This window comes from Melospiza georgiana, chromosome Z, assembly GCF_028018845.1.
Source record: "Melospiza georgiana isolate bMelGeo1 chromosome Z, bMelGeo1.pri, whole genome shotgun sequence".
NCBI lineage: Eukaryota > Metazoa > Chordata > Aves > Passeriformes > Passerellidae > Melospiza > Melospiza georgiana.
The window spans coordinates 40,323,130-40,611,487 of NC_080465.1; the positions used below are offsets into that span (position 1 = coordinate 40,323,130).

At 39.7% G+C, this 288,358-nt stretch overlaps 4 protein-coding genes and 1 long non-coding RNA gene across 6 annotated transcripts; 2 read left to right on the forward strand and 3 right to left on the reverse strand.

Moving 5' to 3' along the window:
* Positions 1-30,594: 30,594 nt before the first annotated feature.
* Positions 30,595-54,188, reverse strand: LOC131096274 (uncharacterized). Its single transcript, XR_009115968.1, has 3 exons — positions 54,106-54,188; positions 38,497-38,645; positions 30,595-31,046 (listed from the first exon to the last, which is right to left on the reverse strand). It is a non-coding gene; the product is annotated as an uncharacterized LOC131096274 (long non-coding RNA).
* Positions 53,929-124,965, forward strand: MAP1B (microtubule associated protein 1B). Its single transcript, XM_058044591.1, has 7 exons — positions 53,929-54,175; positions 58,770-58,871; positions 99,067-99,149; positions 102,752-102,892; positions 109,746-116,271; positions 118,378-118,616; positions 120,354-124,965. Exons 1-7 carry the CDS (start codon positions 53,998-54,000, stop codon positions 120,507-120,509), a joined length of 7,425 nt encoding a protein of 2,474 aa, XP_057900574.1. The 5' UTR covers positions 53,929-53,997; the 3' UTR covers positions 120,510-124,965.
* A 9,962-nt stretch (positions 124,966-134,927) lies between these two features.
* Positions 134,928-177,712, reverse strand: MRPS27 (mitochondrial ribosomal protein S27). The gene is made up of 11 exons (XM_058043327.1): positions 177,618-177,712; positions 175,717-175,794; positions 170,083-170,153; positions 168,072-168,130; positions 146,865-146,979; positions 146,295-146,373; positions 144,913-145,028; positions 143,375-143,477; positions 141,068-141,210; positions 139,409-139,564; positions 134,928-135,337 (listed from the first exon to the last, which is right to left on the reverse strand). The coding sequence occupies exons 1-11, from the start codon at positions 177,679-177,681 to the stop codon at positions 135,098-135,100; spliced, it is 1,224 nt and encodes a 407-aa protein (XP_057899310.1). The 5' UTR covers positions 177,682-177,712; the 3' UTR covers positions 134,928-135,097.
* Positions 177,393-195,025, forward strand: PTCD2 (pentatricopeptide repeat domain 2). The gene is made up of 10 exons (XM_058043328.1): positions 177,393-177,506; positions 180,376-180,468; positions 182,687-182,816; positions 183,588-183,705; positions 185,044-185,122; positions 186,479-186,570; positions 189,327-189,440; positions 190,849-190,923; positions 191,687-191,800; positions 193,163-195,025. Exons 2-10 carry the CDS (start codon positions 180,429-180,431, stop codon positions 193,385-193,387), a joined length of 987 nt encoding a protein of 328 aa, XP_057899311.1. The 5' UTR covers positions 177,393-177,506; positions 180,376-180,428; the 3' UTR covers positions 193,388-195,025.
* A 30,926-nt stretch (positions 195,026-225,951) lies between these two features.
* ZNF366 (zinc finger protein 366) lies at positions 225,952-261,004 on the reverse strand. 2 transcript variants are annotated; one of them, XM_058044443.1, is made up of 7 exons: positions 260,919-261,004; positions 242,481-242,606; positions 240,027-241,352; positions 237,972-238,163; positions 232,138-232,312; positions 227,700-230,228; positions 225,952-227,324 (listed from the first exon to the last, which is right to left on the reverse strand). In XM_058044443.1, exons 2-6 carry the CDS (start codon positions 242,499-242,501, stop codon positions 229,693-229,695), a joined length of 2,250 nt encoding a protein of 749 aa, XP_057900426.1. In that variant the 5' UTR covers positions 242,502-242,606; positions 260,919-261,004; the 3' UTR covers positions 225,952-227,324; positions 227,700-229,692. The 2 variants fall into 2 exon arrangements, with proteins under 2 accessions (XP_057900426.1, XP_057900427.1); XM_058044444.1 differs by lacking the exon at positions 260,919-261,004 and adding an exon at positions 259,665-259,719.
* Between the last annotated feature and the right edge of the window lie 27,354 nt (positions 261,005-288,358).

Consider the following 288,358-nt stretch of genomic DNA (forward strand, 5'->3'; position numbering starts at 1 on the left):
CTTTCCCAGCACACTGGGAAGAAACTTTTTGTGAAACATTTCTCTTCAGTGAGGAAGACTACTCTGAAGCCTACCTAAAGCATGCTGATGGCTAACTATACCTATGAAGGTAATACCCCTCTCCCTCCCCACTAACCTGAAGGCTTGATGCCAAAAATGAGTGTATTTATCAACAGTGCAGAGAAACTTGGACCAATGATGGCACAGCCTGGTGATCCTTTCCAAAGTGGCATCAATTCAAAGCCAACACTGCCATGTAGCCCCAAAGAATGTCGGTCCTCTGGGTACTGAGGTGGATTGCTAGCTCAATTGCTTTCCCCCTCTCTCTCTCTCTTCTTGCTGACATTTCCACCAAAATTACCTGCTTTGTCCTGGATGCTCAACAGGTGAGACTGTGCAATCTTTCTTGCTCATGATACGTTATTAGTCAATGTAATTGGCCGCACAAAAACAGAATCAATCACTGCTCTCCCTTTACCACGTGCTGCTTAAAGAAAGAGGGTAAATGGTCATGATCTGATTCCATCTGGTGTGGGTGTTGCTTACATTTTTTATTGAGGTTCACTATGTAAGACCAATGCAGATTTTTTAGACAGTAGATGCAAAAAAATAGACAATTTCAAAATTGTTTAGCATTTCATCTTGGCTCTGTAGAGGACTATGTGACGTGTGAACAAGTTCCTTTGGATCCAAGATGAAGCCAGTTTGTACAAAATTTTTGGAGTATCGGGCCCCATTTGGATGTAATATATACACAGATTTTCTTCACCCTCTTTGTTTCATCATTACTGCTTTGTCTTGCTCAATCTTTTGTACTAATGTATGCCAGGAAGCATTTTACTAAGTGATGTTACTATCATTGTTTTATAGAAACAGTAGGCATTTCAGACACCTAGCAGGAGCCTCCTCAGACCTAGAAAATATGTCAGGTTAAGGAAAGAAAATGAAGTCTAGGTGAAGGATGCCCTCACTGAGCAGATCATATATGTAGTGTTGAGGCTGGCACATTTCATGAATGTCTTCAGCTTTACAGAAATACCTGTGCGTGCTGAATAACATATACTCATTGGTACAGGCACATCAGCTAACACTACCAGGGTGTACATTTCAAAGAGTTTTAAAATTCACCATCAGGGAGATCTTACTGAAAAGTAATCATGCACTTCAGTCTGAGTTTAGTAAACAGAGCATCAGTCTTGAAGAAATTTAACGAAGGTGAATGGTCCTCCTGCTCTGCCCATAAATAGGTGTGTGTTCAGTGAAGCATATATGAAACATACCAGTTTACAGGATAAATACTGAAATATCAATCCTTTTAGCCCCACAAAGATAATGAAAGAAAGATATTGCTGTGTGGTCTCAGTTGATTAGTTTGGACAAATGTGACAAATCAGAAAAAACATAGATGTCAGAAATATATGTATTACATATGTTTGTAAGAATTGTTAGAATTTTTTAAGTCAGCTTAATAGGTACTTACTTAATAAACCATATATTTTGTATCTCATGTACCAGACTTCAGAATTGTATTTAGACATGTAAAAGTGCCTGTGCAAGCAGGATCACAGTCATGCATATCAATATAAACACACAGACAAATCTAGGTAGATAAATATTATAGATAAACAGATAGATAAATATTTAGGTAGATAAATATTTATATTATTAAAAATTATTACTAAATATGATATGGCAGAATGATTGCAATGGCAAACTATAACAGAAATACCCAATGCACATTATGAAACACAGCAAAAATGTAAATGAGACATTATAGGAAAATCATTAATGTTTTCTATTTCTGTCTTCGAAATATGAATCCTGCCTTGCTCTGGGTCTGTTTTTCCCAAAGGTTAGTGAAGTGCTAATTACAAAGTGTGAGGAGCAATCAATTTCCTCCAATGGTTTCAAGATTTTATTTTGAAACCATTTTTACTCTGAGCCTCTTATCTACTGTCTCCACAATTACCCTCTTCAGTATTGTTCCTTCAAGTTTTTTTGGAAACAGTCTTTTAAGATTCAGAAAGCTTTAGCAAAGGAAACCTATTCTGAAGTACTAAAGCAATAGTTTCTTTCTATCCAAAGAAACACAAAACTGAGTCAATTAATGGGCATGGAAAACAGAGTAAAAATAGCCTAAAAATAAAAGTGTTTCAAATGAAACTTTTAGGGATTGAGCCCATCATTATTTGTTTAAGCAGTAGATTTGGTGACTGAAATAAGAGCAGAAACAGGCATAGAAATCAAGTCATAAAGATGAATGAAGGAAATACATATTTCTACAGACCATACGTGAGACATTTTTAGCTAGAAATTAGTTTTCTAACCTAGAAAAGCTCTCCCTCAAAATCTCTAAAGTTTAAAAAGGGAGAACATTTTACAAGATTAAAAATAAATCTTTTCGAAGTTTGGGGGGGCAGGGGAGGGGTGGTGGGTGGTGTGGTGTAGTTTTTTGATTTTGTTTTGGTTTTGTTTTGTTTTTAATAGGTCCTAGAATATAAAGTGAGGTTAATAATCGGGGTAGTCTGGTCTCATGAAAGATGTTACCTGTATGATACATCACCTGAGACTCAGGGAAGTGATGCTCTGCAGCACACAGAAGGGCAGGCTGAATTGTCCATGGACAACAAAGGCACACTCAGTAAAAAGAAGGAAGAAACTGCAGGTCTTGAATCTTAATCCTACTTAAAACGCTGAAGGCTGCAATTGTGTTACCTATTGTTGCTAACAGTGGCCAATAGAGGGAGGAGATGTGATGATTCACATGTGATGTGGAAAATTATAAGTATAGAAGAGGAAAATTCCCACAGCATACAAAAGCAACACATCAATGCACATGCATGTATAGAGTAAATCATGCTATCAAGGTTAATCAAGAAAACTGTGGTAGTTACTGAAGATGTGTAACAAAACACTTCAGAGAAAAAAAAATTGAATTATTGAAGGCATGTTCTAAAAGAAGACAGGATAATATCAAAAAGCTTTTAATTATTTACACTTTATTGCACTGAGTCTATAAGAGATGTGTCATGCTTTGTCTTCTACCTGGGCTATGTAGAGAGAGCAATCACCAAAATAACAGCCCCAGCAATTTGTCTCCCATCAAACGTATGGTTAAATAGATCCCATTCCTCATTTACAAGTGACATTTCACACAGAAGAGACTTACTGAAAAGTAACCTCCTGGGAAAATAGGTTCATGATCACTGATCTGAGTCTGCATAGGCACAGCAGGCAGCTAAAAGGGTGTTATTCAGAAATATATCTTATTATTTAAAGCAAATGAGCTTAATGCCATCTTTTTCATTGTGAAATATAGTACTGCTTCATTGACTTTTGTTTTTGAGTACTATTCTGATAGCTAGTTGGGCATACTCCATTCTGTACTATTGGGCTATGATTTCTTTGACACAGACAAAATGTTTAATTTTTTTCACAATGCTCTCACACATTCTCTCCCCCTCATCCCCCACCAACCATGAGGTAAACCTTACAAAACTGCAGCATGGCAGTGATATTTGGCTTTGCACAGTGAATGGCAGCTTTCATTTGTATTAAGGAGATTACACCTACTTAAATCATCTGCATTTTACTGATATATTTATGTGTATGTTTAGATTAGACCAGAGAGCATATTTTATTCATTATGGAGAAATTAGAACCCAGGTGTGATATTTCAGTTCTTGCCTGGACTTTAGACGTGTCTCTTGGCTATTTGCTTCCAGTAAGGTGTAGGCTTGCCAGGGGGAAATTCTACTGAAAAGTCAGGACCTGCAGGTATTCTGCCTCCAGTCCTTTGCTCCTGACCAGATCCCAGGCCCCAGCCCCTCCATTTCCTGGCAGCATTTTGGGGATCATGTAGTTTCACTACCCCGAAGGAGGCACAGCGCACTGGGTGTGCCCCTCACACCTTGGTACACATTTCTCAAGAACCCCAGATGGGAGTGCTGGTTCCTTCCTTGATGAAACAAAATTTGAAGTTTTTAGTTGAAAGACTAGCAACAAAGGTGGATTTGTAAAATAAATTTTAAATCTCAACTGTAGCTAGACTTTAAAATGTGTTTAACGGTCTATTAAATAATGCTTGGCAATGCATGGGGGAGGGGGCTGGATCTTATAGCTGTCTGAGACTACATATTGTTGCTCTTTCCTGAGTTCATTAGCAAGTTGCTGCCTGGCCTGAGCACATAATGCCTGTCAGAGGAGATAAAGGCTGCAATTATCCACATAGATTAGTAAAGCCATGATTCCTGAATGGTAACCTGTGTGATACAGAGTCCACAACTGATACAGAAATTATGCCAAGGACAGACTGATTAGCAATGTATTGTGCACTAGCATGTTGCGTCTTCTAAGTTCAAAATATTGTGAATTCAGTGTGAAGGTTTAACATAACTAATGCAGGGCTACATGGAATGCTCTTTTGAAAAAAGCAAAAATGTTACAATTTTTTTTTTTAATTTACCCTACCAGAATCAAAGTCTAGGGTGCCCTTGTCTATTTCTCTACAGCCATGAAAACCCCAGCCTAAAACCATTTTTAAAAGCCCTGGGATATTCTACTCTAAGCATGCACTTCTTTCAAGCAAATCACTTTCGCAGATCTATAAGGGTGGCTACAGAGAGGCAAGCACATGCTGTCATCCCGTGTTTCTAATTTCCCACAACAGGTGACAGTGGAAGTTCCTGAGACCAGGCCATGACTTGTGGATGTCCTTTTCTCATTGCTGCCCCTATTTTCTTTTCTTTCATCTTTTCCAGTGCCCTTTCCTCAGGAACAAATTCATTTATTTAATGAGCACTGAAGTTAGGGAATTTGTTGTAGGCTTCTCAAAGGGGTTGGAGCCCTGATGTATAGAAGCATTGATAAGCCCAAATTCATCCTCAATGACAAAGGTACATTCATCTTATAGAAAGAAAATTACAATCTAAATTTAACTGAAGTCAACGGTAAAAATCATCTGAATAGACTGTTTAAGTTGCAAATTCATTTTCTGAACTGTGTGGAATCTTGTTAACATGTCTGGGGGAAGGAAAATTACTGATATGAGATTCTGACCATGAAACATTCACAAAATTACATTTAATTCAGAAAAATGGAAACACATGAAGACAAGAGTTTCAAGTAAAAGTGGCTTTCTTTCTTTTTTTCTGCCTTGGAAACATTTCTAGTGACTTAAAAACTCAATGTGTGGATGTGTCCAGCAAAAGTTTGCATGTGTGTGCATGCACACACTGCACACACTCACACATACCTGCTCAAATGAGTACCTGACAGGCTTTCATTTCTGACAGGCAACATCAGACTGGAAACATAGCAGTTGTGACATGCTCACATCTGGCATGCAGGTACAGGAAGCTGACATGATATTTGCATTCTGCTGGAATGGGGAATGAAGTGAGTTTGGTTTTTTTTCCTGTCTTGAGGAATTGATTTTTATGGAAGGCTTTTCTCCACTGGGGTCATGTGTGCAATCTGTAACATCTAGCAGGAGCTCATGCCTGAAAACTATGATCAAGAGCTTTGTCTTTTGGTGCTAGCCCTCAAGTTTTCCATAAACACAAATATTGTGATTACCTTTCATTTGAACAGCACCTCTACTTCAGTCAGGGCTGCTACTTCTGCCAAGCAAACACAAAGGTCAATGAGCATCGTACAGGAATTGTACAATTGTTATAGAAATCTTCATGAGCTGTTGTTGAAGATAAACACCATGATCTTTTCTCATTATGTGTGCTGTATTAGTTGGAAAGATACTGAGATTTCACAAAGTTGCAAGTGTCTCCAATGCATGCAATAGCCTAGTTCTGCATTTGACAACAACTGCCTCCTACACCTTCAGCAGCACTCTGACTATGCATTTCAAACAGTACTTTCCAAGCTCCCTCTCTTCTTCTCCAAAGCTCCCAGGTTTTGAAACTGAAGTAATTAATCAGTTAGGGATCAATCACTAGTAAAATTTTATCAATACCTTCTCATCCAAAATTTTCAAAACCAATCGAAGGTAATAACTTTGCTTCAGCTGTGACTCTTGAAATTCCCATGCCTGTAAAATATGGATTCACCTCAGTACTGCCTGGCTAAAGAATTTTGGTTTTTAGAAGTCATGATAAGACATGTCCCAAGCTGATTTAAAAATACAAGAGAAAGATGGCTGTGAATGGTTTTATCTATGTTCCTAACAAGTTTTAGAGGACTGTGTACATCCCCACACTCCCAATCACTTCTGCAAAAGCAATTTTTTTGTGTTTGTCCTGTGTCTGATGAACTTTAGGAAGAAAGTAAGTAACAGCAGCAGAAAACATGCTTGTCAGCAAGTACTCCTTGTATGAAAATAACTTATATTTGTGCTAAATAAATTCCAGAGTCTCAGATTTTTCCTACTGTCCTCTCCAGTGGGCATTATATGAAGAAGGCACATCACATACCGGATATCATAGCCATAGCACTATGGGGAGCTATGAACTGTTTATGTGGCCCTGTGTGAGGGTGCGCTCAGGGTGCTGTGCAAGGAGAACAAGAGGCCTCTGAATGTCCTCTGAGGGTCTAGCTGAGATTTCAAGTCCCTAGGCACATGGAAAGATAGAAGGAGATGAGTCTGCAAAGAGGAGTCAGCATAAAGTCTAAGAATTGCTGTGCAAAGGGGTGACTGCCAAGGCTGTACAGCAACCAGTGAGGTGAGGCCCCAGTGTTGCAGCTCAGCACAGGCATCCTACTCGCTAGGAGGCCATGCAGCACTTCACAGAGGAGTCTCCAGCTTTACAGCTTTTAAAGGCTCGGCTAGGCAAAGCCCCACCAACCTGTCAGAGATATGGAGAAAGTCGTGTCTCAGACTGTGTATCAGAGGAAAGACCTCCAGTGTGCCATCCCATCTAACACTTCTGTGATGCTCTGTATGAACATATGAACCATGCCACCATGACACTTCAGACCTTAAATGTACAAGTAATTTCACTTTCCTCTTTAAAAGTTAAATTTGCACATTTTCTGCTTAAATTCACAGATGTTTTCTACTGTCCTCAGTGCAGGAGGTGTAGAGAAAACTCATCCTTCTGCCCCTTCTCAGGACTGTGTGTGTTCCAAAAGATGTCCCTGCCAGAGAGACTTGCTGTCCTTTTAAGGCTCACGCTCTCTCTCTGATCTGTCAGTTCATCGTTGTGGAGCTGGATTTTAACACACTGAATGCAGCTGAAGACAAATCATGGTACAGCGTAGGAGTAATTTTTCTTCAGAGCAGTGACGTATCTGCAGCTAGATGTCTCAGCAGCAGAATTCAGTCTGAGAGTTCATCAGGCTGTGACGCAAGTTTCTGAAGCAGGAATGAACCTTTTGTGCTGTGCACCAGGGTAAAAGAGAGTAAGGAAAGAGGGCATTATGAAATAGTGGAGAAGTGTGCCCCTAACTTCTCACTAACCAGTTTCCACAAGATTTCTCAGATGCGGAAATTATTCTGCAGGGAAAGTGATGAAGCAAGATCACACCAACTCACAGGTGGAAATACCGTAAATATGAGCACAGACAGAGTATCTATATGTCTATTTATATCTGTCTGTTTATCTATCGATCATCTCACCATGATACTTTCATAGCAACCTCAGAATTACAGTCCATCTAATGCTGGCACCTTGATTACTAAAAATCACTCTTCTGTCAATCAGCTTTTGCAGCTACCACCAGCATGAACCCCTTTAATATAAACAAGTCATGGTGGTTATCCATATGCGAATATCTAAATCTGCCTTCTTGTTTATTGACTTATAATTTTTATGGGTTTTCTTTCTGTGGGAGAGTCCTCTGTGAAGACACGTTAGCTAAGTTTACAGTGCAGAGAGAGGGGAAAATGAGAATAATCACCAGCGGGCAGAATTCCAGTTTCTACAGTTAAAGGGGATTACTTAAATTACATTGAATCTATGGCGTACAAGAAGCTATTCTTGTCAGGGTCAGGGTCAGTGACAGGAAAAAATGATGGGAGATGGTCTCTCATTAGCAAAGCAGTGATAAGAGAGAGGAGAAGAACCTAGTGGCAAAGATATAGGAAGTAAAAAGCACCCCTTCAGAGAAGTATTTGTGTATAACTTTCCTTTAAGATTGTCACTGTGTAGCCTCCTAAAGTCATTTATTATCAGTTAAGATTCCCTAAATTTTGAGGATGCTTTTCAGTTACCTCCCAAACTGATTTGGTTGTTCATTGCCCTCCTTGTTTACTATTGTTTCCAGTTTTTATCTTCTTTATCATACTTTCTTTTAAAAAATAATTTTAAATAAACACAAAATTTTCAAATTAAATCCAGGTTACCTATTGCCTTTCATCCTTTCTAGTAGGAGTAAATTCAAATCCAATACATTTTCTCTAGGACTTCACCTAAAAGCAGCAGGCATCTCGCAGTGGAAGGTATCAACATCCCATCATGATTAATATCTATGCATTTTTCATGTATAACACATGTGAGGTTTTTAACTCTATCTGCATTTAAACATGTAACTGTCATCACAAATGTCAGACAGTTTCAAAGGAAATTCCAGAAGAAAGGAAAAAATTCCTTTTTTTCCATGCTTTATCTCTGTAAAAAGAGATTCTCTTGTCTTTTTCCTCCTTATTATTAGCTCTGAAAGAAATAAAATTCTAGACTGATGTTTAGACTTCATACCTTTCTCAGAAAAGTCATCCAATTACCTTTCACAAATTGATATATTTGTGTTCACAGCATCAGGCTTTTTCTACAAAATTTACTGCAATTTGTTCCTAAGTAAAAGTACCCCAGATGTGACACAAGGACACATTAGCTTTAACCTTATATTTACCCTAAGATATTCTCTGCCCACTACAAAATTTTCTCTTTGGCTTTTGGTTACACTTCTTGTGTAAGAAGTACCTTCATGGCAGGAGTCTGCACAGCCATTACTGGGGTGTGACTGCAATGAGACACCTGCATTTTCTGTGCTATTAAGATGGAATTTCAATATGTGCAAAAAAAACACCATCTCAGTTGAAGGGTATGGAAAAAACTCCTTTACTTTATGAGTGGATGGCTATTTTATCTCTGGCTGCTGTCACTAAAAGGGTCCAGCAAATGTGTTTCTAAAAATACAGCGATTATTTTTCACCTATAAATAGATGCTTTGAGAAATGAATACAAACCTCAGAGAGATTCTAGCAGTCACAGGCACATGTAATGGCTTGCCTGTGGTAGTTGTAAGCCACCTTGCACTTAGAGCAAGCAGTAAGAATGTGCAGCTGGGTGATGGATAACCACTGATGAGCTGCGTGCTCAGCCCTTTTGCGCAGTATCACTTGTCTGTGTTTATGGCCTGAGTCTTTTGAGCAAGACAGAGCTACAGGCTTCAGTCACAGACAGTATGTCAGCCCAGACAGTGAAATGGTGAGGGGCAACTCCACCAGGCCGTGAAGATTCAGGCCCATAGTACACCCAGCCTTTCAAAACATATGTGAAATTCTGGGATAAGCACGAGGCCAGCTTGTCTGCTGGTCTATGGCATCTCCTTTTCAGAAAAGGTCAAATAAATCAACTAGTCACAACCTGAACTGTATTTTCATCTCTTGCTGTGATTTAGAAATATGAACAAATTTTCCTAAGCATATATCTCCAAAGTAATAGGCAATGCTTTCTCCTGAGCAAGATAGAGACTCCAAATGGCAGATTAGTATTCGAGAATTTCCTTTTTCTTTCTCAAACAACAACAAACTGCCTAGGAAATAAAAATGCTGCTCATTACAGGAACTGAAATAACCAAAATTTTAAAAATACCCATGCTTGCTATTTTTACACAAAAATGCAGATATGCCAGGAACTCCTAAAAGTGCATGAGGGATTTTGCTAAAACTTGTTGATTTATGTGGAAAAAAATTTATGTGGAGCCTTACAAATGCCTCAGATCGATACTGAGCTTGGCTTGCTGAGGCTCACAAAGGAAGGTGGGGTTAGAAAAAAAAAGGGAGCTGCTGATTCCTCTCTCTGTTGCTAAAGTGCTAGCTCATGTGTTTCTATTAACATCAGTAGTATTTTTAGAAATGTTCCATGTTACTCTTTTCACTTACCCTTTCAAACATATTTGTTTTCTCTTGACCTATTGGCTGAACTGTAGTTACTGTTTTCACCTTTTACAGAAAAAATTACTTACTTGCAGACATACTGCAGCCTTCCTCTTGATGTCTGCTGTCTGTAAACTTAGGGAAGCTTATCATTAAAACAGTGTCTGCTGTCCTTTCTTCTGATTATCACTGTTTCTTAGTCCTTAACTTTCACTAGGCCAATTAATTTTCAGTGTCTTGTCTGGTGCAGTGTGCTCAGAGAGGATTTTTTGTGCTTATAAATATTTTAATTAAAGGTTAACTCAAATATCAGGGCTTAAGAGCCTCTAGAACTCAATTTACAATATGTATGACCTGACTAATCATGCTGTGGGCTAATTAGCAACATGACAGGCACAGTCCTAGTTGGGGGAATGATGGAAGAGGCAGGAGCTGTTTCCTGTGTAGGGAACACAGTTTGTTCAGTGATGCTGGGAGAAGCACAGCTTTGCTTGGGGTAGAAGTCAGTGTTGTGAAAGATGAGGCGCAATGAACCTCATAGTTTAGCCTAGTGTCTGTGAAAGTTTCCTTCCTGAAGCAACTTTTGGGATTTTTCTTTCAGCAAAGCCTCCCCTTCTTTATGAACATATTCTGGGTTGATAAAAATCTGAATTTTTTATAGGGAAGAGGCGGTTTCCCTCAGTTTCTGGACTGAAGATACTATTGGTACATCCACTTGGAAATGAGATGGTGGCTTTGGATTAGGTCTTTGAAAGCAAAAAAAGCCAGAAGCAGTCCAGAAAATGTAAATTTGCTTGGGATTGAAAATAGAGTTACGAGGAAGGAGGATAGGATATATCTGCTTGTGATGCTGTGTCCCCACATGCTGGTTATTCTGCCAAATTCTGTTTCAAAGGGTATATGGCAGAAATTAGAGAAACCCTATTAGAGGCAGGGGATGAGCAGAGGAAGGGCAGCCACTGCCCAAGGAATGAGAGGTTCTACCTTGAAGATGAGCTGACAAGGTGTTGTTGAGAGGGCTCTGTAGACACTGAAGGGCACCAGTATGTTGGCAGAGGAAAAACAACTCAATGCCTTTTTCATCACATGCTCTGCCACAGGAATGTGGATCTTCATGTGACCTGCAGCTGAGCATGGGAGCTCCTGGGCACAGGAGTAGCAGCAGGTAGGTGCTAAATTCCCACAGTACTGTAAAAGGCACTGAGCTTCTCTAAATAAAAGCCACTGGAAGCTGCTAATGACAAACCCAGCTGCCCTGACTGACAACACCCTGTGCTGCCAGTTCCTCCCAGGACAGCGTTCAGGGGCAGCTTGTCAACACCCTCACTCTGCCCTGCCCTGAGCACTGGATTTTGGCTTCTGCCAATGGTGGGACGCAAGATGAGATGAAGATTTGGTGTAGTCTGCTACAGCACTTGCTGTGCAATAATTCACTGAAATTCTTTATATGCTTTTTTTTGCTGTTTCTCAGGAGAAAATGTGTTTTCCAGAGAGAAAGATTTATTTTGAAAAAACAAAGCTGTTTCAAAGGACAAAAATAAATAATAGCTGAAACCTCACTGAAATGTTTGGAATTTACTCTTAGCATATTTTTTCCCCAGCATCAGGGAGATGCTTTGTAAGTTGAGTGGTGCAGTCATTGGGAGAGCCCTCATTGCCTGCTTAGTCAGGCAAGTGGGCGGTTTCTGAATTCTTAAACACTTATGCTGTAAAAGCCTATTAAATACTGTTCTAACACTTAATAAGAAAGGTTTCTCCACAAAGGACCCCAGTTTTTTCAATGGGAAATGGAAACCAACCATTCTCCCCTTAAAGAGCTTTTTCAATGGACATACCTTTTTTGTACGTGCACAGTACTAACTAGACTGCTACCAGCTGAACTGCCCCTCAGACATGCAAGTATAAAACACAACCAGCATTATACCAACAGCTGTGTAAAAAACCATGAAATACAAGGTCTGTATTTTTCTAAAAAATTGAACGTATAGGATAGCCAGTCAAGAATTTTGCATTGATTGTAAAAGGGAAAAGAAATCTGTCAAGATAGAAAATCCTGTCTTCCCCACAGAATTAAAGTGGTTTTAGGAGTTCAGCATACTCAGAGAAGGTAAGGCTCTAACTCCTGTTACACTGGAGTGAAGACAGTTTACTATAAAGAATATTAACGAAGCTATCAAAGATGCAGTGATAGAACCACATCAGGCTGCCTTTGTGGCAATGGGCACAGCTCAGGATCTGACATGAAGTGCAGCCAGGGAAGTTGTTGGAATCAGCTGTAGGTACTCAAAAATAGTAACTCCCTAGATTTACCTAAAACTACTCTCATATTGACAAGAGAAAAGACAAGAGATGGGATCAGATTCTCATATCCTCATCAACATGTTTTCTACAGGCTTGGTTCAAGGAGGCTGCTATTTTCCTTTTGGAAAATTCCTAAGGGAGGGTGAGAATGGTAAACAGCACCTGCTTCAGCACAGGGACAGGAAAGGAGTACTGTATTCCCTGTGGAGTACAGCCTGCAATTAAAAGCTTCTGTTGCTGTTGAAAGAGAGCTGAAATGGCTCTATAGCCTCCCTCTTGTCATCTGACTATAGAGAGTACCCTGCTTTCACAGGTTTTAAGACTCAGGGCCACACATCTTTTAATGGCTGAAGGATACTGCAAGGCTTTCAACTGTAGGCATGCAACTGTTGAGGCTCATGTTTCTTACTCATGTTAGATAGGCTGTGGTGGGAGTGCATCCTGTGCTGACTGCAGCAAAGGTCACTTGAGCAGGCCTAGGAGTCCAAATCTTCTGGGACTTGCAGCAGTGACAGGGTCTGTGTATTAAGTCTTCTGCAAACGCCATCAGGTTTGAATGCACAGATCAATGATGAAAATCTTGTTGGTGCATAACAAAATTCACTGCTACTGTGAGGGCAGGTGGCCAGCGGTCCACAGAAGCATGAGCCTTGTCACTGAGATTTATGGTCTTAACATGATGTATTTATGAACCAAAAACAGATGGCTGCCAATTGCAAAGGGAAGTGAAAAGCCATCCTTCCTAATAGAAGCAGAATTTTCTCTGGTAGCGTTTTTGCAAGAATTAATGACATTTTTCTAGACAAGTCTCTGGTGCAGTTACCTGCTCTTTTGGGAGCCATGCAGAACATTTTGTTGCTCTGCTTAATGTCTGAGTACTGGTGGTGTTTTATGTTTGCATGCATGTAGTCTTTGCTCCAAAGAGCTGATGGGTTTATATGTGAAGAGTGCAAACATTTAGATTTCCTAGTGAAGAAGGACACTCAGCTGTAAAGTTTCCCAGATATGTTGTATGATCAGGTCTGTAGTCCTGGTAACTGCTACAGTCTTCTGGCTACCTACAATAGCTGTTTTTCTTTTATTATAAATCCCTGCTTCCCCTTTTGGTGCCTTGTTGAACCTTATCTTTTTTTTGCTAACATAGCATTTGCTTTGAAATTGTTTTTCTCTCCTAAGCTTTTTTTACAGCAGTGGATAATTTCTAGTTTCTTATCCCTGGCAATGACTACACTTTACTCTTTCTATATTTCCACTACATTTTTATTTTTGATTTTTGGAAGCTCTGTGCTAGAGTTTCACATTTGCCAAAGGCCCTTGTTGGGAAGAATCTGGAGACTCCAGCTCCTTGAAGGTGTGTGGCTTTTTCCAACAGGTACCTACATATTCCTGGTGGCCACACAACAGGGACAAACTGTGCTTAAGCATTTGTATACTGGACTCTATCACACTGCACATTGCTCATTGCTAAAAGGTGTGGGAGAAGGAGGAAAACTGGGAAGGTAGTGATAATGAGCAGGAGAAGGCCTGATGAAGGAGAGCTGACAGGTGATAATGACTGGTATCATTAGAGTATGGATGAAGGAAGAGGAAGGAAATGAGAGAGCATCTGGAGGTGGTACGAGGCTTTTGCAGCAGCTGAGTGTCTGAAGCCATGCTAGTGTTTGTTGCCTGTAAACAAAGAGGCCCCAAGGGACACCTGCAGCCATTGCTGGTCTTGAGGGCAGGTGGTCTCAGGGGAGGAGGAAAGTGGCTGAGCTCTGCAATGCCCTTGGCCCAAGGTCCCAGCAGGCAGGGTTCTCTTTCCCAGACTTCTCACTGTCTTCTGAGCTTTCCTTAGGCTTGCTGGTTTGATCTTTCCCCTGGTGGCATTTCTGTTTACCATCTGTGCTTGTTTCTGGCAGGTTGAACCTTTTGCCTTGTCTTGTGATGCACAGAGGCTAGCAGCCGGCTCCAGGGATCCAGCTCTCCTCAGGCTGATTCCTGGCACTGTCAACAGAGAAGACTGCAGATGTTGTCCTGTGGGAGCACTGTGCTGTGCCCAGCCTCCCTGGCAGCCCTCTCCAGCCGCTGCTCTAAGAGGTGTGTTACACGGACCTGGAAGTCAGATCTGCAGCTGCTGCTGTCACAGTTTTTAAGTAGGCCGTAGAAATTAGCTGAGTTATTCCTACCTTAAAAGCTTAACTCCTGACACATCTTCAAAGGAGAAAAAGGGAGTTTTGATAAAACATTGAAGTGAGAACATCGGCCTAGAAAATTTCTCTATTGGTTACTGTTTTTTAAACAGGAGGCTTTTTTTACTGTGCATTCAGCTGGCTTCTGCTTCTAGCCATTTGATCTTGTTAAGCCCCTGCTTTGCTTGTAGTTATTACCTGTCCATGCAGAAATTCCTGGATAGGGAGCAAGTCACCCCTCAACCTTTCCTTGGGCTAAATTGACTAGACTGTGCTTCTTCAGTAAATAGCTTCTCCTGGACTTCCTGTCATTCCCCTTGTTTTCATCTGAGCTCTTTTCAGTGCTGCAATGTGTCCATCACGGTGGTTCCCAGCAGAAGTGTGGGATTCCATGCTTTCTGCATAAATGCCACATATAGCTTTGAAGTAACACATCCTTACTTCTGCTGATAGTTCTGTTGTTGTTTGTTTTTTTAGGTTTGCTGGAAGGGCAGGGTCAGTGGGTTAATCTACTTGACTCTGAATCTTTTTGAATCCCATGCCTCCAAACTATTCCTGTATTTGTGTGTCCTATGGCCTTCAATCTGAGACATTATCTATAGATATAATGAAATATGTTAGTTTGAAATTGTCTTTCCACTGGAATACAGATCTGACAGTAGGGATAACCTCATTTATTCACTAGTCCATCTATTCTGCTTCAACTTCCAACTTTTCCAGCTGTACGTTTGTCATCATCTAAATGAAAAAACATCAAATAGCATTGGACTGTGAACAGACTCCTTTGGCCCATTGGAAATGCCTCCATTTATCATCTGTCTTTGTAACTTCAAGGTCTAACAGTAGGCAGACATCTGAATATGAATCTGCCAAGCTGATACACAAAGGTATCACAGACCAAGTTTATATTTGTGGGAAGGGGTTATCCAGTACCTCATTCAAAACTGGCCTGAAAACTCTGCTGAAGTAATGCTTGGTAGAGATCCAGGATCTGCATATTTCTTAATTCATTCCAGTCTTCAGACCATGGCCAGTTGGCTATGGTTGATGAACAGTAATTTTCCAGTAGTTAAACAATGAAGTATGCATGGAGGCATTATAAGAGCTGTGGTGTCTCTGAGGAGGGTATGAGGACAGAAATGTTGGCTTCCTAGGCTTGCCTTTCTGTGCAGGACAGAGACACAGTTTGGGCCAGTTGGTCAGATGCCCGAATGCTCTGAGCTCCTGGCCTAGCTCCTGGGACTGCTCACACCCAGGTATCTGAGCGCTGGTTAGCTCTGTCCCCTCTGCCCTCCAGCTCCACCATATGGGCATGAAGGACTCAACCTGGCCCCAGGAAGGTTTCTCCTTCTGCTGCTGCTTTCTGCACAGTGCACAGAGGGTACAGAGGGCAACCTGCACGTTTGGGTGAAAGTAAAGGCCTGGTAGCCTTTGCAGAACTAAGCAGGTAAAAGCTTGCTTTGATGCAAGAAGGGCAGCTGGCATACTGGAGAGTCTGGGGATGAAGAGGGGCTGGAAAAGGTAAACAAGCAGCAATACACACGGTGACAGTACCATCTGAGGATCAGCAAGGAAACTTGAGCCTCTGTGGTGGAACAACTGGACATGAGGCTGAGGGAGCAGGCTGGGCTGGGGGAACAGGTTGTTTTGAGCTGGAAGCTGTGTTGAAGGAGTGGAAAACATCCAGAGAATTTCACTAAATAATCCCGTACTTCTGAATATGTAATTATTTATTCATGCAAATGTCCCAAGAAACACTTGACAAAAAAGAAAAAAAAAAAAAATTGGGTAAAAGAGGGAGCCTTTCACTGTGAGAAAAGAGGGAGCCCAGACAGCATATCATAAACTTCTGACAAAAGTCCTCTATTCCTTTCAGTGAAAAGAAATAAAAGAAAAACCAGATTCGGGAGCTGAGAGGTGAAAATTTGAACAAAGACAAAGTTCAGTGGGTTTGTGCCATTGAATGATTTATATCTTCTCAGCTCTGTCATGGTGCAGATAATAAAATAGAAATAGGTCACCATGGATTACAGGGAAATCATCTCTGGAAGGTTACATACACTGTGTTTTTCTTAATGTATTTACTGAGCGCTTCACTGACTCAAGGGATTTTGCACATATCAGTGCTTTTTATGATGTTTTACCTTTCATGTGACAGCTCTATTACCTACAAAGTCAATGCAAACAGCTAGTGCTTTTTTCTCTAAAACTCTGTAGACACTGAGTTTTGAATTACTGGCCATCAAACTGGGACCTGCTGGAGTTTTATGCATGTGATCTCTTCATCTCTCCTTCCCAATGAGCTGTGGATTGACAGCTATTTTTGTACTCAGCTTTACTATACCTATCCTTCAATGTGAGTTCTTCCGCAGTGATAAGATGTTGATACTAAAAATGAAGCTCAAACAGACTGAAATGACTGATCATTTCTTACTTGTAGAAATCAATTTCCAAGTAAACCCTACCCTTTTACTCAATTCAGTGGTGGAAAAACAAACCTGAAGAAATAATAATAATGAAATCAACAACAACAACAAAAACAACAAAATCAAAACCCAACAACATAAAAAATAAAAACAAAACCAAAAAACCCCAACCAAACAAACAAAAGAAACCTCACAACAACACACCCACACACAACAAAGCCTAGCTATTTATTGTGCAGCGTGTTCTAAAGGCAGGAAAAAATAAGAATGTCTTAGTTAAAGATATTCTGTATCTCAGAGGCAAAACGAACAGCCATATGATGTGGTAGTTTCTATAGTGACTACTTGCTTTCCTTTGAAAGTTTGCTAAGCAATCAGACAAAACCAGAGCAACTGGGTGTGCTGCTGTGTAATTATTCCCTCCCATCACCACCCCCCCCCCCCCCCCAGAAATACTGAATACGCAGCTTTTCTACTCTTGAATTGGAAATGCCCCTCCCTATAGAATAGCCTTTGTTGCATGAGAGAAAGGAGGGGGACGCGTCGGGGGCAGCTCAGCGGCGCTGTGCGGAGCAGAAAGGCAGTCGTGTTGCTGGACTGGCTCCTGGCTCGCAGTCTGGCATCTGGCGGGCTGCAGCGGGACCCTTGGTGGGAGTGCTGTCCGCCGGGCATGCCATCCCTCCCCACGGGCACCACTGCCTTCTCAGCCACACACTGCCCAGCAGAGCAGCGTAAACACCACCGGCAGAAGCGCAGTGTGACACTCCGGCTTCCTGAAAAACCTCCGGGCTGCACCGTGGACTGATACAGAGCACGGTTACAGACCTGGGGAGAGAGATGCGTTCTAGTAGTTTCAAGGACAAATAAAAGATTGTGGCTTTTCCTGTTTTTTCCCCTGAAGCCCTTTGTTCTCTTCCAGCATGTGTGCCCTAGTTTAATTTGATAGGTGTTTAACAGCAACACTTTTCTGCTTTGCGATATGAGCACTTCTGCGGTAGAGCACTGAGTGAAATCACATTCTTGACTCCTTCTGTAAGTCTTCAGCTGACTTTTATGAATGCCTGATTGAACTCTAATTCCTAGAGAACAGAGAAACAGAGCCAGGCTCAGCAGAAGTTTAATTCTTTTCCCCTCCAGTGGCTGATCCTTTATTAGTAGTGTTCCCCTTGATGTTGTCACTCTACGCTTCAAGACCCACCAGACAATTCCCTGTGGCTGATTGACAAGAAGCAAATATAAGCACTTTAGTCATCGGGAAAAAACCCAAAATATTTGGTCTCCAAAGAAAAATGACTCACCTGACAGCACAGACTGCAGTAGCACTGAGTTTAACCTCCCTTCTAAAGCAATACTCTTCCAAATATGTCCTGTGTAGTGGAGTAAACAATTCAGCAGTGTATGATTTACTTTATTTTTTTTCAGAGCTCCTTCTTCTTCCAAAATGGTAGTGACACAATCTTTATTTACTATCCTTGAGCTTCTCAGTAAAATTTTCCCCTTCTTCATGAACTCTGGATTTATGACAAACATTTTGAGAATTCAGTGCTTAAAACTGAGACATGTTGACTAGACCATCTATTATGTGGACCTGTTCTCTTGTGTTTAGGGCTTCATGGCTTTTCTAGATGAATATAGTTTGTGATTAAAAGCTTGGGAGATGATTTTATTTGGAGAAGGACGCTTTGGGTACCAAACCTGTGAATTTGACACTTGTTGTCTTCAAATACCATAAAAACAAAGTGAACTTGTACATAAAGGTAAGCATAAAGGTAAAGACTGTACTCCAAGCAACAGTCAGAGAAAAACTCTGCATACCTTTGTTAGTGGTACCTTAAAAAATAAGTTGGCACACTGACTGTGAACTGTTCTTGATATAATTAATTTTATTTTTGCTGAATAATGTTCTGGTACTAAAATGAAGTACAAGTATGCTGTAACTTTGGAAGGACAATCATGGTTTTGATGAATTAATATTCTAATATTGAGTAAGACAAAAGCTTTGAAAAGGAAAAAGAGTTATTGCAGGATGAGTTTTTGGCAAGAGAAATATCATCAAAATTGTTGTTCTTAACATAGACTAAACTTAGATAATGTTTTAATTAAAAGAAAAAAACATGCGCTATCAAGGTAGACCTTAACTGCCTTTAAGTTGAGGAGCTTGAGTTGTGAATGAGATCAGGGTCTCAGTAATTCATTCTCAGTCTGATGTAATATTTTGCTTCTGCACCTGTGACAAATCCAGCTGTTCTAGGCACACTTCATAAAGAAACACCATAAATTAACATGGTGTCCACACATTAATACTGAAGAATCAGTGACACACTGATAAGAATAGTGGTTGCAGCAGTGCGGCAGAAATTAGGAAAGCTGATTTTAATATCTCACTCTGCCATAGACTGTCTCTGAGACCTTGAACAGAACCTGTAACCTGGGTCAACATGAAGAGATCTGTGGTAATAGTCTGAGCTGCAACACCCTCACTGCCATCCATAGGGCAAGGTCCAAAGTTAGTCTGGCATAAGGTAATTTATATTTTAATGGCTTACCGCCTTCTGAGTGAGGAATATCCCTTATGGGTGAGAACAATAGTGCTCATGGCTGACATTCTCTGTATTTGTCAAAGCTGACCTCATTTTCTCCTGTGGGATCAGAATCAAGGTAATGCAAGCTGGCTTTGAAAGTCTAGCTTTACAATGTCATTTGAACATTACTGCTAACATCAACTAGCTTGTTTGCAAGAGCAACAGAAAATGCCATTCACATTATTTCTGTGATTTCTATGTTGTTGTTGCCAGAGTGTTGGGAGAATTGAAATAAATAATTTCATAGAAAGGAAATTTAGTTTACTTCCTGGCAGGATTTGTTTACAGATTGCAAGTGGATATGCTAAAGAAGAAGTCAGCTGTGTGATTTATTGAAACATTTATCACCTCAGCTGACTTCACCTGAGCACAGATGCATTTGTGAGATTTACATGCAGGCTGGAGAGGAGCTTGGAGAAATCTTGCATTTTGTTTATGCACAGACAGGGGTTTGTGTGAAACAGTATGATTGTTTCAGAGATCCCCCTCCTGATACATATCCAGTCTTCTCAGGAGACAAGAGCAGTTGACAGACCTTGCTGCTGTGACTCATGTGACAGCCCTGTAACCCCATGCTTTCCACAACCCGGGAGTGAGCTGTCACTCCAGCATCTTCTGTGCTTGTCAGGAGTTGGGTTTCCTGGCTTCTTTCCTCCCAAGCCACAGCCTGAGTCCCTCTCACATAGTGTAGTGCTGTCACCTTCTAGTCCCAGCCAAATTGTGGATTGTGTTCATTTTTCTCTTGTTATTTGACCCTGGCGGTGCTGATTAGAAATGCATCTACTTATTTCTAACACGTAAGGGAGGAGTGTCTCTCAAGGTCAAGGGTCTGCTTCATTCCACCCAAGGGTAATGGATCTCCCATTACATTTTCACTTCTTTCATGCTTCATTTTTCACATACAAGTGCTCACTTTCAATCAAAACTCAGTTACTTCCCTTTTGTAGACTTGAATTTTAAATTGCCTGCAAGATTTTTTCGTCATGTGAAATAAGAAGAAAGAAAAAATTATAACAAGATTTTTCAACTTATTAAATGCACCTCTGCATGTCACCCAGTGCAGATATGGCCTTTCACCAGGGGCAATAAGTTTGCAGCAACCTTACGAGAAGGTCAGATGGGATGCAAACCAGGCAGCACTTGCTTCAGGCGAGGGCATAAATCTTGACTGATTTATGTCTGGCAGCGGGGAGGAGGATTCATTATAAGAGTGCTTTCCTGAGATGCAGGTGAGCTGTTAGGGCCCCTCTGAGGTAATTGCTGTACCATGTTGTATGTCACTGGAAGAAGCCTGAGGGCTAAGAGTCATCAAAGGATAAACTGATAAGAGATAGGAGGCACAGTCACTGCTGTGAATGTGTAGGTTGTAGGATATGGAACTGGCCTGCAGGTACAAGTACCCAAAGGTATCATATCCCAAAACTCTCTTTCCTGAAGTATCGCAAGAAAATCTGATATACCTGTTATTAAAGGGACACATAGGATTATAAAATACCCTGCTTGCCACAACATTTTCCTCATGCAAGTGATTAAAATGCCCCATACAGAAAACTAAATAATTTTTAGCATCAGAAAACAGGAAAGCAGTAGTAATTTTCTTAGATTAGATGGAAAGATGCAACTGAAAGTATCCTGGTAACATAAGAGGAAATTCCCAAATTCTTAAAGAGACATTATTTGTCTCAGATGATAATACTGCCAAAATTTTTTCACACACTCAATTAGCAAGAGTATTTTATAGCTAACTTGCTCTCTGTTGCTGCTTAAGTTTTCTGAACAATGATGCAGTATTGTTAGGTGTTGTTGGAGGTATTCTAAGTTCACCTGGACATGCTCCAGGGCAACACTCTGTCCCTGACCCTGCTGGGATCAGGACTAGAGGGCCAGCTAGTTCATAGAATTTTGTGATTCCTTTTTGCCTAGTGCTAAAGCTGCTATTAACTACTCTCATTTCCCTTCTTCTCTTGTTGCCCCCTTTCCAAAATAAACAGATTTGATAGTCACATCTATCTTCTGGGTTTAGTGAGCAATTATAAATTAAATAGAAATATTGAAGAGGAATAAATAACATTTTAAACTTAAAAATGTAGGGCTTGGAAATAAAACCAAGGCTGAAAACAGTAGGTTAAAGCAAAAAGACTCAAAATGAGATTAATTATTCATTGAGAAATGCACCAGAACATTTGAATGCTAAGTCAGGGGCAAATGAGACAGCATGAGATGGACCTGGTTGGTAAAGCTGAGGCCAGAGGTTTGGGTTTTTTAAAGAAAGGCAATGTTTCCTTGTAGGCAAAGGGAATCTCACTAAACCCCGGCCATCTGCTTTGTTTGTTGCTATCCCAGCCTTTGAGACACTGACCTAACTGCTTTGCACCTTCTCATCAACTTGTCAGACTGGGCACATCCAGGTATGGGGGAAACCCTGATGGCATGGCATCAGGGATCCAGGGCAGGTTGATCTGGTTGGCCCTTGAAGCAACAAAGCTGCTGTTGGGTGCAGGGGTCTTCCCTCTCAGTAAAGGCCTCACTGGGACGGCTGGAGAAAGAAAGGTGAGTCCCACCATGCCATCCATTAATGTGACTTAATTGCACTGCTGATCTGCTCAGTGCTGCTGCCAGCACTCAGCTAGATTTTAGCCCAGGTGATAAGGGCAACCAACAGTAAAACCAAACATTGCCTTTAATTCAGCATTTTCAGCTGTCAAAAAAAATCTATGATTCTTCATGGGTAGGTGCTGATTAAAGGACTAGCAAAGGAATAGATTGCGCAGGATTTCTAAAGAATTTCCTGATTACAAGATAGGCAAATTGTCATGGAACAACTTCGGAAGTTACAGGGACCAAAGGAGCTGAGGTTAAATATTTATCTTCTTGCCGATGGTACTGGTAATATGTGAGATTTGTCATTCTCCTTGTCCTAAGAATAAAATACAAGTGGCTTTAACAGTCTTGATTACAACCCCACCGAGAAGCAGGTTTAGACACTTGAATCTGTGATTTCTCCCAGTCCAATCTCTCTGAAAGGCCACCTGTTCTTTTATAATTTCTCAGTTTTCCAGGATATTTTGGCTATGTTGCCCAAATAAGAAACGTCTTTACATGAATCTTCTGTATACTGAAAAGAGTCAGAACTGAAGTAGCTGTAGTAACTGTAGGAAAACTTCATCTCCACTCACAGGAAATAGATCCATGACCTGGAATAAACGCTGCACAAAATAAAATTTGTGTGATAAGCTGCCCACAGCAAAATAGGCTGCAACAAGTCTAATGCAGCAGTATTCCTTGCAATGAGATTTTGTTGTGACCAGATGTCCATGATAGTGATTTTACAATGAAGAATATGCAGGAGGAGGACAAAAATCAAAATAGCATTCTGTTATTCTTGATATTTTCAAGATATTTGCGATGAAAAAAATATTTGTGGGAACTGAAATAGGAAACACTGAAATGCATCATTAAATATTAAAAATCAACACTAATAAATAGAGGAATGCTAAAAGGGAACACACAAGCAATTGATGCAGGCCCAGCACACCTTAATTATATTAAGACAGCAAGATGACTGATAGACCTGAAACACTCTGCCAATGCCACTTTAATTAACTTGCCAAATCCAGCCCTTCTCTTGCTCTGGTGTCTGTGCCTAGTCCAGTAGCCAGAGAGTGGATGCTGCTGCCATGGGAAGAGCAATGCTGGAAGGTACTGTGAGGACTTGGTTTGTGACCATTCCTCCTGCACAGCAAAATTTCCTGCTTCCCTCTGAAGAGATGGCTGGAAAGTGAGGGGAGGCAGAGAAAACCCTTATCTGTTCTGACAGCAAGATTTATTGATTCTTCAGAATATTGCATTTTACAGTAATCTGCCTTTTCAGTTAATGCAACTTGAATCTGAACCTGGAAAATTTATGATGCTTTTTCAGATCAATACAAGCCTGCCCAGAAGTACATCATATATGCAGTGACCAAAAAATTAAGAAAATACAAGTTAGGTATTTAAGCTGCAGAGCAAGGAATAATAAATATGCTTTGGAGATGAAGTCTGATTTGCTATGGAGTGATCCAGCTGTTTGAGACAGATTGCAGGGAGAGATCACAACATATATTACAGCCTACAAGTAATCTTGTGTAACTGCAGAAAAAATTTTGAATGAGAACACTGAAAAATCACCCTTAAAAAAAAAATCTACATCATTCCTAAGGGAAGACAAGCATTGGTCCTAATAGCACAGCTGAGTTCTGAGAAAGAAATTTCCACATAAACACAAAATTTTCTACATAAAAGACATTTTAGAAATCCTGTCCACTACTTATACGTTAATCGATCCTTGACAGTGGGCCAGTGTGGGTCACTCGCCTGGACTCTATGATGCTCAAGGCTATAGCTCATGATCTGAGAGGTAAGGACACCTGTCCCTTCAAGGCAAGTTATATCATAATTGTCTATTATGTTGGGTCGTGTTTTCTTCTTTTAAGGAGTAGGGTTCAGATGACAACATCTCCTGAGATGTCCTGCAAATTGTGTGCAGGGCTAGTTACCACAATATTAAAGACATTAAGCCCTCAGAGAGAATCCAAAGGAGTGTCATGAGCATGGTGAAGGGCCTTGAGGGGAAGCCCTGTGAGGACCAGCTGAGGTCACCTGCTCTGTTCAGCCTGGAGGACACTGAGGGGAGACCTCATTGCAGCCTACATCTTCTTCTGGTGAGAGGAAGAGGATGGACAGGCACTGATCTCTTCTCTGTGGTGACAGGACCCACAGGAATGGCCTGAAGTTGTGTCAGGGGAGGTTTAGGCTGGATATCAGGAAAAGGTCCTTCAACCAGAGGGTGGCTGAGCACTGGTAGAGGCTACCCAGGAAGTCATCACAACACCAAGCCTGACAGAGTTCAAGAAGTGTTTGGGCAATGCTCTCAGGCACATGGTGTGATTCCTGGGGATGGTCCTGGGCAGGGCCAGGAGTTGTACCTTGTGGATCCCTTCCAATTCTGCATATTCTGTGAAAAATTGTGTATATGCAGCCATTCAGTACTTAAAATAGTTTTATACAAAATATGGAGAGATTTATTTTTTTTACATGGGCGGTTAGGGATAAGACAAAGAGGAATTATTTTAAATTAAAAGAATGGAGACTTGGATTAGATATTAGGGGGAAATTCTTTGCTGTGGATATGGTGAAGCAGGGCAATAGGTGGCCCAGAGACATTGTGAATGCTACATCCCTGGCAGTGCTCAAGGTCAGTCTGGATGGAGCTCTGAGCACCCTAACCTACTGGGAGGGAACGCTGCCTGTTGCAGGGATATTTGAACTAGATGATCTTTGATGCCCATTCTAACCCAAACCATTCTAAAAATCCCAAGGGGTCCATACTTTTCTCTGAGTTCGATTCTTTTGTTTCAGCAGAATTTCCTCTCTCTCCCCACCCCTGCTTAACCTTGATCGGCTGGATTACTCAGGGCCTCTGGTAAACTCTGGTAAGCATGGATTGTTTGTTTTCCTAGGGTGCCAAATTAACTCTGAGTTGTATAGATGGCACTTCCTTCCCTGTGCTTCTTGATTTTTTTTCTCCAGAAATGTGTTCCAAACATACTGTCAAGCCCTCAAAGCCCTCTAATAAAAATGCTGTTGTTCTGACCACTGCCAAGGTCATTAGAACTTGTATGAATTGTCAGTAATTGGCATACAGCTAGCAGGACAACCTAAGTACCAGTTCAGTAGTCAGATATATATAACAGAGCCTATGCTACTGACTTTTGGCCCATTTTTCATGTTTCAGCCCTTTGCCAGTGCCCCTTGAATGCTGTGCTCCTCTAGGAGAAGCCACAACAAGGTTCCCATGCTACTGCACCCAGAGGAATGAAGATATCCATCTGTGGTCTATGATGGGGGAAACTACACATGAACTTGCCACTACACTCCTGCAGAGCACTGGCCGTGGGGTGGTGGGTAATAGGAAGAAGATTTGCTTTCCCTTCCTCAAATTACTAAGTCCTGTTCCAGGTTCCAGCTAAAATCCTGAAAAACTAGATAGTGCTCTCAGGTAGAGCTTCCTTAGCTCCAAGTCTGGGTGTGAAGAGACCCCCTTAGGAATATCTGCAGCAATATCTGCAGCAACAGCACGCAAGAAGTCTCATGTTCATCCCATCCTCCTCCTGATTAATCCTTCCCTTTGTCAGAGGCACTGGTGCAAAGCTCATCCTGCCCCTCTATGAACACAAGATTAATGCATTTTTTACACTACAGCATTCTTTAGGCTGCTGGTAAACAACGCAGATGCAAGATGCTGATTGGCTAGTGTTTAATGAATTGTTGAAATTAAAGCAAAACAGGTTTTTGTCTCTGTTTTGTAACATGCCATGTCCTAGCATTGCAGTGTGGACCTTGCTGCCAAACACTGCTGAGTTCTGGAACTCACCCAGTCCCCATCTGGCTTCTGAAGCACGTCATGCAAGTACCTAGGGCCCACTGAGGAGAACTGTGAGATACTGAGAGCAGTAAAGATATGACAAAAATGACAGAAATACTGATAGAAGAGACAACAAAAAAATGTATCAGGGAAGCACCAAGAGAGTGCTCATTCATAACAGGCCCTTTTTTTGTATATTGGTGAGTGAAGTGTGCCTGGCAATCCAAAGGCAAGTAAGGGTCCTTGCCTTAGAATAATAAACTTATAATCCCAGGCATTTTATAGTTTTCCATCACTGCTTTCCCAATACAGCTGCAATGGATTGCAAAGCATTTCACAGATGCCAAGCCCCTGTGATTCAACCCTTTCGCCTGACATTCTGCAAACAAATGGTTCATTTTCAATAAAGGTCATAAGTTAAAGGGAAGCAGGAGAGCTATAAAATGAAAATGTATGCTATCTGAAACACTGTGACAGAAGCAATATAGAGCAGATATTGGTAGTTCAATGTAAACACTGGATGCAAGTCCAGTAACAAATCTAGAAAAACAGCATTTCAGCCAGCAAAACCCTGAAAGAAGAACTGGAAGTCTGAAAAAAGGTTTTAGGCTTGTCAGCCTCTGTTTTGCCCCATTGGTTTGAAATTGCAGCAGCAGGGGTTCTTGTTTACAAAGGACATCTTTCATCTCCATGCTGCCAGAGACAGTGAAAGGCACCACACACTCATTTTTTGTCATGGACACTTTGAACAGTGAGGCAAATCAGAAGGGAAGGTATAGCAAGGGCCTTTGTGAAAGTAAGGGTGAAATGCTATGGAATAATAGGTAGTGAGCCAAAAATGAGCTTGCAGGCCACTCTTTACAGAGCCAGACCCGCTGCATTTGTTGCTGCTTTGTGATGGAGTGGCATTTCCCCAGGGAATATCGCATGTATGTGTATGCGTGTGTGTGCCCTTGCTTTTCTTATTCAGCTTTCTCAGGAGCAGCCCACAGACGACAGCTGAAAGGTTCTGGTGAAGGTCCTGATTAGTGTCCCAGTTTTAATTGGGGATAATCACTTGCCAAGGCTAGAGTTTATTTAAAACTTAATTGAGGGGTTACTTGCTATTTATTAGAAGTTATTTGCTGTTTTTCAAAGGTTAGACATCATGAAGTGTGCATATAGACTCAGCTGAAAAAGTTTAGTGCAGAATTATTAGTTGTCCTTGGTCTGTAAAAGAATGTTGGCATATCTTCAGTTTTACTTCTCCAAATGAATGGTAATTGTGTTTGCTGTGTTTCAGTTGGGATTAGTAATACTTCGTGTTTTCATCCCAAATCAATCTGAATTAGCTTCATTCTCTCAGTGATGAAACAATTGCCCCATTTCACTAGTGTCACTTATTGCTTAAATATTGGATGAAAACAGAGCCTCCCCAGTTCTTATTTTTGCACATTTCTGCCTCTGAGTCTGAGTTGGTGAGTGGAAAAGGTCAAAATGCCAGCAAGATTCAAACTGGTATTTGAGTTCAAAGGTACATATGCTAAACCTTCCTTTTATATCTGTTTTCATACAGAATTAGCATTTCTGTATGAATGCAAAGACGAACTAGGAAGTATATGTCAATGAATGTATGAATTTGAATGAATGGATGAATACCCACTTGCACACAAAAAACATGTCTGTATGTTTCACAAACAGTTTTAGAGGCAGGAGTTTAAAAACTAGTAGTGCAAATAGAACCTTAAGGCAGGCAGAAGCAGCAAGAGGATGGAGACAACCTAATGATGACTGAAAAGAACTGTAGAGCTGTCATGAAACAATATCTATGGTACCAAAGCTGACTTTCATCAGGGTGAGTGATAGCAAAATTACCATGGGTGGTTCCGTGTGTAATGAATTTCAGGTTTTTAATGCTGCATCAGTGATGGAGTATATTATTACATGGCCAAAGGGGGTTGATATGAACGCTTATTAAGTCTTATGACCCTTCAAGCAAATTCAGTATTAGAGCTGCAATGTGCCAAATCTGTCACTGAGTGTTACGCTAATCTCCCATTGACTTTTGTGGCAGTTTCCCTTTCAAAGTGATGGCAAAAGGCCAAGGGCTCTGAGGAGGGTGGCAATGTCCCAAAAAACAATGTAAATGGAAAAAATAGGAAAATTTTGTTAACAATGTACTTTATGCATATTGGGATTCAGATTGTTCTGCTACCTTTTAATGTGTCTTTGTGAGGCATACTCTTGGAAACACTTCAGTTGTAAGACTCTCCAACAATAGAAAGTGAGCAAATTAAAGATTCTGGGAGATGACACAAAATATATTGATGGAAAAAGAAATTAGGACACCAAAAGTTAAGTGCAGTACTTCTGAAATGAGAGGGAGGAGCATCTGAGAAAACTTTAGAGGGTCGGGCAAGAAATAGGAATCATTCTTGTGTTGCTGCATCCAGGCGCTAAGTGAAACCTGCCTGGGGAGTGTCTGCTCTGAACTTTTACAACACAAAATCCCTTATCATGGAAAATGCTATAGCATCAGGCTTAAGATCCTCCTGTTTCATTATTTTGTTTTTGAATCTTGTCCTGAGATACTAATTCTCTATTGGTTTTGTTTCAAGGAAGTGGGGTCTCCGTTTCCTTGATTAGCTGATTCAGTAGAGCTCAGGTTCTCCTCTCACACATCATTCTTGGGTGGAGGGCATTGTTTCATTACAGATCCACTGTGACTTGCACTTTCCTATTTTCTTGCATGGCTTCTGAGGACTGTGTAGCTGATTATTTAAGTGCCCTCTTATTAGCAAACATTCTCTTGTGTTAAGCAAACAGACATCAGCTTTATTAAATATAAATTGCTCTATAAATTTTGGTAATTAGAAAGCCATTAGAAAGCATAGACAGAAAGAAGTACATTAGAAAGCTCATTTAGCAAAATGGGAATATTATAAGAATCATTACAAAATGAGGAGAAGAGGTTTGATCAGTTTTGAAAGTCCCTGATTGACTGAAAACTAATGTTTTTGTTCTCAAATTCTTTCAAGAGTAAATACGCAAAGAAATAGATAGTGGTTGGAAATGATGATGAAGACACTTAAAAGCATCTAGTTACAAAAGAGAACAGAGGGAGGAGACATAAGTGGTGCTGAGAGGATATGAAAGATGGATTGAACAAAATTTAAAAATCTAACACAGCCAGCCAGAAGAAAACAGCGGAGATAAGAAAGGTGGCACTTATCAAACCCGAGGCTTTCCTGCAGGCAGAGACCAGCTAGGAGGCTGCTGGAGCAGAGGGGGTGGTCCCTGCAATGCATCACAGAGCTCACCTACTTATTTACATGCGAGTGATGAATTCTGCTGCTCTCTGTTGTTCAGTGAGGAACAAGGGCACCAGCTCTCACCTGAAATCCACACAGGCCTGTGCAGCTATTGTGTCTCCTGTAGTCTTTCAGATCTTAATGTTTTTCCCACCCAGGATTTTAAATGAGGGTTTTTTTTGATATGGAAGAATACCTTAGGGAATAAATAGTGTCAGGGGCAGGACACCTTTGATTGCTAGTAATAGAAAAAGTGGAAGCAGCATCTTTGTGACCTTACATTTTGTGGGACCTTTGTGTAGCCAAAAGGGTTCTTGTGGCGTATAAATTAGCAGTGAAACATATAGATGGGGCCATTTCTGAAATGTAATAAAAATAGGGGGCCTGAATTATTCAGCTCTGTGTTTTGCTTTTGAAGCTCATTGCAAAGCATTGTGTTTGCTTACAAAAGCCCTAAAGCTATGAAAATGCAAATGGGGAGCTGGGATAGCACACACTCTTGAAGACCATTCACTTTCACTGCTCCTGTGCAATTGAAAACAAATCTGGGCTACCAAGTTGGGTTATCTGCAGGACCAAGAGATCCTAACATGTTTGTGATCTTTCCAACTCATTAATGTTTTAGAGGATGCTTCTCTGTTCTTGGAAGAGAATAGCCTTTATAAAAGCTTGGTGGGGCGGTAGAGATGTGTGGGTTGGCAGAGGGCAAACTCACTGTTCAGGTTAGGACAAGCCCTTTCCTCTGGAAGCCAGCTGCCCAAGAAGCCATAAGCCTAGCTCCTCCTAGGAAAGCAGTGTAAGTCCAGTTCTGAAGTCTGAAAATAGGAGCTGTATAAGAGGAAAAATGGCATCATCTGTTACATTTTTAGTCACCATTTTATTTGAAGCTGCTGCTAGAAAATATAATTTGAGGGGTTACTCAATGTATTTGTTTTCTTCTAACATAAATCCAAATAAATAACTCATGCATTAGATATATCAAGACTTTAAAATTTTCAATTAATCCTGTGAAAATTCTATTTTCCCTATAGATAAGTGTTTATAATAATTAATAACAATTAATAAGTGTTTATAATAATTAATAACAAACGTGCTGAAACCAGAGATTGGATTTTTATTACTCCCTTTCTCTCATGAATGACCAGATATACACTTTTAAAATGCCTCTCAAATACTGTTATTCCTATTAAAATTTATGTGTAGATGAATACATTTAGAAAAACGCGATGTGTGTGTGTGTGTGTGTGTGTGTGTGTGTATACTTGTGCACACACATAGAGACAGCACATGCATGCAGATACACATATTAGTTTCTCTACACATCACATATATAAAAATATACATAAAGAAACACAGTGCAAGTGTACAGTGTTTATTTTTAGCATGGCTAAAACAAAGGCACCCTGATGGGACAGAAAGAGAACCATGAACAAACTCCTGTACAGGAATCAGCTGTTTCATCCACATGCATCAGGCAATTCTCACTCCTTTTTGAAATACAGTGCTGTCTTGAACATGCAGGTTAGGAGGAGGCAGATGGTGAGTTAAATTGAGATTAAACAGAGCTAATCTACATGAACACCCTCTCAGGTTACCCTTGCTTTCTTCTCTTCCTCATGCATCTATTTGTTTGGGGGAATTGTTAAATTCTATTATTGGCAGAAATATGTTGGCCTTGAATACTGCACAGCTCATGCTTTTGTAGGAAGAGCCAGGACCGAGCCAGAGAAGGACATTTTCATCTGTGTGAAGTAGTCACTGTTCTTTTCTTACCGATTTCTGCCACATCCACCACCAAATCATTCACCCTGGAAGTGAGCTAGTGGATAATAAAAAAACAGAAATGAAGAATGATAGCAATCATAAAGTATATCTGCGTGTATAATGAAGTAAAACTGAATAATTCAACAAGAGCATATTTTTTTCCCAAGGAAGCTACATGCTTCTAGCCAGGTGGAATGTAAGCAAAGTTTTGTGACCCCTGTGTGAGAGTCTCCCTGCTCAATATAGCACAATGTAAACCATATTTTCTTTATCCTGGCAGACTTTCTTGAAGACTGGGAAATTAGAGGCTTATGATTTTTGAGTGGCTATGAACATAGGCTGAATTTCACAGGAATTTTTATTCCCAGTTCTTTTGCAATAGATGTATTCTCTGAACTTTCCCAGATCATGGGCTGAGCAGCATACCCACAAATACACACATTAAACTAGGAACTGTTTTCATGCCTTCAAAAAAAAAAAAAAAAACCAACAACAGACAAACACTGCTGGGATGTGTCAGACTTCAAATTCCTACTGAACCCTGGGTGCAAAATCCAGGGAGTCTGCAATATGCATGTATCAGGGATCACCTCATGTCATGCCTGGCACTCTGTTTTTCACACTGTTGGGTTTCAGCATGGGTCATGGTGGGGGGAGAAAAGGCTGTTGTCCAGCCTGGCTGCAGCTGCAGGACAAGTACAAGGGGATGGACAGGGGGCTGCACAGCCACTGGGGTCTCCTGTGCTTCCAGATATGCATGGGGCTTGGGTGTATGGACGTGTGGCAACACAGATATTTCCATATCTTCCCCTCCTCAGTCTATACAGCAAAGGACAAGCCTGACTTCAGACACACAGCAGCTCAGAGGGTGGGGAAAAGGGATGATCTTGAAAGGCTGTAGAGTAAAATGCGTCTAACACAGAAGATGGATGTGCAGTGGGAAAAAAGTGAATATAGGACTGCTATTTTTCTCATCATTAGAGTCACATTGGAAGCATTATAAGTAGGTATAGTGCATATAAGAAGCAAGCAAATGATCTCAGTTCTGAAGGGGTTTTTCTGTTTGTTTGTTTTGGGTTTGGTATTTTTGTAAATGAGACGGCTTCTGTGCTATAGAAGCCCCTTTGAAGTTAATCAAACTGTATATAAAAGGCTGGCACACCTTTCATTTTAATATGCTATGCTATTCTATATTTACAACCCATATAGCAGGCAGGATGCTGATCTCTTCTCTACCTGTGCACACCCAGAATAACTCCATCAGCTTAGATGTCAAGACATGGCCAAGGCTATCTGACAGTGCAGTGTGCTCATTTACTTACCAGCCATCACCACTAATCATTGGCTGCTTCCACAGTATTGTTTAGCCTTAAGAGCGGCGGGGCCATCCTAGTCAGCTCTGTGTCCATGGGCTTTGCCCATGTGCAATGCTGTACACATGCTGTACACCTCTGGGGAGACCTCTGTGCCTACACAGAGCTGCCCTGCCAGCTCCTCAGCCAGAGCTGCTTCTGGGTGCCACCTCCGCCTGAGCTGCCAGCTCTGGGAGATTCAACCATCCCCAAAGCAAAAACTGAGCACCTGCTGCACTGAAACCTCTAGACTGTTGGGTGGGGCTTTCTGGGGGGGAGTGTATGCATGGAAATAAGATGGCACTGAGTAGAAGAGGTTCCTTACCAAAGAAGAAATTTTAACATAGCAGACGCTATGTTATAATAATGCATATTATCTTGGTTCAAAAGGCCATTATTGTTTGAAGGCCTTAAAGTCTGAAAAGCAGGGATCAGTCAGCTCTTCAGAAATCTCAGAGTCAGTTCAGACCCTGCAAGAGCTCCTTTATAAAAATTCTGGCAGATGGATTTTCTCTGCCCTGTATCCTAGATTTTTCTGAACCTCTTCTGACAGCTCAGTGTAGTCTCAGAATAGCATCACAAAGTGGAAACTCAGCACTGTTTCTTATTTCATGAAAAAAGATTTGACAAGTGATGTAGATATTAAGATCGAATCCAGTCTCATCATGATTCTTTCATGAATCTTCTGACCTGACTGCTACTAAACTTTGTCTGGCTATGCAATTAAATAATGCCTGCTCAAGGGATGGGATTAGTAAATAAGTGTATGTCAGACCAGTGTAATTTGAAAGCAGTGCCTAGTCTCACACTGATGTGATTGGCTGTGGACAATAAGACAGTGGCCGTGTCTTTTTTCCGACAGAATAAAGACTGCTCTGTAAATTGGTTTCATTCTAGTGCATCCAACTGCTCCCTGACTCCTCTCGAATCCATTGAAAAGCAAATTCTTTTACATAACTCAATAAATAAAAGATTTGGCCAGTGTTTTGGAATTCAAACATTTCATTTATTTTCTATTACTTTAATCCAAACACATGTCACAGAAGCTGCAGTTGCTGTGAATCAGTGTGTTACTACTGAGATGTGAAGCATATGTGCCTGTGCCTTGAAAGAAAGCACCACTTCTTTGTAGATGTTTTCGTTCTGCGAGTTAAAGCTTTAAAAAAAGATGCATTAAATCTAAAAGGTAAACACCATTTATCAGTAAAACACAATATGATCATCCATTTTGACAGCCAAGTGATATCTCTTACTTATACCGTATGCATCCAACATTTTTTTTTAATTATTGCATTTCCAACATTGCCAGCTGAAGCAGGAATGTGAAACCTGGGAAATTAAGACCTCTGGGTTTTGGCAAACTACATGAAAGGCTTTACTACATTGGTACTGAATAACGAATCATACCACTCAAGAGTCTATTAATGGGCTCCTTTTCAGTGAATCAAAACAAGTCCATAAGATAGCCATTGAAGAAATAAGGAAAAAGGACAAATACAATGGTCTCATCATGGTTTGAACTTATCATGAAAAATTAACAAATAGCCTGTCTTCTTTCTTAAAAGGAAAGGAAACAAGGTACCCATAAAGGTAGGGGTATTAAAATGTTCCTTTCCAGGACCTCAGTTCATAAGAGCATGATTGCTGAGTATAAAAATCAAAATTACAAGGACCATCATGCCACAAACAAGAAAGTCCATCATCAGCCTCCTGGGATATCGTTACACCGATGGAGGACAAAATCAAAATGGTCTGGATAGTTTTTTTCAGAGTTGTACTCATGGCATCCATCCAACAACACCAGCATTACCTAGCATTCAAATTAAAGGGGAACTGTCAAATATCTCATGGAATCTTATCTCATGGCATCTTACTTTATTTTTTCAAGTGTTGAATGCTGTTATACACATATATCAAGCATGCAGATGGCCTTAAACCACATGTTTTTAGCAAGCTCATCCATCACTACCATATCTTTTTACTTTTTTTTTTTTTAAGTGGGGGTGGGGTTGGTTCAATTGAAAAGAAGAAATAATAATTACGAAGGATTTAAGTGAAAGCAAAATGCCGTTCATTGCATATGCCCCTTGTTTGTAACAAAAGAAGGAATAGAGTATTTCTTCTATATTTATATTACTGTAACATAAATCTATATTCTGTTCTATTAATGCATTAACAACAGAAAGAGAGCTAAGGAGAATCTCCATTCCTTTTTGGATGTGGGGGGAAAGAGCTGCTGAACTATGTTCAGTTTTGGGCAGCTCACTAAAAGAAAAGGGGTGCTGGAGCATGTCTAGAAAAGGACAATGAAGCTGGGAAAAGGTCTCTAGCACAAGTCCTGTGAGGAGCAGCTGAGGGAGCTGAGGGTGTTTAGCCTGGGGAAGAGGTGCCTCGGAGTTGGGGTGGGGTGTGAAATGTGACTTACCACACTCCACAACTACCTAAAAGGTTGCAGACTCATGAGGATCAGGCTCTACTCCTAAGTAACAAGTGATAGGACAAGAGGAAATGGGGTGAAGTCTCAGCAGGGGAGGTTTAGATTGTATACTAGAAAAAATTCCTGCACTGAAAGGGCTGTTAAACATTGGAACAGGCTCCCCAGGGTAGCGGAGGAGTCACTATCCCTGGAGGTATTTAAGATGTGTAGATGTGGCACTTAGAGATTTGGTTTACCTGAGGACTTTACAGCATTGGCCTTAATAATCTTAAAGGTCTTTTTCAACCTAACCTTCTATGATCATTCTATGCATATCCACTTTTCCACTTTCAGGTGTATTTTTCAGCAATTAGATGTAGTCTACTAAATTGCTATTCTGTACACCCTGTGTCCTGATTACCAAATACTTTTCTTGGACATATGCTTATTAAAAAGATTGTAAATTTACTGGATTACAGATTACACTGGAAAATACAAGTGAACAAACATTCATTTAATACAATATAGAAACCATCTTCATCATTTATCTAATAAAAAAAAAAACATTTCAGTTGATGTCCCTTTGTAATGTCCCTGCCAAACCATTTCCATCTGAACCAAAATAATTGCACTGATCACCATGGCATCACTCTTATTCTCTAATGGACCTGGAAATAGATCGGGGCCTCATCTACAGATGTGCTTGCCTAAGCCTGAAGTAACTGTTTCAGAAACTCAAATCTGTTACTTCACCAAAGCTGATCCTTTGTAAGTAAATTCATAAAAGAAATTGCTGTGCTTTGATTAGGCAAAAATATCCAGCAACTGAAATAATTCAAGTAAGAGATCAGAGTTAGAGATATTACTCCTTCCCCTTTGGGGTTGAAAGAGTCCATGATAATATAAAACAAAGAAGCTGTATGGTTCTTGCTTTCTTAATGTCTTGCCTCTTTTCCCTGATCATTTTTGTGGAATTTGGCATGTAATTAATCTTTTAAGTTCATGATGCTACAAGGACATAACCAAAAAGCGATATTTGGCCCAAAACAGAGTATTCCCAAGTGAAGGCCTGGGGCTTCATGCACTTATTTTTTGGATGAGAGTATACAGATTTGACATTTTTTAGCATGTTGAGGGAATTGCATGTAACCCAAGGCTTTGTCTGGAATATTAACCATTACAGAATGATTGTGTTTGGAAGGGACCTTACAGATCAAACTCGGTTCCAGCCCCTCTACTATGGGCAGAGACCAGGTTGCCCAAAGCCCCATCCAGCCTGGCCTTGAACAGTTCTTGAACACATATCTGTATTGCTGCTGAGTAGCCAAGGCAGTCATGCCATGTCAAAGCTGTGCTGTGCCTCCTTAGGCACAGAGTGAGGGTCACATCCTGTTCTGGGGTTGGTCCATTCCAAAACCAATTATATTGTTGTATGCATTGTACAGGCTCTGTGTTTCATCAAGGAGATGTTGTACTGATCCTTTCTCTTCTAGCTGAAATAATCCAAATAAAAGTATTCCATCTAAAAGTGTGTGTGAACTCTGAAGATGCATGATGTTGGGCTTCAAGGAGTAATATAACAGTGTTGGGTCAGTATTTCTAATATAACTGGAGACTACTGAAAATTGAAGAGTAAACTATTGTCAGTGTGCAGTAAAATATGACAACTGTTCTACCTATAGAGAAAACAAGGAACAAACTTTATTATCAGGTTCTGTAAATGTGATTTGTCTCTGTGAATGTTCTTTGTGAAAACTCATGGTTTGAATTCCGAGGCAAGCCTTTTTAATGGTGACCTTGATTTCAGGATTGCTTTGATTTTTCTCAGGTGTTGAAATAAACAGATAATATTCCTTTCTGCTAATAACTACAGGGAAGCTCTTAGTTCCTTGTATCAGGCTTCTCAAAAAAATCCCTTTGTCCAAGTTCTGTCATAGAAAGATGACACTGAATTTAAGAACAAAAAACATTATTTTAATTTGGTAATCTTTACTCTTTCCTGAAAATTTACACTAATTGTTTGGTTTTTATTCTTTTTGCATCACTCTGAATAGAGTATTTCTGTTCTCAACTTATTGGTGACCTTACCCTTAGTCTGACTTCTATTTTGCCAGCTTGAGACTGCTATGTTCAGAAGTAACTGGGGGCTACTGACCAACCTCAGATCAATACTCTAGTGGAGACAATAACATTCATCACTGTTGTAGCATTTCTGGGGGGTTTTTTTACCAATATTGAATCCAAATAATAGCACTGAAAAGTTAAGACATTTGAAGAATCCAAGGAAAATTGCTAAAGAAATTGGCTCTTGCAGGAGAAAATCTGCAACTCATGGCAAAGTCCTTCTGTCATCTGAAGTATAGGATAATAGGATTTAAGTTATCATCTAGGATGCACCTAGATGCATTCACCTTAACAGTTCATTTCACAGGGGTGGATATGTGATCTTTGTATGGACACAGATTTTAAGTTGGTTCCTGTGTGAAAAATACAGTGCAGGAAAAGGAGTTGGGAGACAATGATAGCCTGTAGCTCATCAAATATTTATATTTTTCAAGACTACAAAAGCAGTGATTCACCCTGTGGTACATCAGAAAAGAGCTGGGGCTTGGCTTGTTACACCTTCCAGGCAGTAATTGGATGCCGACAGTAATCAGCAGTCGGTGGGGAGCTTCTGAGCATGCCTGCTGGAGAGGCTTATTGTTTTCAAAGCCCAGTTTCTATCTTGAGAGAAGGAGGGAGCTGAGTTGTGCTGCATCACTCTCCTTGCAATCTGTTCTGGCACAACTCCCTGCACTGTGTGAGGGAGTTCAGCCGTCCTCCAGCATTGCCTTTGGGTAAGAGACAGGACTAAGGGAGTCTGAGGACTCAAAGCACAACAGCAGAAAAAAGTGAAAATATTGACGAGCTTTTAGGAGGTGAAGGAATGGAATTTTTTAATAAGTGTTCTGTTTTGTACAAGACTGATGCTAGAACGCAACACTAACCTATTTTCATAACAAGGTATGCATTAGAAGTCTCAAGGCTTCCCATTTCTCTGATCCAGGTAAAATGCAAGAAAAACAAAAAAAGTAAAGGAAATCTTGAATGTTGCTGTTTGAAAAAAGCAATTTTCCTTACCTACATCAAAGAGACTACTCTCTGTCTAGCTGAGCTGATTGTTAGCTTTGCTTTATCATCACTGCTGAGCCTTCAGTTGGATGGGGTCCTAGTGCTAAAAGCCTGAAACTTCCAGAGAAGGAGCACTTTTAGCATCATTTGCTGATGGTATAGCACCTTTCAAGGCAACTTGCTTATAAGCAATCAAAGTGGAAATTTCTTCAGAGCCATGTGATACAGACTGTGCCTGTCTTCTGCAGCCACCTGCAGAGCTCTGGTTTTAAACCAGCTTTTAAGCCCATCACACCACCAAGGAGAGCAGCACAGCAGGAAAATCTTCATTTGTCTTTATTTTTCCAATCCATTCTCATATTATGTTTCATGGAAAACTTCATGGACAGCATTTTCACCTAGAGCCATGATAGTAAATTAAAACTTAAAGCAGGGGGTTTTGTCTGTGCTCTCCAGCGTTACACATTGTGGCAAACCTTTTGATAACAAAGAGAAGTCACAGTGGGCTAGCAGCAGTGTAGTTATAGGCTGCATTTCTTTTAAGCTGTCAGGGAAGCAAGAAGCAGCATAGCTATTCATGACAGGTCTAAAGACGGGAAAAGGAGAGTCGTGATAGCTCCACTTACCTTGTCCAGCTCTGCTCTTGTAAACACAGTTCGTAAGGCTCTGGTGACTGTGTTTCTATAGAGATCATGCCTTTGCCATTTGCCCTTTCACTTTGCTGTCAGCAACTTCCATGAATGAAGCTTGCCCAAAGATTTCTGCTAGGCGCTTTCTCTAAGATGGAGAGTTTATACGGCATTTAAATACATATTCAGACACCCTTCTTACTAATTGTTGCACTGAAGTTTTCCAGGTTTATGATTTCCCAAACATCTTTTGTAATTTTTTCTCTCACACAACTGATTTAAATGACAGGTTAATACTGTACACCTCCAACCTGTGTGCAGGCTCACAAACTCTATACTTGCAGCACTTACCTATTTTTCTTGCAGCCCAGATATTGATCAGTTATCCCAATTTTTTCCTTTTTTAAATTCTTTGACAGACCTTATGGTCACAGGTGAGAAATCAAATGGCATCTTCTGTCACCACGTGGTCCCTCTGCTGTAATTCACCAGACCAAGGCTTGTGCAAGAGCAAGCCATTGTTTGAGAGCACCTAAACCGGCCCACAAGTCAGCCAGGCAACTGACATTACCACTGCATGTTTCAAATTCCCTTTTGTGTTACAGAAAATGGCAAAGACTTGTGGAATTTGAGCTCTCTTTCCAGATGGGTTTCAAAGAGAGTGGGACTGTCATGATCACACTGTCTGTCTGAATTTTGTGTTGATACATTTTCTGAATTTGCATTCTGAACTGTTGAGAATGTAGTACAAAATGATGTTCCAGAGGCAACACTCAAGGCAAAAATGCTTAAAGCCCTTCACTCATTAAGAAGAGAAAATCGATTTTCCTTCCAACACCTTATTGGACAGTTAAGTTTAGATGAAATTCATCAATAAAAACACTGAACAAGTGTCAAAATGTTCATGCTCTTCAGTTCAGTTACTGTCCTAGTTCCAGCCAGGACAGGGTTAACTTTTGCAGTAGCCTGGAGAGGGCACATCTAACACTTGGGGTTATTCTAGACCACTTCACATCATTGCCAGGGGCAGGGGAAAGGGACTCTCTTCTGAGGAGAAGGGGCTCTTTCCTGTTGAGGAAGCATGGCAGAGGAATGGAGAGTAGTTGAGTGGCATCAGTTAGGAGCTGGATGGAGCAATCAAGGTGGTGCGGCTGTGGTCAGGTCAAGCTCTTCAGTGAGCAAGTGAATTACTCTCTCTTTTGTACACTATTTTATTTATACTGTTGCTGTCAGTGTTTGTTTTCTTATCTCATTGCTGTTTCCAGTAAATTGTCCTCACCTCAACCCTTAACCTTTTTTTGCCTCCAATACTCCTCTCCATCTCGTGCAGGAGAAGGGAGGAGAAAGGGGAGCAAACAAGAAGCAACATGGTTTGGAGAGTCTCAGTGGAAGCACTAAACTGGGGAGTATCATTCCTAAATCACAACATGCATCAATAACAATATTTTCTAAGAAACAATGAGTTGTCATCAGCTGAGCAACCAAAACTACTTCAGCCTTCATGCAAAACTAGTTACTCAGTTACTTTTCCTATACAACAAAATATTTAACAACATAAGCTTAAAGGTTTTTTTCAAGTAACTTTTATTTTTTTTGGCATCAAATTTAGTGTCCTGAATGTTTCAGCTTCCTCAGTTCCCACTATAACAGAAGGAGGAAAGTGGATACTCCTGCGCTGTGCTTCTCACAGCACCCCAGTTAGACTTTTGCTCTGAACACCATCTCCTCTCCTGACAGTACACAGAACAGAAATTAGGAAGGATTTATTAGGAGCATATAAAAAAATATCCTCTCTTATTAGAAATTCACATTTAGTGTCTTTCTTAGAGAACATGACTATTCTCAATACTCATGGTGAATTTTCAAGCTTAACTTGTCATGGCTACTGTTGGGAAATCCTGATGTGTTCATTACCTAATGCACATGAATTAAGTAGCAATACAAAAGGATCAATCATTGTGTTCTTAAGGTTGCAATGAAGAAAAGAAATGAAGTTATTCATTTGGTCCTGACTAGACAAATACTACAAATTTTAACCTGGCAATATCTTGAAGCCACAAAACCACCACACAAGAATTGTCATCCCAGGCAAACAACTGTGATTTTTGCTGTGACTTCATCATGGACCAAGTTGGTCTCAGTATGAGCAAAGGCTTGGAAAGGTACACAAATAAATTTGAAAATCAAGGCTATATTTGATTAAACTGGACATCAGAGGATGAAGTATCCAGACTGAGGATATCACATTTTCTGGAAATGTAACCTTTTAAGATATTTTAATTAATTTGACAAACTAAGTTTTACTAGAAATAAAAAGACTAGAAGCTATTCAGATAAATTTGCACGTATTTACAGTTATGAAATGTTAAGCAGATTTACAACTTCTGGCTCATACACACCTTGTTCCTTAGGCATATCCTATGCCTATACAAAAATGCTGCTTTTTTCTTCCCCTTCCTCCTGAAACACCTGCAGCCCGTCTCAGCTTATCACAACACCCACAGCTGCATTTGGGGCTCTGCCTGCTGACTAAGGGCCTGTTGTTAAGTCTTGGGCCATGTGTTTAGCTCTATCAGTCATTAAGACAGCAGCAATATTCACCCCTGGCCATTATCACTTACTCAATATCAGTTTAGTTACTCGGGAGATGAAATCTTACCAGCGTGATTAGTGTGTGATAACCACAGATCTGCAAGCCCATCAGATCATTCCCTAACACTATCCATGATAGGTGTAAAAATAATTCTTCCAGGTGGTTCAAAGCAGTTGGCTGTGTGCCTAACAACTCACTGAGGCATTGTGGGATTGCATAATAAAATACTACTTGTCATGTAGTATTTTAATTATTGTTATCAGCTTCCAGAATTTCAGTAAACTGGGCGTACTGCATAATGAATTTATACTAAGCCAGAGGCATTGTATCACAGGTAAAAAGAGAGCTATGCTGCTGGATATTTTACTGGATGTACTATTGTACCAACAGAGTAAACTTTTTACTCTCTCAGGAAAACATTAAAAAAATATGAGTTTAAGGTAGACTTTTCCTCAGCATGCCTGGATCTTAAAGTCTGTGCAAATTATAAAGTCACAATATAATAAATTCATTTTTTTAATATTATCACAGCCTGCTTAGAATTTATCTGGAGAGTAGATAAAATGACCCCTCAGGTTAGGAGACTGCAAAAGGGGGATCATCCTCTCGTGTTACATAATTTCACTTTCACTCCCTTGCACACGAACATCTCCCTCCTTTTACAATCAGTGACATCAAAACCACAAATACTAAAGGTAAAAACTCTCAAACAACTGAGCAACACTAGCAGAAACTTCCTTAAAATCAAAATATACATGTAGGAAATTGGGTGGAAGAAAATGAATGTAAACTAAAACCTAGAGAAAAAGCACTTCTTACTTTGCTGTTCTTGAAGAATTTATATCCACCTTTTCAAATAGCTTTCCAAAGCCAAGAAAATCTGTGGTTTATACATGAAAAAACAGAACAATGAGGGCCAACTATATTACATCTTTGGGACACAGGTAAAATACATAATTTCCCTTGGCAGGTGGGCTCCTTTCATTGTTTGAGAATAATTTAAGCTTACACTGCACACTAAAATAATACTTTATCAATTTTTACTGCCAATAACAGCAGAGGAAAAATTCAGTTCTTGGAAGATCAGCTGGTTTTATTCTGGTTTATTTATCATGAGGAGAACTTTATGATAATGTTAATTAATTACTCAGTGCAAAATATCACTATAGATGCATCATCCCAAAATAGCCCAGGTTGGCTTTCAGTGTTTGTTAGATTCTGGTGTATGTTTTCCTGCTCATGCTCAGAAAAAAAAACAAAACAAAATAAAAAAAACCTCAACTTCCCCCCCACAAAAAAACCAAACGAACAAAACAAAGCCCAACTAAAACAAACCAAGAAAAACAACAAAACAAATAAATCCTGAAAAACACAACCAACAAACAAAACAACAACAAAAACCCCAAGAAAAACAGGACAAAAAGGAAAAACTTTTAAATGGAAATTTGTGCTGAAGACACTGAAAACAATTCTCATGGAATGAAAATGTTAGTGGCTACCCCAATCTGGAGATACACTAGACCCTTGTCATTAGTCCTTTTGCACTTGCTGCTGTGCAATAATGGAAGCACAGACTAAGCCACCAGTGACACGATGCAGAGATGGAGGGAGGCAGGGGTCTGCAAGCAATCCTGAGAAATTTCTCAGTTCATGAAGATCACAGTGCACTCAGTCCAGAAATGCTTACTCAGAAGAGCATCCCCATTAGCTTTTGGCCCTGGACCCAGAGGATGTTGGCGCTGCTTGAAGAGAAGCTGTTGGGCAGGAGGCTGTATAGCAATCCTGGGACATGACACCGTGCCCTTGCTTTGCACAACCAGTTCTGCTGGCTCCAGAAGGGGCTTCTGCATCCTTTGTAGCCGCATGGGAATCTTCAGGTGCCCTCTCAGTGCTGACTGCACGGCCACTGCTCTGCTCCGTGGGGAACACAGATAACCATGGCTGCAAGAAATCATTCTACTTGTTGGAGGGGATGCCGGGGCACACCTTGACCTACACTTTATGCAATGCCCTGGGTTTTGCAGGGCTGTAGAATTGTACCAGAACCACCCTTCTTCCTCTTCTTCCCCAAATGATGAATTCCTATGTGGTTATTTGAAAGAAGAATGCATGGGAAGAGAAGTGATTATATTTAATGCTTGTTTCAATACCTATTCCATCTGTCCAAATCTCTTGCTACATTCCTTCCTTTATTTTTGTAATTACTTTCTAATTTCAATTGACAATATCATGACCCTCTTGCTAATCACCTCTTTGCTCTTATTTTACTTTTCCTCCAGCGACTGCAGCCTGAGAAGAGGAACTATATGTGTTTTAACATTAGGTTGCACAGCATCTGGTGCATCCTTTTCAGCCAAAGTAAACATGACTCTTCCTTGATTTCATGTTCTTCTTCAGAAACTTTTTATCCTAAAAATATTTCACAGCCTTGATATTTACCCCTTTTATGTGCTGGATGCTAGCAGAACATGGCCTTTGCATGCCAGCAATTCTGTCTGGAGCCAAACTGCCATGCTAGCCTCCTAACTAGGAAAGCCAATGGCAAAACAATCTTACCACCAACCTTTATCATCCTTAAAAAAACCCTAAAAAATAGGGGCATAAAACCTAGACTTCAGAAAATATTCTAAGGGAGAAAATAACTCCCTGTCCATTTTATTAGAACTTCATCAGTGTTCTTTGCACTTCATCTCCATCAGGTTTCACCTCAGCTGACAACAAAGCCCCACACACCTGCTCATTCACTCCCTCCCCAGCATGATGGGGAGAGAATTGGAAGGGTAAAAGCCAGAAAATTCATGCATTGAGATAAAGATAATTTAATAGGTAAAGCAAACACCTCATGAACAAGCAAAGCAATTAATTCACTGCTTTCCATGGGCAAGCTGTCTTCAAGAAAAGCAAGGCTCCCTCATGCGTAAAAGTGACTTTGTAAGACAAATGCCATGATTTTGAACATATTCCCTTTCCTTCATCTTCCCCCAGCTTTACATCTTGAGTATAATGCCATATGGTCTGGGATGGTCTGGGATATCCCTGTGGTCAGTTGAGGTCAGCTATTCCAGCTGTGTCCCCTTCCAACTCCTTCTACGCTCCCAGCCCCCACACTGGTGGGGCGGTGCGAGGAGCAGAAAAGGCTTTGGCGGAAAGCATGGCTCAGCAATAATGAAAATATCTCTACATTGTCTACACCGTTTTCAGCACAAATCCAAAACACAGCTCTATAGCAGCTACTGTGGCAAAAAATTAATTCTATCTCTGCCAAAACCAGCAGTGTCTCCCAATCTTTTCTTCCATTAATTCCTCTTTGCAGTACTTTGCGCTGTAAGGTGGCTTTAGCAGTTTTCTTTAGATGGAGACTTACTGGTCCTCCTACCACAGTTTTAATTTAGTTTTCTATAAAAGTGGCCATGGACAGCTGCTTTATGCTCTCTACTGAGTTTGTTACTATCAAATCAGATTGAGACATTAACTGAACCCAAGGAAAATGATGTGACCAAACCGGAAGACTGAGCCTATAGCTTGAGATGTCAAAAAAGCAAAAGGTAATCAGAGACTCCTCTGGAGCCAAGCAAACATTTTCTTTGAATGACTCATCTATAATGACTTTAATGCTGTTAAAAATACAATGTATAAATGCACAAATTTAGCAAAAACCAATTTTATGACCCATGTGTCATAGGGATTTTTTTGAGTACTTTCTCTCAATGATAACAAAATCCACTGTGACTGAACCTACTCAACACAAATTATCCAAAGAAAGCATACAGAGCTTGTGGTAAGGATATCCAGATAAATAAAACTGTTCCCTCCTATTACAGAGTCAACACATTGTGGTTTGTGGAAACAGGATTTTCTCAGGGAGATATGAAAAAAACAGTTCTGACCATGTATTGCCAAAATACAGTGCCTCTGTATTACCCAAAAATGGAGATTACACTCTATCTATGCAATATATATCCATGACTTTGCTTGGAAAGGATATAGTAATTCATGCCTTTTCACCAAGTGCAATGGCACTTTGTGTTATCCCAGAAATAGCACATCTGCTGTGGTAGAAGATCTAAAAAGTAGTATTACCAGTATTACTGGGAGGAGAAAGAGGTTTTTCTTGTATCATTTATGTGATATACACAAGTATATACTATTGTTCCATATAATGACAATATAATAGCTGCTATCTCTAAAGTATGCCTGAGAATGACTGCAGTAAAATAGATCAGGTTAATACAAATTTTGCCTACCTTGAGCTTTGAAGAACTACTCTACCCTTTCAAATTCAGAATTCAAAATGGTTTTGGAAGCAGCGTAAGGAGAAGTTAGAAAAAAACATCACAATACAAGAAGTTCAAGATATCTTAGGGAAAATTTAATGGAATATTTAATAGAAATATAGGATAACCTAACTTGGAAAGGACCCACAACAGTCATTAATCCAACTCCTGACTTGGCACAGGACAACCTCAAAAACCAGACTATAAATATCTGGAAAAGAACATTTTTAAAAATTGCTGATTTTCTGCATTTTGTAATGTACTTGGTCATGGATCTATATTCCTGCATTGGAAATCATACTTTTCAGTATTGCTCTATTTCCTTTGCAAATAATGAGAAACAACAAAATTTCTTTGTATTTCAAAAATATAGCACCACTCTAGAATAACCCAAAGAGGTTATCATGCAACTTCTGGCAAGAAAATTGCATTATAAGCTGACAAAAAATCAGGTCAATTTTTAGGAGGCAATCATGGCATACTCTGCCTATCCTATAGCATGGTTCCAGCTCCACAAGGACTCTTGCACTGGGTGAACCCTTGTATTGGAATGCCCAGTGGTGGTGGTCTCTGTCCACTCCTGAAACAGGAGCCCCTTAGCAAAATGCTCAGGTTACTGAGCTCTCTTGGCACCCCTGCTGTACACTCTCCACTCAGCCTTTCAGTAAATTCTGCAGTGCAACTCTTAGTCAGCACATCCCAACCTACTGCAAAATACCAATCACTAGGAATGACTTGTTAACTTAAAGAGCACCCTTAAATCATCTGTACTTTGTGTCAGCCTATTGGAGTGCCTGGGGCAGACAAATACAAAAAAACCCCAGAAAACAAAGGGAAACAAACAAATAAACAAACAAACGCCAAAAATATGCTGCAAAATCATACAAATAGTAACACTGCTATTAAGCCAAAAAAATAAAGTGCACAAAAGGGGAAAGGAACCAGATGGTCCATCATGTAGGTGGTCTCCTACAAATTCCAACTGTGGAATTTGTTTTGTGTTACATATAAAATTAAGTCAACCATTTCTACCATTTATGCTGCTCGAATATCAAGTTCTATTGAAAATGTATGAGGCTTGTGGTAGTTGAAACAGTTAAAGGATGGGATGATTGTAACAGCAGGACTACAGGCTACATCAGTAGAATGGCTAAACACTGTTTAGGCAGTATCAGAGTCACAAACTATTCTTTTAGGAATAGGACTCATCATAACTTTCAACATAATAAGAACGAAAGGCTGCATCAGAGTCCTTGCATGCACAAAAAGTCCTGGGCAAGGGTGCAAAATGACGCACCACTCTAGTTGCAGCTATGCAATACATGAAATTGCTGCAGCCTTGGAGAGTTGTGATGCCTCCAGTGTAGGAGCAGGGTCTGTTGGACCTTTACAGTAGGAAGATGGAGCAGTTCCCCAGATTCTGTGTTTGGAAGCCTGTCAGTGCACTGTATGAAATTATGCTTGCCTAGATTTCTTCCTTTCTATTCTCTGTGCAGTAGCAATTTGTCATTTCTATTGTAGAGTGCTTGAGAGAACAGGACCCTAGAAAAATAATAATTTCAAAGCAATCCTAAAGAACTAGCAGAATTGGCAGGTAACCTCTGAAAAGTATTGTAAGGCATGTCTTAAAATGACCTGAAAATATTATGTAAAATATCTACTTGCTGTTTAGTTACCAGAGGCAGCTTTAGACAATTCAGCTTGGAGAGAAAACAACAACAAAAATAAACAAACAAAAACAAACCACAAAAAACCTCCCAAACAAACAAAAACCCCACCTTTTTCTTTAGAGCACCTCCATGTGCTTTTGTCACTTGATATCTAGGACGGAGCAGCACATGGCCAACAGCTAATGTTTTCATTATTTTACATTTTTCATATTCATTGATATTTTTCTCCTTTGTGCCTGTAGTGATTTAAGGGACTAACAGCTTGGCTGATGGTCCTCCAGTACGCACAGGGTGTGCTGCCAATGCACACAGGTTTTGGGCAGCCTGTGGCCAGGCTGCACAGGGGGCTCAGGGCAGCCAACAGCGCCGTGCAGGAACTCCCAGCTCCCAGCTGCCCCCAAACCAGGCAAATGACAGTGTACGTACAGCCATCCTAAACCCATGGCCTGATTTGTCTCCCCTCTTAAGTCAAGACTGAGCTCTAAAACTAGCTTGAAAGGAAGCACATGTGGGGACTCTGGACCATAGGGTTCTTCAGGTCGGTGTGATAGGAGATTACTTGTTTTTTACCCCTAGCACCCAGATTAAATTCTGTTACTTGCAGTCCTTCAATAAGAATTAAAACTCTGACAAACTCAGCTCCTGAAACCCTAACTATATCCCACATTTTCAGACCATTCTCTCTCGTTCAGAAGAGTTGACAACTGAGCCCTGAGCTCAAAGCATGCTCAAAACTACTGCCTGATTCCAACCACTTTGTCTTACCATTGTTTTTGCAGCTGATGATGCTTTAATTATCCAACCAGCTTTGTGGTACAATGAGTACCATTGCCGTCAATACTTTTATTATCATTTATTGCTGAATTTTAAGCACTATCCTAATTAGTAAAAATTACTTAAAACGGCTGTATTTTCCCTCCAACAGTGGAGAAGCAATCATTTTATTTTCATGAAAAGCTACGTGTTCTGTTCATAACAAATTTCAGGATAAAATTATGCAAAATAATTATTTTTTAATTTGTCTCTTTTTAATAGTCCAGAGGAAAATCTTTTTCTTTTAATTTAGTTCTTATTGCAGTTAAAGAAAGTACTTTTTTCTTTTTTTACTTCTAATCTTTTTTCCACTAAAGTAAAAGAAGGAAATTACTCTGATAAAAAATAATAAATGTTTCCACTGGGAAGTAACGCAAAATGTTACTTGGTGTTATTTTTCTCTCACTTCAAGACAGAAAGCTAAAAGTGAGAAAAAATGTTATTTTTAAAAGCAATAGTGTTGCTTTCTTCACTTTTTTTTTTATATGTAACTTCTCCTTTTCTGTGGAGAAAATGGAAGGAGTGGGAAACAGATGAAATACCAATTGAAATGGATATTTCACAATAACCAAATAGAAGCTTTTTCTACTTTGAAATTTAAAAAGTAATCACTAAAATTGAACTAATATTTTTAAAATACCTGAAACGAATGTTGGTCAAGTAATTTTAATTTTCCATGTAGTTAAAGATAAAGCCTGCCACCCTAAAATGTAAAGTATTTCCCAAGAGTCTCTCATGGACTCCAAGTCTGCAGGTACAGTTCTCTCTGGTGACCCTGGCTATTGCCTTATCTCTGCTGCAGGAGGAGCTCCTCTGGCAGCACCAGCTTGAGGATGTTAGAGATGAAGATGCTTCCCTGCCTAAAAAATGAGGGAAGGCAGGAGGAGTTGCCTCCATGAACCACATGCCCAGGTGTTGGCAGGGAATAGCTCGTGACTAATCACACCATGGCCAGCAGCTGCAGGGTGACACCTCTGCCCTGCTGGGGCCAGGGTGACATGCTGACTGTCCCTCTGCACCTGTGCTGCTGCTGCAGGCCCTGCTGAGTTGCCCCAAAGGAACAATGCACTGAGGAGACCCTGAGAGGTTAAGGCTGGACCACATGGGGATGGTAGATTGCAGAAAATGGGGACATGGTGGAGTGGGTGTATTGAGAATGATGGTCACATTGGGAAGGCACCAGGTAAGGTACAGTGTTATAGGTATTATCTGCTATAGTATTGGTTGCATATTCCTGATTTCATCATGCATCAGAAGTAGCCCAGAATGGTGGTGGTCTCCAACCACGGAGATATTCAAACCCCACTGAACATAGCTCTCAGAAACCTACCATCGGTTTGAGCAGGGGAATTAGACAAAATGACTTTCAGAGGTGCCTTCCAACCAGCCATTCTGTGATTCTGTCACCTCAGGCCTAGGCTGCCAAATCTCCATCTCTAGAAGTTAGGCCTTCCTGCCTATCCTTAAGAAATCCTACTGATGTGAGGAATGTCCTTCATGACATATTGTGCAATCCTCAGACTGGCATTTCTCTCAATGAAGACAGTTCAATTTCAGTAAAGTTCTTAAATTCAAAAACTCACAGCATATCCTGAGTTGAAAGGGATCCATGAGGATCACTGAAGTCCAAATCCTGGCCCTGCACAGGACACGCCAAGAATACACCATGTGCCTGAGGGTGTTGTCCAAATAATTCTTGAAACTATCAGTCTTGGTGCTGTTCCAGTTTCTCTGGGTAGCCCCTACCAGTGCTCTGCCAGCCTCTGGTTGAAGGACTTTTTCCTGATATCCAACCTAAACCTCCCCTGACACAACTTCATGCAATTCCCTTGGGTCCTGTCACTGGTCACCACAGAGAAGAGATCAGTGTCTGTCCCTGCTCTTCCGCTCATGAGGAATCTGTAACTGCAATGAGGTCTCCCCTCAGTGTCCTCCAGGCTGAACAGACCTCATCTGTTCCTCATAGGCCTTCCCCTCAAGGCCCTTCAGCATCCTCATGGCCTTCTTTTGGACACTCTCCAATAGTTTTATATTTCACTCTTACTTTGGCACCCAGAGCTGCCCCCAGCACTCGAGGTGAGGCTGCCCTGCTCAGAGCAGAGCAGGACAATCCCCTTCCTTGCTCGGCTGGTGATGCTGTGCGTGATGTCCCCAGGACACAGGTGGCCCTCCTGGCTGCTTGACTCATATGCAACCCCAGGTCCATCTCCACAGTGCTGCTCTCCAACCTCTTGTTCTCCAGTCTGTATGTCAATTGGTGTGAAGCAATCCATATGGATATGTATTTCTTTCATGGTAGGGATGACACTTGACCTGAGACAAAGGGCCAGTCTAAAGGCTTGTACATCACTGAAACTTTATTTAAAATTTGAAGTTTGGACTTGAATGAAGCTTGAATATTAGTAGGTAACAAATGGCACATACTACCAAGAAGCATGTTTTAAACTTCAAGCACTTTATTTAAACTGCCTCTTTAAAAAATACAACATCTAAAAAATACAGCTTTGCATACACTATTTGACCACATTCAGCTGTGGGACTCCAATTTGGTATTGAACATAATAAAGCAACAAAATCAAACCAAGACAATCAAAAGCTAGACAGGTGCAGATCTCAATCACTGTCTCTTTGAAACAGTAAGATACATTCCACAGTCCATGAACGTTGCTGTTTCTTCTGCTGAGGGGGCATAGGTCTGTGATTTAGCTGCAGATAGGCAGATGGTATCACTCTCAAACAGTGGGGGTCACAGGACACTAAGTTAGCCTTGTGCAGCATATCTCCACATTTCACTCAGCAGTGGACCTGATGCTCCATATTGCAGAATATAAATTAGTGTCCAGGTAGGGAAAGATGATAACAAACAAATCTACCTGACTGGGATACTGACAAGGCAAGACACAGCATGAGCAGTGGCTATGGAGCTGGGACCCTGCAGCTTCCTCAGAGATATGTTCTGGAGGATAAAGCACCTTTCCCATCTACCTTCCATCCCAGATGGGGCAGCATATGCTTGTGAACAGACAAGGCTAGAGGTCTGCATCCTTTGCAGAGGTTAGCACAAGACCCTTTTTTTCCAAAGACAACCTCTTGTCCATAGGGTTTTAATGGGTGACACATCACACATCACAAGACAGTTTGACTGAAACAGTTCATCTTTTATCATACCATGTTCTAACTGCGTGTTATTTCACACTGCAGTATAAAATAGAGGACTAGCTGAGCAGGCTATTTCAAATGTAACTGTATCACCTACCTGTATGTAAGAATTTTATTCTCTGATAAAATGCATTCTTTAGAGCTCTGTTGTGGTGTGCTGTATTGTCCCACTTTGGCCTTCCAGGTCACTTTCCCAGGTGTGCCTATACTCTCTCCCTTCCCCCTTACCCCCATGCTGAGTGAGTCCTGTCACTCAGACTTAGCATTCCAGCAAGGCGTCGTGTGGTTGGTCAAGTTCAAAGGATGCCACTCAGGCCCAGGGGTCATTGGCCTGTCTGGGTGTCATCTTCCCCTGAGACCCTGCCCCTCTCACCTGGTTGGTGGCTCACCTGTACCTCCCCTCCCCCTGTCCCTGAGCTTAAAAAGGTGATCAGAGCATGCGGTCGGGATTCTGTTGGAGCAGTTGCTCACGTTCAGACCTCTGTAACCATGGAATAAACCTCTGGACATTAAACCCTCCAGCAGAATCCATCTCCTTTTTCTCTTCACCATCGGCTGAAGCTATTCCTCCTGAGGTAACGGGGTTCCTTACAAGCCTGGACTTGTTCAGTGCCCAGCTGCAACCACCAGCAAGCCAAGGTATCTCTGGGGTGACACACCGCAGTTGCTGCCTTTGGCCCAGCAGCGAGGGTCAGACTGGCCCAGGCACAATCTAACTGGTAATATTGGGAGCCACTTTTTTCCAATAGAGCTCTTTTCAAATTCACAGGCATCTTTCCAGCTATTTCCTTAAAATAAGAAAGTGGTTAAAAGTACATATAGCACCTTTTGAGTACTGATGTGCATTTCTCTGACTAACCTGCTGCCTTGTGAGGTAAGTAAATGTTTTATCTTTATGTCCAGGAGCCAGCATCTGTCTATTCTGCAACCAGCCGGCAAGACCCCTTGGCAAGCCCCTTCCATGCTTGAGAGACTAGCTGCTCTTGCTGGTGGTTGGCATAAAGGCATATCCCAAAACTACAGATTGCAGTGACAGAAGCCTGAAGCTGGCTTTCTCCAGTGGGTACCACATGGCAAGTCTTGAAGGTATCTATAATTATGATAAATTATTAGGAAGGGGGTCGTATCGGGAAAGGCTACAGGGGATGGACATTATTTCTAAGTAGGCCTCTATACCATCCCATGGAAACTGAGAGGAAAGAGCAAATCACAGTGGGGCACAGATTAGCAGGGACACAAGAGGAACACACTGTGCCTTTGAATACCTTGCTGCTAGCTCTTCTGCATCTATGCCATTGTATTTGCTCTACCAGCAGTGTCAGCTCCAGTGAAGAATGAGCACTGCTGCTCTTTACTACTGTGTCATCTCAGCCGCCTGACATGGCTGTGAAAACGCTTGTCCGCACTCCACAACCTTCAGAATAACGGCAGTTCAGGAAAAGTACTTTGGATGCAACATCCAAACACACCACACTGTGTAAGCCAAGACTCTGAGTGCTGTATTTATGCAGAGGAACTATTCATATCAAAACCACTAGGTGCTATAGACAGATACAACACTATGGACCAGCACTTAAAATGATGCTGTTTTAAGCTTTGCGGGTTGATACTGTAGCCTCTAGGCTAGTAAGACAGAAAAAAACTTAGGAGTGACAACCTGAAATGCATGTGAATTAGTCCACTGTGCCCTGGAACAAAATACAAAGAAGACAAGGCTGATTTACTGGCTCATCCAGGCAAGCACTCTGCTCCTGAGCAGTAGGCAGAGAATTTGCACTCCCAGCATTGTAAGAAGCTGCAGACAGAGGAAGTGTCTTAGTCAGAGACAAGAGGTTATCTCAAAAAACAAGCTATAAAAGTTTATATTCTTTCCTATGTCACAGTGAAATTTATCCCACATCACTTGGGCCATATAAACAAGATGCTTAGTGTAAACGAGTGGCTTGCTTATGTCAGTAAAGTGAGAGGAACATCTCAGACATCACATTTGACTTCTCCATCCATTGTTAGGAGAGAGCAAGACACTTTTCAGAGGTGGTTATCACTGAGTACTAGGGTGTAGATACTAATATCTATGAGAAGAGAAATGAAATCTTTGGTTCTGTCATTGCGTAAGTTTTCTGCTATCATTGCTCCCTGGAGATGCTTGAGCCCGGTCAACATCACTTATCAAAGCCATCTGAATTTCTGCAGCTTTGAATAAGCTAAGACTAGAGGTTTCAGCATGTTGTCCAAAACCAGTGTTCTTCTAGTGTCATATATCTGTGGGCATTGAATATCTGCAGAAGGGCTATGTGTGAAGTATTTTATCGAATTAACTGCTCTCAAATTAAAAAAGTAAGAAAGAACATTTAGATTGCTAGGTGAGGGTGTGTGTTTAAGTATGACTCAAATTTTGCTGCAGTGGTACAGCAAGATGTAGGAGAGGACAACTGGCTTTGGGCAGTGGCACTGCTTTTTCATCCGCTTCTGGAGCGCTGCTGGAACCCGATGGCGGCTTTCCCGCATGAGCTCAGCAGGTCTGCCAGGCCATCACCTGCGGCTCCTCATCGCCCTGTGTTAAGGGACGGGCCTAGGGATAACCGGCCGGGCAGGGCGACGCCCCGAACGGGCACGGGGAGCAGGGACGCGGGGGGCGCGGGCCCAGGGGTCCCCGGCCGGGCCGGGCGCCAGGCGCGGGGCGCACCCCTCGGCGTCCCCTCGGGGCGTTGTTCGCCCCCCGCGTCCTTCCTGCTTCCGGGGGCCGCCGCGGGGAGGATTTGCCGCAGATGACATCAGCTGTGGATGCTGGAAAGGCGGCGGCGGCGCGGAGGATGCGCCGGCTCCCCCCCTTCCTCCTCCTCCTCCTCACCAGGTCCCTGCCCTGCACCGTCTCCGTATAAAAGCGCCGCCGCCTCCCCACCCGCCCTCACTCCCTCCCTGCCGCCTGCGGAGCTGCCGCCGAGCGGCCCCTCTGCGCTCAGCGCCCCGGAGCCGCGGGGCGGAGGCGATGGCCACCGTAGTGGTGGAAGTGGACTCGGAGCCCTCCTGCAGCATCCCCAACCCGACCTCCACCTCGCCCAGTCTCTCCCACCGCTTCCTAGACAGCAAGTTTTACCTGCTGGTGGTCATCGGCGAGCTGGTGACCGAGGAGCACCTGCGGCGGGCCATCACCAACATCGAGCGAGGTGAGGCGGCGGGAGCCGGGGCGCCGCAAGCAGCGCCGCGACACCCCCCGCCGGCGCCCTGCCCCTCCCTGGGCGCGGCCGGGAGCCGGGATAGCCCCCGAACCGCAGCCCGCCGAGCCGCGGGCTACGGCGCTTTATTCCCCGGGGGGTGCCGCCGCAATCGCCCACCCCGCCATGTTCCCCCGCGGGGTGCGGGCGCTGCGGAGCGGGGTGCGGGAGCCGCAGCGAGCCCCCTCCCCGCCATGGCTGGGCGGAGGGACCGGCTCGGGAGCGCAGCGCCCGCCGCCGAGCCCGTCTGCCCGGAGACACCGGCGGGTGGGCGTGGCACGGTCCGCACTGCGGTCCCGGTGCTGCTCGGGGCGGACAAAGGGCGGCGGGCGATGGGGTGGATGGGCTGGGCTGCGCTGCGGGGCGGATGCCGCCCGCAGCCCCCGTCCCCACCGCCACGCTGAGCCGGCGGGGCTCGGGGCGTTTTCCCTCTCGGCGGCAGGGGCTGCGCGGGCGGGAGCGCAGCCGCGCCTTTGTGTCTAACTTGGGCGCTGGGACTTTTCTGTCGTCTGGACAATTTTTTCAGGACCCAAGTTCTGTAGACGCGTTTATGTTCCAATAAAGAAAACCCATATGAGTAACAAGGCTTTTACCCAAGGGCTCAGCCGCGTTATTGTCCGACTGCGGGCTCCTCTGACTCGGCATTTATTTGTCCTTTTCTTAAGGCGGCGATGCAGGGTGGTATTGCGAGTGAAATGACAGTTTTATAAGTCTTCGTTGTGGCTTCTGATACAATAGATTGCAGTGTGTATGCGGAGAGGAGGAAAAAAACCCCAAACAAAAAACCAACAAGCTGTTGCAGTATTAGTGGAATGAAGAAAATTATTGCTGGACCTTACAGTTATTTAAACTCAGTTGATAGCTGATTTTATAATTTGTATTTTTTTGTTCTGGGCTAGTGAAAACAAAGATTTCAGGAACTGCCATTGTTAAGAGTGGAGAAGCGATCCTGGAACGGGGAATTGGTAGCAGCCTTGTCATGTAGGTGTGGTTCAGCAGTCCAGCTAGGACTTCATCTATGTCTCTATTGTTGCTTTCTCAACCATTGTTGCTTTAGTTGGTTATTTCTCTGAATTCTTTTTCATTACTATTTGAGGGAAAAGGTATCCTCATCTCAATTTCATCATAACCTGTGCATCTTTATTGCTACCATTGTCTCTTGGGGAGAGCTACCGAGGCAGGTGCTTTGTCATTCAGAGCTTCTTCAGCATTGCACTTCCTTAACTCTATCTAATTTTCAGTTGTGTTACAAGAGAACTGGCTGCATTTTAATTAAATTGTCAAAGATTATAAAGCAAATTGGTAAAATTTCTTCCCTCAAGACAGCTAATACCCTTCCTCTGAAGAATTGCTCTCCAGTCTCTTCTTGAATCTCCTATTGTACAGTCGTTGCTGCATTGCTCAGTTGCTGCTATCTCCTGCCACTAAGCAGAACACCCATTTACAGGTTTAAGTGTTTAGAGGGAATGTTTGGCCTTTTAATTCATCATTTTGGATTAGAAGTCACCTTGCAGTTTCTAGTATCAGACCATCTGATTGAGATTTTTGCCTGCTAGGAAAACTCCTTGGTGAAATTTTGAGGTACATTTTTCTGGATGAATACAGTGGGAGTCTGATGCTTTGTCTATTGTGGCAATTGTGGGCTCAGATAATATTTTTCTGTTTGGAAAGTCTGTTGTAGTCTGGAAAAAAACCCACTTCTTGCTGCCTTTATTCTCAACAGAGCTTTAAATGCCTTTTGGTTCTTGATAACTCTGCCTTACTGTCTTCTCTGGTACATCTCCTGGGTACCATCAGTGAAAACTGTGGATTCATGCACCAAACTGCAGAGCAACGTGTCAAAGAAAACATCTGCTGATAACATCAGTGGCGTGATGCTACGCAACCTGGTGGAATGCAGAGTCATTTCTTAATATATTGTGGGGAGGGAGTGGTGTGGCAAGACGCATTTTCATTAATTACATTTTGGATGTGACTTTGCTAAGGAGGCAATTCTCCAACCCACCATCCACCAAAAGAGAAGAGGGGAGTGAAGAGAAAGCTTCAAGATTTTTCCACTGATTTAGCAGATGCTACTGGGTGTGCCCTCCCTGCTGTCTGATTATTCCTGTGTCTAGTGGCACTGCACTCTTAAGACTGCATAAAGAAAGAAATAGCTCCAGTTCCGCCATGTTTACAGCAGTTATGTCCACACTGCTAAGCCATCATTGGACTGACCTTGGATTTTTTATCCACATTTACCTTTGTTCTGCCCAAAACCTGATATAGTGATATCATTCATTTAATACATTTTGTTCTGCTGTAATACACATGCCTAATTTTTGCATCCAGATTTCTGATTCATGCAGTTGCATATTTTGGATAGTCTACCCAAATTCCAGCTTCAGCTTGTATGCATAGGGCATAAAGGCTTTTATGCCCTTGGCTTTTTTTTTTTCCTTTCCAATTTTTTTTGGGTTGAGTTCTGTATTTTGGACATTGCCTGGCTAAATCAGGCAATGACTGAGCAATCTTGACTACATCTAATCAGAATCTTATCCCTACCGCAAATTAGGATCACATCTAAAGCAGCTAGGGATGGTGGAACAGTCCTTTCATTAGCAGCAGTGATGAATCATAGTCCGTGTTGTTTAGTGGACCTCCAGAAAGCATTGTAGTTTCTCTGCCCAAGCTTGGTGTCATAAGCCAGGGAGCTATTTCTCTTCAAGCTTTTTGAAGTTCAGCACTCATTCATTCAGTGCACTTCAGCTTTGTGATCAATGTCAGTTTCATAGTTATTGTTTTCATATGTGCTCTATTTGTATGGTGTTATATCATCTTGGTGTTCTTGCTCTCAGATATTCCAGCACCTGGAAGATATTAAAGCCTGTTTAGATGTATTTGCCTGCCAAAACTTGTCCCAAAAATTTACCATATGGCCAAGTGCTTTCTGAGAAAACAAAGTAAGGAGACTTGCAGAAGTCTTGCTACTTATGCCTCTGAACAATGATGCGTCAGTCAGGAAGTGGAGGTGGCTGGTTATAGCTCAGTTATTTTTCTCAAGTGGTTATGGAACACACAGGCAATACTGTATTTTCAATTTTTTCTTGAGATTCAGATGGCAGCTACTTAATTGTTGGTAGCATGTTGCAGTAAGCTTGCTACTACCTTTACTTGGATGCTGACAAGGAAGAGCCCTGGATGCGTTCTTCTTGCAGAGGCTTCAGGCTCTTGAAATACAGATGTTCATATTTGCATGGAGAACCTACTCAGAGGGGCAATGGGAGACTAGCACTGCAGATCTGGTTTCTCTGCTATTCCCTCTTTTCCCCTCATGCTTTGTCCCTGCAACATGGCTTCTGTCTAAGTTCTGACATTTATGCTGCCTCTAAACCGAAAATACATATAGCATGGGAAGTGGCATTGAAGTAACAACCACAGCCTGAAACCCTGAGGGAAGTGTTAATTCTAGACTCATTCTGAGGGCTTGGACACAGACCTCTTCAGGCATCTTGTTGTCAAACCCCAAAGTGGTCTAATCCAATAACTCCATACAAAAGCATGGTCATGTGGGGAGGAGCCTTCAGACACTTCCTCACCAGCAGTCCATTTTATGTTTGCCAGTTCATTTCTGTAAATGTAATGATGATTTTTTTGAGTGCAATTTTGGTTTTCAAAATGGCAGTAGTGCTTGGACTCACTAGTAGTGTTACACCCTGCTCATTATTTCAAAAGTAGAAGATTTTCACAACAATTCCAAAACAAAATTATATAAAAATCTGAAGTATATTCTTTTTTTTTTTTTTTTCCCAAATTGTTCATTAAAATCTTATGGAAGACTAGAAACTTGTCTTTTGGCTGCAATGACTTTTTTCCCTGGTCGAATTTCAGTCCTTAAAAATCTTTTTGGAATAATATATTTTTTTTGGTCATGTAAGTGTCAAGTGTCTTACTTTTTAAGTAGCTGGGGGAAAAACAGTAGGGAACAGAGATGTGCAATTTGGTTTTTAAAGAAAAAAAAGATCAAGCACAGCATTTTCAAATTTCAAAACTGGAGTTTTGACACTTCATAAATAAAAGATCACTTGAATTTTAATTTAAAATATGGTATGCTTCAAAGATACTGAATGAAGAAGTCAGCAATTTAATACTTTGTATTTAAATATTAATTAGCAGCATGCTAGGTAATGCTTTTTCTTCTAAAAAGGACAACATGACTGAAGAGTCCTCTGGGTGATTCACTTCTGTTTTTGTAAATTTGTATGTTAGGATTTTAAAGTCATGTCAGGGACATTGGTAACTTACTGTAAAGTGGCTACTACTGCAGCTCTAAAGCCAGGGCCTTGAAGAATGGTCACCCTTTGGAAAGGCAGATGGTTTTTTTCTGATTCCTGTCAGAATCCTTCTGAATGCATTTTAAAAAATTGCTTTGTGCCTTGGAAGAAAGCGAGGCTGGGCTTGGAATTCAGAAATATGCAAATAGTTTGAATGCAAATAGAAAAGTACTCAGTTAAAGCTTCCAGTGCTCATGTGTCAAGCTACATGCGTTTTGTATTTTGAATTTTAGGAATCCGATCATGGGACACAAACTTGGTCGAATGCAACTTGGATCAAGAACTGAAGCTTTTTGTGTCTCGCCATTCAGCTCGATTCTCTCCTGAAGTTCGAGGTGAGTTTAAGAACAGAACTGCTAAATTACACTCAGAAATTGCCTGGCGCAGTAGTTTTAGCGCCTTTTTAAAGTTAAGAAAACTCACCTTTTGATTGAACAGTTTCTTCATGTGGCACCAATCTGTAGTCCAGTGACAGAAGCCTATTGTGGTAGGTGGTGTACACACAAAACAATAACTGGGAAGGTTAGCTCTATAGTGGGACAGAGCCAGAACTGATGTCACAGCTGCTGCACTACTGCAGCTCGAGCCCTGTGTTTCTCCCCAAAGGACTTGAACTTATTCATCTTTCTTGGTATGAGAAGCTGCATTATGGTGAGTCTGCCTTCACTCCCAGGAACTCTCTTTGGCTTGTATGAGGAAATCAGAAATGTATCGGGTTAGTAAGACTAAATATCTTTTGCTGCCTTTTTTCCAAGCTCATTCTTCCTTAAAAGGATTCATTCAATAAACTGAAACTTTTGTTTACCAGTTTTGTGAAGTGTAAAGTTTGGGTTTGCTCTGGTTTCATGAGAATCAAGTGTTCGGTAAGTTTTCTAAGATCTCATTACACTTAATACCATTGCTGAATGGGTATGAATGAATTTAATTGGGTTTCTCGTGTGAACACATATGACATTTTCAAAGTAGTAGAGGTTTCTGTCATTGGTGAAATAATTGTGGCCATATCCATATTGAGTGCTGTCATACAGTACAACCTACTACTGAGAAGTGTTAAAAATTCCAGCTTCTGGAACCTCTCTCATGTGTGGTGAAAAAGGCTATGAAATTTTGTATCATACTACTAATTCACCTTCCTGAGGTCCGGTGCTGTACACTTTTGACAAAGAGACCCTGATGCCTTTCTAGCATGACAACATTGGTTTTAAAAATGTCTTGTGTAACTAATTTTTTCTTCTTGCAGCATATGTTAAAGCACTTTTTGCTGTATCTCCCCATATCTAGAGAGAGTGAAGCACTGCCAGGGTTAAGAAAAAATTACATACTTCTGTGATTCATCCTCTGGTTTGAAAATCAGCATAACCAATAAAACAATACACAGCATGAAGATTTTTGAGTAAAGACATGTAGCCCCTTATTTATGTGGATGTAAACTGGAGCCTAAAATACTTGTCTTTCATTTCATTTTAATGTCATGAAGCCAATTCAATTCCTCAGTGACATTTGTTTTACAGAGAGAAAATTTAAGAAATGCAAAATGCAGTGTACCCCATTTTTGCCATATCTTTGTTCTACTTTAAAAACTTAGATCCTATGTTGCTCCTGTAGCAAAAATATTACAACACGACTTGTGTTTTTCCTGCCTCTTTTAGATTATACATTCTAATACTGCTGCGTGAATTAAAATAAAACAAATACTCTACTTTCATATAATAAATAAGATAAGCTAGTGCAGCCCTTTTCCAGCAGAAAGAATGTAGAATTGTTTAGGAATTTTTCTCAGGGAATTGTATTTTTGATTTTTTTTCCCCCCTTGTTGTCTAGACTTAGCTGTTTAATCTGTCATTGTGTTGAATTCTAGCTTAATTGCATGTGACTGGAATTCATCAACATATCTGACAAGCAGAAATGAATGTGTTTTTCATGACTGCTCAATCTTTAAACAATAAACTGCCAAAATCAGTGTTTACAAAGCATGAAGGGAGCCTGAAACTTGAATAAAGGCAATATCAAGGGATAAAGCTATCCATTTTGATCAACTTCTCTTCTAAAATTTTGTGGAGAAGCACATTTTTACCTCCAGAAGCCCACTGTACAGATCAGAGAATTATTTTACTTTCTTTCTGCTGTTCTCTGATATTGAATTCCGTATGAGGCTCCTTTGTATCCTCTCTGCTGTTTGGCAGAGAGAAGGCTTTTTTGTTGCCACATTCTAATAAGATGTCAGAGTGTTTACTTTGTTACAGCACCCAAATATTAAATTTTGGGTGTTCAACCATTGAAACGGTGGACTATCAAAGAGATGATTGTAAGTCTGTATTCCTTTGTGGTCCCAAACTCAGAAGTGGAATTTAGGTAACTAGGTGACGCTTTGTCCATGGGAAGTATTCATCCAAGGTGATGGGATTGCCTGTGGAATGTAATTAAACAACCTTTTTCTTTCCAGCCTTTTGAATCTGAAGTCTCTGTGCAGCTCACATATAGGGACAGTTTACTCTTGAGGAAGGTTCCTGGTTTTCTCAGGTCCGACTGCTGGCTGACTGGAGCCTGTTTGATGATCATGTTTAATTATGGTAATTGGGGTGGTGGCTCAGTATGTGCTTGCGTCTTCTCAGAACAGCTTGAGGATATGGACAGCAACAATGTAAGGGGTAGCAATCTTTCTGCAAAAGGAAGCTTGGAGGAAATGGGGCCTGTCCCCATGCCATACACCTATGATGTCAAAAGAAAGACATGCAAGCGATTGTCTGTCAAAGCATTTGTGTGTTTTCATTTAAAGAATTTAAGGTCTTATGCCCCTCCCTGTGTAGTGAATAGCAATGTAGGTACTGGTACTGCAGGGAGCATGATTAGATCCCAAGACTATTTTTGTGTTCTTTTCAAGGGGATGGGTTGTCAAGGTAATATTTGTGCACACTGTATTCAGCTGTTGGGCAATTTGAGTGATTTGTGATTCCTTAGAAATAAGATTCAGAATGGAAATTCCTGCAGATCTTTTCTACTACCTTGTAAAGCAGCTGACTTGGCAGACTCCTTAATTATTATTCAGATCTTGGAGAGGTGATGTTGCCAGGTGCTGGTGAAAAATGAGTAACAGAGCTAATTAATTGGTTGCCACGACAACAGGCACCATGACTTTAAAGGGGTATTCCAGTGGTGCCTCTGTTTTCTTTGTCATGTACTGATAACTTCCATCTTATGGTAATATGAAAAGGACAAAAAATGCAAACAATGTACAAGCTGGAAAAGAAGAAGTGCATCTGGTAGTGAGGCAGAACAAGTGGAGAGTCTTGGAAAGAGCTCATTTGAAATTGCAGCTGTACCTACCAATCTTTGCTTAATTAACAAGAAAGTTTCAGCTGCATAAAACATCCTCACAAAAGACCATGGTTTTGGGTGGGGTAGGCTGAAGCTGTTGAAAGCCCTTCTGTAAGATTTGTACACTGGTATTTTATCTGTCAGTTTCCATCTGGAGACACTTAACTGTTGCATTGGTGCATATTCAAGCCTTTGTCTAGATAAAATCCATTTTATTTAATAGCTGTTCACCCCCAACCTTCTAATAAATACTGCTCAAGCTATGCACTGTGGCTACTTTTAGTTTGTCCTGTGGTTATCAGGAACGTCTGTGCATTTCCTATGTGGATTGTACCAGGAGGCCTCCTGTTGCCCATTAGCCAGTGCAGAGGCCAACTGCTGACTTGAACGAGTCCTTCCTTACCTGTGCCTAGGACTACTTTATTGCCAGCCTGCCTGCAGCCAAAGGAGATCTTGGCAAAGTGCAAGACATGTTTTATTTCCTCTTGGCAGCTATCTGCAGCAGCAGTGGGCTTGCCTCCTTCGGGCTTCCTAAGAAGTCTTTGCTTTATGGTACTGTCATTGTTCCATAAAGCCTTAACAACTTCCCTTCTGACAGTTACCATTTCAAAAGTTACAGTTTTGGGCTGCTCATAACCTGCGGAGAACTTTTGGATCTGGGAATTTTGGTCAGCAATGTGCGCAGCTCTGCACTTCAATGAAGTGGTGTGTAGTACCATTTCCTTTGTCAAAGCAGATCTAAAACCACTTAACATCGCACCTAGTAGCTTGCCATGTGATCTTGTGGATCACTAATAAAATCCTGAACACCATGGGTTTTGTGCTGATTTACTTGAAAACTGCAGTTCATCAGAATTCCTCAAATCGGGACATAGGTACTTGAGCTAAACCAATTATTTGAAATGAAAGAAAGGGAAAAGCGACAGGAAGTCAACACCAGATTTTTCAGGCGCTATCAGAATGCCAAAACTGCCCAGGAATTAATTTTGATTAAGATCTCAGGTGGCCTGGTATGCACATTTAGGGATATGCTACAAATATGGTTCTTCAGGTATTTAGAGGCTGTGATCATAGCTGGAGTAGCTATTGAGTGGGATCATTTTAGCTCATTATACATTTGGGGAAGTTAATTTTAGTTGGCAGCAAGACTTGCTTTGTGTCTCAAAGTATTTGCGCATTGAACGAAAGAAAATGGAGGCAGACTGGGGAAGGTAATTGAGCTGACTCACGCTGCAGTGGCTGCAAATGGTGTCCCTGCAGGGTGACCTGCAGCTGCCACTGGCCCAGGGCTGCAGCCGTGGAGCTGCTCAGCAGCACAAAGCCAGGAGCCCCTGGGTCCTGTTGGAGGGTGTTGATGGGAGCGTATGCACTGGACTGCTCCTGAGCTTTTTGTGGGGAGATGCAAGGATTTTGGTGGTTTGGGAGAGGATTACAGTGTAATAGCCTATGTGTTAGGATACAAAAATTGCAAAAGCCTTCTTTTCTTAGTACTATTTAAAAATTCTAGAGATTCTAATAACTCTCTTTATCATCTTTTTTACAGTGAGTAAGGTGTTGCACTTATGTGACAATCATTCTGGCATTGACTTCCATTTCTGCTTTTTTTAGGAAAGATCTCAAAGAAAATTAGCATGCATTTGCATTGCTGCCAAAACACTGGTACCTGCTGATTCACACTAAGCTATTAGTGTAAATCAGCAAAATTAGTGAGAGGTTATTTTTAAATGCCTGTATCAAAATTAAATACAGTCAGTTCAATCATTATAGAATAGCCCCTGTTTTATGGGAACAGGTTTTGGCTTGTGTGAGGCAGCTACCAAAGGCATGGGATTAAGTTAGTTACGAATAATGATAGCATTTTAACCGCATTATGAAATTTGAATCCCCATTCCTCTTTATTAGAATGAAAATTAAGCATACCTAATATGCTTATAATATTCACAGGTATATTCACAAAGGTTACTTTGTTAACGGTTTTCTGATAGAATTATAATTCTTAATGTGTTGCTTGTGAGATTCTGCAATCTTTTGTGTAATATTTTGTCTATGTGGGATTTCTGAAACTGAAAATTTAAACTGTATTTTATTTCTGACCTCTGCCCAGTATCATTTACAGATGACCTACCTTTCATCTCTTCCATCATGGATTTATGATAAATATGTAACCAGAATATCATTACCACTTTTAAAATCTAATTTCTTTTTGTCATGTGCAACATTTTTGTCAGATGTCTGTTTTTCTTAAATTTGTTAAGATTTACCTACTTTGCTTTTGTGAAATTTTTTACTTTCTCATCTAATTTATCAGTTACTTGAGAGAAATATTAAAGGTTTTAATTGGCCTTTTAATGAGAAGAGACTGGATCCAAAGATCTCTGAAATAATTGGATTGGATTTCGGATTAGAGAAAGTATTATCTAGTATTTTGAAATTGGAACAGAAACAAAAATACCCCTAATTAGCAAAAAAGTGAACATTTTGTCTTCTTTCTTGAAAGATACAAACATTACTTCATATGAAGTGAATTGCCTACCCCAGTATTCAGAGATAGAGCCAGACCCAAGTAAGAAGAGTTGAGACACTCCCTGTCTCCAGACTGGGTGGAATGGGGAGCTCATGTTTACTCCCGCTGCCATCTGTAGAATGAGAGTTGGCACTGTGGCTGCTGAGAGCGACCTTACAAGTGCTCCAGCTGTCATCTGCCTTGTAGAGACAGGTCCAAGAGGTGCATCTACACTGGCTGCAAATCCGTGGATCCTGACTGCCAGGAGTATCCCACAGTACCTCACAGCCCCTATGAGTAGGCGAGTTAAGCACTGCAGTCAGTCCCAAATAGAAAGCTGGATACTTCTGTAAGAAAGGTGTATGTTTTTGCATCAACCCCCCAGATGGTCCCACCAAAAAGACAAGATGGTTGGTTTGGGGTTGTAGTTGCTGGTGGTAATCTGTTCCTAGAGCTGAGAAGAAAAGCAGTGCTTCTCGTGACCTGGATTTGCAGATTTTAATATGTTTGTGATTCAAAACCAGTTTCTGATAAAATAAAAGATTGAGTGTAAAAAATTGTATTAAAATAATAACCAATTCATAAACAAACTTGAGTGAATTTCAGTATTGTTTTGGTGTTGCAATTTTATGTATTTTAGTACTTCAAAGCTTGTCTGTAATGGTGAGATAAATCACCATCTTGTGTCCCTCTGCCCCTGTCTCATGCATTGCTATGTGTGGTACATTGTGCCCATCTGCAACTCTGGAAAGCTTGGGGTGTTATTTAAAACAAGCAATCAACCTCACAAAAGAACCCTCCAAAGCAAAAACAAACAAAGAAAAAAAAATTTCTTGTGAGAGATTAGCCATATTCTTAGCCTGTATATTCTCTGAGTGATTCTAAGGAACTACGCAGACTTTCACGTGGAAGTCAACTCCCCGCTATCAAAGGCTGCCTTTGGAAGCTGGGCCAGTGTCACGACAGTGCTTTCCTTCAGTCTTTTCTTCAGAGAAGACTGATGCCAGCTTTGTCTCCCATGTCCTGACTAATGAATAAGCTTTCCTAGGTCTTGTAAGCTCTTCATAGTGGATTGAATCTCTCCCCACACCTGAGAGACTGGAAAGAGCAAAAGTAAGAAAACTCACTGGTCCAGATAAAGGTGAGTCAATAGGTGAAGACAAAACCACAGAAACAACCAAAACCAAACCAATTACAATGGGGAAGAAAATCGCTCAGCACCTCACACAGGCAAAATAATTCCCAGCCAGTCTCTGAACAGCTCCCATCTTGGTAACTAAAAACCCCACCTTCCTCCTCTACTCTAGCTTTTGTTGCTGAACATGGCGTTGCACACAGGTATTTGTGTTCCAGTCAGGTTTTTATTTGCTGACACCATTGTTTAACTACTCAAAGCAAAGGGGATGAAATTTGACAGAGCCCTAAGAGAGACCAACTACAGGAGTCTTGCTTCTGATCTTAAGGCTTGGAAGCAGTACACATCCTGTCATGGGTATTATGGCCTTCCAGCATGCTTTCTTAACCTCAGACTGTGTCCTGTAGTTTTCCTGGTCTTCTAGAACTTGCACAACACTTGGAAAAACTTTTTAAAAAATGTATATTTTGTATGTGGCCAGTACTTTAAACAGATATAGAAAGTAAGCCTTCAAGAGTATCTTGGGATAGGATTTAATGCTTGTGTCAAAGCAATAATTTAATGGCATTGCTCATAATAATTTATATAATGCTATTGATTTTTTTCAAACCTAACATTATTAGCTGCAAAGCTCAAATTCTAAAAGTTCATTAGACATGGAAGATTTAAATATTTTTCAATACTAATTAGGCTTTTGCACATTTACCATTTCCCAGCAACTTTACATATTTTAATCTTCCTGTCCCCTGTTTCAGTAATTCTGTTCTTTTTATGTTTCAATATGCTATCTTATCTACCTATCTATCTAAAACCTACTCTTAAAAAGTAGGGATGGGTGTCTTTGATCATAGGACCATCTCAATGGCCTAAATAGTTTGGGTGCACCAGTTGTATTCTTGAAGACTCCCTAGTGAGAATACTTGCTCTGCACGTAACAACCCTCTGTACCTATTAAAGCCTGTAATTATAACAAGAATCACATTTTGTCTTCAGCTTTGGTGGGACAGTGTCATTGTATGTCAAGCAGTGGATTATCATGTGAAAGGAGACTTTGCCAACATAGTCATTTTGTGATGAATAGAAGGATCTTAAAGTATTAATCTTTAGGAGCTGTTGAGTGGGGGAAGCTCATTTACTGGGTTATGCTAATTGGTGTGGGTTGTGGGTTCTCCACAGCCATTTGTAGACAGTAGTCAGAGGAAGGAAAGCAAGAAAATCAAGCCAGCAGATTTCCTTAAACATGATAGACTTACTGTTCAGTCTCTTGAACAGTATAGTGCAGCCATTCATTAGACCCCCTACATACCTAAAAAGGTATTGTTTTCATTTCTGGACCTTTTCATGGGCTGTGTGCACCCTTTGTAATTAATTTGCTTTAAATTAAAAGTATATTCTGGGCCAAGAAATCTTGCAGAGCTTCCTGCAGAGAATCTAGAAAATATTTAGATTCACTTTATTTGGTGTATCTCTACTTTTTTGAGTTTCACACAGCACGTTACATACTTGAAGAGTTGATGCTCCTTTTACTTTTGTTTCTGGCTTCCTTCTGCTATTAAATATATTTGAGTTGACATCTGTCCCTTCCAACTTTTTTTTTGGTCTTACTTTTGAGCAGATGGACGTCTCTTTGTCAGTGATTGTTAACTTAGTCTAAGCAATAATCAAATCAAGTTTAGACCAAGTCCTTTCTGAACCCCACCAAATCTTACTCTCATGTACTGTCCCGTGTTTCTGACTGACTTGCAAAGATGGGACACTCTCAGAAAACACTAGGCCAATATTAGACCTTTTGGTTGGTTTAGTTACCTAAACTATCTAACAAAAAATGGTTGGTTTTTGTTAGTTAGTTTAGGTAACTTGGTTGGTTGTTGGCTATGGAACTGGATTCCATAAAACACTTCGTCAGTTATCATGGAGGGGAAAAAAAAAGAAAGAAAAGGTTTTCAACTCAGCAGAGACAATTCTGAAACCAGCAGAGATATGGCTTCTGTGCATCTTGCTGTAGTCCTATGATAACAATCGCTGGATTGTAAGTGGAGTTACCAGACAGGTTTTGTCCACTGTGGTCAAATCACAAACTGGCCACAGAAAGCTTGGAATCACTTGCTCTAGATGATGGCACACTAACAAAGAGATTCACTGCTGACTTTGATTTTTTTTTTTTAATTTGTACTGTACAGTTTTCCATGTTCTCACCAAATAGTTCATAAATTCTTGACAATTACTTATGAGATCTGGTGAAAAAGGAGAATCACAGAATCATAGAACTTGATGAGTTGGAAGGGAATTATAAGGATCACTGAGTCCAACTCCTGGCCCTGCACAGGACACCCAAGCAACCACATACACCATGTGCCCAAAAGCACTGTCCAAACACTTTTTGAACTTTATGAGGCTGGTGCTGTGACCGCTTCCCTGGGGAGCCTGTTCCAGTACCTAGCCACCCTCTGCGTGAAAAACACTTTCTTTGTATCCATCCTAAACCTCCCCTGACTCAGCTTCATGCCACTTCCTTGAGTCCTGTCACTGGTCATGAGAGTGAAGAGATCGGCACCCATCCCTCTGCTTCCCTGTCACAAGGATGTTGAAGACCACAATGAAGTCTCCCCTCAGTCTTGCCTTCTCCAGGCTGAGCATCCAAGTGTCCTCAGCTGCTTCTCATATGGCTTCCCCCCCCAGAAGAGCAAGAAAGTAGAAGCAATCTCAGTCTTTCAGCTCTATTCATATTTCCTTGTTATGTATTATATCTTTTAAATTGTTACAATTTTCAAAAGTCAATCTTTTCCAGTGCAAAATAAAGTTGTAATTCTCTTCTGGTTCAAAATCCATTCCCACCTAAGTTTCTATATAAAATTAATCATATCATGCAGGTAAAGCTAGTTTATTGGAAGAAAAAAAAACAACTTCAAATTAGCAGTTAAAAAAAAAAAGAAAGAACAACCAAACAAACCCAAACCAAACAACTGACCACATCATGTTTCTTAACTTTCTCATTTTTGGAAGTTGCCTTACAAGGAATTGTACTTCCTCATGCTGCTTTTACCAGCAGATGGCATTCTCAATGCCCATGCTCACTGCTGTGCAGTAAATGATCACATTCTAAAGTCAGTATGAATACTTCTGTAATGTTTTTATGTCTTAGTTCTTAATGTGAGACATATGTTTCTATTTTTCACTGAGATCTTGCTGGGAGTTTAAATTTTAGAGACTTCAGCTCTGTTGACTGATAGATATTCATCTGAAAGATGAATCCCTCAATGTGAAATGAGCTCAACAAACTTCAGATCTCTCAGTGTCAATGAAGGAAAAGCTCTTTCAGGTCAAGAACTTTCTCAGGTGGAATCACTATCTCAGATAGTGATCATTTTATGGAAAGGCTTAACATTAACTCTGCAGAGCTAGTAGGGGAAAAAGCAAGATCATTATACACAGCTAGATTTTTGCATAAATTAACACATCTCTAGATACAGATAAGAAAATCAGCCTGACAAAATCATTTATTCTCTGTATATTCTGGGTACCTCCAAGAGGCCTGAATGTCTCCTGTTCATAAACTGCAATATAATCCACAGTCAGACCTGGCACAGTGCCTGTCTCTCTCTCAGAGCACAGCGTGGAATAAGACCTGAGACCTAAGCAAGTAAAGTCTGACTCACTTGTCAAGTTTAGTACATCTCAGTTTTTTTCCCTGTCTCCCTGTCTCAGTCTGTGCTATGACTTTCTGTTAGGAATATAGGAGTGCAGTAGCAGGTAGTTTGACAAAGCAAATCAGTGTTGTCCATCTAAAAATACTTGTAAGTGTTCGTACAAGTTAAGTCCCAGTGTGGCATTTTTCCTTTCTCAGAGATGGAAAAAAAAAATCATAGCTTTCTAAGTGACTGTAGAACACATAAATCATAAATCGAGCTGTATCATAAATCAAGAGACCTGAAGTTTACTTCTTAATTTTGCCCCTGAACTATGTAAAGACTGAATGTGGCAGTCGTAGTCAGGTGCTGTGGACGACCCATGATTTGGATTATTCATTTGCAGTAATGGCAATGGCAATGGCATTTATTTCTTTTTGTCTTGCTTCAGCTTTCCATCAAGGCCAAGTGTACCAGTAGGGAATCTAATGTCAGTGATTTATGCAGTGTGGTCTTCATTAAAATTCAAAATGAGGACACCAACTCTCTTCAAATAAGCTAGTAAGATACTAGCCAGATGTTAAATGTAAACACTAAAGGGATCACTCAAATTGATTTGAAAATAACAGTAATAGAGATGGAAAGCTGAGATTAGCCATTTGTGAAATTGTGTAATTCCTTCAGATTTCTGAGTTGTATTAAAAAAAGAACACATTAGAACCTTTTTATTAAACAACACCTGCATACATTTGCATGGGCAAAATCTTTTCATATATGCAAATACTGGTAAATGGACAATCAAATACTTTTCGTCTCATTTAATTGCAGTGGAGTAGCAGGGCTCTCAATGCTTACTGAAAGCAGCTCTTTGTTACCATTCATTTTAAAAAACCCACAACCCAAACAACAAAACAAAACAAAAAAACCAGAAAATGCCCAAAACCATAGACAGCAGTTTGTCTTATTGTGATTACTAAAAAACACTTTGACAAATACTGATTTTGAATGAGTGTAAATTATGAGGATTTTTACTGGAAACAGGCAGGTCTCTCTGGATCTGCCCTGTTAGGTGTTAAGGCAGCATTGGACTGCTGTTGAAGAATTGCAGTCTGTAGATCCTAGGAATGCTTGTGAAGAACTGCGGTTTGTAAATCCCATCTACAGAGAGTTTGAGGGATATGGCTCTGGGAACTGTGGTTTGTAACATGTTTCTACATGTAGTAACATGCAACACTGCTGGGTTGCTGTGACACCACTCAAAATAAAGTGTAGCACTTCTCTTCTATGGTATCCTTGCCAGTCTGCATGGTGCTGGAGCTGGAAATAAATTGACTTCTATTAGTCAAACCTCTGTAGGAAGCTGAGTGTCTCTACAAAAACTGTAAGCCAAGCTGGTGAAATACTGCCTTCCATCTTTAACAAAGCTCCTTGTCAAGTGGGAGTGAAAGGCTTTGAAGTGCTGCCACGTGGTTGTGGAAGTGTGTGTTTTGTGATTGCTAAAACTTTTTTGCCAGCTCTAAATCCAGGAATGCTTATAAGGTAAAAGTTAAAATGTCATGGGGAAATTAAGGAAATCACATTTTGATTGCCCCTCTGAGTCTGGCTTAATGATTGACACAACCTTCCAATCCCAAGGAAAGAGAAGTGCCGAAGAGTAGCCTTTTGCCTTTTGTCACCTCTGTTGAGCCATCCCCCCCACTCTGCATGGCTGCTTATCTCATGGCTGCGGGTTAATTAGGAGAATTTAAGGCTGAGGATGTGGAAGGGAATTTAAATTGCATCTGTATGGATTAGGATCTGTGGGAGATCATTAGCATGCAAGCACAGTTCCTGTGCCTTTCTGTGCCTCTGCCCAGAGCTTGCATCTTCCAGGCATTTCCACACTCCCTCAGATCTCTTGTGCCTTATGGGCCTGGCCCGCATTTTCATATTAGCACAGTTTAATTAGGCAAGGAGATATTGCCATGACTCCAGAATTATCTATGGTTGTGATAGATCAATATTTATTACAGAGATTTTTTTTCAAAGAAATGTCTGCTCTGTTGGACAGGTTTGCTCATTCAGAGGCCCTAGAGCCATTTAAGAAACAATTAAATCCTCTCTGGTGAGAAGTGGAATATTAAAAAGGATTAACACTGACTGACTGTGTATTCTCTCTAGTTTTATCTGCATTCTTCTGCTTTGCTATTCTTGTCTGACACGTAGGTTTGATAGAGGGAGTTGGGTTTGGGGACTGCTGCCCTTTTCTTGCAGCGCTGCAGAGCATAGTGGGAGGATGTCAAACGGGTCAAGGTATCCGCTAAAAATTATCAAACCCAAAAGTAAATATATGTAGCTGTTGAGTAATTTGCAAGCACTGTGCTGGGAAGAAGTTTCCATAATTCCATTAAATTTATTCTGATTATCCAAATTTTCAGTGAAAGGTGAGCATGGCATAGTCTAGTGTTCTAAACACTTAGGTGAGTGGCCGGGTTTACAGGGGCCATACAATAAATGCCAAATGAGGAGAGCTTGCATGACCAGGTCATTATTCATTCTCATTTCATTATTTTTCTCCTCAAATTAATTTTAGTATTTTCTACAAGGGAAGCAGTTTTCCCATTTGGGAACATGTTAGAACAATATGTAAATTCTGTTAATTTATGAACATTCACAAAGGTCTTGAAACAGAAACCATAAATCAAAACTTTTTAGCAGAAAATGTCAAAGTGAAAGACTTAAAATTTTGTACATTTTCCGTATGTATGGCTTTGTTTAATATATGTTTGTAATACTGTATAGTAGAAATATTTCTATTTTTAAATTTGCATTTCTCCAGTTAATGAGCTATGAACTACACAGTAATGTTACTTTGTGTAACGAAGGCAGTCAACCCTTCCACTGTTTATTTCTCTTCTCCATAGGTAAGTACTATTGTCTTAAGCTAAGGAAGAATACTTGTGCGTCTCTAAAACTTAGAACTATCATCAGTCATAGGTCTATTCATTGACATCTAGTAATAGTTCTCCTTTTAGTGTAATTCCCTTTGAAAATTAAGTGTGTAAAACTTAAAATGTACTGTGGTTCATATGGAAAAGATTAAAATACTGTGCCTCTGCCTATAATACACAAGAACAGAAGCTTCCAGTAGAAATCTGATGGCAACATTTACATTTCTTAAGTCAAGGGAAAATATTGAAAATCATGAGATTTCTATTGCCCAAGAAGGAGGAAATAAATACTGCCTTGTTTTAATCTTTGGAGGGGAAAGTGCAACTATGTTGTTACCATGTTCCTTAAGCATGCCCCTGTGTTGGGGTTTTTTTTTCAAATGATTATGCTGATTCTAAAAGAGTATTTGAATTGTGTTCATTTAATACTGAGAGAGTTACATGTCTCACCAGTGCCAACACTTTGTCATTGTAATGAAGTACAGTTCACAAGTGCCCATAATTACACAGCCTCTGTACAATCAGCAAGATTTCTAAAGGGAGTCTATCACATCCAGAAGAACCCTTTCTTCATTGCACATCTTAATTTCACCTGACATTTTGTCAGCCAGGGCAGAAACTTTCTGCAGAAAGCAGGACAATATGCCTGGTCTCCTTTAGACTTAAGAAGGTGGAAAATTAAGTTATTATAAATCTGCTTCTAATTATGTTAACAAATTATTACATCATGTAGATGAACCTGCTGTAGATCTTAGATATTTCTTTTATTGTTTTAGCAATTTACTCTATTTGTTATGCATGAACAATGTTTTTGATAACCCATGTTGATCATACTTGCTAATGAACCAATACCTACAATTACTGCACTTAAGCATATATCTTCAGAACATACAATGTTAGAGGGTGCTAATGAGCTCAACAGTAGTTGAAGACACTAATTAATTAAATCAGGGTTATTTTGCCTGCCAAAGTATAGGAGGATGGATGCTGCCACTGGAAGATGCTGGAGCATGTAACCTGTGGCTGTGTATTGAAGGAAAATTTTTGTTGTCAATCTGTTTCAGAAACTGATAATGCAAAATGTTTTCTCAGTTATAAAAAGGCAGCAGATATTTAGTACCTTACTCAGATCAATTTATTATGAAGCAGCATGACACTTTGTGCTGTGAATCTTTATAATGCCCAGAGGCTTTCACATGAAAATTGCTCATTTAATTTTCACTGGATTACTTTTTTCATTTAAACAACAATAATAATGTGAATTTAAGTGCAGAGTTCAAATAACTTACAAGGGTCCTTTCCCAACATTCTTAACCTAATTTTGGAATATTAATATTTTTGAAATGCAGCTTCACATTTCAAAGATAATTTTATTTTTTGTGGGTCTTTTGTGGAAAGCTTATTGTTATTAGTTCTCTTAGTCCAGCCAGAGCAGTGTCCTTACCACCAAAGCATATAAGACATTTTTTAAAGGAAAATTTCTGTCAATCCAGCAGCTTGAAAGAAAGAGGGCAATAAACACAACTTGCACTATGTCAGTGATTTCCAACGTCAATAAAAGGGACCCAGAATAACACTTAGATCTATGTGGTTGGAAACCAGACACGTAGAAGACGTACTTTGTCATTGGGATGGATATTGCTAATGGAATTGCCTGTGAGAGCGCAGTCTGCCAGATGATGAACAGGTCAGCTCTGGCACAGCCTCTCAGGCACAGGAGGAGTGATGGGTTAGTGACAGCACTTCTCAGGGGAGGAACGACAGAGTCTGAGGAATATATCAAGGGGGAGATCAGTGGTAAACAGACAGACTAGATGGCTTTTACTCACCTTCTATGCCATCTCTGGATGTCCCCCCTGGCTATAAAAGAATAAAATGGCAGAAATTTACTGTCATATCATTCACTTCTGCATGGGCTGAAAGAATGTCCTTCAGTTCCTGAAGATTTAATTATGTCCAGTTTTTGTGGCTGCTGCTGGAAGAAGCTTTGAAGAGGGAGAGAGTAATTTTTTTTTCAATTTTTCCTTCATTTTCTGCCCATTAGTGTGCTCTTTCCATAAAAATGCACCCAGGCACCATTCCATGGGGCTGGAGCTGTGATCTGTTGAGACCTTTTGTGGCACCTGCTCACACCTTCTGACAGGCTCAAATGTTGAATGAGAATGGCCAACCCCCTAAGGTGGGGATGGCCAGAGACCCTCTTTGTATTTCACAGTGCCCAGCTGCTTTCTTGCCCTCTCAGTTGTAAGTGCAGAACACAGAAGCCAGAGTAGACACAGGCATTAAGTTGAGAGCCAAGTTTGCCAACTACGTTTCTGCATTTTATGATTGAAAATCCTCAAGGTAGGGCTGCAAGAAAAGAGCTCCAGAATCACTCTGGAGGGTTGAATTTGTTCTTCGTGCAACTTTGTTTTGAGACGGCTTTTGAAACAAGACCATCCCAAAGTGCTGGATTTGGTACATCCATCCACCTGCAGCCAGCCCTGGAAGAGAATGGCTCTAATGCTCACTGAGAGGAGGAGAAACAGGTGATGTGGGAGACTACAGGAAACTTTCTTTTCCCTGGTGTTACTCAGAGGGGCTTTAGTCATTACTTGTAAAAATGTTTTATTGATTATACCAAAGCACAGTGTAACTAGTATTGCCTTAATTTTACTTTTTTTTTTTTCCTTTTTTAAAGCCAGTAAAAAAATTCTATCTAGACTTTTCAAAAGCCTTTTATTTTCTTATATCAGCCCAAAGGAAATCTTGCTATCTCAAAAGTAATAAATATATTTTTTTTCCCCTGGAGAAAATTCTTATTAATAGTCTATGCTGAAATTCAGCTTTTGTGAATTCAAAAGTTCAAAAGCTACTTGAAATAGTGTTTGTGTTCCCATGAAAAGAAAAAAGTGCATCATATACTTCATGTTATATGTCATCTTCAAACATTAATTTGGGATTAGTCAGTACTAAAGGAAAATTCTTGCAAAGCTTAAACCTTTAATTTTACCAGGTGACTGGCTCTTCAGTACACAGACAACCTGTTCAGAACAGTCATCAGCAAAAAAAAAAATTGTGAGGATAAAGGAAGACTCATCATTATTGTGTTTCTCTGTAGTTGGGTTTGGGCTTTTTTTGTTATCTCATTCCTTTGTTAATGGGTTTGGGGTTTTTTTTGTTATCTCATTCCTTTGTTAACGGCTCCCTTCTACAGTATGAACCTAATAAGTGGGAATAAATTGCAGCAAATCTTGACATGGTCACATTCTTCAGAACATTAAATAGCCTGTTTAATTACAAAGATATCTGCATTTGTTAGCAAAGTAATAAAATGCACAAATATGGAATCAGTTCCCTAGTGGGAGACCATATGTGCCCAGGAATGCTTAGTCTGCATGAACAGTTAGCAGTTTATATGTGTATGTATAATTTTCATAAATGATATAGGGGCCAAAGTTGACACAAGACCCATGTGAAAAATTATTTTAGTATTAAGTGTTCTTCCTCTTTAATGAAACATAGGAGATGGGAAGCCATGCCTTTGTGCCTTATATTAACAGATTTCCATTTCCATGAGTTTCTCTAGAAAGAAAGCTGAGAAAATTTTCATTAATATCAGAGGAACTCATATAGTCAAGTTTTATGCAGATTGTATTACCAAATATGACTAGTCAGTGCTGCTGCAAGCCATTCTATCTAAACTTAATTCTGCTGCTGCCACATTGCCACATTATGTGGCCCACATGATTGTGTGGACCACAGTGTAGTGCGCACTAACAGAGATGAAGACAAAGGCAAGAGCTTCCCCCATGGAGCATCCAGGTGTGCCCTTGTTCTGGATGCGTGGGTCAGGGAGTCATAGAGCCCCTGGTTATGTTTGATCTGTTGGAAACCCTTGTTCCCTTTGTCATGCTTGCTTGGACTTGCTCATATGTTTTTCATGTTATTCCACATCTTTTGAAGGTTTCCCATCTAGTTAGACTCTAAGCCCATCAGCATAGGAAATGCATAATTGTCATGAAGACGACTGGATTACTGTAAAGGCCAGAACTAGATAATTCACGGGAAAATTTTAAACAGAGAGGGGTAATTTTAAATGAGACTTCATTATTTATTGTATTTATAGAAGAAACAAAAACAATTTGAGCACTAGAAATGTAGCTGAAAACCAGTGTTTTTGTGAACTTTAATTTTGCATTTCAAAATGGTACTATAGACTTTTAACTTCCCATATGTTTTTCCTAAAGGAAGCAAATTACTGTAGTCAAATGGTAGAACACTCAGAACCAGCTTACGAATAAAAACCCTGAAAATGTCTTGTGTCTGAGCTCTTGGGCCATTCCCATGATATGGTTATGACCTAGCTACGACAGGTACACTGCAAATGATCTAGAATGTCAGACGAATTCTGATTAGATATATAGCCAGATCCCAGGAGGAAATAAAAGAAAACAATTTTTTTGTTAGGAAATTATATTATGTTTATATCCTTCTGTTGATTTCCTTTGCTAGACCACTTCACATGTGTTGCTGTGGATCCAGATGTTGTCTTATACTTGTTCCTGCTCCACACAGAAAGCAGTGATGCCAGCTCATGATAGGCCCACATGCAAGCCTTACTTAAACTATTTAATGTGTTGTTATACAAGGTTGCCAGGATTTCTTTAGAAGAATTATGCAGAAATATGATACTGAGATATGATATCCCAATGAGATAACAATGTAAGAAACTCAGGTACTTCTGATCAGACTTGAGCTCCAAACCCTTCGCCAGCTTTGTTGTCCTTCTCTGGAGCTGCTCCAGCAACTCAGTTCCTTTCCTACCATGAAGGGCCAGATCTAAACACAGGATTTGAGATGTGGCCTCACCAGCACTGAGTACAGGGTACAATCCCTGCCCTGCTCCTGCTGGCCACACCATTGCTGGCACAGGCCAGGATGCCATTGCCCTTCTTGGCCACCTGGGCACTGCTGGCTCACGCTCAGCTGCTGTCATCAGCACCCCCAGGGCCTTTTCCTGTCATTCTGCCCCAGCCTGTAGTGCTTCCTGGAGTTGTTGTGACTGAAAAGGATTACCTGGAAATTTGTCTTGTTGAATTTCACACCACTGGCCTCAGCACATCAATCCAGACTGTCCAGATGTCTTTGTAGAGCTTTCACAGCCTCCAGTGGAGCAAAACTCCCATCCAACCTGGTGTCATGCACTAACTGAGGGTGTACTTGATCCCCGCATCCAGATCAGTTATAAAGTTCCTAAATAGGACTGGTTCCCAGACTGAGCCCTGGGAACAGCACTGGTGACCAGCCACCAGCTGGATGTAATTCCATGCACCACCACTCTTTGGGCCAGGCCGTACAACTGGTTCTTTAGCCAGCAAACTCTGCACTCATCCAAGCCACAAGCAGACAGTTTCTCCAGAAGAATTCTGTGGGAAATGGTGTCAGAAGATTTGCTGCAGTCCAGGCAGACAACGTCCATGGCCTTTCCCTCATCCACTAAGTGGGACCCTTTGTCACAGAAGATCAAGTTAGACAAGCACATTTCCTTGGGGCACATTCCTTGGTTGGCTCCCTCACCAGCTGCTCCAGGACATTATCTTCCACACCCTCCAAGAACGTCCTAGGCTGTTTCATCTCTGTTGTGTTGCATTTCCAGTAGACATCTATTAATTTGATGTTCCCCACAAGCACAAGAGTCAGTGATTCTCCTAGCTGCTTACGGAATATTTCATCTGCTTCTTAATCCTGGCTGGGGGTCTATCCTGGACTCTCACCAGGATATCAACTGTGTTGGCTTTCCCCCTGATTCTTACCCATGAACAAGGAACCCTATTGTGACCATCATCAAGATAATCAAAACACTTCCTAACTTGCAGGTCTACCCAAAAGCCTATTCCTCCTGAAGTGTTTATAGCCATCCATTACAGCACTCCAGTTTCACAAGTTGATTTTAAGGTAATCTGTAGAACTTGTTGCCTTTTTTTCTCTATTGACCCTTAAGGTGTCTGAGAACTAGACTAATCACTGGTTGCCAGTAGCGCTTGAGATGGTATTGCAAAAACTTGAGAGATGTCAGAAGCAGCAGTACTCACCCTAAGGGATAAGAGTAGAAGTCTGACCAGGCAGCTTCTTTATATTTAGCAAATCCCTTTGTCTGGTCTTGTAAAATATTTGTTACGCATTTATTTTTGTGTCAGTTGATAAGCTCTGTGTGGTACAAAAGGAGATCACAAAAGACAGGCATGAATAAAATCAGACATGCTAGGAGGTAAGAGAGGGAAGTGAAATAACTTTCCTTTTCATCTTTCACTTGTCCTTAAGTTGTCACTGGATAAGTATCTGATCTGATTGGATTTGTCTTCAACAGCAGAAGAGAGCACAAACTAGAAGGTAGCATTTTTGGACCAAAGAAGGGTGCAAATCTGGGTTCTGATTTCACAAACACTTAAAAAAATAAGCTATAAGAGTTTACAGGTAGTGTTTTAAAATAATTAGCACATTCACAAACATTTTTCCTTAAAATGCCTTTTCAATGTTACCCTAAGACACAATGAAAAGTTAATACACGGGATAAATATATATGAAATCAAGAGATTGTCTTCTGAAATTTTCATAATTGCTTTATTGTAAAAATTGTATACCTATCACTTTAGTGAAGTTCTGCTACTACATGGTTTGGTCTACTTCTAAACTTCTTACTCAGGTGACTCACTCCATGGTCATAGAAATTTGGCTTGATCCTGTCCTTCAAAGATGTAAATGCCTGCTTGTGTTTTCATGTTTGGACTCTTTTATAGAGATGTAAAAAATAGCACTTTTAAGTGTGCAGTTTTTTTAATTTTCCCTATGTCTTCCAGTTTGTCTTCTTATCTGATTTTGTTGAGAAGAGCTTAAATGAGATGGTTAAAAAGGACATACAACAGGTGCCTGAACCTAAATGAGTAGAATTAGACCTAGGCCTTTAATTTAACTTGGCTTTAAGCATTCTACTGAAATATTGTTTCTTGTTTCAACTGTTCCCAACAGCTCTTAATCCATCTGATAATATAAACAGAGAGTTTATGCTGGGACCACCACTGTACACATGGGTTGTAGGACTCAGTTCACATGAGCTGTTTAGTTGATAAAGACATTCTCAAGCAGAATTTTTTGGGCCTCTTGCAGGCTAAACACAGGATGTGAACCTACTGTTGCTATGCCAATTTACATGAGATGGAATCCATGCCATGGGGGCAATTCCTATGTAACTTGCAATGGGATATAGAAGTGTATGAGAGAGGACGAATAATTTATGTCTGAATTCACAATATTAAACCAATAATGAAGTCAGAATTAATTTGGTTAACCAATCCAAACCATTCTATGATTCTGTAATCCTACATCTTTCTATTCTATAATCTTATCTTCTCTAGTACTTCTGTTATTTTTATTGCAAATCATGTACAACAGCTATAACTGGAACAAAGATCCAGTTGCATAGGAAGTTATAAAATGCAGGTATTACCTAAACACTCATTAAACAACATTACAAACAGAAACATGAACAGTAAACGGACTGTGTTTCGCTTATTTGAAGTGAAGCTGTTTGAAAACCTTTTTCACAACACCCAGAAAATTATAACAAAAACTAGCAAACATATTAGCCAGGGAGATTCTACGTAGGCAGAAAACAATTTGCTTATGGATAGGAATTAATTTGTGACACACAAACTATTTTGCAAGATATCAAGAGATGCTTTGTGGACAGAACCTTGATTTTCTGTCTTACCGAGTCAACACACTTCCCTGTGCATCCAGACATCTTTGTAAGACTTCTAAGAAGAGATGAGATGAGATCCTGCAGGATCTAGCAATCCTTTGAACTTTCACTATCAAGGACTGGAAGATAAAATAGTAACCTTGGTACTGCCACTTTCTGCATAAAAGATTATTATGTCAGCTATGAAGAGGGGAAAAAAGGGGAAGGAGTCAAGGCAAGGACTAATGCTGAACTATTTGTACTAAGGGAGTGCTGAAGAACCCAGAGGTCCATTAAGAAACAAACTACTCTTGCTATTAGTGTCCTAGCCATCAGCTTTGGAGGTCTGATGTAATACCCACAGGATCACTGTGGCCAATTCAAATCCCAGTGCTCCCTCACTGCCCTGCTCACCAGGGAATAGTTGTGGTTTAGGGATTTTTGTCAGAAGTGTTCTTTAGTATTTTGACACAATAGATATAATTTGCAGGGCATGGATGACAGTGCTGCTTGAAAGTAGGGGAGAATGAACAGGATTAATGTTAGACACTTGAGACTGTTAAGGGGTATTCTCTCTGACTTCTCTGCCTTTTCTATTTCCCTGCAGAACCTGGATTTATAACCTGCCTGCAGTTTCTCTGTTATGTCTAATACTAGCCTCCTAAGCAAGTTTTCAGATTGTGGATGGATGCAAGTGAGAAATTACCTAAAGGATATGGCAGTAGGGCTGAGATAGGTATTAGTCTGGGAACTGCAAATCAAACTTCCAGGCAGGAAATTCAGACTTTTATAGCATGTGAAACATAGAGCAGCATGAAGTATTGGGGGAAGAAAATGGGAAGAGTTAGTTAGCCTCAATGTCTTTTCTGTTATACTATTTTTGGAATCATATTTTGAAGTAGTTAAGCTAGGCTTTAATCACATAGGTGATTACCTATTAAAAACTAGGTTACCACCAGCTGTAGAAGTTTTTTAAATTACAGTTTTTGACAGATAAGTACTGTTGGTCTCATCTGATGTGGTACTCAGTATTAGGGACTGTGCAGTCTTACCAAGTTTTCAGTCTTTCAGTATTCCAGCAGCTGATTCAGAATAAAAAAGGCATTAGTTTTCTCTGTAGAACTTCAGTTTGTTTTGTAGTTCATTGCTTCCATTGATTCTGTTTGAAATGCAAATAATGACAGAAACATAGGCCAGCAGCTGCAGCTCTGAGACACTCACTCCAAATGTAAATGTGGCACACACTGGGATTAGCCTCCCATCCTTGTGGCCTGGAGGGGTTTTGTCAGGAATAAAGCAAGCAAGAGCTCCCGGGAGCTCAGGGAGGGAGCTGGAAGGCACACTTGAAGGAAACCAAAAATGTAATTTTGACCTTTGTTACTGAAAATAAAGATTGCAAAGCTGCTCAAAGGTTTTAACTAGACATATTTTAATTGAAAAAGCCCTTTCAATAGAATTCACATTTTGATAAAATGTCTTGTTTTTCTTTATGTGCAGGATTTTTCAGATGCAAGCAAACATGTAATATCTTACCTCTTTTTTGTTGCCCCCCACAATTTCCAAATTGAAATTGTGTAAAAAATTATTTCCATTTAAAAGCTTTTACCAAAAAAGCATAAGACTGGCTTTATCAGGGACATTTTCACAAAGGTCTCCTTTCCCTCAGTGTATTCCAGAGTGGGGTACAAGGAGGAGGGTCTCCACAGCTGAGGCATGAGCCCTTATCCTGGCCATAAGCAGTAGTGACAGCTGTGTCCGGCTGTGCTGATGCTGCCCATGTCCACTCTGCTGGGAGACTGACAGGTAGAGAGTGTTCTGGATGTCCTGGATGTGTCCTTAGCCTCAGCACATCTAATGCATGCTGGGCTCACGGGCAGCTCATGCTGCTTTTGTGTTACTTGTTTATATTGCATGTTTGTGTCAGTTCACTTACCTCTCATGTGAGTTCTTGTCTGTGAAAATTACATTTTGGACAGAAAGAAAGCAAGGTTCAGGAAGAGAAAGGAATGAGTGAAGAAATGAGGGCAGTTTTGTAATTAATTAGCACAAACATATTCAACATTCTGTGATGGTGGTGGTGCAAAGGAGATAAAATTCCATGGTGTGAGGTGGGACTGGACACCTCATCCGCATTAAAAGGTCAGAGAGCCAAACCTGCCCAGATCTCGTTTCTTACTGCTTTCCTATTTCCTTCCAAGCTACTAGGAGCTACATGTACCCAGCATTTGGCCAAATCCAAATTTGGATTTGACCAAATGCAGACAGATCCCTGCAAGCCATCAGACTACTTGAGTGGTGCAATTTGTGTGATTGGTGTTCACATCTTGGATTTATGAACAGGAAAGATTCAAACACTGAAATTAAGATGCTCAGAGCCAGAATTAAGACCTTTTGTGTTTCAGAAGGGTTTAGGATTTACTGCCACACAAACTGTGGAGATGTACTGCAATCTGTAATTTAAATTTAAATGAACCTATTGTTTAATATATTATCTGATGGTGAGATAAGAAATGAATGTTTTTCTTGGAGATGAAAATAACAGAAAGCAAGGCACTATAGAAACTGTAAGATTGCATATGGATGAAGAATGGCATATACAGTAAGTCTGATAATAGTGGAGTAGATAGTACCCAGATACTTGAAATGGGTGAGCGTAAGAATGTTGGCATAGATCAGCATTCAGAGAAAATGAGAGTGAAGCACCATCTCATAGATATGTTATTACATAGGAATGTTGATACATAGAAGTCAAATGAGGGAAAAGAGAACTGCATCGGTGTAATTAGAACATAAGGTCAGACCTACAAATTTATTCTTTGCTCATGAATGTATCCTTTCCACGCACTTGGGGTGCATATACAATTGACGTGACTTGAAAACTGACATAGGCTCTGAAGATATAAGTGAGCCCTTAAGGTTTTGAGAACTCTCCTCTGACTCAGTTGAATATGATAAGGTATTTGTGAGAGTTTCTTGCATTAAATGAAATATTGCAATGCCAATTGAATTCGCAGTATCCTTGAGTAAATGAAAGCAATTAATAGAATTCAAAGGAGAGTTGCATGGGATGTTTTATAAATATTTTTAAATAAGAGGAAACATGCTGTGTCTTTATAATATAAAGTATAAGTCCCCATGCTTTCACCTCAGTGAACAACAGGGATTTGTTTGAAGTTGCAGATCAACATCTAATACTCACTAACAGTAAATAGATTAAATCTATAAACAATGAGAGCTATGCCAAAGAACATGTGGTTTTGTTTTATAACAACCAGTCCAAGGACAGTCTGCGAATAAGTGTGCCAGTTTTCTGAAGATTCTTTCATATAATTTTTTTTATTCTTTGGCATATAAAGGGGGAACCTTTCCCTCAGCCGTAAATATTATTATGAGAGTTTTATTGATGAACAAATAAAATATTAGTGTCATACCAGACAATATTTTTGCTTAGAACTTGATTGGACTATATTCCATGCTTCATTGTCACTTAAAAACAACAGCACAGGCAGTCTCTCACATTATTTGGAGAAAAGAGGCCAAAGAAGACCTGTTGGAAATCCAGCAATCTTGCTGACACCCTCAAAGTGTGAATTAAGGGATACTAGGGAGGGGGTCAGAGACATTGTTTTGAAATCTAAATCTGATTTATTTGTACCCTTTTAGAGATTTCCTAAAGCACTGGAAAGCATGGGTCTGGCCCAACAGGTTTTTCCTGGAAGCAATGAGGAGGTAAATTCACCTCAGCAAATCTGCTGATTGTGACAGAGGGTGGGTCAAAAACAGGGGTGCAATCTCGCTGTGGGTTCCTAATGGACACTCTCCTGAGAGTACCAAAGACCTCTCTTGTCTGGGTGGCACCTGCTGTCTTCAGGGGTGTTCTTACTGTGTTTGTGAAATCCTCAGGGCATGCAAATTAGCAAATGGGTCTTCTTCTGGTTCTGTCCTCTTAACTGGGTGTATACAAGCAGCTTTAGGATAAGCACTGAATGTTTCCAGTACTGCAGTCCTAGTGAAAGGATAAATACATATATTTTTTCATTTTATCTTTCTTAGGCATGTGCAGAAAATATATAAACCTCTTTATGGACACATACCATCTCCTACCCCATGCTTACCAGCAGCCATATTCAGTTTTAACTTTAGCATGCATAAAAAATAAATGAAATTTTGCCCAGTGACCTATTAAAAACTGAGTAGCAACATATGGGATTTAGCCACCTTGGTAGGCTTGTGTTGGCACAGCCGCTGTAACCAATGGCTCTTTTTATAATCCTGGGAATTTATATTTTGTGGGTGTTTAAAAATCAGCTGTTTCAGTGCCAGTTCTCTTGCAAATGAGGAAGGTACAGGTTATCTGGGTCGGGTGAGGTTTTCATCAGTCTAGGTAGGACTGCATGGAAGTGAGGGGCGTAGGATATGGAGCACATCCTGTGACAGAGTGTGAGCTAGAAACTGAATGACAGCAATTTTATGTATCAGCTGGGGATAAAAAAAAACCTGAATAAAAACCTGTTCAGTGACTGTACTTTGAAGAAGAGGTCTCCAGAAATGGTCATTAGGTTAAGGAAGGCAGGCAATATAAAATAGTCAGATAACACAGTGAATCTTGCCCTTTGAGCAAAGGTGATGTTTCCGTTTGCCCTGCCACCTGAGCAGACCTAGTACATGCTCTTCATGTAAGACAGGTAGAGTTTGAGGCACATGCATTCTGAATTTGTACAGTGCTTGACTTCCCTAATGTTACTTTTACACTTGACACTTCGTTTATTTATCATGTATTCATCTGTTCTTGGAAAATACACAGTGGTATACCATCATATCTGAGTCACGAAGATGTTTTTCTCTTGCTTTTTCTAGAGGTCTCCTTCAAAGTATGTTGAAATGGACCTTTTTTGTGCATGCCTATCCAAGGCCACACTGTTAAATCTTCTTAATATCCTCATGGAGTCTTACCAAATGGTACAAAATTCTCACTTTTGCCACTTTGTGTTCTGCAGAATTTTTGAGACTTAGATAAATCCTAATGTAGATTATTGATATTTGTTATTGGTAGATAATTTATACTTCAAATTTTTCCACAAAACTATCATTTATCTACCAAATTTACCACATTGTCTCGTTCTCAACTATGTGAGAGCTGAGCATTTTTTCAATGTTATCTGGATTTTGTCCTTTAAGAAACTCCCAAGACCTGTTCTTTTTTCTGGCTCTTGTGTTCCCCAGTTGGTTTTTGGTTTTGGGGGTTTTTTTGGGTTTTTTTTGGTTTTTTGGTTTTTTTTTTTGTTTTGTTTTGGTTTTTTTTGTTTGTTTTTTGGTTTTTTGGGGGGGTTTTTTGTGGGTTTTTTTTTTTTTTGGTTTTTTTTTGTTTTTGTTTTTTTGGTTTTTTTTTTTTTTTTTTGTTTTTGGTTTTTTTTGTTTTTTTGTTTCTTAATCAGGGAGATACATCATTAAGATAATTTCAACAGTATGACCCTTGGGGCTACAGGTGAGAGCTTTCAGACTTCAGAGCTCTGTAAGCACATTTTCAGGTGTAGTCTGTGCACAGAGGCAAAGGCAAAGCCTGAAGCTTGCTGGGGAGGAGCCCAAAAACTTAAATCCTCTGATTTAAACAGAATTTTTGTATCTCCAGTATCCACTCAAGATTTTGAGTATTCAAGATCTCCAGTATTGCTCAAGAGATACCTTATGAAATCCCCAGGTGGAATATGGATACAAGACATCTTTTAAAACACATGAAATGAAAGAACTGTATTTTAATTGCTGTATGCCTGTAAAATCACATCAGCTCTATTAAAAATACTCTCCCAACACATTTATAGATTTCAATTTTGACACTTAGATATGTGTCATCTTGGCAGTCCTTTGCTGGAGGCTACTTGGTATCAATTGACAGATGTGATTAGAAATCTGAAATTTTTTTAAAAGGCTGGTGATCACCATTCTTTGTGTTTTAACCCTAAGTTTTCTAGGTTTCAGATACAGAAACGGGAGTTGCCAGAGGTAATTTTTTTCACAGCATGATGTGTCATCTGTATGATGAAACCAGCTTTAATTATTCAGTTGGTGCTTGCAAACAGTTGCTTAGTGACTGTGTCCTTTCTGTTCAAATCTGCAGTAAAACTCATTTGTGTGCTAGGTCGCTGGCTGTTTTAAGTCAGCGTGACCCTGCTGATTTAATTGGTATACACTAAGAAAACCTAGTTAAAAATACCTTGGTATTGTAAATGTAATACTTATCTTCTACACTACTTACAGACAAGACAATGATGACCAATAAAAGCGACATCTCATATATTTTTCAGTATCCTCGTTTGTCTTTTACACATGTGATTATTTTCACTGAAAGTTCTCCTGAAGAGTACTTAAAATCAGCCCTGCAGCAATTTTACTTTTGGAAAGGACTAGGTGAATCTGATCGAGTAATCATTTGGTAACTCAAGAAGACAAGCCTACGTGAAGTTTGCCCTGGAAAGCATCACAATGTATTAATTCATAACTAAAAATCTTTGTATTTGAACCCATGTTTCTTTAAAAAAAACCCCACTTTTTTCACAAAGCTCTGTCCTTCAATTAAAAATATACAAACTGAAAATAAAAACACATGTTCTTCTCAGTGGGAGAGAAAGTGTACGGAGTCTAGAGCCATTGCAGCTTACAGATTGTCTCCCAAGAAGAGCCTGATCTATGCATGTGTTGTGGAAGCAGCTTTCTAGTTACCAGGCACCAGGTGGTCACCTATGGTTGATCTAAGAACCAAACACTGCCACAAATGCTATTAGTAGTGTGTAATGAGGTTAATTCCCCACAGTATTTGCAATATCCTTGAGGCTTTTTTTTCACTGAAGCAGCACAGGGCTGATAGCACCCTTTAGACAATGAAAGAGTTTAATCTTTGTTGTATGCACATAATTCTCATTTGGCATTAACAGGAGTTAAGCATGCACAAAAAGGGAAGAATAAAGCTTGGAAGTTTAAGCAATCATAGTACGATAGAGGTTTCCAAGAGTTTCACAAAGGACCAGATTAAAATTGTATGACTATTCCTACTAGGTGATATTAAGTATTTTCAGAGGTTTTATTTTCAAAAACACCTTTTATGTGTTTTTGAGGCATAAAAGGTGATTAGAGGCTCCAAAATAACAATGAAGATTAAGTAAAAGGTAAGAAGACTTAGCTGCAAGAGATAGAATCTAAGGCAGAGTTCATATTTAATTAAAAGTTTTGCTTTCTGTGACAGAGTGAGATTTTGCTTTATTTAATTTCATTTTCAACTAGTTTTGATATGTGCTGAGCATTGTCATGGCCTGTCTGGAAGTTTGGTGGATCATTAGCAGGTTAGAGAGGACACAGTTCTCCGCAGCAGTTCTTGCATACACAGGAGTAAATGGTTTCGCCAGGTGTGAGTTCTGTTTCCTCCTGTAAATGCTTTTTGTAAATGCTTTTGCTTAAGCTTAAGCAAAAAGGATCCTCCCATTAAGGCCTGCAACAGTAGTCATCTCCTCAGCTCAGAGGCTACCTAAACTATTTCTGGGAGCATCTATTCTTCCTGAGAAAAAGATTTAACAAGTTAAGCATTTGAGGATTAAAATAGGTATTTTCAGACCTAGATTTATTCCTCACTCATCCTTCTGTACAGAATTTGGTATAGGGAGACAATACAGGGCCAGTCAAGAAATAAAAACATCCAAACAGATGCTTGACTGGCCTCTGGAATCATTCCACTATGCCATTTAGAGGACCAGTTTTTGCTGCCACACTTGCTGGTTCATTGATTTCTGGTTCCAAGTCCTCTGACCTCTGTTGGTGGCTATTTTTTTCTTGTATCAGTGGAAATGGGCTATCACTATTTCTTGTTTATGCATTGCTTTCTGCTGTTACAGTTTCAGCCACTGGTAAGGATAATTGTTTGGTGAAATTTTAAGAGGTTAGGTATGAGAAGACATTGCCTGTGCAACACAATGTTTGAATATGGGTTTGTATTTCCTGAAGATATGTGCTGGTTTTTTGTTTTTGATAAACAAAAAGACTCTCTCTGTTTTTGATAATCTAATTAGAAGATAGTATTGTCTTTTTCTGCTTTATAATGTAGTTCAGTTGGTTGTACTTAAGCACATAATCCAAAAATTAAACGCCGAAGTCTGGAGGGACTACTTTATGGCTTGTTTTAATTCCAGAAATGAAACCCAGAAGAATGTTCCCTTTGTGCTGAAACAGGTGTGGCTTCTCATTTTCTTCTCTGTAAAACCTAGCATCAATTAATAGTATTTGTCTGTATTGTACACAGAGGCAATAGATTTCCTATTATATTTGCAGTTTGTATAAAACCATCACAGTGAAGAATCGCACACCTTCAGTAAAGAATCAGTGGAGGAAGGGGTTTAGATGTTTTTAAGAGGCTCTCTCTTGTCTCTGCCTTGGGGTGGAACAGTTGCTCTGCTCTTTTAGACCAGGAAAGCATTTGCTGCTAGAAAGGGACAGTGAATTTAATCCAGAAACTGATTAGCAACACTGTTTATATGTAAAGCAGAATAAAAGCTTTGGGCAAATTTTGCTATGAAGCCGGGAAGCCGGGTGGTTGCCAGGGGAAAAGCTTATACCTAGTTCTCATTAAAGGCTTGCAAACAGAGCATCTTGTTGTATTCTGTAGTGGTTGCAGAGACTCAGGGATATTCCACAGCTGGTGAATTAGCTGATAGTAATGCTACATTCAAAAGAATTCCAGTTTCCTAAAATGCACAAAAATAAACCCAAGTATTAAAAAATACAATTTTTCCTCTGTAATATGGCTGTGATGATTCTATGATTTGTTCATGGAATAGCAATAAAGCTGTGATGTTACTTGAGGAACAAGAACTTCACAGTTCTTCAAAGAGTTCCACTAGGTAAATTATCTTTAGGAAGATATTTTGACAAACAATGTAGGGGTTTTCTAATACATAATAAGCATTACAGTACAGGGATCAAGGGTGGATTATTAACTGTGGGGTTTTTTCGCAAGAAAATATACTGATTCCCCACACCATAGGAAAATTCAAACATAAGTAATCTTAAAATACTGCAAAGTAAAGTGTATAATCTGCAGTGCAAGGCTCCAAGAACAGCTGTAGTGCTTGCAAACAGAATCTGTCATTCATTATTCATGGGCTGTCAAGGTGGGGAAATTGTCTCTGATTTGAACTAGGAGGAAGAATAAAAATTGTATCTAAAGTAGAAATTTTAATAAATACATGGCAAAGAAAATGTGCTCGAGGGAAGGAATGGACTCCCTCTGTGTGACATCCTTATAGGTTGTATTGACTTGTCAGATTTTCAACAGGAATGGCAGATGAACTTAAAACTTAATTGCATGTAAGGTAATGATACTGAGGCCCAGAAATATTCTCCAGAGGATTCTAATTGGAGCTTTGGTTTTGGCTTCAGCTGCTATAGTGATGAAAACCGATTAGTAAGAAGGCTGCAGCAATTTAGAAACATTAACAGAAACCTTCTGAAGTGATCAAAATTCAGATACTTCTCCCTAAGGAGATGCAAAAGACTAAAAATATACTCAGATAGAGATGTCTGGGAAGAGGAAAAGCAAACTTCTGAAATAATTTTTTTCTGAAATACATATTTCAGTATTTATCCCTTTGCAACACATTTTAAATTTACGTCATAGTTTCCCTGATGCTGCTGTGCTCCATTTTCCTTATGAAAGTGGGAGTTGCGGTGAAGTGCAAGGAAGCATCTGCAGAGTGTGCTGCAGAGGAAAGGAAAAAACTTCCCTCCCCTGGCAGTCAGGATGTTGTGGGCTGAGCAGTACAGCCAGGCACTGCACCACAGGGAAGTAAAGGGAAAGAATGTAAAAAGAAAAAGTTTTAGTAATGGCAACATTTCAAAGGAAATAAAATAAATTTAACTGAGGTTGTTGAGTAGTCTTTTGAAATATAAGGAAGGGTCTTGGCTACTTGGTTAAATACCACTAAGGAGAACCATAATTGCTGAAATTTCCTATCTTGATTTCAAAAGCAGATCTTTATAATGAAGGAACCATTTCCATTCCTCAGTGGCAATGTTCCTATGGAGTACACTGGGATTTGAGGTAGATGCTAAGCTAGTTAATGGAGATTGGCATAATCGGACTTTGTTTTAAGAAGTAATTAAAATAAGTCCGCTAGTTTTGTTGGTTGGGTTTGGTTTTTTCCCATAAAAAGCAGCCCTTGGAAAAAGTGCCAAGCATGTTTGGTGGAAAAAACCTGCTTAGCACCTTTAACAGCCCACTAAACAGTTTTCTCTGTAATGTGAATATACCGGTCACTCGATATAACAAAAAAGCACTTATGCTTCTAACAAGTCCTGTGAATTATGAAATATGATGTGTTCAATAAACCATGAAGTATGAGATAGGGGTATTGAGAAAGAAGTAGCATTTTTCCTAAATAAGATTTTATTTGGCTATTTGACAATTGAGATGTGAGAGATTCCTTTTCTGAATAACTGACCAAAGTTAAATATCACATTGCAGTAACTATTTTAAATAAATTATAATGGGAGCACTTTGCTCTGCTCCAGATAATTTTAACTCCTAGGTCCAAGATGTTTTCCAGAATTCAAAGAAGAAATTTTCCTTCATTCTAGACAGAGAGGGTTGTGGAAGAGGTCTGATGTTGCACACCTCTCCCTGGTTAGTAACCCTCCCAAATGCAGTTTCAGTTGAGGACTTTTATTGACCTTCAGGACTCATGAGTCAGCTCTGCATTGCTGCAGTCTCCCATCACGGTGCGTGTTGGCTGCCAGTTTCTATGCAGTGCTCGGGCACTGCGCTGTGCTGCTGAAAAATAAATCTCCAGACCAGCTCTGCAGTGCATCCTGGAGCAATGCTATTTTCCATGTAATTGAGATTTAAGGATAGGAGAGGGATTAATGAGAGACAAAGAAAAAGCCTAAAAATATAGGGCTGACCATGGTGTATATGCCATTAATTTATTTTCTTGCTCTTAAGAACTTCTTAAGATTATTACTTCTGTAATCTAGAGATATGTAACTCAAGACAAATGCTCTGAAAGAATCTCACTTTTACCTGCCTGCTTGCCTCCATTTTGTCACATGCAGAATCTGCATGAGGAAAAGATCAAATTGCTTGGCTTTTGTCTCGACAGTCCCAGACAAATTCCTTGCAAAGTTCACTGGATGTTGTTTTCTGTTGCTCTTTGAACCTAGGGTTTCAAGGTCTGCAGTGATTACATTGCTAGTGTAAAATGATATCAATATCATAACAGTCAGGGAAATAGTTTATAGAAGGATTTCAGCTCTGGGAAATAGCTAACAGGGTCCATTAAATAAAAAATCCATTATGTGTAGCTTAGCTTTTTAAATAGTCAGTATTCTTGAAAACACGAAATTGTGATGTACTTGCAGAGCCAAAGGGATTGTCTAGCTACAACACTCTAGCTGGCTTCAAAAGCTGTTGGGAATTTAGCTGACTAGAGACTGGAAAAGTACAAGGCCGTGGCTAATTCCAAGTCCTGCACCTGCAAGATAGCATGTCCTTGGGCCTAGCTGTAGTATGATAACAAATAGTGAAAGAGACATGAGAAAAGAGAGATGTAACCCCTAAGGAATGAGGAAGAGCTGATGTTGTGGTGTGGCCAATGGACGGTGTAAATTACAGAATATTCATGAGCTTATTACTTGCTGTATAAGTGTCTGATGCTCTCTTCAATAAACGGAACTTGCTTATCACTCATATTGAGCCCCAAGTTTTCCCTGCACCCGACAAATTGCTCTTCCCTGACAAAGGCCTCATTCTGCAACAAAAAGTTTCATGTTTCTGTTTCCATATGACCTTGGATATTGTTTCCCTACATGTATTTCATAGGATTAAAATTCTGTCACACTTATCAGATCTGTTCTGAAGATAAAATAAATTGTAGTTGTTTAGAGATCACTGTGTCTGTAGAGTTGTATCTACAAAACCAGTATGTGGAAATATTCTGCAACACAATTAAGCTATATATTTCAGGAAGCCACTCTGAAACTGTGAATATTTTGGAGGAAGATCTTAAATTTTAATTATCTGGAGCATTAATAAATGCTATATGTCACCTTGAAAATAATGTAATGGAAAATGCTTTATAATTCATATAGAAAGGATCAAAGGGCCAACCAATTATGAATTGAGTAGTTCTCTAGCATCTTTGAAACTGCATGTTTCAAGGTTGGAGGAGTGATTCATGAGGGAGATAGTGGCTTCAGGTAAATGAATTCGTGATGAAAGCCCATGTCAGACACTTGAGTTGGAAAGAGGTGTTGTCTACTCAAAGCTACACTGACTACAGCCATGATGTTGGTTAAGGCAGTTCTTGGCTAGGAACATTGCATAGCCCTCTAATAAACCCCCATCACTCATCTCTTTCTGCCCTGATGTTGAACTACTCCATTCTCTAAACACTCCTCTTTTTCCTCTTTCTGTAATCGCAGAAGATAATTTCTTGGAGTAGGATTATAAAGCTGCAGACTCCTTTTGGAAAGCATAATTCCAGGTGTTCCAGTTCATATTCATGTCCTGTGCTTGCTGTCCTCTTGCTGAAATCACAGTGCTGCTAAATACTTGTGTACAAGGCTACTGGGATTTAAGCGTTATTTGTCGTGTGAGTTGTACATTACACAGGTCAATGGAAGAAGAGAAATTACAGAGTTCAGAGACAGCCATGAAAGACTGTGGCATCATATGAGAAAGCAAAGACTGTTGCCACAGTTCTGTTGTCTCTACAGCTGGTTAGGATATTGAATGTTTTCCCAGAAATATAAAATCTTATGTGTTGGGAATAATTGGTTGTCATAGGAAATCAAATTGATTTCCTAATCCAAGAAGTACTCCAACAACCAGGTTGCCATCTATTTCACTAAGAGGCTGGTCTTTTTTTCCATTGGTAATGAATTTTAATGTTCCACAGCAGTAACTTGTTGCTGAACTAATTGAATAAATTGATGCTGTTGCCTGACTATTTAGTATATATTTTCTTAAGCAAAGTCGAGGGTGAGCCCATTTATTGCACATTGGATTCCACTACTGTTGCAAGTGCAGCATATAAACAGCAAGTGGGGTTTTTTGGACTCTGATTTTATTGAGGTCTTCAGAAGGATTGGTTTTAAATTTCACTTCTTTCCAGAGACTCAATGAAACCAATAATGAAATCCCTAGGCTACTTGATTCGGTCTTTTCTCTTTTGGGAGATAAATCTATTTTAGTAGACATTAAAATGATAATATGTAAACTTTTCTTGTTATTTTACTCAGAATTATTTGCTTCAACTTTTCAGGGTAGTCTTTGATTTTTAATGCTTTAGAAGTCCATAGTGTCCTGAAATTGTCAAATATCCAGAATTATGTGAGAAATACCATTTTCTGAAGGTGAGAAATGAGAGTTGAGAGTACTAATTTGCCCAGCACTAACAGGTGGGAGTGAAAAGGCAGTTTGCTTCTACTTGATAAATTTTGACAGAAGATTAGATGCCACACAAAGTTGGCAGACATGGAAGAAATCAATTTTAGTGTGGAAAGATGACACAATTAGACTGTTGATCAACAGGGTGTGAAAAAGGTGATGTAATGTCTTGGATTAATTTCAGGATATTTCAGAGCAAATGGTCTCAGAGCAGTGAGGTCCCTGCAATCACTTGTACTTCTTGCAACAGCTCCTAGCACTGCTCAGTTCATAGGTCTGCAAGTATTAGAGATTAAAGTTTGAGGCAGAAAATATGAATCCAGCTATGAAAATTAGTGCAAATAGGTCGACTTGCATTTTCTCACTGCTGTCTGAGTGTCCTGAGCAAGGATTATTTAACTGGGTTTGAGTACAGTAACTGGAGGCTGAATCTTGCAGTCACTGTTCAGACTGCATAATCATCTTCTGTCTAGCCTCCCACTTTCAGGACTCTATTATTATCTGAAGGTATAAGCCTTAAAGAGATTTGACAGATAAGGACTTACCCAAAAACAAAAATGAAATTGTAGGCAACAGGCTTTATTTCATTAAATAAATCTGAGCTTAGAAATGAAGAAATACAATACAGGAGTATGCAGGACATATTGCCTCTCAGGACTTGTAGTTAAGAAATTGTTCCAAGTCAGATGTGGGTAGGAAGAATGTTTAATTATCATCACCAGGCTGCAGCTGAACCAAATGAAATTCAAACATCAATTCCATTTATGTGGGGAGAGGGAGAAAATAAACTAGAAATTTATGCTTTCTGGACAGTCACAACACAGTTCGGCATTCCAGCTGATCAGATGCAAGAAAGATTAACCTAACTTTGCAGAGATAACACATAATTCCCTATAAAAACCATGTAACATTAGATATGAATCTGAACCTACCATCATGTCCAGAGCAAGCAGGTTTAAATGATGGCAAGGAAAATGGTCACATTTTGCACTTAGTGTCATTCTTCTAAACCTTTGTCTCCATCAGAGGGCTCAGCAATTTTAACTCATTATGAGATTTGTTCACAGCTGTCACATCAGCTCGGCATCCTAGCAGGATTTTATTTTCACCTAGAAATGTGTAAAATATTCTGATATTCATACATTTATAGGAGTTATAGCTGGAAAAAAAATTATTATACCTTCCTTGATGACAGCCTAAATTTAAGAAGCCATTGGGCTGAATTGAGCCCTGGAGGCAGTGAATCCATCTTCTTTGGCATAAATGAAGTTATGCCTGTGTTATGCACACCCCATTTTGTCAGCTAGTTACAACACTGAATGATTGCCCTCCACAGGCCCTGGCATCACCTGCAGGGCTTTCAGACCTTTCTGAAGGAGCTTTATGAAATCCTGTTCTTGTAGTCCAGTCCCTGGATATTAGACAGCTATTTCTTCGTCAGGTCTGCAAATCATTTTCTTCTTACTTGCAGATACAGAACTCCAGAGTTTTACAGCATCAGAATTTGCTTTGGTGACTCTGTAAAATCACTACTTTTCTCAGTGTTGGAAACTTACCTATTTCTCCAGCTTGCAGTTTAGTTCAGCAGGAAGCTTAGCATACTTTGGTATCCCTTTCTCAACAAAGAAAGTGAAGAGGATGGAGTGCTCCATATAATTTATGCAAGATTTCTTCGGATAATTGATAGTCTGCTATAAAAGGGTGTCTTGTTACTTTCTCTGTGGTCTGAAATTGTTGTTGCCATGTAGTGCCTCCAGGCAGATAGGATACTTGGGGCGGGTCACAATTACAGTATTATTGTATTATTATTACAGTATTATTTGACAATTTATACACCTTGATCTTTGCATTGAAAACAAGGAAAAATAGATTTGTTCAGTTAGCACAAGACATAGCAACCATCAGATGATCAGTTGTCCAGACTCTTGAGTGCTCTGTTGATAATATAGAACAACCACAAAGAGCCCAAAGTTAACCTATCTGATTTTGGAGGACAAATTTGAAGTCCAGACTAGAAATAGCAGATGAAATAGTGAGCAGTTTGAAGTTACTTAAATTGTATTAGTGATTGGATTACTGTGCTAGGGATATGAACCTTCCAATAACCTTCATCAGACCTGGTAAATCTGAAACAGATTGCAGTTGAGATGATTCTTGAACATCAGTTATTGCTTCCCAGCATGGTGGCTGACAAGCTCCAATACTGTTTTTCAAGAGGCTAAGCTTCCCTTAGAATTTTAGGGATGGATGTTTTATGGTTCATTTTGGAGAATTTCTCCCCTCTATGTCTGGGAATTCCTCCACAAGACCAGGTGCAGCTGGGGGACCTGGGCATTGAAGCTCCTTCCAAGTGCAGAGCAGTGCAGGTTTCTAGGTGCAGGGAGGTCACTGCATATTCCGGGTGTGCGGGAAGTTCCCTCAGCCAGCCTTGCGGGCTGTGCCATCTGTTAATGCCACCCAGCGCGGTGGCTGGCGTCACACTGCCACAGTCATGCCTCCTGGCAGTGAAACCAGGCTTTGGAGTTCTGTACAATGAGAAATGAGAGATGGTTAAAGCTGCCAGAGAAATGTGTTTGAATGCCAGATCTCGTTACCATTTTCAGGGAGAAGGCGTACTTCCGGGGAGAATACTCCTTTCACCCTTTCTGCCAAGAATGATGGCAGGAAGGATTTGCCTGCTTCCTCTGTGTTTACTTTGTGCAGGAATTGTATTGATAGGGAGTAAGTGAATGTTGATTTCTACCTGGAGTGACAGGAGAATCTGGTGGAAACTCTTCTATTGAGTAGCCTGTTACAGCAGGCACACCCATGGCCTGGGTTGCAGAGGCATGCCCAGGAAAAGTGTGTCAGTAGAGATGCTTGGTTAAACAAAACTTGAATGAGGACTTGATTTCTTTCCTTTGCCATTCATTTGCACTTTGTGTTTGCACAAATTTACATAGTTACTGTTAAAAATGTCCCTCATGTTCATGCTGCTTGATTGCCTGACTTGACTGTGTAAGTTAAGAAAACTGTTCTGTCACTTTTCTAGGAAACGTGACTAACACCAGCCTCATCTCAATAATCACACAATAGATTTCATTGATATTTGGATGAGTAGGGGGGCATAAGGATCCTATGGCCATAGAAACTAGGTTGATGAGTGCAATCTTAAGCAAATCTCACACACTATTTACTTCTCTCTGTTCTTGTTCTGAATCAAGCAGCTGCCAGACTCTTTGCTCATATCAGTCTTTAATTTGAAGCCTTAATTAATAAAGATAAAAGATAGGCAGATACTTGGATTTCTTCCAAACACAAACAATATTTATATATTAAAGTCTTTATAAGGAGCTTTGACTTGCTTCCTAGAAACTGTAGGCAGGTAAAATCCATCTACCCATCCACTTCTGTGCAATGTGGAAGTATCTTCCTTCCTTCCTCTGTCAAGTCACAGAAATTATCTGTCATGTGTAGAGAGAGGCTGCAAAAATCCAGTAAAGTAACTCCAGATGTACACAAGTCTCAGGTTCTCCCACTCCCATCTGTAATTTAATAAGTCACAGTCTCTTGCCAGTTTATGAGGTGCTGTTGCTGCTTTCTGCTCCCACACTGTGATAGTTAATTTCTGTCTGATAAAACCATTCCCATGGGAATGAGCTGAGCATCCCAGGATACCAGTCTGGGCAGCAAGCCTGCATTACTCTTACAAATTTGCGAACAGTTTTTCAAAGTCTCCCCTATGTGTCAAGCAGGGACATGGGACCATGTTACTGACATCAGCAAGTAGCTGCAAACTTCCCAGACGTTCCTGGGATGGGAGCCCTCATAGTGACTCGCGCCCTGCCAGCGCCGGGTCCCCACCCTGTGTGGGAATCAGTAACGTGTTTATCCCAAGGAGCTGAAGAGGGAGACAGTCACACGTGCATCTCTGAGTGGGCACCATGCACGTGGTGCAGACAACTTGCCTGCCCCTGGAGATCAGTCTCAGAGCCCATGAACCCACACGAGCACCACAACAGGGTGTCTGGTAGGATGTAAGTAACCACCACTGGTGTTGGTCAGCAGGAGTTGTGACTCCTCAGGTAAAATCCTTCCTAGCTACACAGACACACGACTTGGAGCAGCTTCAGTTAAATCCAAAGTATGTGCTTTGAGCCCGATGAAAGAAATGTGCATTTTTGTCTAACTTTGCATGTGGCTAATTGCATTTCTTTTCTGCCTGTGTTTAATGTGTTCACGTCTAATGATATATGAGCCTTAGTCTAGCCTGAAGCACAGTATGTGCTCAGTGTCACCAGCTGTCTATTACACAAGAAATTTCAGTGTCTCCTAAAGGGTTCCTTTCCTTTCCTTATTGATAAGATTCAATAAACTCCGCCTAACCTCTTAATTTAAGGGAAATCTGACAACTAAAGTATCAGAGCGCAGAGCATCTTCTGAAGGAGTCTGTGGTAACAGAACCATCTGGATGTTTTATTGACTGCAGATTTATATGTGCATTTCTGATAGGCAAGGAACCAAAACTAAAAATAAAATGAATTACAAAGGGTAATATCAGAACTGGATGTTGCAGAGGGAGTGAAACTTGCCCTCTTCCCCTTTTGTAATATATAATTTGGATCCTTCTTTCAAGGAAGCGTAGCAGAAAGAATGTATGTTAAGAAAACTAGGTTTCTTCAAACTAAGTAGATGTTTATCCCTAAGTTTCTAGGCACTGTCATGCACAAGAGAATAGATAACAACCCTCTCTCACATTTTACTCTAGGACACTATTTCGCTTCTCCATCACTTTCTATCATTTGGTTGTATGCTCACATGCTTATAAATGTAGAGATTGCCCAGAGCAGCAGCGACAGACGCAGCACAGTGGGAGCTCAGGGGGCAGGGAGGAGGAGGAGGACGGGGCTGGTGCAGGCAGGTCAGGGAGGAAGGAAGAGGGCATCGCTGGGGCAGGTAGGGCAGCACCAAGCCTGCCCAGCCAGGGACACGGTGGGAATGGCTGGCTGCCCTTTCTCTCACACAGTGCTCTCAGGCATGTGGAGCTCCTTTCAGCCTGACTGTCCTCAGTCTTGTTAATTTACGTCTCTTTACAGTGGAGGTTTTCTAAGTTGGCAAATAGGTCTGTGTCCCGTACTCCCTTTTAAGCCTAATTAATTATTTTAATTGATTAATACTGCGCCAAGCAGTTTGCTCAGAAGGGATGGCTCTTCTGGTTTTTTGGACTAATTACCAGTCTGAATTTCTGAATGACAATCCAGTGCTAATTAATCTCACTGCAGTTCTCACAGACAGAGACCCTGATAAGAACTTGCCAATTAACATAAGTGTGGGGCGGGGGGGGAATCAACAGTTCTATTTTGTTTTTCTGGCATTCACTCCCAGTCGGATGAATATCACTATTAAATACAGAGACAGAGTTAGTGTGAAAGCCAGTAGGCTGTGAGGCTGCTCCCAACTTGCCCAGACTTTACTAATTCAGGATCTAGATGTTATTTTTATGCCCTGTCACTGTTGTTGCTTGACACTGCTTGCTACAGCTTTTGTAAGCAGGAGCGAGATAAAGTAGGGCAGCATGGCAAATGTCTAACCATCCCCACAGGGAACTTTTTGCAGTGTCCCAATGTTAATCAATACCAGTGGAAGGCTGAAGGGAGCATTTGGCAGCATGGGTTCTAGTTTTCACTTGATTTGTCAGGGCCAGATGCTCAGCTAATGATGGTTACTCCCTTACTTGCACCAGCTCTGTGAGAACAAGGTGGATTATAGGTAGTCCTTCAGACAAGTCGGCCAGAGGGCTGTCACATAATGAGATACACAGCAAACTCTTGCAAAGTCCTGGTCTATACCGCAACGGTTGAATTTAATTTTTCTTTTTTCCTCTCTGCACTTGCAGGTCAGAAGATTCTTCACCACAGAAGTGATGTCTTAGAAACTGTCGTCCTTATCAATCCCTCTGATGAAGCAGTTAGTACTGAGGTGAGTAAGAAATACTTTGTTGAACATGTCATGAAAGCTCCACTAAGTGGACATGATGAGGGCACTGAGGCAGATGTAGTTGAGGTGATTATGGAGCATCAGTCACTGCCTGCCAGCTTAGAGTCTGACAAACTCAAATACTGTTTTTCAAAGTCTTAGCAGACGATTAGAGCAGGTCCTGACTGTGAATGAAAGGGTATATTTGGAATAAATATAATGAAAAATGTCACACATCCCTTGATCTTTTCCTGGTTTCCCAGACTCCTAACAAATTGTCAGAAGCATGGGACAGAAACGCGCCTCTGATCCCAGCATTTCTTTTCTCATAATGCATCAAATTCTCTTCTTGATGGAGTGGAGGCAACTGTGGTTAAGCTTTTCTTTTGCTTTGCCATTGTTTGGTAGCTCTAGGTGCCTGTTTTACATATGAAGAAAGTGTCTAAAGGTGCCCAGGGACAAATTTGGGTTTGAGAGAATTACCGGTTATGTGGTGGTGACTCCAGTTTGATCTATCTGTTCTTCAAAAAGCATGTGACATGATTAGTGAACCCTGGAGAGTGCCCATAAGAGGACTGCCTCTTCCTTATTAACTCAGCAGAGTCAAAGAACTGATTGTGTAGCTCAAAGACAAAATTGATTCATTTAGCTAGTGAGAAGGCTGAAATAATAAGGATAATTGCATTTCTGGTCTGTGCTGGGAAGCACTGCCACAGTCTAATTTCTTTTGGGAGATAAAGCAGTTCTGCTGGTGGTCACTGGTGAAAAAACTATTTTGCTGTCAATTGTTAAATGATGCTGAACACAAACAGAAGAAAGGACTCCAAAACAAATGAAGTTTCTGAACCTGTAGAAGTTAAAAAGCCACCTTAGTCAATGGGAATTTACTTACTAAAATACAGTGCGTGAAAATTTCTTAAAAGCCATTAGAGGTGCTTGGTAAGGACAAGGGGGTCACCAGGATAGCAACTCTATGGATTCATTCTGAGTAAAAAGCCATTAAGTGTGTGCATCTGTGAAGGGGTGGAGGAGACAAAAAACTGCCAAAAGCTGGGAAATGCTATTTCTGTTACTGCTGCTTGTCATTCCTTTGATGGATGACTACATAGAAGAACATGATCTACTCCCATTAATGATTTCTGAACCCTGGGCTTACTCCATTGGCTCTGGAAGATGTTTGGCTATGTTACTGTAAATTTCATCTCACAAAACTGTGGGAGGTGATCTTTGCTTTCATCCTGCCTAACTGGACCCAGTCAGACAGATGAGATTTAACTTGGCTGGCTAAGCAAGGCTCTGAATAGACACAATTCAGAAAGAGACCATCAAAAAGAGGTGGCAGAATTAAATCAGAGGTTGGAGTAGACATTCTCTGTTCACTATGGCAAATAGAACTTCATTTCATATATCAGAGATTTCCAGGGTGGGTCTGGGGGAGACAGAGATATACCATCTGAAGCTATGACTTCACCAGAAGAAGAACTGGAATCTATTCACTCAGGAAAAAAACAAAACACACAAAGAAGCAAAAAAAAGACCAAAGTAAAACAGCAGCATAAAAAAGAAAACCAAGTCAAACAAGCAAACAAACAAAAAAAATTAGAAAGAAATACAATATACCTGGTACCCTGGTGGTAGTCCACACATGATAGTGCCCAAAACTCCTGTCATGTCCTGTCAAATGCCAAACACCTCCCATTAGAAAGAGACCCAAAGAGAGAGAGATTGTTGTTTCCTCAAGAAAACCCCGATGAGCATTTACACCCTTTTTAGGAAGTCCCCACTCCATTGCTTTAATATTCCTTTGACTGTACCATATCATATGTACCATATCGTGGGAAACCACTGATCTGCTGATGTGCTGGTCTCTGTTCACACTCCATCACACTCTGTTTTGACTGAGCTTACATCTTGCTGTGCACTTCCTTCAACAAATGTTGAACTTTAACCAGCAGTTAAACTGAACAGAATCATCACCTTGCAGTATTTCTTCTAAAATTAGGTGGTCTTGAAATCAGGAGACAAATTTCTGGTCATTCTTCAAAAAACCTTATTTGTACCCAGACACAAATCTATGTGTCTCTTAAGGTCCTCCATGTGTACACATTATGATCTGTAATCTGCAAATATTTATTTATTTACTTTCTTGGCATAGTTTGCTAACTCTGCAGAATGTATTTTATTGTCAATTGATAAAATTGAAGGGGAATTATATGATAGTCAAATATCAGTGATTTCAGTGATTGACAAGTCAGAAAGTAGTTTTACTGTTGGAAAACATGATGAGTTTACACTGATAAGCCAGACTGATAAGCACTGCTGGCAGCAACAAAAGAAAACTTAGAAGAGGAAGCCAGTTCTGATACAGTTTTAATAGAGTGAAAACAGAGAAGATTTGAGTAATGCACGTCAGACAAATGTTTGCACTTATCTATATTTTTGTCTGAAATAGAAATAGATACATTAAATCCATACATTATATTTCTGAATATGTAATTATTTAGTGCAATTAGTGGCACACCAGCACTTGTCCTATGTTTAATTAAAGGAACTTTCTGCTGCTCAGTATCAGGGTCATTTATTTAATAAAATAAGAGTGAAGACACGGTAGAATTGGGATCTTCTTTGAGATACACACTCTCCTACTCTCCAATGTGTGTTTTCTTGTTGTACTAGAAATGTGAGTTGTTCAGCAGAGATTCAAGTTAAGCCTCCCTGGCTCAGCCTGCTGGCATTCACAAGAGTTATTTAGAGAAATTGATTCCTTAACAATCAATACAAACCTTGGAAAGAATATCTTGCTAGGAGAGCTGAGTTGATTGTGTCATCTCCATGGAGATGAAGCTTGGGTGCATTATCATGTGGAGCTGGCCCAGATGGACTCTGCTCATTTGCTCAATTAGTTTAATATGTGGATAGCCTTGTTCTGAAATCAGAACAATCTGTTCTGGTTTGATTTATTTCTTCCTTAATAGAGGAATTAGTGCACTTAAAATTCATAGCTTACCATAGACTGAATTGGTGTTTCAGTGTTGGGTAAGACTTTTGAAGTATTTGCAAAGCATTTACTCGACACTATAGAATCTTACACAGGTTTTGTTTAGTTTTCTTCCTAAATTTAGAATATATGGCTTTCTCCTAGCCTGCACATAAATCTTCCCCTTGGGAGTGGTAAGCAAGAACAATTAGTAGCTGTAGTGAGGGTCAAGTAAAGTAACAAGCATGTGCTCTTAAATAGTTTACCAAGGTTGTCCTGATACAATTCTGTAAAAGTATACCAAGAACTGTATTATGAATAAGTTTGTTGCTAAAATAATGTTTTCTTCATTCAAGTTGTATTCTCTTCTGCTCCTTGCTGGTTTTTTCATGTCATTAATTTGGTTTATTCTTCAGACCTTCTTTCTAACTCCATCTTGCCCCTCCTTTTTATCATGTTTTACCCTTTCTCATTGTCTTTAGTAAGCAGCAGTATAACTCCATAATGTTTTGGGAGTCCTGTTCCAGAGACTGATTGTAAATTAGGAGAAATAAACTCTGTGTTCTCACTGGACTATTGAAACACGTGGTCACTCCCATTATTGATGTATTTCTCTTCTTCACTCTAGGTGCGCTTAATGATCACAGATGCTGCAAGGCACAAACTCCTTGTTCTAACTGGCCAGTGCTTTGAAAACACAGGAGAACTCATTCTTCAGTCAGGGTCCTTCTCCTTCCAGAACTTCATTGAGATCTTCACAGATCAAGAGGTATGTTTAGAAAAGCGTCCTCCATTCATTGTTGCATGCTGGCTGAGATTCCTAGGAAGGCTGAAAGTGTCTGTCTTGTTAGAGTTACTTACCATAGGCAGCCTGGTGCTGCTGCTCTTTACTCTTTATTACAGGCGTTCTTGCAAAAAAATTATTTATTTTACTTTAGATTTAATGTAAATTGCCTAACAAAATAATTGAATATTAATTTGGGAAATTAAATTACAACTTCCAGAAAGAAAAAATCAAGGAATCCTTAAAAATGGAAGGAGATAGTCCTGTGTTTAAAATACACAGGTTGTTAATCTAAGGTGTACATACAAAATAGTCGAATTAAACTTGACACCAGGTTCTTGCCTGTGGCTAATTAGCCAGTGGCATTAATAAGACAGAGGGTGTTTGTTAGAATAACTGTATTTTTTGCACCGTCTACCTGCTTAACTTTTTTATAGTAGTGTCTAAAATATGGCCAGTGAATCTGTAGAACTTGTGGTTTTTACATACCAAAATGATAATCATTAAATATACCAGTATTTACCATTTGTTTCACGACTTGTTACTTTGCTCTCTTCCTTAATGCTCTGTGTCTGAAAGCTCCCATAGGGCAGGAATCCATAGTAAACAAGCTGTCATACTTAATTTGGCTGTCATATAAAGTATATATTTAAATAAACTGTATGGCTGCATCCATACAGATTTAGTTTCCACTATTAATTAGAAGCATGTCAGTAGGCTGAGGTTTGAAAGTTCAGCGCTGAAATAGTTTGCGTCAGCTCTCGTTTGACCTTACTGTATCCATTTGATCTTTCTCAAAGTCTCTTTGTTCAGCAAATGGCTGAGGAAAGAGCCGGATTCCTGCTCCCCGAGACAGTCCTGGCACATAAAATTCACTGGCACTTCTCAGAGTTACTTTTCTATGAAATTACAAGCTCAAGTTCCTTATGTCTGCCTAATTAGCAACACATAATTACTTTATGACTACATGCAAAACTAGGGGCAAATGCTACCATTACCATTTGGAAACAAAATTATTGCTTGGAAAGTGGGAGGATAGGGGTTGGCCATGAGTTGGTGATGCTGTGGGGTTGCTGCAGTAGTGGGTGTTCAGGACACACTCCCGTGGGCTAAGAGTAAGGCTCATTTGGCTCATCTCTGTGGCTGGCAGTGTGCTCACCAGCCAGCTGGTGTGGCTCTCAGCAAGTGCTGGCCTCCAGCCTATTGTTTCTGAAGCCTCGGGGTCTCAGTGTGTCTGCAAGCTTTCAAAAAACCAAAGAAAGATCATATTTGTCATGCTGCAGTTCACGTGTGCAACATTTTTATTAAAAATTGAAAATAAATAATTGGGAAAAAAGGTCTAGAAAAAGTGGCTACTGGTTTTCTAGTGGTTTTCACCACTTCTTGTGGTGACAAGATGAAAGAATTACTGTGCTGTCCTGATCCTAGTGGACTTGGCAGTGATAGATTTACAGTTGGACTCAATGATATTAAGGGTCTTTGGCAACCTAAACAATTCTGTGATTCTATGACCATGTAAGGTGGGAGTGTTTCTGGCCTCTGCCCATTTTTATTTCACTGGGCCAAACCTGAACTAAGGTCAGGAATGTGCTTGCAAGTAAGTAAATACACTTTGGGAGATATTTGTATAAAGTCTAATTCAGAAATCTGTCTCTAGCATGCAGAACTCTCTTCAGGAAAAGCCTGAAAGCAGGTTTTTCAATTTATCCTATGTGGGAGGGTGTGAAATGTCCCATTCCCCTGCTTCTGCAACAGCAGCTAAAACACGAAAGTCTTTCTTTGTACATGGCCCAACAAATGCTTTGTGCCTTTGTGATTCAGGGTAGGAAGTAATAACCATGTTTCCTCTGAGCAGCCAATTTACTTGTCTTCACTGGCTGAGACACCTTTAAAACTCAAGCATTCCTCAACAGATGTCTTTCAATGTTTAAAAAAGGTTTATTCAGGTTTGCTGGTATATTTCTTTACTCACACAGTGGTTTTGAATTTGGAGAAGAGAAGGAATAGCTACATCTTTTTGTTACTGTCTATGCCTAGTGTCACCATTTGAAATTCAAATCCTCTGTATACTTTTTTCTGAGGCATGACTGAATTTGCTATTCCTAACAGATACAATCTGTGCCTGTAATAAATGTCCTTTAATTTTTCATTAGCCTGGGCTTCCAGTGGCTTAACACTATCTGCATTATGCATGCCAACTTTAGGGAGCAAAAAAGTCAGAATTTAGAAGCATGAAGCAGAAATCCAAATATGGTATAATATAAACTGGAGAGGAGTCACCCCAAACCTTGACACAGTATATTCATTCCCCAGTATGTTACCATATATTTTTTTTAATCTAGACAGAAAATCGGCCCTTTGTGAGAAGCAGTCTGTACTCCAGTTTTATTTCCTTATGCATGCAACAGACTTGGATTTATTTATTCAGAGTAAATGATTTTTTCTTACATTTGGCTCTCCCTAATAATGTGTTTTCAACCCTGATCAGAGACCTGTCATAAGAATCTAAATCCATTTCAAAGCTGTCATCTGTGCTGCCCCTCTTTTCTTAATTCTGCAATAAACAACAGTAATGGTTCCCCAATTGTCCTTATCTTTTAACTTTTTCAGCCTTTTCTCCATTTATTCTTTCTGCTTTGTTTTTGCATTTGCTGTCATTCAGATAGGACCGTATCTGACATATTGGTGAGATTTATTTATACTCCTGTCAAATGGTTTAGATACTCAGTAACAATGATACAGGAAGGTAAAAAATATTTATTTTGGACTTTATTTATCTCTTGGTTGGACAGGTATTTTTAAAACAGCCGCTGCATCTTTGTTGAGTGACATGTTTGGTAAATGTTCAAAAATAAATTAAGTAACACAAAGAAAAAAGTGAGACCTAGACATAGAGAGGCCCAGAGAGATCCAACACAATCAAACATCATTAATCTTTTATATATTAATTTCCTCTGTTGATACAGCTTGTGGTCCAAGAATTCCCAATTATTCAGTAGTGTTATCTATACCATCCTTGTGAAAAATGTTCTTAAATCTTGAACTGACAACTGAATCTCTGCAAAGAAGATTATGGTACTTTTCATGATGATGTGCTGGCACATTTTCTATTGACATTTAATATCTGAATTACTTCTCTATAGAAGTTTGGTGGTCTCTTTGTTAAGGGCAAATAGAACAGAAATAAGCTCCATTTAGCTGAATTGTCAGTTAAAAAAAGTCAAATGAAAGTGTCTGTGGGACTGAAATAAGGTAAAATATGTCATACTTTTTCATGTTTGTCTCCTTATCTGGGACCATCAAATACTGTTTTTTAGTTCAGAACCCTGGGATAAAAAATGGCTCTCCCTACTGTGTCATGGAAATTCATATTTTCTGTGCCTTTATTGCAGCAGTTGGTTTTGCTACTAGAATGTTAAGTAAAACTGGCAAAATTAATATAATTACTATAGATTTCAAATTTTGTGGTCCGTGAATTTTAAATCAAACTAGTGACGAGCATTTTTAACCCTGTTTTTTCTCCTTGATCTTTCTTTGGCTCTGGACCTTGGAATCTCAGAAGTACAAAATTTAGAGTCATAGATTCATAGAATCATTAAGATTGGAAAAGACAAATTCACAGAATTGTTTGGGTTAGAAAAGGTCTCAAAGACCATCAAGTCCAGCTCTTACCCAGCACTTCCAAATTCAACACTTAACTCTTCCCCCAAGCACCACCATATCTACAGATCTTAAATACCTGCAGGGATGGTGATTTAACCACTTCCCTGGGCAGCCTGGTTTAGTGTTTGACAACCCATTTGGGAAAGAAATTTTCCCTCTTACCCAGTCTGAACTTCCTCTGGTGCGATTTGAGACCATTTAATGTCCTCCTGTCATTTGTAACTTGTGAGAACAGACCAAGCCCCCGCCTGGCTATACCTTCCTTTCAGGCAATTGCAGAGAGAAATAAGATCCCCAAGCCTCCTTTTTTCCAGACTAAACAACCTCAGCTCACTCAGCCACGCCTTGTCAGACTTGTTCTCCTGGCCCTTCACCACCTCCGTTGCCTTTCTCTCGACATGCTCAAGCTTCTCAGTGTCTTCCTTGGAGAGAGGGGCCCAAAAACTTACAGTTATTTCCATTTCTGAAGTATTAACTCATTTCTTAATCACAGAATCATTAGGGTTAGAAGGAACATCTGGAGCTTACCCAGTCCAAGCCTCCTGCCAGGGCAGGGTCACCCAGCGCAGCTGACACAAAAAATGTCCAAGTGGATTTTTAATATCTCCAGAGAGGGAGACTTCAGAGCCTCCCTTGGCCACCTGTTCAGTGCTCTGCCATCCTCAACATAAAAAAATTCTTCCTCATTTTGAAGTGGAACTTGTGTTTTAGCTTATGGTCATTGCTCCTTGTCCTGTCACTGGCTACCACCAAAAAGATTCTGGCACCATCCTCTTGACACCTGCCTTTGAGATATTTAATATGTATTGACAAGAACACCTCTCAGACTTCTCTGGACTAAACATGCCCAGTTCCCATGTTCTCACCTCCTACGGAAGATGTTCCAGTCCCTTCATCATCTCTGTGTCTTCTACTGGACCCTTTGTAGTTCTCTGTCTTTCATGATCTCTGGAGACCAGAATTCAGAACAGCACTCCAGAAGTGATCTCACTAGGGCTGAGTAGGGATCATCTCCTCCAACCTGCTGGCTACACACTTCCTGATGGAAGGAAGGGTGCTGGCTTTTCAGGAATGGTGTCCTCTAGGGATACAATTGACCATCTTGGCCACAGGGACACTTTGCTGGAGAATAGTCAACTTGGCATCCCCCAAGATTCTCAGGTCATTCTCTGCAGAGGTGCTTCCCAGCAATTCAGCCCCCATCCTGTTACTGGTTCTTGAGGTTACACCTCCCCAGATGCAGAACCTTGTATTTGCCTTTGTTGAACTTCATTCTCTACACCCAATTCTCCAGCCTTTTGAGGTCATGAATGGCATGCCCAGCCTTCAGGTCTATCAGCCACTCCCCACAGTGTCATCAGCAAACTTGCTCAGGGTGCATTCCATCCCTTCATTCAGGTTGCTGATAAAGAGTTTGAATAAGATTGGATTCTCCTCAGCTGATCACAGTTCTCTGACCTCTGTTATTCAGCCGGTCCTTGATCCACCTTGTTGTCCATTCATCTAACCCACATCTCCTGAGTTTTATTTATGAGGATGTTATGGGAAACGGTGTCCAAAGCCTTGCTGAAGTGGAGGCAGACAACATCCACTGCTCTCCCCTCACTGACTTGTCCTGCCCTGCCATCACAGAAGGCTGTCAGATTGGTCAGCATGATTTCCCCTTGGGGAATTCTTTCTGACTGCCCCTGATGTCCTTCTTTTCTTTTATTTGCTTGGTGATGACCTCCAGAATGACCTGTTTCATCACCTTTTGAGGAGTGGAAGTTAGGCTGACTGGCCAATGTTTCCTGGATCCTTTTTCTTCCCATTTTTGAATAGAGGAGTAACACTGACTTTCCTCCAGTCATCATCCACCTCTCCTTTTCTCCATGACTTTTCAAAGAGTGTTTTAGCAACATCTGCCAGCTACTTCAGCACCTGTGGGTGCATCTCATCAGGACCCATGGATTTATGGATGTTATGTCTGCCCAGCCATTCTCTAATGCAACCCCTTAGAACCAAGAAAACTCTTTCTTTTCTCCAGTCTCCCTTATCTGCAAGATCTGAGGGCTGGCCTCAGCAGTAAAGACTGAGGCAAAGAAGGCATTCAGTAATTCCACCTTCTTTTCCACAACCAGGAGACCAATCTGATATATCAGTGACCCACATTTTCCTTATTCTTCCTTTTGCTGCTGATGTACTTGTACTTGTTCTTGCTGTCGTTGATGGCCCTTACCAGACTCAATTCTAGCTGGGCCTTGACCTTCCTTGTTACATCCCTGCATATTCTGACAATGTTCCTATAGTTCTTCCACGTGGTCTGTGCCTTTTTCCACATCCCATAAATTTCTTCCTTCCATTTGAGATTTACTAGAATCTCCCTGCCTATCCGTGCAGGTCTCCTGACCCCTTTGTTGCTCATTGGGAATACGCTGGTCTTGAGCTTGAAGGAGGGATGCTTGAATACTGACCAAGTCTCTTGGACCCCCATATTTTCCTAAAACCCTAAACCATGGAATTCCTCCAAGTAGTCTTTGAAGAGGTCGAAGTTCAGGACCTCTGAACTTAAGTAAGCAATAAATCCTGAACTGAAGCAGCAAGTCCTGCTTACTGCTTTGCTTCCTCGCAGGATTCTGAATTCCAGCATCTCGTGATCACTGTTTTGGAAAACTCTCCTGCAGCCAATCTTGATAAATCTGGGAGCAGTACTGACTTTGTATATCCCAAGAGAAGCAGAAAGGATGCCAGCTGCCCCTGGGAGGATGCTGGCCTCCTCTGTGTGGCAGTTGCTTTCTGCCTGTTGAGAGATTGTGCTTTGTCCTTTAGATACTTGGCTGTCTCTTCTGGGTGCACTTGGACCAGCTGGGAGACTCATGAGCCCATGGTAGACATACAGTGGCAGCTCAGGCTGTGTTATCCCCCCAGTTCTATAAAGTATGAAGAAGGGAAGGGGGAACCTTGTATCCTGTTGTCCTTTTGGGCAGAAATAAGGTCCTCCTTTGTATTTTAAAAAAATAAGGCAGTAAAATAGTTGTGATACCAGCTTACTTTAGTGTCTAGAATGGGGACTCACCAGTGCAGAACCAAATGAAAAAGGTTTTATCTATCTGATCAGGAAATATGTGTTGGCATTAATTGTCATTAAAAAATAAATTTGTGTGCATCTTCTTGTGTTTTTGTTTTATAACCATAGATTGGTGAATTGTTGAGCACCACACACCCTGCCAACAAAGCCAGCCTAACTCTTTTCTGCCCTGAAGAAGGGGACTGGAAAAATTCCAACCTTGACAGACACAACCTTCAAGACTTCATTAACATTAAACTCAACTCAGCTTCCATATTGCCTGAGATGGAAGGACTCTCTGAATTCACAGAGTATCTGTCAGAATCAGTAGAAGTGCCATCGCCTTTTGACATTTTGGAGCCTCCAACCTCAGGAGGTTTCTTGAAGCTCTCCAAACCCTGCTGTTACATTTTCCCAGGGGGAAGAGGGGACTCAGCATTGTTTGCAGTGAATGGATTCAATATGCTTATCAATGGAGGATCTGAAAGAAAATCTTGTTTTTGGAAACTTATCCGACACTTGGACAGGGTAGATTCCATTCTGCTCACTCACATTGGAGATGACAATCTGCCAGGAATCAACAGCATGCTTCAGCGTAAGATAGCTGAACTAGAAGAGGAACAGTCCCAAGGGTCTACTACCAACAGTGACTGGATGAAAAATCTGATCTCGCCTGATTTAGGAGTTGTGTTCCTTAATGTACCTGAGAACCTGAAGAACCTGGATCCTAATTTTAGAGTAAAAAGGAGTGTAGAAGAAGCTTGCTTTACTCTCCAGTATCTAAATAAGTTGTCTATGACACCAGAACCTCTTTTCAGAAATACAGGAAATACCATTGACCCTATCATTTTATTTCAGAAAATGGGAGTTGGCAAACTTGAGATGTATGTGCTTAATCCTGTCAAAAATAGCAAAGAGATGCAATATTTTATGCAGCAGTGGAGTGGTACTAACAAAGATAAAGCTGAATTCCTACTACCTAATGGCCAAGAGCTTGACATTCCCTTATCCTATTTCACCTCTGTCTCATCCCTGATTGTGTGGCATCCAGCTAATCCTGCAGAAAAAATAATCCGAGTTCTCTTTCCTGGAAACAGCACCCAGTATAATATTCTAGAGGGACTAGAAAAACTCAAACACTTAGACTTCCTTAAACAACCAATGGTTACACAAAAAGACCTAACTGGGAACATTGCTAGTCCAGCTGTGAAACAAGCGAAATTGAAACAACGAACAGATAGCAAGGAGAGTCTGAAGCCTGCTGCAAAGACACCACCAAATAAGCCTGTCAGAAAGGAATCTAAAGAAGAAACACCAGAGTCTGTGAAGCCTAGTCCAGTACCAGAAAAGCCGCAGAAGCTGGAAAGTAAAGAAAAAGTTCCAGTTAAAAAAGAAAAACCAGCAAAAGTAGAGACCAAACCAATAGTGGTGGAAAAAGACATAGCAAGTAAGGAAGAACAACTAGTGAAATCTGAAATTCCTGAAAAACAAGGTACAGATGTAAAACCGAAAATGTCAAAGGAGAAGACAGTGAAAAAGGAAGTCAAAGCAAAGCCTGAAGAAAAGAAGGAGGACAAAGAAAAACCAAAGAAAGAGGTTTCTAAAAAGGAAGAGAAAACACCCATCAAAAAAGAGGAAAAACAAAAAAAAGAAGATACCAAGAGAGAAATTAAGAAAGAGGTGAAAAAGGAGGACAAGAAGGAAGCTAAGAAAGAAATAAAGAAAGAAGCTTCAACAAAAGAAACTAAAAAAGAAGCTAAAAAAGAAGAGAAGAAGGAAATCAAGAAGGAAGACAAAGAAGCCAAAAAGGACATCAAAAAGCTTCCTAAAGAAACAAAGAAGACAGCTACTCCTTCAAATGAAGCCAAAAAGCCAGCAGCAAAGCCTAAACCACAAAAGAAGGAAGAACCTGCTAAAAAAGAAGCAATAGCTGCTGGAAAGCCAAAGGAAAAAGGAAAAGTTAAAAGTGTGAAGAAGGACCTCAAAGTCAGTGGAGCACAAGCTGCCCTTGCAGCAGTTGGAGCCACAACTGTAGCAGCTGCAGAAATTACAGCTGGTGGAAAGGAGCTTGAAGCAGAGAGATCCCTTATGTCTTCACCAGAGGATTTAACAAAGGATTTTGAGGAATTAAAAGCTGAAGAAGTGGAAACAATAAAAGAAACAAAATCTGAGGTTGCACTTATAAAGGATGATCTGAAACTCACTGGCACAGTACAAAAAGACGCTTTTGAAGTACAAAAAGAAAAATTGGATAATGAAGGACCTGCTGAGTCATCTGATGAAGGCATAACTACCACAGAGGCTGAGGGTGAGTGTGAACAGACACCTGAAGAATTGGAACCTGTGGAAAAACATAAGGTTGATGACAATGAAAAGTTTGAAGATGAGGGCACTGGCTTGGAAGAATCATCTGAAGCAGATTATGAAGAAAAGGCAGAGACAGAAGAAGCTGAAGAACGAGATGAAAATGAAGTAGAAAAAACACAACTGGATGCCACAAAACCATATGTGGAAGAATCAAGAAAAATTCCAGGTGCCTCAGAAAAAGTAATGACTCAAGTAGATATTAACATTAAAGATGAAAATTATATTGAAAAGGCAGATTATGAGGCGTCCGATGAACGAGCTGAAGAAGACCGGGAAGAAGCAATAGAAAAGGCAGAAACTGAAGAGACTGAAGAAGATGAGGAAGACAAAGCAGAAGACATCAGAGATGAAGAAGAAACTGAAAAAACAGAAGCCGAAGAAGATTACGTGATGGCTGTGGTAGACAAAGCTGCAGAATCTGGTGAAGCCGAAGATAAGTATGGCTTACTCATAATTACACCAACTAAGCGCTCTGAGTCTCAGTCTCCCGTGATTGAGCCAGCTTCTTCTATACATGACGAGACTCTGCCTGGTGGTTCAGAAAGCGAAGCCACTGTTTCTGATGAAGAAAATAGAGAAGATCAACCTGAGGAGTTCACTGCTACTTCAGGTTACACACAGTCCACCATTGAAATATCCAGTGAACCAACTCCAATGGATGAAATGTCAACACCCCGAGATGTCATGAGTGATGAAACTAACAACGAGGAAAGCGAGTCGCCCTCTCAGGAATATGTGAACATTACCAAGTATGAGACATCACTGTACTCTCAGGAGTTCAGCAGAACTAAACTTTCTCCACTTCCAGATGCTTTTAATGGGATATCGGAAGGATCCAAAACAGAGGCCACAGAAGGAAAGGATTATAATGCCTCAGCTTCTACCATCTCACCACCCTCTTCATTAGAAGAAGACAAATTCTGCAAATCTGCATTCCAAGATGTATACCGGCAAAGAGAAAGTGAAATCCAAGGCACTGACAAATTAGAAATCAGAGAACCCTATCAAGAAGATGGTGGAAAACATAGTTCAGCCAAGAGTCCAGCTGACAGTTTGTCCCCTCCATCGCCTGTTGCCAAAACACCACTGAGTGAACGTAGCGTGAATTTTTCGCTCACTCCCAATGAGATCAAGGTTCCTTCTGAGTCTGTCCCCACTGCTAAATTGCCTGATGTACACCAAGAAGTTGCTGAAGAGCACTGCGCAAGCCCAGAAGATAAAACATTAGAAGTAGCATCTCCGTCACAGTCTGCTGCTGGTAGTGCTGGCCACACACCTTATTATCAGTCTCCCACTGATGAAAAGTCCAGTCAGCTTCCCTCTGAAACCAGTGAAAAGTCAACAGAAGCTCCTGTTAGCGTTGAGTTCAGTGAAGTTAAAGATGAGTCTGAGAAATGCAGAATAAGCCCTATGGATGAGCCTGTGCCAGATTCAGAATCTCCTATTGAAAAGGTTCTCTCGCCTCTGCGGAGTCCTCCACTGATAGGTTCAGAGACCACTTACGATGCATTTTTGAGTGCTGATTTAAAGTCTCCCACCAGAGATTATAAAAGTCCTTCTGAGGGGAAACCTGAAAAGGAAAAATCACCTGTTCAGATGAGCCCAGCTTCTGAAGCAAGCTCTGTGGGCCTCTTCCAAGAAAAACAAGATGAAAAAAGCATGGAATTTGTGGTAATTAAGGAAGGCTTCAGCCTGGAAAGGAAAATGGAGGATACAGAACCCAGCAGCTCCCAGTCTTCACTGGTCTTGGATGAGCGGAAGTTAGCAGGTGATCTCTCACCAACTCAAATAGATATGAGTCAGTTTGGTTCTTTAAAAGAAGATACCAAAATGTCAATTTCTGAAGGCACTGTCTCTGACAAGTCTGCAACCCCTGTTGATGAGGTTGTTGCAGAAGACACCTATTCCCATATAGAAGGAGTAGCTTCTGTCTCTACAGCATCTGTTGCCACTAGTTCATTTCCAGAACCAACTACTGATGATGTATCTCCTTCTTTGCATGCTGAGGTTGGTTCTCCCCACTCTACTGAAGTTGATGATTCCCTTTCAGTGTCAGTTGTTCAAACACCAACAACTTTCCAGGAAACAGAAATGTCTCCATCTAAAGAAGAGTGCCCAAGGCCTATGTCAATTTCTCCACCAGATTTCTCACCTAAAACTGCAAAATCAAGTACACCGGTGCTTGATCACAGATCTCCTGAGCAGTCAGCTATGTCAGTAGAATATGGTCAAGAGTCACCTGAGCAGTCTTTAGCAATGGATTTCAGTAGGCAGTCTCCAGAATATCCTGCTGTAGCCTCTAGTGTACACCATATATCTGAAAACGGACCAACAGAAGTAGATTATAGCCCTTCAGATATACAGGAGTCTCCTTTTGCACAGAAGACTTCACCTGTGGAACAGTCATCTTACTCTCAAGAGAAAGATATTTCAGAAATTATTTCAGTTTCTCAAATTGAAGCTTCATCCTCAACTTCATCAGCTCATACACCTTCCCAGGTAGCTTCACCACTGCCAGAGGAAACTTTTTCAGGTGGTGTTCCACCCAGAGAGATGTCACTGCATTCTTCTTTTACCTCAGAAAAGGTGCAGAGCCTGGGGGAAAAGCTGTCACCAAAATCTGACCTGTCTCCACTATCTCCAAGGGAATCTACTGCCCTGTATTCTCCTGCAATCACAGGAGCAGTGTCAGCTAGTCACACACCTTTGTTGTTACAGCGTGTGTCTCCTATCAAAGCTTTTGGTTATCAGGAACCCCTATCAAAGCACAGTCCAGAACCTTTACTCAGCCCAGATAAAGAAGATTCAGAGAAAAGCAGCAGGTCACCAGAAGAACTTAGTTATTCATATGAGGCCAGAGAGAAAAGTACGAGGTCACCAGAGAGTATCAGCTATTCCTATGAGGCAGTCGGAAAATCTACTAGATCACCTCAAGCTATGGATTATTCCTATGAGACAAGCAGAAAAACTACTAGGTCTCCTGAGACCACAGATTATTCCTATGAGATAACCAGGAACACTACTAGGTCACCTGAGGGTACAGACTATTCATATGAGATAATTGAAAAAAATATGAGGTCATCTGAGGTCACAGATTATTCTTATCAGATAACAGGGAAAACCACCAGATCACCAGAGGCCACAGATTATTCCTATGAGACAGCTGGGAAAACTACCGAATCACCTGAAGCCACAGATTATTCCTATGAGTTAGCTGGGAAAGCTACCAGATCACCTGATACTATGGATTATTCCTATGAAACAACAAGGAAAACCTCTAAGTCACCAGAAGCCGTTGGCTACTGCTATGAGACAATTGGGAGAGCCACCAGGTCATCAGAGGCCATGACTTACTCTTATGAGACAACTGGGAAAGCCTCCAGTTCACCTGAAGCCACTGATTACTCGTTTGAGACAACTGGGAGAACTAGCACTGGGAGGTCACCTGAAGCTACCAGCTATTCCTATGAAGCAAGTGCACATTTTACTCCGAATAAATCCTTAGCAGAATCCCGTCAAGATGTTGACTTATGCCTTGTGTCCTCTTGTGAATATAAACATCCCAAAACAGAACTTTCACCTTCGTTTATCAACCCAAATCCCCTTGAGTGGTTTGCAAGTGAAGAACAGTCTAAAGATCAGGAGAAGCCACTAACTCAGTCTGGGGGAGCTCAGCCTCCTTCTGGGGGAAAGCAGCAAGGGCGGCAGTGTGATGAAACTCCTCCCACGTCTGTGAGCGAGTCTGCCCCATCTCAGACCGATTCGGATGTTCCCCCAGAGACTGAGGAATGTCCTTCCATCACTGCAGATGCCAACATTGACTCAGAAGATGAATCGGAAACCATTCCAACAGATAAGACAATTACATACAAACACATTGACCCACCACCTGTCCCAATGCAGGATCGCAGCCCTTCCCCAAGGCACCCTGATGTTACCATGGTTGATCCAGAGGCTCTGCCAGTTGAACAGAATTTAGGTAAGCCTTTGAAGAAGGACCTCAAAGAAAAGGCAAAGACAAAAAAGCAGGGCACCAAGACCAAGTCATCTTCTCCTGTTAAAAAAAGTGATGGTAAATCGAAACAAGTGGCTTCACCAAAGCCAGCTACAAAAGAATCTTTAGACAAAATTTCCAGAACAGCTTCTCCAAAAAAGAAGGAATCTGTGGAGAAGGCAACCAAAAATATCTCTAATCCAGAGGTAAAGTCTCGAGGGGAAGAGAAAGATAAGGACACCAAGAATGCAGCAAATACAACAACATCCAAGTCAGCAAAGACTGCAACCACAGGTAAAGACAAATAGTAATGCCCTGGTGTTATGATTTTCTTAGTTGTTGCAGTGTAGTTAGTTTGCTATTATATCAGCCTAAAGTGTGGTTTGTGGCATATCCTCAAAGAAAGTTCAGGTTTTAAGTACAAATCCAGCATGTAAATGCCACATTTAAATGCATGAAAGTCACTACTTTCACTTCTATAATCTGAGAAAATTGTTGTCTGTTTGCCCAGAGAGTACATAAAAGAGAAAGAATTTAATACAATCTGTCTGAACAGTTAACCACCTAATAGCATTAGAAGTACCACTTTTGTAGGTGAAGTAAAATCAGTAGCAAGGTGAACCCTTTTATTCATTGTGAGAAATAAGTAGATACAATTCTCTTTAACATAAATTAATGCAATTTAATATTGTGCGAGGCAAAGTCACTATCTCTCTTTGGATACTCTTATTACTTTGCTGAATTGATTTTTTAAAGCAGCATTTAAAAAAATTTACCATTAGTAAAAGCATTTTGAGTGAAGTAAGCATGTACATCACATAATCCAGTCTTATGCCATCACTGATAACTAAATACACAGAAAGTTAATGTAATTTTGAATGTCTTTTATACATTCTAAGTAGCAAAAAATTGTGAATTAGATTACTGAAGGAGGTATTGCGCTAATAGGTTGTTTCCAGCAGACCTTGTTAGGCACTATTTAGGGGGTACTTTGATTTTTCTGCTGTGAGGACTGATGTTTGTTGAAAGCTTCTTTACAAGGAGCAGTTCTAGAATTCAGCACAACAAACCAGCAGTCAATTGTCCTTAGCTTCCCCGTTTTTGGTAGTCCACTGTTCCTTTCTTACCCCATCATTTGCATCTCTGTTAGAAGATACATCTCAAAGCAGCAATGTAGTTATTCTTGCTGTGCATTTCTGCAGCACTTAAGTTCTATATTAAAGTCATTAGACATACTTCTCAGGTATATGTTGAAATAATTTGTAATGACATAAAATTGCAAAAATATAGCAACAAGTATCATAATCGGTGTTGGTATGTACAAATTAAAATGATAACTGAGATTTCTTTTTTATCATCAAAGATGATAACATATTTTTTAACAAAACCAATAGCAAAACCTGTCTAAATCAGGAAATCTTATCACTTCATTTGGCATTTTGCCCTGTGGTGTGTGTCCGAACATGCTAGACAGCTGTAAGGGAGTTTTCTGGCCTTACACTATTTAACCCTAAATTGATCATATTGCTCAGATAATGGTTTACCAAGCTTAATCAACATGAGAAAGCTAATAAACCATAAACATTAATCATGTAGGTAAAATTACTGACTGAAGCCCGATTTTTAGTTTACACCATTATTTTAGAGCAAAAGATGCGATTTTTTGTGTAATAGCTTTAATGTGTTTACATGTTGCACTTCATTTTGACTGAAGCCCTTAGAACAAGTACCATATATACTGTGTACAGCACCAAAGAAACGCTTCCCCTTACTTTTTGTGATAATTAGCTATTTTGTGTATGCAAATAAGGGTACAGCAGGCAGACAAATACTTGACTCTATTCCCTGAATTGCTTTGCAACTTCCTCCTTCCAAGTTCCTCTTTGTGCTCATGTGTAGTAGCTTCCTGATGCATCTGTAAGGCAGCCTGAGTGCATCAATTGCTATCATGTCTTGCTATGTACCTCAGATTTCAGGACAGCTTCAAATTTCCATGGCCTCCTGTTTGATACAAGATTTTATGATCAGTCATACCCTAGACTTTCAAAAACCTGCACTTCTTCATCAGGAAAATAATAGCACCATTTACTGAATGGCAATTCAGTAATCACAGCCCTGCATAGTAATTGTTGGATAATAGTAGTATATTACTGGAAAAGGTTCAGCCAAATTTTTGTTATATGGTAGTGATTTTTTATTGTATTATATAGTTCCAGTTTTTCAGGTTTTTGCTCCTGTTAAAATCATAATTGGGGTACAACAAAGCTGTAACTTGCCATTGTATGTAGGAGGGTAATTCCATAATTGGACACATCTCACCTCAGTGGTTATAACAGTAATTAATAAATACATGCTTTTAACCACCCTGTGATATATTCTTTTGTTGTTTGGTTTCCAAAGGACCTGGGAATACTAAGGTGGCAAAATCTACAGCAGTGCCTCCAGGACCTCCAGTGTATTTGGATCTGGTGTACATTCCCAACCACAGCAACAGCAAGAATGTTGATGTTGAGTTTTTCAAGAGGGTGCGGTCATCCTACTATGTGGTGAGCGGGAATGATGCCGCGGCCGAGGAGCCAAGCAGGGCTGTTCTGGACTCCCTGCTGGAGGGCAAGGCACAGTGGGAGAGTAACATGCAGGTAGGCTCTTCATTGCTATCTCAGTCTGGAAATCTAACCTTTCTCAGCTATGAGAAACTAGAGCACCTCTGGCACAGATGGTGGCTGCCAGAGAATGGGGCCCTGGGTTGGTTTGAAAGACAGGTGTCTGCCAAGAAAGGCAGGAACCTCCTTTGGAATGGAGAATATGATGAGAGGAAGGAGGACCTGCACCCAAGACCTTTTACCCAGAGCAATTCTCGTGGTATCTCTGTCCTTCCCAGACAAACTCCCAGGTAAAAATAGAGAGTAGCTAGCTGCACTCTTCCTCTGAGGTGTGGTAACTTCTTTTGCCTTTCTTAAGTACCCCATCATTATTATCTCCTACCAACATATCTGGGAGAAAATTCCTTGAGAGAATGAAACAAAAGGAAGAATCCTAAACCCCAGCAGGCACCAGTGGTGTGTGAAGCAGAGCTGCACTGCTGTCCCTTCAGACCAGTTCCTGGTTTTTAAAACAGTTAAGAACTGGTTTATAGGGCCAGCTTGGCCATCTCATAATTTTACTACACCACATACATGATCTGAGTTTGGCATTGTTGCAGCTTTAAGTAGGGAAGAAATGTTTCACACTTCTTAGAGAAATTACATGCATTTGGAAACTTTATGTGCCTTTGCATTATGATGAATAAGTAAAAAAAATATTTGTCTGTAATCTGAAGAGTTATCAGTGCAGATTGCAACCTTATACTTCTCTTGAAAGATCATCTCAGCACTGTGAGAAACCAGCCTCACTCTTCAACATTTTTAAAAGTTTAATAAGGATAAAAGGGACAGTAAACAGCAATGGGTGTGTAGCTGTAGCTAGAGGCACACTGGCTAATCATAGCAAGTCTTCTTATGTACTTTTTCATTGCATTAGTCAAATACATATTCATACAGATTAAACATATTCAAACACTTCTTTAAACTTGTTTATATGTTCCAGGGATTCTTTAGCTTGGTTCAACCGCTGACCCATCTTTTTAGAGTACATGCAGTAATCATGGATGTGATTTTGAGAGTCGTGTCTCATTTTCTGTGGTTTCAGCAGGCGATAGTGGTAGTTGAAGGGTCAGTGGCAGTGGTCTTTACATCTTTACAAATGTTATCTGACTATGCAGACCGTTTTAGCTATTTCCACAAGTATTTTAAATCAACATCAGCTATTTCACAAATTCATCTGATTTTCTCACTTCTGTCAGTTAGTTATAAAAACAAAGACATCAGTTATTATTCCACAACTACAGTTACTTCTGCATAAGTTAACACATAACATCCACTTTAGTATTTTGTGAGAGCCTAAACTATAATTTACGTTTACCACACTAAAATATACAAGTTACACTGGGACCAAGACACTGCCCCAAAAAGCTGACAAATTATACTATATTAAATGCACATAAAAGTGATTACAAATTGTACTATATCAAAATTGTGGTGATGAAATATAATTTGCAAAAGTCAATACATAATAGTGAAAGCCAAGAACTACATAGTTATTTATAATAGCACCTTACAAAACCAACATTTTATTTTTATAAACCTTATTTTCAGTCATTCTACCTTACCTACATGTTGATTTCTTTTTATCCATCCATTTATTCAAGTAATTATTGCATAAAAATTCACTCTTTCTGAAAGGGAAACATACTTGTTGGCTGGGGCTTCTTGAAAAGACATTTTACATATCAACTGTTTCTGTGGTCCATTAAATAGGACTTTTACTTCATGTTGCAGGTGACTTTAATCCCAACCCATGACTCAGAAGTGATGAGGGAATGGTATCAAGAGACCCATGAGAAGCAGCAGGATCTCAACATCATGGTTTTGGCAAGCAGCAGCACTGTTGTTATGCAAGATGAATCTTTTCCTGCATGCAAGATTGAGCTGTAAGAACAAGACCGTGCATCACAAGATTAAACTGCGTTTCCAGAAATTCTTCAGTGTGAAAACACCTTTCCTGAAAATTCAAGTCATCTATTTCAACTGCTGAACTATATACCTGCCAAATGCTATACTGTGTCACAGTGATGCAAGTCACTAATATTTTTCAGTCTTTGTTGGTTGCTAAGGGAAATAACAGTCTTCCCACAGTAGAGTACAAATTACTGCGAAAATACAGATCCAGTTGCATCTCCACTGAACATTTTGAAACCATGCACTAGCAACCCCAATTGACTTTTGCCAGGTAGAGGCATTTGCCCTCTAAAGAAATACAAAGAGACGAAGAGAGAGGGGTAGGAGGAGAAAGTAGTATATTATTAGGTCTGCATTAGTCTCGTGGCAATAGATGTATCGCTTACTAGAGTCTGCTTGTGTTCTCACATGAGAAGAAAGTCTTAAATTTTTATCAATTTGAGCTATCACTATGGGGATCCTTTTTTTAAAGAATTAAGTTAGCTCAAACATAAAAAGAAAGAGAACATGGCTAGGAAGGGATGTATGACCTAATCACTCATCAGCAGCTTTTCACTTTAATTTGAACTCTGCATACTGACACACCCTAACAATCATAGGCCAAATATGCATGTAGCCTGCACCCCATCCAGAAGTCTAAAACTTTCTTACAACATGCAGAATTGTTAGTCTAAGGCATGCTTCCAGCGAAAGCCCACTCACTCCAGCCAGAAGTGACCAGTCCACATGCTTGAAAACACCCATGTCCACTGTCGATTAACTGAAGCAAAATACCAAAGCGGTCGGGAGTACATACAGTAGACAATTTGCCTTAGAAAGTGACTTGAATGTACAAAGAAACTTGATGCACTTATTTTTTAATGCTGAGACAGCAATTTATAAAACATCTGTGTAGGATCATAGTTACACCAGTAAAGAAGCGTGAGTGTGCATGTGTGGTATTAGGAACTTATCTGACTGGTCAAATGGTTTGGTGCTATGAATTACATATGTGAACACTTCACAGATGCACCTGGACAGCTCAACAAGGCAAGATGAGCTTTTTTTTGAAGGCTCCTTTCGTACTGTGGAAGCAAGATAGAAGTGGTGTCTAGTATCAGAGTTACAAAATTTAGTGAAACATTCAGAACAATGGAAAAGGTTACCTGTGAGCCTGTACAGTATTCAGCCTTCCTTTGTCCTACCTGATTTTATTTGTTTAATTTAAGAGTGAACATGGGAACAAATGTACAGAAGCCTTTCTTTTTAGTGCTGCATGAACGTTTAATACATGACTTGTAACAAACATTTTCATTTACAGGTAAATGCAAAGAAAAATTTTTCAGGTGAAGGCATTCTTTTTAGTAGTTTTGTAAGATAAATGAGTAGTGTTGTTTAAGATTCTAGTGAGAATTGATATTGAGGTAAAATTTATTGAAAACAGTCAACTGTCAATGCCTTTTTCAGGAGATGGGTATGGAAGGATACCCTCATAAAATTATTCTGTTGATGGTGACAGAAAATGGGATTTGAGAAGTTGATTGCCCAATACTTAAAAGGTTATAACTTACATTCTCAACCCTCACAAGATCTTGGAAAAGGATAGAATAAGCAATAAGCAAAAAGTACCTTCTCTTCCCTTTTCCTTCCCTTCCTTTTCCTTCTCTTCCCCTTTGCTTTCCTCTTTCCTCTGCTCTTTCCTTTCCTCCTCTCTTTCCTTTACTACTCTCTCCTCCTCTCATATCCTCTTTTTTAACTCTTTCACTTCCTTTCCTCTTCCTCTTGTTGCCTCTTCCTTTACTATTCTTTTTTTCTTCCTTTCCTTCTTCATGCCTCCATTCTTTTCCTTCTCTATACTGATTGCAGAGGAACAGCACCACTGCTCTGTGATTTAAGACAGTTTGGATTTTTTAGTCTCAGAAATTTTACCCCAATTAAAAAAATCTTGTTGCATTGTAGAAGGTCTGCAAATCTGAATTTAAGAAGGTGTAAAGGCCTACAGCACGGAGTTATGTGCTGGTTGTATGAATCACCATTATGGCTAAGTTTTACAATGTAGTGAACTATGACCTCATTTTATTTTCTCTACTTGTAATTTATTTTAATTTTACATTGTTAGGATATTTTTGTTTAATAGGTGTATGTTTGCACTCCTAATTTTTATGAGGGTTTTTTCATACTGGTTTAGGGTCTTGTAAATGTGGGCTTCTCATGCCCATTTAATGCTGTGAATTACTGTTTGTCAGTGGTTGGGGTTTTGATTTATTTCTAATGCCTTCTCTTTTTGTAGATTTCTCTAGCAATGCTGTTTTATTTATTGCTATACCTGTAAAGTAGTTAAGAATAACTCAGAGTGACTATGGCACAAAAGGCAGATGGAAATGTATTGTGAAAACAAGCATGTTTGCTGGGCTCATGTAATTCACTTTAAAATGCTTTTGTAATACATAGTCTACAAAGATATGGGATATCTTTGCAGACTATGTAGTATAATTTTGCAGGTATGTTCTGCAGAATTTTTGGCAGAATAGTTGTACTGTTTCTACAATTCTTTCTGATTTGTCTATTTTATTATATAGTTCAAAATTCAAACCTTTTGAGTGGGTGGGAACAGATTTTCTGATTTTCTGACAACACCTGACATGGTTTGTATCTCTGCTTTGGTAGAAAATTGTTTTAAGTACAGTGGTAGTTTTGTGACTAATCTCACTTATGCCACTCACTCCTGTGAATCAGGAGCAATTTCACTACTGTCAGGGAAGTTACAGTCATCTGATCCTATTGTAAATTAAATTGGAATCAAGCCTTAAATATGCCCAAGCAAATTTAGGATGGCTGAAACATTTGTTTTACTTCTGAAATAATAATTATAATTAGACACATGTACATTTGCTTTTTTTGCTGCTACAAGAATATTAAAACCATAGTCTGGCTATTCTGAGGTATTGTAATGCCTATTCCATCCACTCCCTTCCAAATGGCAATGGTACCTAGATTCAACACTGCGATGAGCTCCTCCATTGGCTCCTCTTGCCCTTAATGACTTTCCTGCCTGTGGATCTAATCTACCTGTGCTAATCCTAGTGCTACACAACTAGTTTAGTGTAACAGTCATCAAAATGTACTGTGTACATGAACGATGAGTGCTGTTGATCAGCATAGATTTCTAGGAGCATGGTTTGTTATTGATTACTCTAATTGTAAAGATTCAATATCTGAGTGCAAAGAACACTCCATTTCAATGATGGTATTACCCATAACAGCATTCCCAGTCATGATCTTTATGCTATTAATATAATGCTTCATAATTCAATGAAGAATTAACTTTGGGGATCCCATCCCACTCTTGTACTTGGACAGGGCCTCTCTTGCATGCCTTTTCAAAGTCCTGTGGTGGGCCTGACTCATTGACCTCTATTTTCACCCCATCTTTCATAGAAATCACTTTTGATTTTTTTTTTTACTTATTTTACATACTGTGGTGAATGGAGATAACTGTGTATATGAATGTTGGGGTTTTTTTAATTGTCTATGATAGCTTATGCATTTAGGAGAGTTCTGGTACTCTTTTACTAAGATTTAATAAATTTGTTAATTGAATTTTCAATCCCTCCCAACACAAGCAAATGAGTTCCAAAGAGCACTTGCTGTGCATTTGGAACATTTCTGTCATGCGCTTCTCTTTGTTCATCTGTCGCCAGAGGTTCTTGCTCAGTAATGATGTTTATGAGAGAAATAGTAATTTTCTTGGTCTGGATTTACTAGAATATGAAAAAATATAATGTTTACCCTTGAAAGAAAAGCTTTCATCATTTCACTTAATAATTGAACAAAACACTAAAATCAACTAGGGGTAAGCATTTCTTAGAATGCAATTATATTATTTACCTGGTTTAAAAATGTTTGCTATTTTAAATTTGAAAAAAAAGAAAAAACCTCTTGTTTGTTGGGACTTTACAAAAAAATTCTTTAAAAAAGAGTAACTAAATAAAACAATAGCATAAAATATAGAAAGAAAAAAATTTAAGAAGCAGCTTCTCTCTACTAGGCTAACTAAGTGCTCCAGAAGGCAGGAGCTACCTCTTCAAGACTGGGCTGTAATCTCAATGTAAAAGACAAAATCTGAAATATGCTTTCACGCATTTGCATGCAGCCATTATCTTCCAAACTATGGAAAGAAAGTCTTGTGGCTGGCTGAGAAGCACCTCACACACCTCCTCTCTCTTGTTCTGAATGGTGTTTGTGTCAGTCTGCAGCTGTGTATGGTATTATGTCTTATAATCCTGCATCACTTCTATTCTATCCAGTCATATCTAATGTAGAAAATTAGTTTCCAGTGAAAGTAATATGTAGTGCTTTTATGATATTTGTGTGCAATATCCCCTCTTCCATTGAGGATATTTGATGTAAAGGAATCAAACTCAGTTCCACAATAAAATACAAAAGTGCTAAAGTGGTGTTGACATGTTTCTTGTCTTTGTGTATGTATGTATCTTTAAGTTCTCTCTTTCTCTTAGTCATGATTACCTAGTCTATGGGGTTTCTTCTTTTTCTGAAGATCAGTGATTATTTGAATGCCAGATAAACCCCAATCTCTCTTTAGTAATTGGAAGATAAATGTGGAAGAATACTTTTATCTTGTGGTGTGAAACGTTACCATGATGTACCATGACATGGCTTCTCTTTGTTGTTCTCATTCCTGTACTCCCCAGGAGAATGAGAAAGCACCTAATTTTCAGTAACTACACAGTCACAGATGATGCCAAATAAATTTACATCAAACTGAGTCCACCATGAGGTCTTTCCCAAAGTTGTTGCAGTTCAACAAGAGTGTGTAGCTTGTCTGCAGTACTCATGGACCCTTCCTGACCATCACTGCCCATTCGTCTTGGTTGGAGGGGACAGAGTGGGGGGAAGCTGAGCCCTCTGTTCAGTTTTTTACTGTATAAATGTTCAGCTTCCTCTACTGCTGTTGAGGGAGGCTGTAACATCAGGCTGTCTACCTTTGTAGTGGCTTGCTGCTGCAATGGCCTCTGTACTGAGATTGCAGTAGTCAATGGTGATGGCATGAAAGCGGGTAAAGCCTGGAGCAACAAAATGCAAGGAGTGCTCACCCCCAGGAGAAGCAGAGGTCCTGTGGGATTTCCTCCACCCTCAGACAGCAGTCCCTTTTTGCAGGCCCTTATTTATCTCCAAAGTCCAAGGGTTTCTTTCTAGCTTCTTATGACTGTAAGAAATGCTGTACTTTGCTTGAATTGGGCTGAGCATGGTGAAATAGGGAAAAATTAAGACTAAATGAGGGAAGTCAAGTGCTGCAAATCTTATAATTCTGCATATGTGTACATCAAGGTTTTCTAAGCTTTGTGGTAGAGTAACGGATGCTACTTAAAATATATTAAAATGATTGTGCAAAGGAGACCAGGTCAAGCTTCAATCCCAGTCATTTACTTGCAGCTGCATAGCAAATTTGTGGTTTTGCATAGGTGTAACAGGGGCCAGGCCTACCTGGTATGTGGTGTTTGGCTTGCTGTTTCCAGATGCCACATGAAAGCTCCTTTCTTCAACACAGCTTAACAAATTCAATTAGCTTATGAGGTATTATTTCAGATTCCATGGGAACATGATGGTTCCTCAGATCTTTTCAGTCTATAAAAAATGGGGGATCTATCTTGTGGCATCCTAGACCAGTAGACTATTCATTCTTGATTTCTAGTGTTCTGAGGGTGGGAGGAAATTTTAGCTTTTCATTGTTTCCAATGTCTTGGTTTGAAAAAACAGGTGTCTGCTAAGGAAAGCAGGAGCCTCCTTTGGGATGGAAAATGTAAACACCCTCCCTCTGAATTATTGTAATTTTGAAATTAAGGGGCTCTCAGGCAAGGCTATGGGAGTAGGAATAATAGTTCTCTATTAGGAAAAACATAAAAATAAAAATGCAGTAATACATAACAACACTGATAGAATCAGAATATTACCTTATTGGTATAAATACCAATACCCTTATTGGTAGCAGTCTGATTAGATGGTGGCTGCAGTCCTCCTGGAGTGACAGATGTGGTTCTGTTGAATCAATGAGCCTATAAAAAGGGAGTACATTTCCTCTGAAGGTCCAGTGGCAGTGTAGATGGGCCTGGTCTTCCTCTGGGAATCCAGTGGGAAAAGGCTGCTTTGGTGTTCCAAATATCAGATTACATCCAGGTAGGAATGGCTGGCTCCTCCCCATGGGCAGAGCATCTCACAATGGGATTATGTAATTTTATCAGCCATGCAGTGACACTCAATGGCCCATTAACAGAAGATATTTCACAGAGGGAGGATTGGTTGTGGAAGAGATAAAGAAAAACTGCCCCACCTGGTTTTAACAGGTGGCCCAATTAACAGGAGATAACTGCCCCACCTCCAACAGATGGCAATAGAATACACACCCCTGGCCAATCCTGCATTTGCAACCTAAAACACCCAGGATGTGGCAAAAAAGAGGTGTTGAGGGGTCCTATGATGCTTTCTAAAGCATCTCTAAGCCCAAAAGCATTGCCCATGTCCGTAATTTAGCAAGCAGTTTTTGACTGCTGCCTGCTGTTGTAATCACTATTCATCTTCCATAGATGTGACTAGTCTGCACTAGCACGTACCATCCTCTGTTGTGCTGTGTGTGTCTTCTTCAACACCATCTCCCACAGCACACTCCTGGAAGAGCTGGCAGCCCTCAACTTGGACAGGAGCACTCTTTGCTAAGAACTGGCTGGATAGCCAGGCCCAGAGAGTGGTGGTGAACAGTACTGCATCCATCTGGGCTCTAGTGGTGTCCCTCAGGGATCAGTGTTAGGGCCCAGTTCTATTTAGTACTTTTATTCATGAACTTGATGAGGGGAATGAGTTTACCATGATCAAATTTGCAGATGATACTAAGCTGGAAGTGAGTGTCAATCAGCTGGAGGGTAGGAGGGCACTGGAGAGGGACCTGGACAGGCTGGATTGATGGGCAGAAGCCAAAAATATGAGGTTTAACAAGACCAAGTTCTGGGTCTTGCACTTTGGCTCAACAGCCTCAGTCAGAGCTCCAGGCAGGGGAGGGAGTGGCTGGCAGTGGTCAGGCAGAAAGGAACCTGGGGATACTGACTGACAGCAGCTGAGCGTGAGCCAGCAGTGCCCAGGTGGCCAAGAAGGCCAATGGCATCCTGGCCTGTGCCAGCAATGGTGTGGCCAGCAGGAGCAGGGCAGGGATTGACCCCCTGTACTCAGCACTGGTGAGGCTGCACCTCAAATCCTGTGTCCATTTCTTGGGCCCTCAGTTTAAGAAGGACATTGAGGTGCTGGAGCATGTCCAGAGAAGGGCAACAAGATTGGTGAAGGGTCTGGAGGTCAAGCCCTGTGGGGAGCATCTGAGGGAGCTGAGGTTGTTTAGCCTGGAGAAGAGGAGGCTCAGAGGGGACCTCGTCCCTCTCTACAGCTCCTAGAAGGAGGGTGTAGCCAGGTGGGAGCTGGGCTCTTTTCCCAGGCATCCAGTCACAGGGCAAGAGGACGGAATCCTAAAGTGCATCAGGGGAGGTTTAGGTTGGACATTAACAGGTATTTCTTCACAGAAAGGGTGATTGGGCATTAGAATTCCCGGGGAGGTGGTGGAGTCACTTTCCCTGCAGATTGGTCCATCACCTGTGCTTGTGAATCACACAGAAAAGATAATTGAAATATCTGGAGCTTATCCCTAATACAAACAAAGCTAAACATACATAACAATGCCTATATGCACTAGAGTTGTGTCCTCTGTACCTGTTAAGGTCCAGAAATTAATTTTGATTGAGCTTTTACAAATCTCATGTTATTTTGCCGCTGCTCACCTATGTCATAGTTTGATGCTGGTGCAATGCCAGTGCCCCCTGAAAATTACACTCCCCATGGTATCTGCTGTGAGATGTGACCAGGAATAAACAAAGCAAGCCCCCACTTAGAAATAAAGAAAAGAAAACTTTATTAACTAAACTACAACTACATGTAAAAAGAGACACACAGGAAAAACGAAAACCTTCCAAAAACATTTTCTCCTCCCCCCACCAAATTTTCAATAAAACCATCCCTCAGATCACCAACTCAGTCCATCACCACCCTTTAGATAATCAATTCTCAGTTAATCAAGAGGAGAGGAGTCTTTCTTGTGCCATAGGCTTCCCCAGGAAACACAGCTGAAACCTCGTGTGCTTCCATGTCACTCGTGGCACCGCCTGGAGAACATCTGCCATCGTGACCTCTTCCTTCCATGCCCAGTGCTCTCACCACTGCACATGGAACAGAGCTGCTTCTAGGGTTGTCCTTTTAAGGATGCTTTGTCCCGTTCCAAAAAGAGCACAGTCTCACCTTTGGGACACCTGTCCCCCCCAAATTTCACCCCTTGGGGCCGAGGGGTCTCAACACTGAACCCTCTTGGCTCTGAACCATTGCCTCCCCCTGGATGCAGTCTCTGTGTCACAGGAAACATGGTTCTGTCCATGGCTATAAGAAGAAAAGTCCAGCTAAGGCCACTCCATCATCTCTTCCCACCTAAGATTCTTCTCTAATCTTCCGCCATCTTTCACTTCCCAGACCTTCACACTTGCACATTTCCTTCTTCCATTTCATCTCTATCTCTCTTCTAGGAAAGGTTAATGTTCTGCAAAGTTTTCATTGTCCAAAAAAGGGTTAAAATCTCGGGCTCTGCCTGCCCAAAACTCCCACAGCAGCCGAGGCCGACACCTTCTCGCTGCACCCCCTCTGGCTCCTTCTCAGCTGTGCTGCCAGCACAGGTTATCAAGTTCCAAGGTAGCAGGCTCAGGCACAGGCTGTACCTCTCTCTCTCTCTCGGGGGGGCTGCCCGATGCCTCCTGGTGCTTCTCCCACCCTTCCATGCCGGGGCCTCTTCACCTCCCATCTCTGTCCAAGGCCCAGCCTACCTCACCCGGCCGCATGGCTGCCCAGCAGCAGCAGCTGGACCAGGGAGAGATCCGAACTCTCTCCTCACTGGAACCCAAGAGAGCTTCCCCTGGGAGTGCTCTGCTTTTAACCCCTGTGTTCTCAGAGGTGTATCCAATGTCCCCAGTGGTCACACCAGGTGCCAATATTCCAATCTGAACACCTATTGGTGTGACCACAGCATATCCCAGAAAACTTACTTCCTCTCAAACCATGACACTTCCCTAACAGCTGAAGGTAAACCGAACCACCAAGTCAATTAAATACTTAATATGAACCCTCCTCGAGAGTGCAATTCAGCATTCCCAGGCAGAATTTAGTTTCCAAAGATGAAATTATACCAGGAGTTACCCTCTGTAAGGATCAGAACAGGCTTGAAAATTTCTTTGCCCAAATCATTTAAAGGAGAAATGGTCAAGATTTGCAATAAACAAGGTATATTGAAAGCTGAATTTTGTCATGTGCTAGTCACTGGAGCTCTAATTCTAAGATTATTTCTGTGCCTGGGACATTTTCAATTTCGAATGGGTAGAATGGACTTGAGTTCATCAGAAAGGTTTAAGAGTAGCATGATTCAGTACTATGCAATTGCTAGCTGAGTTCAGTGACAACTTTGATTTCTGTGGAGACACTGATGCAGAGCAGGTGGCACAGTTTTCTACCACATTTAGCATCTAAAGCTACTTTTGAATTAATGGTTTGTCACTAATTTTTGATCTATACTTCATTCTCCATAGTTTTATTGTGAAAGAGTCACTGTCACAAGTTCAGGTTGTCAGCAGTATAGCAGTAGCTTCTCTTCTACAGTTGAAAAGCCTTTTCCTCATCTCAACAGTTCCTATCATTAAATTTCTGGAAAGGTAAATTTAACTCTACTCTCCACAGATATGTTCAAATATTCAAATATATTTTGCAGGACCAAATAGTAGTTTCTACTGACCCAGGAACCTCAGGAATTGTAGTTTAAACTGACCCAGGAACCTCAGCAAAAGTGGATGCTGTTCAGCGGACCACATCTTGCATCCTTCTAAATCAGTGGTGCAACTCCCTTTTGTAACTGTTGACTCCAGCTTCCCGAGGAGGCAGGGGAAGAGAGGACACTTGCTAACCTGTGTCCCAGACTGTCTTCCGTCTGTCTCAACAGCACAGTGATGGCTGCTCAGGTCAGAAATTCCCTTGTACCAGCCAACCTTCACCCAAAGCTGGCAAGCATCATCATCCTAGTCCTATCGTTTAAGGGTGACCAGAGAACTCTGGCATGGGCAGGCAAGCAGCTGGGACAGGCCACTTAGGGAAGGAACAGGTGCTTGACACCAGCACTGTGTGTAGGACACAACATATGACCCAGTCTGAAAGCATCTTGTAACCTTATCTTGGCAAGATCAGGTGTTACCATAAATAGGGCCCATCTGTGCAAGGCTTCTGGCAACATTTATTTGAGCTGCAAGGGTATAAATATGTAATTCTCTTCTTGTGAATAATGGATAATGACCTTCAATGCTTTGTTGGAACTGTTTTGCCAGTAACACGGGCAGTTATGTATTTACTTGCCTCAGCAGCAGCATATTTGGTGTCTGCCATGGGTTTGAATTGGGATGCTGTTTTTTTTCTTTTAAGAGCAGCCAAATTCTTACCAACATACCAAGCAGGTTTTGCATTTGTATTGGCCTCTGTTTCTTATGGCTAGTATTGTTGAAGGGTTTCTCCCAGACTTGGGAAAACGTGGGAGAGCTGCTCACACTGGCATGTACAAGTCTGGCAATGCTGTGCCACACACACTACTCCGGTCAGGTATCATTTGGGCTGCTCATCACAGCTCAGTGACTATGCAAGACAATGCATATAGCAATGGGAGATTTTCCTCTGCCTTCAGCAATAAAAACACCAGAATGAGCAGGGAAATTATTCAAAAACTTGCAAGAAGAAAGATGCAGTACTGTGATTTAGAAATATACTGACAAGGGGAAAACTGCAATAACTTTAATCCTAATCACAGCTGTAGTCAAATGAAAACAGGATGTGAAGGAACATTTCCAGGAGAGGTGCTCCAAAAATATGAGCTAGTGTTACTACTAAGAAAGATTTTGGTATGTCCCCTGCAGGAAGTATTTAGCCAGTCCTATTCATGCATAGAAAGGTCTAGACAGCTGTCTGAAACAGGACAGCAAGAACCAGAAATGCTTCAAAAAGCATTGAGAGTACCCTAGCATCCTAGTAAGAGTGTTCATTGGGTTGTGAACTTGCATCAAACATCAAATCAAGAACCAGGGAGCAGGGCTGGATGACTCAGAGCTTCTTGTGCTTGTAGAGCACAAAGCTATTTTTTTAATATACATTTACAAAAACACATCCACACTCTTCCTTTAGCATCAGAGCTCACATCTAAGCAGCAGCAGATCAAAAGAAGCTGTATGACTTCCCTGCCCCTCCTCCTTTTAAATGTGGACAGCTGCATCACAGCAGGCGACGGCGAACACAGCAGAGCACACATGGCTGCAGGCATCTGGACATAAAGGCTTTTGACTTCTTGGGGCCCAGTTTCACTCCTAGGTGCTGCTTCAAAATTCTTTTTTAAAAGTAATTCAGCAAGCAGGTAAAAAACCAGGTTCTGTGTGCAACATGATTTATGCAAGGGGGCAAATAATCAAGTCTTCCTGGAGTAGGAAGAGGAAATCAGGTAAGTTAAGCCAAGTTAGCTGATATTGTGTTGACTTTTCATGCTGTTGCATTTGGTACAGAGCTACTGTATGTATCTTCCTGGGGAAGACAAACAGCACTGAACAGCACTGGGGTCTGAATTAGCCTGTCTCACAACTTGTCTTACTGTTGACCTTGCTCAAAGCCAGCAGGTAGGAGAGAGCACCAAAGAGGAGAGTACCTTCTTCCCCTCCCTCCAGCTTCATTTGCTAATACATGTTTTGAGCATCTTGAGATTCAGCTGTACCCACAGTCCTCATACCACAGGGTGCCCAAGCACTTGGTACCCCAAGCTGCTTGCACCACTGAGATGTGGCTGCAGGGCAGAGACATGGCTAGCCTCCTTGGAAAAGGATAACAAATAAATGTGAGATGATACATAGGAGGAACTCGAAGAGAATCACAGGCAAGATCAAAAAGGGAGTAGCAATGAGGATTGCTGGAGAATTCAGGAGGGTGCAGGTACACATATTGGACGTGTAAGGATTTACTAAATGTGAGAACACTTTGACTAGACCAAACATTAGAAACTGGTTGCTGTTGAGGCCATGGTGAAACCTATGGTGGGGAGGAGCAGGACAGTAGCTACTGGACCACGGAGAAATACTTAGCTGGGGCCTAAGAGGAAGAAGGTCCCTAGTGTGCAGTTGGTCGAGCTGGTCAAAGTGTCAAAAGTGGCATCTCACTCACAGTGATACCAAGAGGACAGATAAATGTGAGGGCTTGGCTTTTGGTTCATGTCACAAATAATCTGGATCCTCTGCTCTGGATTCTCTGGTCTTGGGTTTGATATCCTTCATCTGGCCCCATGAATCCGATTTGCTGCCTGCAAAGCACTTTGCAAAGAAATCCCCTTCTCTCAAGGGCACAGGGGGATATGAGAGGAGACTGGTGAAAAGGCAGAGAAAGGTTGTACCTACTGGTTTATGCTTTGAACTGTTGTCAGAGAATTCCAGCCCACATGCCTGGAGTAAAACAAAGAGGCAACCTATAATATTCATTAGCAGGCTACTCAGAGCTCACAGGAGGATTTTTTTTCTCCTATTGCTGTAATAGTTAAGTCTGAATAAATGGGAAGGGGGGCAGTTGTGGGGGAAGTGAAGCCAACTCTGTGAGACAGCAGGGACACAGCAGCTGGCAGCTTGCTGGAGCTCAATTAACATTAGCAGCCTGGTGTATCTACCAGCAGGCTGAGGGAGGGAGGGTGGAGGTGCCCACAGAAACAGGCTCCTTTGTGCTGCCAAGAGGCCAACAATAACCAAGGAGAAATGTGTAAAATTGTAGTGAAGATCCCAAGAGGTGATGTCTGTAGAGAGAAGCTCGTACAGGAATTTGGAAGCAGGAGTGATTGCAAAACCTTTGGAGCTACAGATCATGTTCTGAAACTGAATAACTGAAATAGTGGTCAGGGAAGGGATACTCCATTCTCTTGTGTCTCAATTAGGAGTGACTATGACCTTTTTAAAATTACTAGTTTTAAGAAAATTGTTCTTAAGAGTATATTTGGCTTTCTACCCTTCCTTATGGCTCCCTAACTTCTCCTAGTAATCAGACAGCATTTAGACCAAGAAAGAGAAAAAAAATTCAGGAGACTTTTCCAGGAAACTCCACTGCTAGGCAAGCCAAAAAATCATCCACTTACCTGGCTGGAGACAGCACTCTCTTGTTGCTCTATGGGATAAACTACAGGAGATGTTGACAAGATGGGGTCAGGGACCTTAGTATCAGGTTTCCTAGACATAAAAGAGCAATCAGGCTCTGAGTGTGTTTGCTGGGAATTCTAAGAAAGGTGTCTGGTGTATTTAATGTACACTTTCCTAGACTTAAAACAAGTTCACAGGTCTGCAGCATGTTCTTACTGGATTTACAGTGGGTTTGTGGTGTGAGTTTTATCACTGCAAAACTACACAGATGCACAATAAAACTTGAAATGCTTATTTAGACCCTGTGGTAAAGCACAGTGAGACAACAGTGCTGCTGCCTTAACAAACTGCAATTACAGCATGGCTGTTACTCAGGTCTCCCTGTTTTAAAGGATCTTGCCCCAATGTGCACTCCAAAAAGTTGCTGGCTGCAGCTGACAGGATTCAGTGGGAATGCATGAAGGGATGGATGCTGATGCATCACAACCACAATCAATGCACTATGATTCTTTCCTGCCTTGCCATTTCCTTGTGCTCTTGTGAATAGCTACATTGTTTTACTGATCTGAAGAATGGGGCATGGGACCGTGAAAGGAATTAGGTCAAAAACCCCATGAAACAGTGCCCAGAATATAAAAGGAAAGTACACTGCATTATGAGGCTCCTTGGTGTGTGCTGAGGTGATTGCACATTTCTCTAGTGACTAGAAATAGAGCACAGTAGCACCAGTAAATGCAGAAATTTCCAACATCCTTAAAGACACATCTAAATGCATGTTCAAGTGCTTACTCACTAGGCTGAAACTCCTTGTGGTTTTTAAAATAGCCTAAAGTTAGGCTTCCTACCTTCCTACTCCATACATAGAAGCTTGAATTTTCCAAATGGGTTGGGAAAAAGAAAAAAACCCCAATCAATATATGTTAATCCTCTTAGTGTCTGCAGTTCAGGGTAGCAAAGGCATTCTTTCCTGTGAGAAACCCCTTCAGAAACAACTTGTGTTTGAAATTCTTCCCTTTTCTTCTTTCCACCCTTCTAGACCTTTCATTACAGGCAAGCTACTCCTTATGCCTTTGTGTTGTCTCTATCCCATGTCTTGCCTAGCTGATGGTAAAAAAAAACCACATCATATACAGGATGAAGATTTCTAAACCATATGTGCTTTACTTCAGGAAAGAGAGAAAATGGGATGCTTAATTTGCATACAGCAGTCACACCTGCAGCATGATTGAAGTGAAATAATAATAATGATGAGCACTTCAGTTCACTGACAGAGGAGTGCACACCACTGCATTCCTAGTTGCAGTATTAAGCAGATGCTTTAGCTAGCTTCCTAGCTTCCATTTCCTGCTTAGCCTGTTCTCTCATCTCTCTTTCTCTCTCAATGAGAAGTACTTGTAGTTCTTCCCACTTCTTGAGGTTCTGCTCATATTTTGCAATGTCTTCCACTTCACATTCTGGCAGTTTCTGCTTGACAAGTTGGGTGGTCAGGGTTAACAGGCTTTCGGATTCAACCTTGCCAAGTGAATGCAGTTTGGAATAGAGCTCCTGTCAAAAAAAAGAGATTTGGTAGGAGTGTCAAGGAGAAAGCCAGTCAATCACAAAACAATCAGACACAAAATACTTCTCTACAACCAACATATCACTGAATTATTATTATTATTATTAGTAGTAATAGTAGTAGTAGTATTGCTGCTGCTGCTGTTATACAGGCCAGGTTACTATCACATAGAAGTGTTTCAGCTGTGGTAGTTGCTACCATTTCTTCAAATGCTAACCTCTAGAGCATTCGTCTTTATAGCAACAAAACTGAACCAATGAAATTTCATTTTCGTTAACTATTCTTTCTTTTCCAAGTTTAGTTATCTGGTACTAACAAAGATCAGCTGTTCAATCAACGACAATAAATATTACTTAGACACCTTGGGTTTGCGTCTTGCCTCAAAACAACTGCAAGACTTCAGCCACACTGCCTGCATCAGCATCCTTCCCAACAGGTGCACATCACTTCAAATGTTCTCCTTCTAATTGCATACTAAGTAACTCCCATAATTTTTCTTCCCAGCTTACTGTGTCTGAGGTGTGACTACACTTACACAGATTATACAACACTGCTAAAGCAAGTGATATTTTTTTCAGCGATGTTCTACACTGAAACAGAGCAAAGCCTCAGAAAGGAACTAGTTTTCTTTCTTAAGCTTTTACTTATATAGATTTCCTGCGGCATAAAATGTTGATACACGTAAGATGATGAATCATCCAGTGATACTATTTCTGGCTTTCTGTGATCTTTAGTCTGATGGCTCCTTAACATTCTGATTAATTGCCTTGAAAATGCAGATACACAACCAAGGAGAAGATGATACAGCACTGGAAAATTCTTTATGCCTTGTTCAGTCATTAGGTGAAAACACATTTACCCAATCCTTCATTCAAATAAAACACTTTACCCAGTCCAGCACCTGCAAAAATGTTTAAAATAAGTATGTGTTCTAATGAAAGGTACATCTGTATTTTCTTCATTTGAGTGAAACTGGTTTTGCATTGCAGTACAATGGAACGAAAATGTGAGGATCATTCTCCTCCAAACAAAATGGCAGTTTTAGAGCCATGCAGATATCCATACTTCCAGTTATCACTGAAAGTTTATGCACTACGCAGCTGATCCACAGTGTTCCTCTTATCCAAGCTCATAACTGGCAATAATCTGAAAATGCATATCCCCTCAGCTCCTACCTGGAAGCTCTGCCTTGCTCTTAGGCAGGGAACTATTATGTCCCCTCTCAGGCTCCTCCACTTCTCTTTCCCTCAGCCAACACAACTGCAGGCTTTGTTGTGTTTTACCTTGAATGTCCGCACTGGCCAGACAGCAGATTAAAGACTTTTTAAAATGCTAGACAGGCAGGTCTGAGTGGCTTGCATATTTGGTTCTCTTTCTTGATTTTATGATAAAGAATGAAGACAAAGCCAATGTCTTCAAAGCCAACGGACTAAAACCAAACTCAATAAAATATTTAGGTGTATTAGTCTCAGTAGATACACAAGGCATCAGTAAGAAAACTGAACAGACTGTACAGCTTGGGTTTGGGGAAGAAACTTGACAACTATGTTCATAGATTAGATAAGTAACTGGTTTAGATCATTCACACTCTTCCTATTAAACTCTACCAAGGATGTGCTGAGAAAGGGCTGAACTTAAACACAGGAAATTGAAGTACAGAAAGGCAATAAACTGTAAACTATCAGGTCTTGTTTCCTAAGCCATTACTGGTATCCTGGAATACTTCCTGCTCTTCTCTTGTACATTAGTAATACTGATTTAGGAAAGCAGGCTGTATGTCCCACAGCTACCAAAAGAGCACATTCTTAAATGGTTAAGCCATGATTTTTATAAGCAGTCTCCACAGTTCTGCATGCAGACAAGTTAGGGAAGAAGGTGCATTGCTTTTGGAGAAGGTATTCCCAGCATTTATGTGATAAAATGTTTGCTGCCTATTGATCATTGACACAGATGGAAAGAATTGCCTGAAGAACATTACAGTGAGCAGTGAGCCTCAGCATACATCTGAAAACAGGTAATTACAACCCAAATGAACGTCAGAATCTAGATTACAGCTCTAACAGCTTTTTCTGAAAAGAGCCAAATGTCCTCAGGTCCTCTTTTTTTTAGTGGAAGCAAAGACAAGTATCCATATCTTTTAGACTTCCATGCTTTTTCAGGAACTTTACAAAGTTCCGTTGTTCTGAAGGTTGGTATGAAACACAGAGGCCATTCCATGGAGTACCATGGAGGAGCATGTGTATGTCTGAAGCAAACCCATATGCTTTTGCCTGCATTCTGAGGTGTATGATTTGTGAAGCAGAATTGGGAGTGCAGGAGGCAGAAGCAATTGGATTTGAGGTCAAGGAGAAAGACTGGGGCATCCTGGCTAATTAATGCAGGGCTGGACAAAGTGCAAACGAATTTTTCTCAGTACCAGAAGTGCAAACCCTCTTCTGGGGTTACACAGAAGGGGCAGATGATCTGTGCTGGGATCACAGCAGCCAGGAATGCACATATCACTAGGCTGACTCAGAGCTGCCACCTTCCCTCACACTTGTAGGATTTGTAGTGCACCATGAACTACACCTGTAAGTGTCCCAGGGCACAACTGGGAAGAGCTGCTGTGGCTGGTCTAATGGATTTGACAGAAGAATCTAGGAACTCCTTTAGGCTTGGCTGAAACGGCATTCTAACCCATGAGCTCATTTTCTCATTCACACAGCCAGAGATTTTGGCTTATTACTGTTGGATGTCTAGATGTCACATGGTGGCTATGTCTTTCTAATATTCAAACTTCCCTGGTCAGATTTTAAACATTGGGACTCATTTTTTGGCCAAAGGTCACTGCCACACCAGGGAATGCCTGAATTGGAATTAATTATGAAATTTGTGGAAAGGTTGAACTGAGAAGAAAACTAGGTTCTTGGCACTAGTCCCCAGTTTGATATTCAGACCTCATTTTGAGCACTCTGCATTATTTTCTTCAAGGCTAGACAATGGATAGATGATAAGAGACACATAAAAAACTTCGCACTCCCTCCTTCAAAGGACACTTGTGTTCACCTAATTCACTGAATTTCATCCAGGCATTAATTACCATATGCTGATAACCCACTGATTCCCAAACACTTCAATTAAAAAGTTTTAACTGCCTACAATACAAGTTTAATATCTGAAGATTAGTGGCAAAGTTACTCAAGTAAAAATTAAAGCAAGGAGAAGTGTATATGTGTGTGAGCTGAAACCATAGGATACTAGTCTTTTAACTTTTGAAATTTCTTTAGAACAGGCTGTATCCAGCACAGCTGTGCAAGGTCACAGCCATCCAGCAGAAACAATGGAAAACTGATGGGTTGAGGAAAGAGCACTGCTCCTGGAACTGTAAGCCAGGTAAGTTTCAACCTGAAGTACTAGATTTGTACCACAGCACAAATCAGAGTTGATAAAGTAAAATTAGCTGATTTAGCTCATTTTGAGATGATCAAATAAAATCAGATGATCAAATTAAATGCACTTATTATATAGATGTGTCCTAATGAACAGCCTTCTGTGTTTCTTAATGTTACCATCAACATGGTAACAATCTAAAGATAAAAGGAAGGTGATATGAACCTGATTTAACTCTCCAGTCTGAAAGTACAAGATACAGCATTCCATCCATACAACATAATTATAATGTACACAAATGGACAATAAATTCAGGGCAGTCTCACACCCATTGCAATTTATTTTAATGAGCAAGAGCCCACACAAGGTCAGATAATGGGTCTATAAAGACATACTTCTGCAAACAGGACTGGAGTTATCATTTTCATGCATGAAAAGTGAAGATAAAATTCCAGCAGACAGACAAAAGACAAGTAGCCTTGAGCATTATGTCTTCGTAGGCTGCTGCTTCATGTTTGGAGAAGTGAAAATGTAAGGTGACATGAGTTTCAAAAATGCCAAACAGAACTCCTGATGCACTGAAAGGGTGTCAGTCTACCAGCCACAGTAAGTCAGCATCTGTATTTTCTAGTATGCATCACAGAGATGTACCACAGCTTAGAATATTTAGAGAAATTAAACTGTCTTACCTTGAATCGGCTGTAGTACTCAGGGACTTTAGATTGCTCTGTTTCTTCTGACTCTGAACACTGTGACTTCTGCTCTAATTTTTTGCCTTCTTCAGCAGATTCTGCATCAGGTTTAGCTTCAAGGACAGACTGCAAAATGGTCTTCAAGGCATCAACCTGAACAATAACATTTGTAATGGTTAGAATCAAGTGTTTGGGATTCACTAAGTAACACAACTGTCTAAGTAACACAACTGTCATGCATTCAAACAACTTAAAGAATTACCTTGTATTATGAGACGATTTCTGTATATGCTAAACAGAAAAACAAATTCTAAAAGGAAATGAGACAATCTTGGAAGAATTTTGTACGTGCTTGGGACCTTGGAGTGTGTGGCTCTCACTCAGTCAATGCATTGCTTTTTGGGCTCTATGACTGGGTGTGTACAGAGATGCAGCATTAGTAAAGAATCAGCAAGAACCCTCTTTTACAAGTTCTTAGCTCTTCACTGAAAATCGTAAAAAGTACCTCTATATAGATAACATTTCTAAGTATTAATAGCATTTACTATTTTTAGAGTATCAGTATGCAGACAGATAGAATCTTCTATGGACCCACAGTACCAGAGACATACAGCCCTGTTTCAACACCAGGATGTTCATCTACAACCCAGAGCAAGCTGAGGAATTCCTGAATTCCTCAGAATTCAGGAAAAAAAAATCACAAGTGTATTAAGCTGAGTTCTTCAGACTTGAAGTAAGACAGATACCTCCAAAACTACACACCTGAAGAGGTAACTCAAAACTGGTGGAAGTCGCAGATGTGACCTGTCTTGGACTGTCCAGTATTATACTGAGAAGCTACAGAAAATAGAGCAATAGGTAGGAGTACCTGCTGAGCAGTGCCCCAGACTTCTGCTTGTCAGGGGAGACTGCAAGTTTAGCAGTGACATGAGCAAAGGGGAGGCTCCCATCATCAGGGACACCTTCAGGAAAACGTAACGAGAAGGAGAGACCTCAGTGATGTTACTATGCTCCAGCCCACGTGGTAGTGGCAAACTAAGTTACTCCTAAGCTGTCTGATTCCAGGATCAGCCTGATTCCCCCAGCAGTCCTAAGCCCCAAGTCCCTTAGGTAGTGCCAACCTAATAAATGGACTGAATCTAGCCATCCTCCCTGACTGAGGGCAGTACAAACCTTCTAGAAATCATTTTGTTGGCTTTTGGGACCAGTACTACTCAGGACATCATCTGAGGGCACAGAACACATACAATTAGCCTTAAGAGCAAGAAGATGTGACAGTTCATCCTCACTGCTAAGAAATATGTCTCTGAGTAGTTTCAAAAACTTGAGAAACAAAGGTGTCTTTCCATCCCTGCAGACACGTGTTTCCTGTGACACAGACACAGGTGTCTCTAAAAGGAGGGCAAAGCTTAGAAAACTTAAATGGTCTGTGGCAGTAGCACACACTCATTGCCAAGGACATGCCAGTAGACATTATCACTGGCTCATCAACTTAAGCACTGATTCTGTTCTAAACATTACTTCTCCTGTCTTGCAAAGGCCTCTGAAGTTTGCAGGGCATATTTTCATTAACAAGGCACAGAATTCACAGGTTTTACTGAAGTTTGTTTTATATGAAATTCCCCTTGTTCAGTGGGTTATAGTCTTTATACTTACAGCCTCTTTACAGATTTTGATGTCCCCTGACAATGAAGCCACATTCTCCATCACTTGCAAGGCTCTATTCAAATACCCAGGTGTCCACATCAGGGGCATTAGATTGTATACAGCTCTTAATCCTTTCGTCAACTCCACCTTCCCTGTGATAAAAACACACTTTATTGTTAGTGTTTTAATATCTGAATCTTAATGGAACTTGTATAGGCTGGCTCTAGTTTCTAGCAGTAACAGCAAGTGTATTGGCTTCAGGGGTAAAAACAACACACTTATATGAAGTTGCTCTGATAGAATTTCCATGGCTCTAATTTTATTAATGTACTTTTTTTTTGCTCAACTTCATCTAATTATGTGCATGTTTCTGATACCTCCTCATTCCCCCTCACCCAAAAATTTTGCCCAGATGGAAATCAGAGTAAGTGGTTTTATGGTTGTCAGGCTTTGTAACAGCAGCTTGTAGAAGGATGCCTGAAAGTCTCAGACAAATGTCTCCTTAGCTTTCAGCTGACTGTGGAGCATGTGTGCACTAAATCTGATTCCCTAGATTTACCTTTGTGGTCTCTAGGGTTTACTCACCCACAATAGCACATGTTATGGCTAAGTGCTCAGCTTACTACCCCTGTTTCTGCTGAGGCTTCCCAAGAGGAAATACAGGAAACCTGGCAAAAAGGAAATTCTGATTCTCCATATAGGATAATCTGTGCCACAAGGTGTTCATTGATCTTAGCAGGACCTGTGATGTACTGCACCACTTGCAATGTGGTTTTTCTTCTGAGTAATTAACTGAGATCATGAAACTCCTGCATAATAGAGGAAATACATATCACATCGTAGCAGATGCAATTTACAATGATTGTCACTCCTGGGCTTTGATTTTGTTATTGTCAGCAAAACAGGTAATACTTCTTCAAGTGTAGCTTACAGGAGTTGTGTCCAAGCTCTCAATCCAATTTGCACTCTGGCTATAATAACACAAAATTATGAGACATACACTCTTTACATGGAAGAGAACAGTTTAGGAAAAGCAAGGTAATAAGTGCACAGACAGAGCCTATGGACCATGGCTACATTAAAATAGCTGAGGTGCTTGAGGCCACTCTGTGCCTGTAGACATCTTTTACTCTCTCAGAGGTCAGTTCCATTAGTGTTGGCAAGACTTTGGAATACATGACATAACAGTAAATAGCTTTTGATCCACTGAATGTCAATGTCATGGACCAAGCACTATTGCTCTCAGACAAGAGTGAAGTGCATTTCTGAAATACAGCCACTATTCCACCAATCTATATGACATTTTAAATTCTCCAAACTGAATTGCAACTGAACAGCAAAGTCCCTGTTCATAACAGTATCTCCACTGGATTACAAACTACAGTGCTATGAAAAATCCTGCTTTCAAATTAGTTTTCACATTTATCCCTCTTTTTGACTGAAAATTAATTTTTTGTTTTACAGCCATGATAAATACAAATCAGCATCCTAAGTCTGCCAAAACACACCATATCACCATATTTTGAGGTGACATTTGAAGAACAAATTCACTTTTTATTACCCTCAATAATGCAGTAATGAAACAAAAATTTACAACAAATTGTTGACTATTTACTTCCTAGTAAATAGTCATTCTATAGAGAAGAACAAAACCTATCTATACCATATTCCACTAAAAAGTCAGAGGAAATTCAAGAATTGTTTGCCCATTTCCCTTCCCTTCAATTCTCAATATACATTGATCTAACTTCTCTTTAATACTATATAGCAAGTTATTAACAGCAAAGACTTCTTAACAGATACAGGATAAAGGCACTGCTATCTGCTCTTCACAACCCCAACATTAACTTCTACAGCCACTAGTAGAAGTTCTAAACACAGTGTTTTCTAGGGTGTACTCTCTCATCTCAGAAGGCTTAAAGACATTTTATTAACCAGAAAAAGAGTCTGTTGTCCATAACCTTATATTGTGTGTCACGGAAATCTGTACTTTAGGATATTTTTTTTAATTTGTTGGTCAACCAACAAACCAATCCGACTGCTATTTAAGAGTATCTTCTCTCTTTCAGCATCTAATCCAAACATGCAGGGAGCCCTAAAATTGGTTCTGAAGCTGTCTGATTAATCAATTTCAAATCAGTTCTACCCTCCAGGCCTAAAAAACAGGTTTAATCATAACTCTGAAACTGTCCTTCCACTATTTCTTTTTTTCCTTTGCCTTCTCCTTGATTACATTTTAATAAAACAAAGATGCCAATTTAATTCAGACACTGAAGACAAGAGGGGAAAACTGACAATGAGGGAGGTAAAACTTACCAAGGAATGCATAGCCATAGAGCTGGGAACTAAAACCCACAGTGTTATTTTGCTTTAGACCCGTAAGCAATAGCGAAGCTCCAATATTTCTCTCTTCTTCCCACTGCAAATAATTCACCAACTAAGTAAGTGCTCCTTTAACAAACACAAATAGAAAACAGCAGCAAAGACAGTGTGCACAGCTTTCATCACATCTTAGCAATAAAGTAAAGAATGATTAAATATGCCCAGTGTTCAGTTACAGCATATCTGTCCTGAGGAACAGTACAAATCGTACTGAGGAACAACTCTCTTTGCAGAAGACTAAAATGTGAGTGGTTGAAATTTTGCAAGAAAGTTCTTCTTACTATATCTACCCCTAGGTCTTAAACCAAACACAGAAAACTGGTTCTGAGCATTATGAGGCATTGAATGTTACTTTGAACGCTGTATACAAATAAAAATATAATTTCACTGCTGTCTTTGGATGGGATTACTTCAAAATATTAAATAGGTCACAGCTATATAAATAAGCTTGTCTTGAACACCACCTTTGCTTGCACATTCAGTTTTCATGAAACATTACACATACAGACAAATGCTTATCTCCCCAGTACGGATACACAAACAATGGAAAAATGAGATTTTCACCCCTTTGCTTTTCCACATACAAGTCTCTATACATACTTTATTTCCAGGCAATGAAGAAAATATCCAAAACGGTAAATGTGCTTTTCTCTTCTTTGATGAAAACTCAAATTACAACCCAATTGGGTAAAACTTGAAGGCAACTGCAAAATGCATTCTGGAAGATGCTTCATGTAACACAGATGGAGGCTTCAAGCATTTGCTATATAGATGATAACATGCTATTGAAGGCTTGAGCCAAACGTCATTAAAAATAGCTTCCTATAGAGATCATAGCAGATCTGACTAAGCCCCCTTTACTGACTGAGTCCCATCTGCAAAGGTAGAATAATGCCACTTCCAAGACCCTGAACTGTCATTCTGGCCTTAAGCAAGCAAGCTGTAAAGAATAAACCCATAATCCTTGGAGACAGGAGAAATGTAACAAATTTAATTTAAAACAGATATGTAATAAGAAGGGATACTAAAAAACCTAGTGAAAATGCTTTATAAGTCTGCAACATCATCATTATCAAGCTGTAACGGTGAGCAATACCCAGCTTAATGGGGTGTCCTATACAATAGGTGACATATTTTTTGGTGGTCATTGATATAGTCTGCTAAGTATCAATTCACATCCTTCAAATGGGCACACATTACAACTGAAAATCCCTACACACCCTCCCTTTCAGAGAAAGGAGCAAATGGGGTGACAAATGATTTGATGGTTTTCATACTTGGTTGTGTCTTCTTTCCTTTCTTTCTTTTTTTCTTTCTTCTGCAGTTGCAAAAAAAATGAGAAAATGGAGCATTTTTTTCCCCAGGTAAACTCAGGGGATATAAAATATGTTCATGATTGAATGTCTGATTGACTGCACCACAACACTTGGAAGCAGAGGCTCTGTTTATCATTCTGAGTGTGGTCAGCTTACCGTATGTTCAGACTTGGCTGCCAGGTACTGGTACAAAACATAGAGAGAAAGAAGCTGTGTTGATGATTCATCAAAACTTTCTTGGAGCATGATCTCTGTTACTACTGACATAGCATCTATGGAGGAAAACAATACTTAATTATTATAGCTTCCAATACGTATCTTCCTTTTGCACCCACTCATGTTCACTGATGCTTTATTGCTGTGGTATGCTTTGAAATAGTTGAAGAGGAAGTGAAACATTTATTTCAACTAGAACACACCTATAGAACTAGTCTTATTCCTTTGGGTTGCTCAAATACACTGCAAGAAGGAAGAATGGGTTGAATAGCATGAAACTACAGTCAAGGAGCTCTTAAAATCATCTTAGCTCTACACATTTCAGTTGGCTCTTCTTTCCTTAGCTCTTCAATCATTAAAAAAAAAATTTAAAATTATTTCTTTGTTCTTGTGTTTTGATTACAAACAAGAGAAGGCCGGCTTAACTTCATTAGCCTTAGGGTGACAGGAGAGTACAAAGGATAAGAAATGTTATCACAGATCACCCACAGTGGTCTATTCAGCAAACAGTGCTCTAGAGGAGCTCTATATGACATTCCAGTGACACTTCCAATCAAGAAGGACAGTTAGGGAAAAGATCTTCAGTTTCACATGGAACAGAAATATGGATAAAATAAGGGGGAATTCAAAGATGGAGGGGGTGTGTCTCAAAAAAAACCCAACCATGTAATAATTTGTTGTTTAGCAAAATCTTTCAGCTCCTTTCTGTTATCTGTTTTATAAGAGCTTCATGTAAAGGAAAGCTTACTGCAAGTTTACAGTACTAGAAAACCTGAAGTGAAATTAAAATGAGTCATCAAAATTAGTATCGGTCATCAAATATGAGAGGACTCATCCAAACACTTAAACAGTCAATAATGAAAGGTAGGCCCAGTATGGCAAATCAGCATAGCTGGCTGCCCCAGTGGCAGACAGAAAGCCTACACAAATAATTTTTATACGTAGCTTTTTGAACAGCTAAACGTATGGAAGACTAATACCAACATGCATTTTGATTCTAATAACTCTCTAATTAATCGTCACTAATAATCCTATAATATCATTACCACATGTCAGACTTGTAACTGAAGAAGATGGTTTACACTTGCAATAGAATTAATAACAGTAGAAACTGTGAATCTCACAAGTCTCAAAACTATAAAATTAATAAAGTCACAAAGAAAGGAGAGAAAAAACACACAGAAAATATTTCAAGGGAAGGTGAAGTTGTGTTTTATGATGAATTCAGAAAAAATATTGGTACAAATTTTTAGTTTAAAGAAAAGCTCTGTAAATGTAAGAGCATACAACTAAGGATGCCATATTGGTGTGTGTTTTCTTACCTTCATATTTCTTCTGCTTTATAAAGTAATCCAACAAAATATTGAATGTAAAATTATCTGGAAAAATTCCATACTGAACCTGAAGAAAAAAAGGGAAAAATGTTCTGTGCAATTGTGCTGCAGATACCAGAAAGAGCAGAACCACAACACTCCAACTGATGCAATGTATGTAAGCAACACAAGAGATTAGCATGGCTCCTGTGATGTAGGCCCTCCAACTTCTGATGCACTGCATTTGTTTTAGTATTTTATCTGAGCCTTTCAGACAAGGAATAGCACTGCCTATCACGTTATTATGCCTCCCCTGCAATTAACATGATTTGGACACCAACACTATTTAAAATCAAAGAGCTTTCTAAGAAAAGAGAGGATTTAAAAGCTATTTAAAAGAGAGGATGTAAAAAGGCTATTGCTAAAATTCAAGTGCAATAGCAATTTGTTATTTGACGAAGAAACCTGAACTTCAACCCACAGTCTACAGGCCCTGGCTGCAACAGGAATTCTTGTCAAGCCACACTTGAATCAAAAGCCAATCAAATATATTTGTGTCTCTTCCTTGATAAAACTTACTTTGTTTTGTATTGTGTATAAGGCTTTATCTTGAGCGCCATATTTTAAGCACTGTCTGATCCAGCTGTGAATGGTCCAGTCTCTCAAGTACCAGGAATTTGGGCTATGCCGAAACCTAAAGATGACAAGAAGTTCTGGTGACAATATGACTCTGCTATCACAGAAAAATTCTGTAATCAACATAACTATGAGTTTCAAAACCTCACCATTCATGAACTCAGATACAAACTTCTCCATGCTTGACTTGGCAGTGAATCCCCACTCTCTAAAGAGCTCCAGATAGCCCTTTCAAGTAAGAAAAACAAAACTTTGACACATTAATAGTATGTACAAAGGGGAATCTGATCATTTCACAAATGCATATTTAAATTTCTCACTTTCCAGAAAGCCTACTGCTTTTTTCTTGAAAAAAAAAGAATACCAAAAAATAATATTTTGGTGTATTTACGAAGGCCAACTGAGACTGGTATAAATAGTGTAGTAGTTTTTGACCTTGTCCTTGTGATTCTGTAAGACTGTATTGTATAACATTTTGATGTACAATGTTGCCAGGCTTGTCACAGCTACAACTGATGACATCAGCAGTATCAGAATTACATCAAAATATAACTGCATCTGAATCTTTGAAATTGTGTAATCTGATGTCTTTCGCCCTCTCTAAATCATGCCTCACTTCACCAGTTAAGAATTCATTATGCCTCAGCACAGGTCATCTCTGGGCTGCTGCATGCTCCATTTGCCTTAGAAATGCTTCATTCAGTGAGGCATACCTCATGCACAGGGAAACTCTGCTGGAAAGCCTTTCCCTGCCTCCCTGCACCAGTTTAATCTATTCTGAGACACCTCATGCCATGACTTCAGGAGTTTTCCAAGGCAACCTACTCCAGTGCTTGACTAATTTGTACAATTAAATACTTTTAATTTCATTTCATCCTAATTCAGACACATGCACTTTGCTCCATATTTGAACAAACGGTGACAAAAAGCACATGGAACTTCAGATTTGGTAAACATTCAAGCATCAGTTAAAAGTTCAGTGGTAGGAGCTGCTGCCTTGGTCCTGAGCTGAATTTCACACCCGCATGAAGAGATGCATGCAGTCTTTCTCAATTCAAATGAAAACTGATCTCAGTCCCCAGCACAGAAGTGACTGCCACTTTCTGTAAAGAACACCAATGACTGAGCTGAGCTCATGTGCAGATGCTCGCAGCCCCAAGCCAAGATGCAGCACCATTTAGAGGCAGGGTAGACGCTTCCATCTGAGTGAGCATGCTTTCCAGAACGTTTATCAGATTAATGTGGCCACCAACCCTCTTTCCCCCTCAGTAAATCTCTTGTCTATCACTGAGGGCTACACAGATGACCAAGGCTGGAAAAGTACTGCAGCCTAGAGAGCCTTCAAAACAAAGACAGCCATGCCAAAAGTGAAGCTAAACAACTACATAATCTAAATGTAAGTACTTGTAAGTGGCATAGAAATCTCCCCATTAAATTAAAATTTAATAGCAAAGAAAAGCATGCTTTGAATATTAAATTACAAGCATCCATTCTGGTACTATAATTACTTTCCATTTTCTTCTCTCTGGAGTTCAAATACTGAGAGTAGCAAGAATGTACATTTGCTATCACTAAAGTCCTGTGTCATGGACAAATGCTTTCAGGAAGTATCAGTTACAGGAATTTGGATTTAATCATATTTTGATGAAAAATTATCCAATTGCTACAGACTCTTTCACCAGCTATTTAAGCATGGTCAAGGTGGAAAACCAGCACCCAGTAATAATGCTGCCAACATATTTCAAAGTTTCATTAAATGGTTAATATTGTTTCTCAAGTGGAAAACAACAGACCTGTCTTTCAAAAAGCATGACACTGATTCTCTCAAAAAATTAGGCTTTCTATTGATACAATCTTTGCAAATGAAAAACAAGTTTTCAAAAAACAACAAAAACCCCAACCAGCTGTTTTTAATGCATTTGAATATCCAACTTTTTTCACAGCTCTGTTTATTCCCTTGAGTACACCACAGTGAGAGAGAGCACTCCAATACTCCCTGTATCTTGGGACTGCTAAAGCTTACTGTAATGGAAGCTTCTAGGTTTCAAAGCAGAATTGGATTTGGACAGCAAAAGGCCTAACAGGAATACAATGCGGCCTAGAAACAGAATTAAGCTGATCCAGTCAACACTCGTTGCTGGAATCAATATGCACAAAATCCAGAGGCATGCCATAAAACCTTGTAAAAAATCTGCACACCAGCTTTTATAGAGCTGGGACTGATTTTTGCACGCACGCGTGTGTGCATGTGTGCGTGATAACGACAGGATCTTTCAGATATAATTACTGCAAGTATGTTACTATTAAGATCTTTATACTGATCTTTATGCTCAGGTCAGGTCTTGCCTGCCCTAGGTGCTATGCAAATGAAAAGCAAAGAGCTTCTTAACAAAGTAATTTTCTAGTTAATTCTAACAACTAATTACAAGTCAGTTGCATGGGAATAAGGAGAGGAGACTGATGCATGAATGCAATATATATGCATATACAAGATGCCTCAACACAAGACATGTCCATTAATCCACGATGTGGTAGGAGAATTGGAAGTGAAAAGGAAACAACTGCACTGCAAACTTTGTTTCTGATCCATACAATGCTGAGATAAGCTCTGTCTCTATTGTACTAGCTGAGAAGAAAAACCAACAGAGTATCTGTTTTTTACAGTTATCCTAGACAAATCAACCAAATGTTGTGGCAGGCGCTTGTACTTGAAATGGGATCAGGAAAAAGAGGAGGTTGCTCATCATTTTGACAAGCATTAACATCCTCCTCCTTCTCTTTGTCCACCAAACAGGATATAATTAAGCAAGGCAATATGTTCAGGGACAGATGAAAAGACAGAAGGAAGTTAAAACTACAGAAAAAAAAGAGGATTCAGAATGAATTAAATAAAGGAAGTCTCTAGCAACTGCTGTGTGTTTAATGGAGAGACCAGAAGGTTATCTTGCAGATGCCTGGTGCTGAAATTCATTTTTCTGAGAACTAATAAAAACCAGAGAAGCCCAAGATTCTTACAATGTGTTTAGAAAAGACAAGAAGGAACTCTTAGAGAAGCTCTCTGTTGGTACACTTTAATGTTAATGGCTAAAAAATCAATATGGTCATCCTTCCAGTCATTGAACTGAGAACATCTGCTTCCATGGGGAATAAAACCAGAAATATTTATAATACGGGGAGAGCCTGAAATATCAAGGTCATTGTGAATCTAACAGCACACTACGCAATACTCTAGAGAATTATTTTTATTTTTGAAAGCTTTTCAAATTATGCAGTCCAGAAACTTGATTTTCACTAACAGTTGCTTTGTACTTGCACAATGATTATAACTTGGAAGACACAGAAGGAGTGTACAGCCTCAGTACAAGGCAACCAGAACATTTTTAGCCAAGCAAGTACATTCTCTTGCTCACAAATAGGCCAGCACATTGGGCTACATTGTCAGTTTACTAAGTTACTACATAAAGCCCTGCTGCTCATTATTTTCAACAGTGCTGGGGTACTCATGCTGTGTGAAAGAAACTAAACAATAAAAAAGTTTAACAGACACTGAGAGTGCTTCATGGGGTGCTGTACTACTACAGCAAGCATGACTTATTTATGTTGGTGCACTCACACACTGCAGAAAAGCTGAATTCCGGCCCAACTAATTTATTTCAGTCTTGCAACTTTGTTTGTGCCATCAAGTGGTGATGCACTCTAGTTGCTTTCACACATCCTGTCTTCTCAAGGGAAGTAATGCAGCAAACCTGAGAAAAAATAGAACCACCCCTTGCTGGTCTGCATTCTTTTTCCTAGGTTGATAGAGGGCACTTCATTGCTTTGGGGACAGTCACAAATGAGGAAGATGGTGAAGGGAAATTTGCTGCATTACAGAGGAGAAAGTGCTGTAGAAGTGACCATGAGGAAGAGCTCTGCTCTGCTCTTCCTGGTAGTATATAGAGAAAACAAGCTCAGCATATCGGTTCCCATTGTTTGTTGATCACAAGTTCCATTTTGGACTCCGTGGCGTTCCTAAGGGCCAGTCCAATTCCTGATACTCCCAGAAGCTATCCTTGTGCAAGACACACTTTTTCCTCTTCGTCATTTTCCCCCATTCTCAGAAGGAAGAAACTCTTCCTTTCTCCACCTTTATGTGGCCTAAAGAGAAAGCATCTTGTAATGATCCACACATCCCTGCACTTCCTATCTCTCTTCCTTTAAAACTAGAGAGAAACATGGGTCTGCGTGTTCATATATTTTCAACAGAAGGGAGAGTCCCAGATTACTTCTCATCCACTTAAAATTCTACAAAGTCCCAACACAAAACGTGAAGAGTCTTAAAATGAATAACTATGATAGGAAATATCTCTGCAAACCAAGAAGAAACTATCTCAGTGGAACAAATCCGAAGCAACTCCAGATTTTACACAAGTAATACAGGGCTGGGAAGCATATTAACAATGCCATGTTTTTTTCTTCCCAGGCACATTTTTTCAGCTACAGTGCATAATGATCAAATGGATTCCAGGCAGGCTTAGCTTGGAAACTGGAAGGCTGTCACCTAAAACTCTCCCTTTGTTTGTCATTTCAAGCCACAAGCCTTGGGGAAAATCATCTACATTTTAAATGGACCAAGAGGCATTGCTCATAAATCAGTGTCAAAGAAAACAATCCTGGAAAAGCAAACATTATTGACAGAAATTTCCTTTAAAAAATGAACAGAACTCTATTTTTCCATCTCTTCTTTGACTGCCATTTTAGCCTTCACCTTTTTTGTATAAATCTTGTAAAAATTTCATGTGTAAACCTACCAGTCCTATAGAAAATGCTGCACACATTAACTGCCTACACTCAAAAACAGAGGGAACCCATTGCTTTTGTTTTGGAAAAAAACCCAAGTAGTATATGTACTATAAGATATCAATTATCAAAAGCAGTAATAGGACAGGTTAAAAAAATAGACATGACAACTATAACAGAGCATAGTCTAAGGCTGAGGCAGAATCTTACGCAAGCAGAAAACTGCTTTGCAGACTCCCTGAAAAAATCCTATGTTCAGCCCCTATTCTATTTTAATTTTTATTGACTTTCCTGTCTTTTATTCTTAACTAATTTAACTTGATTGCTTTGATGCTAAAATAATTCTTCTAAATTAAGCTCTTTCCACCTCCACATGAATTCATATTTCATGCACAACATTTTTTGTTCAAGATTTGCACAGAGCTCTAACACCACTAATGCATGTCTGATGATGGCCCCAAAACAGACTTAAATGATCAGATATGGAGAAACTACAGTATAGAACCACAGTCAAACATCAAGACTGAGCAGGACACTTTAAGGATATTTTAAGTATCACATCTTGCTTCATGTTATACCACATTAAGTTTTTACTTCTGTTCACTTCAATGTTACAAGTTTACCTTTTTCTTAATCCTTAAGCTTAATAATAAGACTAGATTTGGAAAAGGAGATATTTTGTCTAGAAGTACTTACTACACAGTTATTTAGGAAGCCTCAGGATATCATCCGGGTAACTTTCCTCTACCAACAACTGAAGGGAGAAAATTCACTATTCAGTAGTTTCAGGGTAGCTATTGCAGTGCTCAAAACTACATTCAAGCACAGAAAGCTCAGCTTCACAAAGTCTCTTTCTAACAGTAACTATCAGTTAGGGTGTAGTTTATTCTTTATTGACCTACCTATTTTGACAGTTTTTCTTTTTTTTCCTGCCCACTGTTGTCAGCCTTGTATCACTAAATGCTCTTCCTCCTTTTGATGAATTTAAGGGGCCCTCAGGAGTAAAGCATAAGGAACAAGCCTTATTACATTAAAAGTTTAAAAAACAGTATGATCAAAGAATTGCAAAATCCTAGATAAATTTTATAAATTTCAAAATAATGTATGAATGGACAAGCAGTTTACCACAGCATGAAAGAAATGCTTTGCTTATACATAAATAGACCTAAGAGCTATCACAAAAGAAATAGCAATACAACAGATAAGGAGCCTATGGCAAGTTTGAAGCAATTTATTGGCATTCCTGGTATTGCAATATTTTAAACAGATAGTGGTATTTCCGAAAAATATCTGAATTATTTATCAATCCTTCCACCCAGAGGCAGTCAACCTAACAGGACTGCAGTGAAGCTGCTCTTCCAACCTTCTGCCCACAGGTTACACCAAGCAGCGCTGAACCTCCGTAGAATTATTCTCAAAGCACAAAGCAGCAATCCTTCAGACAACTTCATGAATATCCCACATGTTTACCTTAAATGCCTCAAATCTTTATTCTAATTAGTTCAGACTGAAAAAGCAACGCCAAGGCTCAAACAACATACACACTCAATACACTCTTTGTCCCTGGGAAAACTCTTCAAGGCTGCTAAATGTGTTTCCTAAAAAACTTAGAGGAGCCTTTTCATGTAGATTCATAGTACTTCAGAATTATGCATTCCCTGACAGAACTCCAATGGAAGTTCACTACTAAGAAGTGAACTAGTGAAGAATGTGAACTAATCTGTGCCAGTTTGGCTGAACACGCTCTATATGCCTAACCTGAAATAGGATGACATTAGTCACAGGCCTTATCTAGCTAGAAGCTTAAGACCTTAATATTTAAAAATCCAGTATCAACACAATTCCTTGTGCTAGGTTAAAGAGAAGGTCATCAGCTAGCTCACTAAAAATGGACCTTTGGGGAGACTCACTGGGTAGGTAAAAGAACACTGCTACCAAGAAAAGGTGGTGATGCCTGCTTTAGTCTCATGAAAGAACATTATAACATCTCATTACCACATTCAGTTTTATTTCAAATGCAAACTATGAATAAAGCAACACCCCTTTTTGACTTAATGAAATGACGAGGTGAACTGCAATGAAGGAAACCAAATAAACAGATTTTTGAATACGGCACTTGTATTTTTTTCCTTTTCCCAGGAAAACAGTTACCCACCACCCTTCACCTCTCCTACTCCTTTTAAACAAAGACAATCAGGAAAAATCCAGTTCCATGTCACACACATGAAGAATCTATACTACTTTCACCACAAAGGTGAAATTCACTCAAAGAGTAACAATTAAGAAGAAAAAAGCTTGTGTCATAATAACAACAATAAGAAAAACACAAAATCTCCCCAAACTACCAACTGTAAGGGGGACAGCTCTCTGTGACAAATGCTTCTGGACTTACAACTGAAATGACTGGTTTTGAATATAAATGTCACCAATACTGTAGAGAAAGTATCACAGGCTGAGAAAGCACACAGGGAGTGATGAAGTGAGCTGTTGCTATAGTGATTCTGATAAGATTCTCTCAAGTGCCTTTCCTTTTCTCATGTAACCACAATCAAGTCTAATTTAAAACCGACTCTTCCATTAATTATATCTTTTCCCGGTATCCTGGCATGCAAAACCAGACAAATTAAGAACCATACAAGATACTACATTTCTTGCTTCAGGGAATTTTTTTTAATCTCAGCAGTTTCAAAGTACATAAGGATAAAACTTGCTGTTTCAAAGCTCAACAAAGGGTCAGTTCTGCTGATTCTTTTACTTGGATCTCTGAAAACTGATTGACACAAGGCTGTAAAAAAGGTATATATAATTAAAGCACTGATTTGATTGTTACCATTTTACTAACTCAGCTATGCCTGTCATTACTTCAACAAATTAAACCAGTCTGAAAGCTAGTGTACAAGTTACAAACTTACTTCTCAAAACGAAAAACAAATGTTTGCAAAAGCCTGCTTGCAATTTCTAGTTACTGTTAACCACCTTTGCATGTGGTTCACTTCGCCAAGTGACAGACCACTAAAGGCTCCCAGAAAATCTGTTTCCAGCAGAAAGGTAGCTCCCACTAGCTGCACTTCAAAAGTAAGTTTAAAATCTTTTGTGTACCAAATAGTACTTGTGTCATGGACTTTCTTCAACCATAGTTAACTTTATGTCATTTGATGGCTAAATTGCTTTAAAGCTCATTAGACTTAATTTTTAAAAAATAAATTATTACAGATGTTTTAGAAAACCTCCATCTCTTAGCTACCAACTACTGCAGGGATGTCACAGTGAAGCTTGCTTTCCAGCAACCATTAACCAAGCTGGACAGAGATGTAGCACCAAGGGCTTTCCATGCAAACAAAATAATGACTTCAAGTTCTGTGACAGCTCAGCATCAGAGAGAAATGCACCACACATCAAGGTGCTTCTGCCTTTTAGCACTAAACCCAAACTATGAGAGAATACCCCTTTCACGCCATATTAAATAGGCATACTTCATGCATATGCATAAGAACTGCTGTCAAGAAAAGCAAATAAAGACTTCTTGATTTTATGGCAGGAAAAAAATCTCAGCCTTTAACAGACATTGCTATTATTGTATTTGCAAACAGTAACTTTTTAACAATGCCTAATATTCAGTGTAGATTTAACCTGGGGCAAAATTAACATAATTTTGTTAGAGACCTAATCACTGAGACCTGCAGTCTACATTGTAACTATGTTGCATTTTCTATTTATTTTACTCAAATTCTTTATGGTTCACAAAATAGCTCCCAGAAATAGATCACACATTAGCTTCAAACGACTGCAGCATTCCACTGACTGACATAACCCTTGACACTTTCCAGTTTGATCACAGTTGAACTCACACAGATCATAAGTGATGTATTTCTGTCTTGAGTATGTCAAAGGCTGCAATACAGAGGTGTACAAGCCAAACTGTTTATTCTGCAGTTTGTTTCACACCACAATCAGAGCAAAAAAGAGGTGCTGGGAATACAGCACCTCTGAGTGCTTCAGGAATACAAATACTGAATGGATCTCAGTAAGCAACTTAAGCAGGGGAAGAGCCAAACCTTGCACTTGCTGCCAAGCACTTCACAAACTAGATTTGCACAGTACAGGTTTTACCTTTTCAGATTTGCTGTCACAGGCACATAATTCAAGCCTAATTTTGCACTAATACATTTACATTTTTCACTGCTACAGTCTGATGTCCTTGTGTATTTGCTTTCCTTCTGCACCCCATGAGTGAAGGGGAGGCAGAAAAGAAGGCTTTAGTACTAAATGTAAACACCTAAAAAGAGAAAAAACCCCCTGATACCTGCAGTTTCAGTCACAGCCACTGTCAATAAGGCAACCATTTCCAAAAGGTCAATCATTGGTGAATAGGCCAGGGCTACCACACAGTTCATCATTATTCTGTTTACTTTCCATGTCATGTCTCAACGAGCAATACTTACTGGTATTTCTTCTTTCTTCCAACCTTGCATTTTCCTAATAAAAATACTTTTAGCAAAGAGTAACAAGAAATGCTCAACTCCTTTACACATTTTAAACTCTTCTCTAACCACAGTACCCAATCACAGCACTTCTGAGCCATCTAGTTAGCATACCTCTTAGTATATCTAACTTCTGAGACTCATGAGACCAAAATGTCCTTTGCCTCATTGCATATGTCAATCCCAAGGAACAGCAAGAACAACAAGGATAAACATGGCAAACTGGACCAAAGCATTTTGTAAGGCAGTTTGAAATTTGTGGGCTCTTACCAGTTACATGATTGTTTTATTATTTTCAGAAAAAGACTATGCTATCAGATCTGTCATTTAAAGAGAGACAGCAGGTACCTCTCTTTAAGTACTGCATATGCTGTAGGACAAATGCTCCCTTGCGTAGGTAGCTGCAAGCCGCAGAGTAAAATGAGGTCACGCCACCCAAAACAGGCAGAGAGAATTTCATAATGCAAAAGGGTATTTTGTAGTTTCTCCCCTTTTGAGACAGGAACACATCCAAGATTGCTAGTTATAAATACAGTGGTGACAGCACCAAGCCTGCCAGAGTCCAGTAAGCATTTGGACAATGCTGTCAAGCACACGGTGTGATTCTTGAGGTGTCCTGTGCAGAGCCAGGAGCTGGGCTCAATGAGCCTGACTGGTCCCTTCCAACTCAGCATATTCTATGATAACTCACTAATGCTTTTGGTTCTGCTAATGACTGGCCCACAATGCAAAGCCAGGATGACTTGCTACTTTGCCTTTTTACAGTGGCCTACTCAGACCTTGTATACAGGGTCCAAACTGACATTCACACAGCAGTTAAGGAAAACTGCAAAAAGAAGTAATCACTGCAGGACAGTAACTTAAATGAAGACAAAAACATCTTTTTGCTGGTAAAGTGGACTGTAACACTCCTGCTGCACATGTTCTGCTGTCACGCTCTCACAGTAGCTGCTTCACCTCATTCACCGCCAGTCAGACACACAAGCAGCCAATCTCGTTTGTGGACTTTGGCACAAAATGTGCAGACAAGGGGGAGGGAGTGGGTGTCCATTTTACACCCAGCTGTCTGCTGCCAGAGGCCGTCTATTTAGCTTGTAGCTTGATTTAGTCCAGCTCTGCACACTCCCTAGTGGAACTTGGAAGAAAGGAGTATTTTCCCCCTCTTTTAAATGAAAGCAGCAGTTACAGAGGAGAGAGCAGAATAAATGTCAACATAAAGAGTATCATCATAAAGTTGACTCTGGAGATTAAAGGCAGATTTATATCCATACCAATTCTTAAACAACAGATATTACTCAAAGGTGAAAATCAGATTGCAAATCCAGATGCCAAAATTTGTGTGCTTTCAGCCTGACAAGTTCTAGACTGAAGGAGTGGGGTGGGGGAAGGGGCGGGGGGAGAAATAACCAAAATCCCTGCTCCCTTTCCCGCATGAGAAAGGAATTATTATTGGGTCTACATTCACAGCTGAGCAAATAGGCATTTCTATCAGCTGCTGTCTTGTATACCCCATTCAAATTTTAACAATAAATCCAAGAAAGCATTCTTTGTCGCTGCTTAAATGCTCCCTAAACTAGATCCTGGGTCTAATCCCCACCTGGTCCAAAGAGAAAACACACAGCTCCTCCAAGCTACCAGGGACCTGCCCCAGTCAGCTGAGGACCTGGCACACCACACATGCATACAACCATTAGTTAAATGAAAGCTGGGAGACATGGACAACCTCAGCACCTTCCAAACATGTGCAGTCCAGCACCCCATAGAGATGCACCAGCGGTGAAGATAGAAACCAACTGATGAAAACAGCCACAGTGCTATTTCTGAAACAACCAACTCCACATTTAATTGAGTTCCTCTGGCTTCAAACTGATGTAGCAATGGGGAGACAGAGAGGTAGCTGAAAAGCCTGGGGACATTCTCCTTCAGGGACACATAAGGATTTAAGAAAACAGGTAAGAGGATAAAATCAGCCGACAAGAAAGGCTCAGACTTTCATCTAAGCTTTTTCCAAACCCATACTGTTCTTCCATCCCACAATGCCCTCCACAAAAAACCACAAAAGAAAGGTAAGGAAGGGACTACTCAGGGATTAGTAAACCTCGTTAGGAACCAAAGATTTATCAAGTAAATCTCAGAAAGAGGTAACAGGAACTATGGTAGAAGGAACAGTTGCAGGTAGCTCAGCAAAGTGCTTGGTACAGAGAAGCACAGAAAATGCAACTGGACTCATTCCAGCAAACATAGATACGTTATTTGGAGCATGCAGCTCCAAAATGCTCACTATTAAAGTAGTATTTAAACAACAAAAAGAAAATCCCAACTAACCAAGCAAACAGCCAACCAAGCAACCAACATAGCAACCAACCAACAAAAAAGTAAGTATCCTGAATGACTGTTTGAGTAATTTTTTTTCATTTTGCCACTGAGCATCTTATAGTCAGAAATTTGCACCTTAACTTAACTTTTATGTAAACAATAAGAGTAATAACGATGACCTTTGCTTATCTACTGATTCAATACTCCTCTATTCAATTACAGCAAAGCACTGTTTTGTGGATCTGTCTGCAATCAAGCTTCTGCCCTTAGGGAGAACATTTTTTCACAGACACAAATGTATATGCAGAAATAAGCAGATATACAAGCTGAATAAATGTACCCTCATTTTAATTTTTGTTCTGCACTCTAATCTGTCTGGACATTTCTAAAGATGGAAATACTTAGAAAAAACAGAGCCATTGGAATAGAGTAACATTATTGACTTTTCAAATTTTTTTAACTGGGGCAAAAAAAATCTACAGTCTGTTGGATATAATCGCATAATTTTCTACATGTCTCAATAACTAAATGCTGACACAACACCTTCAGTCCTACAAAAGCATAAACATTTTTTTTTTTAATAAAAAGGCAGCTACTTGAAAATTAACACGCCAAATCATTTACAAGCTAAAGAAAGATGCATGCTAATGTAAGTCTACCTCCTTCCCATCATAATAATTTTCATTATTGGTTATAAAACCATTTTATCTAAAATGGAGTGTAAGAGAACAAAGCAGGTCTATAACTGTGGTGATTACTCCACCTCTTAACATGGTCATCTTAAATGTTCTTTCCATTTCCAAAGAGTTTCACCTTGCGGAACTCATATCACACCAGCAATCTGTTACTATATACAATGCAGCAATGTGCATCAAAACCACAGATAGTCTGAGCACAATAGATTATACTGGATCCACTCTGCTGTATCACATTACTAAGCTGAACATCTTCACTGTTACCAACAAAGCACAGAACACTTTTCTTGACTATCACGTCCAGTTAGATGGTATAGCTCCTTTTTTATGTGCTTGACCAGATCATAGTCATCTTAAAAGCCTGTGAAATAAACCAAGATTTTATGAAACAATGATTTTAAACAAAGATCATATGGACTGTTCATTACATATAGTAAAATGAAGGGATGTCCTCACTGAAATACTGCATAGCTTTGTATTTCACACGTTGGCTGAGGTGTGACAGGAAAAAAATATCTTAATGCCTTTGTCCGTCTCTCCATCAGTCTAGCCTATAAACTAGCACATGACGTGCCATCATTCAAACATACTGACAGTTTTCTTAACAAGTGTGGTGCAGAATAGGAATTCTCAAGCAGTGGAATGTTAGAGATGCTTTGGTCCCAGGCCTGCTCCCACACAACCTGCAAAAGCATGGTACAAAACTGCCACCATGGTACAAAACCAAAAATGTCATGAAACTACTTGTATAGGACTTACTAGCACTCACATTAGTCTCCTGAAAAAATGTTTCCTCAAACATTGTAAAGAAAAAAAATGTATAGAAAACTGTCAGACAGACAGACATCCTTTTCCATGTTAAACTACCATGTGATATGCCCTGGAGTGTTTAAAAACATTTCACATTCTTAGTGGATGTCCAGTCCCACTTTCTTCTAAGACTTCCTTTAGTTACAAGTCAGAGAAAACAATCATAAGAAAAAATACAAAGTAAATCCTGGTAAGTGGGTAAACTTAACACATATATGTTTAACCCAAGATGTATTTTCAACCCAACAACTGCGACAAGCTATGCAACTCCTATTTTCCAGATTGAGGACATTTGAAAGCCGACAATATTTACTGCATATCTTCACTCTCTAGCTCCTAGCTTATTTTTTTTCCCATAATAAAATTAGTACAATATAGGCTTTAAATACTCATCCTGTTCTTAAAAATCAATTTTCAATAAAACTATTTTTCTTATCAGAAGCTCATCCACAGCTGCTTGCTGAGTCCATTTAAGCCAGGAACACCCTGATTCACCCCTTGGAAAACTGCCTTTAACGGCAATAAAATAACATCTCAACTTAGCTCAAAAACTACCTTTATTCTTTCTTTTACTACTGATTACAGTAGAAGAATCCTGATCACTGACATTCCTAAGACATTTTCTGCCTGGAAGCCTTTTGACTTTGTACTTGGCCCTCTATTTATGACATTTAAACTGTTCAGCATCTTGAGTATGCTGGTTGCAGTAGCACAAAATCCAGAATTTCCCGAAGTATACAATAAACACTCTCCCATTTTTAGCCTATTTTATTATTTCATATGTGCTATGTAAGAATAGATGAAGGTAAAATGGCCTAATATTTTAATTTGAACAGCTACCCCACAACCCAGTGCTACAATTCCGTAAATTAAAGCTAACCAAAAAATCAACAGAATTCCTATTAAAAAAAAAAAAAACAAACAAAAAACCAGTTTGCACGCCCCAAAAATAAAAATCTGTATTAAAGGCATTTGTTTCCCCAAGAAACCTATATTGTACAGCTAGGTTTTACAAGCAGCATAACATAAACTTGAGAAGGTTACTAGTTAAGCAACTGAAAACAGAACTTTTAATAACTATTGCCCCTTCTACAGCTGCAGACATAATATACTCTCCACTCATCTATGTTATGCTTAGTTTAGCTCAAAAATTAGTATGTGACTCAAAATAGCAGGAATGCACGCTTATCACATCTAAGTTGAAACAGGAATAAAAACTAGCATCTACAAATACAAAAATCCTGATATATTGAGGATCTTATTTCACCAAATAAAAATAAGATTTCCTAAATTGGTATGTTTTAAATAGAAAACATTTTCTAAATGCTTTCCATGTTGCATTTAATATAATTAATGTTTACATACTCATTAAAATTTGAGCATTTGCAGAAAAGCAATACTTTCATTCAAGGTTCTTTCTCAAAGGCAGCTGTCCACACCAGGAAAAATAGCATTCTGGTAAACCTTTACCTCTTCTTTAAAAAAAGAAAATCAAATGTATAAAACAGAGCAGTAAATAAATACCTCTAAACCATGGAAGTATCTACAGAAGACTGTCTCTTTACTCAGTAAGAAAATGGTTCTAAATTGAGTACTATCCTTCCAAAGAAATTAAACTGGTTTGAAGAACTCGTTTTCTGCTGCCAGAAAATAGCAATAAGCCTTTATTTAAAAGGTAGTTTAAATTATAAACATGAAGCATTATTAAATATTTTATTTGAATTAAGGTTTCCTGCTTGCTGATTTAAACTAAGACCAAGTCAACAATCAAAATAATTCTAATTGTAATCAACCTATCGGCAATAAGACAGCTCTACAGGTCTACAGCATGTCAAGATTACTCCATATTAAGCTGACAGTAACAAGTAGTTCATAGTTATTTTTTCCACCACATTTATTTTGATCCAAAAAGGAAATACTTGCACCACACAGAAGAGTGATTTAGGTTGATGGATAGAATAATCATAAAGTTAACAGTTCCTACAGAGGGGACCATGACAACTCTGCTAATGGTAGTAAGCCTAAAACAAATTTATGGGTTTATACTGGTAGCTGCCACTTTCGACATAACTGAAAGAGAAAAGATTGCTGTACTGTTTCATACTGCTTAGGAAAGCTAAAGGACAAGGACCTCTGTAAAACCATTAACTTTTTTATTTTTTTCTGTTTACACGGGACTGGAGAATGGCTTTGCTGCAGCTGCTCAGGGGCTGTATAGAACCAGGAATTCCTTGCAGGCAAAGCCAGATAGAGTTAATTCTCTAGCATATCTTTATAATTATTAGTCATATTAGTCATTAACTAAAGCTAGCAAAGGAACAAATCTTTGCTTGTACTTGTTTTAAATTCTGAATCTTATAAAAGGTTTTAGTCCATCCTGTGCATTTGTGTTCATCTGAATGGCTCACTTTCTACATTCCCGGCTGCATTTAATCTCTGTCTGGACTTTCAGTATTTCTAAAACATAATGCAAGATCTGCCTCGAGACAGACTTTTTGCTGATGCAGCGGTTTACTAAACAACTTCTGGAATGCCATTGGACATAGCAAAACTGACCTTTAAGGAGGAGCATGGGTCAAACTCTGAGACAAAATTGCCCCTTTCTCCTTCAATATATGAATGCAACAGTTGAGATCTCATCACATTGTACTTTAGACTATTTCCCATAGAAGCTACTAGGCAAAAAGCTCTGAGGTGTTGGCAAGAAAGATGCCAGGTAAAAGATACGGAAATCTGCTACACCCTTTTCTTCCTAGAATTGTAATGAAAGCCTGTCTTCCAATATTAAATGAAAAACGTATCCACATGGAGGTGTGGACAAAATAATTTCTGTCAATTTCTGAATTTGGCTTCATCTATCTATTGACTCTAGAAATATTGCAGATGATGAGGAGGAGAGATTACCCCCAACACTGATACTGCAATCTGTTTGTAGAAGAATCCTTCTTTTCCTCTTGCTTTAAATATAAAGCTTTTAAAATCCAAATGCTTATCCTTCTAGCATTGGCAACATATAACTAAAAAATTAGTGCTGATGAAAACCCTTCCAACTTTTTGTGCTTTTATATGCAGTGCCCAGAAAATTCTTTAGCAGTTTCTGCAACGTTTAAAGAAAACTATATACAAAAGGACAAATGAACTATGAAAAGCAGACGACTGAAAGGGCATGTATTACAGGAAAAGAGCCTTCTGAATGCTCTTCAATATGCTCGTCAATGTTTTATCTTTAATGATGGTTCTCCTGCACTTCAAAGCATGCTACACTGAGCACACTGAAATTTGATGTTGTTACAGGATAAGGCTTGCTGAAATTTAGCTCTGGGTTCTGAAACGTAGTTACTAATGGTTTTTTCCAAAGATTCCAATAGTTTAGACTGTGACAAACCACGGGCAGATGAAGACAACAGAGAAAGTGAAAGATGAGAGGGAGAGTAAGAACGTGTGCCCCTCTGTGCAGAAATGAGTGAATGCTGGAGCCTCAGCACAGTGGAGTCCTTACAGCCAGAACAGCTACATATGACAGCACTGGCTTGGATAGTGACCAATATTTCTTCACATAAAGCAGCATCACACACTGGCAACCATAGCAGAACAGCAGTAAACACTGGTATTTCTGTCATTCACATAAAAGAATGAAATATTCTAATGAGGTATGTATCTCTGGTGTTTCCCTTCCTTGTGCCTCCCTACCTTCTGAAAAGCTGCCCAAATCTTTTGCAAATTAACTTATTTTAAAGCACTCAGCCTAGGCAGGTGTCTAAACTGGTAAAACATACCATGCCAACAAAATGTGCCAGCAAATTGTATTTTGCTCTTCAGATGCTTCCACCACTTCTCAATATCATTTCAAAATATAACTACTGCATAACTTGAATAGCAGGCAGCTATTTCTGACTCATTTATTTTTATACCTTTTTTTAACCCATATACTTTTCTGGAGACATTGAAAACAAGATTGGATCACCTACAGCCTTAAGAGACTGAAAACACCTCAAAGGAAGAATTAAGTTGCAGGACTCTGTTTACATCTCCTATTTGTGCTGGAACAGGTAATGGTATTCATTACGTACTGTAGATTTCTCCACAGAAATGAAGTACCATGCTAGTAAGAATGAATGTCACACAAATATCGTTCAGGAATACATTTTTCTTGGTACACTGTGAAAATTTATTATAAACAATACTTTAGAGTAACAACATTTTCAGACACTAGTATGCTGCTTGACTAGTATGAAAGGAAAAGTGCAACTTCTGCACCCACAGAACAGACATTCAAATAATAGAGAGTGCAGGTGAAACTTACTTTGCATGTAATGTTGCCTTGAGCAGTAACACACAGGTATTATTAGGAAAAAGCACAATTTCATGTGGACAGATATCAGAGCCCCAAAATTATTTTAAGGCTGAAATCAGGCCTCAAAACTGTAACTTACTACCATCCAAACGAAACAATTCTATTATTCTATTAAAGATAGTACATCTACGGATGTGGGAGAATGACTTCTAATCATTTGCTATTGTCTCATTTTGTGATTATAATCAGGTATGGACCCCAAGTAATAAATCCTGAAGTCAGCAGAAACAGCTGTGTTTTCAAAAAAAAAGTTACCAATAACAGAAAGATAATAAAAAAATCTAGGCACATTGTGCAAGAATTTGTAGAGCACATGCACATACAAAAACATTCTCCAGACATTCTGTATACTTTTTTCTACATGGTGGGTCATGGGTTTAATGCAATTAAAAATTCTCTTGAGGGGTCTCAACATAAGAAAAACTTCACCCATTCTTTTCACACACATTGAAAAATCTTTGTTGGCATAAAACCTACATACAAAATCAGCAGTTACCTCATCACAAACCCCCTCTTCATTATGCTAATGTTTCAATCATAAGAAAAACACCCTCATGTGTGAAATAGTGACATCTCAGTGAGACAGGACAAAGTACAGCGAACTGCAGATCTTTGATCTGGCTGAAAGTGCTCTGCATTCTGATGAGAATTTTTGCTGGGATCCTAGGAGATGAAAGGATTTTTTTAAAGCCTGACAGTTAACAGAAGGGGGGAGGTATTCAGAAGAGAACAAAAAGAGGAGCACTGAAAGCAGATGACATCATGCCTCAAACTGGCCTTTACCATCTTACTGACATGTTCCACAATAGCAGTTTCCACACAGCTATTCCTGAGCTCAAGATCCTCTATGGAGACAGTATGGCTGGAGATCCTATGCTTTAAAAGGACAGAAAATAAAAATAGGTCTAAATATAACACATACATTTTATTTTGGGATCCTAAATGCCTTACGATAATGGTTTAGAATACTACTATTTGAAACTACGTTCTGCCTCATATTATAGATGGAAAGTCTCCAACCTACAAAGCTAAAAATTACAAGATCTGTCACTCCCATCTCCAGGAAAATCCCATGCTGCAAGCATGGAAATGCCATTATTTCCCTCTGATTCTTCCCACAGGCACTTTGCCTTTTGTACCAGGAACATCTTCCAGCCTTGCAGGGGCCTTGGAACTGATTATCTTTCCCCTCAGGTTCCCAGAGGCTCCAAACACGAGGGAGAGGTACCAAATTTCCCTCTTTATACTCTACAAGCAGCTAAGAGTAAAACCACAGGACTTTGGGAGCACTCTGATTATGTTCAGTCAAATGCACACATAGTAAACTTACCATGTACAGGCCACATACACAACAGTTGTTTGCAATAGACTTCTATACCTCAGAAGACATAAAATGTAAAAAACAGACACAAAACCAGTTTTTCTCTGATACTGCTTTTCTCCTGTTCAGAAGTTTCCTCTGCTTAAATAAAAGAAAAATTGTACTTGGAATTTTCTCATTAAGTCAGAAAAAGAGAGATTTCCTGTCAAAGCTTCTCTGCTTCTTTACTTTCCCTCCCTACACCCCTCATTTATGTTTCATGGTGTGTCCATTTACATGGGACATTTTTGTGTGTCAAACATCCTCACAGCTGCAAAGACCTATCTTTATAAAAATGCCATTCATTTTACTTCCAGCCTAAGTGCAAACTGTAAAGACCAACTAAAGTGTCATGCAAATACCTATATCTCCTATACCCTAAAGATAGAATGCATATTTTCACTTGACAGAGAAAATGCTGTTATAATTAGGATTTTTACATGCTGTTTCACTATCTGAATACACATCCATTTTGAGAATAGTTTGGAATGAAGTCTCCTTGAAAACAGATACTAATACCGCCAAAAGACAGCATTTTGCAACACCAAAACAAAGCACCATCACAGGGACACAAAGAAGAAAAATTTCAGCCAGAGCATGTCCGACAAGCCATGTGACACATCAATACTTTTCTAGTCTCCCCATATGGATGACTAAAATCTGTATCAATGGCACATTATATTTGATATGCACACAGATGTACTCTCACCAGCCATAGTGGAATTCTATCTTAGGAAAAGTGTAAATAACTATGATTGCTTTTGAACTGTAACTCTCTCTACTAGAAGGTGTTCTTAAGGATAGAAATCCTGTGTTATAAGCCAAGGTACTAACCAAGCACACATTAAGACTAAGAAGGTTATTTACTTGTTAGAGAATCCCATAATATTCTCTCCCTATTACTATGGATCATTTTTTATGCTCCTAAGTTTTTGTGACTCTTTCTGAACTCCTTTTCTCAAGAAGAAAGAATCTGTAAGATACATTACAAACACCTTCCTGTCTGGATTTTATCTGTGCGATTTTGACACTTAGCTATTAAAACTACCCCACTTTCCTTTGTATGTCAGGGAAGTCAAAGGTCTCTTGAAATCCCTGACCCTAGAGGGCCTGACTCCATCAGAGAGAACGTAAGGACATGTGGCATAATACAACACATTCAAGAATGCTACTAAAAGGTGCTAGAGAGCTCTCATTAAACTGGCTTTACCTTCTTCTGTTTTTATCTCTGCTGTTGCAAGATGGAAAACTGACTTCTGTCTACAGATTCTGATAAGACCAGTGAAATCTTGATCAAAAGGAATGATAACGCCACTAACCTGCCCTCTGTGAGTGAGTCTTCTTCCTATTTTTATTTTTAACCTACAGGATACTGCTAGTATTGGCCCATGTCTATTGTTTCCATATTGAAGTTCCAAGGTTCAGATACCATCCCAGTAGTAACACAGAATCAGTCTAATGCAGTCACATACTTAAAAGAGTGCATACACTTAAACCAGCTATCCAGAAAACACCTTAACTAAAAAAACCCAATCACTATTTATAAATAACAACCTGGCATTATTTGTAAGGATGTTCTCTCATGTGCTTTGACAGGATGTGTTACTTTTTCCATCAAAAATCTTAGTTCTCAAAATGTGTGTGCAACTGTCTTAAAATTTATTCTAGTGATCAGCAATAATTGCTACTCTCTCAAAGTCAATATTGAGAGGTATTGACTTAAAGCAAACAAGCATTCAACTGACACTACCAGAAAATGTGTACACTTCAATCAACACAAAAATAGTAGGCAAAAGATGTAACAACCCATGCATAGAGTGAACTACACAGCTCTACTGGGAAACATACAAGTACTAAGCGGACAATATATTTCGTCCACCCTTGACTTGACTTGACAGTATGCCTATTTTCATTCTTCTGTGTTCTAAGGAAAAAAGCTTCCTTGAGTCCTACACTTAAACATGCAAATATCATGTAGCCAATTCAGATACATAATGATTCAGAGAACAAAAATAAAGTATTGAAAGGAAAAGCTGTGAACAAACATGACTATTTATATTTTCAGCATCTCTAACATAAACCAAAGCTGCAGGTTGCATTAGCTGCTCGCTCATTATCTCAGATTAACATGCTTGACAGGAGACAATGCCAGAGGTCCACAGAAGGGCAGCCATAACCACGCAGAAGTTGGCAAGAAAGCCCTTGGCTGTGAATTGTAAGACAAGTAGATGCGCATACTTTGCAAGAGAGAAATCAAAAGCCAAGGAGCTGGAAAGGGTCAGTCTTCAAAGGACAATACTTCATGGTATTTACTCTTATGGCTCAAAGTTTGCGTTGAGGGGAAATGATGCTTACTTGTAAAGGTAGTATTCGGCCTGATCCACTTCTTCTCGTGAAGAAATGTTGTCCACAAACTGATTAAAAAATAAGAAATACAAGCTTAAAAAAGGAGCACTCACATGAAACATATTAGAAGAAAATAACAAATAACAAAATGCACTTGTTTGGCACATTTACCTACCTGAAGAATTCCAGTACTGGAATTCTTCATATCTCTGCTCGCTCCTAATTCTGGTTTCTTCTAGACTGCTAAAACTCAAATCTTTTTAAACTGAGAACTCCCTTCTTTAATTCTGAGAAACTTTACGCTTGAAAAAAAAGCTTTTAAAGTATAAAGTATGCTTTATACTTTAATCTTGAAAGACATCTGAGGATTAAACACCAATAGCTCAGTACCCTGTATTTTTGCTGTTCCTTTAAATCTTTGCTCTTTAAACATACTCTTTATTTAAGCATATATTCAGTTCCTCACATTTTTGCCACAATTTTGACAGAGTTTTGACAAGACACATTGCTTTCTCAAAAAAATAATATTTTACCTATAGTTTCCCTGTTGTGCCTACTCATAGCATATATTGTGAAGCACAGGGACAGCAAAATTTTGTATTTCACTATACTTATAAACAATGGTAAGAAAAAGAATCACCATGCTGTACTGCACAAAAGTCCTCTCATTTACAATCCTGTCTTCTTAGAGAACTCCCAGTGCTATCAATTACTTCAATACAAGCCAAGTTTTCAACCAGATTTATCTTATGGTAACAGTGAATCCTGTTTTCCTGTACATTTTACTAACATAAATATAAAGGTGGTGGAACACTACAGCACCTTAATAATACAATACCTTTAGTTCAGAATAAACAAATATGTTCTCAAGGCCAGTACTTCTCTTTACCCTAAGCCTAAACTAAAAATAATTCAGCTGACTGGTATTTGGTCTCCCATTCCTTCATTCTCTTTGTATGCTGTATACACAGAGATCTCATCTTCTGAGCATGGCAATAGCATGCCTGTGTACTTTACCTACATTCCAGAAAATATGAATCTGATGTTAGCGTCAGGTATTGGAAAGTGGGGCTGTTTGACAATCTGAAAATGCCATTTCTCCAGGGAAGTGAGCCCAAAGCAGGAAAGGATTAAATCTGATTCATAAAAAGGAGAGGAACACCTACTTCCCTCGTGGACACTATCTCAGAAGCAATGGTCAAGAATGCTTGATCTGTGTAAATGCCTGCTCTTGTAACTGAACAAATCGTTCTGTGACTCCTCAGTTAGTGGTGCAAATTATCCTAATTGGTGGTATTACTGAGATAACTCAGCTTCTCTAGGTAATTTTGAAGACTGAAATCAGTTTGTTGTTTTGGCTTTTAAACAAACAACTTATTTATTCTCCTTCTTCTTTACAAACAATCATTTATTTACACAGGGAATTTAAAAAAAAACGTATCTCTGCTTTTCCTCCCCTTTTCCAGATTAAACTATCCAAAGGATGAAACTGGTTACTCTTCCCAGTAAAAATAACAGCTTTGCTTAACCCATGTCAGCATTTGCTCTGCCTCAGTCTGCTGCAGTGAAAGAAAGCTATAAAAGCAAAATATGTCCACCTCCACCTCACTCTAAAGGAAGCCTGGAACTGGAAGAAGACAGACAATGCAGTGTACTAATTCAATTCATTCCCTTAGCAGCCTGGGCTCTTATGCACTGCCTGAGGAGGTTTTAAAGCTCTCACAAAGAAACCACAGGAAGGCAGGAAACACATATTACAGAAATACACAACCCAATAACAGCGAGGCCCAATTTTACTGAGGAAAAAATCTGTTTTGAAGACCCTATGATCTGCATACTAACTAATGAGTACCAAGTATCAATAAAACAGCTTTATACAGCAATTTAATAGTATAACAAGACATTTATGATCCTGGAACTCCTAACAGAAGTGGTATCATTTATCACCTCTCAGCTCACTTCACTACACAAGCATTCCACAGTACTTCTACCAGTTTAAGATTGGGATTTATTTCCTTACCCGGGCTACTGTCAAAGAGCTGACAGGCAGTTTTCTTTCATAGGTTCTGTCCATTAAGTGGGCTAAGTCAGCTGGAGAAAGCAGAAAAAGTATGTGTTTAATCAACTGGCATAACAGGAAAATCTGCAAAGTCATCATATAACCTAGAATACAATCCATGTCCATGAAATCAAATTCCATGTTCTTAACATGTCCATTTTAAAACTGTATGGAAATAGTACTTTCAAATATTGTTGAACACTTTAACAGAAAATAATGCATGAGAAAATTCTCAACATGATGATCCTATCTTTCTAGAAAAAAAAAGGGTAAAAGAACCTACTCTAAATTGGTATAACTAATATAAGTCACCTAAAACAAAAAAATTAGCAGGTGTCCTTAAAATTCCCACATGCTTTCAAGCCTAGCATATGCTGGACAGTGCTTTAGGCATGGATTTTTATTTTACCGTAAAACAATGAGACACAGAAACATGTAGTACCATATTGATAAACCTTACAGTCACAAAGAGCAATCCAAAGAAATCCTGTCAATCAAATGGGGCACTGCGCCAGTAACTAAGTAGCTTTACAGCATTCTGCTTCAGCAGTCATATAACAGTATTCATCTGACCATGCAGGAACTTAACTTCTGACTGTCAAACAGGCAGCCAGCCATTGCACTTAATGAACTAATTGGAAGCTAAATTAATTTAATTTGGAGTTTTAGCTTTGTACTGTTCCTGGAAAATAAAGGTTATTCAGAAAGAGTAAGCTGTTCAACATATGCCTAATGTCATCTGTTTGACCATGAACTGACAATATCAAATCTATAAGCTTTAGAGGCTTCAACCATGCTCTTTCTTGCTATTCTCCTCCATCTGGAGGACCAGAAATCTAACACATTCCCTCTGCAACATCTGGAACTTGCTTCCTCCTTTGCAACTGTTACTCAGTGAGTCACTCCTTTGACACTTCTCAGTAAAGCCCACTGGCCATCCTTGGCCAGCTGATCGGCTGGTTCATTTTACAATTCATTTTCTGTAAAGGTCAATCTGCTTCCACACCTCTCATGTGTGAGAGAGGCAGAAATCACAGCACTACATCACAACAGATTAACCCTTCTACTGTTGTAAAATTGTCAGGGGCATAGCACTGCATCAGTAACATACTCTGTCTCTGAGAGATGCTGTCCACAAAACAAGTGATATCCCTATTTATTACTTTTAAAACACCTCTACCACAGTGAACACTGGAGGGTACAGTTTTAACAGAACAAATGACATTCATTATAGGTAATCTGTCAAATTACAGCACATGGATGAAGTTTTCAGTAAAATGACAGAGCCATGACTTGGAATAAAACAATTGACTCCTAGTCTGTACAACGCTGTTATCTGCCACATAGCAGTATTCCTTGTTTACTTAACAGCTTTTCTCCTGAAGAGTTCTTCAAAACACAAAATGCGCATTTATCTTCTGGCTGAGGAAAGGCAAATTTACCATGACCATGAAAGCAAAGAGAAATTTGTGACAAAGTTAATAAGGCCAGTATCAGCTTCTACAAAAGACAGCACCAAGATGCTAAAGTGATGTGGGCTATCAAGGCCATGCTACACAAGATATCCACTAAAAAACAAATGCAATTTGTTTAATGGTAAAGAAATTTATATGGGAATATCCTTACACGCAGTGTGTGTAAGTGCCTTTAACTCTGTATTACCCATCTCTCCAGAAGTCACAAAGGTCATGATGAAGCACATGGGTAAAGGCACAGGGAGCATTCCCAGTAGTGCTAGAATTTAGAGAGAAGGGATGCTGTGACCAACTCAGCTTACCCAGGTCAAAGCACCAGGTAGGTCCTTGCCTAAAAGAAGTCAACTGTCATTCACCATTCTTAATCTCCATTTTGAGACAGCTGGAAAGAAATGCTTGCTTCAAAATCTGCTATCTTTGATGATACTGAAATGTGGACCTGAGACTCAAGAGTTCATTTATCTATCCCAGAACTCTTTTTGTTATCCATACCCTCCCAAAGCTAGAAGGTGATCCCTATGACCACTCTGGGTCACACTCAAGCCCTGAGCTGAGCATTTCTTTTGTCTAGGTGCTCATGAAATGAAGAGCCTGCTCTAGAAAACACTGACTACTTTAGCAGAATATAAACCAAATAAATACAATGCCATGAATACAAGATCACAACACTGTTAGCCATAACACAACAGCATCCTCTGAGAGATTTCACACATAGAATTTTAATGGCTGACCTTTACTGCTGCCTACAAAGCTGAAACTCTCCATCAGATTTACAGTATGGAAAGCACTTACCTATGAACTCCATATAAACATTAAACACTTATCTATCATCTCCAGTGTAAGAGTTACAACAAATGGGCTGATTAAATCTAAAACAATAGCAGACAAATTAAGATAATGGAAAATTTAGCTTTGTTTTCAGACAAGTTGCGGTTTCTGCAGTAGTATTATTACAGGAATTAATTGCAATGAGTAATTATTTCCTAGCTTGTCTTCTCTGAGGAACATCTAGAACCAGACTTTTTTCCTCAAATTCATAATTTGAAATAATTCAGCCACCTTTTGTAAATCAAGTTTGCTCCTTAAGTTGCTATTCAATAATCAAGATTGAAGTTTCTTCTTAAATCATCCTGACAGCAGTACTAGAATGCAAGAATGTGAATGCCCAAGTCTCCTAGCATTGCTGACAATAAAACCTGAGTGCTTACACTGTCTATAAACCAAGCCAATATTTTAATGGCCAAATCAGAATCCTATGCACATTTTAACAGACACATACTGCAAATGCTTTTGTCTGGCTCATCAAAAAAACCACTAGTCTATACAAGCTCTCATATATGCATCCTAAAAGTACATTTCCACAAGATTAACGCCATAAATTTAGTTTCTCTAAAACTATATTACTGCATATTCAAGAATTAATGAAATTAATGAAACAAACCATAAATGTAACATTAGGTCACTTAATTTCAGGCCATGACTTCATAAAGGTCTCTATAACACTGGTATATGAGACATCATGTTCACTTTTATTTTCATTTGTCCATAGAAACTTAATATCTTGTTGCCTGCAACAGGGTGGTTGAGGACAATGACTCAGAAAATACTGACCCTCACATTCCAAGTCAGTGGTTATGACTTCTAATACTAGTTTGGTGGCCTAGGAAATCATCATAGTTTCAGTTTGATTCACAGTGTGTACCTATCCACAGAACGTAGCCAAATCAAAAAGCAGCACATTATCAATATGGAAAACATCTGGTCACCATGTAAGGTCACTTCTATTCCACTTATGCCCTTGTATTCTTAGAAGTGGTTCACTCAAGACAGTGGTCTGATCCAGAGGTGGGAAATGATGATAAAACTGAGATGCAAAGTTTACCTGTCCTGGGAGTGATAGGCAGAGCTAATACCTTAACTCACAGGCTAATACTGGTGCTATAAAGAAAGCCTTGTTTTATTTTAAAGACTCAAGTAAAATATAAAGGCCAAGGCAAGTACTTTGCCTTACAAATTTATTTGCTCCACATTTATCTTTATTTCCACGTAACTGGAAAGAACAACAGCTTTGTACTGAACAAGGATTTGAAGGGAAATTATTCATGTCTTTAAGGGCAGCACCGCCACCTGGTGTTGCAGATGAGCCAATTTAGGTCCTGTGAATCTTTCCAACAAAAAAATGAAATTTCCTACCTCACCTGCATTCTGCCATCCCCTGGGATTCTAATTTCCTTTGTACTTCATTTTTGTTAAATGGAATCCAAATTACTTCTAGGCAGCCATCTTCCTACCAACAAGCAATTTTCAAATTCCAAATTAACACATTTTCAATTCCTATCTTCTTGAACAAAAGCATTTTGGTACACAAAATATAGTCTTGCTCTTTCCCATACATTTTTCAACCGTAAAGTCTGCGAAACTCATTCATACCTGGATTCTAAACTGAGGTTACAGTGAAGACAATAAAGCATGTCTTACATGGACACAGTAAATGAGTCTGTGTCTGGGATAGCACATCACTACAGCAGAGAAATGGAACTGACTTGAAATAAAAAAATACTTCTTTTGCCCTTAAAAGTATCTTCACAACATAGTTTTGCGTAACAACAGTTCTAAAACAACGTCTGAAACACAGAAATAAAAGAGCATTTCCTCAACACAAGGAACTCACTCTAGCTATAATCACCAGTCAGTACAGGCAAGACTCTATGTACAACCAGACAATTGACAGCTACAGAGCAGACGTCTGCAGGGCTGTCTCCTCTCTGAAAATGCTAATACAGCTGACACCGTGCTAACTTGTTTTCTCTTTTCTGTGAACACAAAATGAAAATGCAAAGCAGTTCCTTGAAAATCATGGAATAGACATCTGCTCTGGCTCAAGACCATTAGCAGAGGAGCAGCAAGAACGGTGCCTGCCAAACAGACACAGAAGGTCTTGCCAGGCCTGGAGAAAGCCAAACATGGACTGTACCAGCACCAGCACAACGGTTTTTTTCTACAGTGGATTTCTACTGGCTATGACACTTGCCAAAATAAGAACTCATTTTCACCTGGAGGTGTGACTAGTTCAAATGCATCGCAGGGCACAAGTCGGTGGCTCCAGCCCAAAATACATGGCATGAGAGCAGTCCTATTGACAGCAAAGTGCTACAAGGTATTAACAGTCTCTGCAGGATCCAAGCTACATACATAAGGACCCGCTGGCTGTTTCTCATCCATGTAGAGCCTAATTCCCACCTAAATGCTCATAGGCAAACAAAGGAAACAAATTAGTGCATAAAAACCAGACTGATTATTTTGTCTGTCCTCCTGCCTGACAAAAGCCCCTGAATTTCAGCTGATGATTCTACTTACAGCGTCATAAACTGTGTTGCAAATAACAGCCACAGTTCAGGGGCCCAGTAATGAAAACAGACTATAAATTATAGAGTCTCCAAATGTATGGTACAAAACAAAATAAAAAAAAATAATCCATCTTTAGCATGGAAAAATGCTTTACAAGATGCTTTGTCTTTAATTTTGTCACCAAAAAGACAGTGGAATGTCATTTCAAGTATAATCTAGACAAATAATTTAGCTATAAAATTTGCACAGCAGATCTCAGTACCATGTGTAGATACAGTTTAACATGTAACTTCTTGAAAATAAGAAGTTTAGCTTCATTCCCCCCTCTTCCTAAAAGAAAATAATTTATAATTCAAGAAGAAACTGCAAAACCCTGAAGAAAATTTCCTCTTTAAAAAATGTCTTTAAATATGATTGTCCGGTAATACTTCTAGAATAGCTTTTTTTTCACACTGCAGTACTGTTAAAACAATGTCAATGAAGACATCAGTCAGAGACAGTCACACACTTCGGATTTTGTGAAACAAAAAAAATAGCTAGTAGAAACTGAACATTAAGTAAACAGGCAAATTCCAACTTGTTTCTGTACTATGGCTTTGAATATATATGACAAATTTTTAAGACGTTGAGTCCTTTTTGATATAGAAGCTCAGAAGCATATTGTTTCACACCCTTTTTTGTTTTGAAGGTCTTACAGATGCAAGGTAACCAAAAATGAGCTCAGGCTGCAATTAATTTGACAAAGTGGAGACAAGAAACCAACTTTTCTCACCCAGGCTATGCTCCTCTTTTTTCCTCTTTTCCCATTTTGAGCTATCCACATAGGCTGAAGAAAGAAGAGATCTTCGACCTAATGAAGAGAGAAAACACTATGTAAGCTGGGTTGCTTACACAGCTCTACACAAACATTTTATTAGGTACCACCTTCTTTTGTCACATTTACTAAGTGGAATGCATTAACTGTCTTTATGTCAGTAACTACTAATCTAACAATTCAGATTCTTTATATGTGAATCAACTATTACATTGTAATATTTAAAACTGAAAAGCTTTCCCCAAGAGTCTTTTTTTTAAGCACGAAACATGTATTTCCAAACCTAAACTCCGTATTCAAGAAAATCACAAATTTGTAAAGGTAGAAAAAACCCTCAACAATAAAAGCAACTTCTTTGTGCCCACAGACCCTTTACATCAAATGCTAGCAATTAGCTGAATGTAGGTTAAAAACATAAGCAAAAAGAAAAAAAAAAACCCACACAAACATGCTTTTCTGCTGTTGCTGAAGGCTATTTCGACCTACAAAGGCATGTCTAACTGAAAATACTTTCATTTTTATAACTGCCAATCTTCCATCTCCTATGAACTGCAGACTCACTAAAATGTTAGTGAAAGCTCTTTCCAAACACTCTTTGTACCACAAAAACTGCTCAAGATTCTATGCTAGCTTTTGAAACAAAATAGAAAATGCTTCAGCTGGAAGAATTTGTGTATCAGTCAGAGAGATGATAAGGTCTTGAAAATGCATGAGGAGTACCTGGATAAAACTCGTGGAAGGAAGATACATTAATACATGCAGAAGGTCACAGGAATTAACGTTATGAAATAAGAATATTTTAAAAATAGATACTACAATGCTACACAGAAGTCTTAGCAACTACTTCAAAGTCTTTATCTAAACATCTTACTGCTAGCACTAAAAAGTTTCATTTTGGTTGTTAAACAATTTTTCCTTCTTATCACTTTTCTGACACACAACTATACCCACACATCCTGTACTGAACACCTCATGAAACTATCATCAAAAAGACTCAGAACACAGAATTCCAGTCAGACTACAAAATTATGTACAGCAGTTGACCAAAAAGTTAGAAAATAATAATTTTAAAAGGTATTTCTGGTTGGTTGGTGGAACTTCCTTTAGCATTCTCCTTCTTTATGTTGACAGAAGAGGCACACAAAAGATTCAGGAGTTTTGGTGTGGCAGGCTTGGGGTCTTTTATTGCCGGTTTTTTCTTTCAGCATAAACAAAAAGTCATTCATTCCTTCACAGCTGGGGATGCCACGAGCAAGCTCGAGGCATTCCAGGCCTTTTCCGCAGCACAGGCCCCGCGTGTGCCAGGCCCGGAGCCAGGGGGCCCGGCCGGGCGGCGCGGCTGCAGCTACCGGGACGCGGCACGGAGACACGCGTGCTCGGCGAGGGCGGAAAGCGCAGCAGGCACCCACCGCCGCCACACTGTGCCCAGCCTTGCTGGGCTCAGTCCCTCCCCAAGGTCAGCTCTTTGGCTTTTCCAAAACACCAGCCTTGGTGGCGCCTCCGTCACCACCGGTACCAGTTTTCCTGAACACGCAGCACTGCCGCGGGTTTGGCGGCCTCCTGCACAATTCCGCGTGGCTTGCCCTAATCCAAAAAGGCAGGTACTACCATGTCGAGCTATGAAATCGGCTCGGGGAATTACCAGTTAAAAAGCAAATTGCGAACAGTCTCCTGCACTACATACTAGCCATTAAACCTCTTCTGAGCTATCTCCAAATCCACACGTGCACATAGATGAAGAGGGAAAGGTGAGTGAAGTCCCTACGCAGCACCCCGTCCCTGTTCATGCTCCCCACCGCAGCCGGCGGCAACCACGGCGGCCAGCGCCGCGCCCCCCAACCCGCCAGCAGCGCACCGACCTGGGGCCGCGCCGAGGGCGCTCCCGCTGCAGAGCACGGCGCGCCGGAGCACGGGGGCGGCCATGGCGCCGGGGCCGGAGGAGGCGGGCGGCGGAGCGGAGGGGCTGCGCGGGCCCCGCCCTGCGGGCTCGGCCGGGAGATGGCGGCGGTGCTGGCGGGCGGCTCCGGGCGGGCGGCGCGGGAGGCGGCGCGACGCTCGGCGGTCCGCCCGCCTCCCTCGGGCGGCTGGGGCTGCGCGCCCGCAGGTACCGTGGCTTGTACGGCGGGGGTGGGTGCCGGCATGCCCGGCCGAGGCGCGGGGCTGCCCACTGTCTGCGGAGCTCCCGGAGTACTGCAGCTCCCGGCAGGCCTGCTCGCCGCTGCCGGCTGTGTGCCTGACGGGAACTGTAGTTCCTGAGCGAGTGCCCCGCTCGGCCCCGGGTGTTGTGGCGGGGAGCGCCGCGGATTGTGCTGCGGTGGACAGGCCGAGCTGGCGCGGCAGAGGTGCAGCCCGGGGAGAGACGGCGTCACAGAATCGGTGCAGCAGTCACATAATGGCCTAGCTTGGAAGGGACCTTAAATATCATCCGCTGCGAACACCGTGCTGTGGAGACACCTCCCACTAGACCACGTTGATTAGAGTTCCAGCCTGGCCCTTAGCCTGTCCAGGAATGCTAGATCCACAGCTTCTCTGAGCAGATTTTACCACTGTCTTACCACCCTCCCAGTAAAGAATTTCTTCTTCATCTCTTTACTAAACCTATTCTCTAATCAAAGCCTTTGACTCCGGTAGAAGGCCATTCCCACATGTCTTAGCAGTACATGCCCCGCCTACATTCTGCTCCTGCTGTCTTGCAGGCCCCGCTGTAAGGGTGCAGTAAGGTCACCCCAGAGGTTAGTGTTAGTCAGCATATCCCCTGCTTGTTACTGTCAGGATATGACATTTAAAAACAAAACAAAACAAAAAAAAAAAAAAAAAAACCAACAAAAAAACACCAAAAAACAAACAAGCAAAAAAAAAAAAACCAAAAAAAAAACACCAAAAAAACCCAACAAACAAATAAACATGCAGATTCATAAATGTGTATCTTTTCTGGGAGGATGACAGCCTTATGCATACCCTGGGATTCAGAGATAAGGAAAAAGGGGTGCATGAAAAACAGGTGTATGGCACCATGCTCCCCAGGCCCTGGCAAGGCTCCTTGCCCTGCTGTGCCAGCAGAGCTGAAAGTTTCGCTCAGGTTACACCTCTGCTATACCCCTCAGAGACATGGAGACCTCTCTGTCTTGAATGGAGTTCTGCCCATCCCCTTCAGGGACTGGCCATGTAGAGGGTTGCAGTGTGCCTGACGCTAAGCAGTTTGGTTGGTTAAGTTCTCTGGGATAGTCTGCGCCACCTGCACGTGCCAGCTCGCATATCCATCTCCCTCTTTTTTCCTTGGCAGTCCCTTTGGTTTTGAAACATTTCTGTAACACAGTAAGTATGTGTCTAAGGAAGCAGTACAATTCAGCAAACTGAATTCGAGAAAAATAAAATTCTACTGCCCTAATCTCTCTATTGACACTGACAACTGATTGTCCATGATATGTGATGCACTAGTTCCATCCCAGGCACCAGCATGAATTCTTCACCAGCTTTGGAGAGGCCCATGACAAGAATGGTCTTTCAGTGCTAGACCAAGAGGTCTGTGCTAATGAAATGGCAGTGTAATACAGGTCTATTTCATGCTGAGTAAAATGTATTTGTTTACCCATTGGAACTGTTTCAATTAAATTTAATGGATAAATGTGCCATTTAATGGATTTTTCTTCTTCAGGTTTTATGAAGCGTGTCATTATCATGCTTCACTTGCTTAGAAAACAAGTGGTTTTATTTACATGGCCAGTTATGTTTTCCTAGGGATAAGCAGAATGAAAATAAGCAACCTAACTCAGTTCAATACTTGCTCTTCTGCTTTCATGGTTAGAATAATTCCTTATAAGCTAAAACCTTAAAATATTAGATTGTAACAGTGTAATCTGTTATTGTGACACTCTGTTACTAAATCAGTGGTTTCAAATAAAAATCCTCTGGACACCTGTTTTTGTGACAGCAAAAACTTGTCAAATAGCTTTTGCATGATGCTTGTTTTAAAGCAGCTTGCAACACAGTACAGTTAAAGTCAGCACCCAAAGTTAATTTTGACGTTCTAGACTCAGTGACTGTCTTACCTCTGACATCTGTACAGCAGCAGAACAGTACTAGGTCTCCAGGGTGTTACTACAATGCAAATAATACACTTGTTGTTTTTATAAATTAAAAAAATAAGCTTTTTGTCACTTCCTACTGCATTGGGAGCTGCCAGAATGTTTCATTTTATAGTAGCAAGGACAGCACTTGTGGGGTAAGCAAGTTGTGACACTAGTAAACTGTGGAAAAACGAAGGAAAACAAGACAAATCATTACAAAAGTGTAAAGGAGGGAGCAGGAATTTTGTGCAGAATCTTCTTGTACCTTGGCTTAGTGGAGAGGAATGTAGCCTCTACTTTTTCTTTTGCACATCCAATAACTAGATACTTCTTCATCCTTGTACGCATAAGCTTTGGAAAGCTGTGACATATTATTTGGGTTGTTTTGTCAGTGATGTGAGTAACTGCAGTTTTTGCAGTCTGTTTTTTAGTGTCCTATCCCAATGGTCGGGCATCACACAGTTGACCATGTTTCATACGTGCTAGGTTCTGTACTATTAAATCACAGTGTAACATAAAACCTGACCTTCCTCTTTTTTTCTTACGGCAGGGAAGCGGTATCTGCTAACAGAAGAAGATATAAAGTTACAAGAATTTCAGCAGATGAAGGTGGCGATTAGAAATGAGCTTCATGGCAATAAAGGTATACCATTTATTTCACCACTTTAGCATGAGTCTTAGGACACAGGCAGTCAAAGTTGTAATAATATCATCAATTCACCTAATTTAAAGAAACAAATTATGTCTTCCTCTTGCAAATATTTTGTACTTAACATTGTTGGAAGATCTGAGGCCTTGTAGAATGAAATGTAGTATTAGTTATGCTGTGTTGAGAAGCTTTCATGCTTGTAAGGTGTTTACGCAAGACCTGAAATGTTTGTGCCTCACGTTTCACACATTGTAAGATAGTCTAATAGAAAAAACTATTTCAGTCTACAAACCTTGCTTCAAGTATCATACACAAAGCTAAATAGTTACCTTACTATCCAGACAAGGGCTTTCACAGTAAATTTTTTTTAATTTACTCCCTAAATTTTGTCAGCATCTTTTAATTTTTTTTTCCTAATGTGAATTTTCAGTTGTAATCTGATTCCAAATGATATATGCTACTCAGAATATGAAAAACAAATTCAGGTTTTCCAAATTAATGTAGGGGCAGGATCAGTGGATTTTTTCTGATCTTGTCATGCTATTTAAAATATATACAAATTTCTTTATTTTAGAAACATAACTCTAAACATGAAGCTGCCCTTGTTATTTAAGAAAAGCAATGTAAAACTCCTGATTTATCATGCGTGGGTGTGCTAGTGATACAAATTGAAAACTGTTCCAAAGGTTGTAGTTAATTCTAAGGCAAGAAGAGACAAATAATCAGATCTACTTTTATATAACCCACTCTTCTGGGACAGAGAGGGAAGTAAAATCATCCTGATATTTTTTCTATATTAAGTAGAATTAAAATTGTGCAGGTGTGAGTCAAAATATGATTGTATTTTGCTGGGATAATGGTATACTCATGTCGTAATTTATTCATCCTGTACTTGAGAAACATTGAAATTTCTGCTTGGGGTCAATAATTTCTCCTAAAGCAGGTTAATAGAAGCCAAATATTTTGCTTTATAGATCCCAATTGACCTTCTGGTTTTGTGCAAACTGAATCCTTTGAAAACTAATGAAAACATTGTTCCAAGTGCCTATTTGTCTGTATGTGTGTGTGGTTTCTGTATTGAGTGGTTAATGTTATACTTGAAAGATGAAAAGAACTATGGCTGGTAATAAACTTTATTTAGAAATTTAGGGAAAATTTTATACAGAATATATAATAGCTATTATTTATTGTTGTTGTGAGGCAAGTATTAACTACTATTATCTTACAGTAGTTACAGTAGTTATACTAGTAGCTACAGTAGTTATACAGTTAGCTAGAATAATGTAAATACAGTTCAGATGCCACATATTTTTGAAATTCCTGCACACCTTTGAACACATCACAGCCATTATATGTGCATACTTGTACATATACGTTTGTCTGGCTTCACAGGCTTCAATTCTGCACCTCAGCCTTGAGTAAGGACTTGTATTTGCATGTTGCCACAGGTGTGTATTAGGTCACTATAGTCATTGTTCTCTGGTGCCCACTTTGCACCTCTTGTGCAGGTTACTAGCTTGGGAACAGCAGTGACCCAGCAACTGCTGTAAAAAAGGTCATTTCCCAGCCCAAGATGGTGGCAGTACCATGAGAGGAATGGAGCTTTTAATATACATGTGCTTTTAATCTTGTGTACATCTGAGTCAGAGGCCTGAAATTACGAGCTGAAGGACTGGTCTTTCTGCTTACTTTGTCATAGGAAAATGTGCTGGATAGAAAACCCTCTGTTTTGGAGGAGAAAGGTAGCAACTCCAAGTTTATGGCTATTTAAAGAAATAGGTAGATTATGTATGAAAGTCTTTGTGAGTTCATCAGCTATGAAGGAATGTAAGTCTTCTGTCTGAACAGTATTGTGTAGAAGTTCTTATGGTCATTTGAATGCTGAGTGGAAATGGTTTTGTTTGCTTGCTTGCCTTTTAGAAAAAGAACATAAAATGTTACAAAACTTTGTTCCTCGTTAAAACTTTTGCGTTACCTGATATGTTCCGTAACATATATAGTGAAATTCAGTTCACAGTAAGCATCTCCTTGGTTTTCTAAGTCTGACATGACTTCATGGGGACGTATTGGCATGCTTGTCTGTTAGAAGTTTTATGGAGTTTTCTTGGTGAAAAAAACAAGAGTTCTGCTTCACTGAGTCTCCAGGTACTAAGTATGTAATGCAGGTAATAGAATTATCTATAGACTGCTGCTGTATGTGTTTTATTTTCAGATCAATATTTTAAAAATATTAAAGAAAAACTAAAGAAAAATGGAATCATCCTCAGAAATGAATTAAAAAATTTGCTGCATTTATGTCAGAATTCATCTGATGTGGAACTAGCCAGAAAAATTATTTACAGGTATTTTTAACAATCCATGTAACTCTCTTCTTGTTTTTATCTTTTTGCTTTTATTAGATCATCTTAGGCTATGTCTGCAGTTGAGGTCTTGCCCTAATTGCAAAATGCATAGTTAATCCCGTGATTTAAGGCTGTATTTTTATTTAAATACTTTGGATCTTCCAACCCTTTAGAGACTCTCAAGTCAAAGGAGAGTTAATCTATGGGAGCAAAGTGGTGTCCTGCTGTATGGTGAACCAGAGAGAAAAATTATCCCACAGCTGTAAGGCACAGGTGTACTGGGGCATTCCAGCCAAGATATGCGTGGTTATAAACTGCCCTGCAACCAGTAGTCAGCAGCAAAAGGTTTTGTGAATGGAAATTTTCCTAGTAAGTATGATATAAGAAAAAAGTGAAATGCTTTATCTTTAAAGTTTAGCACTTACTGCTGCTAAAATAAACTGCTGCCACTTCCTTTGCACTTGTTCCATGAATAGAAGGTGAAGTATGGAAATTTGGAATTTTCAAGGCAGAGACCCATTCTATTATTTATTCAATGAAGGTTACTTTATTGGTATAAAAGAAATTATTTATTACCGGTTAATTTATGTGTTTGATCAAAACAATAATTTTCCTTGAAATTTATTTCCTGTTATCTATGTATCTTTGGCTGCTGCAGCTAGAAAAGTGTGCCTCAGTCATTGCACCTACAGATCTTGCTGTATATTTAAAGCTGTTCTCCCTTGGCAAATCCCATGCCCTGTGTGATTAATTTTTTAATCTTTCCCATAGGTACCATGAACAGAATAGAATCACAGCCTTACATAATTTTAAATTTGGGCCACTCTTTATGAGACTGTGTTATGAGCTAGACCTTGAAAGACCTGCAGTAGAACTTATCAAAGATCAGGTAATTCCCCTGTATATATAGTAAACATATTGTTGATCTTATTATTAGTCAGATATGAGTAATGGTATGCTACACATGAGTCTTGCATGAGCTGATAGACTTGAAGATGTGTTGCAGTAACAGAGATATCTATGACATTAATTTAGGTGTGCAGATTACATGTTTTTTTATGTTAGCATAGTAATTAAATGTTTGTTTGATTGGTAACTTTATTTCTGTATAACTGCATCATTTGAATAAAATTTAAGTTTAAAGTATTGATGAAAGAATAATTACTTAAATGAATACAGCTGATGCATGTTTTCCTGCATCTTGTGTTGTGTTAAATCATTCTTGGAAATGAGCACTTGTAAGTTTTTCTATGGTAGTCCTCTGAAATTCCTTGGATTACTTGCACTAACAGGTTCATCCTGTTGCTCTGTACTTCAGTCTCTCTCTGAACACTATAGAGGTGATATGATACTAATCAGCTCAGAAATTTGGCCATTTTAGTGCTGAAGGAACTGAAGGACTTGTTTCTGAGCATTTCTAAAATTCTGTGTGCGCTATTATGCAAGATAATAATCAGGCCCAGTGCGTGCAATAATGTTGTGACTTCAAAAATCTCTGGCAGCCAATGAAAATCTCACTGATCTTAATTCATTAAGGCATGAGATATGTCTAGCCAGAAATGGGAGAAGCATTGCTACTATTCTTAAGTTAGGCATGTATAAGAAAGTGTATATGTAGTTTCTATTACGGTTTGAGTTTTTTTAATTGAGATCTAGATCATTAAGACAGGAACTGCTGTACTTATAGTACATAGTAAGTGGTAGATACAGTTTGAGTACTGCTTCTCCAGATTCTGCTACAGAAACTCAATACCTCTGATATATTTTGTCAATTCCCAACACACAGTGTTGGGAATAAAATTTAATTCCTTTCTCTTCTGATACTGTTACCATCATCACTATTGCTCTTATACTGATCATTTGATACTGTGATTAGCAAAAATTCATTCCATTTCATGGTGGTGGTACTTCACTCCAAAAGACACTGTTCATCAGCTGCAAACTATCAGTGATTTCTGCTTCCATTGACTTAGAGGTCATTTAAAAAAATAGGATAGTGGGACTCTCTGGGAATTTTCTGTTTAATTTTAGTGAGCTTTTGACCATAATGAGTCACTGGTATTTTAGACATCATTTGACAGAGAGACAGACAGGCAAGGAACCCAGAGAGTTAAATGCTGAACTTGTAAAATCAGACTTATCCCAGTAGGAAGACCTGTTAAATGTTGTGCACAGTAAGACTCTTCACTGTCCTGATTTTTTTATGCTTGCTCTATTTCCTCTCCAGAATTTGCATGGTTTTTTCTCAGACAGTACATCATTCCATATTTTGATGACTATGTTGTTTAAAAAGGGCCATTTTGAAAGTAAGTACTGTATTTGCTAAGGGAAATTAATTTTGGGGAGGATGCTTCTCACTGTAAGTGGTACATGTGTGTATGTATATATATATATATATAGGCTGATTTGTTATGGTTGTAAATGGCCAAACATCATGCAAATAACTGATGTGAATGTGTTGCATTGTAGTGTGTAATAAAAATGGAGGAGTCTATTTGTTTCATATTCCCCACAGAATTTTTGCCATTTAAGTTCTACAGAACTGCTGTTATCCAAGAGAGCTTTTTCCCCCAAACCCTCTTTACTGAACTGTTACTTTTCTTTACTTTGTTATTTCCCATAGCATTTTTTCTTCTCTGTTGAAAACCTGGTTTCTGTACCTGAAAACCTGTGCCTTTGGAATGTTAATTTCCACAACGAATTTTTTTCTCCATTCTGCATTTGTGTCAGAGCAAGGAAGAGTACCTTTTTACTTGTGTCCTCCCTCAGAGTGGCTACTACAGTATAGAAGTCCAATGCTTCAAATCAGTTTGGCCCTGTATGAAGACAAGGAGAATTCATCTGACCTAACTTAAAAGACTTCCCTTGAGAAAACCTTAAACCTTTTCAAGCAAATCCCTTTATTTGATATTTGTTGAACACATAACAGCTGGTCTCTTAACATTTGGCAAATTTGAGTCCAGCAGTTGTCCTAAAAGTTGCAACTCGGCCACTGCAAAAGAAACCTAGATCAGCACCTAAACACAGAACCAGAGGATACAGTCTTAAGCTCCACCAAGGAAAATAGAGATTGGATATCAGGAAAAAGGTTTTTACATAATGGGTGGTAAAGTATTGGAATGGTTTGCCAAGGGAGGTGGTGGAGTCACCATACCTGGGTGGGTTTAAAAAAGGATTGGATGTGGCACTTGGTGCCATGGTCTAATTGAGGTCTTATCTTAGGGCTGGGTTGGACTCAATGAACTTGAAAGTCTCTTCCAACCTTGTGATTCTGTTATTCAGCATTGTGAAATGGACCATGTGACTTAATGAGGAGATGCTATGTAGTTTGCCTACAGTGTTGGAAGCTTTCTGGGCAGTTAGGAACAATGAGAGTGGCTTTTTCAGGTGTATAGAATTTAGTTTTAGATTTTCATGTAAGAATAATGGAGGAATAAGGCCATGTGCTAGTGTAAACTGAAAACCTCCTTGCTAAATTGGAAGAGGTCCAAATGACTGTGCATTAAACTTTTTGAATTCTTTAAATAACAAATTTCAGTTTGCATTCATATTTTCAAATAAACTTATTGAACTCATACCTTGTTGACTTGTTTCTTCTTTTCAGTTATGAGAGGTACAGCCTTAAATATATGAAGTGAGTAACACTGATATATTTTTGATAGGTGCTTTGGAAGTTCTGGTTGAAATGAAAAAGCAAGGTATACCTTTCAACAAAGAAACCTATCTACTTGCAGTTGCAATATGCTATAAACTGGTAAGGATTATGAATGAAGAAGTGTTTGAAATGCCTTCTCTGTCTCTCCCTTTAGATTTCAAATTTTGGATGTTTTTGGGTTTCCATAATTTCCCTGTCATGATTTTGTATCTAGTGCAAGTATTTTAAACTTCTATATGTAAGTCCTAAGGTGCTTCATCGTACATGATATAGTGCACATACATTGTTTCCCATACAAACTAATGTGACAAAGCAAATCTCTAAAAAGTTGCATGGACATGAGCATTAAGAAACAAATCTAGTGCAGCCTTTGATTACCTTAGTGTATTCTTTCTCTGTGATGTTTGCATCTCTTCAGTATGCTGTGCTTCAGCCTCAATATTGGTTTTATGGTCTTGTTTCCTTAAGGCATATACATGACGTGTTGTATTTGCCAGACATCCCCCATCCATTTCTCCCCTCCCCCTACAAGCAGTCTTGTAATTTCATTTTGTAATTGTACACAAATTTGGCAAGGAATAGAATTGTAATCTGTTCCCTACACGCTTCATGAAAAGGGACAGCTGAATGGAGAAAAGAAGCATAAATGAATGCCTTTAGGTAAACAGACAGCCCTTTGAGCTTACCTGTATGATTAGCTCAAAGAAAAAGAGCTTGAGCTCGGTAAGAAACTAGAATACGTCAGTTATGTGAGTGTTTTCTTAGAACTGTTTCCCTTTCATAGCAAAGTGAGATCCCAGAACTTTTGATCTTCCTCTCCAGGTTTGAGTCAGTTCTGCAATACCCTTTTCCAGACCCCTCTCTGGGTCAGGAAAAGGGTATTGAAATTTTAATATGAATCTTTCCCAAACTTGTTTGGAAACTCTTCTTCCATTTCCTCATCTTGTATAAAGACACTGGCTGGGGAAAAAATTACACCACTAGACTAAACTTCCTCGGGTTTCTCAGTTAACCATACAAGGAAACTGAGTGCAAATGTGATAACAAGGACATAGCCTAAAAAGGTACCTCAGCAGCAGTTTTGTGGTTTTTCTGAAATTCTCAGTTCCAATGAATTTAAGCTGCCTTTAGGTCTATTGTAACTTCTTTCCTGAAATGTTTGCAAGTTTTTTTAACATGGCCTGCAGTTAGAATGCTAGATCCAAGGTATGTCCTACAGGAATAGGTTCCCAAGGCTTCTTTTTCTTCTACTTCTGGCCCTACATATATTCTCAACAGAAATCTGGCCCATTATTACTATTGATGAAAAGAGAGGGGGAGATGATTCTGCTCTGTCACCTGGTTGAGTTGAATAGTCACAATAAATTTGTGGGGCTTTTTCACTAAGATAAAATACTATCAATAGAGAAGTAAGCTGTAGTAACCCTTTATGCACTATATAGGATTAGGTGGAGCTCTTTTAAAAGCTTAATCTATTGGCTCATCTCTTAGGAGGAGGAGGAGGAGGAGGAAAAAGGTGAAGCTCAAACTTGCTTTTTCTCATGACACAAGATAAAGCATGTCAGAAAAAATCTTGAAATTAAGTGTCTTCAAGATGTCGTACTAAAATAATATAAATAACAGTATTGGTATCATTAAAAGCATTGCTGGATTTTTACCATTCTTGGTTTCTTTTGAATAACCTTGCCAGAGACCAGTACAGAAGGCTTAAACTTAGATCGTTTCCAATGGATAAACAGAGGAATTAATGTTTAATCTTTGCACAAAGGTATTTTTGAGGTCAACTCTGAAACACTTCTGGGATGGTTTAATTCTCTGTAAGGCACTGCCATACTGTGAGGTAACAGCAGGAAAGAGCTATAGGCCTTTTGATGATAACAAAGTATTTATGTAATAATAATCAAACTTCTGGTGATCAAAATGTTTCTAAATTTTCAAGGAACATATTTTGAACCATATTTTGCAGGAAGACACTATGTACAGAAATCAACACCTCAGATTTGGTGTTGATTTCTGTACTAGCAACAGAAATCAACACCAAATCTGAGGACTCTTATCCATATTGGTGGTACCAGTTGTTACCAAACAGTCCTGCTGCCAGCTTTTAGGTTTGACAGATAGTATTTTGTTTGGGGTCCAGTCAGTTCCACTTGTGATTTCCACTCTCCATTGGTTTGGAGAGTCGATAGTTTGAGAGGTAGCACACAGCTTACTTAACTCATTGCCATTTAGTATCGCCTGTTGAAAATTCCCAACCATAATGGAAGCCTTCTGTGTTGGAAAAAGGCAGATGTCTAAGCTGTAATATTAGAATATATACTTTGGAAGCATTTTTCAAGAGTTAATCCTTAAGAGAGGCTCAAAATGGCTAAATGTTCAAATTCATTAGATTTCTTTAGTGGAATGGTACTTAACAGTTCAAGCTTAGAAAATGTTGATTTTGAGTAACTATCTCATGTAGCTTTTATAATTAAGTAACAACAAAAATTAATATTCCTTCCTGATTTAGAAGTTATTTGAAGGTGAAAATGAAAATATCTATTTGTTTAGGATACTGTTGGGGCTGTTTCATCTGTTGCAGAAGCCCAAGTAGTTAGGGCAAGGTGTAGTTGTTAAAATAACAGAAGTTACTTTTACCCTCCTGTGACCTCTGTCACTTTGAATATCATGTTTTTATGTTGTGTTTCTCAAAAAGAGCTGCACAGAATCTGCTTGGTTGGGTTCAGATACATAGTGCCTTTGTAGTTGTACAGTATGTTGACTTCTGAATACTTTCTGAATATGATGGCAGGTGCTTATAGTTCTTTCAGGTAACTATAGAAACAAGCACAACTTCCTGTGATATTTCTATGCAGGGCAGCCCAGAGTCTTCCAAAATCTCTGCGAGACTGCTTGAAGAAGCACAGCTAAAAGGTGACCCGTTGCCACTGCGAGCATACTGCTTTGCAATGGCAGCTGCTCTCAAGCAGGTATGGTGTCTTTGTTTTCAGTTGTGCCTGGGGCTCTGTAGAGAGAGATACTCTGTAGTTGTAGACAGATAGTGAAAGGAAGCTAACGTGGAGAAAGCATAGCTATGTAATAGCTTCAAGTATTGGAACTTTTAGTCTCCTGAATTAGTAGGATTGTACAAATTGAATATGGAAGTTTCTAAATGCAAACATATATCTTGAGTGTGATGCACACATATTTTGTGATAATACTATTTAGAACATTAAAAAATTATAGAGTCAGGCCAACAGGTTAGGTGTCACCATGGATCTAGTCCTGCAGATACTGCTACTTAGTGGTAATTTCCATTAAATAGAATTAAGATGATAATTTAAAGTATTTGTGCAGTCATCTCTTTTAAATTATTGTCTTGGGAGGCAGACTCAAAGGCATTGATATGTATTTCACTACTGCCAGAGAGGTGGAATTTCTCCACAATATGTTTCTGCCTGGGGAAGTTTTGCTTTCTCTGATATGCCTAAGTACTGGTATGAAGAGGCTCTGACACAGCACAGGGTGAAAAGTGGAGCAGAAGAATAACTACTAGGAAATTCTAAAGTTTGGAATAAAGTTTGGATTTCCTCTGCCATTAATTTGTGTATGCAGGTTGGGTATGTCATGATCCTTCTCTGTTTCATGTTAAAACAGAGGTCAGAGACACTGAAGTCCTATAAATTTGGTCTTACTCACAAATTTGGACGAATGAGTATAATTGTTAAAAGTTTCTATGCACTCTGTAGTCTTTTTTGCTCTGTCTGTGTGAATGGAGACACTGAAAAATAGCATCGTTGAAATAAATTTATTCATGGGCACAATGGCATGATAATATTCTTGTTTTGCAAATGGAATAATGCTCCACATTACATTTAATTGTTCTTAAGGCTGAATGAATTTTGACAGCACTCTTTGCTATAAGAAAGATGTTTCTTGATCCCAAGTAACATTGCTTGGTCTGGTAAATGTCAGTGTAACATTTAATGTCCATTCAGATCAGTTGATGACATAGATACAGTATTGTAAATATGTACGTCCAAAAGGTTAGAAGTGCTGGGCAGTGTGAATACACAGAGTAACATATGCTGCACTTCATTACTCTGACACGTGTTGAACTGAGCATGTGTGTAAACCTTCCTTCCTTTAGGTGATCTCATGCTCAGTGGTGGTTACATGTGACAGACACACACAGTACTAAAGAGCCAGATGACATGGGAACTCCAGTGTGGGGTACTCCTTTTGCAGGCTGGGTGCTGTTTGGTGTCTATGGGTCTTGGTAAAGGGGTTCTAGATGTGATTTATTGAAGAGTTGTTAAGGACTGTTGTTTTTCTGTCATTGTGCAAGTTTCTGACACATGTGTGACTATTTTTATATTATTTATGATTCCTTCCCAGAACGATGTAACACAAGCCAAATTTTACTGTTCCCAGATAATGAGAACAGAGAACAAACTGTACAATAATCTTAAAGTAAGTATGCTTGCCTTGTATTAAAATTCTGCAGAGTATGCTACACAGGCCAATAAACTCCCCAGTGCAAAGTAATTGAAGACCAGCCTCTTACTAGCACAGGCATATGTTGGTAATGTTGCTGAGCTTGTTTTTGAGCCAACAAATTTCTGTCAGTTGGATGACTTACATTCTGAACTGTTAACAATCTCCACCCACTTTTTAAAATCACTTCCTGCCATAGCTGGGAATGTAAAGTACACCAATCCTACATGTGTGAGCATAGACCCATGAACAACTTCTAGCTATGATTTTGCCTTTCTAGTTCCAAAAGATTTTAAAAACCCAGCTCTAAGTAAATGCTCTGCCCAGTTTAGGCCCCCTTCAGCCCTGCACACCATACCCACATATGTACATACAACAATTTTTTTCTTTAGTTGTACAGTCCACAATCTGAGAGAAAGTCTGCATGTGCATGTGTAAGTGACCTCTAAACTATGGTAAAAACCACTTTATTCAAGAGCAGGTAGTGCAGCTCCATCAGAGGAGCTCTGCCTCAAGCCTCACCCTTCCTTTCCAGGTCCCACCTGGTAAAAAACCCCAAACATTTGAAGAAATTGATCATTTCATCTCTTTCTTTGCAACGGATGGATTTTTCTCAGTGCGCTGTCTAGAAATGAATTTTACCCAGCTTTGCTTCATGTCTTTCTCAAACACTTTGGTAAAAATTTGCATTCTTATGATATGTACTGTTTGTGTGGTTTGTTTTTATTTTATTTTTAAGGTCCTTGTCCAGCTCAGATCTGGTTTGCTTAAAGAAGTAATAAATACATTAGAGGCAGCAGTGGAAGTAGATACACCTCCCTTTGTGAAAAGAACTGAGTTTTCTGAGCAGGTGGTAAGTATACAGTGATGAAAGAAGGTTCACAGTACTGAGCTGAGCCATGACAGTGGTGGCTCACCTACAGAACTTCAGGTGCCTGAGTTCACCCTGCTCTCGTTGTTTGGGTTCTGGCGCATGCCAAGGACAAAGCAGCTGGCTGGCTTCCTCTGCTCTTGATCAAAACACTTAGCTGTGAGCTTCATTTTTTATTTTGGATCTTGCTTCTAGAAGCTCATTTTTCATCTGAATGTAGGTGAGACTTTACCTGGTGGTGTTAAATGATTTAATCCCTTGCCTCCTATGCTATTTTCATTTCATGTGAAATGAGAATAAAATTTCTGGTAACAGTGATGTTGTTAGGTTGGTCATACATGAATGACCTATAATGCTATAAAGGGAAGTGTGATAAGGGAAACAGTAGCTTTGCTATTTAACTATATGTTACTGTGAAAACTGGTTTTTACAGCCTTAAACAGTAAGAAGGCTTCCTCCAGAACACATATGAAGCCCTTCTCAGTTTGTCAGCATTTCTGCTGCTTTTCCCAAAGCTTTTTTAGTACTTAATTTAGTACTTAATGCCTATAGAGCAAGACATTTCAAGACTGTGTTAATAATTAAATACTTAGTCTTTCACTGCTGTCTATTAAACAAAATTAATAACTAAGTGCAAAATAATAAATAGTAGGAGAAGGGGAGGGCCAACCTTTCAAAACATAGCCCCTATAGATTAACTGCTGTGTTGAAAAGAATTCTTTAAGCAGCATTTTGTTTTGTAAAGTCGTTGCAATAAACATTGCATGTGTTAGTGTTGTATTTTGACTTCGCAAAATTTTTAGCTGCCAAAAAAAGCCTAAGCATTAGTCCTAGCTACCCCCTTCCACAAGATATTATTGATAATAATATTTTTAAGGGATTTACCTAATACTTGAACTCATACTCTTGTGTATGGCAAACAGAATTTCTCAGTCTTCTATAGTCTGAATTTTATGGATTTGTACTGTACTGTGCATTTATGAAGATACATCATAATAATTAAAATTGTGCTGATCTGGAAAGTAGATTCCAGGAAGCAATTATGTTTCCTGGATTTAAATAGAAGATAATTGCGTTTGTCTGTACTAGGACTGAAAACAACTCTGAGGAAGTTTTAAATTTAATAAACTCTCTTTAGTAGATAACCAGTGCCTGTCCACCATTTTGTGGTGATGCATAATGTACTTCTCGTAAAATCATCATCTTATGAGTCATTGCCTTAGCCACCTATCTTACACTGTGTGCTTTTTTTTTTACTATGAGTTACTGCGTTTCTTCAGTGTGGTGGTAGAATGAGAGCTGCACTTGCTGAACTGTAACAATATGTCATTTTCTCTTCCTTAGCTGGCTACAGTCAGGGAAAAGATGGAAGAGAGCCCTGACCTTTCTGTCAAATTAGGAGATATTTATACAAAACTACAAGCTTCAGGACAGATAACCATATGCACACTGGAAGACATGCTTTTCCAGATTCCTAGTTCAAAGAAGACCACTGCAAAGCTTTTAAATCAGAAGCAATTGGGCTGTCAGGGTACTAATCCACTTTGGTCAAATCTGTTGTTAGGATAGCTCAGTATTTGATGCTAAACTGAACTGCTGATAGTATCTCTTATAATCCAGGTTCAAATAAAATGTCTTTTCCCTTTCTACACAGTGGGAGTTTTAAGTTGTTTGTATAAAATTTCATTTTAAATACTGATCATGTAGCTTCCATGTTTCAATTTTGATCCTAAAAACAAGCTGCAACAGTGGGTATTTGTGTGTTGTTCAGAAATGGGAGTGATAGAAAGATTTGACTTTTTCCTTAGGCTTTTGTATCAGGGTTTTCCTATGCTAAATATTTTGGAAGTGAGTGGGTGGAAATGAGCAAAGCAAGCAAAATGGTATGAGTATCTGACTTGACTTCTGTGGTTCATGAGAAGAAAATTTGGTCTTCATCAAGTTAAATGTTCTGACTAAAAGGATAGAGGCAGGCAAGAGTCCAGAGCATGGAAGTGCTTGAACTGTTAGCTCAAAGTCCGTAGATCTCAAGAGAATCAGGGGGAAGCATGCATCTTTTGTTCACTTTAGTATCTTTTTATTCTAAAGAAATATATTAGCATTTTTTTCCTATCAACTGGGATCATGGAAATGCCATGGGAATTCGCGTGGTAACCAATGGGTTGTTTTCTCCCTTGAAGGAGATTCCTGATCAAAAATGACTCTCAAGAGTGAGTGACTGCACAAATTGCTTTCTTCTAATTTTTTTGGTATTAAGATTCCTAGGATAAGCCAATCTTGATGCAAATTTCCAACTAATTCATAAAAAGTTTTTAGAGCAGTTACGATCACATTTTTAGCTATAATTACACCATCTGCATAGTTTACCCTATTTTTGGATTGAAAAAAAAGTACAAAGAAGCCTTTCTTTGTCCAGTTTTAATGACTCTAGATCAAATGTGCTGGACTCTAGCGTTAAAAAGCTGTTTCTGTCTGTGAGTCCTGTGTACCCAAGAATCTGAACTTACTCATCATCCGGAATAGAAGGAATTGGAAACAGATATGCCTTGGCTAACATTCATGTGCCTTTGGATGCCTTTGCATGTGAAGTGATGAACACATTGATAAAAGAACTTGGCAGCCTTGTGAACTGACAACTAGGTGGAACTCAGCTTGATACTTGCCAACTTGGGCTGCATTATCTCTCCTCTACCTTCTGTTTTTTATTTTGTCTCTGCTCCACTCAAGCAAAAGTCATGGCTCAGAGTATATTTTCTGTGCATAAATATCTTCATCTGTATCACTGAAGCCATTGAGACACCGAAGAAACAAGAACCCATCCATGCTTCAAAACAAATGTGGCTTCAGGCTGTGGGATGTTGCCTTCTGAAGCTCTAGCTCTGAAACTTATTTCTTTTGTCACAGTGTGTCTTGTTAATATTTAAAATGTACAAAAACTGTTACAAAGTAGATGGAATTTCATGCAAGTGAAGAATAATATGAAGTGTGTATCACACTTCTGTGATTTGTGTGTACCCTTTTTATGATTGGTGGCATAAAGTACTACATACGTTAATCTAAAAACACAGCTGTTACTTTTTCTGTAATATTGTGTAGTATGTAATTCCACATGTAGTTTCCTTTCATTGAAAATTCATTCAACAGATGTAACCCTTGAGAAGTTCTCAATCTTTTCTCCACAAATAAATTTAATATGATATTTGTAAAGACTGCTTGCAGTGTAGCAAGGATTAGTGGTAAAAAATTTAATTACTGTTCAGTTTACTCTGTATGGACAAGAAAACTGTCTGGTGTCATCCAGTACAACTGGGACAGCTGTTGTGTTGAAAGTCTATAAATGCCACATTTTTAAAGACAGTTTGACCCATTTAGCTCTGCATAGCAAATAAATAAGGTCAGTTCTGTTTAATTTCCTCACTTGGCACTTTAAAAGTTGTATTAATTGCAAGAAATTGTAACGTCCTAGGACTTTGCATGTGTACTTGTTCATTCTAATTGTTTAGCTTCCTAACTAAGGCTGTATCCTACCTGCAACTGAAGTAATCATAACTCCTATTAAAATTGTCAAAATACTTGATGTTTTCCTTTTTTTTTCTCTTGACTACTTGTTTTCTTGAGATTCTTGTTTTCTTGGGGTTTATTTGCAAGTTTTTTTTTTTTTTAGAGAAATAACATCTTTGTCTTGAAAAAGAAAGGAGATGCACTTAGCTAGCAGTACTTCAGAAGAAAAGAAAAGCAGGGATTTAAGATTAAAGGATAGGTTCAAAGAAACACACACAAAATTCAGACAATTAAAATTAGAATATTGACTGTTGCTTTAGAAGTGTTGTAGAAGACTGCTAACATTTTCCCTTAGGGAAAAAAAAAGCTAAGGTAGTTCTAATATTTATGCAGGTGGTTTCCAGCTAAATCTGATTTGTGTTATACAAGTACCAGAGTCTGTAATTTGGGTAATCTTGGAATTGGTGATTATGTATGGATTCATCTTTTGGTGCATCAAGATTCACACTGACTTTTGTGTTGGAAGAGTCTTCAGTCTGATGCTTAGTTGAGTGTACTTAGGTGCAGTTGAATCCTGGTGTCCCAACACCCAGGATCAGGAACCCAAGCGTGTCTAAAGATAAGCAAATACTTAGGGGTTTTGCTGGATTAACATGGCTGGAATGTCAAGGGCTAAGTTGCTAGACTTCCTTTATGGAGAAAGCCTCAGAAAATAGGATGAGTAACAATTCCATTGTCACTGGAATTGATACTCAGTTTTATCAATGATGAACCTTGAACTCAAAAAGAAACCAACATTCTTAGACTAAACTAATTTTTTTATTTTTTATTATTTTAAATAAATGCATTTATTTGTTTATTCATTTATTTATTTATTATTTTAATTTATTTTTAACAATCTGAAAAAAAACCCAAGGCATTTACATTTCAAAGTGAATTGCTGCATTTTTTTTCTCTAGGCTTCACAGCAAGAGATTTTGTAGGAAGTGCTGCTTAGCATTTTATGTGTTGTAAGTAGCTATGGTGAGGATCTGAGAGCTCTTTGGGGTATTCTTGTGTAGAAAAGGATTGCTCTTTATCATACTCAGATGTTCTTCCTCCAGTAAAATGAAACATGGGTTTTGTGCATCTCCTTGCACTGCAGCAGCCTTTTGGATCAGTGATCCAGGAGACAGCAGGTGGCGTTTCTTGACCGTGCTCTCCTGCCAACCTTATTTCCAGGGATGGCCTGCAGTGCCACTTATGTAAGGCCAGAGCAGAATAAATTGTTTGCCCTATATTTAGCATGTGCCATCTTAAAATGGAAAACTCAGACAACAGAAAACTGCCTCGAATTGTTAGTAATGGTTGGTGATGAGTGCAAACCTAGAGATTTACAAGCACTTACTTTGAAATTTACAGCATTTATTGAAATGTGATCTTTGTCAATGATCACAGTACAGTGTGTGCAGTATTCTGTGGAAATCCTAATCAAAGACCTGTTAATGTTGTTTCTTGTACACCAATGACAATTGTAAGTTCTTACATTGGTATACCTTTAAAAGAATGTTGGACCCCTTTTTTAACTGAATTTTAAAAGCATTCATTTTTACATTCAAATAGGATCTGGATTGCATGCAGTCTTCAAAGGACTGACATTCCTCTGCTGTAGATGCTTCTGCATTTCTCCCTGTTTGTTGTTTTTCCTATTTCTTTCCACAAACTTCTTGAGTCTTGGTGAGAAAGGTTCACCTCTTTTGTGCTTCTCTCAAGTTAATTTTCTTGTTCAACACAGTAAAAAGGGAGGTGAAAGGGTTAGTCATTGCAGGAGAGCTCAGGAAAGTTTTCAGGCCTCAAGAAGAGCATTTGCATATTTAATGAACCTTCTAAACAGGTTTAAATAACATGAAGCAAAGATTTGTTTGAAGTTGCAGCAGTACAGAAAGCAGGCAGACCTACCATGCAGAGGTCTAAAGATGCACAACTTTGTTTTTCTTTTGGGCTTTTTTTTAAGGTTGCTTCAGATTTCCATCCTTCTAGAAATTTTTGATTATGAAATAAAGGCTTGTTTGTTTGTTTTTAAATTACATCTGTTGTGGCTCCTTGCCTGACCTTCTACTGTCACATTCTCCTTAGAATAAGTTTTTAAAAGAAGATGTCATTCAGCACCTTCATCTACTGTTTCTTTTAACCTGCTGCTTATTTACAGCACTTTGAACTCAGCAAATGCCTGGTTGCCTACTTCCAGACTGCTTTTTAAGTAATTTCATTTTCGTGTGAATGATAAATTTAAGCAGCAAGATGAACTAGGGAGACTTAAAACTGCTACTCATACTACTGGTCCAATTTTTGTAATGTGAAGTATAGTGCTATTTTCTTACCTATCTTAGCTTGTGCTATTGAAGATGGCTGGCTGTGGACCTTCAGAGACTTTTGTTGAGTCTTTATGCAGTTGTCTGGATCTCCTAATAATTCCAGCAGCATGTGCAGTAAAAACTGAGATAGTCTGACTTACCGACTCTCCAAGCAGAGATACTGGTTTTTTCCAAGTACAGATGCTCTAACCGTAAGCCCTTGTGTACCATCAAATAAAGTCAGCTTTGAAGTTCTTGTGCCAAGCAGGAACTCAAAATAAATGCAGGAGCACTGATACAAGAGGGAAATTGAGTTAGGAACCATGCACAGAGATCAGATGTATGGGATCAAAGTCAGGTGGGCCTGAACCTTGTGTCTGCATGAAGGGTAGAAGCCCTCTGTTAATTAAAGGAGACTCCTTCCGATGGAGATGGAGGCAGTAATGCAGCAGCTAGTCTGGAATGTGTGGAGGTGCCGCTCAGGCTTGTTTATCCTTTGGATTTTTACCCTTTGCTAGTCTTCCATGTGGGCACCTGAGAGCAACCTGGAGTGCATTAGGTGTGGCTACACTTGAGAGGAGGGTAAAGGGCAGGTGGAACAGATAATGTCTCTCAGATCCTGACCAGGAGAGAGGGAAAAGTCTAAGTGGACTAAGCGTAGCAGTGTGTCAAAGCATGGCTGGTTTCACAGACAGGCGTTTGGCTTCTGTGACCACAGTCACAGAGAGAACTGCTTGGGGTGTGCTTGACAAAGGGGGTCTTTGCAAACCAGCTTCCTAACCTAGTGAGGGTGGCTTTACATGAGGTATGCCAGGAAGGGTTACCTTAACATGGAGAGAACTGAGGGCACTAGAGAAAGGGCAGCAAACAGCATGACAGGGAAGCCTCTCTCACTTCCCTATAAAAGCAGTGCAACTTGGGACCCATCTGGAATGCTTGTACACTAATCTACGAGCATAAGGAATAAGCAGGAGGATTGTGTATACACAGCTGTAGATCTAAGACGTTGTTACGGTTATGGTGATGTGGTAGGATAGCTCTCATGACTATAGTGCTGCAGCGAAGGGATGCAGACAAGACCGGGTGGGTAAGCATGGTAAAGAGGAGAGGTTGAGCTCTGTATAAAGCAGGTATGTGGATTTTGCCTTGGGACAGGTGATGAGTGAATAGTGAGCTTTTGGGTAAGGATCAGAGGACAGACAAGCACAGGGATGCTTCAATGGTTGTCTGCTACAAGCCTGCACACATTGAAGCACTCTTTAAGCAGCTGGAGAAAGTCTCAGTTACAGACCTCTCTGGTTCCTCTCTAGATCTTAGTCACCCTGTTGGAAGGACAGCATAGCTGAACAAAATTAGTCTAGGAGATTTCTGAAATGTACTGAGGTATCTTAGTCCATGTGACAGAGGAACGGGTAAGGGAAGATGCTGTCTTGAACCTGTGACTCATAAATGTACAACAATTGCTGGATCGTGTAAAGGGCAGCATTGTTTGCTGCAGTGACAATGATTCTTGTGGAGTGAAGAGTGTGAAGTTTAAGATCCTGAGAGTAATGTAGATCCAAAACTTCAGAAGAGTAGGTTTTGGCATGTTCAGTGACTTACCGCCAAGTTCCTGTAGGAAACTGTTCTGGAAGGAAAATGTCTGGGGTGATCTTCAGAGGCAACATTCTCAGAGCACTGGAATGATCTGTCTCAATGTGTATAAAGTCAAGCAAGCTGGCAAAGGGCCAGAAAGAATACAGAGATCCTAACTGAGCTTAAACGCAAAAAAAAGATGCACACAGAAGATGGAAGTAGGATAGGTTACTGAGGAGGAATGCAAAGACATTGCCTGTCCATTCAGAAATTAAGTCAGGAAAACCAAAGCTTAGTTGCACTTGAAATTAGCAAAGAATATGAAGGATGGCAAGAAAGGTCTTTTCTGAGGATATTGGCAGCAAAAGAAGGTTTGAGGAGATTGTGGCCCTACTGGTCAGTGGGACGGGGAACTAGTGACAAATGACAGGGAGAAGACTGAGGCACTCTGCCTTTTTGCCACCACTTGGCAGAGGAAAAGATGCTGAGACAAATTGGTTTGCTCAGCCTTAAGAAGAGAAGGCTTAGAGAAAACCTTTTTCCTGTCTACAGCACCCTGATCAGATGACAAAGAGATGGTGGAGTGAGACTGTTCTCAGAAATGCATTGGACACAATGGCTACAAGTTGAAACAGGACATTCTGGTCAGGTACTGGAATAAAAGTTACCATGAAGGAGATCAAATACTGAAAGAGTTTACGAAAGAGGATGTAAAATCTCTATTCTTGGAGGCCTTCAAGAGTCACCTGGAACCTGGACACGACCCTAAGAAACTTGAGCTGATTAGACCTGCTCTGAGCTGGGTATTGGAGGTCCATTTCAAACTGAATTGTTCTGTTATACACCTGGATGACCTACTGACTATCCTGTCTTGTGAGAAACAAATGAAGATTTCTTATTCCCCAAACACCATGATGTAGCTGTCTTATATACAATTATACAAAACAGATTCTCTTTTTAGTCTCTTTGATACTGAGACTAGTGATTACCTATCCTGGCCCCCCCATCTCAATGCTGACTTGAGATGTCAGGGTTATAAGTCACAATGGAAGTTCTGGACTCAAACCTAGCCTCTCTGTTTCCCCATTTCTACCAGAATATAGCAGTGCAAATTCCCAAATCATATGACAACCATGTGCTCTACAAATAGTCATGATGATAGCTAGTCTGGCTAATTCCATCACATTCATTCCAGCGTACTGGGATGTATACTTGCAGCAGTCAGCCCCTGTATCCACTTCAGCACCTGGCCCAGAAAAGAAATTCCTATCTTAGTTTACATGAAGGTGTTTTTTTCAAGGTTTGTATTCTCGATAGAGTGTAAGTTGAACTTTATGTGTCTGGTTTCCTAAATTGCAAGCTAGTCCTTGTTTTCAATTTCTATGCAGTTGAGAGAAGTTTGTGGAGTCTCACTCCCAATGACCTGTGAGCTGCTTGAAGAGAGATTAAGGCATTCCCCATATCCAGCAGAAACTGCAACATCAAAATGAAATATAAAATCACCAGTCATGTGGCTGCTAGGCAATTCAGGCAAGGAAATTTTCACATTTACTTTAAGAACTGGACATATCGTGCATCAGGAGACTTGGCAGCACCAATCTTGATGGAAAATTTTAGAAAAGAATATTGGAAAAGATAATTTAATAGTAATGCTTGAAACAGCTGAGTGAGAATTCCCATGGCTTAACCCCAGTCAGCAGCTCACTGCTCACTCACTCCCTTACCAGAGAGATTGTGGAAATAATTGGAAGAGTGAAGGCTGGAGAACTCATGGGCTGAGGAAAAGGCAGTTTAATAGGGAAAGCAAAGGCTGTGCACCTAAGCAAGGCAAACCAAGGAATCCACTCACTGCTTCCCATGAGCATGCAATCCCATGGCAGTTCTCTGGGAGAGCAGGGCCCCATGATGCAAAATGGTTACTGGGGAAGCAAATGCTATCCCTCCAGAGGTGCCCCCACTCCTCCTTCTTGTCCCCACTTTATACTCTGAGCTTGGTGCCACATGGTCTGGAATATCCCTTTGGTCAGTTTGGGTCACCTGTCCTGGCTCTGTCTCCTCCCAGTGTGGCTGCACCAAAAGCAGAAAAGGCCTTGGCTCTGGGCAAGCCCTGCTCAGCAATGACAAAAGCATCTCTGTATTACCAACTCTGTGTTCAGCACAAATCCAAAACACAGCCCCACAGCAGCCACTGAGATGAGAATTAATTCTACCTCAACCCAAACCAGCACACCAAATAACAATTGCCTTGCAATTATTCCATCCATAAGTACTTACAAGTGCTCTAACACTTCTTTCAGCTTTATGACAGTAAATGAATCTTGCTCTAGATGGCAAGATTTTAATAATGTTTTGCTTTTTTTTATTGCTGACTTAACTGTTAGAAAGAGTGGTCCTGCAGTCTTTTCAGCTACCATGTGCTGCAGAACTGGAGACAGAGAGTCCAACATAACTTGTTAGAACGGAAAAGAGAATTAGTTCACAAATTCATTTTCCATAATTAAAAAAGTCCTACATTTATGCTTAAACATGAGCAAAATAGTTTGGGAAACTTCTCATCCTCCTTCTCTACAATACCATCACTTGGGGAGGGGTAAAGGGAAGGGAGGAATAAAAAGGAGAAATAAAAGGCAGAGACATTGTTGAGAACTTCTTCTTTATGTTTGAAGCTTTATCAGTTCTCATATCAGAATGACAGAAAAAGAGAACTGTGATGGAGAAAGGATGATGCATCTACAGAATTGCCATAGTGGTTAGGTACTTTCAGGGGAAATTCAGACCACAAAATTTGCTCTGCTGCACTTTTACTACCCTTTGGAAGGGTTTAATATTTGTAAGTATTAGCAAATAAAAGCTTTGAAACATTTCTCACAAAATGCTAAGAAAATCATGTGCTTGAATTTAGGAAAGAACCTGTAGCGTCTGTTACCCTAATGCAGCTCTTTATGAACAGCCACACATATGAAAACATCAGCATGTCAAATTTCAGGCCTAAGAGTTTACACCACATGTGCCTTTGCATGGTCTCAATGGGTCAGACTGCAAGGCATTTTTCCTTTGAGCTGTCATGTATCTTTATTCTGTGCATTTCCAGATAAAGTAGTTTCCTACCTTGAAAAAAGTGATGGGAAAAGTGTGGTGCTTTGCAATATTCACATTACCAAAGTTTTAGATTTTTCTTTTTTTTATATGTCTTTGTAACTAACTTAGTGAAACCTCTATTTTGGGTTAATTAATTTTTTTTATATAAACTAATCACTGAACTGTAATTTACTGTGGGAGGGATTTCTGGATGTCACCTTGTCTCACCCCCCATTACATATCAGCAGAGAATAGCATGAAACATCACCAGAGAAAGGAAATTAAAAGCCTTGCCTTTGTTATTGTAGCCATGTGCATGTAGCTGCCTTTTTTACCAGTGAAATCAACCTTGTTCTTTCACTTTTTATTCCTTTTAAGAAACATGTATTTTTGGTTAACTCACTTGCTTTGCACATGATTACAGGTAGCTCCTGTTCTTGCCTACTCCTAAAATGACTGTGAGTGTTTAAGTATGGCCTCAGAACCACTCCAAATTAGGGCTTATAAAAATAACTAACTTTTACTGTTTTGTGCCTAACTTGGGATGCCTAAAAGTATCCTGTGATCTCCAGAGAGCAGAGCAAAGAGCTCTTCTTGCACTGACAGGTGATTTTAAGTAACTTACCACTGCTCCATTCTTTTCTGTCCCCAGACTATTTCTTATCTACTGGGTAAATATGATCAATCACCTTCTGCTACAGGTGAATCTCTACAAAAAACAGTACACAATTTGAAGTCCCATATACTTCATTCATGTTCTTTTTATATGTATGATATTTTTTTAAAATATCTTTTCCTTTGGGTCAGAGTATATGTTCAACTTCCTGAACCAAGTCAATATTTCCCATGTCAGTCATCTAATGGAATACTTACATAGCCACAATTTTTTCCTTTAAGTCCTAGAGGTTGGAGTGTGATATTGGTGTGATCTGCTTTTTCCAGATCCTGATGACATGTCTTGAAATGTCCAGATCAAGAAAAGACATTTCACACTGCCAAAATAGCAGCAGTAAGAAGCAATATCCCAGTATGGCTCTGATTATTCCTGTGTGAGAGTATGTTACAAGGCTTATAAGTAATATTAGTCTTGCTGTGCTGTCTCTTCTCCTTCACTCAGGTTTGGATGTCCAAACAACAAGCTGCTTTCTCTCCCAATCTGAGCAGTCATATGTTTGCTCCAGTCCCAAGGTGACATGTCAGTGTGTCTCTTTTCTCTCGTGCTCACATATAAAGCCAGGTGTGATTTTGTTCCTCCATTGTGCTGTGCTTGGTCCTATTCCTGCCCTATAATTTAACAAGAGGTCTAAAACTGTGTTCAATTTGCCAATTATCATGCATGTCACTGTAATGCTTTGTTCACCTACATGCTTAAAAGCTGAAAGTCTTCCTGTTAGCTGCAGGGAATAATTTACACAAGTGGTGTTTGTCTTTCAAATATTCAAGGTCATTTCTATAAATAGTGAATCAGGCCATTAGCGTATGTTTTGAGCAAGACTGCTCCTGTAATTAGTCTAGACATTTATGCAGGCAGCCTGGGAGCAGCAAGTTAGAGTCATACTGTTCTGTTCTTCTGTTTCATTTCTTAATATTGCTATTCTTACACATTCAGAAAGGAGACCCATAAAAACAGGGTGCTGAGGAGAGGAAACAAGACCTGCTTCTCCATAGCAGAAGAAAAGAACATCACTGTGTGTTTACTTCATCAGAGCTACTTTCCTATCCTGGCTGCAGTCACAATTCCTGGTGTGAATCAGGGCAAATAAAAGAGATTACAAAGGGTAATAACAAATCATATGGTCTCTATTTAAGCAAAGAATCTTTCCCATTACTTTCAACATCCATGATACCTTATTAAATAGCCCAGCATGCTTCCAATAAATAAATAAATAAATAAATAAATAAATAAATAAATAAATAAATACATAAATAAAATTATTTATTTATTTAAATGGAAACAAATTGAAAATTATTGTAATGCTGAATAGCTAAACCAGGTATACTATGCAATACCTTAGAAAATTTCCTGTGGATAGCATGAGAGACTGCCATCTCTCTCCGATTCTGAGTGCTAGTAGAGGCGTAATCTTAAAATGATTCTGTGACCATAATAAAAAATTAATTGAGAACTGAAATCTGTTCTATGGAATACCTGAGATAATTTACTCAACCTGATTCCTTAGCTTCTAGCCAGAAACACCAAGAGTCTAAGAAGTAACATTCATATGAATGGATTGTTCCATGTATTTTATGGATAAATATGTACTTACAGCCAAAATGTTGATATTTGCCTTCGTTCTAGAAAGATCATCCCTGGAAATTTCGGGACAGAATTTCAGATACTGTTTCACATGGATTTTCCATGCTGCCTGGCAGCTCAGAAAACTGAACAAGGTAAGGTGTCCCAGAAATGAGGCACCTCAGACTGGATGCCTTCCTTAAAATTGTTGTTGGCAGTTTTGGCTGGCAGCTGTATGGTATCTTGGTGACTTCCTCCTGTGAAATTAATTAACAGCTCTTGGCAGTCAAGTCACAGTCAAGTCACTCTAAGTGTACTTAACCTGGGTGATTTACTTCACAAGCCCTTCCTTGCCAGAATATATGTGGTAAGGATGATGGGAAATAGTGTGATCCTGTATTTTTTCCTACATGCCTTGTAAATCCAAAGATCCTGAAATCTTGATAATTAATCTGAAAACTTCCATAAAACATAGATTATTTTGAAGTAGAACTGTTTTTGTTTTACAGTATCTTAGATTACTTCATTCAGATACATGAAGCACCTGGACTTCCACAGAAACTCAAGAAGATATAAAAGTCAGACTGACTGGTGTAAATTACTGTGTGCCACTTTGCTTCATTTCAGTTCTGATTACTTCCATAAGAGAATTTTTCACTGGGTTCCAACACTAAGCACCAAGTCTTTAGACCTTGTAAATGTGTTTAAAAGGCCAGCTCAGCAAATGCTATTGTTTAAACAATAAGCAGAAATTTAATACGTGAAAATGCTTCCTGTTCCTCTAAATGACCTTAAGGGAACAAATGAAAGTTTAAAACTGAGAATATCAGACATTTCTTAAAACTGCCTTTTTGGGTAATAGAGACAAATTCAGTCCAGAATAGAAAAATCCACAGCAGATTTGCAATTTATTGCACAAACCAAATTTTGGCCTGGTCTAATCTAACTTATTTTCCTCATCGCGTGAGTCAATAAATGCTGCATTTATATTTTAAAATTCATGCCTCATCATTGGCAAGGTTATTTTGGTATGGCCTGGCCTTCAAGGAGGCAGTTCTCCCTGTATTGATCTTTATCTGTGCACACAGATTTGCCTCTTTCTATGGAGCAGTATTTTTGCTCAGGACACGCCTCCTGCTCTGCCAGGTAAGAGAAGAAGCAGAGTTCACTATAGAGGGGTCTTTCTTCATGCATTTCACAACTACAGCTGCTGCTGCTTGTAGCTGCAGCCATTCTTTATTGTTTCTTGCTCCTTTACACATACGGACTAAATTGATCCTCTTCAATTCACCACTCTTACAGCAAAACAGTGGTAAAGGTGTCTTGCTACATCTGGACCCATCTATGTCTTTTTCTGCAAAGCTAAGGCAAGACTGCAATTAAATGTACTGCTGGATTCACATGTTTGAAAAGTAGTAAGGCCAAAGGGCTTTCTGAGGGAGAAAGATGTTCTGCTTGCATGCTCTAATGAAGCCAGCTGGTGCTTCGTGCACTTCCTCTCCTTAATGATGAATGTGACACTGCTCCTCCGGCATAGAACATCTTTTTGTCTGCATAAACTTTACACTGTGGTTTTAGGCTATAAATTTCAGCAGTGTGGACAGAAACTGGGCAAATCCACGGAACAATATTTTGCTGTTTCATGGGACCAGGTAATTGCGTGTGCATATTTGAAATAAGGTAAATGAAATAATGGGAGATCAGCTCACAGTGATACAAAGCATTTACATCTGGAATCAGGCCTGGCAATACAGATATCATCATCATGCTGAATCAGCAACAGCAGAAGGCAAGACAATGAAGGAACGACAAAGCAAGAGCTTTTCAGGCACTGAAAAAAGAGCTGTATCTCAAAATCCTGTACATCATACACAGAATGACCAGTTACGGCACACTGTATCTACACAAGAGAAACTATTTTCAGCTGAGAGCAAGTGCTAGTTATACTGGATAGTCTACAGAACAAAATCTATTCATACAGTGAAAAAAACAAAACAAAACACCCCCCGCGAAAATAAAAACAAAAAACCAATGAAAAATACCCCCAAAAACCAGATCAAACAAAAAAGAACCAACCAACCAACCAACAAACAAACAAACAAACAGACATATAAAAACTCAGAACAAAAACCCAAACAAACAAGCCCCAAACAACTAGGAAACGTTTAATCTGGGCAATAGTTCCTTAAAATTTACTGTGTCTATTGCATGACATATAAATGAAATTAATTCTTAACATACTTTGTATATAGGGAGGAATGTAGTTCATATTTCTGAAGTGTTAAAAGCACAACTGCAAGTTTGTCGTTGACCCTGTAAGCATGGTTTACCTAAATCCAATTGCTTTCTGTATGTATGTACTGGGTTTGAATGGCGTGGTTTTTGGTAGCAGGTGGGCCACAGAGGCGGCTTCTGTGAGAAGCTGCCAGAAGCTTCCACCATGTCTGGCAGAGCCAATCCCTGGTTGCTACAAAGATGGACATGCTGCTGGCCAAGCCTGGACCAATTAGAAATGCTGGTAATTCCTCTGTTATAACAGATTTAAGAATAAATCAAAACAAAAGTTATTGTGCAGTTGTAACTGTGGCCAGAGAAGAGCAGAGTGAGAAGATGTGAGAAGAACAACCCTGTGGACACCGAGGTCAGTGAAGAAGGAGGGGCTGGAGATGTTCCCAATGCAGAGATCCATCTGCAGCCCATGGTGAGACAGCCCTGCCCCTGCAGCCCATGGAGATCCATGGGGAATGCAGAGATCCATCTGCAGCCCATGGTGAGACAGCCCTGCCCCTGCAGCCCGTGGAGATCCATGGGGAATGCAGAGATCCATCTGCAGCCCATGGTGAGACAGCCCTGCCCCTGCAGCCCATGGAGATCCATGGGGAATGCAGAGATCCATCTGCAGCCCATGGTGAGACAGCCCTGCCCCTGCAGCCCATGGAGATCCATGGGGAATGCAGAGATCCATCTGCAGCCCATGGAGGAGCCCGAGCTGGAGCAGGTGGATGCCTGGAGGAGGCTGTGACCCCGTGGGACACCCATGGAGAGAGGGGCCCTGCTCCCAGGCTGGAGCAGCCTGCCCTTGGAGGATGCACCCGTGGGAGAGTGGCCACCCCACAGCAGTTTGGGGAGGACTGTGGCCTGTGGGATGGGCTCACTCTGCAGCAGTTCATGGAGATCTGTCTGCATGGGAGGGGAGCCCACAGGGCAGCAGGGCAAGGACTCCTCTCCCTGGGCAGTGGGAGAAGCCACGGGTCATGGACTGCCCATAGCCCCATTCCCTGTCTGCCTGTGCCACTGCGGGAGAAGGCAGAGCTGGGAAGGAGGGAGGGCGTGAGGGGAAGGTGTTTTTAAGGGTTTATTTTACTTCTCATTGTCCGGCTCTAATTTTGTTTAGTAATGAATTCTCTTCATATCTCTAAGTTGAGCCTGTTTTGCCTGTGATGGCATTTGGTGGGGAATCTTTCCCAGCTCTTATCTCAGCCCATGAAGCCTAAATTAATTTTTCTCTCCTCTGGGCAGTTTGCAGAGAAGAGTGAGTGGGTGAGTGGCTTTGGTGGGTGCCTAGCACCAGTGTCAACCCACAAGAGATATTTCCAACATGATTATTCTCTCTGTTCAACACCTGTACAAAAATATTGCTGTCTTGAATTCTTTGCAGGTAAATATGACTTTTGATTTGTATTGCATGAATTATGTACTACATTTGCTGATAGTAGCTACAAAACTTGTAAGTATTTAGAAGATGGTTTGCTTAAACCTCACTACTGCTTTTGCAACCCCATGGGGCTATGACCTTAGTTTCAGCTATCAGAAGACCGAACATTGAGGAAACACATTCTTGTGTAAAAGCTTTTGATCACAAAATCAAAAATTGTCTTACTGTGACGCTGATAAATTAAAAATATTTTCTCATTTAGAGAATGAGATGTTTACTCTAAAGAACTTAATAAACTGTTATTCTAGTAAAGTGATTACATTTTTTGAATAGCTTCAAACAGTAATGGAAATATAGAATAATGCTAGAAGTTATGTTTTTAAAGATGCCCCAGAGGTTATTGTGACCTTCATCCATCCACCTCTACACAAAAAAGAACAATCAGAAGAATTTTGTCGTTAAATATATTTACTTCTCTTGACTCACAGTACATGCATTACCAAAATGCTAAATAAAAAAAAATTTAAATACCATAATATATAGTAAACATGATGGGGTTTTCTATTCTGAATGCATGTTATACTGCTTTGTACTGGTGCCCCAAATTTGGTGTCCATGGTTCTCAGCAGCCAGGAGTCAAATATTATGTGAGTAACATTTTACCTTGGAAAACTTTTGAAATATCTGAAAAATGCTCATATGCTGTACAAACATATTCCAGTGAACAAAACTGAAACTAGTCTTCGCTAAATAAATAATGAGAAAGTCAGTGTTCCCTGTTCTTGCACCTTGTCTCTGCAGCAGAACTAAAAATAGACCTTCATATATCATCTTAGTTACAAAATTTTAATCACTGAGGGAATTATGTTCTTAATGCTCTCTCCAAGGTCTTATATAATAGTATGAAAATGCTATTTTCCCAGCATATTTAGGATGCACAACTATGAATGCTGGTGTCATATGGACTCTGCAGTTTGTCCACAGAGGTACTGATGTTCTCCCTCACATATGCTACAGAGGCAACTAGAGATGCTTCAGACTCCACAATGGAAAAGCTTAACTATTCCAATCCCTTTCTACTAATACTTTAAAAACAAAGTTTTTGGAACTTGTACTCTTTAAAGTATTTCTCTGTGGTATGTGATTGGAGGGAATGTGGTTTCCCTAAGCTGCTGTGCAATATAAATAGTCATCCTTTTCCAATTAAGAGGCACCAAGACACGTTGACTCCTCCATGCTAAGTCATTTATTATTAATGCAGTTTTGCAATATACATTAATGTAATTTCCTTTACCAGGTGCCCACTGTGGATCTTCTTACTTTTCCTATGTGGGAGAACAATAGCAGGAAGGAGAAATATGTGCATGTTATTTAAGCGGAGGAAGGGACAGGTGCAAAATTGAGTAATTTTTAGCTGAGTAGCACAAAATGCTTACACAAATTCAAATGGGAAACTACTTAGGTGTGTGTAATGAGGGATTTGAAAGAGCTGATGTCATGCAAGCATGACACAGGAGCTAGAATACTTTTGCTGCAAAGTTCAAGGAGGTAAGTACAACATCCTGAGAAAGAGTGCAATGGAGATTTGTTAGAGCACATCAGTCATTCACGAGGTCACATGGACGTTGGAGGCATCACACAATGTTAACTTTGGTAAATATGTGTTGGTCTGCTTCATTACAGGGATTTGTAAGGAAATAAATGGACCATCCACACAGTTTGATGTGTTGTACAACAACAACAACAATCACAATAACTATTATTATTACTACATATTATTTTATATTATATAAAATATAATATCATTAAATATTAGTCTATTACTATACTATCAATATATAGTAATAATGTAGCAAATGTATATAATGAATATGTAGTAACAGAATACTTTCATAAATATATATTATGAAGTGTTATGATAATTATATTACTATAGGTTATTGTTGTTGTTATTATTATTATTATTATTATTATTATTATTATTATTATTATTATTAATGTTGAGTATTCAAACATATACTTGAAATATTTATTTGAATAACTACAACAAAAGTTTCAACAATGGCTTGCAAGCAGACATTTTATTAGGAGTGCCTTGTGGCATTATGAAAAGGCTACATAAGGGTCATCAGTTCTATCTTTACTTTTAAAGCACATGACTTCATTTTCAACTAGGTTCTAGGGATTCACCACATCTAGCCTCAGCCAACAGATTGAAAATATTTTCTGGCTAAACTGATCTTCAGCAGAAAACTAAATTTTTAAATTAATATTTTGCCCAAGTACATTCTGTCTTCCGTGAAGAAAAATTAACCCTTATTTTGGCCAAATAGTGGAATTCCTAGAAATCAGTAAAGGTTTTCATTGTGGTTAATGTTTACTATATTTTGGCTGAAATTAAAGACTTCGTTTTAATATAGAGTCTTTGCAAACTGCTGCCTATCAGCAATGATCAAACAGTGTCTTCTATCACAGGTCTTGGCTTTGCAAGTGCAAAAAGGCTTTTTTCTTTTCAGAAGAGGAGAACACATAGTGCCCTTCTCAGAGGCTTCAGGCAGCCCAGGGAACCTGGCCAGTAAAGAAAAATAGTGTTCTGACTGAAAAATATGTTTCATATGCATGTTGTGCCAACTAGCAGAAGTAGTTGTGCAGGTCTCCTTTCATGGGCTTCTGTTCTTCTGTTTACCCTTTTCACATGAAATTTCAGACAGTACTGTGTTAAGTGGACAACTGAAACCACAAGTTTTAACTGCATATAAGTAGCAGGATAAAAATTAGAAAAGAAATTCAAAGAAACAGGCAAAAAAAATCAAGAAATCAAAATGAATCTTTAGCAGCTCAAACATCCCTGCTCCCAAACCTACTATAATGACGTAGCTTTGCACTTTGCAAAGCTTTTGATGTGATCTCCCATAGTGTCCTAGTAACCAAGCTGGTGGGCCAGGGATTGGATATGCAGGTGGTCAAGTACATGGAAAACTGGCCTGATTGCAGGACTCAAAGGTTGTGTGACCATGAGTAGAGGGAGTGCAGTCTGGTTACTCACTGTATCTCCTCAGGGAGCCGACGTGAAACCCATTCTGGTTAATGTCTCTGTTAATGACCCGGGTCATCAGAAGTTCAGCTGCAGCAAGCCTGCCAGCCATGCCAAGCCAGGGGATGGCAGATATGCCCGAGGGCATGCTGAGAGGAAGCTGAAACTCTCAAGAGCCTGTAGAAACAAGGTGTCAGGAGCCTCAGAGAATTTAACAAGGACAAGTCCAAAGCCCTGGTGCAGCACTACAGAGAATGGGATGAGTGGCTGGAAGTTATCTTTGATAGTGCCAAAGCCAAACCCTTCATGGAAGTGCACAGGGACAGGACTGGAGGGAACAAGAACAAATCAAAACACAGGAATAAGAAAATATTTTCATGGGAGAATTTCCACTGCGTTGGAACAGATTCCCCCGAGAGATGGTGGAATTTTCATCCCTGGGAGATATTCAGAAACTCAACTGACATCTTCCGCCTCCTGATCTAGTTGGATCCATTTTGAACAAGATGTTGGACTAGATGACTCCAGAGGTCCCTTCCAACCTCACTTCTCCTGTGATTCTCCAATTCCATAAATACTGTGTTCTCTTCAGATGCTGAAGTTATTAACACAACAAATCTATTTTCCTTTGTAAGTCAGACAACTGGTAGTTTCCATGGTAACAAGGGGAATTCCTATACCTCAATTTTCCCCACTTGTTAGATTAATTACCATACTTTAAGAAGATGCAAGTGAAGGTGAAGAAATTACTGATTACTACAGGATTATCTTATTTTTCACCATGATGTTTCTTTATCAGATGGGGATTTTGGAAGACAGTGTTCAGTAAATTGTCTGCACAAGGCTGTTGGTGCCAGTAAAACCTGCGGAGAGACATTTTACCATCTGCTTATTGCACAAAGGTAGCTAGAGAAAAGGACACTACTCTTATCTCTTTTACTGGACTTTTATTAACAGTCTCTCAGTTAAGAAAAACTCAGTATTACTCCTGGTTCATACCATAAAAAGGCAATGAGGTAATATTCCTAGATTTAAAGGTATTATTATTAACCAACAAACAATTAATTGTTTGATATTACTTGCTTTGGAAAGGAGCAATTAGGTTTTATATATCCACTGAAATCCCTTATTCTGTTTCCCTGATTTTGCGTTGCTCTTTAGGTGATTTAGAAACATACTCCATGGTGCTGTAAAACTAAGTCTTTTTGCTGTTTACCTTAATAGTTCTCAGATTGCATCCCACTTAGTTACAAAAAGGGAAACATCAGCTATATTTACAATGTCAAGAAAGACAACTTTTTTTTCCTTAAGCTTTCATCTTGTTTGCTGCCTTAAAAGCACTAAAAATGAATAGAAAAGAATTTCCTGGGGAAAACCCTGAAACACTTAGATAAAATAGAAGGAAATGACAGTGAAAGAGAATGACAGGCCTGTGTGTCAGGGATGGGGGTGGGAGACTCCAAATTATGAAGCAGAGGGTAAGAAGCAAAGTCTTTCTTCATAGTCAGTGGCTAAAAAGTCATGACATTATTAATCATTTGTATAGGACGAGAAATGTGCATGGCTCTGTGCTGTGAAAGATAAACAAATAGAAGGATCTGTCATGGGTTTACATTTTAAAGGAAGGGGAAAAGTCAAAGGAGCACAGTACTGTACATGTAACCATCGCAGTTTCAAGTTTTAGAGAACAGTTGAAGTTTTTATAAGGTCAGTAGTAGCTACAATTGAAAATTGCTTTCTGAGTAGCTTCTATCCAAAAAAGTTGCATCAAATCAACCTGTTTCTCTCCTGGAAATCTGTACCGGTTTCAGTGAAAATTTCTGCAGTCAGAAAGGTTCTTGATTCAGAAAAGCTTCAGACCGCATTTTGGAATTTCTTCTGAAAAAAAATAATGTAAGCTGTCCTTTTAGATGTTTCTGGGCACCGAAGAGAAACACCAGTAGCTCATTATTTATAGTGTAATGTGAGATTTGCATTATACTGAAACGTTAGATTTGCATTATACTGAAACATTTTGTGGACAATAAGTTGGTGTATTTGCTACAAAATTTTATCCAGGTAAGTTCAATAGGAAGAGTGTCCTTACACAACCAGCAGAGAAAGTGATGCGTGTGTCTTTTGAATCACAGCATGAATCACAGAACAGGTAGAGTAGATTTGGAGGCTAAAACAATTATTGCCATCCATTTGCTGAAAGGGAATTCTAGAAAAGCTTGAGCTTAGAAAGCATATTTCTGAGGCAATGTTTCCAATTACTCTTCAGTTGCACTATTTCAGCTGGCTTTAGAACCAACACACCAGCTTATTCATGGCCCTTTCCCAGTGATGAATTAACAAACTCTCCTATTTGATTCCTAGACTGGGCATATTCCTAGAGATATGCTGCATTTACAAACAGCCAAGAATTTACTAAATTGGAGTGTTTTTGACTCTCGGCTAAAAGCCATTGCTGCTAAGAGCAATTTTGGCACAGGGGCTGTATTGTTATACCTTCTGGTTTGTGTATCATCAGCTGGAGCAATTTTTTAGAACAATACTGAATGCTTATTTCATACTGCTTCAAGCACGACAGTATATATTAATGTTACTCTGAGCAGACATTTCATTTCACAGAAGGAGTCAGGAAGGCTTAGATGTAAAAGATGACACTCAAATATACGAAACAAAATTAATTTTAAAGTACCTAAGGTAAGAGGCATTTAACCTTGTTGTGTACTGTTTTTAAAAGTAAAATTTGTATCTAGTTTAATTAATATTTAAAGGGAACTTTATCAAGTCCTATCCACACTACTGTAGCCCTTAATTATCTAAATCTGTAATAATGCTCCTCTTTACATACGTACTTGCGTATAGTTCATATTCATCTTCTCAATAGCCCACCTGCCAGCTGAACTCCTGTGTATATAAATTTGTTTTCTTTTAACAAATAAAACACTTCTATGCTAAAACATGTTGGTAACCATCAGGGTTCATAATTTGACATATTGGTAGTTCTCTAACCTCTGTATAGCTAGCTAGTAGATTGTCATATAAAAGAAGAAGACTGAGAAAAGAAGAATACTAAGAAAATTTTCAGACACCTTTTTTGTTTAGCAAGAGAGGAAACAGTAGAAACTGCTATCTGAGTCACAGACCAGCAAGTTTCTAAGGAAAGCCTGGTCTGTATCAGTGAAAAAACTTTCTTTGGGACATTCTGCAAACACAGATGACTAGTTGAGACCAGATCATATGGGTGCATATGTGTGAGTGTTACTTGAATCTAACAAAAATGCAGTCAAAAAAGAGTCAGAACCAGCCAAGGAAGTACCAGCAGCATGGATGATCCTGGAAACGATCCAGACTGGGAGAGAAAGTTCTAATTTTGGACAGAATGCTGGCTTAAAACAGATTTGATTTTCTGAACAAAGAAACTGCCTCCTGTTGCTTGTCCCTACTGTATTCAAAGAGAGAGAATTTTGTGTACTTTCTTTGTAAACAGAGAGTAACGCACACCCCAAATTGCAAGCTTTCCAGATTTAACATGTTTTATGTAAAGATTCTTGGCTGAAAGTGGATATATATACCTCAGGCTACTTGATGTTTGATTCAAAGCTACTGCTTTTATAAAATCCACTGCTTTATGAAACTCTCCTCCTCAGCTTTTTCACACAGTTACAAGTGAGTATTTATCCTAGGCAGAGAAATATAGGCAATTCAACGATCTACATGAAACTTGATTTTTTCCTCCATGCATACTGTGCATAAATAGCAGAACACATCACTGTATCTTTCTCTCCCTGATGATGTCAAGCACACCTCCAGAAAGGCATAGAATCAGAGAATCTATATTGGGAAGGACGTTTAAGATCACTGAGGCATAACACTGCCAAGTCCACCACTAAAATATGTCCCTCAGTACTATACCTACATATCTTTTAAACACCTCCGGGGCTAGTGACTCAACCACTTCCTGTGCAGACTAGTCCATACTTGACAACCCTTTCTGTGAAGAAATTTTTCATAATATCCAATCTCAATCTTCCCTGGAGCAACCTGAGTACCTCCTCGCTTATTCTATTATTTGGAAGAAGAAGCGGATCCCCATCTGGCTACAACCTCCTTTCAGGTAGTTGTAAAAAGTAATAATGTTCTCCAGAGATTCCTCTTCTCCAATCTAAGCAGCCCTAACTCCCTCAGTCACTCTTTACAGGATGCGTGCTCCAGACCTTTCAACAGCTTTGTTGCCCTTCTCTGAACACACTCTGTCATCTCAACACTTTCCCTGTCATGAGGGGCCCAAAACTGGACACAGCACTCAAAGTGTGGCCTCACCAGTGCTGAGTACAGGAGGTCAATCCCTGCCCTGCTCCTGCTGGCCACACCATTGCTGGCACAGGCCAGGATGCCATTGGCCTTCTTGGCCACCTGGGCACTGCTGGCTCACGCTCAGCTGCTGTCACCAGCACCCCCAGGGCCTTTTCCTGTGGCAGCTTTGCAGCCACTCTGCCCCAGCCTGTGGCACTGCCTGGGGTTGCTGTGACCCAAGGGCAGGGCCCAGCACTGGGCCTTGTTGAGCCTCACACCACTGGGCTCGGCCCATGATCCAGCCTGCCCAGATCCCTCTGCAGAGCCTTCCTGCCCTCCAGCAGATCAACACTCCCACCCAGCTTGGGGTTATCTGCAAATTGCCTGACAGAACAGGCTAACATTGTCTTCATTTCTGAGGAGGCTCCCTAGGTTCTGGCCTGGACTGTTTTAAGCCAGTGTGGACCCACAGCCTACTGTACAACTTTGTGTGAGTGTCCCCTGCCTTAATTCACCTCTCAGTTTTCTGGGAAACTGGTGGAAAATGATCGGCAAGAGGTAGAGGATTGTCATGGGGTCTTGACTCAAAAATGCCATGGTCACAATGATGAAGTAGCTTGGAGGGAAAGTTCTTCTGCCAAAAGTGTCATATTCTTCTATGAATACTGCTGCTTCATTCCTGTTGTGTACTTCTTATCTCTCTGGCTTAGGCAAATAGAGAGTACACTACAGAGCCTATAGCAGGATATTACAAACTTCAAATTATTCTAATTTCCTTAAAGTCTTTCATATCAGTGACTTTAATTTCCAGTTGCTCAACTGAACAGTAAAAAATGTAAGTGTAAGTGTATAGGCTGTAACAGGTCTTTTCTGTTTCAGTTGGAGACTAAAATAAAGGCTCCCCACTTCTTTCCTGCTGCTGTTTCAAGCTTCTCCTTTCCCTTCAGATAAGGACCTAAGGAGACCCTTATTCAAGCATATGGCTTATATTGATGTAATGAGATTCTTAGATGGAGCAGATACTCCTTCTAACTTGCTGTCCTCTAGGAAGAATACTGTATATCAGCTCAAGTGACAAAACTAGTGAAACCCATTTGTGCAACCCGTTGTAGACTTTCCTTTAATAGGATTAGAACTTTCCATGAGGACAGAAAAGAACAGAAAGAAAGTGATCTCATATTACCAACTTAATGGACAGGTCATGAAGCCCTTCCTACTAGGTTAGTATCCCTAGCCAACAAGATTAGTATAATCAAACTATGCAGTGGCATCTTGAATTCCTGTTTTGATTATGACCTTTCATGGTCCAATTTTTCCCAGGGATTTGCAGGTCACAAATTTACACCTGAATATGGAGTAAGTGCTTCTGTAGGAGCTATAACAGTGATTCTTTATTGCAAGAACTCATTTTTGTCTTTTCCAGTTTTCCATGGGAAAACAATAGTTTTTTTCTGCTGGTTAGCACAAAAAAGCTGAAGTAAAGCCTTGGGTCAGGACCCATATTTTATAGGGTCAAATTGTTCTTTATCTAGCTCAGCATCTTTGACTGCACTGCTGCTCAGGCAGAAGAAGAAGGAAGTTTGCATGTCAGGAAGATTGCTTCCTATTGCAGCATGAATAGCCCAACTGGTAGCAAGTTGGCTGTGTGCCATTAAAAATTGAACAGCCAAGTCAAACTGGGTCAGGTTTACATTTTACCAGGGTAATGCTGTCTAGTCAGACACCAGCACAGCAGCATTTTCGGCTCAGAGTCTGCTCAGCCATGGGAGAAGGAAGAGAGAGCAAAGGAAGTTTGGCTGTCAGAAACCTTATTTTATCTTCCATTGTAAATACACAACTGGCAGCTGGTCAGGCATTCGAAGTTGAAAGGTCTACTGGCACCTGTTTTAGGTACATCCCTTCCTCATGGGAAGTAATGGGCTGAAAATGTAAGCTGCAGACAGCAGCCTCAGCTGAGAGCTAAAGCTGTTTTCCATCTGAGCTGTGGGGTGGGCTATGTTGTCTTGTAAGTCCTGCCAGCATGACTTGCCTCAGGACAAACAAGTCAGGTTGGTATCATCATTGCCACTGGATGAGGTGACTGCTCTGGCTATCAGGCCCAATCTGCTGCCCATTAAAGACAGGAGGTAGACGTGAGATGCTGTTCAAGCATGCTGAACTGTCTCTTTGAAGTCCTCTTTACTCTTACATGTGTTACCCTTGGCTTGTGGTAAAGCTCATCAGTTATGAAAATCAATTCAACTTTCCCATAGAGCATGGTTTTAAAATTTATCCCTCAAAAAGCAATATTAATAAAATGGCTGAAGACAAAAGAATCAAAATTTGCATTTAGACATGGAGATTGCAATCCCATCCCCCACAAATATCAAGCTACTCTTACTTTCTCACACAGTGAACCTTAACAGGCTTTGGAACAGCATGCAGTTTTGCTCTATATTTGGTCTTACAGTCTGGCTAACATAACCGCCTACAGCTTCCCACTTGTCAAGAGGATGTGCCAGTAGCAGCTGCCTAGAGGGAAGAATAAATAAAAGGAAGATAGAGCAGAAGGAGAAAAAAGATTGCTAAAAGGCAGCTGATGGCACTTGAAGCAAGTGATGCTATCCCCCTTCTCACAAAGGAGGGCTCCATAACAACTAAATGTATGCCCAAAATGGACACTCTTCAGGTTGTAAAGTCAAACACAAAAAGGCTAGCAGAAATAAAGTCGTGAGGAGATGGGCAAGAAATTGGTTCAAATGTCTTCATCAGCATGGAAATCAAGAGAGCTCCCACACTCAGTGAGGAAGATCAGTGAGTCACCTTGCTGAAGGAGCAGCACAGTGGAGAGAGGGATTCTGGAGGGATGAAGGGAAGAAGGGCTGTTTCCCCTGAGCTTGGAGCTGAGGGTGTGTTTGCTTTACAGACGCGGGAAACCCATAACAGTAAAATGTGAAAAGGAGCACAAGGGCATCCTTGTCAAATGGCTGCTGAAGGTGTTATGAGAATGGCTTGTAGCCTGCAGTTGTGAAGGACCTGGGAAAATGGAGGTAGAGCTAAGTGAAGGGAGAAGCTAGAAGAGGTGAAGTACACAGTTGTGTCTCAGGTATGACTGCATTCTTCTCCTCTGACTGAGATATAGGGTTGGTTTTCAGCCTAACTGACTGCTCCTGAGTGTATTCATGCTCTCCTGAAGGGCACCTTTGTGAAAATAATTCCAACCACTGTACAGAGTGTGTCAAATCAAGACCATACCTCTTGCATCCACTCAGACTGAGTTTTATGGGAGAAATTATAAGTGCTGACTCATGGTAGTCATGGCATACAGATGTAGTTCTCTTTTGTACACTTTTTCAATCCTTTTTTTTCTTCCCTAGAACAAGGCTGACCCCAAATTTGCTGTGTGCCACAGGGCAACCCAGACCACTTTCTCCCTGGGAGCAGAGAGTCTGAAGCTTGTGACCCTCTGTGACAGTGGGGAAAAGCCTCACATCTCTCCCACAATCCTGACTCAGAGGCTTATATCCCACAAGACCAAGATGAAAACATTTTGCTCCATAACCAGCTTGCAAAATGTAGGAGAGTTCTTGGCTGGAGAGGATAGGGCTGCAGGGTGAGGGAGATGTGGTTCTGATGACAGCCTTGCCTCCAGGCATCCTCCTGTGGAACTGCATCAGAAAGTGGCAGGAGAGTCAGAACTGAGAAAGTACAATATAACAAACATAAAATGCTGACTAAGTCTTGAAAAACTACATATTTCATTAAATGGTTTTGGAGGGCTTTCAGGTTTGAACAGTGTAGGACAGCTTTCTACTTCTACTTGCTGGGTAACTAGACCTTGTCTTCATGTTAACAACTTAAAGCAGCTCTAAAACAAAAGAAATTTTAGGAATGTTTACTACAGAGTTTAGAAAGCATTTAATATTGGTAAGATTATCTATTTTATTAATCAAGTAGACCTCCAAAATGATTATGCTGTCTTTCTCTGCTCCCCTAACTCTATTTGGTATAACTCATGGATATTTGGGACAAGATTTTACAGTGAAAAGCTGAAGATAGTTGAAAACAAAAAATCAAGATAGGGAAATTTTCTGATGTACAAGCAATTGCTCCTCTCCTTAAGACAACACTGTAATTGAGGTGCTTGAGCTGCAGGAAAGAGAGTCACAGAACCACAAAACTACTAGTTTGGAAGAGACCTTCAAGATTATCGAGTCCAAGCCAGCTCTAACACCTCAACTAAACCATGGCACTGAGTGCCACATCCAGTCCTTTCTTAAACACATCCAGGGACGGTGACTGCACCACCTCCCCGGGCAGGCCATACCAGAACTTTATCACCCTCTCTGTAAAAACTTTTCCCTAATATCCAACCTGTATTTCCTTTGGTGCAGCTTGAGACTGTGACCTCTGGTTCTGTCAGTTGCTGCCTGGAGAAAGAGACCAACCCCCCTGACTGCAGCCACCTTTCAGGGAGTTGTAGAGAGTGATAAGGGCACCTCAGAGTCTCCTGTTCTCCAGGCTGAACACCCCCAGCTCCCTCAGCCGTTCCTCACAGGGTTTGTGTTCCCAGCCCCTCTCCAGCCTCGTTGCCTCCTCTGGATGCGCTCAAGCGTCTCAAGGTCCTTCCCAAACTGAGGGCCCAGAGCTGGACACAGCACTCGAGGTGTGGCCTCACCAGTGCTGAGTACAGGGCAGAATGACCTCCCTGCTCCTGCTGGCCACACTGTTCCTGACACAGGCCAGGATGCCTTTGGCCTTCTTGGCCCCCAGGGCACACTGCTGGCTCATGTCCAGCTGGCTGTTGACCAGTACTTCCAGGTCCTTTCCCCCTGGGCACTTGTGCAGAGAGTGGCAGATAAATTTTGGCAAACAGATCTTTAACTGTACAACAAACCCACATATACACAAAAGCAAGTGTAGATTTGCTGGCTGTGCTGCTTTATAAAGCTGTTGCTTTGGGATGATAGGAACAGGATGAGAACTGCTCTTAATAATCTGATTGCAGAATTTTATGGTTGCTGACAATCCAAAGGGATTTTTGTTTTCATTTCTCTTTGAAAATTTTACCTTTGGAAATTGATGCATTATAATTTTAATCTATCTGACTGGATTGTTAATTCATGAGCTCTAAAAATAAAAGCAAGATTAAGATTTTTGACCACTCCATGCAAATCTGTAAATTCTAACTGTGTGCTCTTACTCTCATACTCACTCTGTAATCTGAAAATTGCAAACCCTGAAACATACTTAAAAATTAATCAAAAATTTATTAAATTTAATCTAAAATTGGATTAAGTCTTCATTTTGCTTAGTAGCAAGGACTGTCTTACTATACTCACAGTCTCTTGGAAATGGCAAGGGCACCTGTGCCAGTCATTCTGTCTACTCATCCTCACATTGGGCTGCTCCTTTCTCTTTCAAGTATTTAGTAAGAAAGGATTGAAATGGCTCTGCAGCAATGTTCTCAGAGATCATCCTGACCTCTTAGAGTGCTTTGTAGAAAGGCGATTGGTGGTCTAAGCACTAGGATCCTAAGAAATAAATGAGAACAAGTAAAATAAAGAGAGAATAATTTTATTTTATTTTAATTTTAAAAAAGAGCAGAAAAGTAAGAATTTTGCTATTTTGCTGCTATCTGTCAAAAACTGGTAATTAATCTTTCACTCTCCTCTATATGCATAATGGGATCTACACAAAATCTGGCTCTACATGAAAGCGTAAAAATGCACAATTAAAGCCCTAGATAAAAGCCCTAAATAAATCTGTAAGTATTCAACAGGAATGAGTAGTGGCATGGTTTCATGCTGTACAGGGATTGGATCCTGCAAGTCAGGTAGGAAGACCACTAATGACACTGCTGAAATCAGGAATGCTAGTGCATGTCCTCATCACATGTTCATTAGTGAAATGGGTAGTGAAATATTTAAAATACATCTGTCTTACAGCTGCATGTTACAAAAGAGTGGGTGGGACAGGCAGCACTAGCATGAAATCATGCCTCATCCCCTTCAGAGTAAAATTAGGCAGGTTCGCTTAACCTGGGGACAATATATTTAAAATGAAGTAGCTGCAGCGTAATGGGTGACATTTGCAGAGCACTCCCTCATGATCCATTCTGCCAGCTGGCTGGGGGTGGTTCCTCCCACAGAGCACTGGTAACAAACATGTGTGAGCCACTCTGGTCGTGAGCAACCCCAGTCATTTCTGTGGGAAACATTTCAAAATGTGGAATTACTTTAGCTGGTGTCTAGTCTTGACTGTTCATGTGAACTCTGCCTCATACAATCCATTCAGAGGGATTAGCTGCTACTGCTATGCAGTAGCTTTCAGAAAAACTCTCACTAGGGAATGGCTTTTAATGCTTTCCAGCAAAGTAATACCAAGCTTCCAGGCAGCGTCTGCATGTATGTTTATCATACCTATATAATTTTGGACCAGTCTGATCTTGGTGCTGCTCTCACAGGCCTCCAGGACAGATTGTACTAGGCACTGTTTCAATTTTAGTGTAACTTTCTTCACAGCAAGACTATGCCACAGATGTCAGTTGTCATTAGACTTCTGTTGCTGGCTAGCTTTATAACCTGATTTTGAAAAATCATCTTGGCCTTTGAAACCAATAGATTTAAAAATCATGATTACTGATGATGTATCAGTATCAAATCACGAAACAATTGATTGAAATCATGACTTACTGTTTCTAGAAAAGTTGTATAATTTGTAGTAGAAATTCTGTAAAGAATAAAGCAATTTGCAGAATTCCCTTGCAACATATCACTCTGTATCAATATATATTCTTCTGGGTTTATATCTGCCAGTTATCTTGTATAACTGTATTTCTTTAAGAGACATTTATGTGACACCTTCTCTGGCATTATTAGACAGTTCCTATCTCCGTTAACTTCATAATAGTCCTCCACAAGGTAGAAATATCTTTCTAGTTTTCCACAACCCCATCATTGTCAGTTTTACGGCAACCCATTTTTAGTTAGTTAATTAGTCTTGAATTTTTTAGCATCTTGAATAATAATTTAGTGTCTTGAATAATTTATTCCTCAGTGATTTTCCATTCAGAAGTGTAAGAGTATTTAAGTACTGAAAAAAGTGCAGTATAACCAGAGAATCCCAACTCCAAAAACACAAGCTAACATTCTCTACTAGTGTAAATTGATAGAGGTCTTTTGAATAAAATGTTCCCACTACAAGAAATACGTCAGTACAGGAAATAATTCAGTAAAGGGAAAGTCTGGCCTCATCCAAATTAAATCATTTCTGTAATGGGATAGATGTAAAGTATATTTTCAGAGAGCATAATCAAAATGACAGGACACCAGAAGACTTCTTCATAATGTATCTGTTCTCTGTTCAGCTGTACTTTCATTACAGGCAATCATTAGGAAAATCCATGCTTTATGATTCATCATATAGCATGCCCCATCATATCACACATTGTCATATATAGAAGCAGCATTAGCAGTGTGTTTCGTCATTTGCAAATGCTGAAATTACTGACATCCTGCATGTGTTTTTTAGATCAGATTTTCACTTTAGGGAAATCTGTGGGCAAATACATTAAACTGTATCACACTACAGGAACCTAAGAGAGTATTAATGAGACAAATTTGGAAAGAGGTTGTGTAATAATTTGGCTGTCTCCATACCTTTAGATACTCTGGGCCTTTCAAGATGTCACGATTTTCACAAAAATGCCCCCCAGGAGCATTTGAGGCTCTCTTTCTCTTCTAATTAATTTCTGATGGTTTGAAAGTGTTATTTAAAACTTAAGTGAACATGGCTCAGTTTTGAGCTAAGTTAAAGAGGAAGTTTGTGAAAAATTCAAACATATATTTTTTCCAAACTTTATTTTTCTAACTGAGTTTCAAAGGAGAAACTTTGAGATTCACTTATACTGAGTCACATGGGAATGAACTAGCTCACTGTCTAACATATCTTCATCCTCTTCATGTAGAGGTAGTCTATAATCCTAATAGTAGTTGTTACCTACCATCAAAGCATCAGGAAAAACAAAAGAAAATGGGGGAAAAATCAAAGGCTTAGTTCTGGGGTTCTATTTTAGCTTCCAGCATGTATTTCTGGTGTTCGCATAAGCCCTCTTCCACTTTTTAAGGCATATATCTCTGAGAATTAGAAACAGAGTATCTTTGTTATTATTTATCTTATAGCAAACATTCCTGTTGCTTTCCCTATGCTGAAAAAGTTTGAAATTCTCTCTGTGAAGTCTGATGATGCCAATTCAATCAGGGTCTCATTTGAACAAACAAATTCAAGAGGTTAGTTAGTATTTAAAAGTGACCCTTTCCTTTAGAAAAAGCAACATTAAATCTCTTATTTCAATCTTCTGCTTATTCCTTAATATAATGGTATTTCTATTTTTTAAACTTCAATCTTACAATACATCTGGTTGTTTTTTCCTCTCTTTTTACATGATGCGGTTCTTCGAAAAATCTCTAAGAAAAAGATCTTTCTCTTTTAGCTTGTCTAAAGCCAAGTTGACAAATGCCATAATCACTCCAGAGCATTTTTATGTCTTCCATGTAGTCTGTAATGAAAAAATTATCTCTCTGCCTTAAAGGACCTGGCAGCTCTTCTGCTCTTGTCTTCTAACTAGTCCTTCATCATGGATTTAGCCTTCCCTTAACAAGAACCATTCTTCAGGGGTGCTCAGAGAAGAATGACCTTGTCAGACCAAACCCATGCATTTGCCATATAAAGTACCTAGAATGCCAAGAACTCCATATCCATTTCAATACAAAGTACAGCAGCTTCTCCAGTACATATTTATTTGCTTAAATTAATACAATACATCATACATGCTTTTACTATTGAGACAGAAAGCCAGAAACTAAAGATTCACATATAGTTTGTTCACTTCACAAGTTGTGGCTTTAAACAGGAACTCAATGTTCTACATGAAATAAATATGCAACACATTATTTGCAAAATCTGTTAGGAGTACAAAATGTTAGCTCTGTTACATCTTGTTCAGCTAAGCAGACATGACATTTTCAAAACTGTTAATAATTATTAAAACTTCTAGGAATAATAAATATGGTACTTATATTACTTCTTAACTGTACACTCAAAACAGCAGAATCGAGCAGCACCATATGAAGAGAGAAATCAAAGAATAGGAAGTAGACAAACACAGAGTTGTAAAAAGGTGGGTGCAGTAGCATTACTTGGTCTTTCCACTAACTTGTTTTACAGGAAACAGCACAGAATAAACTTTAATTATTACATTAATCACAATGTATTTTAGCCTTTGACCTTCTGAACACAGAGCACCTGTCTTTGCTGTCATAAATTGAAGGCTGTCTGGCAGCCAGGAAAACTCAGTTTCACAAGGAGATGGCTGAGTCCTTGTGGCCAGAGACTGAAAACACTTTGCTGCGAGGTCACGTATAACTTTGCTTTTCCTTTAAATATGTTCTCTATCTTCACCCTTAAACGATACTAGCTCAGATTTTGGGTTTTCCTCCACCTACTCTGTGCTCCAAAGCGTCTTGCAGAACTGTCCCTTCTACCCTTAACATCAGAAAAGCCCCTAACTTAACATGCCTTCACTTGCCCAGACTCTTTATGGTAGGGCAAATTTATCTTTTCCTCAGCCTGACTTCTGGAAACATTTCAGCTGTGCAAGTTTGTAGCCACTCTTATTTGCTGTAATGCTCTCGGAAAGGATGAAACAAGGCTGCCTAAACAATGCAGGCAAATGGTATAAATGTGCTTTTATATGGAGGTGGTGGAGACTGGGCTTTAGCTTCATATGTCCCCATAAAATGAAAACCCAAATAACAGTGAACAGTAGTAAGATAAAGCCTTTTTTTTTTTCCCCACAACAGAGCTAGAAGACGAGATAAACTCACATTAGGAATGAGAAAAAGAAGAAAATGTATCCCCCAAAGTCCAGGACACAGACAATGTCTCTACTGAACTTCTGAGCCTCTACACAAGGCAAAATAAGGAAGCTAATCCCTTGAAAATTATAAATGGGAAATAGCTTCATTATGAGAGCAAATTTCTATAAAGCATTTTCAAAGCTATTAAAAAGCAAAGGCTGTTACTGTCTGTTCCCAAAGCGGTGCCAATGTAAATAGTGTGAAAATAACTTATGTTTGAAAAGCAAGGTGCTTCACAATGAAGGCTGTTATTTCACTTTTAATTTGTCCCTTGAGGCCTCTTTGTAACAAGTGCCACAGACCCATCTACATTATGTTCTACAGTAGGGAGGACTGTCATCTTCTAACCATTTTGCTTGGGTCACTTGGCACTGTCTTCTTACTTCAGTAATAATTTTGTTTGTAATTTCTCTTATTCATAATTTACAGTTTTAAATTAGGTTTTTACTATTCTGACATGAATTAGACTTGCTTGTTTGAGAATTAACTTAGTATGACTTTGTGTCTGGGCAGAATCTTGGCACAATGGGCACAAAGTCCCATTGTGAAGAAATACTCTGCTTTCTAGTAAAATGTGATTAAAAAGAGTTCGCATTATGAATTACTTGCAAATAGTATTGCCATTTTGGGACTATTTCCCAGCTGTATGTAGTTGTCCAGTACTTCGGCTCCAGTGATAACTGCACCTGTAGAAGTGGGCAAATTGAAGTGGGGAGTGTGGTTGACGGAGTTTGGAGTAACCATTTAGACAACGCACAACTTTCTGCAGTGATTTCCTTTCCTAAGGACACTTCTGGCACATTCTCTTACAAGGTCAGTAAGGAAACTCTGGACTGCATGCTTCCAATAAACATAGTTTTTGCAGTTGCAGAATCACACAATCACAGAAGCATTTAGGTAAGAAAAGACCTCTTAATATCATGAACTCCAATGTTTAAACAATCACCACCTGGTCAACTAGACTAAGTCCTACATCTGATCATTTTTTGAACACCTGCAGGGATATCTGACTTGTAGCCCTTCTCTGGACATGCTCCAGCACCTCAATGTCTTTCTTGGAGTGAAAGGCCCAAAATTGGACACAGGATTTGAGGTGTGGCCTCACCAGTGCTGAGTACAGGAGGTCAATCCCTGCCCTGCTCCTGCTGGCCACACCATTGCTGGCACAGGCCAGGATGCCATTGGCCTTCTTGGCCACCTGGGCACTGCTGGCTCACGCTCAGCTGCTGTCACCAGCACCCCCAGGGCCTTTTCCTGTGGCAGCTTTGCAGCCACTCTGCCCCAGCCTGTGGCACTGCCTGGGGTTGCTGTGACCCAAGGGCAGGGCCCAGCACTGGGCCTTGTTGAGCCTCACACCACTGGGCTCGGCCCATGATCCAGCCTGTCCAGATCCCTCTGCAGAGCCTTCCTGCCCTCCAGCAGATCAACACTCCCACCCAGATTGGGGTTATCTGTTAAGTGACTGAGGGGGCTCTCCATCCCCTCATCCAGATGGCTAATAAAGATATTAAACAGGGCTGGGCCCAGCGCCGACCCCTGGGCAACACCACTGGTGACTGTCTGCCAACTGCAGTTAACTCCATTAACCACCACTCTCTGGGCCTGACCATACAGCCATGTTTTAATCCAAGCAAAGACTTCATCCGCCCAAGCCACGAGCTGTCAGCTTTTCCAGGAGAATGCCATGGATAATGTATCAAAGCCTTTGCTGAAGCCCAGATAGAATGCATCCTGTGATCTTAGTGGCTGGGAGCTGAACTCTGCTGAAAATGTCTCTCTTGCTCCATTTGTCTGGACTGCAATTGGTATGTAATACTTTGTTTCTTTCTTGATAAGAATTGTCTAGCTGTCCCATAGCACTCTCCAATTAATAGACAAGAGTTTGCAATGGAAGGGCTGTGTACTTTCCTGCTTTACACACCACAGGACTGAAGGACTTGCTAAATTCTACCCACCTGCATGATCACCTTTCTAGAAATTGCAAAGAGATTCCCCATTCCTTGCTTGTTCTTCTTATCATGTAAATGAATAAATCTGGAAATGTGGAGCTAACTGATACTGAACCATGCACAGCTGGAAACTACACTACCAAGAGGGAGAAAATTCTAAGAGTTAGCTACTCCCAGCTCTTGGCTGTATACATGCTCACATGGAGTTTTTGTCTGGTAGAGACAAGCTAGTGCCAATAAGTTAACTGAAGGAGTTGCTCCCATTTCTGAGGGACCATCTACTAGACCATGCTGAATTTCTACCCGATCATTTCCCCTAACGTCTAAGAAAGAGTACAGTTTCACTCATTATCCTAAAAATTTCCTAACTTTTTTGCTTGTCCACAATGTCTTCCTTGAAAGAAAGATAGCTCCTTTTTCAATAGGCATCATCTTACAGCTAAAGCAAGGAAGAGGAATGTTTATGATAGAACAGTTAATCCCTGAAGAAACATGACCATAGACCTCTAAAATACACCTCAAAGACTTTTTAAATTCTGAAGTGACCTACCTTCCAGTTCAATTTGGCATAACATTTTTATTTTTAAAAATATGCACATCAGACATAGATTTAATTTAGGAAAGTCACCTGGATGTTACTCTTTCTTTTATCAATAGCTTTTTCTGCATGAATTTCTGCATATGTTATGCCATGTTTGAGCCTTGAAAAAGGAAAACACTGCCTGTAGCCTTGGACTACACAAACCCAGTTATATGAAAAATAAGGACCTTGCCCTGTGAATGCTGCTTAACTGGTAGGCATGAGGATCATTAATTTGAGAGGTGTGTGTTTTCTTATAGGGGCAGAGAGCTGCAGCTACATGACTGGTCTTAGCAAGCCATAAAAGTAGATTACTATATTTAATTATAACTTGCTATATAGAGAGCATGATTGCAATGCATTTCAAATCAAGAACTCAGCAGGTAAGTGAAGAAGGCAGTAATATTTGGAAGAGATGTACCATATATATGGATTTTAACCTTTTGAGCTGGGATGTCCAAAGGACATAGGACAAATTTTATGATTAATTGAATTTTTATTTCCACGTAAGCAATAGGACAATTCAGGGCTGCTTCTCATCTTTCTTGAAGATGTAGGAACTAATATACTGTTCAAAGTATTCATGTCATTAATGAAAAGTTTAATGAATAGGCTTTTCCCATGTTGGTTATAAGCTTATAACTGTAGGGGAATCAGAGGATGAAAAGCTGAGTTTGACTCCATAAAAACAGCATGAGTGAAATTTGTCTGAAAGGCCTGCCACTTACAGCTCAAGAAGTGTTTAATAAGAGAAGTTTTCTGACCTTAATAAGAGGAAAGTTTTCCTCTGTGAGGTACTGCTTGTTCTGTAAGGGTGGTTTTTACCCCCTGAAACAAAAAATGACCAGATCTGTGTATTCCAAAATTATCCTTACTAGCAATGATAAACTGAAGAGATAAATGGTGAAGCTGCATAACTTTTTCATTTTGAATTACTCATACTGTGCTATGTGTAACTATGGCAAGATTGTGAATACGGCATGCTGATGCCGCCCAGTACATGTGTTGGTCCAAGCAGGCAGTAGAACAAAATGTCAACACAATCTATGCTATTTCACTTCAGAATTTCTGAACTCTCCCATACTGGCTGAAACACAGCAAAGCATGAATATTCCTTGTGCCAGAGAACTTTTGTAATAAATTCCTTTTAAAGCCTTAGAGAACTGTCCTTTACTGCCTCCCTAGACATTAGTTCTTCTTATTATTTTGTTTTACATTTCTCATTGTAAGTAGTTGCACTAAGAGTCACTTCAGTAAATCAAATATTTGGACTGTGTTAGTTCTGAACGTCGACAGCACTTTCATGCATGCCATGTTTAATAGTACTCTGGCTTATAATGTGAAATACTTTGTATTTTCAGATATTTTTGAGGCATATGGTTAGAAGTTTTCATATATATTTAGTCAGATAAGAAATCAGATGCTAAAATATATTGCTTTCTGCTAAGTAGAAAATTGCATGTAAGTATCTATCCCCATATAATAGGAAGTAAACTTCTGTACCCAACCCATTGTCTGTTATACATTAAACGGATAAATATTAAAGTGTTATTTTTCAATATCTATTGCATTTCTTGGAGACCTCAAGCTGTTTTATTCTTTTAATGTATGTGGTTTACCCTAAATTATTTTTAATAATTTGGCTTATTTATTTCTAAATACTACTACAGACTTCCAGGCTTTAATAGCTTACAATTCATGTTAAAATATTCCTGGTTACCATTTTCCAGCTGTTTTAGAAATGTCCATTTTAAATGCCTAGAAGCATTGTTTGTTTTTCCATTTTTCTTTCCAGCAATTCTTTCAAACTCTTGTTCTTGTGCTTGAAATACAAGTAATCAGAGAGAGAGTGACCAAGTCTGGCCTTTTCAAAGGATCTAAAGCTGAGATGTTCTTTGCTGTTAGCAAGCTCTCCCTCTCCACGTCTCTCCTCTTTGTCTGAATTTCCTATTCTCTTCCCCAGTCCTCCCTCACTTAACACCTCTTCCTTCTCATTGCAGTAGGACTCTCTGAAGTCCTTCATCATGCACTCAGGTTTGCCAGAGAGATCTTGAGCCATGTACAGCTTGTTGTCATCATGATGGTACGTGGCAGGGCTGTATCGGTCCACCTCATAGCAGTTGTCTTCCTCTTCTTCCTGGCATGAGCTTCCCTTGGCACTCTCACCATCAGAATGAAATGAGATACCCTTCCCTTGGCTTTTCTGGGACAGATCAAATGGCTCTTCCTGTTCCAAGCTTCTCAAGACATTTGTCTGGGACAGAGCAATCCTTCCTCTTCCAAAACCTTGTAGTGGTTTGAGGGGAGGAGAGAAGGAAAGAATTATATATAGGAAATTTTACTACTTGATACATGGCTAAAAACCAAAATCTGAGGTGTCTTTGCATTTAATTTTTTAACTTTGTCATCCATCCAGCTATCTCCAAGTACTTCACTATTTACATCTCATGGCATCTCCTTCGAGATGCTGCAAAAAGGAGTGCTATTGTTTACGCTTCACAGCCAGATTAGGACACACAAAACATTCTTTTATACAGCCAGACTCTGGATGATGCAGCTGGGAAGAAAAGTGAAATGGTCTGGCCTTTTGTAAACTGAATTTTATCTCAACGTACTCACTTCCTCCTTCCTATTATTTTTCTAAAATAAAACTTGAATCTAAAGCACCACAGTCCATAATCCAAGTCCCAGGTTTTGTATCTTATGTTTCAGAGGAGTGGAAGAGACTAAAAACATGGTAATGTATTTGTTCTATGGACACTGTGGTTCAAAGTTAATACTTTACAAATGGAAAGACACAGTCTCAGCAGCCTATGACTGTCCTTAATTTTTCCCCTTTCATCCACTGAGAAACAATCAACTGAAGAGCTCTACGCTTCAGCTTGAGGGAATCATTATAAACAAATGATGATTTTGAGCAGTGTATATGAATATGCATCTAATCCTAGATCTGGTTTGGCTTAGTATTTGTCAGTGTCTTCCCTCTTGCTGAAAATACAGATAATCCAAGAGGCATCTGTGGACTCAAAAATACTCCAAACATCATCAGGATATATTTTAAAAAATCAGATACTATAGGCATAGGTCAGCTTCATTAAAGACTAGTGACAAAGTGAGGACTTCACCCAATACCTATGAAAGTCACAATTTTACCTGCTTTTGTTTCCTTTGTTTTTTACTTTCCCCTCAGTAAATGAATCAAGTTTATGAAGAATCTATGCAGTATCACTAAACGGCAGATTTTATTTTGCAACAAGGTGTATTTGTTAAAAGGATTCATAAACAGGCATCAGACCTCACAAATCTTCTCATAATTGATAAGCCTCAAGGGCCGCAGAATCTCTGTACAACGAAAAGATCTTAGGCAATCTCCAATTACGAGCAATTCTCTAACTAGCATGATGCTGTAGGAGATTTACAGAAAAAAATACTTATTTCATTAGCCATTAGGATCTTCAAAAAATTTACACCAAATGTCATTAGAGTAAGTGTTTTGCACATGTGCTAAGCTGCCCTAAAGTTTGAATATATGAGAAATGCCAAGAAATTTTGCCCACTAAAGAATTATTCATATACTTAAAAAAGGGATCTTGGATACCCAAGCCCTCAAAAAATTCTCCCTAATTCCCCCACTTCTTTAGATAGCATTGATCAGTTTACACACATGAAGATGACTTCAGGAAGTGTATGTGGTAAGTGGCAGACAGGAAATGTTTCACAGGATGCCGTCAGTAGTCAAAAATCCTTATACTGTGAGACTTATACTGTGAGGAATATTCCCTCCTATTCATGTCCTTCCTTGTAAATGGGATCTTGAGCCTATGGTATTCATAGGGCACCAGCTATGCCAATACAGCACAGAATGACCACGGCTCCTGGATGTAGAGCCATTGAAGATTCCATTCCTGCTCCAGACTGGAATCCACTAACCTGTCAGAAAGGACCATAAGTGTTTCAGATTTTCTTTTTCTGTCAAATTAGGATTAATTTATGATTTATTTGGGACATGCAATGCTGCCATGTAATGCTATAGTAATATAGCTAATAACAACTTCACAGGCTTATGGGATTCTACCTCTTGCAATAACATTGGATCTATGGCACAAGTTTGTGGATCTGTCGTACAAAGCCCATTTGTGTTTACTGATATGCATATTCAGATCTCACAGAGAATAATCTTGCTGAAAATTATTACCTTGAGAGTGAAATCCTCTTTCCATGACTCCATGTTTGACTTTCATGTGTCTGGTTAGGTTCCCCTTCAAGGTGAATTTGCTGGGACAGTAGAGGCACTTAAATGGCTTACTATCTGAGTGCAAGTGCATGTGTCCCATTAAATTGTGCATTCTGTTAAACTCCTTTCCACACAGCTGTAAAAATGGTAAAAATGAAAATTATTAGTTTGAAGCAGTATTTTCAAGGACAACATTTTTAAAGGAAAGAGGACCTACACTTCTCAACTTAAATTCTGGCAGTTTTTGGCTGCAATAAGTTTTTCAAAGTTCCATCAAAATCCTACAGGCAAAAACACTGAACTGCTGATAATTTTTTATATTGGTGACCAGCACACATAGTGCAGGATTCCCCAAAAGCAGTCAATGTTGTTGTAAGGAGGGGAAAGACTTAAGGGAGTAATCTGGAAGGCTCATAACTTGAATGAGATTCAAAGTAAAAGTTTCTGCCCTGGTGAACCATTCCATTTGTAGCTTATACATCTAGCCTTTAATCAACTACAATGTCAGGCAGGAATAAAACCAATTAAGGGTTTCTGTGAAACAGAGTAACAGAATATTACTTATTTTTAAATGGAAATTAAATGGCTGCACATTTTGGTTAAAGCTAGAAAAAGCAATTCCTTGTTTTTCTGTGTTTCTTGCTCACTCTTTATTTCCCTTGATTCCTTCATCATTTGTTTATCAACTCTTGTGTTTTGGTGTCTCTGGTGAGTAAGCTGCAATTTAAACAGCCATGAGGCTGCAAGAATGACTCAGCTTTCCGTGAAGCATGTTCCTGCCAGCTTAAGCCATTGATCGTGAAATTTTTCCTTTGATGGAACAATACCAGTGGGTTTAATTCATTGTTGTTTATTTAGATGGGTCCTTTTGTAGTCTGGACTCTTATGTACTCTTAAGACATGAGAGTTTGACATCACTATTACAGCCACCCAGTCTTACTTATCTTCTGGTCTTTCCTTACCAGGATTTATAATTTTATTCACATTCAAGTGGCTATTTCCGTCCTCTGCAAACTTCTGTGCTTACTTTCTACTTTTTTTTTCCTGACTTGTTTTATCATTGGAATTTAATTTTTTAAAAATTATTCTTATTACTATATGACCCAGAGTCACCATTACTGAGTAACTGAAACCTTCATCCAGCAGGGTAACCATCTGGCAGACAATTAATTAATAGAAATTACTAAGACTCCACCAGATTTTTTATATAATCGGGATTCAATTTTTACTTATTTGGTATTACAGAAGAACTGATACAGAACTTGTAGATGTAAATTCAGAAAGTCATCACTTAGAATATCTGGATGAAATGTAAATAGCGAAAGGATCCTTGGAAAAGTAGTACTGTATGCTTTGTCTTTTAAGACTTCTCTTGAGGAAAAATTGAATCAGTTCATAAATGCAAAAATTAGCAGGCCTACTGTTTTAAAATAAAAACTAGAGCTGAGTCAGAGCTGTAAAAAGACAGATTCTGAAAATATTCATTTGTTTTTCAAAAAGTTATTCACTTCAGCTGCATATGTACCATTCGTGTTTTTCTGTCTGTGATTTTACTAAAATGAAAACTCTAGCAAATAAATTTATCACAAAGTGTTAGACATGACCATTGGTGGAAAAAAGGAATAGCCACTGAAAGTGAGTAATTTATTTTTAAGAGTAAGATGGCTGCTTCCAAGGGTCATCCAACCACTGAGGAAAGAATACTGTCTTCTTCATGTTCAAATAAAGTTAATACGTAGGATTATGTACACTCAGAGAAATTATAGAACCAAAAAATACCTCAGAAAGTGCTGGGAGGCATCAGACTCTCATCTACTGAGACTACTAATGAGCACAGAAAATTAGCAAGGAGTAACCAGCAGCTGATTGTATCTTGACAGCTGCTGGAACAACCTATAACTTGTCAATATTACTCTTGTTGCAAGAATGTCAACAATAATATCTCTCTTACACCTCTTTGCTGAAGGCTTCTGGTTATCTGCTTGTATTGTGGCTGACATACGTTATCACCAGAACCTGCTTTCTGATATCTACATCTTCTCTGTCTGAACTGGTAACCAAGGAAAATCATGTTGAGTGGATGAGTGGCTTCAGTACTGCATGCAGACACTTATCTTTATAAGGTCTTGAGTATTAAAAATTATTTAGAAGGACCATTTAGTTGTTTTCTGTCAAGGCAATATTTGTTTCTCTTTCCTCTTACTGAAAAGACAGGGACTTGGTAAAGCATAAAAGTTCTGTGTCTGAATAAAGTTGATGGGTTTTCCATTTCCCAGAGTCAGGCACATCATCAATATATGTAATGTGTTCTTGTCCTGAAATCTCCTCTGGGGACATAAGGAAATGGTACTAGAGTGCAAAGGTGTGGCAGGAAAATTAAAGAAATGCAGATAGGAAAATTGGTTTTTGGAATGATGGGTCTCTATGGCATAATCTCTGCTTTACTGGTCATTTCAAAAAGGCACGAGACATCTTTCAGAGGAATATCTATGATCCAGATGTAAAAGGAAATAGGTTTCTCACTTGTATGCTAGGAGACTGCAATTCAAATCTAGCTGGAGTACATAGCTAAGGCTCAATAAAGACCTTGAATCTGCAGATCAAATTAGAAGCCTGTACAAGATTTTCTTTCTCTCTGACATTACAGACTTGTGAGAAGAGTGTGAGAGATGATCCCGAGACAGTTGCATGGGAGGAGCTCCAGCAGAACCAAATGCACTATAGCACTCAGGGAGGTGAAAAGTTTATGCAAGAGAACTTGGGATATCAGGAACAACACGGTTTACTTGTGAACTTTCTGTTAGGCTGTCTAACAAAATAATCTTCGACAAGATGTTTAGAACAAAATAAAATTAAAATCTTGAAGAGAACAACTCAGCTGCAAGTCTGCTGAACAGACTTAGTTGCACTGGCTGGTGAAATGGACTTCAGTATAGTTTGCTAGAATAGTCTACATTAGTTCCAGCCTAGATTTTTTTCCTCTTAAGCCAGCACGTGAAGTATCATCCTTCTAGATTTGCCACCAGTTTTGCTCCTTCTCAAAGTACTTCTCTCTCTCTGATTAAAAATTTTTAGATAGGGAAAAAAGTGGTGTTCAAAACATCTGTTACAGATATTTGTCTGAGCTGAAGAAAGATCCATTGCATCCTTTACTGGAAGTCTGAAAAATTTATTACTTCAGCACTAAAAGCAACAGTAAATTTCATGGAACCTTTCTATACAAATCCAAATTAGTACTGTTGCACCAGTTGTTGGAATACCTTCATAAGTCTTCAGTGGGTTTTTTTTTCCCTCTTAAACAGAAATAAACAAGGCAAAATGGGCTCAGGCCTTTAAATACTATAGACAAGTTCACTCTTCAGCAGAAAATCAAACAGAGATCCAGGCTGCAGCTGGGTGAGGAAACAGAAGGGACAACTATTTGCTACTCCCTCACTTCTGATAGTATGTGCTTAGCTGTGATTAGACACATAGGAAAGCTCATGTTTTCTTTTGCTGTGAGAAAAAGGTAAAGAAAACCATTGCATGCGGTGAAGTATAAAGGCTACTGCTGTGCTCTCTTTCCCTTGCATTCTTCTTCTTCTTCTTTTTTTTCTTTATAAGAAGGGTGTTCCTTTCCTCAAAGAAAGAAGGAGAGGGAGAATGACTGTAAACTGTCCAAAAGGACCGTGAGAAAACAGGAAGCTTTGAAAAGTACAAGAGAAAGCAAGATGAAATCTATTTGCAGGCGGTTCCCCGGGGACATGTGAGCCATTGTTAAGCAGGCTGTTCATACAGCTATATCCTTCCTTCTGCTGAGGAGGAGCTCGGTGCCAAAAGGCTGCTATCTGGTCATTGCCTTAACCCTCCAAGTACCAGCCAGAAATATTTGCCTTCAAGAGTCTTCAGGGGCTCTATCAGAGAGGTAGTGTTAGGTAATGTTCCTAATGCAAAAAAACAATTCCTGATTCTGTGTCTGCTTATTGTTGCAATCTTCACTGTCAGAGGCACTGATGCTGATTCATACCCCTTCAGACATATGAGAAACAGATTCACTATGCTTACTTGTTTCTTTCTTCATTGGAACACTGGGTGGGACAGAAAAGTAAAAAAATAAGAAAAACAGGTGTTCCTGTAGAGCTTTTGTTCCTGTCTGGAAAACATACTGGTGATACTCTATTTCCCAGTTCCAACTATTGCCCTCTCCAAGTTTCAATAGTCTGTCATCGTCAAACACTGAGCTGAACACAACCTTCCAGCTAATCTGCACATACCCAAAAAGGCATGTGGATCCATATACTGCCCCCACAAAATCTGATCAAAAATTTGAGATTCTTTTCTGAAGTTTGAGGAGTCAGAGAACTACTTCAACCAAATGGGAACAACAAGGCATGTTTGCAGATGTTCTCAAAGAATGAAAACCTCCAGCAGACCTGACTTGTTACACCCATAGAATTTCAGTAAAAGAAATTATTTTATCAATATAGAGTAATGTAAGCACTACTACACAACATACTACTTTCATAAGACATAAATTAGAACAAAGTACTGAAGGTGGAAGACTTTGCTGCTAGTGTTTCAAAGTAAAATGTTTTGATGTTAAGAAAGAAAAATTATGAAGTCAGAAATATTCATTCTGACATTTTCTTACTAAAACCAGCACTGAACATCATATATTCCTATGACATTTTGAAATTCTACATTTTTTCAAGATGAAATAAGGATCATATGAATTAAATATGATGAAAAAATATTTCCAGTTAAATTTTTCATCCATCTCTGCTTCTTCATGAGAAATTCCTTTTAAGAAAATATCAATGCCATAGAGATGTAGAACGAAAGAGTTCTAGAAATTGCTTTCAGTCTTTAGTTTCTTATGCACAACCTCGGTAATATGCTCCACTCTGTATTTACAGCCATCTTAGAACAAATTAAAGTGGGAAATCTCCAGCCTTTGACTTCACAAAGTACGACAACAGTAATGAACCAGCTAGGCATTGGAACACTGGAGGCAGCAAAAGAACTTATGTAGCATCCAGTACTGAACAAGAATATAGATATGAATAATTCATAAGAAATGTATTAGAAGTAAACAGGATCAATAAAGTCTTTAGGGTTTATGGGGAGGGAGGAGAAGAGAGGATGGAAATGGAATGCCAGTCTCCAGTGCTGGGGGACAGCGGCAAACTGGAATTTAAAGGACTGTAGAAAGGCCAGGTGGTCTCAGAGGCTGTTTTGTTAGCATACTAATATCCTGCCTTGAATTCCAGTCTGGTAATTACACTCTACCCATTCAAATCCTTTCTGTAGTTTTATTTTGCTGTGGCTTTTTCTAACCTCTTTCTTGAACTGTTGCATAGCATCACTGTGTGAAATTCTGGCTGCTGCTTTTTCATGATCTTCTGCAGGGTGCATGATTTGATTCCTGCTTTTTTTCAGTGTTTCAAGCTATGAAGCACTTAAATTTCTGTTTGGATGATTGTACTAAGCAAATGTCAGATATGTTTTTGTCCTCAAATGTCTGTGGCACTTAAACAATCACAGGGAAAAAAACCCCAAAACTTATGTGAGAAGGAATGATCCTGATGGGAAAGGGAGTAAACCACAGGTATTTATCTCCATTATTTTGTGCTACATAAGCAGAACCTGGGTAAAGAAAGAAAATCAGGCTGGTTTATGTTAATTTTTGAATACAAGTGTTAGCAGGTTTTCACTATGTGTTAGCAGGTTTGTTTTTCTAATTCTACCATATGATAAGATGACGACATCAGAGAAATATGCTTTAGGATCATACCTCTACCACCAAATGTACTTACCTTGCATTTAAAGGGTTTGACATCAGAGTGAACAATCATGTGGGCCTTGAGAGTCTGCTTTTGCACAAAGCTCTTGAAGCACAAATGGCATTGATAGGCTCTGATATTGGTGTGGATCAGGACATGTCGCTTCATGTTGGCCAGCAGAGTAAATTCCCGGCCACAAATTCCACATTTGTGCTCTTTCACACCCTGAAAAAAAATAAATTCTGTAGATGTAAAATTTTCTAGGTAATTTAATCGTCAGTACAGCAATTTATGAATTATTCATTCTGCATTAGCAAAGTTGATAATAAATTATTTCACTTTTAACATTTTTCAAGGTATTTTCTCCTGACAAATTCTTACAAGCTTCTGAGAAGCAGAGAAGTAAAACAAAACACAAACTTAATGAAGTAATGAAGACTGTTTTCAAATAAATCTAACATAGTCAGCGTCAGAGCTTCCCTCTCCTGCTCTGCTGCTTAAGTAAAGTATTGATTACACATCTCACATTTATTGCAGAGAGAAATATCTGCTTATTCCTGGTGGGATTTTCAGTAACCACTATGGAATGATTTCATTTTATATGAGGTTTATAGAACATTTCTATCACTTTTTATGCTATCTACTCAATTTATGATTACATAATTCAATATTCTTACTCACACCCATGTGGTCTGTCAGCTTCTCAGTGATTTAGATACTATGAAAATCAAAGAATTTGCTACTATACAGCTGAAGAGGTTTATGTGCTGAAGGTAACAAGGATTTACTAGTGAGGTGCTGAGAGCAATTACTCCTTCCACAGCCCTTCTTTAAAAAGTTGTGAAATGACTGTCAGTGGTTTTCCCAGTTAATTACAAAGCTAAAACTGGACATCACTACCAGTTTCAAGTGTCTGCTCATTTGATATGAAGCTGCGTTTAGTCAGCTAAGTACTATTATTTTCATGGTGAATCCACCTGTGGCTGTGGACAAAGAAGCAAAAGCTCTCTAAGGGCTCAGGGGCATTTCATTCCCTGTGACAAAAAAACATACCAAGTCTTCAATTAGTGGAATCTTGCATGGTAAATCTGAAGAGCAGGGAATCTCCAGAAATTATAAGCATGAAGCAGAAAAGAAAAAGCAAATGTGGAAGTAGAAGTTGTGCAGTTTTCAAAGAATATGTGACTATAAGACTCAAGGGCCATAGCTTTCTGTATTTCTAATGTTTTTCATGTAAAAGCCAAAATTCAAATGTTAAAGGAAAAATACGCTAATCTGGCAGCAACCTTTTTTTAAAGTGAAAGAATTTGACTTCTCTTATTATTTTTGTAAAAGTGGATTGTCAATTTCAGAGTTTCTTGAATGTAACAATTGCATTTTTCCTATTTTTGGAAGCAATCTTTTCGGAAGAGTTCCAAAGCTTTCTCGTACCCTAAGCTGGCCCTGCTGTCACCACTGTCTGCAGAGGAAAAACTGCTACTTGATATTAATTGGCTGTTATTATGATCCTACTTGTCCATTTATATTAACTGGCATTCTGGATAACATATGCACAAAGGGGAATTTTTCTTAGGGTTATTTTGTTTTTTAAATGTCATCTCATTACAATGATTCTTCAAAATCTGATGAGTAATAACATACTTTTTTTTTTTTTTTTTTTTTTTTGCTACAGTCCACTACAAACTCACGTACTTCCTAATTAAGGGAATAAAGTATCACAACTGGCTTTCACTTAAAAAAAATCTTTTAAAATTTTGGGATTATGGGGTGGTTATACAGCTTTGCAAAATTTTACAGAAGGTCATTCTGAAAAAAGCCCCAAGAAACAGAGAGATATGAATCCGGTTTGGGGAAGTGATACAGGGGGTTTAATTGAATTCCTGCTTATAACAAAGTTGTGTTTGCGTGTACTTTTTTAAGGCTGGCAAAGACATCTGGCTGATACAACTACCAGCAATGCTGGAGTTTCTGTGTAAACCTCTGCAGCTGGCAAGAGACCACGTTTCTGAGGAGGTACCTGCCCTTGTGTAGCTTTCATTGCCTGTAATCCTTATACTACCTTCATATGCAAGGTGAGAGCTGGCTTACCTTGTGAGTCAGGGAGTGTTGCTTCAGGTGGTGGGGCTGCACAAACTCCATGCCGCATTCAGTGCAGATGTATGGGCGGATGTCTTTGTGCTTCATCATGTGGTTTTGCAGCTGACTTGGGTACTGGAAGGTCTTATCACACTCGGTGCAATTGTACTGTATAGGGCCACGGTGGGTGGTTAGGTGTCTCTTCAGCTGGGCCAGAGTTGGAAAGTCCAGACCACACTCCACACAAATGTTCTCTCGTCCACTCTCATGCTTAGACTCATGTGCTTTCAGCTCACTGGGGTAGGCAAAACCCCTGCCACAGATCCTGCAGTTGTAAGGTTTGATATCACTGTGTTGCATCATGTGTCTCTTAAGGTGACTGGTTTGAGTGAAAGCCTTGTGGCACACCTGGCACTTATGTGGCCGAGTGCCCTGGTGTGTCAACATATGCGTGTGCAAGTGGCTCAGCTGCTTGAAAAGCTTGCCACACCGGGTGCAAGCATGTGGTTTAATGCCACTGTGACCCAAGATATGGGTGACCAAATTGTACTTGGATGTATAGGACTTCTCACACATGGGACATTGCCAGCGTTTCTGCTCACCCCCCACATCAACATAGTAGCTGTCATCTATCTGAAGGTTGACATCTACTCTTTCCACTTTCTGTTTGTTTTCACCACTTTCTCTTACTTCAGCCCTCCTGAAGGGTGGTTCTGTAGGTCTTTTCATTTGCAAAGGGTTCCTGAAATGAAAGTTTGGTGGTACAATGAAAGGAAACATTAAGCCAGGATGGACTTTAGGATAATAAGGGTAAGGAGCCTGCATGAATGCTGGGTTACTGGGCCATGCCATGCTAGGCTTCACTGGTTCTTGCTTAATGGGCTTGGCTCCAAAATGCTCCAGAGTTCTGTAGAACTGAAAACCAAAGTTGCAGAGGTCAATCATCTGGGAACTGTACTTGGGCTGAGTTGGCTGTTGGAACACCAAGGGGAGACTGGAAGAGCCCATGTCGTGATCCTCAGGTCGATCTGGTGATGATGAGGAATCCTCAAGGGTGATGGGAGGAGGCATTTTTGTTGGCATGCTCTTACGTTTGCGAGACCCTCCTTCCAAGGACCCCTGGAATGTTTCCATGTTTTCAAGAGGAGGAGGACCATAGCGGAAATGTGAGAGGTGTGTTCTGAATTCTTCATCAAATTGTGTTGCTCTGTGTGGCTTTGTAACGGGGCTGAGCGGCTGCAGGCAGAGGGAGAAGGGAGAGGCTCGGGTATTGTCCACATTAAAACTTGTTTCTTCGTTCTTCATCATATTCAATTTTCTTCTCTGTGGCCCAAATTCCTTAAAATAAGCAAAAGAAACCCCAAATCTGTTTATTTTTTCATGTTCTTCTGGATTTAACAATCTATTGACCATTTTATTGTTTTGAAGATTGTTGGTTTTTTTTAAAATAAATAAAACTAAGGATTTCTTAGGTCCATATAGGATAAAGGCCTTTTAAAGCAGAATTAAATTGGTAAGTGAAAAGCAAAAAAGCTTTGGTCTTCCTGCAGCAGATTTGACCCAGACAACATTTTTACAACTTAAACATCCTGTACTGTGACCCACTACTTCACAGATGAAACCAGTATGGCAATGCTTCTGCCAAACTTTATTCAGTCAGTCTGTTTGTGGGCAAAATTCTGTCCTTGGCTGTGCATGAACGGCTCTAGAAATTGGCAGTGCATATAAAGGATATAGCAATACAAACAATAATATGCACATTTATTATGGTTGTGACATGAAAAGCCAAAGCCAAAAAATGTTAAGCTTCTTTGTATCATTAACATGTGCTGCTGTGAGAGAAAACAATGGCCAAGTGATCTAAGGACACTGTGTACCATCAGGTTTTGCGCCATGTTTCCTGGCTGCTCGCACTTTGTATTGTAATAAGAAGGCGGAGATTAATTTATTTTCTTTGTTTTAATCACAGAGATATTTGCCTGGCAGGTCTGGGGGAGGAAAGACATTTGACAACTCTCCAAATTACACTTAGTTTAATAGGTTTTATCTAAGATGTTTTTTTGTTTGTTTGTTTCTAAACAGGTGGGCAAAATCACCACTATAAAACTAAATATAGAACTGATGTCAACAAAACCCTGGGGACTGCAGAGTAACTGACATCTAAAAATGCTCTGAGCATATCTGATGATAGAATGTGATGAGGCAGATAAATAACTTATTCCTGGCAAAATTTTATGTTCAACTGATCATACGGGGAACTTCATCTGAATTTGTGGTTCATCTAAAACATTGGTTATAAATTTTGGTTAATCTTAAATAAGGCTACTATTTTTTCCCTCGTTCCTCTAGTGTCATAGAATCTGAAAACTTTCATTAGAAAAGACCTTTAAGATCATCAAGTCCAGACATTAATTGCCAAATCCACCACAAAAACATGTCCCTAAGCACCACAAGTCTTTTAAATACCTCCAAGGATGGTGACTCCATCACTTCTGTGGGCAACCTGTTTCAGATCTTGACCACTTTTTCTGTGAAGAGGTTCTTTCCCTGGAACAACTTGAGGCCATTTCCTCTTGTCCTATCACTTGTTACCTGGGAAAAGAGACAAATACCCACCTGGTTATAACCTCTTTCAGGCAGTTGTAGAGAGTGATAATGTTATCCTGAAGCTCCTTTTCTCCAGGCGAAACAGCCCCAGCTCCCTCAGTCACTCATTACAGGACTTGTGAAACAGACCCTTCACAAGCACCATTGGCCTTCTCTGGACATGCTCCAGCACCTCAATGTCTTTCTTGGAGTGAGGGGCCCAAAACTGGACACAGGATTTGAAGTATGGCCTCACCAGTGCTGAGTACAGGGGGTCAATCCCTGCCCTGCTCCTGCTGGCCACACCATTGCTGGCACAGGCCAGGATGCCATTGGCCTTCTTGGCCACCTGGGCACTGCTGGCTCACGCTCAGCTGCTGTCACCAGCACCCCCAGGGCCTTTTCCTGTGGCAGCTTTGCAGCCACTCTGCCCCAGCCTGTGGCACTGCCTGGGGTTGCTGTGACCCAAGGGCAGGACCCAGCACTGGGCCTTGTTGAGCCTCACACCACTGGGCTCAGCCCATGATCCAGCCTGTCCAGATCCCTCTGCAGAGCCTTCCTGCCCTCCAGCAGGTCAGCACTCCCACCCAGATTGGGGTAATCCACAAACTTAGCAAGGGTATGCTTGAACCCCACATTCATCAATAAAGATATTAAAGAGGGCTGGGCCCAGTGCTGACCCCTGGGCAGCATCACTGGTGTCATCAGCCAACTGGATGTAACTATTCACTACCACTCTCCAGACCAGGGCATCCTGGCATTTTTTTATATAGGAAACAGTGCACTCATGAAGCCATGAGAGCTGTCTGTTTCTCCAGGAGAATGCTGTGGGAAAATGGTGCGAGAAGCTTTGCTAAAGTCCAGGAGGACAGAATACATAGCTTTTCCCTCTTCCACTAAGTGAGTCATAAACCAAGTTCCTGTTGGGGGAGTAGAACTTGCCTTCCACAAACCCATGCTGGCTGAGCCTGATCCCCTGCTGAACTGTTCTATACAGTCTGTGTGATGGCACTCAGGATGAGCTGACCCACAACCCTCCTTCCAACCCTTCTTGTAGGTGGGAGCCATATTTTCCCACCTCCAGTTAACTGGGGCCTCCTCAGACATCCAGTAGTGCTAGTAAATTATGGAAAGTAGCTCAGTGAGCACTTTCACCAGCTCCCTTGGTACCCTTGGATGGATCCCATCAGTCCCACAGACTTGTGCAGGTCTAATTGTTGTGGCAGGTTGCTGACTATTTCCCCTTGGAGTATGGTGGATTCATTTATTTGGTTCCTTGTCTCTGTTTTCCAGCTCAGATGCTTGAGCATCCTGAGAACAACTCGTCTGCCTATGTAAGATTGAAGCAAAGAAGGCACAAAGTACCATCATTCAACACTAAGTTTCATCCCACATCCAAGAAAGAATGAAAACTCTCCTTGGCCCTCTATTTTATGTGCATGTATATATGGAAACATTTTGGACTATTTTTTGTGGGAGTAGCTGGATTAAGCTCAAGTTGGGCTTTGGCCTCACCAGTTTTCTCTGCAGCCCTCCTGAGGGACGCACTTACATGAATGTGTGTGTTTGCATGCAAGTATCTAACCAACCAGGCAAAGGTTAGGTTGGAAAACTAGACACATTTTCCCTCTATCATCTGTGACATGCTGATTCTATTTATAACATCATTCTTGGAAATGCTGGGTGGAGAGCATGAAGGTGAGTGGAGCACTAAATACACTCCTATTTCTATTTCAGGAAGCTCCATGCTGGATAAGCCTTCTTCCAAAGATAGATGAAAGCACATCTCTGTGACCTAGTTAAGCCATGGGCAAGAGAAGGCATCTTAAAAACCTTTCGGCAAACAGACTGTTTCCTTCTAAGACTGTAGACTCAGTAATTATCTTTGAGATAAAAGTGTGAAACTAAAGGCTCAGTGACAAAACTCCAAGACGGAAAGTTTAGAAAAAAGGATCAAACAACTCACAAAGAAGGAGGACTAACTAAAGGAAAAATTGAAGGATATCTAAACTTACAACTCAACACCCACACTGGATAGAGGGAAAAGATAAAATAATTGCTTACAACTTGGACAAGTAACTCATAATTATACCACAATATTACTTTCAGTTGTTAGTGCACTGACTGGAAATAGTGCACATATATATACACAATATCAATTCAAGTAATCATGGAATATCCTGATTTGCAAGGGACCCCCAAGGATCATCAAAGTGCAACTCCCAGCCCTGCACAGGACACCCTCAAGCATTACTCCATACACCTGAGTTGTCCAAATGTTTCTTGAACTCCCTGTCAGGTTTGGTGCTGTGACCATTTCCCTTGGGAGCCTCTTCCAGGGCTGAACCACCATCTGTATGAAACATCTACTCTTGATATTCAAACCAAATGTCCCCTGACTCTGTATCAGGCTATTTCCTCAATTCCTCTCACTGGTCACCAGAGTGAAGGGATTGTTACCTGCCCTGCCTTTTCCCCTCATGAGGAAGTTGTAGACTGCAATGAGGTCTTCCCTCAGTCTTTTCTCAGGCTGAAAAAGACAAATGACCTCAACTGCTCTTCATATGGCATCCCCACAAGGCCCTTCACCATCTTCATTTATGTCTTTCATATAACACGGTACCCAAAACTGCAGATTATGATGTCTGCGTGCGTGCATACATATATATGTAATATATGTATGCATGTTTCATCAGATAGAATTTCTACTGGCTTTTTATCCTAATGTTTCCACCCTAACTCCCTAGTCAAAATAAGGAACAGTTAGATCTTGAAAACCCTTTGGGTGTAAAGGTTTGCCTTATTAAGAAGGGGAAAGGGGTAAGGAATCCCCCAAATATTGAAAAATCCTCAATTTCTTTCCAAAAGAAAAAAAAGGCTTTTAAAAATCCTTTTTAGCAGAGTAAACTCGCACAATTTGAACACAACACTTATAGATCAAAACTTTCCCTATAAAGTGTGTGCTTCAAACATTTCCAACTTTGTCTCATTTTTCCCCAGCAATAAAGGTACAAAATTCTTTAGAGAGCGCATAGTAATTGAGGACCCAGCTATGTTATTTACTGCTTTTGTTGGATTATTGAAATGCTGCCAAAAGTACACAGAAATGACAGTGAGTTGTTTCTAATTGCTTTCTTGTTTCTTGGCTGCCAGCTAATCCCCTCTTCCACATACACAGTTTTGTATGAAGTTTCACTCTTTCTGGAACACAGAGCTGTAGAACCCCTTGAAATTACTAGAAAGAAACATTTTCCTTGCACTACTAATCTTTGACTGCTTTCACTGAGCATATGGGCTCATTCCACTGGCTACAGCTACAAGCATCACAGGACCAATCCTACAAGGGAAAGTGTTTATAGTCAGCAACCAGCACAATCAGAGATATGGTGTATAATTCACAAGAGTACTTTAAAAGAAAGTAGAAGTCTATATATGGATCACCATGCTGTTTTATCTACCCCCAAAACCACCATGATAATGTATAAATTATTTCTTCTTTCATTTGGGGGACGAAGCCTTGCTAATTTGAATGGAGGCATGATCTTAACTATGTCCAGAACGTAATTCCACAAAAACATGAGTTCTGACAAAACCATAGAAGAGACAACAGTTTTGACCCCAACACAAAATATACTTAGGGAACAGTCCTTTGTTCTTTAAATAACTTCAGCAGAGAACTTTAAAGTTTTAGTACAAGTCCACAGTACTCTTTTTCTACCTGGCCCTGGAGTAGCAGACGCCATTTTAATGCTCAACACCAAGGAGTTTGAATTAAAATTTTTTTGCATTATTTTAATATTTATTTTTATTTACATATTTTTATATTCAAATATCACCTAGGTACCTTTTGCATTTCCTATATAAGAACTTTGAACTTCTTTTTTTCTGTAGAACTTATTATTTAAAATGTAGTGCTATGTAGTGTGATTCCAAACATTGGATGGTCATAGAAAATCCTAGCTTTTATCCATAACAGACAAGTTACTAGGTTTGGAAGCTCACTGAGACAGGGATTTCCATCGTGTACTGGTCCTTACACATAAGACAGCCCACTAAACTGAGCTCTCCAGACCTAAAGTCAGTTTCTGTAGAAGAGACAAGCATCCTCAAATTTTATTTCTTTATGTAAATGGAAATACAGTATTTTGAAGAATAGAACTACAAATTAACTCTTCCTGCCCTTTCAAAACAAGAAAATAAAAGTTAGAGTGAGTTGAAATAGTTGTTGAGGAATTTCTGAAATAGAAATCTATGCAGCAGCTAATATTCTTGTTAACTTCCATGAAAAGGAAGAGAGTTAATGCAGAATATAAATCACCATTTATTTTCTCATGTCCACTCATTTCTAAGACAAAGGATTAGAGAAAGTACGTAAATGATGCTATTCACGCTACAAGCAAATACGTTGTTACAGTTTCCAGTTAATATCCAGTACTGGAGTCAACAGCAAATTTTCCTAAGAATTCAGTAAAATCAAGATTCTGCTTCCTGGACAAAAGAACTTTCTGTCTATAGACAAATAACATGTCCTGCCATAAAAATGTGAGGTTATGAAGCTTCTCCAATTTAAACCCTGACTACAACAGTTCTGATTGTTCTCCTGGGCAACACAATCATAAAGCCAGAAATAAGGCTAAGATGAGTGAAAGAGATATGACAAAGGTTAATGGGTTACTTCATTAGGATATTTGCCCTTATGTTTGCTCTTTCAGAATAAGATGAAACACACAAAGTGGAGTAGGTCAAAAGGGGGCCAAATTGGCCAAACAACTTCTCTTCTCTGGAAGAGAAATTCCATGGTTAATTGAACATGTAGGACTGTAGAAACCATGCCCTGTAAGAGTGCAATTCTGCTCTCCTTTTGAGGCCTGAAATATGGGTGTCTATAAGCAAAGAATTAAAACTAACAGCTCGTTCTGTTGGATGTGGTGAGGATTCCCGACAGATTTAACACTATTATATTTCTTGAGCTGAAGTTGAGCAGTTGGTGAGCTTCAGCTTTATTGAACAACCAGCTGGGTTTTTTTTTCAATCACTGATTCTTGTCAACTGTTATTATGGCGATAATTATCATTATCTTAATAGGTTTAATGAGCTCTCAGCCTGCTCTTCCAAATATGTTTTGGTTTTAAATGTAGTATTCAGTTATACAGCTGTTGAACTAAGCAGCAAATTATTTACACAGTTTTCTCTCATCTGCTATTTATGCAAAACTTGCATCTGGCTCATGATCTGACTGAGGGATTTTATTATTATTTTATTATTTTATTCTGAAGTAATTTCATTTCAGTAGTAAAGCACTCCCTACTCAATCTAAACAGCTTTAACTTATTTGTCAGACTTTGAAAATGCCAAGAACACCTGTACAAAGGTGAAAATGCCCATTACTGGTAACCAAGAATTTTCAGGTGGTACATATCTGATCCCTCCTTACAATTTTCCCTGCTACTTTCCTTCAATGAAAGCATGAATCCTTCTAGGCAGAAAGTAATAAAACATGTCCATGCCCATATCAGAATTTCTCTAAAATCAGCGTCAAACCTACCAACCTATTCTTTAGAGAAGCCAGTGCATGGTGTACTCTCTATCCCTGCTCTCCAGGCATAAATATCCACATTTCAAGCAGAACATTTTGAAAAATGGACCCCATTAACACATATGGAGTGTATGCTAATAAATTCAATGTGAGTATATAAACTCTGTGTATATTATGTGCATGCAGAACTAAGTATGTATTAATACACACAAATCAGCCTTCAATTTTCTAGCTACAATATTTGAAGCTAACTTAAAAGATTATTTATGTTTTAACTGAAAAGAGCACTTTTTCCGTGATAGTTTGGAGCTGGGAGAAGACAAAAATTTGGACTACCTGGTGAAATTTTGACTACCTTGTAAAAAAAAAAATGGATTTGTGGAAAGTATCCAAAATCAATGAGTGCAGATGTTGATGAGGAGACACAAATATAGTGGAAGTTTTTAGAAAAACAAATCTGAGCTGGGAATAATAGTCATCGAGTTTAGTCAAATCCTTTTCAATACCACTTCTACAAACACTTGTTTTCCTAGTCTCACATGCATTGCAGTGAGATGTCAAATGAAGTCCATGATTTGACCATTAACTTAATTGTCTATGGAGATAAGGTTTCTTGTCCCATGCCTTTTACAAGGGATATGTCTGCTTAAATGGAGAGTGCTATCAAGATAAAGACACTGCCATATATATTTCTCTTCCCTTTTTGGATTATCACCACTAGTAGAACTGGAAATAAGTAAGCAATTGTTCATGAAAATTATCTGGAATGACTGAAAATGAGAAGTGGACCAGATCAGGTTTTTTTTTCCTACATTAGTATGATAGTACTAAGAAGATTACTGTCTTTTCACTTCTCCCTGGGAAATTACCTTCATCTGCTGGTAGTAGGCTTCAGGATAAAACTTCTTCTTTCCATCAGCAAATGTGAGGGCTTTTTTCTCAGTGAATGCTTTGTAAAATAAAAGTGATAACCTCTGTCATTCATCATAGGACATAATCAAATTTCACTAAGGCCTATGGGAAGACTTCCAAGGGCATCAGAAAGTACTTCTCGCAGTTTGTCTTATTATTTGTTATGGGTTCTGAAATAGGAACCCATCTATTCCTCAAACAAATGAAAAAATACTTATGTCTTCAGAACATATGTCAGCAGGTGCCAGCCTGCTGCAGACAAGCTTAATGAAAATCAAAGGATGTTAGTTGATTAAAAATCTGACAGCTTGACATGACACAGTAAACAGATACAACAAGAAATGAACTGTCAAGGACATCTTATTTATTAATTTTTTTTTCTTCATTTGCTATTTTGGTATCATCCTAGCTTCTAGTTTGAAGTTAGGTCATTTTAGATATGCCTTCTGGTCTAAGGGCTTCCTATCCAGCATAGCTCCATTAATATTGTCTGGGAGGTGCCACCAATACAAAGAAATGGGTCTTCTCACAGGAAACTGTGCAGTAGAAAGTCTCCCTGCATTGTCTTTGCTTCTCCCAAATTTTAATATTTTAACTTGCATAATTTTTTGTATATTAGCTGAGAAATGCAGAAGTTGAACATACCCATTTGCCTGCACTGTCTTTGAAATCATCGTGGATTTGTGTGTAACTTGTATTCATTTATTTAATTGTTTGCATTCATTTTCAGTGAGCAAGACACTATGAGCACTTTTAGTTACTTTGGTATTCATTATAATAGAGGAAATGCCTTAAAACAATATCAAAATTACACACATTCACTTTTTCATAACTTACAGAGAATTTTTACTTTAATAATTACTGAAAGTATGAAACAAGATTTTCAGATTTCCTCTGCTGAAAGTCTGGAGCAGTCCCACCATGCAGCCTGCCAAAGCTGGGGTACTGTTTGTGGCATCAGATGTTTTATGGCATAATTTGTGTTCCATGATTGCATTGATTCAATTTAAACCAAAAATAAGTTGACAGATGCTGTAGTGAGATAGCTGCAGATTTATTTCTTCTCTCCAGTATGAGTGCTTAGTTGTCAGTTTAGCAAAATGGTTTGCTATCCCTCTTGCTGCTTTTATGTGCGCTCTGTCCTTCTTCTAGAGACATCTTTGTTACCACTTTCTCTACCCTTCTGCCACCTAACAATGGAGTGGGTGAGGGTGACAGAGCAGTATGTCTGGGTCACCCACAGACCACCCACCCCAGGGGCTTACGGGCAATGCCTCTAGCACTACTTAGCCCTGCGGACCTCTCTAGTCATTTCAGGTCATTAACAAAGTAATTTTTGAGTATAGTCTAGAGTGCTGGTTTGGATCTTTATTTTTCTTTTTCTTATCCTTCTTTTTTTTTTTTTTTTCTTTTCTTCCTCTTCATGAGTTTTCTTAGTCCTTCTCCTCCCTCCTCATTTCTGTATTTCACCTGTTGTTCACTCCCTCTCTATTTCTCTATTCTGTTTGCTAAAACAGAACGCAGAGGCAACCTGCGTAATGAAACACATGTTGCATGATCAGCAACACAGAGGCAACCTGCATAATGAAATTAATGTTAAGTCAACAGACTCTGAAGTATTACCTGTTTACACAAAGTCACCCCAAACCACAGCCACACAGGATGGGAGCCTGCAAGGCACAGCACATTATATGGTCTTAAAGCGTGTTAACGGACCAAGATATTTTACGTCCTCAGCTGAGCACCTGCGTCTGCCTGATTTGCTGGTACTGCCATGGAATTCGAGGCTGCCCTGGAGCGCAGGGCAGCGGGAGCAGCGGCTCGCGGCCCGGCCGCGGGCCCGCAGGGCAGGCCCGCCCCTCCGCTGCCCTCAGCGCGGCGCGCTCCGGCCCGGCCGCTCGCCTTTCGCGCCTCCTCCGCAAAAACTGGCTACGCCTAGCTTAGGGGAAACAGCTTCTGGTGAGGCACAGGGCGATGTAAAACCAGGCATGTCAGCCGTGTAGCTAGCCCAGGACACTGGTCTTGGGAAGAATACAAGAAACAGGAAGACATATTATGTCAACATTCCAGCCTGATCTTCAGGCATCTTTAAAAACTTCCTGCAAACAGATTGTAACCTGAGGTTACACCCGGGAGGAGTCTAGACTCCAGAGGGTAGCAGTCTGCAGCCCCTAACAATCACATCTGATTCCCTTCCCTCTGATCTCTGCCCCTTGGCACTTGCACTTTTATTAGCCTAAAGGCCCAGCTCCAGCCGAAGGAGACCAGAGAGACCAACACAGGCTTTAGGCAGGGCACTCCCCTAAGAGGTTAGAGATGTAGGTCCAAACACCTTGGGAGGGAAATTAATCAGTCGGCTGTCTTGTGGCTGTTGTATTTTTCCCTAAATTTTGTTGTCAGTGTATATTCAGTTACATGTAAGTATTCTTACAGGACTTGGTTCCTGAGAGTATTTGGACATGGGTATCCTGAGTTTTCAGACCCTGCTCAAAGCTCAGGCTGACAAGATCAGGTTTGCCATAATGGTGATATTTGCAGCACATGTAGTAGTAGAAGAGTTTCAAATGTGCAAAGTGTAATTGGTGCCAGAAGACAGGGTGGAAATGCAATTTGATCCTGCCCTCGCTAGGCATTGGAGTTAATGATGGATTGGCCAGCTCAATTAATTACTCAATTAAACAACTCTCATCCTACTCAGCCTTCTTAATTCTCTCTCTGACATCATCTGTGTTACACTGAAATAATTATGGAATATCTGGGGTGTAGCTGAGAACAAGATTTGGGATTAGACTGCTGTGAGGTGATGACAATTAGACAAATTTCTTCCTTTTCTTAAGTGGGTAAGGTGATTTCATGATGTAGACTATAACCATGGATATGTCCCTGCCTTTATAAAGTATGTGGAGTCACTTTAATCACTGTTTATAGAAGTCCTATCGCTCCATCCCTGTTTCCTGTCTATCCCATATCTGCCAATGCAAATTAAAATGATGCATTTTTGGCATTGTGGAAATCCTATGTGTTAAATACTTTTTCCTCTGGAAAATCACCAAATCATGTCCATGTAGCTTTAGGATGTTTTTCTCTCCATACAGATATAAAAAGAGACAGGGTGAACAAAAAGAACAAATGAATAATATGAATATTAGGAAGGGTTTTGTAGTAAAATAGTAATGTTTGACAGAGTGTGGAGTCCTTAAAAAACACTTTGGATATAATCTTTCCACCTACAATGCACAATCATTAAACACTATAAACAGAACAGAGAGGGTTTGGGCTGTTATTTTAAGAAAAATAACAGAGCTATGAAGAACATCCAAAATTAGAATGATCAAAAAAGCATGCCCTTCCATAACCCTCATGCTGTCCTATTTGAGCTTTTATTTTGAAGGCAAACCTTTCACTGGCACTCATGACCTTTAAAAAGGAAATAGACTGAGCTTTCCTTCCTACTGTAATCCCAGTGTCCTTATCACCTATATGGAGGCCAGAGAGATGGTCTGTTCTCCTCCCATCTCTTTGTTGTCTTAAAGGGTAGCTAAGGGCCCCCTTCAGCTTGGTTCTTTAAGCCAGTCAGCTGGCTCCCCCATCAGCAGTTAATGGCACTTTATGGGTGGCACATGTACCTCAAAAAAGAAAGGACCAGATAAAATGTGTACACATGATTGGAAAAGGGCCAAGGGATTAGAGGATTGTATGGAAGAGATTTTGTAAAAAGTTTCCGAAACAGATTAAGTTTTAAGTAAAGGTTAGGTTTTTTAAAACGTGGAAGAGTATAATTAGGCCTCAGCAGAACCATTGCTTTTTTTGCTTTTTTGTATTTATCTTGTGCTCAATTCCTTGTTTCACACAATTCAAAACTCATAGTGAAACTGAAGGTTGCTAAAGTGGTAGGTACCATGTGTTTCAGTAAGACATGTTCTACCATACAAGAACTGAAAGAAGAGGATTTCACCCACAGAGTGACAGAAGTGTATATATATTTATGTGTGTGTGTGTGTGTGTGTGTGTGTGTGTGTGTGTGTGTGTGTGTGTGTGCGTGATTTATAAAAACATATCTGCTACCAAACACTTATCAGTGTCCAGTTATTAAAGGTAATCACCAGATAATGCTTTCCTATTCATTTAGGAAAGATGAAAAAATTTTATTTCAGCTGAAGACTGAGCAGATTTCTTGCTGGAAAAGCTGCTTGGCTGTAAAGACTGATTAATCCTTATTAGCCTCTATTACTCACTTGTAATTAAGCTGGCTTAGTAATGACTTAGATATTTCCCTCTGAACCTAAGTACAACAGAAAACACAGTGAAGGAATTAGACCTATCAGTGCTGTTCCTAGGACACCACTGTGTGTATTTTGTTGAGACCCAACAAGAAAAAAATAGGAATCATACCAGTAAGAAAGCATTTTAAAAGACTCCTAAGGCAAAATGCTGCACCATTGGAAGGAACTTCTTTTGATATATCTGCATTGTGATTAGGGAGCTCTGCTTTCCAAACTGTCAGAGCATAAAACTTCTGTTAAAGCTTTGAAACTGCACTGAATATGTATTTATTGTCCAGAAAAATTATTGCTTGCACATACATCTCACAATTTCATTCAATGAGGTTTTTTTTTTCAAAAAATTATTTACTTTGAAGAGAAATGTGTTTACTTCTTCAGTTCCAGCACAGAATGGCATTCTTGACGGATCATATGAAGTACCTGCAAGAAGTAGTTTAAGATACCTTCCTCTCTGCCTTTGCCTTTCACTTGTGTTGCCAAACTTGAATCTTGTCCTTGACTGAACAACAGAAATTCTTTCCCTCGCTGATCCCCAAAACACATCCTGCGTCTTGCTCTTAATGATTCTGTTAACTGTAGAAAGTTTTAAAAACAAGCACTAGTTTGTTGCCAAAACTACAGAAAATCTGAAATTCAAAACAAATTCTATCTTGCTTCTACAATTTTCATCAATTAGAAAACAAATTCCTTTGGTCAATATGGGGAAAAATTCTTGAGTTTAATTATTTTAAACTGAAACAGATTTAAAGTGCTAGTTTTACTGAATTCAATAAAGTAGCATATTGAGTGGGAAAGACATCTCAGACTTAGCCAAGTATTACCAGCAGATACTGAAATGGAGACTAGAATCACAAATAAGTACGCAATTCTTTTTTGCCAAAAAAAAAAAAGTAAAAAGAAAATCAGCATAGTTTGAAACCTTAAATTCTGAACATTTCCCAAACCACTTTAGTACTAATCCTTCCTTCACCATGAGCGATGCTCTGGATACTAACTCAGTTCAGATTTTCATCACAAGAAAAAGGAAAACCAAAAATCCATCGAACCACTGTTATTCTACAGCATGACTAAGAATGGCTGACTAGCATCATAAAATGAAGCTTTGTGAGAAATCACCTTATGTATTAATCAAAATGTCTGTACCAATCCCTGCCCATACCTCCACAACCCCATCCTGAGTCATTCTATCACAACCCCATCCTGAGTCATTCTATCCAGGACCTTTTCCCCAGAAAAAACAAACATCACATATGAAAACATGTAAAAATTAATAGGAATTATTGCACTCTTTTAGGAGAAATAGCAGGTAAAGCTCTGGTCTGAGCATGGGAACATTACCCAGTGAATTCTGTCATGACTCGCTCTCCTAACCAGATTCATTGCCTTCCAGTGGGAGCCTGTTCATTGTTTTTTAGCAGGAAACAAACTAGTCAGAATTCTTGCAGCAAGTCATTAGGGTAAACTCTGAGTCCTGATCACTAATGATTTCTGCAGAATCCAGCGATAGCCATTCAACTGCATTCCTTACCCATGTCTGAAGTTTAAGTGAGATTCATTTTCTGTGGGATGTGAAAAAATTAATATGTTTGAAATGAAAGACTGGTACTTCCATTTTTTCTGGCAGAGGAAAGAGGAGTTGGTGAGCACCATTCCTCTGATATATGTGACTCTTTCTGTGACATCCTGACAAAATGTTGCCTACAGACACAAAATTCTTCCAGAAATCTGGATGACTTCATATTTTGAGTGCAGCATTGTGCAGGAAAACTGTTTGATATAGCATTCATACTGCTGTGATTCCTTGTTGAGTAGTTCTGTAGAAAAAAATATTTTCCTTCTCATTTATAAATGGATGGGCTTAATTTCTGGTGAACCTATGAACAAATTGTTGCCAGGTGGCTATTCCAGGAGGTTTTCTACAGTTTTCTGGAATCCCTATCACAGGGCATGGTTTTGGACAAATACAGGATGGTCTTCACAGCTTCAGAAATCCGCACTAAGGAACTGACCCAGTGTGGGCTTGTGCCTACCAGATGCCTCAAACAACTTCTGCTGGTTCTTAGAAGCTGACAAATGCTCTAAAAGCAGGTTATTCCTTCCCTTTCCACCTCCTGGTATTGTTTTCATTACACATGTATTCTAAATACTTTCCAGCAAAAGCAGACTAGTAGAAAAATATTCTGCTAACTGGAAGTAGGACATATGCTGCCTTTTCAAATAGTGCTCTCAATTTTTATCTGGAGCTGAAAGACCAAAGCTGAAACACTATATGCTCTAGAAAGCAGCTCAGAGAAACAACTAAACCTGAAATACTCGCTACATTCCAACACATCCATCTGGGATACCTTTTGATTTGTTCTAGATCCCATGTACTTCATGTTGTTAAGAGCAAGTCTACCTCTGACTCTTTCCAATTTAAAAAGTTTTAAGTGGCATATCCAGCACAGAGCCCACCATGAAACAGGAAGTCTTTCATCACTGCAAAGAGGGTCTAACAGTTACATTGCAACCCGAAAAAGGGAAGACTGAAGTATAAGTCTTCACAACCAGCAATAGCAGCAAACAAATTTAAAGAATGACTAGAAATCATCTTATCCTTCCCAGCCAACACCCTTTGCTTTATCAGAGGGGCTGTCAGAACAGGAAGGGGCAAAGCCACATGGTTCTCTCCCAGAATCACCACATCTGATCCTCTGTTGTGGAAAGACCAAGATTCCTCCATGCAGGGAAATTAGGTGATGTCTATTCTTCCTCAGACCTGCAGACAGAGGACTGTGTGGGTCTTGCTGTGCATTAACATCACTTCTACTACAGCATCATCCAAAAAGAACAGCTAAAAATGTGTGCTCCTTCTCACAGCCTTGCTTTCAATTTTAAATCAGTTTTACCTGTTTCAGCAAAATGTGATGTTATCAGTGTAGGAGACTCATTTTAACCTATCACTTTTAGTAATTAAACCAATCATCAACTCTGTATTTTTCAGCGTTCTCTGAATTCTAGTGGTTCTAATGGTATGCAGGTGAAAGCTGGGTGTTTCCAGATTTACTTTTTTGAAAATTGACAAGGGAAAAATAGGTTTTTGGGAAATACACTTCTTACTCAAGACTTTTCCTTTCAAATTAATCAAATTAATTACTGCATATCCACAAAGTAGAAGGAAAATCTGTTAGGGTTTTAGCTTTCATGGTAGAAGAGGGAAGAGAAATTAAAAATAGGGTGGTATTTTCATCCTACATTTAAATAATTAATAACAGTTTTTTTCTAACTTCAAAAGCAGGAAATTAGAAATGAAAGTAAAAAGAAAAAAAAAAAACAATTATTCACATAATTTCTTCTCATAACCTCCAGAGCACAAAAATATTTTCTTTTACTACATGATTACTTAGCTTAATTACTACCAGTGACATTACAGTTTTTACAGTGCATTAAGAATTGTTGGTTGAGAAAGAAAATACTGTGTTTGACTTATCAAGAGCACAGTAATAAGTATAAAAAGTTTTACAGAAACAAGCAAAAGCGTTTTGACACCTGGAAGGATCTATACCAAACATTAAGTAATATTTTTCACTGGATCGTTATTATTTAAGAAGTCAAGCAAGAAGGATCAGTCCCTGTCAGGTAGATACAAACAAAAAATACACACCCAGCATGCAACTCAATGCATGTTTTAAGTAATTGCTGAGGAGTAACTTAGGCCTCTTCACTGGATAAAAATCTGAATGTCATTTATAAAATGGCACTGCGTTTTTACAGCAATGGAAAGCTGCAGTCTCAATTTCAGAATAGGAAATTTTCAGCAAAAATAGGCCCATCTCTTTTTTTTCCCCGGATTTGTTTCTTTCTTTTCAAAAGCTTGCATTATTTGTGCCTCTATAATTCTTTCTTCTCCAAGATGACATTCCTTTCTTTTTAGTGATCTTCTGAGATCGTAAGCTAGATCATGGAAAATTACTGGTCATAAGAAGAAAGTAACTATTTTGTTTTAATAGGTCGTTTATTTTTAAAAATTTGCTGGGTTATAAAATTAATCCATCAAGCAAATGAATAACTTGACAATAATCTGTAGGAGTCTCACAGCACTTACAAGGTCTGTTTGAGGAGCTGTTTGATTGGATCATTGGTAACAAAGAACATGCATTGGTGCTCAAAAACCATGGATCATTTCTTATCAGCTAATAAAAGCTGTTGCCTTACACACCATTGATTTGTGTCCTTTCAGCACAGCCACAGAAAATCCCCATTACCTTATGCAGCCTTCACTGCTTTTGTTTCTTATGATGAAATTCTGCTAACATGTCCAGAAGAGTGGAGCAGTCCACTCAGAAACTTTTCTGCGCCACTGAGTCTTTGCATTTCAAAGATTGAAAACAATATAAATTCTGTCTGAAATCCATACTCTTCCGTCTCAGTGTATGGGGCTTGAATTGGGTTGCTTCCATGATTCATCGCCTCATGCTTATCATGTTCTAAATCCTGTGTATCTCTCTGGCCTCTGGCACTACTAGGAACAGCACCGTAAAGACATGACACTACATTTCTCTGTGAGATGCACATTGTGTCTTTCAAACCATCACTTTCTCCTTGGCACCCAGATAGTCCTAAAACAAGGCTCTTGTTGGTGTGTTTTTTTCTAAGAATGAAAAACTATTTAAAAAACAAAACAAAACAAAACAACAAAAAAACCAAAACAAACAAACAAACAGAAAACCTCCTTGAGATTCAAAGCTTCAAATTATCTCCTGGCCAAAAATGTACATTAGACATGTCAAAATTTACTAAGAATGTAACTCAGTGCTGCTATTTTGCATCCAAAAAGTCTCAATAGTTTACACCATTAAAGAAGCTGGTATTAAATATAAAAAGCCAATGATATTTACAGAAAGACATCTCTTAGCTTCTATGCTTTTTGAACCTGACCTGTTAACTTGGGATTTCCACAGGCTACAAATTGTTTCTGTAGCCTCTCAGCCGTTACTGGTATAGGTTTATTTTTCTATTTCCAAACAAAAGCAATAATCTTCTGAATTTTATTTCATTGTAATTGAGAACACATCAAATCGAAATAATAGCTTGAAATAATTCTCTGAGGAAATATACATACACTGACTTATCATTTACTTATGTTACATACATAAATATGGCTATTATGAGTAGAAGCAGTAAGACTTTTAAGCAAAATAAACACAAATTGTCTCTTTTTATTATTGGCTTATAATTTTAAGAGTTGATTTATTAACCATTAACAGTCCCGTCTCTTACAAACATTGGGGTGAATAACTGAAAATTCATTACACAAATATTGAATTTGTGCCATAAACTAGTAGCAAATCTGTACCCAATACAGACTCAGACTCTCCCTTTCTCTGCTGTACATATCTCAGTGACGTAGGAATAACATGTCAGCCAAAAAATCACCTTTCTGACAGCTTAGGAAAGATATTAGACTGTTGTACTAAATCATGTGACAGAGGTTCTGGCAATAAATCATACAACGTGAAAATAAATAAACTCCAAAGGATTGCAAAAATGTATTTTTAAGAGGAAAATAAACCTAATAGGTAAAATATAAGAATGAAATTCAAAATTCAAGTCTGTTTTTTACTGTCAAATTACTAAGCATTCCTTTTAAAAAGGTTTCTCTGTGCTTATTATTTGGGACTGGGTTTTAAAACAGTAGGTACTCCTTTTATTCACCTACTATGATTTGAACAAATTTGTTCATATTTATGTATTTCAGATGATGTCTCAGAGAAAGGATTTATTGTGTATATGATCAAAATCAAGAAAACACAAATGTTTATCATGTTTAGCAATAAAACCTGGACCTAAAGACTGCAGCTTACTTTTACTTACATGGCAAAATTAACTTTTGAACCAACCAGACCAAAAATTTAAAAGTGATTGCAATCCGGACCAATAACCAGCAGTTTGAACAAAATACTGCCACAAACATAGAGCTTATGTAATTTTCTGTGTGTGTTTGGAAGACACCTCACTTGATGTAAAAACTGGGATTCCAGGTGTTTGACATGTCAAAATAGCTGTCCAAATCATGCCTTTAATTTGAACCAGTATATATTCACATAAAAATAAACCCAGATATCTCAAGGGGAAGATGTGGCAGATGGTTTTCATGTCAAGACCTGGCACACATTTGTTATTAACAGATAACAAATTTTTTGTGACTTAAATATAACCAAATAAAAATTAACTCATACCTAACTAGTCTGAGTGGCAGCATTAAGCTAAGGAGTTCAAGAAAGAAGTTATTTCCATATCCTTTGGCAAAGCCCCCTTTGGCTGCTCCCAAAGCGAAAGAAATCTACAACTTACCCAGAAACTGGGCTGAATTTCTGGTAGATCATTCCTCCTTATGGAAAAACCTGGAGAAGGACGCCAGATAGAGGGAGGCAGAAAGTCCTTTCCACTAGTTTTTTCAGGGAGGGCTGGGAGCAGGAGGCTGTCCCAGGGTGGAAGCGCAGCCCAGGTACCCTGGCAGGAGCAGAATTTGGAGCAGGGCAGCTGGAGCTGCCTGACAGCTCTCTGCAATATCTGCCCACTGTTTGTAGCCTCCCTGTCTGGGCTCTGGGCATTCTGCACTTCAGAGGACCCTGCACTTCAGAGAGCAGCAGCTTGAAGAAACAATCATAAGATGAGCAAATTGTCCTTTTGCAAAGAAATGGACACCTCTCCTATTTCTTGCCCCACCTCTGCATTCTGCTAATATGAAAGTCTTCAGGGGGGCATTTTTCTCACACACTATTTGAAACATACTCTTGCATTCAGTCATTCATTTCACATGGAAATTCTAATGATTCTGATACATTTATGATCAATATGAAAAACATAATTGATGTCTAAAAACTTGCAAACAGATATACAATTGAGTCCACCCTATTACTGATGTTGGTGTTCAGCCTCAGTGCTGTTATGTACTGCACAACATGAACTTCTGTTTTGTTTTTTTCCAAGTGAGATCCAGGAACCATCTTACCACCTCCGAAATGTCATTGTTCATAGACTGATCATATACACAGATAAGTAGAGATAAACATGTGTAGTCCTAAACACAATGCAGTTTGAAGGGAGCAAAAACAGCCCCAATAATTCTTCTCTCAGTATAGCACAGGTTGGTGTGTTGGAGCAGACTTCAGTACTGGCAGATGATAAATGAAATACATTGATCCCCATATGACACAGCTCCTCTCTATATTTTAGCAACGGCCCAGTGAATCTTGCTGAAACTGTTGGGATAAAGTTAGTGAAGCCTGTAACAAGATTCTCGCAGCAGGACTTATATATGCAAAATCAGGAGATTATATTATGAATATTACCAGCCTCTTTGGAAAATACTTTCCTATCTGCATAGACTAAACCATATGTTAATAGCACCAGTATCGAAAAACCATACTATAGGTATCTCTAGCGTAAATAGACTGCTTATTAATGCATATGGTTATTATTATTTTATCGGTTAAATGTGTATCTAATTAACGCCTTTTCTTAATACTAACACAGATATATATATATATATATATATATATAACTTTTAAAGAGTTAACCATAAAAGCATTTTACTTAACTTACCAGTTGTTGAAGGTGGAAGGAGTCTTGCCCTAAACACTACCTGCTCTGATATTTGTAATATCTGTCTCTCTCTCCCGCTGTCTCCCTACCCACCCCTCCCCATGCAGAGATTGCAGTAAACTTAGAAAACTAGCAGTGACAATGTTTCAAATGACTTAAGAAGGAGAACAGGAACAATCATTTCGTTCTCTTTTTTTTTTTCAGATGAGTACAGTACCTTCAGAAAGAAGGAAGGAAGGGAGGGGAGAGGAAGTCAACAACCCTTTGCTTTCCTGCAAAAAAATAAGGAAACAGCAGATAGCAATCTCGTTTTCTCTCAAACAAAATGTTTGGAAAAATAAATATATCCAATCCAAAAGGAATTCCTCAAGTATTATATCTGCATTATTGGCTTCATAAAACCTTCTTTACAGCTTGTTATGTGCAACTACATGAAATGAATTTCCGAAGTAGTAGGTAGGAATAAGACACCCATATCTTATGCAGAACAATTAGCTTTAAGCTTGCATGGATAATGAAGGCTTTTACTCTAGAGAAAGACTAATCATAGATGTATACACAGATCTTGTTTCCATGGTGATATAGGTAAAAAAAATGCCTAAAACCCCTGTTTAGAGTGATCACAAGAAAATAGCACATTGGCTATTTATAGAACACTATGGGGGAAAAAGAAGGGTGATGAAAGGGGTCAGAAAAAAGGCAAGGATCATAGCTTGATACTGTCAGTGCAATAATGAGTAATTGATCTCAAAGAATGGCATTATAGAAGGCATACTGATTTAACCAAACAGAACCAATGTACTATGTTCTAGAACAGATTTTATACTTCATTTGTTTCTTTCGTTCTTTCCCCATAAAACATATTTTGACAACCAGATACTGGCCAGCTGGCAGGAGTTATACTTGGGATAAGTTTAGCCCATTGTGCTCCACTGTGTTTTTGTTTGCTTGTATCTTTCCCCACAACTTTATCATCCAAAGGTCACTTAGAGTGATTAGATGCTCCCTTCTCTTTCCCATTAATTTTTTTTCATTCTAACACACTTGCCAGTAAATACCTTCACACTTCACACACATCATGGAGCTGTGTCTTTAGTTTGTCTGGTAACACAGTAGTGAATATGGAGCTGCAATTCAGCTTGATTTTTGTGAAAGGCTTTTTTAAAAGCCCTTTTAAAAGGCCCTCTCCTACATACTCTATATCCAGTGTTTGCTCTGGTAGCAATATCTAGATCAATGCTGCTGAAATAATTTAGATTACTGCTGTAAATCCACTTTTAGTGGAAGAACAAGTTAGTATGTTATCCCATAGAGATTACTGTTTCATTTATTGTACAATAATGAGAATTTATGACCTTTAAACCAACATAGGAAGTAGCTCTTCAGCACCTGTGTTTTTTCATATGACTCCTGGTGCTATTTCCTGAAGCTATCTAGAGATTATTTGGTTGGAGACACTTTTATCTTAATATTCACAAAATGAAATCTTTGATAGTGGACATCAGCATTTGACAAAGCATGGCAGGTGCTATGAGTGGTCTTCCAATACCCCCAGGGTTTTCTGAAATGGGCAAAACCATATAAAAGCAAAAATATGCAATGCATATTATATATTGCATTGAACCACATAAAAGCAAAAATATGCAATGCATATTATATATTGCAAGTGAAGTCCTTTGCTCTTCCTTGGAAATGGAGGTCCTAATCAAAGAGATATCCTTTGCATACTGAGCACATGGAAAGTAAAGTGGCATGGAAAGCCACCAAAGTAGTGTATTGTCCTTCAGGGTCAGCCTAATAGCACAAAACCTGTAATTTTATTTCAAAATTGTTTTTATTTGTCTTCAGGATAGTAGCAGCTTCCAATCTATTCTAGATAGTTTAATTTATTAATTTTCCAGGCACAACAAGCTAATGAGACCCTGTATGCTGTCATTATGTAGCATTTTTCTTTCTCTTAATTGGGAACACAATGCAGAAGCATATTTGAAAACCTATACTGATTAAGTTAGGATCATTCTTAAGTAAGTCTCTGAGCATATGTGATAGTCTGTGTAGTCCTCTGTGAAGTAATTAATTGTCACAGCTATCCTATACTTCTTCAAAGAGTCCTTTCTTGAGGACTGCAAAGCTAAGGAGCTGGAGAAAAATATCTATGAAGTACCTTCAACAGGTACTTTGCAATTCTGATTAAAGGGGACTGTGAGAGACCCGTACTTCAGCAAGGACAGCAGGAGATGTAAGGTCTTCCTTCACTTAATTCTATCTCATGTTCCATTGTCAGCAGCCCTTACACCTTTCCAAGAGGTCAGAACTTACTCAGTTGCCCCAGCCAAGTCCCAGTATGCAGCCACTGAAGTACTTGACCTGTTCTTACTTGTGCCAGTTTCTCCCAACTGCTGACAGAAAATCACAACCAATGAGGAAAAGGCACTAAAACTGTGATTTTCATGCCATAAAAATACCTTTCAAGATCATGTATTTTCCAGTGCATGTCTTTTGCATGTCAGGTCAATGTGCAATTACTGACGGTGGAGGAAAAAACAAGCACGTACAAAATCATTAGTGTCAAGTGTCATGCAAATCCAGTAAAAAGGCATATTTACCCAAGTTTTAAGGGACGAGTTGGTGTGGCTTTCGGAACATTTCTGGAAGAAATATTTGCCTGTTTTTCTGTTGTTTTTTTTTTAACCTTTTCTCAGTGTACTGTTATCGAAATGACGGTCTTGATACAGAGATTCAGAGAGATACAGTGTCAGCCTCAATGCAGTTAGATGAGCACTGTTGAGTGTAAAAACTTCCTGGGTCCAGTGCATAATGTCCTGGAAGGAGTGGTCATGAAAAAAAAAAGCCAGTATTGTGTTGTTCATGGTCAAAGTAAATTCTAAAGATCAAGAAGATTCCTCTAGTACCAGTCTGTATTATTAGACTAGACCTTTAATTTGATTAGCATATGAAGTTTAGGCCCTTTTTTTTTTTTTTTCCTTTTTGCTTCATTGAGGAATAAATTCTGTTTCACAGTCTCTTTCAAATAAGGAATACAGCAGGGATACTTTCCTATATGTTCAAAATAAGAATAGAATAAACAAATTCAGCCTCTATCCAGTATAATAGGAGACAATGCAGAGGTAACTGCACCAGTAATAATATCCCACTTCATCCTGAGGAAATCAAACCAGAGGCAAAGCCTAGACAAATTTACTGGCTTTCTTCGTTGCTTTAGGACAATAATCATATATATCTGAACTGCCTGTGAAAAAATAAGATTAATGTCTTCCTTCTGATCTACAGCATACCTGTGGCATTTTAGCCAAGTAAAAATAATACAGTTCTCATTCAGAGACAAAAGTACTGAAGGACACGTAATTGTTTTGCATAAATCCCTCTCTTATGTGCTTTCCTGGTCTATTTTCTGCATTGCATGTTCAACAAAGATTGTTCAGGAACAATCTGGCAGAAGGCTAATGGGAGCAGGTACAGGCTGTGTCTAAAGAACTCCTGTGTTTCCACCATGTGGAGCACATAATTCTAGTTACAAATATTATGTAATGTTTTGCAAGTTATTGTATTGTGACAAAATAAACATGCATACACTGGCATGTATTTCATTTAGTTTCTCAGTTTATAATATATTAGAATGCTAGGAGATATTCCAAAGGTTTTATGCTACTGCCTATCTTTCATTATTATAGTATGACCAGAGTATTCTCATGAGTATGTGTATGTTGCACAGCCAGATTTACTACTGTTTTATCCATGTATTCCTTACTTTTGAGAGATAGGTAACACCCAATTGCCACTTTAAAGAACAGTTAGCATTTGCAGACTCTAACCTCTGGACCAACCACTATGTGTCAATTGTTTTGGAGAAATTTGTATCAAAGAGAGCAGTGTTCCTGGCAATAAATATCTTACTATAATTTAAAGTGGCCTTTAAAACTTATCCTGGGCCAAGATAATTTCTGGTAAATTACATTGCCTGCAGTCTTTTAAAGACATGCTTTTCCTGTACTCTGTATGCAATCATCACAACTACCTTTACTAAAACAATGCAATCAAAAGCTATTTTAAAATTTGGTGATCTGATTAAGAGGATGTATTTTTATCTTCTAACATGCATCAAGTTAGGAGAGCAGGACTGTGAGACTTATTCAGTCAGAGGTGGACAAGAACTTGGCTTTGAGCACTATGTTTGAATTTGGTGTCACAATGAAGATCTGTGACATGTGGAAATGGACAAAATATCCAGCAAGTTTTTTGATGGTTTCTCAAAATGGCCACTTGACAGCAGTTTTACCTGCAGTTTTACCTCTACTTAAATGGGAAAATAAATCCAGCATTTGTTCTGGTCTTTCTTGGTTATCTTGCCCAGTTAAGTATGCTCATGGACTCTGATGTCTGATTAATGTACTGTAGTACTGAAATTACTTAATATGTTTACATGAAAATACTTAATATATTTAGAGGTGAAGTGATAAAATGAGTGACTCTCCACAAAATATGAAGAAAAGGCATTTTTGCGTATTCTTCCTTGTATTGTGATTTTTCTTACCTTGTTAGGTCTAATAATAGAACTACTTCTTCTGGAAACCTGATACTCTATCTCAAGATTAATTTGAAAAGAGTATGAATTTATCTTTTTTTTTTTTTTAAATCAGTGTCCAGCTGCTGTACACTTTTTGTCCTTTAGTTTCTGACACTTTTCCCAAAGTATCCAGAGATTGTGCTACAGCTGAAGTTCTGTGGGCACTTTACAAAGGCCCTTTCTGAGAGCAGAATGAAGAAGTGCTACCTAGTGTTGCACCTCTAGACAGTGGAGACAAAATACTGTAGGGAAATGTGTGTTCCATACCAGTGTGAGTGGTGCTAAATTTTGTCTCCAAGGCTTCCTTATAGCCTGAGTGTGGGAGGGTGAGAGGGAGGAGGGAGGAGGGAGGCAGGGAGGGAGGAACTGCGTTTGGGGTTGTTTGTTTCATTATTTTGGGTTTGGATTTTCTTGTATTTTGAGGATTATTTTCTTTGAAATACTCAGCAGAGCAAACACTCCTGAAGTGCTCATTCATTTGATACTCTCATTGACCTCTTTAAGACTTCTCCATAACTGGAGATAATCATGTTAGGCCACATACATGTATTAAAGACTACAGTCGGTAGTCACAATGTAAACTAATTGAATGTGATAGAGCATGTGGATTGACACATGAACTTACTTCAAAGCTGTTATCAATAAATAAAAACTGAGTGTTATGATATGTAGCAAATAATAATTTGGAGGAAAGAAAAGCAGACCTCTTAGGTTTGTTAGATTTCCTCTTTTCTTCCAAAAGCTGAAATGGGTTTAGTTTTCAGACTGTACTCTTTTTATTTTAACAAAACACTTTTGCTATGACTGCTACTGTTGTGCAAAAAAGCATTTGGTTAAGATTTAAAGCACAGGAAAAAAACCCACTTACAGGAAAAAACTCAGACTACACTAGAAGTCTTGTTACTAGGATTTTTTTAGCTCTACATTCACCTTTGGTCCATCAGGGCTGCTTGCTTTGGTTCATACACCATAAGCATACCCTGATACAACTCTGCTGGTGATCCTTCTGTATGAGCATACCACCAGAATATCCCTACTGCGAAGTTGCTACGCATGCAACTGTGTTGCCGGGTTCCTAAATATTTCTGAAGAAGCTGTCTGTGTCCTAAAACTTCTTTAATGCAATAATTTTTAAAAACAACTCACAGATTATGAAGATCTTTTCCTTTTCTTTTACTTCTCCCATGTCTGCTTGAAACACAGATTTCCTTTTTATCTTCCTTGCCAACAGCTGTCACTGAACCAGATACATGGAGAGATAGTCACGAAGCTCACCTGTGTGTTAACAACAATAATTTGCTCCTATAACCTACAAAGTGAAAAGTCTTCAGTCTCTGGTGCATCTCATTTTCACATCAACACAATGTCACTGAAGGATAAGATTTGAAGCACTTTGCAATTGCAAGACAGATCGCAACCTATTGAAGAATAAAGTGGGAGATAAACATTTCATAAATGTATCACCCATTCTTGGAAAGCACGAAAATGTTCATTTTGTAGGCTTTTTATTGCATCGTGTATATCTTTGATATAACAATCCTAGCCTCATGATTCCCTTTGCCATTGCCTTGGAAGATAGAAGAAACTCAGGCGCGGCCAGTTATGTCAAAGGGGCCTTTACAGATGAGTACCACAAAGGACACGTGTGCAAGCACACAGCAGTGCTTGCTAACAAGGGACCTCCCCATGCCCCAGTCATAGTCCCCTGCAGGAGGGGGTCGATCAGGAGGAGAAATTCTGGGGGATTTTTGCTCCCTGCACCAGCTGGCAGCACCTGCTGCTGGAGTTCAAGGGAGTGGAGCTTCTGCAAATGTATAGTCTCAATATTTTGGATCATTTTGGACTTGTAGCTGCAGGAGACAATGCAGAAGAACCAGGGGAGAGCCTGGATGCCTGAGCTCACACAGAGTTAATGGAGAAAGAGACAGGACTCTTCAGAAGGCTAGTTAGAGCACATGCATTAGATATGTAAAATTAGAGAGTGTGAACACACCTCTAGGGAGCTTATGTTGCCTAGGTAAGCTCTAATTGTCTTATGAAGCATCCTAGGAGTTGATCACAGCTCAACTGTGATCAGCTGGAGAAATTGAATCCACAACAACACTCACTTTTTTCATGGCTGTCTCACTTCCCTCTCCATCTAGCCCTAAAATGTCTCTGTGCCCTGGGACCTGTTGGAATATGAGAAAGAGCATGAGAGAACCTGCTGTATGTCTGTGACCTCCCTAGCAGGCTCCCCAGTGCTAGCAGTCATTCTTCCAGCTGAGCTGCAATGGGGCAAGAATGAGCTACTGGTGACAGAGGAAATGAAAATTTAGGACAAACCTGCAGTGCATTGGGCAGGATGTGCTTTGGGCAGGAGGTGCAGAGCTGTGTGCTTAAAAGTCACGCCTGGAACAATGATTCATCCATCCCAAACTAAAGGAATAGTCTCTGTTTGCCAGGTCACTTAGAAACAGCAGCATTGCCACACAGAATGCATGTAGGGTGGCGAAATCAGGACTGCAAATCTTGAGCAGGTTCTACTGCAAAAATGTCATGTCATGAAGTCACAGGTGCATGAATCAACCACCTTCTGAAAGGAAGGTGCATGCGGAAGGAAGGGGAGAGATGACGTTTTAGCCTCTCATCCTAAGGTCACCTGGCAGTCCTGCAGAGTTCTTGGATCAACAGCTCCACATCTGCAGCAAAGAGTGCTCCTGGAACAGCCAGGGACTCCCACCCTCTCATTCCCTGAGGCAAAGCTGGAGTCAAGTGGTCATTAGTTCTTCCTTTCTTGATTTGTCTTGCTGGTTTGCTGCTGTGTCTTGGAACAGCCCATTGAAATAGACTTCCTACTTTTATATCCTTTTTTGCTACAGCAGAACAATAATATTTGGTCTAGATATACTTGTGGGGTATTCCCCAAACAATCATTTTATTTATGTGTTTTGGATAAAACCCTAGATAAGTAGATTGCAGCATATAGGCCTGGTTCTTAAAGTATCAAAATTTTACTTTCAGTGTGCAAACAATTCTCCAACCACAATTTACTGAGGGAAGATTTTCTCAGCTTTACAGAAAATTACAGCAAAACACAGCACTGTAGTTCCTCAAACATAACCCAGTTCTTGCAAGGTGCTGAATTCACCGATCCTCATTAAAAAGAAGAAGTGAGGGTGTTCAGCCCCATGCTTTGTAGGGGCCTCTTCTATTCCCAGCCAGGGAAACTGTGATTTGAAGAGTCAAATAGTGAAGCTAGTACTCCAAAGATGAGTCACTCTCTTCATTGTCACAGCAAATGTCCATGCACCAGTGTTTTGCATAATCTGTTCCCAAGCTAAATCTCTTTTCACCAGGTTTTAAAAGGTGTCCAACTTGTCATTTGAAATTCTAAATTCAATATTTAAGTGCACAGGTTTTGTTTATGTGATTTCTTACTCGAATTCAAAAACATATCAAGTAGAAGTGAGTCTAAGAGTCTACCATAAGAGTCCTGTGCTAATTCTTCCAGCTTTTGACCTGCCTTCAATGAGCTGCCCCATCTGCCTTACTTTAGTACATCAAGTGTTTATTTTGTCCCAATGTCACACATTTGATATAGTGCTCTATTGCTACTGGATAGAAACTCTGTAGTTTAATATTTATCCTCCTCTTATAGTTTTTATATTAGATAATAATTAGGTAATTAATTAGGTAAAAACATTTATTTTTTTTATTTTAGCACAATCCATTCCTATCTGATTATAGGAATGGATTATGCTAAAATAAACATAAATGTTCAATAAAATAACTTTCTATGTAGCATAGGGCGGAGATCCTACTGTTAAAAATTTTGAGGCTGAGATGTAGCCAAACACCGAGCTTCCAGCAGTCTGTAAAACTTTGCCTTTTTTGAAATTACATTTTCCAGAATTAATAGGGCCCTCCTTGGGATTTGAAATGGTCCACAATGATATACTGCAAGAAATTATTTAAAACCCACCAGCATGAAAATACTACTAGTTAAGCTTTGTGAAAACTCACAAGAAGACTCTTTCAGCTACCAGCCTCAGCCTTCCATGCTTACCTTGTCACATCGCACCCAAGGAAAAAGAAATTGTGTTAATATATAATTATGCTATTAATACACCTGTTTTACCTACAAATTGTCTACAGGCCTCTAAGAAAACAGATTTTTTTTTTAAATTTCACTGTCTGGTTGGCTTTAGTCCAGACAAGGCCCTTTCCAAATGGCAGAGAAGAGAGCAGGCTTTCCACCTGAAATCCACAGAATTGCCTGTCCCTAGTGGCCATGATCCAGGCATGTACTCTCCTCATCCTCCCTGAAGTCAGGGTCAGCATCATGTTACTGACTGTCCCCAGATAAAATCAACCCTGTTGAGATGAGCTGGGAGAGGAATACATACCCAACACTCTTTGGCATGACTTAGGGTTGGAAATAAATCCACAAATCCAGCCATGCATGATGTAGGAAAAAAGCATGTTTCAGCAATTAGTTGTGTGGAGTTTCTCTGTCCCAACCAGCAAAAAAGAATAAAAAATGACATAATCTTTTTGTATTCCAGTTAATAGACTAAGACTCAATAGTTGGTGTTTAGTGTGCTTTTTAAAATCAATAATTTTTTAAAGACTGATCTCTCCCCAGAGATCTTAAAGAAAACAAGGCTATTTAAAATGTTTGTCATTTAATTTGAATCGGAGCATTTTAAAAGGTTCTTTTTATTTCTTTAGGGTTTTGACTGTTGTTAGTTTAGTCCTTTTGAGTCTCAGTTCTCTATTCTGGCTTTTCTGCAAATTAAATCTGAGATAAACATGATATATGAAATAACATGGATTTCTCAAGAGCAAACTTTGTGAACAACTACAAATTTTAACAAGAAGTGTCCATACTGCTATATTGCTATATTAATAGAACTTTTTGATTTCCTGCAGGGTATTTAAAGGTTCCAATCAGTGTTGAGGCTCAGTGTCTGAGATATGTGTTACCAAACCAGCTGCTGTGTACTAGAAACACAGTGCAGTCATTTTTAAGAAGGGTTATTTTAAAAAAGATCTTCAATTTGAAACTACAAGAAAATTGAAAGTTAACACAATAGAGGTAAATCAGAATTTTACCAGGACAACATGGAGTAAATCTCTTATTATTGGTCAAAGTGCTGATGACTTTTAGTCAAAGCTTTGAATGCAGGATTTTTTATCACCTTGCCTGAGTGCAAGTCCTTGCTTCAGTTAATAATCTGTTACTACTAAATTATCAGCAATAAGGCTTTGGAGTAGCCTGTTAACCACTTCAGAAAGTTGTTGTGCTGGTCAGGTAGTTTCACAAGAAGCTCCACAAAACAATGGGGATATTTAAATGTGGCAATACATTTTCAAGGAGAGATTGAAAGACCTGTTTGTGACATTTTATATTTAGTATGAAAGAGCAGTAAAGGCTTTTAAAAAAACTTCTATTTGTCCTGCACGGCTTATTTATTTTCAGTTCTGTTTCAGGTTTTCTACAGCATCTGAGTTCAAACTAACTATATATTAACACACTCAGCACTTCAAATTTGAAAGAATATTCTTTAGAGAATTTCTTGGTGCTAGTTTTGCATTTATCTTACAGGCAAGGGGAAATTCAGGTTCTCTGTTTCTTATTCAGCTTGCATATGCATAAAAGATCAGCCATAGTCTGTCTCTAGTCATGGGAAGGAATTTTTCACATGAATATTTAATTAGGAATAGTGACATGAAATTAAGAAAAGGAAATTTTAGGATGGATGTCAATAATACCTCTGTGACAGCAAGACAGCAATTTTGAATTGTGAAATAGACTTCAAAAGCAATCCAGTACCTAGGACTTTAAAGATGACTGGACAACTATGTAGTGGAAATTATAACACAGGAAACAAGCGAGCCATGTGGGCAGAAATGTGTTACACCTGAGATGACTCTTGTATTCTATATCTGCATTTCATTGTATGGAACTGCAGCAGCTCAATGCTGCAAGTTGAGGTCTACCCAGAATTATGACAACCTGTAGCAGCATGAGCAAACAAGCTTCTGCAGCCATTGGGGAGCCATGGCACAGCTGGGGACACTGGGAATGCAGAGACAAGCACCAGGCCACCTCTCGTCTTTCTTGCTTGAGGAGCACCTCTGTATCTCAACACTGATAGAGCTTCACTTCCATAAATGCAGGTATCTCCTTGCTGTGTCTTCCCACTACTGGGAATGGTGGAAAACTGACATAGAAGGTACTTTGCTTGGAGCCTGTTGTCTGGTGGTGAAAGTTAACCACAGGAAATGTGTAAGTATACAAAATCTTAGTAAAACTTATGAAAATACCCATGCTGTTGCCTCTGACTCTAACTCCTAAATTAACTTTGCAGCTTTCTCCAGAGCACTTTGTCTCAATAACAAAAATTTTTTGCCCCCCTCTTCCTGAACTAGAACAATTGTGGAACCAAAAATACGAAAGGAAAAGACCAAAATACCTGTACAGGGGTAGCCCCAGTTAGGGAGAAAGATAAGCCTCATCTGATGCTGTGAACATGTTGTAAGCCTTCCCATTTTGTTTCCCAGCTCTGTTAAAACCACAGAAATACAGGAGTCAACCTAGCACTTCACAGCAAACCAGTTATTGCACTGTATACTGTGAAAATCACCGCTGTTCCTATGGAAATTGCTTATAATTCATAGGTCATTGATGAGTGAGTGGTTGTTTTTCTCCTGGATGTGCTCTGCAGTATGTCAGTGGTTATCTAAATATGACCCCTAGTGTTCAACATGCATGACAAAAATTTCAGAAAATTATTGTCCTTATTAGACTTCCCTTAAGAAGAGGATTATCTTTTCTGGTTATCCCAATATTTTACCTGAAAAAAAATACTAAATTATTCCTGATCATAAAGTTAAATGTGTTGAAGATATTGCTTTCAAAGCACAAAATACTGGAGACTCATTTGAGAATTTTAGAAACAATTGTTACAGACTGGAAATAATCTACATTGAAAATTTATATTCCTGTCTGCGTGGAAAAATATTGCTAGTGATAGAGCATCAGTGGAAGCAGTTGGACACTTCTATGCATTGCATTTAAGGACAGTGATGAAGACTTTATAGTACAAGATGGCTGCTGAGAAAGGACTTCTTTATTTTTTGTTTTGTTCTTGGTCCTACCGCTAATTTTCTGGTATGTTTTTCATTTGGTCATTTAACCTCTGTGTCCTTGTGTTTTCTTCTTGACAAAATGCGCAGACACATTTTTTGTATGAGGTTTGTGATGTCTAACAATTGTCTGTGAAGTTGCTTGACATCTGAATAAAAAGCAAAATAAAACTGAATTATTACCTGATTTTTTTTAATTGTAGGAAAAAACTGAGAGAAACTCTACTTATATTCTATTTGCTTTAAACAATCTGAGACACAACATGGGACCTAGGCTGCAGAAGAATGCAAGGCCACTAGATAACACTGGGAGTTGCATTAGGTTAAGGGAGGAAGGGGAAAGGTGCAGTGTTTCAATGTCCTGGCCGCAGATATTTAACACCTGCTCTGCTTTGACCAAGGATTGACGCAGTTAAGCTTCTGCTTTAGTGATGTTTCTTTCTTCCCGATACTTGTGATATTGCCACATGTTTTTTAGAAGCACAGAAGGCAACAATATGGTCAAAACAGAGGTCACAGAAATCTTAGAGAATCAGCAGTGACAACCTGCTTTGCAATGCAGTCCTTTGCTGATTGCTTTACAGTATGCGAATCTATGGATACAAACAAACACTTTATCACACTGTGATAGAGAGGAATATGCATGGCATGTGAAAACATGTAAGAGAGCCTCTTGCTTCCTGATTGTCTTTGTTAGCTCTGTGCACACAAGTGTCTTGCAAACTCTACTACTTTGCATCTTGTTCAGATATGGAACAGCTCCAGCAGGCTCATTTCCCATCTCATCTAAGTGCCTTAAGCAGTAATGCATATCTTGGATGTGCTCTCAAAGCCCTGTGGCTTATTTGCTTGAGCATTGTTATCACCAGAAAAATCAATGTCACTTCAGCTCTGGCCTACAGATCCCTTTTACAGTATGCTGTTTCTTACAGTCTTATAAGAAGCAGCACGCTTTGTTGTTGTGTAAATGTTTATTTATGCCCATTAAATTTGATCTCTCTGGTAGGAAAGCATGCATCTCCTGGGGGCAGAAATCATATATTATTTTTAATTTCATTGCCATACTCCTCTTAGCGCTTTCGAGCTTAAAAATGGAGTGCTACTATTTCCCAGTGCTCCCATCTTACTTGCCTATGTCAGTGAGACATAAAACGTGTCCAAACTTGTTGCTTTCTTCTTTATGGCTTTTTCCTTGATCCCTCCTGCCACAAATGGGGAGGAACCCCAGTGGCATGCACATACCTTGCATATAGATGTGAACCAGTTTGTGCTTGCAGCCAGGGTAAGCATAGTGTTCAAGGCTGTAGTTTATTTTTCCAGATAACATAACCGCTGTCCTTTCTGTCTGAAGATAAAGCTTGTTCTGGATGCACACAGTGTGAGAATCTTTTGCTTCCTTACAGCATTCAGCTCAAGGGTCACATCCCTCAGACAGCCTATGGCACTGGAGTCACAGCAGGGAATTGTCACCAAGGACATCATTTATGCCTTTCCCTGCAAGGAAACATTTTGGTGCAGGACCAGAACCAAAGGGTCAGGAAGGAAGGTAACCAACCCACCCTGATGATCTCTCCTGCCCTGCCCTGACACAGTTCTGGTACAGATGGTCCTGGTGCCCCAGTGTGAGTGCAAGTGTGAAAATAAAAATCAAGAAGGGCCAAGATACAACTTTAGGAAAGGGCACAAAGCCACAGACAATGGGGGCACATTTCCATCAGTACAACATCCAGGGTTCACTGTGGTGGGTCACATAAAGTGAAGGAACATCATCTGCACGGGATGCCAGCTCCGAGGCCAACTCTTATGTAACCATGGGATTACGGCTGGTAGGTATGGTTCAGATAAGATCTTTTAGGAACATGCAGTCTGCTGCAAAAATGCAAAATTGTTTGGTCAAGCATTTCATTTGCCATTGAACGAAAGCCTGCTATGGGCTTCAAATGGAGCAGTAAAATGTCCCTCCTGTCTTTCTCTTGCTTTGACCAAGGACCATAAAAAACACTCAAAGCAGCAGCAAAATTAACACATTAAGATGCTATCAGCAGAATCTGCAGTTCTGTGTTCTGTCTCCCAGACAGAGCAGCAGGAAGCCAGAAGGGGTTTTCTGCATGCCAAGCATTCCCAAACATTGTGGAAAAACTTTCCCATCCTTTTTTTCCCAACGTTGCCTGTTTTCCAAATAGTGATTGAGTGCTGGCAGTATGTTTCTGAGTGCTTGGATGTGAGCAGACCTGTTTGTGCTGATGCACTGCAAGGTGAAAGCTATTTTTTGTTTTCAGAGCATAAAAATGGCAGAGTTTCAGTTCTCATCTTCTTAGTCCAGAACTTCTATTGCTGATGACTGTCAAACAAGCTGTGGGTATACCCATAACTATTGCAATTACTGCTAGTCTTTCCAAAAGTCCCAGATTCCCTTCCCCCCACACTCCCATAGAATTACTGGGGTTTTTAGATCTTTTAAATTTGCTATAAAGTGTAGAATTTGGGAAAGCTTTGAAAACACCTGTGCTGCTCTCTGATTTGTCTGTGCCATTGCCCTTGTGCTGAGTGGCTGTGAGGTTCTTGCCTCCCCAAGTCACAGGCATTTCAGTAACAGCATTTACATTATGCTTACCCTGGTCAGTGCCTGATAATAGCAATAGTTGCAGCTCCACATGATTTCAAGGCTGGGTGGAAAATGTTATAGCAGAGACAGGTCATATAATGTCCCATGCTGGCACTGCAAAGCCATGTTCTCTCATTCCAACGACTGGAAGTGCCTCTAACATTTACCAAAATTTTATTTCTGTCATCATGTGTCTGGTGAGAATCTGGCCACGCTGTATCGCCATCATTGGAGGGGTTGTGAGGTCTGTTGTCTCAACAATCTGCTGTCCACAGCAATCTCCCTGCCTGTCCCTGAGACTCTTTTTTTGAAAAATCAAAAGACTCAGTTTATGCATTAAATTTTGAGGGCTGAAGATAAAAATTCTGCTACATACCGAATAGTTTAATGTTTAGAGGCTGACAAAAAACAAGAAAATATAGCAGAAAAAAATATCTAAGGTAAATATCAACTTCTTTTAAAAAGTTTGGTTTGATTTCGCTGTTTGCTTGCTTTCCTGCTGTAGTGCTTTCACACTCCCAGAGGTTTTAATTGAACATCTGAAATCTGCACTTTGACCCTGCAATTAGAAGAAGGAAAAGATAACTGGAGGGGATGGATTTTTAAGTCTGATTGAAAGGCTCTGCTCATATAAATTAAGCTGTGCAGATTTATACCAGAATATTTGGCCCAACAACTTAGTATAACATCACAGATGGCTTATTATCTGTGATCTGACAGTCATTTGCTATTCCATTATGGTGCGAACCACGTTCGTTAAATAAGACATAAAAACTACAGTTTTCTCAAGTTCCAGAAAAATGAACAGATGAATTCTGAAAATAATGAACTAAAGATAAAGTTATTATGTTCACAAGATAAAGTTATTATGTTCAGCATTAATAATAATGAAAAAAGAATTTGCATCCTAAGCAGAGCTTCTGTATGTCTTCTGCTAGAGATTGATGACACAGATAAAACCTAATGTCACCAAGAACAGGATTTCCTTGAGCAATACAAATGATAAAGACATGCTATTAGAGCAGCATTGCATTCAGTCAGAAGGTCAAGTTCACTGTAATGTTTTCCATTAAGCAAGAAGTTACATAGTCCTGAGCCTGTACATTTCACAAACAATGTAGAACTTCATTGGCATACATTACCTGTGCCTGTGTATAGTGTACAGCCTGGAAACAAATGCAGATCTTATGAGTCTGAGGGTTTTGTGGTAAAGCGTCTGAGATAGTGTCGAACTTGGCTCTGCAGGTACCTGAATATAAAAGCGATGGAGATGTAACTACATGGAGAGACTCAAAAAATGAGACAAGAGGGAAGGAAGCTCAAGCACTGCAAGGCAGCCACATTTCCCATCAGGCCACAACATAAGATAAGCAGTGCTAGAAGAAAAACGTCTGAGGTATCAGAGGCTACTGCTGTTCCTGTCCCAGGTCCCAGCAATGGTCCTAGTAACCATAATTGTTTTCAGGCAGGCAACCATAGAGTTCTCCTTTCTCACCTGAATGTTACAGAACACCTTGGTAAAAGAATCTCAGCATACAATTACAAAAACAAGTTAAGATGACTGAGAGGAGAATGAATGCTTTCCCTCTCAAAAGAAAACCTCAGAAAAAAGTTTAAAAAAAAAGTTATGCAGTCCATTACTTTTGCTGGATGGGAAAATAAGGGACATTTTCCATGCTTCTTTTGCTGCTGTCTTTTTCTCTTCTTATAACTCTCTGCTGTTTTCTTCAGTTTTGCTTGACTTTGCTTGGATCCTCTGAGCTTCTTCAGGTCCATATTAGGGCAGACTACACCAGGCATAAAATCTGAGATTTCACTCCCAGTGTGACAGAATGAGTGCTTGCTGAGGGAAGCATCTTCATCTTTCAGATCAGGTCTCCTGTAATCACAAAATATGACAGGCCTGAAACCATCTCTCAAAAAACCCAAGTGTGAATGTTATAAAATTAGCCACACAAGGAAATATGTACCTGTACCTGGGTGTGCATGTGCACATCTTAGACCAGCAGAGAATTACCAGATTTGAAGCTGATAATTTTATTTTTGATTATTGAACCTGTTTCATTACTTCTTATTGCTCTTAGAAAAGCACTGTATCTTAAGCTCAAGTCAAAGAGGTAAATAATTGAATGTCAATGTCATCTTTCTATGCTAGAGATACATTGTCATTTTGTTACTTCATTATCACTTTTTCTCCTTTTCATTATTCTATTTTTTATAAGAATGTTAGGAAATATGTAAAGGAAACATTTCATTTTTTTCTTGATTAAATTACCATAACCTTAGCTTTGTAGCTAAGAGGAAGGACTGTATTGATTGCAATATGTGCTGCACTTGGCCAAGTCTGAAAGTCAATCCTTTAGCAGTTACTGTTTAAAGTTCAATTTTAAGGTAAATCTGAGGGGTTTTTTTTAAATGACCTGGTGGATTATTTTTCATTCATCTTGAGTGAGGTGTAGAACTGGGGGCACCTTCAAGGAGCATGAGGGGGTAGGTGAATACATAGCTTCCTGTCCACTCCTTCCCTTACAGACGCCCACCTCTGACTATTACATGAAATTTGCTTTACAAATATCTTTGGAACAACAAGGTACAAAACCACAGGGGAAGTCTTGTAATATTTTCTTAAGAATAGCTGCATCTGGTTTTCTCTGTGATTGCCTGGGTAAGTGTCCTAGGGTGACATTATGATCTTTGTATCCCCAATGGCCTGTTCTGTTTATGCTGAATATTATATTCTGTGCCTTCAAGACTGGCTCTGAGAGCAAAGGCAGAGAGAAGAAGAAGCATGGAGTTTGTTATCAGAGACTGCACTCACTCCTCCACATTCGGCTGGAACACAGAACTCCACTGTGGAGTCTGGGCATGGACAGGGCAGAACACGGTGCTCCATTGTTTTTTAGTTGGTTTAGCTAGCTAAGGCAGAGAAGTTCCTGGTCTGGTTTTCTTTCCCTTGTCTTGGAGCCATTACAACCTGCTCTGGACTGGGACCTGGGGAAACAGCAAGAGCTTGCACTTTGTAGCCTGCTGGGGCCTACTCTGGGCAGCAGCATTTCCCAGTGGCGAGGGACTGATGACAGAGCAACCACCCACAGAAGAGACTTTCTGAATTTGTCATATGGTATTGTTCATTTTTTGTGCTGGGGTGTGCTTTGCCTGTTAAATAAACAGGTGCTTTCCACTTCTCTCGGAGGAAATTCTTCCCAAACCAGTTGCAGGGAGGGGCCGTGTGGGTTTGCTTTCTGGGGGGATGAGGGGGGAGAGGGCCTTTTTGGAGGTTTTCTAACAAATTTTCCCTAAACCAGGACATCTAGAAAGACCTTCAGAAGGCAGTCTCCTCAAGCTCTCACAGTCTGAAAGTTCTCTGATTCATGATTCATTATTTTCTTTCTGTTGCTTCTTGTTGTTTTTGTTTGGTTTGGGTTTTTTCATTTGATTTTTCTCATGCAAAGCACTCCACGTGCCCAAGTTCAGAAAATGTGCTTAATGGTTAGAAGTGTCCAGGTTCTGTGTCCCAGTCAGGCACTGACTCAACTTGGGTGATTCATGTCATTCCTCATGTTTCATTTTCCTCCTTATACAACAAAACTACTTACTTCCAGAATGTTGTCTTAACACTTAATTTATTCATGACCATGAAGACCTTAAAATCATCAAACAATCATCAATTAAATAAATGCAACATGTTACTGATGTTGTCCTTACTTATTATTCATCATAACTGAAAATTGAATAGAAACCAAATGTTAGGATTGAATTGTGTTGCTAAAAATAGATAAGAAGTGTATTTCTAAACTTATCATTTCAAGGTTATCTAGTTTCCTTTGATACAAATAACAGATTTGACCTCCAAAAATTAGGGCCTGATTCAGTCAATCCTCCTGCACATAGGTAAAAGCACTGTGATGGAGTAGTTAACTAGATGAGAAAGCCAGATTAGATCCTTAATATTTTCACCTTCTTGCACTGAGTTTTGTATTTCATTACATTAATTGAAATATTCTGGTGTATATTATCTCTTTGAACCATATATATGGTTATATATGTTTATGAAATTTAAGATGTCACACCACACCACAAAGCTACTACTGGCTATTAGCTTTGAGTCTATCAGTATGATTTCCACCTGAAAAGTAGTACACTATATCTTTAGTCTAAGTAGGCTCTTTGTATAAGAATTTCTTGACTGATTCTCATGTATTTCACCGATTGCTAACTATTCTTGTTTTGTGTGTTTGATGAGGAAGTGCTGCTAAACTCCCAGATGCTTGACATTAAATTATATCATGGAAATATTCAGAAAGGAAATTATCCCATTTAGATTAAATAACATTACTGCTTTGAAAAGTTATCCAAATTTGACAGAATAACAATTTCACTAAAGCTGTTATACTTTAGAAGATGAGATGACAGGAATTCTGAAGCTTACTGTATGTGTTCTCAGGCTGACCTGATGCTTTTTAATCTATCAGTTTAGTGATACGAATTATGGAAAAAAGTAATAAGATTGATTGATTGATTGATTGATTGATTGATTGATATGAGAGGGACATGACCTTGAGCTGAATGGAATAGGTGAGTAGATTTTGACTGGGTTCTGAACAGTTCTTTGCACTGAGATGGCATTTGGAATCTGATACTTCATACTCTTTGTCCTGATAACACTGGAAAAGGGCTTCCCATGTTCTTGGAAAAAGTCTAGGAGAAATGTGTCCCAGAAACAGACATATTATCTTGTGAGGATCTTTTCTAAAGCAGTTGCCTATAACTATTTTCCCTCTGTATTATTAGCTTCAGATAAAGGTGGGGACTTTACATGTCTTCTTTGTCCTCTTTGTACTTAGGGAAAATTTGTATCCCACTGCAAGTCTACACTGAAACTTTTGCAATTACATTTTCATTTTGAAGTAGTGGTGACTGAAGGAAAGACCGGAGAATGAGATCCAGCTGTTCAGAGGGGTTCCCAAGTTCAGGGACCCATCCGGCAGCCCCTAGACCTCATCACAAATCTGAAGCCATTGGACAAAAAACAGGGGCATGGCACAGCACTGAGGGCAGGGCACAGCACTGAGGGCAGGGCACAGCAATGAGGGCAGGGCAGGGCACTGAGGGCAGAGCACAGCAGTGAGGACAGGGCAGGGCAGTGAGGGCAGGGCAGGGCAGTGAGGGCAGGGCACAGCAATGAGGGCAGGGCACAGCACTGAGGGCAGGGCACAGCAATGAGGGCAGGGCACAGCAATGAGGGCAGGGCACAGCACTGAGGGCAGGGCACAGCAGTGAGGGCAGGGCAGTGAGGGCAGGGCAGGGCAGTGAGGGCAGGGCACAGCAGTGAGGGCAGGGCAGGGCAGGGCACAGCAGTGAGGGCAGGGCAGGGCAGGGCAGGGCAGGGCAGGGCAGTGAGGGCAGGGCACAGCACTGAGGGCAGGGCAGTGAGGGCAGGGCACAGCAGTGAGGGCAGGGCACAGCATTGAAGGCATGACACAGCAGTGAGGGTATGGCAGCTCCTGCTGGCAGGAGGGCAGGAAGGGCTGCCCTCTGACCATCTGAGAGCAGCAAGCTGAGTCAGGAAACAGACCCAGTAGCTGGTAAGGAAGAACAAAGAAGTCTTTTCAGTCTTTTTAGCATACTAGATTAAGCTTCCTCAGATATGGTGTTGACATGCCCTGAAGCTCAGTCCCATGTAGCTATGAGGGCCATTGAACCAGCCATGTCAGAGGCCTGCAGACAGACAGACAGACAGACAGACAGATAGACAGACAGACCTGCTGATGGTAGGCACAGCTCTCCAGATCACTGACTGCTGGGAGTGCCTGATGCCTCTCCATGAGGCTGGGGCAGAAAGTCTGCCATAGCTGAGGAATTGTGTCACCAGGTTAAGGAACTTCGGGAAGAAGTGAACAGGCTATATAGTAATCAAGTGAAACAGTAATTTTCAGAGATGCTACAGCCTTAAGACCCTCAGGAGTCTTGAACCTCCATTTTAGTGGAGAAGCAGGTGGGCTCCAAACCCTGCATGGGGAATTAGTTAAAGGACCCTAAATTCACAGGGAAGTCTGCTGTCTCCTCAGGGCTCAGATGAGGGATATCATTGCAGAACACTCCAGTCTAATAGGGCCCTTTGATTACTATCTGCTATTGATTGTTCAAATTGGAAGCGACAAAATTACAAATAGAAGTCTGAGCGCAAAACAAGAGACTTCAGGGTCCTGGGATGATTGGTAGAGGGATCAGGAGCACAAGTAGTGATTTCCTCAATTTTTCCAGAAACAATGAATAATATTGCTAGGACTAGGCAGATATGTGAAGTCAGTGCATGGCTCCAAGGTTGGTGTCAGGGTAAAAAGTTTGTGTTTGTTGACCATGGGATGACCTATTCAACACCTGGTCCCAGGTGGGATACGCCCTATCTCAGATGGGGAAAACAGTTGTAGCACAGGCTCTAGTGGGGCTTGTTGACAAAGCTTTAAGCTAGGTTATAAAAGGGGAAGTGTCAAAACCAGTAATGAACAATGGGATGTTATGCCAAAACGTGAGGAAATGAGCACTAACGAGATGACTTAATATGCTTTACCAGGCATTGGCTACAATGTACCACACTTAAAATATTTCTACACTCATGCACAGAGAATCAGGAACAAACAAGAGGAGCTCAAAGCTCAAAGCTTTGACCCAGTCCCAGAGATTTGACATCACTAGCATAAATGAAATTTGGTGGGATGACTCCTGTGACTGGAGTGCTCTGATGGATGGTTACAGGCTCTTCAGGAGAGGTGGGCAGGAAGGAGAGGTGGGGGGACAAAGGGGTGAGCTCCATACATTCTTACCCTTCTAAAGTACATAGATGGGTAGGAGTGTTTGGAGTTCACAGTTGGCAATGGCACAGTTGAGAGCCCCTGGGTAAGGATCAAGAGGAAAACAAATAATGCCATCATGGGAGTCTGCCATAGACCACTCAGCCTGGATGATGGTGCTGATAATTTAATAATTCTTTGATTTATTCCAAGTCAACTGCCCTTGTCCTTATGGGGGACTTCACCTTGTCAGAAATTAACTGGGAGCATCACACAGCTGGTGCAAGAACGGTGCACAGCTGGGCCAGAAGGTTCCTAAAAAACCTGCATGACAACTCTAGGGTACAAGTCCTTAGAGAGCAGACTCAGAAAGATGTCCCTCTTGATCTTGCCAAGAGAAAGGGTCTTGTTAGTGGAGTGTTGGCTGTCTTTGCCACAGCAACCATGAAGGGATCGTGTTTAAAATCTCTGTTGACCAAAGGAAAAGCACCAGCCAAACCTCAGTTCTGGATGTGAGGAGAGCAGACTTCAGGCTGCTCAGGGAATCAGTCAGTAAGGTACCCTAGGAAAATGCTCTGCAGCTGCTGGGGTCTGTCAGTGCTGGCTACTTTTTAAACATCACCTCGTAAGGGCAAAGGAACAGGCAATTCCTAAATGTTGGAAGTTAAGCAGGCAAGGCAGGCCAACTTGGCTGAACAAGGATCTTCTCTTGGAAATACAGCAAAAATGGAAGGTGTATGCCCAGTGGAAACAAGGTCAGGTGACGTGGGAGGAATACAGAAATACTGTGTATCAACATGGGGAAAAAAACTGTGCAGACAAAACTCAAGTAGAATTGAAGCTGGCCACAGTTGAGGGGGACAATAAAAAGAGTTTTAAAAAATATTAAAGGCAATAGGCAGTGTAAAAATAGAAGTTTATTGCGGGATGAAGATGGTCACATTACAGAGACAGTGATAGAGCAAATGCTTATGCATTTTTTGCCTCTTCAATACAGAGGATGCATCAAAGGGGCCTAAGTGCCCTGAGTTGGAGGACCAAGAATGGAGGACCAAGATCTGGATGACTGCAAGAATGACCAATTCCAGTGCAGGATCTGCTGCTCCAGCTGAATTCCTGCAAATCTATGGGCCATAACAGGATTCATCCAGGAATACGCAAAGAGCTGCTGATGTCATAAAACTTCTCTCAATGATTTTTAACCAATCTTCAGAATCCAGAGAAGTTCCAGCTTACTGGAAGCTGGAGATCATTGTCCCAGTTTTCAAGAAGGGAAAAAAGGAGGACCCTGGAAACTACAGGCCTGTAACAGTCTAACTTCAGTTCCTGGTAAAGATATGGTCAAGATTATTCTGGAACATATTGAAAAACACCTAAAGGATAATGCAGTCACTGGTGTGGTCACTGCCAAAACAGGTTCATGAGACAAAAATTCTGCTTAGCAAACCTGATTTCCTTTTACAACAAAGTAATACACCTAGTTGATTAAGGGAATCCAGGTGATGTAATCTTTTTTTATTTCAGATACTGGCTGTCACAGAATGTTTCTGGACAAAATGTCCAGCACACAGATGGGTAAACATTTCAAGTACTGGGTGAGCAGCTGGCTGATGGGTCAGGCACAAGGGGTTACAGTGAATGGGGTGGCATCAGACTGGGGACCTGTCACTAGTGGGGTTCCACAGGGCTCCCCCTTAGATTTTGTGTTCTTCAACATCTTCATTAATTATTTGGATGCAGGACTGGAAGGGATACTAGGCAAGTTTGCAGACAATGCAAAACTGGGAGGAACTGTTGACTGTCTCAGAGGCAGAGAGTTCCTACAGAAAAACTAGACAAAGTGAAGGGCTGTACATTCACCAGCTCTATGAAGCTGAACAAAATTATGCAGGGGTGGGACAGCTCTGGATGCACAGACAGACTGGGGAATGAGATGCTGGAAAGCAGTGCCACAGAGAGGGACCAGTGGGTCCTGGTTGATGGCAAGTTGACCATGGCCAGCAGTGCCCTGGCAGCCAGGAGGGCCACCCGTGTCCTGGGGACATCAGGGACAGCATGGCCAGCCAGGCAAGGGAGGGGATTGTCCTGCTCTGCTCTGAGCTGGGACAGCCTCACCTCGAGTGCTGGGGGCAGCTCTGGGTGCCACAGTGTAAGAGAGATACAAAACTATTGGAGACCCACGAGAGGAACCCTTATGAAGAGCAGCTGAGGTGACTTGTTCTGTTCAGCCTGGACAAGACTGAGGGGACACCTCATAGCAATCAACATCTTCATCATGAGGGGAAGAGGAAGGGCAGGCACTGATCTCTTCTCTGTAACAGGACCCACAGGAATGGCCTGAAGTTGTGTCAGGGAAGTTGTAAGTTGGATATTAGAAAAAAGGTTCTTCATCTAGAGGGTGTTTGGTCACTGGAACAGACTCCCCATGGATGTGGTCACAGCACCAGCCTGACAGAGTTCAAGAAGCACGTGGACAATATTCTCAGGCATGCTCAGGCATGTTATGTGGCTACTGGGGATGTTGCTATGCAGGGACAGGAGTTGGACTCAATGATTCCTCTTGCTCCCTTCCAACTCAGGATATTCTGTGATTTTGTGATTCTGTGATTCTGAGTTGCACAAGACTCAGTGCTAACTTTAGCCATCACTTTTGAAATAATGTTGTGATGTGAATCCAAGAGTTCTTTTTTTTTTTTTTTAAGTTGTTTAAACTAGAAGGAAAAAAAAAGCTTGAAATGGGTTACTCACCTAGCTAAATCTTTTCAGCCATATCACTCTGCTGGATCCTCCCTTCTAACACATAGGAGAGAAGTTACCTATCTTCCTTTTCACAAGCCTTCTATAGGCCTCTCTGTCTCCCATTCAGTATGACAAGATCAGCTCCCAGATCTGATCACTCACAATGATCCTACAGAGCTCCAGGACGGATCTTTAACACAAGCTCTTTTCTGCTTGTTCTGGTTATCATTTAAACCCCGTTGGCAATTAAGACCAATTCATCTGCCCACTCACTCCCTCACTAGCAGGACTGGGGAGAGGATCAGAAGAATAAAACTGAGAAAACTCGTGGGCAGAAGCAAAGACACTTTAATGGGTAACTGAAAGCCACACACAGAAGCAAAGCAAAACAAGGAATTCGATCACCACTTTCAATGGGCAGGCAGTAGTTCACCTATTCCCAGGAAAGCAGGGCTCATGCACACACAATGGTGACTTGGGAAATGGCATCACTCCAAATGTGCCATGCTTCCTCCCTCTTCCCTCAGCTTTATTTGCTGAATATGATGTCATATAATATAATAAATCACTGTGGTGAGTTGGGCACAGCTGTCCTGGCTGTGCTCCCTCCCAGCTCTTTGTGCACCCCCAGCCTTCTTTCTGCCAAGGTCATGTGAGGGGCAGAAAAAGCCTTGATGATGCGCAATGGCTGCTCAGCAATAACCAAAATATCCCTGTGTTATCAACACTGTTTCAGCACAAGTCCAAACCATGGCCCCATACCAGCCACCATGATGAAAATTAACTCTATGCCCAGAACATGGACACTGCTTTATGTTTTGTTGCTCTTTACATCTTCTGCTGTGCCTCAGCTCATTCACATCACCTGTCCTCTTGACACCTACAATGACTGTCTCTTTCTTTGAGCTAAGTTAATAAGTCTTTGACTCATCAGGCAGAATCTTCTGCCTTGTAATTCACTGTCTGACAATATTAATTTGTTTATTTTGTCTTACATTAATTGTCAATTTTTTGTTAATGAAGTCTCTGTTTGTATGTAGCTGCAAGTTTTGGGACACCAGTTTCGTTTCGGTTCTCTAAACAGGAACATTACCTGTAGGCAAGAGAACTGGAGAAGAGCACCACAGCTGAACAGATATAACTGCTATTATTTACAGAAGAAAAAACACACAGCTAGGCTTTGGGAAAATCACTGTGGAATGCAAAAAAGAAATAAACAAGTTAATGGGAAAAAAAAGAGGAATAGGACAGAAGGCGGCTAAGACAGTACAGGAAAAATGAAGGAATATGAGGCAAAAAAGGAAAAAGCGAAGCTGAAACTGAAGTAAGAACAGGGAACCGGGGTAAAAGACAATATGAAAAAATCAAGTCTCTGAAAGCTCATTTCACTGAAGCACCACTATATTATCAAGTTGAGCTGATGGATATTAGACATTTTGCCAAATTTTTTCTCTTTCCTGTAGAGACTCATAAAACTATTTCCATCTGCCTATGAGAACAGCAGCCAGCCTGGATCCTCTCTCACAGTAGCCCTGTTCTAGGAGAGTGGTGGAGCTCGACACCAGATCCTCCCATGTAGCCCTGTGCTTCCATCCACACATCCCATCTACTTCTTGGCACAGCACAGCTAATTTTTATGACACTCTTTAGTTTAGAAGTTCCCTGTCTTTCTTCCCTCAATTGTTCCTGTACAAACAACAGATTGCATTGCATCGGACATGTCGGTTTGATCTACAAAGGGAAAAACAAACCAATAATCCAGCTTTTCTCTTCCTTCTGTCAGGCCTCCCATGCCTCCTTTGCCAGATGTTTTTTCTTGGACTTCTTCCTAAAGATTTCTATTTCATTTTCAGTACAGCTATTTAACTTGGCTTTCTATTGGCTGTCTGTGTTTCTTCTACATTGCTTTATAAACACCCTGCTAGTTCTCCCATTCTGCTTAAAATGGTGAGACATTCCTCCCATTTCAAATACAGGGAAAAATGAAGGAGAGAAGTTGTGAAGTTCACAGAAAACACTGCCTGCACCAGACCCCAAGACCACAGTATCATCTCTTATTATTACTGCAACAAATGTTCTGTGTCAGCTTCTCATTCCCAGATTTCTCCCTCTGAGTATCATGCACACAAAGACTTCAGTGCCTATATATTTTGGTCATAAACAACTTTCTTTAAGCCTGGGCTGCAGGGCCATTCATAAGTTAGGAGACACTCAGTGAACTCCGTATTGCCTGGCAATATGAGTACAAAATCAACTACAAGTATTGTACCCTGGGAAATTGAATAAACTGTGTTGTTTCACTGTGCCTTTTTGCAGGAACAGTGCAGTCTTGAAGATGTGAAAGGCTCAGGTTTGTGGCTTGGGTTCGGAGAGAATTTTCAACAGCATCGGAGAGTAAAAGCTGCTAATTCAGCTTAAAAGATTTAAATATAGAGCTAATTTATGCAGGTGACTATTTGAAGTATTAATACCTGTGGAAGTACATCTTTGTCAATCAAATAACATAATTTTTTTTGGCCGAGTTGTGTTCCAAAATGCTGTTGTGACTACTACAGAATTAATTTGCTTCCACCCCTCTAAACAAAAAAGCAAACAGTTCACACATATGCTCCCTTCTATCTGAAATAAAAATTCTGCTATATGTTGATTTCAACTCAAAACTAAAGCCTACCAGTTTTTAAAAGAAATTCTCATTATATGAGCTATTCCCATTGTAGTTCATAAGTTCATAAGATTGCCTTTTTGCATGCTGTCTTGGTTTTGGGCAAATTTGGGAGGAAAGGACCAAAGGAGTCCCTCTGAAAAACAGATTCAATTGGTCCCTTCCCCTACTGGTTTGGGAAAATATTTCCTTGGAGGTAAGTGGAAAAATCTGTTTCTTTAACAAGCAAAGTATCCACAAGTATAAAAAATGAATAATATTAAACAATAAAACCTCCCCCTGTTCTGAAGAGATAACAAATTCAGAAATTTTCATGGGCTGTAGTTTGGCTCACTGAGTTTCTTATCAGTCCCTCCTGCGCTGGAAAATGCCATGTTCCAGGCCCCAGTGGGCCACAGGTCTGGGCTCCTGGTATTTTTTCTGGGCTTTCAGTCTAGAGCAGGCCAATCAGTTCCAAGGAAAAGAAAAGCCCCAGATCAGGGAACTTATCTGCCTCAGCTAGCTAAAAAAACTAACCAAAAGCAAAGGAGAGCTCTCTCCTGCTGTCCGTGCTGCAGACAACACAGTCCTTGAGAAGGGAATATGAAGCTCTTATCTCTATATTCTTGAACACAGTCACTTCAGACATTCCACTGCTTCTCCTTCTGCCCCCCTTCACTCTCAGATCTAAATTTAAAGGTGCAGAACTTATTTCTGGGCCAAACAGATGAATGGAGATACAATTCAGCATCATAAAGACACCCCAGGACACATGCCTAACTAAAACCTGAATTTTATAATTGCAATCAGAAATGCTGTCACATCTGGGGATAGAAACAATGTTAGTGATAGAATTTCTCTGTTTCATAAGAACTGAGTTAAAAGGATAAGATTTACACATAAGATTAATTATGTGTAATCCTTAAAGTAAACAGCATATACTGA

Bases quoted from the DNA above. Each gene is read 5' to 3' on its own strand.
- MAP1B (XM_058044591.1), top strand. From the start codon at position 53,998: ATGGCCACCGTAGTGGTGGAAGTGGACTCGGAGCCCTCCTGCAGCATC. The intron at 58,872-99,066 runs GTGAGTTTAAGA...CTGCACTTGCAG, and splicing joins ATTCTCTCCTGAAGTTCGAG to GTCAGAAGATTCTTCACCAC. The intron at 118,617-120,353 runs GTAGGCTCTTCA...TTCATGTTGCAG, and splicing joins AGTGGGAGAGTAACATGCAG to GTGACTTTAATCCCAACCCA.
- MRPS27 (XM_058043327.1), bottom strand. From the start codon at position 177,681: ATGGCCGCCCCCGTGCTCCGGCGCGCCGTGCTCTGCAGCGGGAGCGCC. The intron at 146,374-146,864 runs GTAAGTTTTATC...TTTTTTCTTCAG, and splicing joins TATACACAATACAAAACAAA to GTTCAGTATGGAATTTTTCC. The intron at 135,338-139,408 runs GTAAGACAGTTT...TTTTTTTGACAG, and splicing joins AGTACTACAGCCGATTCAAG to GAGCTCTATTCCAAACTGCA.
- PTCD2 (XM_058043328.1), top strand. From the start codon at position 180,429: ATGAAGGTGGCGATTAGAAATGAGCTTCATGGCAATAAAG. The intron at 185,123-186,478 runs GTAAGTACTGTA...TATTTTTGATAG, and splicing joins TAAAAAGGGCCATTTTGAAA to GTGCTTTGGAAGTTCTGGTT. The intron at 191,801-193,162 runs GTAAGTATACAG...TCTCTTCCTTAG, and splicing joins CTGAGTTTTCTGAGCAGGTG to CTGGCTACAGTCAGGGAAAA.
- ZNF366 (XM_058044443.1), bottom strand. From the start codon at position 242,501: ATGGAGTCACCATCCTTGGAG. The intron at 238,164-240,026 runs GTAAGCCAGCTC...ATTTTTTTTCAG, and splicing joins AACACTCCCTGACTCACAAG to GGTGTGAAAGAGCACAAATG. The intron at 230,229-232,137 runs GTAATAATTTTC...AACCACTACAAG, and splicing joins AAGAGGATTTCACTCTCAAG to GTTTTGGAAGAGGAAGGATT.